Raw genomic sequence first — 277,859 nt, 5'->3', positions numbered from 1 at the left:
GAATTGAGGGGAATTGAAAGGGTCATGCTACAGTACCACTGAGAGAAGGCAATCTTTTATTGAGACGTGGAGCCTACTTCTCACTTTACAAATGATGGCCCCTAAGGACTTGAATGAGGAATTACTTTTTTAGCATGATGCTCTAACTGTCGTTTGTGACGATTTGGCCTTCATTTCCTAAGGTGTAAATTTGACATTTAATAATTTTATGGCTTGGCCATGATACATTGATGTATTAAGTATAGGTGATCCAATATTTATTCCTTGGATGTGGATTTCTCGCTTCCTTTTCCCCTTTCTTTATATGGATTGTTGATAATTATGTGTTGTACAAAGAGGAAGCATGATACACCAAAAATCTCCTATAACACATGAATTCAAAATGATCTCAATCACCTGATTCTTGTCTCTTTTGTAATCTTAAATGTGCCATTGATTGTAATGTTTAGTGGTATGGCAGGATAAATCATAAGCACCATTTTGGAGATTTTTCCTCTTTCTCTGTTATGCAACTAAATCTAACTTGTGTCTAAGCTTGCTAACGATAGACATGTCAGCAATGTCTAGCAGTTTATCAGTAGCTTAATGCTAACCTTTAGTTCTTGTAAAAAATACTGAGTAACTTTGATCCATTTGAGCAATGAACAGACACATAAAAAATGGTGCTTGAAAAAGTCATGATATTATTAGATAAAAAGACTAGCTCGGTCGTTTGTATTGGTGAGTACCGTTTAAGGGCCATGTTGACTTATCTTCTGAGATGGACTACTGGGTCAACTTCTGCCAAGCAACCTTCTACCAATCAGATGTGAGTAAATATTTAGAGTTGTCTGGATCTGTGTGTGTGCAGGGGGTGGGCTATTATTTTCACATTTGGCTGTATGAGAAAACCAATTTGAAAGCAGTTCGGAAATTTTCGTTCTTCGTTTGAAAAATCGGATATGATTACATTTCGCCATATATGAATAACGCATTTTGGGAAACGGTCGGAGACACCCTTGCGATCAGAGGTCCTACTTTCAGGAAAAACAGGCCCTGTGTACATTTTGAGGAGTGTGTGATTTGGCTAAGAAATGCTCAACAGTTACCCTATGTAAATCAGTTTGGGTGTGTGCTTTTCCCTGCTTACCACTGTCAGAGTTTTTGTCTGCTGTGATGTCTAATTGAAAGGGTATTAACGTAAGCAAATAGTGTCTGTGGGCGGACAGAGCACCTAAATAATGGTGCCTAATTGCAAAGGCAGATATTCAGACAAGGCGAGGCAGTGACTCTGGCTCCAGTTCCATATTGACTCCAGCACTCCTTCTACCCCACAGGTGAGGCTCTGTGCTGAACCAGCTCCAGGGTCCAGAGCCCCAACACTTTAACTAGTCTTAAATCAACTGATAGAGTGCATTTTATTCTTATTCTTTATGGACTAATATTGACATTGTTTTGTTGAATTTACACTGAATTTGTACTCTGTGTGGTCATAAACTGCATAGTAGTTTTTAGACTGCATAATATTGAAAGTTCCTTATATGTATTTTGTTACTTTGTTTTATGTTTATGTCAGACCAGGGTTAAATAATAATTTGAAATACGTATTGGATAATAATAATTGGACACCAAAGAAGCGATTGAACACACCTGACTAATCAGAAACACCTGTAACACCATTTGTCCCAAACATTATGAAGACCTGAAATTGGGGAACTCTTTTATAAAAAATGCAGTAATTTCTACTTGGTGAAACCAAAATGTATAATAATACCCTTAAATAAAAGCTGAGAATGTGCACTTACAAATCTAAAACTGTGGAGTGAGAAAAAATCACAACCAAAAAAAAATTCATTTCAAACATTATGGAACTGACTATATACACAGATAGCAAGATATAATGCACCAGCACACAATAACTAATAGCAGGAATTAATTAATGTGCAGCATGGCTAGGCTGCGTAACAGAGTGAAGATGTGTGAGTTAAGTTTAATTGTGCAAGGGTGCGTTTTAGAGAGAGCTGTTGCCACGGCATTATCTGTTCCTCACACTTATTCACTCACCATTTGCATGAGCTGCTGCAGCTGCTGACATCAGATCACCACTCCACCCACCCCCCCCCCCCACCCCAAAAAAAACAGGTGTAGAGCTGGCAACCACAGCTTAAAAAATGCCCCCAAACCATACCAACAACTGGGGGATGGCATATACTGGACCAAACACAGCACAGGTGCCTACAGTGTAATGACAGTGACAGAATTGAACATATTTAGCACTCCTGCATGTTTTTCTCAGAATTTTACACATGACCCCCCACCCCCAACCCAAAAGAGAAAAAGGAAGTGGCTGTCCGAAACAAGCTCAGAAGAGGAACCTTCTTTGCTTCCTCTAGGGTCTAAAGCTAGTCTTATGTCACGCAGTGTTTAAACTGTTTCTCCTTTGCTTAAAACGAATCCCCCCCCCCAAGAACATCAAAACATATTGATGAGAAAAGGCCATTTATTCTCTTTAGCCTAATCAGTTACCTACAGACTACAGAGTGTCACACTTAGACCTGAGTAGCCTGAGAATATCAGCCCCTACTGCAGGACCTGGAAAGCTGATCCATGCATTGATAGCCCTCCCTGTAAAAGACTCTATCTGACATTAGTGTGGAACATACCGTTAACTCATTTCCACCCTTGCTCTGCAGAAAGAACCAAACCTGACATTCTAGTATTTTCACTTTGTTGCTCTCAGACCTAAACCCACGATTTTGATATTATTTCACGAGAGCTGCATGTTTACTACATTAATTCAGGTCGAGCACCTTGCAGCAAAAGTTAAGTACAGCTCACACCCCAGGATTTGACCGCACAGCCGTCTGTTTTCATATCCGGTTCCCCAGGAAGTATGCTACACCACACCACCAATGCTACATCAGGGATCTCAAACTCCAGTCTTGGAGGGCTGCAGCATCTGTGAGTGTTTTGTGGCTTCTGTTCAATCAACAGTTTAGGTCTTGGAAACAAAAAATGTGGACTCTTTAGCCATTCAGTGCTGAGACAGACCAATACGGCAGCGTGCAACCCACCAGGATTTGAGTTTGAAATCCTTCATCTACAAGGATGGACAAAAATACATTTAAAATGTATTTTGCTATACAGAAAATACCTCACAGATGAATATATTAATAAACTATAATCAAAATAGTTGAGTCATAAGTTGCTTTTGGAGGTAGTATACACCTAACGAAAAAGAAGCAAGCGATTCGTAGCATAGTAAATGCATGCATTCAAACGCTTATTTAAAAGACGGTGTACTGTATGTATTTGAAACATCGCCCATCACTGCCCAACACAGTGCTTGGACTTGATACACAGTGGCCTGGTGTAAACAGAGCGTGCTCCATAGGCGCCATTCACCATGGATGACCCCCCCCCCTCCACCTTCTAGCCCCCCCCCCCCCCCGCTAGCTGAGCTAAAAGTGGTCCACGTGGCTTGACCTCCTGAGAATACTTTTTACCCCCCTTTTCCATGAAGTGAAACTAATCTTTGGCTCAGAATGCACAGAGCTGAAAAGGAAACCGATCCCCTTATTTGCTTAATTTACGAGTTGGACCTTTCGCTTTTCAGCCAAAGGGGCTCACAGTAAGTGCATTTTTCACAAATAGAAAACCACCGCCAGAGAAAAAGAAATCAGTAAGGCAAAAATCTAACTAGTACCATAGAAATGCACATCGCAATACCTGCAAAGCGAAGGGAAAGAAAGGGAAAACACATTTGAGTTGTTCCGCTTGGCTTGGGGTTGAATAGTGTAACACACTGTGAGTGACAGTAGTCACAAGACTTCATTGCAGACACACGTCTAATATTTTCTAGCTGAGAATTTTCTGGAAAGTTTTTTTTTTTTTGTAATACAGGAGTGTATCCCAACTCCTTTCCACATGATTCTTTTCAGACTAAACCAAAAAAATAAATAACGTGATGCATTATACTAGTCACTTTGTTTCCCAATTGTTTTTTGTTGTTGTTTCTTTTAACCATTCTAAACACATTCTAAACAAACAGTGTCCACTAGTTTGAATAACTTGAAATGGTAGCTGAGACCTCATCTGTGGTCTGACTGCTTTTAGTTGAAAGCAGGACAATAAGCACAGCTGTGTGAATGCTTATGGCTCTGGGGAGTAAACGGAGGGGGGTGGAGGGTGGGGGGTTGGAACAGCAGGCAGGAGGGCCTGCTGTCTTCACAAATGTTTGTCACAGCTAGCGAGGCTCTGGGGCAGAGTGTCTAGAGGGCAAGGAGAGGGATCATATTTCAGGAGACAAGGAAGCCGTCGCGTTTCACCTTAACCTAACCGCAGACTCACGCGGTCTCTCAGCAACCGTCTCCAGCTCCAAATTATCGCATTACCACGCAGTTAACACAGGCCAGGCGATAGCCTAATTCTCCTCAGATCAGCATGGGAAAATAATCTGAACGCGAAGAACGCCGACGAGCGGTATTCCCGCTGATGTAAAATCGCACGCCTATGAGTTTGTATCTTCTGTTGGTATAAAACCGTTACAAGTTCCCCGCCCTGGATTTCTCCATTTGATTTGTCGTTTACCTCCCAGAGCCCTTGAGAAAGCCCACTGCCCCCTGGTTTGTGAACACCGGGGCTGCATAGAGAGAGAGAACACTGGCTCCTTTGTCCGCGAGCCTGGTGATTGAAGCTCACATAATTGTCTTTTAAGCTTCCCCATCAGGGTCCAACGATATGTGAATTCAGAAAGAGCCTCCAACATATGTTTTCAAGAGGCTCAGTGGGATTTATTGCATTTATATGTTTCCTTATCTTTTTTCATATCCAAACTATCCAAATAGACTCTACACTATGCACCCACACAGTATTGGTTATATTGCAGTCAAGTTTTTACTGTTTTTTTCCCCCCATGTTAGTACCATTTGCATTTAAATGAGTCATAGGATTTTGTGTGAGAACTGTGGTGAAGTACAGCAGTGTGCCTGTGTGCTGCATATTTTTTTCTTTCTTCCTGCCGTATAGGAAGTATGCACCCGGTAACACCCCTAGATGCCACAGCCTTCAACTCCTCTTGTGAGTTGTAGGTTTCACCATAATTCTTCAAAGAGGGGAAACTGCTCACCAATTATATTTGCAATTATATTTTGAAAATATACTTTATTGAGTAGTCCTCTTTTCAACCTGTCATAAACAACAGATTCAAATAAAAAAAAGTACTTCACAAGATACAAAAGAACAATTGAGAGGAAAAACAATGAAAAAAAAAAAAACATTTCACCCAACTCTAATATTCTAGGTTAATTGCTTGCAGTCTTCACCAGCCCATTTGCAGTTCTCCCCCAGACAGTGAACACACAACTCCCCCAATACTACTCACACTTTCAGGTATTTCCAGCCGATGTGTAAGCCTGTAGTGCATGAATCCCGGTTTTATTCTGGCACACTTGTAACACCACAGCACTCTTTGCGACTCAACCCTTCAAAGTAGCCAGGTTAACCTGAAAAGGCTGGAAATTCACATGTACATGTTGTACCTTCTTGCCAGGGAGCACTGCTCACTAAAAATAAAAACGGGTTCAGAAAAAGACTGAGGACAAATCGTTAAATGTGTTCAGGAGAAAGGTGAAGAAAGGTTTCAACCTATGACAAAAAAAAATAGATCATTAAAAAGGCAGTTCATCCTCTAGATGAGAAAAAAGAATCTGTTGTGCCAGTCTGAACCCTCAAAATTGTTCACAAATTATATTTGGTTTTTACAGGAATATAGCAAGACTTTGAAACTAGAATATTACATATAAGGACCATAATAGTTTTCCTGTATGCAGTTCAAAAACAAAAATAGTTTTTTTTTTGTCTTTTCCTTTTTTTTAAACTTGCGTTAAAGGAGAGGTACTGCAAACAAGTTGGTAAAAAAAATAGTCACCAACAACAAGTCTCTTATATCACACGGGGTCATATTTGCATCATGCAAGTAGTAAGAGTAGAAGGTAGAAGAGGAAAACAGAGAGCATATGTTTGACCTCCATGATTGTTGACACCTTGGAGACTGTGTTGTGTTAATATAGTGGGTTCACTGTTCAGTGCACTGAGAGTCCCTGGTGAGTTGTATATTATTGCACAGCATGGTATTATCTCATATTTCTTCACAGAACCTAAGTGCTTTGACAGGTTAATGGATACCTATGAGTTTTTTTTTAGAGGGGTCAAGGGGGGTTATTTGGAACATTTCCTCAGACTGTAATTTTGTCATGTAAAATTGTCAGTTTTTTCTATTTTTTAGAAAATGTTTTGATTTTTATATCCTTTTTTATGCAATTATCCTACAGGTAGTGAATAAATATCTTAAAGATCGATGCAAAGTCACCTAGCGAGGTGTTTGGTCAAAACACGTGGACGGTATGGCCTGTCAACATTTGGAATTCTGCAGAAGGAATACCACACCCCTCTTCCACAGGAAGGTCAATCAACTGCTCAGAGCTGGTGAATGAGAAGAATACACATATGGACAACATCAGTATTTTTTGTTTGTTTGTTATTGCTAATGCCCAAGTGCATCTACTCGCCAGTCAGCTATTAAGATCTTACAAATCACAAATTTTCAAGTCCAAAAATGGTGTGGTTCAGAGTGAGCTACAACAAAGAACTGGCAGATATTGTCCCGAATGGTATGCAAACCACTGCAATCATTTGCATAAAAAGAAGAATGTATGTGCATGTGTGAGGTACAGAGGACTGAAGCTTCTTTTTCTTTTCAGACAAGTCTTCACATGTGATCTTGCTCCGGCTGGGTTTGCATATCTAAGTTGTTAACCGTGCTGTTAACCAATATACAAATTTCACTTAGTTTTTCTACAAAGACACATCTGCCTGAAGACACTCTGGGGAGTGGTGGTAGAACTAGTTTAGGAAACAACAATAGTTTCATAAAGAAAGCACTCCTGTTCAATGCTCTCAGGGAAACAATGTGTCACTGACATCGTTGGCCACAAGGAGTCGCACAGAGTCATCTCATAACGTTGCTTTGCATCACAAAGGAGCTCCTGCAACCTGAGGACATTGTGCTTTTGTGTGTCACAAAGTTCAGGTTCACCTGTTGAAAACATAATCATGAATCATCAGAACTGTGTGTATACTAACTGGAAATGGTGAAAGACACTTATTTCTCAATGGTATCACTCTCAGTTATATCTACAAAAAACAACAAATGTACAATACAGCACTGCTCAGATGAGGTACCGTCTTAAAATGAGAACCAGGAATTAAAATGGACACCTCCCTAAAACTCAGTACTTTGAAGAGTCATGAAGGAACAAAGAAAGATATGAAAATAGATAAAAGTTTTTTAAAAGCATGTTTAAGTTCATATTCATAAACATGTGAAAAAGTCCATTTCTTTTGTAAAAAGAAGTAGAAGAAGAAGAAGTATGGAAATTATGGTGAAGGGACATTTTCTAGTGAATGAAGATTATCAATGCAATTTAGTCTTCATCCAATCTTAGTCTTTCACTATATAGAATTTTGGGTTTATACTCTTAAACCTCATTCTTTCTCTAGAATTTATTTCATCATTATTTCAACACTTCATCCAAATAACAGCTTTCACTGATTGTTCTTCCTGGTTTCTTTTAGCAATAAGTATGACTCACTGCAGATCATTTTTAACTTGATTGCCCAGCTATTTCTCAACAAACATATGCTAATACATGCTCTAAATTCAATTTTGCTCACCTCTTTACCTTTCAAATCCTTTTAACAAACACTGATGTGCCAGTATAAACCTGGTAAAAAAGAATTAAAAAACATAGCTAATAAATATGTGGTTGCACAATAATGTTGAGTCAATTTATGCCCTGATACTGTTCTTGTTTGTTCAGTCAGGAGTTTTTCTAGTCAATGTGAGAGCAGCAAATTAGGGGTTGCTGCTCAAGGTGTGTGCTGAGTAACAGTGAAACAGAATGACATTCGAGACAGATGAACCAGTCCCTTGTCATGTCAGATTACATCCTGGATCACCGTTTCCATTTCAAAAGCTTGCAGATCTGGGCTTTAACAGGGAACTCAATGCTGGATTTGCAGGACAAAAGGCCAGTCCACCCCGAACCTAACGCAGATCCTATCGTTTTTGTGCTCCCTGCTTTTTTTCCCTTGATCATCAGCAAAATAAATGTCACTCATGACCATTCTGACTGGCGTCACGAGAAAAAAAAGAACACAATGTGGTGCTAGAATCTGCCGGATGTTTTAAGACTTTGTGAGGCCATCGAGGAAAAGACATTGACCATTTACAAGGCCTTCACCAGGCTATGAAGTCCAATGCTGTCCATATTTCCATATTGTCCATATTTTGCAGGTTGTATTAGTTCATAATATTCACAGTAACTGGTGTTATTTCAACAGAATCCATAGTAAATGCTTTGAAGCAAGAATGAATTCACTGTTATGAAATACTATAAACACACACACACACACACACATATATATATATATATATATATATATGTGTATAATATGTATGTATGTATATGAGTATCTGTCGGGGGGATAGATATTTGTATAGTTAAGTTTATTAAAGAAGTTTACTCTAGTGAATGAGGAACTCTGACATTTTTGTGTTTTTACAGCACAAGCTGTAATCGAACATTAATTGGCAAAACAGGATCTTGCATGTACAGCACAAGATTGGAGAAGCAAACAGAGAGCAGCCAGCTCGCTCAGTGACTTTCTGTCCCTGTCACATCATCTGGGCAGTGAGTCACATGCACCAGCGAGGACAGCTGGCCCTGCTGCCAAAACTGTGTGCTGAACAAAACTAGGAGTGGCTGACCGCTAAGAGGCATCTGGACTGCCTGATACAGCCAGGCCACGCCCCAAATCTGGAAAAGTAGCTTTTTCTTATTGAAAAAAACAGTACGTAGGAGCACGATATGTCTGAAAAATGTATCTTTCTGAATTTTTCAATGAATATCGTTGAATAAATATTTGACCATGGCATAGTCTCGATGCTCAAAAGAAAGTTCTAGCAAAGTTCAGGTTGCGGTGCGGAGCTTCCTGCGGCAGTAATGGAGGCCAAATGATTTAGTAACGGAGGCTTTCAAAGAAACAGAGCTCAAACCGTTGAAGGCCAGAGCTGGGCGTCTGGAGCAGAACAATGCAGTCAGCTGCTGCTGACACTTCAGGACAAAGGTGCAGCAACACGGCCTCCTCAGGCCACGCCCACGGTTCCCTCTGCTGCTCGTCAACGGCCTGTGGAACCACACTGTCACTCTCTCTGATCTCTGCAATCAACAAAGCTCTCCCTCGCCCGAGTTCTCTCCCCCAGCGGGCTGTTTTTCCCCCTCCCTCTCTCGCTCTTCTCCGACCTTCGGCCACTCCATTGACATTCCTCAGAATTTTGAGATTTCTTGAGGTTTTCTCTGCAAGCTGCCTGATTGACGGGTGGCCCAAATTCATTTTTGCTCTCTTCAAGCACTTTTGTAGCTTTTGTTTTTGTTCTATTTTATTTTTTGATCCCATGCTGATTGGCTCTGGGGACAAGCCTATTGTCTTTAATTTGGCTTTTCATTCCTCTCAGGAGTACTCCTGCTTCATGTCACATTTGTCACGCTGAACTAGGCAGTGTGATGGTGTTTATCACTATAAGTGATAAAAACACTTATAGTGTTGTATTACCTTCATCTTGTAGAATCAGCACAGAAAAATTCAAGACAAAAAAGTAACTGCTAATAACAGTACTAATACTACTTATTATTTCGTCTTGCATGTTTTTGTGAATAACAGTATACATACACCCACACATATACATACAACTGCCTCAGTGACTTGAGGAATATATTTCAAACACAAACTACTTTAGTGGACCAAGAATAAAATTCCACTTTTTACCTAAGGTATAAAGTAATCTGTATAAAGAACTGTAATTTGTAATCCCCAGTATGATTTGAGTGAGTGGGCTGCTATCTCCCCACGCCCCAAACAAGAAGGTTGTCCAATGGCTTTCCAAATCAAAGAACATTCCGGCCTCTATCCGTGTTATCAGCAGCGTGAAAGGCAAACGACATGAGACTCCACCATCTCATGCTGTTTATGATCGGCGACACATCTTGCATACCCCTGCCTATTGGCTGCTCTCCAGAGAGAAGCAATTCTCCCTTAAAGAGGAAAAGAAAAGTGCTGAGGAACAATAGTTCACATCACAAGGCGGCAGACCCTTCAGGTCCACGGAAAGGGGGGGGGGGGGGGGGGGGGGGGGGGGGGAACTGCTTTTAACAACAGCATAACAAAAGGAAGAACTGAGATATGCATTTTGTTTGAACGTTAAAAAATGTGTCTGTTGCGAAGCGGGGCGTTTTATTTCAGGGCATTTCATCATCCTCATCCTCCTATAATGCCATTCCAGATTAGTAGCTTTGCACAGACCCTTTGTGGTCTCAGAACAATGGGAAATGAGCAGGAGGCCGCAGCCTGCCACATGCGACCTGTGATTAACATTCTGGGCCAGTTTGTGTGACAAAAACCCTGCCTGGAGCAAGAATGCCGAACAGAGATGAATACGAGGTGCATTCGCCTAATATGCCTCATATCTTTCTATTAGACAGGTCACAGAGGGACAAAACAGGAGACTGCAGTTGTTTGTTTACATTTTAATTCGCTGGGGATTTGATTTCTGAATTTGAGAAACGTTATTTTTAAAAGAAAAGTTCCATAATGGCCCTTTGTGCATGTGTAGGATAGGTTGGTATGGCCTTTACTCTCCAACCTGCCATATGCATGTTCTTAGTTTTGTGGAAAAATGTTTCGCGAACATTTTGTGTAAAAACCTTTTTTTTTTTTTTTTAAATGGAATTGAGTTATAAATTATCCATTTAAAATTAAAGGTCCAGGAGACTGGGAACAAATTGTGGTCATATTCACCAGAAGTGACAATTGATTGTCTTCTTAATGTTTTTTTTTTTCCCCCAAGTTTTTAACCCAATTTAATTTTAATAAACAATATTAGATTATCATGACCTGTTCAGCAGATAAGCACATGGTCGTCATGTATCCTGTGCTTATTGACATTTATATCCGTAAGGCACGTCATATGTAGACCACTCTTTGATGTTAGGTTAGAGCAGGTTCTCCAGTACAGTAACATCAGACAACCAGACAAAACGAAATAAAGCAACAGTAGCTAGACTTTACCATTGTATAGTTAAACCTTCAGATGATTCAATGTGTACTAATGCAACACTGAGCTACGGTACATCAACATTAGACTTGACAGTAGTCTCAAACTCCGGATATTACACCCGATTAAAGAAAGGCTTTGATTCCACAAATCTAAGCTTGATAACTGTGTGATTATCACTAGCTAACAACAGGCCTACTCAACTAATCCATTCTTTTCTGCAACAACTGTGAGTATTGCTAGCAGCAACAGTTGGGAGAGAGGCGAAGAGAGGAAAGGCACTGTACCATGCACTAGCGCTAGCCTTTTCTGCCAGAGAAGGTGCGATGCTGAGCTATTTCCAATTTAGGTTGCCTGCACAAAAGTGGCATGACCATCATTTACATACTACAAGCAGAAAGGATTTCACTGGTCTTAGCATTTTTGTGACGTACATTGTACCCAGCTAACCCCGCCCACTGAAAACCTGGCATTTAGCCAAGTGAGAAAGTGAGCCAACCTTAGCACAGGTTTTTCTACACTTCTAGGCTTATTTTTATTTTCTATTTTCTTTTCTATTTTTCGCAAGAATCATTTAAAATATTTCTGGGCCATTTGTGAATGCAAATAGTATTAAAACAACACATCAGCAAAAAATTCACATATTTCAGTTTCCGATTGAAACTTAAATAATTCAGATTTCACTTAAAAAACAGTTTTTGTAAAAAAAATTAAAAAAAAACATGTAGCAACTATGGCTTATTTGTACATTCACTATTTGTGTTTGTATATTATTTGACCTGTTAAGATATCATCATATCATTTTAAACGAGTGCACGTTTTTAGGATCCATATAGTTTTACTGAAGGGATCACTTATGCTGCTTTTCTGTTTAGTATTATATTGCTGCAGACATATGGCTCACTAAATCCAACAGGCTTCAGTGTAATTGGTGTTCTGATGCAGCGCAAGACTGCGAACAGCCGCATTCTACCAAATTATCACCGCCTACCTCTATCGAGCGCTCCATGTTTTCTCAATAGGATTAAAAAAGATTAATGAATAATCTGTGTCTATTCCGAAAGCTCTTCTATATTCTCTGAGCTAGAGAGGGAAATAGTATTGATGAAGATACTCCTGAGGAAATGCACACACTATAAATAAATGATCTTTAAACTGTGTTAAGACGTAATGGAGAACTGAAACACTATCATTAACAAAAAGAACTTAACAAAGAAAAAAACAGGCGATTTGAACAAGTTGGGTTGGACTAGTTGTTGCCCCCTCATACGACTTTTAAAACATTCCGCCTCAATGGCGACTGCTTTATTTTGATACATTGCGGCCAATCAGCTGTTTCTTCACTGCTTTGGTATTACTGCAATTGGTTTGTTATATTCAAATCGTACGATGATGATCGTGTAACTGCTATTCCTGTTTACATTTTGTATACACTAAACAGTTCGATTTACTTTTTGCATTGTGTACTTTTATTCTCTCATGTCCTTTCCAGCACCCTGTTTGGTCTGTTACCCTATCCTGTTTCTTCTGCTTTGACCATTTCCTCCGCTTGAAGACTTCTGCTTTCTATCACTGTTTTTTGTCACTTTTATGTTGACGGTATCCTCCAGTCCTGTTTGATGCTGGGATTACATCAAGCAATTTAAGATCATTTAATTTTTAAAAATCACATCCTTTGGTTGTACTTTGCAAACTCTGTGGGATAAGCCCACTCCTGTTTATGAATCAAGGCCATTCATTATGCAGTAGCCTAGATTTTAATCGATTGATTGAATCTTACAAATTCGTGAATAATGAGACCGCTAATTAAACGCTTTTTTCCACACTGCCACACTGCCCTGCCTCTGTGGATCGTCAATGATCGTCTATCGATTGTGAACAAGTGGGGGGTTGGGTGACAGTTTTGGTGAGCTGCCTGTTTGCGTGGCACCGTTCCAGTCAGCTGTTGCCAACATTTCGCCCAGTAACTGCCGTTGCTGGTCCGCCCGCCCGCCGCTCACACAGCTGCCGGCCGAGACAGAGCATTCCCCCACCGCAACTCCGGCAGCATACACAGCTCGGAACGAAAACGCAGCCCCGATCGAGTCCTGGAACTACACCAGGCAACCACTTCGCACCAATGCTTCTGAAATCATATATCATGCCACGTCTGACCCGCAAAATATGAAATATCTACAAATATATACATCCTCCTTAGTATAAGAATAAACAAACAAGCCACATGCTAATGTAACATTTGTGCTCAGAAGACATTCTGGCCTCTATTATAGGCTACATATTACATTGTGGCCATTGCAAATGCATATTTTTCTTGCAGTTGGGGACTTTGTTGGCCTGTATAGGGTACAAGTGTGGGGTGGGGGTCAACCCAGTGATCTCTGGACCTGACAGTCATCAGTTCCAAGTCCAGCTATTGGAGTTGGACGCTTTATCTATTCTCCAGGAGTAGCCTAACTATTTGAGTAACATAATGTGTGCATGTATAAGAATACCAGGAGCATCTGTCTGCAAGTAAATAAACAACTGGTGTTTGGACTGGTTAATGTTTGTGTGACTGAGAGCTACATCTCATATCCTAGGTTGTCCATGGGGAGGAAGGCTTGTGACTCTCAGGTTACAGTTGCAACTTTAAAAAAAAGAAATATCAGAAATTCCAAATGGCAAGGGTGAGCCATTAGATCGGGAGAAAAAGGCCTCCAAGATTTTGATCCTGTTTTAAGATATGTTCATCTCTTTTCATATGATTTCATTTTTCAATTCATATTGAAAGAAGATGGTAGTTGCACACCAGACAAAAAATAGATCTAATTGTATAAAAAAAAGGTCTTCCAGATTTCTTGTATGAATTATCGGGTAATTTTTATTTTAGTAAAGAATGAACAGAACTTTCAGGAGTATAGACCTTTTTAGGCACTTCTGAACTCAAAAGAGGATTTGGGGAGCAGTTCATTCATTAGTGGTTTCATTTTTCTGACAAAATTGTTCCAGTCTAACACTACCTTCCTAGGAGGTGGGCGCTGAAGAGTGTCAGGTTTCACAAAGCTTCCATGTCACAAAATATCATCCGTTAAAGAACAAGCGTACAACCCCTGTTTATTTATCGTGATAGACATTTCTCTGATGCACCAAACTTGATTGTACAAGACAAGGGCTCTTAGCAGCATTTACTCAATTGTTTAACTTGAATCTCACTCTCACTTTCCCTCACCTACATCGAAACATCTTAAAAAGAATGGTCCTGTGTAAGAGGAAAACATCTTCAAACATCTTTTCAGCTGTACAGTTGTTAGGTAGCATTTGTGTGCACATCTAGAATACAGAAATTACAGCTGAAATGTCACACTTACATCAGATTCAGCATGTAAATGCACCTTATTTAACATCATTTGTAAAACTGTAAAAAAACAAAAAAAAAACAAAGGCTCTTCCTCTGTTTACCATTTATGCTACAGATGTGTCTGAGTTTCAACCTACTCTCATTCTGTAATAAATTAGGATGTTTCTGTTTTATTGTTAGAGTTCTAAGTATCTTAGTTTTGCGTATGACATTGTTCATGCCCCCTTTACCAACAAGAACGCTCTTGCACTCAGGATCATGTGTGTTTCAGCTTAAGCCTCCATGCCAGTCAGCAAAAACTGACAAATTTGTATTTAAATATCAACTTTTTTGGCACAACCATGTTGTTTATCTATGCTGAGAGACTCCAGATCCTAATTAAAGCATCCATTTTGGAGCCAGAATGTTTATTTATCAGATTGTGTCTATTTAACTGGAGCATTAAAAGGGGAATGAGGTAGCTATTGCTAATGCAATCTTCAGACAGACAATGTGAAGTCTTATGTGCTTATTTTCATGCGCAACAATGACTGAGAGGAGGCTGTCATTCTTTGGTTGTATACAATTATAACTTCCAATAGAAAATGGCCTATATGCTCATAGAAAACCACAGAATGGTGAGTCTGTGGGAATGCTATTGACATGAGCAGAGAAGAGAGCAGAGTACGCTGTGGGTTTTGGAGAAGGTAGTTCAGTGCTAGCAGGCAGCTTGGGCTGTGGTGGTAGGGGGATGGGCAACGTTAAGCTGATGAGAACGGTATCACATATGAATAGTCAGAAAGGTGATTAACTGTAAGAAAGACATTCACTATCTCTATTTCTTTTTGACTACATTAGGCCAGCACTATCACCACACAGCCTTTCAACTTACTGTGTCATACTGAAACTAATGTGCTATCTTTCCATGTTTTCCCATACACCACAGCCTAAATCTAATTTACAAAAAGCTATGGCTTAAAGGTGATCTATTATTTAAATTCAGTATCTTTGGAAAGTTTTGATGAATGTATCTAGATAAACATGTCTACCAAACTATTGTCTGCACATTCCTCTTTTGCGGTAGTAGAAAGTTGATGTTATTCAATATGATCTGAGGCAGCTAAAGGAAATATTAAACATTGTTTATTTGCAAAGGCAGGGTTGGTTTTAAGTAGTCACATTTAGAGAAATTTAGATGGCTCTCAAAGAGGAAATGCTTGTCTCTGTAGATACCCAGATATTTCCTGAAGCTGCAACTAACTGCACTGTGAAGAGTAGTCTCTTCCCTCTTCCCTCACTGAAAGAAAAGCTCTTTGAGGTGTATTTAAGCTCAAAAAGATGACAAACACATTTGGTCTTCCTGTATATATATATGTGTGTGTGTGTATACCATATGTATGTGTGTGCATGTGTGCTAAGTATATAATAATACTATACAAATGTTTTTGTGTACATTACATGTACATATACACTCTTTCACTTTGATTATTGGTGAATACCCTTCATTGTAGAAACAGATTCAACATCTTTCTACCAGCAACAGGACAGCTTTGTAATTTACTGTATACTTAAAGCAGCTGCTCAGACTGACTAGAGAGGACATTGTGCTGCCCCACATGTGGCTTAGACAACCAGAGTAGCAGTCAGCCATGCCGTTCCCCTCCCCCCTCCCTCCCCCACAGCGTGGTGTGGGAAGAGGAGCTGTGGACATGTAAAAGGCATCAGTTCAGTTGCCCTCTGTTCTCAAACAACACTCAGCTTCCTGCTGCTAGAAGAGCAGCAGCCAGGCTGTCATAGGAGGCAGGAGAGTGGGGCCTAGTGTCAGCTCACACTTTCAGTCACTTTGCTTCACTTTAACACTGTGCGTACTGTGCTTATGTCTAATTTAATATTCCTCCATCAAACACAGTGTGTACCTATGTATGTGTGTGTCTGAGTGTGTTTGTGCATTTACTAATTAATTTATTTGCATTTACTGATTTCTAAAGTTTCTAATTCATTTTCTACTCTGGAGAGAAAGAATAGAAAAAGAAAGGGAGAGATAAAAAGAAAGTTAACAGCATCTCAAGATGCTTCAAATCCAATACGTCCAACTGGTGCAAGTTGAACAATAATACACTGTTTATTCCCACAGATCCACACTCAAATAGTAATGAAGTAATGATGTCAAGCAGGACCAAAGAAACACACGTACAAACATACATACATACTCGCACGCACACACACACACACACACACACAAACACACACATCTCAATCCTAAGCATGAAAAGGTTGCACAATTTAAAACCACTAATGATCATATGGTGTTTTTTTCTTGGTAAGCTTTGAGTTCAAATGGGACTGTATTGATTTTACATGATGTCCTTAGGCAACCAATTATTGAGGCATTAAATTAAAACACTGCACAAATGTAGAAGTAGGTCTTGGAATTAAGGAGTCTGCTCAACCAAAGCCTCTGCAATTTTGTTTGTGGTCAATTTTATAAATTGTAATGGTGTAGAACCTTGTCAAAGCATTAGATCTTTTATCCAGAAATGTGATTAGCCTACCAAAGTAAAGCTGAGGTGCTGCTACATTCAGTTGATTTCATCATACAAGCATGCAGAAAGACATGTTACATAAGATAACAAATGAAGTTTTAGATCCACCTCAATTTATTATTTGGCATAAAGACTTCATTAAGTACCAGAAAAAGTTTACAAGTGTGTACAAGATTCAGCTAATTCAGGCCTAATACAATAACATGTAAATTTTACATTTGATTTTGTCCAACTGACACTAGTTTTATAAATTGTTTTCTGTTAGCGATTAAGTAGTTATACAATAAAATGTGAGTTCCTATTTATGCATATATATATACATATACAATCACTTTATATATCTAAGGGTGATTATTAAAGGTACTTTTAAATTGTTTGCCAAATAACCTCGCTGTTTTAAACGAGAATCACAACAGTGCCTAAGATATGCAGTGTGCAACGTATACAATTATACTTAACATTTTCATATCGAAAGCAGCTAATGAGCTCTATTCTAGCTTCCAACTATACCACTTCATACAGAAAGAAAAAAATCCGTGAATAGAAAATTGGGATCACGTGACCACCCCTGTTGCGCCGTATGTGCACGCGCTCTGACTCCCGAAGAACCGTTGTGGTACAGCGCGCGCCTCTAAGCGCAACAGCTGCATAGAGAGATTTACAAACACGAATGGACGCCAATGATAACATTAGCTAGGTGGCTGGCAGGCTACCTCCAACTCGACAAAAACTACGGGGGGAATGAGAAATACATACATTAAACTGTAGCAGATTAAAGAAACAAAATAACATATTATTGAAGACGGTTTTTGACGCGTATGAATAACCTGGTAGGTAATGGTGAGTTAACTTATCTGACCTCATTAACATAGAGTAATGTGCAGCTATAGCTTGAGTCAGCCATCGATATCGATAACATCGTTAGCTATCAAGCTAGTCCTAGCTAATTCTTTCATAGTGGATGCTACTGAGTTGCTGGACGAGCGGTCGAAGTAGCCAGAAGTTCAGTGTACATCAACGCTGTTATTTGAAGCATGCACTAAAATCAAAGCAGGAACCCGTTCTTCTGTACTTGGCTATCTTCCACTTGCCTTGAATCTTATCTCTTTATTTGAGACTAAATTATTGTTTGTGAAATTAGCTAGTACTGATGAGCACGAAAACTAATCTCGTTGACTGTATTAATGAGGTCAAGACTGCTGTGCTGACATTGACAAGTTTTTTTTTTTAGTGTGAATGAATGGAAACAACAGTCACTGGTCTACCTACGTGAAATAAATAATGACAACAAGCTATTATTGTCTAAGTTAGTTATCTGTGAACTTTACACAGTTACCGAGTCATACAGCTAGCATTGCCCAATTGTAATACTTATTCCTAAACCAATTGAAATCAGTCTGGCCAGATAAATTTCGTTACTTGCATGTTTATTTTTTTATTATACTGGCAGCCTTACCAAAGTTTGTTCACCTGAATAATTAAGATTTACATCAACATTAGATAAAATATTTACAGTTACTAATTTGATGTGTAACGTGAATTTAACTTTTTTTGTGAAATCTTCATTTGAGTTCATTTTATGGTTGACAAACGACCAACTCGCTATAGCTTGATTATCAAGTCGCCTGTAACGTGATGGCAAACAATAGAAATGTTGCCAATAAATTATTGAAATCCTGTGTAATTCAAACATTCATATTTGTTTAATCATTTTTGTCAGGCTCTAGTAAATACTGGGTGTTGCCTAATTGTGATGGGAGTTATCCATGTTAAAGTAGCTTATAGATTTGGCTTTCTAACGTGTACAGGTTAATGGCGACATTCTTGCTTTTATCGTTACATATTGGATTCGCTCCATTTGCCCCTGCATTTAACTCGGGGAGGGTGGGTTAGCAAGCTAGCTGGGTTAGCAAGCTATGTATTGTAAAGCCAGCAACAAGGGGGTGCTAGTTTGGGAGCTTCACATAGTCTAACTTTACACATTAAGAGCCCGATGTTCGTTACACACACACGTGTCAGGAAATGTGTCAACAGGTTCGTGCTCTGACTCTTGGCCAACTGTTATCTCCAGGATCCTCTTTCGAGGTAGAGAAAAGTTTTCTCTTAAGTTAGCCAGCTAATATAATGTTTACTATTCTGGTCTGTTACGGGACTTTTCCTCTCCATCGGTCAAGTACTTTTTTGCTACCAGTTAAACAGACTCTGCCAACAACATAGCTGATTTCAACGTTGTTCTTGTAACGTTAACGTAAGTTACGCCGACAGGTTGCTGGCTGGTTGTACCTAAATTGTGTTTTTGCCTATACGAGAATAAAACCCGATGGATATCAGTAAGCAGGCAGCAACTTGCTGTGTAATGAATCATTGGATGCTGGTGGTTGGTCGGTGTCTGATAGGTATTCAACGCGAATAACATGACAATGGTCTTCATTAACCCCCCACGCCGTCGACCACACGGTCCAGTACCGTAGCTGGCTAGCGAGCCACATAGCTACATCAAGAATAACAGGTTTGATTTTTATTTATGCCGTCATTATTTCGTTATGCATGGATCACGTCTGTAAATGATGGGTGCGGTTGTTTTTGTAGTCCAGTTTACAAAGTTGATAATGTTATCTAGCTAACGTTAGCTAGCCAACTTGTTGGTTGGCTAACTTTACTCATGTTTGCTAATATCATCAGTTGGAGAAACCTTTCAACAACCTGACGTTACAATAGTTATCGTTTTTGGGTGGGTGAATGGCTAGCACTATTTGCGATTGCATCATTGTGTAAGTTTATGAATGCATAAGTGCGTGTGCCGAACTTTATAAATTACTCTCTGGCATCCATTCATTCGCACCAATGTTAAGTTTTAAACGCGTTTTGTTTCTCGATATAATCTTAAATTAAGCAACACGTTATTATTTTAGTCAGAATTGGCTATTGATATGTGTAGTTTGCGAAGTCATTGGCTTGGCACATAGATTGGAAGGCAGAACGATTGTTTTTTATACGTTCTCACATTGTATGAAGTTTGAAAGCGATGGTGTTTCTAGAATGTAAAGTGCCGGGGCTTTTGTATGAGTCGCAAGTGATTCACGGGGGAGCCGTGCAACAAAAGAATTAAGCGAGGAGAGCAACAGCTGGCCTCTAGACCTGATTCGAGCGAGAACGGAAGGTTTGTGGTTTGGTGATTCCGAGCTTTTCGCCGAGCAGAGATGCGTGTATCCTCTTCTACTCACCAATGTGAGGGATTCCACAGGTGAATAAAGTACATACATTTAATTGTTGTGTATTTGGTAAGTATATGGGAGGGGAGGGGAGGGGAACGCATATCAGTATGAGCGACGCGTCTGGTTGGTCAGTTTCCAACGGGTCCATACAAACTCGCTTGCTAACGTTAGCGATACTGATGTTAATGGCTCGCCTACTCCCCTTATAAATTGTCCAAATGTTCAGTTTATGGCTGTTTATGATAACAAGGACCGGCAGAGCACTGATCAGGAAGTCATAGGTTTTTGCAGAAGATGGGATTGGTAATGAGTTTTGGGCCTGAAGGGTGTTGGCTAATTGCCATACTGTGAGCAGGATAGTTAATGTTAAGCTATGCAACTTGTTATACTTGATCACTGGGTAGACTGTTAAAAAGAATCGGTCAAGAATTAAACACGTTTCTCATTGTCTCAGTTGAGTCTAGGAAATTTGATCCTATTGTTTAATTATGAAGTTTGCTTATAACTCATTGATTAACGCAATACAATGAAATTGCGTATTTCCGTAACTGAATGGAGAGTTCTTTTGTTATGGTTAAGACTTAAGAAGAGTATTAGATACCTTTTAGATAATTAAGTTTTTCAGAATATTTTGTAATGATAAGGTTTATGAGCTACTCTTGTTAAATAATCTTTTGCTGCAAACTTTTTTTGAAAATGCGCAATTTTTTTATTATTGACTGACTAACTCATATTAGCCACAATTGCTCTGCTGATTTTCCTTGAATGCTTTGCAAATATGCCAAGGGAAGTGGTTGCAATTTTTTTCTTTCAAGAAAGCCATACCTAAGAAATGCGTGTTATTCTGTCAGTCAGGTCGAATGAGAGGAATCATGGCTTGGAGCAATTCTATAATTGCACTAATCCTTCAGAAAGGCAACCCCATTTACAGAACCCCTGCATTAGTGCATTTCCTCATTTAAAAGAATGGGCATCCCTTGGCAAAAAAAGAAAAGAAAAGAACCAACAACACAATTTTACTTCACTAATGATAATTCAACACCCTGAAGAACCCTCAATTTCACCCATTTAACTTCAGTTAGTGAGAAAGTACTTTGTTTCAGGTTTGGTGCCTTGTGCCTGCGAAGCTGCAGGGTTTCAGTCCCAGAATGAGATGGGACAGAAATGAGAGCTTATCCACGTGTTTAAAACTTATTCCATCTCTCTTTCACTTTCCTTTTTTTCTCTCTTTCCCTCGCTGTGTCTGCACACCTAGGTTGGCTCTTTGGCAGGAAGTGGAGGTGGGGGGGGGGGGGGGGGGGGGCGCTGCTAGAATGGGAGTTATCGCTTATCGCCTTATCACTGTGAAACTAGTTAATTCCAAGATGAGTAATCTTCAGACTTGAGAGCCCCCCCCCCCCCCCCCCCCCCCGATAGACCCAAAAGCGTTTAGATTGGTGTGGAGAAGTCTCCTTCCTGTGTTTGCGAGTTACTGATCTCACGGTGTAGCCTGTGTTCTTATTTAAAGTCGCTTCCTTTTCGGCGGTTGTACTGTTAGATATTGAAGTGCTCAGTTACGTACGTTTCATTTGTTTATTTTTTGTTGTTTTGTGTGGGGATTGTTGTCCTTTTTTACGTTAATTTAGTCCCTTTAGGATGGTGTTTTCCCTGGGTTAATTCCTGCCTTTCTTTTGAGTTTACAGGCTTTTTGGTACTTTCATGGTAGGTAGTGAAGTTGAGTGAACTTTAAAAACTATAATCTATGGAGGGACTGTCTTTGAATGTCTAGCTGCTTTTGCCTTGTAGGAAATGCTTGTTCAACCTTCTGCATGTAATTCAGTGTAAAAGCAGATGACTTTGCTATACTTGTTTTAAGTGATGTGAGGTCATGGATAGTGTGCTGTAGGTCCCTGGGTTAACTGTAATGTCAACCCACAAATGATGGGGTATGTAGTTTGGCAAACTAGGATGAGAGAGAGAGGGGGGCAGGGGAAGTTCTCTATGTCATTCTCAAGGGGAAGAACATTGGCCAGTGTTGGGCTTCTACACTGACATTATGCGAAACACATGTGGTGTCTGTGTCAGAGGTCGAATCAAATCAGTGTTTTATGGAATCTGAAAAACTAGGCCTTGGCATACCTTTCAGTTCTCTTGTGGACATAGGCGGCAGTGGGAAAACAAGCGTTGACATTTAATTCATTCACACACACACACACACACACACACACACCCACCCGCACAAATGTCTCCTGTCATCTAACTCTCATGCCGCTCATTTGTAAAAGGCCCAACTGGTGTAGATTTGGTCTGTATGAACGGTTTGGTTTTGAAACACTTTGTGATTTTTAGTGCGCTTTACTGATTTTCTGTTCCCGGTGATGAAGAGGTCTAGCGTCGTGAACAATGTGAACGCACCTATCGCACAGCGGAACTGGCAGTACGGGTCAAAGCAGGCGTTGATCTGGTCTACCGGACCCGTTTGGAGCGCACGCTTCACCGGTCGCGTTTTGCGTTAGCTCGGGCGTCTGGACTTGGCCTCGGTTTCCTTGTGACATCAGAGCGAGGATCATCCGCGTCGCGTGCGTAGAGGCGAGGAGCATCCCGTGCAGGGGCAGGCGTTGAGAATACGGAAGGGCGGTCTTCAGCCCTGTAGCCGGATGCATGGGGATTCATTTGGAACGCGAGGGGTTTGCAGTAATCAAACGCGGGGCCGCTCGTAATCGCGCAGTAATCGAAACCCGGGAAGTATCCTCCGCTGGCCATCCCTCCGTTGCACCGGCCGATGACTGCCTGAAAGAGCGGGCTAATATTTACTCCCAACTGAAATGCCTACTCTTCTGTCACAGTGGCACTTTAGCACCGGTGCTTTATTTACCGTTTATACCTAGCTCTACGCTTTCTGCTTGCTTTACAGTACAGAATCTCGGGTGGGGCGAGCAGAAGCATTGTTTTTAGGCATTCCTGTCTTTGCCTGCTTTCTTTGTTTCAAAGCGTTCCACCCTCTTGTGGTGCAGCGTGCACGTGTAGGCCGAGGGAGTTCCTCACCTTTGCGTAACGAAGCCTCTGCCTCTGCTGGGGGTGGGGCTGGGTGGGGGCTCCACCCGAAACTGTTTTTACTGCAAGAAGCACATGGGCCTCCTGGCAAACGAAGGGAAAGGCGTGCACAGTTACAACATTCTCGCCGGTACGGACAGGCCCTCGTACGCCGGAGACCAGTCTTCTGTTCGGCAGCCCTGCGTAATTTGAGGAAACAACTTGCGTAAAGAATTCTGGCAGAGGATACGTTTCCTGTCGCGCGTTGAGTAACGAGAGAGACTCTCGGGTGAAATTTCAACGGTCGGCGTATCGTGCGGGCCGCTGAACACGGAGGGGTTAAAAATCTGTTCCTCTACACGCGGGTGTGTACTGCACTGCCTTTGTGAAACAATAGCATCGGGTTTTGGTTCAATTAGAACGTGTCGCTTAATTTTTCTTTTTGTTTGTTTTTTTTTCTGTCCAGGTGCTACATGCCAGGACCTGATACTCCTGCTCGTGTGTTGATAGATCATCGGACTACTTAGGCTGGCACACCTAATCTTCAAGCCTGCTTTTCAGGAACGCACCATGGCTTATCGCAGAGCTGTGCACTCTGTCAGGGCTGATAAGTAAGTGCGCATCACTGGACGTGTTAACATGCCAAAGTGCTGCGAAGAGGTTGAAGGATTTCTCCGCATCATCTGTGAACACGCCCTGCCTCGCTTTCCCGGTTACGCTTCGCGCCCTGCCTCGCGGTCCAGTCGACCAGTCGATTAGCCGGTCGGGTTCTCTTGGATTAATTAAACTATCTTGCGGACGTTTGCAACATTGTTCGCACGCCACTCGGAAGACATGCCCACTCACAACATGATTTCGTACGTGGAGACGCCCGACGCGCTGGGCCAGGACATCCTGAACAACGGCAGCGCCAGCATGCCCGGCGCCGGCTCCAGCATGACGCCGCACGGCAGCGCCGGCGAGAAGCCGACGGTCCGCGCCCCCCCGGCCGTGGAGTGCATGTTCTGCGACAAGACCTTCCAGCGGCAGGAGGAGCTGAGCCCCCACGTGCTCACCCAGCACCCCACCACGCTGTTCGGGCCGGCCGTCCTGCGCGTGGAGGCCCAGTTCCTCAGCCCCGGGGAGAAGGCCCGCCCCCAGGCTCCGCCCCCGGCCCCGCCCTCACCTGGCGACGGCACGGCGGAGAGGGAGGAGGAGGAGGAGGAGGAGCAGCGGGCGAGCTGTGCGGTGTGCGGGCAGGCGGTGGGCGACGCCGGCGAGCTGGAGGCCCACATGAGGAAGCACAAGGACTCCTTCACCTACAGCTGCGGCCTGTGCGGCCGGCGCTTCAAGGAGCCCTGGTTCCTCAAGAACCACATGAGGACGCACGGGAAGGCCGGCGCCAAGAGCCGCGCCCAGCAGGACCCGGAGACGCCCGCCACCGTCAACGACGTGGTGGTGCGGGAGCCGGCGCCGGCGCCCACCGGCTCCCCCTACAGGATGTGCATGGTGTGCGGCTTCCTCTTCCCCAGCATGGAGGCGCTGGCCGAGCACAGCAAGGTGCACAGCCGCGAGCCGGACGCCGACGAGGACGGGGGCCCGGAGCCCGACCCGCGGCCGGCCCCCGAGGGCCCCGTCTCCCAGGAGGGCTTCCTGCGGCTCCTGGACCTGCGCCCGCGGGGGGCCCAGCCCGGCGCCCCCGAGAGGCCCGCCAAGTGGATCGCACAGCTGGACCCCTTCAACACCTACCAGGCCTGGCAGCTGGCCACCAGGGGCAAGATCGCCACGGGCCCCAGCCAGGCCAAGGAGCTGAGCCCGGACGCCGGCTCGGAGAACGACAACGACTCGGGCTCCGACAAGGAGGAGCTGGGCGAGATCTGGACCGGCGGCCGGGCGGGCAAGTCCCTGAGGGAGGGGCTCCGGAGCGAGCAGAAAGCGGGCCCCTCCCCCGAGCCCGACCCCAAGGCCCAGGCCAGCAAGGAGAAGCCCACCCACTGCAGGGACTGCGGGAAGACCTTCCGCACCTACCACCAGCTGGTGCTGCACTCCCGGGTCCACAAGAAGGACCGGGCCGGCACCGACAGCCCCACCGCCTCCGTCGAGGGCAAGCCGGGCGTGGACGGCGGGGCGCTGGACAGGGCGGAGGAGTGCTCCGAGGACAGCTCCGAGGAGGGCGGTCCTGCCGACCTCGGCCACTCAGGTAAAAAAAAAAACTAATTTTTGTCCGTCAAAATTCAAGTGAATTGGAACCTCGTGATCGGGATGCACATTATTCAGGACACACTCATTTCCAGACCCTGAAGTCTTCCTCAGTTTGTAGGCCCGTTTTAAGAGGGTGATGGAGGCGGTGTTTACAAACTGATGTGTTCAGGGAAACTGTATGATCAATCTGCATGCACTGCCTTATTTCCTGTCTGAGTAAAGGAGGTGTGACTGTTTTCCTGATAAACCACTCAAAGTGTAAGATCACAAATACGTGATTAGAATGTTCTTAACTGAACATTCTAATGCTGATGTAACAGTCACTTCTGGTAATTGAAAGCAATGGAGTTCTAGGAAGCTGACTTCGAATCTTAAATGAACATTCCAAAAAACCACTAACTGTCCCTGGGGCCTCTAGCATTTGGCTTTAGCGCTTTGGCTTTTAACATTCTGTCCTGTTATCAGCTGTCAGAGAGCGCTCGATGTGAATGTGCTTATGACTTACCCAAGTGCCCTGCCTCTGTTTGGGACTTTTAAAGTCAGCAATTCCCGATTAATCGCATCCTGAGAAATCCCATCCCTGCTGAAAAACGATCCCCCAGTAACAAACGCCTTCTTGAGCGTCGGCCTATCGCTTCTCCTCAATGGGCTCCTGAAACCGCCGTGCTTAGTTTGATAGCATGTCTTCTCCCCCCCCCAACCCCACTGTGACAAACAATCACAGCCAGTCATTCATCAGTGCAGATGCACAGCGTCACCTCTGAACGCTCTCCTGCCATCCTATGTAACCTCATGTTCTCCCAGCAGGCATGTGATCACACACAAACGTTTGGAGGCCCATATCCTGAGATGTGGGGAATTTTAAGAGAAACCCGTGCACGTCATTAGAGACGAGGCAGCAGTCTCACTGGGTGTTCCTCCCAACCCCACCCCGTCCCTTCAGGAAGCCTACTGTACAGGGCATTCCAGGCCTTTAAACAGACCTGTATTCAGCTGTCAGATCTGTATGATTGTATGACAACTTGAATTACAGGATAAATGCATTGCTAAAATTCCTTGGGCCTTGGTACCACTTTATCTGATTATTTTCAAACGGTTGCGGAGTCTTAGTTTCCTCCCCAAACAAACAAACCTGGTAGTTTTCCATTTGCTGACAACCACCTTACAGCACTTATTTTAAAGAAAGCATTTAACATTTACAAAGCTTGTGCGTGAGTTAGAGATCATTCGAGCCAGCCATAGTATGGGAGAAAGTCTCGTAGTTTTTTTGGCGTGGAAAATCTGATGGTGTACTTCTGTACATAAATCTACGCAAGTTATTATCTGGTAATTGTCTGTGTTTGTGATCAGGAAACAACTCCGCTCCCTAGCAGGACAGAACATGCTATGCTGTGTGACTGCTGGAGCCAAGTGCTTATACGTTCTGTTGAAAGAGGTTCCTGTGGTTGTGCCAGCTAAGCTATATCTACACAACCTCGCACTCATCCACAATGTTCTTCATCTGTCTTTCTTTGCACTCTTAGCAAACTAACTGACTGTTCCTCTTCTCAGATTTTTGGTGTGCAGGAGTTCTAATATGTAATTTATTGAAAAAGCAATTATCACAATTCAGCATCAACTGAATTAGTCTTTGGTGGGAGCGCCCCATGACACTGTTACTCAGCGAATGTGAAATTTGTTCCTCACCGTAATCTTTAACAGCCTGGGAGGCTGGTAATGAACAAATGGCACACTGACTTGGGAACACCTGTAAGCAGTTGTTTTCTCTGCTGCAATTGACACTGATATGGTGAATCTCAGAAGCTCGTCTGCATGCGTATTTATTCATTAGGGCATGTCAAGACACGTCCCAGCACAACGCGTAGAATTGAAGCTGCTAGCTCCTACATACTGACGCTGGCCCAGGAACGCTGGACACCATCACAGTATTCTTGAAGGAAATGCCGGTCTTTGCTTTCTCTCCTTTAAACATCCTCAGTATTATGCTTGACGTATATGATTGAGCTCTTGTACTTCTGGGTAAATGGCTAACAGATAGCAAATATTCATTTGAAGGCTGTTTCCTTTTGATATATATATATATATATTTTTTTTTTTTTAAATACCTCGCAATGCTACATCAGGCAATAGGGTATTTTCTGCTTCGTTACCATAGAGAGATTTGCTTTATTGCCACGAGCCCTTATTGTTCAGCTTCAGCTACCATAGATAGCAGGCTAACTGCATGACAGGTGGTATTGTCACGTCGTTGGTGACGTAATTTAATTATAGTATATTTTAAAGGCCGAAGGTCACTGCGCCTGCCTGTGCGGGATGAGCAGGCGGATAAATTAAAAGCCGCGTGATCGCTCGTCCGCGATGCTAACGTAAAGCCGCTCAGCTCCCTGTTTGTGAAGGCTGCTCATTGGCTCCCTAGCTAAAGCACGACAGAAATTTTACACTGGAAGTACTAACACAGTGGCACCTGAGATCAAATCTCCCTTCACAATACCTAGAATTCTGGACAATATTCAAAGAGCAAGCTTAGCGAGCGGAACTAGCTAAGATCTATATCTATCTGTCTATCTATCTATCTATCTATCTATCTATCTATCTGTCTATCTATCTATCTATCTATCTATTTTTTCTTATGACCAGCCCAAAATATGTACTATAAGTACTTGGAATATTGGTGAGTCAGAGTGAAAGTATTAAATAGTGCTGTTTATTTGTTAAAGGGTGTCTCTAATTCTGCGTAAGTGTCAAGGAATATTTCATTGGTAGCCTATATGAAATGAGAACTGGAGAGAAGGGTGTTTTTTAGGTTCTCAAGAGCTGAATGAATGTCTCTTTGTTTTAGAAGGTTGCTGCTTTTGAGCAACGAGAACGTGCCAAATGTTGGGAAACACAGAAGCGTTTCCTTAGAACTCGGCTCTGCCTGCGCGAGGATCGCGTGGCCGGGAGTCTCCCATCGGTCAGACGTTTTTTTGGCGGCCGATTCTGCGGGCTCAGCGGCCCTCCGGCACATTTTTGGAAGGAGCCTGCTTAGCAGCGCCGCTTCAGTCGCGCTCTTCTTCTTCACACGGGTATTGTGAAAGCATGTCACGTGATTAAACCACTACCTGTAGCGCTCACCACATTTGAAGTCGTGTCTTTTACATTTTTAGCCTTTGTACCACATTTAACCCTCTGATAGCACAGGCTATGATACACCGGAACAAATAAGCCAGATTGCTTTGTTCGTAGATATACACATACGGTCATTGTGCTATACATGTGCCTTCATGTTCTCAACATGTCACATAACTTGTATTTACATGTGGTGAAGTTTGCATTACCCCTTAGTCAGTATTGTGAATAGTGGGTTAGATAAAGAGACAGACTGGGATGTAGGGTTATAGAATAGGTTTAGATGAAATGCAGTATAGAACATGTCACAATACAATCAAAACAAAGTTTTATTGTATTAAAAGAATGCAAAACCAAACATGCTGTAGTGTAAAGGATGAAAAAAGTATTGCCGTTATTTCTTCTAAATTCAGGAAGCTGCTGTTCATTCCTCATCATGAGAATGTGTACAACAGTGAAACTTTCACTTTATAAACCACAGTCTATAAACGAGCCGTTTTTAAAGGTGTGACAGTTCTTCAGTTGTGCCTCGGTGGCGTGTTTGGTGGACAACATCCGAATCCTGGCATTCTTCAGCGTGGCTAAATATCTTAACTGCTTTATTTCACGGAAATGATGTTAGTGGAATTTTGTCAGAGCAGCTGAGAACAAGTAACTTCTCTTATCTGTACAGAGGCCCTGTTGTTGCATGCCCCGGAGCAGTTACTCAGTTGCGTAGGATTCAGCGCCCTCTGCTGATGGCGTTTGGACCTACCACTCAGAGAACTCCCAAAGTTTTGGCCTTCAAAGTGGATTTTTTTTCTCTGCTTTTTGCTTTCCATCTTATTTCTCTAAAAGCCACTGAATAATCTGAGTTATCGTTTCCAAGTGTCCAGCGTTCACTTCGGGAAAAACAATTATTTCCCACTGTAACATCTGAAATCTAATTTGTTGGCGATAAATAGCCTATGTCCTTTGGCAACGGATAAATTAATTCATGCATACTATTCACATACCCAAAATAATGGTAGCTGCCATGCTTATTTATGTTTGGAGTCATATTTGTTTAAGCAACTTTCATATACAAGCAAAACCTGCTTTCTCATCTTAAGTGGCCAAATTTGTCTGTAGGATAGCCTATGAGCTACAAACCACACAACATTTTGGCTAAATAGCTTGCACATTTGGGGAAATGCAAGTTCTTCGCCATCTCCACTTTAAAGTTTGGGTGGTGTCGGATTCTGAGAGACAGTCTTTCAACCTCTGGGCATGAGCATGATGTCACCCAGACATGTGAAAATACTTCTGCGCTAGCAGACATCGATGTATCCTTTGTGGCCGCTCCTGCGATATTGGGTCATTGGTCATTGGGGGGGGGTTTCCAGGTTACGGCGGAGCCAATGTGGTAGTGGAGGAAAGGAGAGTGAATTGTTTTTGAGTATTGGCATCCACCATCTTTATTTTGTAATGTGAGAGTTTTAGCCCACACTGTGGCGGAACGCAGTCCTCTGATTGGTGGATGCGGTGCTCGGACTTTGCATTGAACTTTGTGTTTTTGTTTCATTCTTGTTTTCCCCAACAGATAAAAGTGAAGATTACTTTGATAAATCCAAACTGAAAATTCTGGCTCCATCGAAGGAATGCAGCTACTGTGGAAAGTCTTTCCGTTCCAACTATTACCTCAACATTCATCTCAGGACACATACAGGTAAAATACTTGTTTTCGGGGAACTTGTTTGTGGTAGCCCTTCTACTTTGGATTTACGTTCCTACTTAATCAAAGGAAGCAAATCATTGCAATGTTGCATTTTAATTAATATAAATATTTAGGGACCACTTATTTTATCGATAATTATCAATAACGGCGTGAAATCGATTAGCAAGATAACATATTGTTTTTTTCATGCATAAATAAACGGTCTGCACGCCAATCACTTATCAAAACGCATTTTTTGGTAGAATGCGGTACTGTAACAATCAGCAAGGATGCATGGACAAGGCTATGGCAAGAATATCTAGTCCCTTCCGAAAGGGTGTCCAGTAGGGCGGGACAGAGTATAAACCAATTCAGGACCTACATTACATTACATTTATTTGGCAGATGCTTTTGTCCAAAGCGACGTACAAAAAGTGCATTTCATGGTCATAGACAACTACTAAACACAGGTTCAATAAGATACAATACTTATTTTGTACAGCTATTTCTAGCGAAGAACACAGTTTAGTTCACACAGTAAACACTATTCAGACCTAACCTCTGCAAAGCCAACTAGGCAGAAGAATAAGCTACAGTATTAGGAGAAATACAAATTACCAAAAAGTGCTGGGATGGGGCAACATGTAGCAAGTGTCATGAAAAAAGGGGGGGGGGGTGATTTAGAGTGAAATATACAGCGTGGTGGTAGTTAGTCCAGGTATAGTCTGAAGAGATGAGTCTTCAGGCCACGGCGGAAGATGGGTAGTGAGGGGGAGGGTCAAAGAGGAACGGGGAGTTTGTTCCACCGCTGGGGAGCTAGGGTGGAGAAGCTCTGTGATCCCTTTGGTCGGGTGGGAGGGGGTACAAGGCACCCTGCTGCTGCAAAGCGGAGTGGTTGAGCAGGCACATAGGATCGAATCATGTCCTGCCAATAGATGAGGGCTGTCCTGTTGGCTGCAGTGTAGGCAAGGGTCAGGGCTTTGAACCGGATCCTGTAAGCGACCGGTAGCCAGTGGAGTGATCGCAGCAGAGGAGTGACATGGGAGAATTTGGGAAGGTTGAAGATGAGTCGGGCAGCGGCATTCTGAATCATCTGTAGTGGCTGAATGGCACAAGCTGGCAGGCTTGCAAGGAGAGAGTTGCAGTATTCAAGGCGAGAGGTCACCGTAGCCTGGACGAGCAGCTGGGTGGAGTGCGTCGTCAGGTATGGTCGAATCCTTCTGATGTTGTACAGAAGGAATCTGCAGGACCATGATGTTGCCTTGATGTGCTTCTTGAGGTCCAGTTGGTCATCCAGGACCACCCCAAAGCTCTTGGCAGAGTGAGAGGCAGTCACTTGTGGTGCCATCAACCGTGATTGAGAGCTCACATAGTAAGGAAGTCTTGAAGGACCTGTCTGAAACCAAAGAATGTAGACACTAGTCTCTAAACAGTGACGACAATGTTTAGGTGTGGGTATGACATGACATTTTGTTTATTGGTTTATTGAAAAGTGACTAATGCTGTTATGTCTGCTGAGTAAGTTGTTTGCAAACGTACCAAGTAACGACAATGAAACTGCAGTTTCTCCTAGTGTCAGTAACAAGTTGTAACCGTTTGTCCAAATCACGCAGTTTTACACGGTAGTGGTTTTCAACAAATTTAATACATTCTGTGAGGCGAATTTTGAGTGATCATTGACTTATTTAAAATTGTATGGCTTAGCCTTGCACCACATGCAGCTCGAAACACTAATGAAACGTGGCTTAACTGAGTAATTCTGCTGTATGTGTTATTTTAAGGAGATTTATTATAGTTTCACATGTTTAGTAGTGAGTAATGCTTAGTCACTACTAAACACCTCCCTTAAATTACCCAGCACCTTCCCTAACATTTAGGGAGAAACACAGGAATAGGTACTTGATGCATTCTGTTATAAAAGATCAAAACAGGCTTTTGATTAAACTTGCGATGCAATAACGACCTGCCCATCAAAACACTTAATTTTGTTACCAATCGTAGTATTAGAAGGCAGTGTTTAATGTAGCAGTGCATGTGGTCCCTGTAGTGTAGTGTTACACGGCGCTTGAAGTGCCCTGAAATTTAGGCACTGGAATACCTAGAAAAACATAACCTTTTTTTCCTGAAGTACATGAAAAGGTCCTTAAAACTAACATCTAGTCTCTAGAATTGATGTTTTACAAAGAATGTTGTGTGTGACCATTTACAGGCGTTCCCCTTTTACCCCTACCCCCCCATCCTGGTCAGCAACTACCCTAAAACAATTTCTGGGGGAAACGCTGCACTTGAATTTCTATTATGTGGCTGTTATTGCGTCAAAAACATTACTGCACCAATTCAGTAAAGAACTACTGTAAAAAGTGTAGATTTCCTTGTGTGGTTTCCTGCCCTTTCAAATGAGGTATAATAGGTCATATTCAAGCGACTGGGAACTAAGCTTCATTCCTGTGTGAAGAGCGCTCAGATCGTGTCCACGAGCACTTTAAAGCAACATGTGCATTTTTACGGAGCTTGTATTGGAAGAGAGAGGCCGGATTGCTGTACAACTACGACTTTGGCCTGGCCAGATCGTGATTAGCCATGCACGGGGTATACTTTTTCTGCAAGTACGTCAATATCAGGCTACCTCCTCCTGCACGCATGTGAGGGGTATTTCTGTGTTGGAACGGCAGTAGTTGCATTTCTTTGCTGCAGCAGAATTCGTAGTTAGCGTTGGTGGACAGAAGAAAGCGCATTTCACAGTTGCTCAGGTCTCGCTCCGGAGTTGAGGAGTTCCACCGGAGTGATTCTGGTGAGGAAGGCGAGTCCTCCACGATGGTACATGGACGACCCGAGGGATACCCATCCCGGCTCCAGTGAAGGCGTAAGGCAGCTTCATCGGGGGAGTGGATCTGCCCGATGCCTTGCTGAAATTCTACACCATCGCCCAGAAGACCCAAGAGTGATACAAGAAGCTGTTTAACCACTTAGTACACATTGCTGTGTTGAACAACTTCCTCCTGCACAGAGATGGCCCTGGCAAAGGATGGGAAGCCTCTGACACAGAGACCATTCAGTAAGGAACTGTATGCTGCTAGCTAACCATGGGAGGGCAACTGTACCAGTTGCCATAACCTCAAGAGGGACTAAGGGATGGAGGAGGTGGAGTGTAATCCTATCACTACAGTGTTCTGTACCTCAGGCCACTGAAGCCAGGATGTGCTGTGTGCTTTACGCAAAGGGGGGGGAGGGGGGGGACAAGAACACCACATGGAAATGTGAGTCTCGTAATGTGCCACTCTCTTACAGCAGACAAACTGTTACCAAGCGTGGCACGAAAACGAAAGGACAAGAGGCACCATGAACAGTTTAGCATGTTTTTGTAAATAGTTCTGTGTGTTGTGTTTCCTTAAAAACCCCAATTGATGAGGATAGCCTGTGAATATCTTTACTAAATTTTACATTCAAGTGGACAACATGTTAATGCACTAGCATACAGAATTTTGGCTTGTTCAGTTACTTTGAGCTGAGATATTCAGTGTTATATAAACTATAAAAACTCAAATACTTTGTGTTTTGTATATAAACTGTATGTGACCATTATGTTTCAAATTTATGAATGGTGCTAGCCTCTTTAATTCAGATTCAGCCATGGATGTGCAGTCAATAGTTGACCATCTCTGTGTGGATTATCTTGCTTATTACAAGGCTAATTACATTACAAAAGTAGACGATCAATATTTTGACCCATAATATTGATTTTTTCTTTTTAAAGTGATTTTATTTGTTCAGATACATTTTAATTAATCTGAAACAAATTTTCCATTGTGTTCTCTGATAATATAGGCCTATAGAAGAAGAAATGGCAAGGAAGATACATTCAGTGATAATGTGGGCTACCCAGATGTTGTGTTCCTTATGAATCCGTAACTCCTGTGGAGCTACAGTGAATCCAAGCAGAGGATGTTCAGAAATACCTTGAAAGTAACAATGCGCACAAATTAGCTTTGGCAGTGTCCTAGTTGGACTGATTCAGATACCTTGGGGGAAGTAACATTGGGTTCCTGGGCTGGCTGTGTATGTTAGAATCTGAAATATTTAGAGCTGATTTTCAGCAATTTGTAGTAATTTTCCTCCTGAAATGTTTAACATGTTTTCTCTGTATATAACTAGGGGGTGCGGCCTGTCACAGACAGTGTATTGTTTGAAAGGTGATTGCCAGGCCCTACGGGGATATGCAAGGTTACACCTCAGAAGAACAGGATATTAAAGTGCAGAGTCATTCACTGTGTCAAAACTCAAGAGAGCTTAGTGATGATCCAGAGGCAGGCATGCAGATTTATCCCTGATCTGTTTCACCCAAAACATTCAGAAACTGGTATTAATGGTTAGCCTGTTGGTGTTCAGGGAGAAAAATGTTGTACACACGTTAAACTCCTATGTACTACGCACATTCACACACATGCACCGAGGTGAAATTAATAGATTCCTGTTGGTTGTCGGTTTGACATTGTTCAAAGTCCCATAGGCTATGAGATGGTAATGATAAAAATAAAAGCGACTTATTTTTATTTCATTATAACAAGGAACTTTTTATTTAAGAACAAGTTCTTGTGTTTTACGTTTTGCATTTTTCCTTCCAGGTGAAAAGCCGTATAAGTGTGAGTACTGCGACTACGCGGCAGCTCAGAAGACCTCGCTCCGGTACCACCTGGACCGACGTCACAAAGACAAGCCCGACGTCGACCTGTCCAAGCTTGTGCCGACGTCCCCCACTCCCAGCGAGGCCAAGGACAGAGGACCTCAAGACCCCGCCCCGAAACCGGCCCCCAGCATGCCTGTTAAAGCCGAGGCCTGGCCCGAGCAGGGCAAGCCGGGCACCCTCGCCCCTGGCGACCAGGAGCAACGGAAACACCTCCCACCCCTGGGCGTGAAGACCGAGGGGAGGGGAGCGGGGGAGGAGCCGTCGGAGGCGCCGCTGAACCTGTCCTTAAGGATGTCCCTGTCCGTCTCCGCTACCTCGGTGCCCAAGAGCGCGCTGGTGACCAACGCCTGCGCTTCTTGCGCCTACAAAACCTTCTACCCCGAGGTGCTGCTGATGCACGTCAGGCTGGCGCACAGGGACAAGCTGGAGCCCGCCAAGAAGAGCCACACCCGGAGCTCCATCGCCGCCCTCAAGAGGAAGCGGCACACGGGCTGCCCGCCCGCGCTGGAGGGCAAGGACGTCAGCCCCCTGCCCCACTTCTACAGGAAGCACCCGCGCCGGACCAAGTCCCCCGTCCATGGCCCGGAGACGGCCCCCGAGAAGGCCCCTCCCCCTCCTCCACAGCCCGCCCCGCCGGCCAGGCGCCCCGCCCCGCACGAGGCTCCGCCCGCCAGGGCCGCCTACGCCGACGCCCACTCGGGCAGGCCCCTGGCGGCGCCCCGGTTCACCGACCCCGAGAGGGACTGCTTCGTGGTGTCCGTCAAGCCGCCCATCCAGGACAAGGACCGGCCGGTGGTGAACGGGGCGGCGTGGCCCCCCGACGCGCGGCCTTACCTCCCCGGCCGTTTGGGGACCCCGCAGGTGGACTACGGCGAGCCCTCCGCTAAGAGGGTGAAGTACTCCGGCCCCCCCGCCCGAGAGCTGGACCCCCCCGAGGTCAACGAGCTGCGGGACGGCTACACCCGACTGAGGCCGGCGGCGAGGCCAACCAGGAGCTTTCCTCCAGGCAGCCCCTCCTCCAAAACACTCCACCCCATGGCCCCCGTCAAGCCCCCGGGGAAGGTTCCAGAAACGGACTGGAACGTGATCAACATCCTGCGGTCCTACAGCCCCAGCGACCTGGCCTCGCTCTACCACCCAACGGCGGGCTCCAGCCACTCAGCTTTTTCTGCACCTACTGCAGGTATGGGTGCTCTCTCTCTCTCTCTCTCTCTCTCTCTCTCTCTCTGTTATGAATACAGAGTCCACATATCGTAATATCTGTCCCCATGTGCTCTCTCAGTGCCCTAGAGTACTGTCCCTACAGCAGGATACACACACACTACCATAGAATGCTGCCTGTACAGCAGATACACAGTTTATCACTGTAGAATGGTTTTTAGGGGATGCTGTGATCCTACCAATCAAGCTAAAATAGGATATCAGGTATTGTTTCCATATCATGGTTGCTTTGCTTTGACTTAAGTCAGCTGCCTTCACCATGACCAGCACTCCCAGTGATGCTGGAGAGTCAGGGGACTATGGCCTGCCTGACTCATCAGAACCATCACACACACTATTAAACAGCGGATAGCAGGAGCCCATTCAGCAGTAACACTGAGCCGAATACCGAGACGTTTAGGGTCAAAAATCCGATTTATCAGGACCTCCAGAACTCCCAAACTCAGCCTGGAAACAGAGCAGAGTGTGCCGTCTGTTCACAAAGGGTTCTCTGAACACGGCGACTTCTGAGTCACGGCGGCAAGAACACCTCCAAGGTGTTTTGAATGGATATTTTCAGGCAGCTTAGTAAGCACGAGTCGCAGGAAGCAGGATTACTGGATAAGCCCCCGCCCCTCCCCCCCCCCTCCCCGCCCCCGGTCAAGATCAACGGGTGTCGCCTAAGGCCGTTAAAATCAGAGGCTCCACACCTTCGCTTAGCCGCTCACCTCTCCGCTCTGCTCCGGCAGAATGGGTTTAGTGATCTCCGCCCCCGGCGCACATTACTCTGCATCATAAAGCCATCATGTAGTACAAATCAGCGGCCCGGCTCGCGGGAGGCCCGGGGAACGTTCCGGCGCCTGCCAGCTGGCACCTCGCCCGCCGCTCGCCGCCGCCACCCCCTGGCCGAACGGGCGAACTGTGGCCGGGCACCAGCTCGCCGCGCCGCGCCGCGCTGCGCTTTGCAGTCGCGAGTTAGCCTTCGCTGCGGATGCGTCCGTGTCCCTGCCGATGACCTGCCGGAACTGAACTCGCTGAACTCTTTTGAATCGGACCCAGCAAAGTTCAGAGCTGTCAGAACACACGCAGACCATACGCACTGCTCAAGGTAATGCAACATGCACAACGTAGGTAGGCTGCATAGGATGCACTGTATGACCAAAGGTATCTGGAAACCCCTTGGTCTGGGGCTGTTTTTCATTGTCTGGCCTAGGCCCCTTAGTTCCACTGAAGGCAAATCTTAATGCAATGACGTTCTAGACTATTCCGTGCTTCCAACTTTGGGGAAGACCTTTTCTTGCTTCCGCATGACAGTGCCCCCGGGAACGCAGCGAGGTCTATGTAGAAATTGTTTTGTCGAGATCGGCGTGTAAGAAATTGACTGGTCTGCACAGAGCCCTGAGCTCAACCCCATCCAACACCTTTGGGATGAATTGAAAAGCCAATTGTGCACCAGGCCTAATCGCCCAATCAGTGCCCAACCTCAGTAATACTCTTCTGGCTGAATGGAAGAAAATCCCCGCAGCAATCCCTCCAACATCTAGTATAAAGCCTTCCCAGCAGAGTGGAGGTAGTTATAGCTGCAAAGGGTGGACCAACTCCATATTAATGCCCATAATTTTGGATGAGATGTCAGGTGTCTACATACTTTTGGCCATGTAGTCTATTTAACACTACATGGCCACCACTCACCTCTGCATTTTACCTGTCCTTTGAGAGTGCACTGCGGTGTTCTGGGGCCTGCTCTTGAATGAAAGCGCTAAGGCTAATGCTCCGGCTGACCCTTAAACCTTTGAAGAGCGGGTCTTTTTGGAGTATTTACTCAGAATTTGAAGTCAATGTTCTAGAACTCCATTGCTTTCAACTACCAGCAGTGATTGTTACATCAGCATTAGAATGTTTGAGTTAAGAACGTTCTAATCACACGTTTGTTGCGCCTTAAAGGCTTAATTAAGGGGTTTCCTCTCTCCCCAGGGAGCCGGCCCGTGCCCTATCAGCAGCACCCCAATAGCGCGCTACAAAGGAGGAGCGGCGGCGGCCCCGCGAGCGGCGCACGCTGCGGACCCGCCGATAAGAGCGCTTAAAAAGCCCCGTTTGACAGACCACGGTAAATTACTCCCTTTGACCTCTACAGCCTGTCGAAAATAGCTTCCTATTGGTTCATCCAGCATTTAAAAAAAAAAACTCTCTCTTTTCTTCCCCCCTCCTACCTCTGACCCCGAAGGTTTGAAGAACTGGGAAGGACCCTCGCAGCCCCCACCATCCAACGCTCTGACTCCGAAGACCTCGACCAATGAGGAAGGTTTACCCCATCCCATATAAGCTGTGACCCCTCCCCATACATCTGAAACAAACACTACTTCAATAGTGCTGGCGGCACCATTACAATGCGTTCATTTTTGTGTGTGTGCGCATATATAAATATACACACGCACACATCTCACACACGCACACACGCACGCACTCCTCTGTATATGCCAGTGTGGTGGACAAGTTGGATGTGTGCAGGATTTCTGTGCCTAGAGGAAAGCTGAAAAGCTGAACCAGGGGTTTGGTTGGTTGGGTATTTGTGGGTGGCTGTGGGGGTGGGGGGGGGGTTGGGGGGGGGGGCTGGGGTGGGGTTGCGATTTCGATTTCTGTTAAAACATTTGAAGACTGCTGCTCTGAAAAGCTCTACAGTTGGTCAAGCAATGGCCTTCGAGCCACCTGGGGATGGTTACGGAGGGTGCCACATCAGCGGGGGGATTTTTTGCCTATCAGGTGTTTCATGTGGTGCAAACGAACTGGAATACGAGCCGTGGGGATATGAACTGCTGAATGGCTCTGACCTCGGCCGCGTGGAGCTACGGTAGTTAGCGTGATTAGCGAGTACCGTAAAGGGAACGCTCAGACTGACGCTCAGCTCTGCCAGGCCTGCCGCCGCTGCCTCTGCCAACTCGGAAGACGGAGACTCTCTCTTACGGCTGCCCGAGGGCCGGAGGCGACGTGGCCTCGCGCAGCGGCACGTTCGCGGGCTCGCCCCAGTCCCCCACAGCGACGTCCTCCACGCGGAACGCCGAAGCCTCCGGTCCGGAAAGCTCCGCACCGAGCCGCCCAAGATTCACGCGGGAGGAGGCATCCGTGGACGGGTCGAATCGGAGCCCGTGTTTGGGGCTCACCCCGGGATCCCGTTCCCTCTGCGGCGCCTGGACATATTTCTGGATTTGCGTTTGCGACCTCTCTTCCGCTCTCTCTCTCTCTCTCCTTCAGGTGCGATTTGATTAACTTAACTGTCGGCGGCAGCAATAAGATCCCACTCCGGCTGAACGGCCGCGTAAAGGCTGTCGCTAATATTACGTGTCAGGGAAAGTGAAATTTCATCACTGCGTAAGCCCTCCGGAGCGGCCGTCCGTCCGTCTCCGAAGGGTGACTCAGGTGTGGATTCGACACCAGCTGCGCGAATGTCCGTGCTTTTAAGGAAATGCAAAATGTTCAACTCTTGAGGTTTTTTTTTTTTTTTTTTAATAATTTCATTTTTTTTATTTTTATGAATGTTTCCTTCTGATGTTCCAGAATGTTTTTGTTACGCATTTCCCCCCTCCCTTGTAATCACGACTACTTTGTACGACTGCATTTGTACGTGTATCAGTTTATTTATTTTCTGTTTTTGTTTTGTGCGTGTGCGTATTTATGTTAAAACAAACAAAAAAAAAAAAAGCGCTGGACATGTAGGTGGACATTTAAATGGATCAGCAAGGGAAATGAAGTGACATTCCTTGCAGTGAAACGCCATAGAGGCATTGCCTACAGGTTCGTGTGTCAAAATATTATTATTATTATTATTATTATTATTATTATTTTGTATGGTTCGAGTCGATGTAGGCTAGTCTTAATCCCTTCCCTGGCGTTTTTTGGAAATTAGCGTTCTTAGTGAAGTCGGTTGTTTTTCAGCTATTTTAGGGGTTGTTTTTTTTTTTTTTTTTTTACAAGCACCATTAGTCTATTTTCTTTCTTCCTGATGTAAACTTGAAGCCACCCATAGCCATTTCTCAGCAGGCAGTCTTATTTTGGAGTATTGATTTCTGCCAATCACTGTAATAGGAGAGGGAGTTGAAATGTGATTTTTTTCTTTGTTGTAATGATTTAGCTGGGATTAAGTTATTTTAAGCGATTGAACTAGGCAATGTACTCCACAGAAACACTTGTTCGCATCACACTTGATCCAAAAAAAAAAAGAAAAGAAATCACCACAGTGTTCTTCGTATGCTGCTCTACTTAGTCTTGTTTTAAAGGTGTAGAATTGAACCAAGCCACTGCGTTTTCTTAGGCAGTATTGACGCGTAAAAAAGGTCTTTTTTGAGGCATAAATCTCATTTGCTCGTTTTGCGATGAACTGCGTTTGTTCCTGAGCTGAGCCATATGTACATATCAGACATCGTGACGCGCTAGTTAATTTTCCTTTCAACTTTGCACTTTGAGGAAGCGCATTCGCTTGTTTGGCTGCGAGAGTCTTTCCCTGCGACTGCCGGGTGCCGTGAACCCGTCACTGCTGCTTGGGCTGCCCGGTCCGGCGGCCATTTTCCCACAGACCGGGCCATTTTCAGTGTCCGACTAACGCCCATCCTCTCCCCAGTACCAAGTTTTTTTTCCCCCTCTACCTTTAAGGCAAAAAAGTCAAATGAATACCTGAAGACGGAAATTTGTATTATTATTGGTTGTATTCCATTTTTGTTTTCAATCTCTCGGAATCCTTAATTGTATGCCATCATTTTCCTGTGATAATTTGAAATTTCCCAGTTGAACTTATCAGTGAACCTAGAATATTGTAGAATATGCCCTGTTGGATTTTGTTTTGTTTTTTTTATTTGTTTTTTTATTTGTTTTTGTTTTTTTTTTGCAGAATAAAGTAATTGAGTAAACTAGTAAATATCTTAGACCTCTTTTTGTTTTCAGCAATCTGATTTCTGCAGGCAGTTTGCCTGGAATGGTAAATCCACCATTATTATGGACTGGTAGATATAAATATATCTTACGCATCTTGAATACCTGGGTACACGAGTGATATTTTTTCTGTGTGGTTCTGTGCCTGGAATGCCATCGCTGCAAGCGGGGAAAAGTACGCTCTCGCATCACCTGTTCGCGCATTCACATGTGGGTTTATATTTGGCCAGTCTGGCTTGGTTTCTTCCAGCTGATGTTTCCGCTAGGTTCCTGTTGTTCTCAGTTCTTTTAAAATGCTCACAGCCGTCTCGCCCGAATGTCCCTCGCCTTTGAGAAAACGGTTCCTGGAAGGTGAGCCAGTGACCTTTGAACCCATGCGTATGCGTCACACTGCGTTGTGAGAGTGAGACGCGGGCCCGGCTGCCGGCAGCGTGCGTCCTGCTCGGGACGCGGTGAACCGAAACGGCGCAGAGCAACGCCGCCGTTGGGCCGACTGTGTTCGACAGAGGAGAGATTAGCGAGAGGAGAAAGAAGGCAGCAGGGTGGGCTGGAGAAGGTAAATGGTACATTTAAAAAAATTCTAATTATTTTATTTTATTTCTGTAGAGTTGCTTTGGTGTTTAAAATTCTTGTCTCCTTGAATGTCTTGCAAGTTAATATCTGGATTTCACATAGTCAGTGACCCAGGAAATGAACAGAAAAATCGTATTTCTGTGTTCACTTCTGTCTGCAGTAAAAGTGTGTGAATGTGCGCTCTGGAGTGAGTTGCTGTTGGTTCCTGTGGGTGTTGTGCGGTTGGCGGGAATCTTTCACTAGAGGGCAGTGCTAGCATCTTGCAAGCGTCGAGAGAAGCGATGCATATTTACTGCTGCGATTTTAACACTACGGTTCAACCGCTCTCGTGATGCCGGATGTTGTTCGCTTACGTTTAGCTTTAGAGATTTGTAACTGCTTTTCTTTTAAAAAGGCAAAAGAGTAGAAAAATGTATGGTAAGAGAAAATGCGAAAGCAGAAGGGACCCTCTCATTGTAGTGGCCGAGTGGTCTTTCTCCTTAGTAGGAGCCCAGGACCTCGTCAACACCGCGGCCTTCCTGAAATAAACCCCCTTTGCTCGGTATTTTCCGGAAACGCCCGTGTGGATTTACTGTACTCGCTACCCCCCGAAATTTTTTTTTGCTAAAATGCGTCCCGATGACCTACTCCACCAAAAGCAAATTACAAGGGGCGGTTTACGACAGGACTTTCAACTTTTCCCCTTTTTCCTTCTTTCTTTCTTTCTTTTTTGTTTTTAAAGTATACCACATCTGTTTTCTGCCTTTTCCCTAGGGCCAGCGCTGTTCAATCTATTGCATTAGCTCACATTAGTGCATATGGCCTGTGGGCCTGAGCAATCGCAAACGCAAAATGAGCATTCACTTAGCATCAGCCTCAGCTCCCCAGACTCCCTCAACTTGGTGCACACTGAACACACACGTCAAGCGAGGCAAACTTGGGCTTACGACACGCACGCACACACTCGCGCTCCCGAACACGCACGCACACCGTTACTTCCGGTCCCTGGCACGTTTTCTGCTTTTCTCATTCGCTCAGGGGTTTTAAGTCAAAGTTTGTCTAAAAGTCAAGATTCCCCCCTCCTGTGCCTGACGATTTATCTGCTTTCCCCTACTTGGATTCATTACTGTGGGTCAGCTGTTTGGTGAGTGCGTGTGTTTGAGGACAGGAGGCCCTTCATGCCTTGTGTCTCTGATAACATCAGAAGGCTTCAGTTGGCTAAAGGATAAGAAGTTTTTAAAAAATGACCCTGAGGAGGTTTGGCTTGCAACGCACATAAAACACAAAACTCCTGAGATATTTGTGAACCTAAAGAAGAGTTTCAGAGGAAATTAAACCACAAGCAATAACTGAAGAAATTGGCTGTTCACAATTAGTATGTATTGTCTGCACTCTTTTTCCCTAGAGTAACTCTCATCCCTATGACATTTAAAGATGTGAATGTATACATACACGCACCCCATCAAATAACGAAGCTTTTTAATGGCCTCATTTCTCTAAAATGCTTAATTTGCTTGAAAAGGAAAGTTCCACGCAAAGTTTTAACTGCTGTGAGGCATTTGTTCAATTGCTGTGCTGCCATCGTTCAATCTTCAAAATCTGTTTCAGTACAGAACAGTGAAACGGTGCGTCTCCATAGCTACCATGAGGGAGACCCTCAGCAAATGTGATCAAATCAAAGTTTACAGTAAAATATGAGGCTGGGACAGGCAGAGGTCAATATTACAGTCAATTACTTTGGCATTTCACCATAATTTTACATCGGGATCATTGCTGAAGATACCAGTGACATGGAATTACTGGTATTAAGTTCGGTCTAAATATTTGACTGACAATTGAGTTTAATTAAAATGTCGGAAGCTTTGAATTTATGGGCATACATTTTGAAAGGGATGTGGATTTGTGAGCCTAATCGCTATATAGGCTATTGTGAGAAGCAGGTTTGTATGGGTAATGTGTATAGAAGAGATGAAAAAGCTATTGACCAGACCTGACTAATCAGAAATGCCTGTGATGCCATTTGTCCCAAACATCATGATGCCCTGAAATGGGGGGACTGTTTACAAAAATAGTTTCTGTAATTTCTAAATGGTGAAACCAAAATGTTTAAAAATACACTTAAATAAAAGCTGTGTGCATTGGTGAATTGTTTGATTACAAATCTAAAATTGTGGAGTACAGACCCAAATCAAGAAAAAATGTCACATGCATTCAGTCATGTAAATTATTTCTGCCAGTGAGTGACAGGTCAGGGTGTTAAAAAAAAAAACAAACAAAAAAAAAAACATACTGCACGCCTCCTTTTCAGTTATTTGCACCAGAACTGGTGGATTAGGGCTCTTCAGGAGAGAAAAAGACATGAAAACACATCATCTGTCACTGGCGTATTACATGTGAAAAGTCACTGCAAGCTCTGTCTTTTTTTACCAAACACACTGTCTTCCCAATATCACGGTCATGATGGAACAACTGTACTGTTTTAGAATAGACCTGTTCATTTAATGTTCTTGCATGTCGTCACTCAATAGGCAAGCATGGAAGATGAATAATTAACTTCCTCAATGTCTCGATTCTTCCTGTTCCTTGTGCGCAATGGCAAGGCTCGTTTATAAATCTAGAATAAAATCTCATTTTAATCATTTATATGCATGTTGTGCAGGTTTCACTTTAGCTAATCATACATACTGTATGAACAAAACAAGAGAAATGCAGAGGTGTTGCCATCATGTCCTGACTGATATATGTATATGTATATATCTTATGACTTAGAGATATATGGACTTGGAAGTAGCAAAAATCAAAAATAAATGTGCAGTTTTACATTAGACAGTCATTTATGCTTTTAACCACTAGGGGTCCCAATTTCACATCATACAGCCAGTTTGTATTGTGCTACATGAAAGGAATACAAGTATATGGCTGCAGGATGTCCTTATCCATGGCAAATCACAACGCACAAACTCTTTACCCTGTCGCTGATTCACATAGCTGGATCCTGTGTCAACACATCTACAGGGCTTACCACAGTAACTAATGATCCACAGTGTAAGAAATGCCTGGTGTAATTCACATCTGATGTGTTCAAGATACTACTCTCCAAAAAGTAGTGGAGAATCCAGGTTGTTTATACCTCATAGTCAGACCTGATCAGTCCACTACACTGAACACTTTCCTTATGACTAAATATTGTTTAGGTATGTGCAGTCAATATGTAGAAAGACCGAGATAACTATCACATAAATTCATTATTCTCTCTGTTTTTTCAATGTCATGTCTTGCTATCCTAAGGAGGACTTATACTTTACAGAATAATAATGGTACTAAATATGAAGCGCTAATTTGCACTAGCCCACTGAGTTCCTAAATTAAGACTCAGTCACATTCCAAATTACTTTTATTAGGATCCCAAGATCTGATGTTGTTCTTGTGGTTGTGCTCAGAGTAGGAATGTGTATGTGATTGTTATTTATTCATTTATTATACACTCATTTTCCAGTCTAATTAAAAAAGCATGGTACCATGGCCCTGTGTGGAAGGATGCTTGGAAGTGTTTCAGTAATCCGATGAGAAGGAAAAACATTCTCAGACCTGGAACCGAGTATTTAGAAGTTTTTAGAAAACACAGTAATAATCTTACAAATAATCAGTGCCAGCATTCATTTGTTAGGGATTAACCTCACAAAAGTGGACTGCATTAAGTGTTACCAGATACACTTGGGGACTAATGCCTGAAATTGGTTCCATCATTTGTAGTTGTGACTTTGGCATCGAAACAAAAGAAGAGAAACTCAAGATTCTGGCTTCTTTGCTGAAATAGGGATCATCAAAATAAAACGTCCGTATTAAACCGTATTTCACCACTTAATGTCTCGTCTCAAACCATCAACGGTAATGCTAATGTGGCAGCGAGGCTAAGTGTTCTTGAGCAAGAGGACGTCTTTGCAGCAGGCTCCCGTTTAGTAGTAGCAAAACAGTGACTTACGACTATTTTGCATCTGTGTTAAACACACTTGTATTTCACTGTGAAAACTTGCTTTCCATCACCATGTGATGTGCATTTAATTATCAAACGTGTCCCGAACAGATGAAGATTGCAATGACAGAATATTGCCCAGTTGCTTGAACAGTTGGTGTGATTTTTTTATATTTTTTACCACATCTGCTGTGTAGCTGGAGGCCATTTTGGGCCAAGGTGAGATTCTCAAAGGATCAGAAGCAGGCTACCCCCAGGGAACAGACGTATTCACTGGAGTCAGTTCTTTATTTTGTCCCTCTACATGGGGTTCATGCCAAAGCATGCACTCTTGTCACTATGGAAATGTGAACTGTGTGGAAGAACATATCTGTATCACAGCATATAGCCTGTGGTTTGATGCAAGAGTGAGAATGTACACGTAAACCACGCGTTTCATATTTAAAATGCGCTGCAATGAATTTCAGACTCTACACATGCAAACGTATCACAGGGACATTTCACTGCATGTTTATTGCTAAAAAATGTGTCTTTGTGCTCTGAACAGTTTTAAAATGTCCATAGGTCCGGAGTGTCAAATCTTGGAGGACAGTTATGTCTGCTGGTTTTGGGTGAGTGTAATTTTCAGTCACTGATTGACTAAAGAGTCCACTGTCTTTTGCAATGCCTAGGCTGGCTCCTGGTTGAAAGGAAACCACAAAAGCCTGCAGACACTGCAACCCTGCATGGTGGTAGTTTGAGATCCCTGTTATATTATGACTGCATGTAGATCTATATATATAGGTCATGTTAAAATGTGCTTTGTCAGTGACCTCTGTTTTGACTGTTTCATGGTTGTGCTGAAGTGCTCTTCACAACTGACAGAAAGAGATCAGTGAACCAGATTTCAGAATTGAATTGTTTGAGATTTCCTTTCATATCATTTGCGTTATATTTATATGACACTTTTATCCAGATTGATTTATCATTAGCGCAAACGAGGAACAGGCCTATATTTGTAAATCCCCAACATCCCAAGTAGATTAATGCAATGGTCAAGCCATAACACCCCAATAATAGGTAATCCTTTGTCAGTAGAATTAACGTGGAAGGGAATGGACCAAAAGGTTTTACCCCCCCCCCCCACGTTTCGGTGCCTGGATTCGAGTTGTTTCTGCGAATTGCAGCGATGCATCGCTTCTCTTTTCTTTAGCTTTCGGCAGTCTGCAAAACGATAGCTCCGATTTCTTGTTGAATGTCCATGGACCACTGGTTCTTTGGTAAGTTGTAAGGATCACTGTCGAGTCCAACTGCCTTTAATTTAAGCAGATAATTGTTTGTTTTACTCCCGGTTTTGCAGTTTCCTATACTAAATGCAGCCATGTGGCAGCATGTTTTGCCACTCAGTCCCAACTGAGGGGGCGTATTCCGGTGGGAAAGTGACGTCAATGCATACCCTCTATTGGAGAATATAGCATGGATAGAGAGGGAAGAAGGGAATGGGAATCACGGTGGAAATGGGGGGACAGGTATTTCCTCTCAAGATGGGTAGTCAGGACACGCCGAAAGGTAGGTAGGGACTATCCTGGCTGCGATGGCTCCACCGTTGGGGAGGCGAGGGCAAGGCACCTGGTGGCGGGTGAGCGTAGAGCATGATTTGGGGTGTAGGGCTGGACCATGCTTTGAAGATATGGGGGTGCAACTCCATTAGCAGCCTTGTGCGCAAGTGCCAGAATTTTGAATGCGATGCAAGCAGGCACCGGGAGCCAGCGGGGGGAACGCAGGGGAGGAGGGTGTCATGGGAAAATTTGGGCGGGTGGAAAAGCAGGCGGAGCGCAGAATTCTTGAAGAGATGCAGGGGGCGCGGAGAGAGTACCGAGCGTTCCCAGCCAGGATGAATAAGAGACAAGCTTCGACGCAGACCTTGTATTTTAGGGCCTTTTCTACTGTGTAGAAAAGTCGAGCACAATGCGTTTGTCATATGCCTGCAGGGTGGGGCCATGAGATACTACTCCCCAGAGCCCATAAGCTGATGGAGGCGAGAGAAACAGAGGGGAGTGACTTTTGTGCCTGTTGGCTGCTGAGAGACCAGAGACATTGAGATGACCCAGAAGTCTTCCTGGAGGAAGTTGACTGAAGTAACCCTGCTGAAGCTCCGGTTTCAATGAAAGTTGATGAGAACTAGACCTTTGCCACCTGGTACATGGGCAAATGGAAATGTGAAGCTTCCACTCATTACAGTATGGTGAAGGCAGGAAATGACTTGTGGCTTAGTTGTATTTGAAACACACTTGGAAGATTCAGAGTGGCTTGGAAATAATGACATCACCCTTCAAACGAAAAACCATAGCTACATATAAAATCGTAATAGAAACAAATGTAGGTTTCATGTTTGGAAAAGTTTTAATGGATTTATATTTTCTCATATGCTGATACAGCCTTCTGAATGAACCACAACAGACAGCTATGGGCTTTATTTTTCTTTCTATTTTTTTTGGCAAATGTGAGTTATTACATTTAGAAATGTTGTTCTGTTTTCAAGGGTACTGTACAAATATGAAATATTTTTGCTATGTTATCAATAATAATAATAATGTATTTTATTATCTAAAGAGACTGGAAATGGTTAGTTACTGTGAGTATAAACCATTGTATGGTGCATGCCAAAATGGGGAGAGCATCCACCAAAAAAATTGTTTAAAATAGTAACCTGTAATCACATGATCGTATCACACCTCAGTGTCTGATGTGTTTAAAGATTTAATAGCAGAGATTGAAAAACAAAAAATCTTACAAAATTAGATGAAGTAAAAAACCGGCTTGTTCTCGCCGATAGGTCGCCAAAAGCTGTCGTTTTAAGACTTTGTATGATATCCGGTAGAGCCCTGGGGTCGCTGTAGCAGGATCCTAAACTGGCTGACGCAGTAAATGTGGCCTGGGTGACTGGGTGAAGTCCTGTTACATATTGTAAATCCAAAAGTCAACTGGTTTAATCCATGTGAGCGGCATGCCTCAATAAAAATTGTGCCACATAAATGGCTTACAGGGAGAGAGGCAGTGTGTTGTTGGGTTAAATGGCTTACAGGGAGAGAGGCAGTGTGTTGTTGGGTTAAATGGCTTACAGGGAGAGAGCTAATGTGTTGTTGGGTTAAATGGCTTTCAGTGAGAGTGAGTGTGTGTTGTTGGGGGAAATGGCGTACAGACAAAGAGGCAGTGTGTTGTAGGGTTAATTGGTTTACAAAGAGAGGCTATGTGTTGTTGGGTTAAATGGCTTACAGAGAAAGAGAGAGTGTGTTGTAGGGTGAAATGGCTTTCAGAGAGAGGGGCATTGTGTTGTTGGGTTAAATGGCTTACAGGGAGAGAGGCAGTGTGTTGTTGGGTTAAATGGCTCTCAGTGAGAGTGTGTTGTAGGGTGAAATGGCTTTCAGTGAGAGAGGCAGTGTGATGTTGGGTGAAATGGCTTTTAGTGAGAGAGGCAGTGTGATGTAGGGTTAAATAGCTTACAGAGCGAAAGATGGAGTCTGGAAGAGGAGTGTTTGCTAAGCAGGTAAATGTACAAATGATATAATCCTATAGTAAATTGAACCTGTCTTATGGGACCTTTTTTGCGTTTTCATAAAGGATTTAAAAATGCATGCAGGTGTTTTCCTAGCCACATTTGTGTGACGTGGTTCATTTATTCAGATGCAGGCGGGCTACTCGCTGCTCAGTGTCCAGGCCTACCAAACACAAGCGCAGTGCAGATTGTGCAAACAGTGCAGAAAATGTGCATTTCTCTATATTGCACTCGCGTGTCTACTGTGTTGTGTACTACCCGCAAGCAGGATGTCTTTTTTTTGTTTGTTTTGTGGTGATTCATTTTCACTGCGTAGTTTTAGTGCACAACTCGGTACCCAATGTTCTCTCACGCTTACCTTGGCATTCATTCATCTGTACCTAAAGGCTAGCTTTACATGGAGTTGTGTGCAGTTTTGCAAACACTCAACATGAATGAAAACCAGCTGGAAATCTCCAGGGATATCTGTTTAGATGGGAACCTCACTTTCTCCCTGTCTATCCCTCTCTGGAGTGTGTGTGTTTGTGTTTGTGTGTGTGCATGGCTATACCATGCTTGCTTCCAAAAAAGCATTTTTCCTTCCCTCTTAAATTTTATGTGCTGTTTTACCAAAGGTCCAGCTCTCGAAACAAAACAAACAGCCATGAGTGTGATTCTACAAAGCAGGCCAAGGAATTAACCTAAATTAAAAACTGTATTTCATTTCAGTCCGCCAGAGTGGAGATTTGAGAATGTTACAGCTGCTTTATAGCTGACAGTCATTTGAGTGTCTCTGAATGGTAGACCATCTCTGAAAGGTTGACTATACATGACTGGTAGGCTAGCTCTGAATTGTGGATAGGCCATCTTTTACAGTAATCAGTTCTACACTGAGATCATGCAGTATTCCAGAGTCGTAGACAATCCTTGAGTTGTAGCCCATCTTTGACCAACCTTCCCAGTGTGTATCATCATGCATTGGTACCATATAATATCACTGATTCATACAGTTTTAGTGTGGTAGACTATGAAGGGTGTAGACTATTAAGTAGTAGAATTTTCCTGAAAGAAACAAACCATGCCAAAATCGACATCAGGAAAGGGGTCGATTACACCTAAGTGGCATTATACCCCTGAGGTGGAGGCTATACCTAAGCGGTGGATCATTGCTGATAAGGAAGGCTTGGCCAGAGATAAACAGGAATTTTTCATTCTGCAAACATCATTTTAGATTCATTTTTTCTTCCCTTTTCCTTTTCCCTCCCAATCCTGAATGCATAATGGCTGCCCTAATTACCCCAGCCTTCTCTCTTCTTCAGCTCCGTATGCTTCCCTTTCACTTAATATAAATAAATAAAGTAAGAACAGCTCTGTGCAAACGCGCCAGCTTCGTATTTTCAGCTCCGTCGTCAGTCATAATTGCTGCCTCCAGATTGTCAACTTGCATGAATTAGCAATTGGGCCAGCGAAGCTCTGCACGGTCAGATTGTCCGATGTCTGTCGGATCGGGAGGCGGGGGCCCCGCCTCTCGCCGCGCCGGCTCGCGGCCGCCACTCTATCCCTCTGTGGGAGAGGAGTAATGTCACGCTTTCTCACAAAACAGCCCCTGGCTGCAGGAGAGGGATTTGGGTGTCTGGAGACAACAAGGGCCATATGGAGCCGGGCAGGGCGGCAGGACATACGTACAGAATAATGGATGACGTGTCATGTTTCATGTTGCTGGGGAGCCATCAAGAGACTCGGTTCAGGGAAATCAAAAGAAATACTTACAGCAAAAGCGACTGCGCGGCTTTTAATGATCTCTTTCTCTCTCTCTCTCTCTCTCTCTCTCACACACACACTCTCTCTCTCTCGCTCCTCTTTCCTCTCACTGAACTCACACAATAACGGTTCAGGAAACATTCTTTGTGATCGTAGCGTTGATGGCATCTGTTTGGTGGTGTAGATCCCCAGCAAACTGAGTGGACTACGGGGGGGGGGGGGGGGGGGGGGGGGGGGGGGGGGGGGTTTGGGGGTGGGGGGTATGTGACTGTCGCTTTTTCTATTTGGAGAGTTATGACTCATCGAGGCAATCCGGCGCTGACATGATACATGGTTGGGGCAAGGCCCGAATCTTCATAAATGCTGTGCATTTAAGCAACAGATGCCCAGGATAGCTCTCATATACTAATTGCTTGAAATATTAATAAGTGGGAAGGGTTTCTGAAAATGGGAACACCTGCTGCTCAGGCAAAGGCTGGGACATTGAGAGCCTGTGTCTCGTGAGGAAAAGGAATCCTTCCAGTGTAGTGTTCAAAAGACACTGACTGTTGGGCTTTTCAGTGGGAAAATAAAAACGGACAGCGATATGTTAGTTGTACCACACATTTATAAACCAACATTGCAAGGGTGATTACACAGTTAAAATTGAGTTAAATTACTCTCGTAGTGCGTGTGCATTTGAGCCCTCTTGTACTCATAAACTCTTAATAAATCTACACTGAAAGCCTATAATTGATTTTAAAGGTTTCACCCAGGTATACATATTAAAAAGTAACTACAAGGTTAGCAATTGTTACTTTTTTGTTACTGTGTAGAATGGGTGAAGGTGCTGTCTAACAGACACTTCAAGAAGAAACAGTGTTCAGTCATCATGCTTTTAAAGATGTCCTTTAGAAATGACTGTTCACAGCTGGATTAGGCATCGCTCGGCCACTGTGGTCTTAAGGTGCCCTCGATAACAAGTGCAGTGGCATAAATCAATATTAAACAGCGCAGCTGCAACCTGTACTGTCTGCCAACACAAAAACACCTTAAAAAAAATCTGACATCATTTATGCTAATGCACAATGATATTTAAGATGACTAATACTCCGAAGATAAGCCCCAGAACAAGCCCTGTCACTTAGCTATTATAATTCCTGCTTATTATTCAAAAGACAGTTATATCCAGGACCCGTGTCAGGAGAGGCGGTGCGGGTGTTGACGAGAGAGACCGCAGAAACGCGGCGCGGATTCAGTCTCGCGTCCGTCTTTCCGGAAACCCGCTCGGCGGCAGGGCCGGGGGCCGGGAGGGGCCAGTATTTTTTTTTCTTCGGAGAGGCACGTCGCGTTTCCCCTCTTTGTCCTTCCTGAGCTCTACCTGCACGAGAAATAGACTCTGTATTTTTTTTTGTGTTTTTTCCCCCCCCCCCCCCCACCTTCCCATGTCAGAACTACACTTAAGTGCTGGTTTCTGATGCCCATGAGTAAGCCCCATAAAAGCCGCCCCGTCGCCGCGGCGTTATTGTTTCTCGCGGATGATTGATTGATGGATGAGGGCTGACACTTCAATGAAGCTATTTCCACCGGCATCTCTATCCCATGATGTGCAGCGTATATTTTCCATCTACGCCTCATTGCTCGCCCGTGTCATTCCTGGAGGTTCATTTACACCATGTTCCCTGAAGGACCTTTTTTTCCACTCGTCTCCCTTTTTTTCCTCTTCTCTTTTCTCTCCCTGACTCCTTTTTATTCCCCCCCCCTGCCCCCCCCCCCCACCACCACCACCACCACCAGTGCCCCGAGATGAAGCTATTTCTCGGCGACTCTGTGGGTCCCTGGATTGATTTGCCCAAAAGGATAAAAAACACAAAGGTGTGTGGATCTTATTTACAGGATGTGTAAAGCAGACAGGCGCCATCATACCTATATTTCCTCCCCCCCCCCCCCCCCCCCCCCCCCCCCCCACCCCCCTCTGCTGTGATCTTCCGATGCCAGGCAGGGGTACCTGTAATTGAAAAACGCAATGGCCGGTGCAGAGACGTGCTCTTCTCGGGGAGAGAGCTGGAACGGGCCACCGCGCGGCGCTCAGGTCATTAGCCGCCGTTTAGCGATATTGGGGTTTTCGCCTCCCGGTCGGAAGATAACGGCGGGGAGCACCGCGCGGGGACGGGGCGTAGCGTGGTGCGCGCCGCGGCGCGTCGTTGGCGGCAGCTCAAATTAAGACCCTTTATTTTGAAGCGCCTCTCTTTGCTTTTTTTTTTTTTTGAGCTGGTATGCAGAGCAGATGGCGGGCTACCATCAGTGCGGTAGGCGTTCCGCGATGCTGACAGCCGTGAGATTCTCCCTCAGGTGCAATTGGAGGCTCCTTACGGCCGGAGAGTGATGTTCAGGACGCCTCTCCTCTCACAGAAAAAAAAACCGCTTCTCGCCGTCCGCCTGGCTCTCCTGCTTAATAAGAGCACTCTCACGCAGCTCCTGAGGTGTGCATCTAACTACGCAGGCGTACACCCTCTGCGCTTCATATTTATTTTCTTTGACAACTGCTGACTTTGGTTTCTGTCCATCCTTTCCAGGCATAGAGAGAATGGAGTCATATATTCATATTCCGTTTCATAGGCTAAATATGCCTGAAACGCTCTGCACAATGGTCGAAGGGGAAACAATGGCGACATATATCACTATTAGGGTAAACTATGTACACCCATTATTTTCGAAAACCATTGATTGTCTCCCTCGTTTCAATGAATCCAGCTCAGTCATGGAGGGCTCATGCATTTTTAAAATACGGTTTCACAGTGTATGAAAATAAATATGTAGTGTACATTCAAATAAACGTGTACGAGCTTAGGATTCTACCCTGGGTCCCAGCTTTTCCCCCTCCCATGGCCAATATAAAATGCATCATCCCCACCAGGGTGCGGCAACCTTCCACACCCATTTCAGACAAAGCTAAGAACCAGAAGGAAAAGCGTATGCACAACATAATGCATTTCAGCATTTAGACAGACCACCTTCTGTAACCATGGGAAGATCACAAAACTTGGCTTTAGTTGGAAGTAGTAACTAAAAGACTGACCAAGTCAATGCTTGTTTTCTGCTGCTTAGCAACCCACTGAGTTCCCTATAGAGCTAGCTTTGGTCCATGCGCATACTTTCTACCTTTGTTTGGGCTACAGTGTTACAGTGTTGTGTCTATTTTGAATCTCAATACAAACAAAACCGTTGGCAGATATAAATATTTTACTCATTACAGAACTGCCTTCATCACAATTTTGTGTGTAGGGGGGGGGGGGTGGAAGAATAGCCCTGACCTTTCATCATTCACCTCCACAACTACTGACCCCTCCCACCACCGTCTCGAGCCAATTGATGCCAATTCTTCCCCTGCCGCCAATCAGTAGTGTCCTGGCCCTCTTTCTCTGCCCCTTTTTACTTGACCATGCTACAACCTTACATATTGTGAGTACGCTCAACGTTTGGTCTGCTTATTAGAGGCTGCAAGGATGACACCTTATTGGCTGGCTCAATTCGGAGATGTCTTGTAACAATAGTCACACACCCCTGGGTGATTTACAGCTAATATACTGTACCTTGTTAATTGCATAAAAGAGAATTACACCTTTTGTCTCTTGAACATTTTGCAACATGCTTGGTTTCCCATGGCTGGCTGTGTAATTAAACTTTTCTGTCTCTTCTATGAACATTGGGACCACCTCACCATCAATGCAGATGGAGTTTCGCTCTCTTTAACTTATGCTGTAAAAGTTACAGTGTTACATCAAGTCTTTATAGGGTTTAAATCGGCAGGGACCCATTGGGCTCTTTTAGAGTTGAAAGTATTCTCTCAGAGTTTATTTAACACTGATTTCTAATTTCACCTGTTTCCTTTGGTTTGATCAACAGATTCATATCTAAAACAAATAGGTTTTACAGCAGTCGGGCTGTTGTGTGGTGTTCCCACCACTTAGTTAATCAGGTGTTCAGATGGGCACCTTGAAGGCCCTCTCAGTCACACCTTTTTAATAGAATAAGCAGAAGGAATGGTGGCTGAGGTTCTCCTTTGCCGTTAATAATGTGACTCTTCCACCCACCAGCTGCTCACCCATCAGTCACTGTCAGTTGTGCTGTTGCCTGTCTTTGTACAATATTCCACAATCACTTCAAGGCTGTAAGGTAAACTAATAAAACAAATCAAAACAAGGAACTCTATGTGGTGTAATTGGATCTAAACTAATGATTGCATGGCGGAGACGAGTCTCGCTGACTGGTTACCGAGGCTTCCCTGCTCAGTGTTCGCATGGCTCCCTGCATAGGAGAGGTCACATGACCGACCCTCTGGGCACCTTGGTGCAAAGCTGCGGAATCCGAACAGTCGGGCTGGTCCTGGAGAGAGACAGGGCCTGCTGGGGTCTCTAAGCCTGGAGAACTGTTGGGGTCCCTGGCCCTGGTCTTGGAGAGCCACTGGATTTTTGCTTTCACCTTAAAACAACCATTTCAGACTAAAGAAGCCAGATGAGGAGAGTTGTAGCTGTAGTGAAATGTCTTCTACCAGCTGAGCTTCAGACGTGCTGAGCCAGACTCCTGAGCAACAGACACAGCTAGTGCACTGAGACCGCAGGCACCTGAACCGCCAGAGGGGTCACCGTTGAGCAGTGAATATCCTGCCCACTGAAACTCTTGCTTTCCGGTCTCTGCTATTGGGCCTTCGGTCGCCAGGATTCTGTTTGATGTCTATTAGGTTAAGAGGCAAGAGTGACCAGGACTATGCCCAAGGTGAAACAGGCTGGTCTTAATTTTAATTCAGATACAATATGCTGCATATTCATATGTTTCTTTCACATTCAGATATTTTAAAGTTAGAAAAAAAAATTCATGTAGTTTTTTAACTGTATGAAAATTAATACCAAATATCTTTTTACAAATCTAGAAATGTAGATAATTAAAAAAAGATTATTTTTATCTTCCTAATTTACAATGGATTTAAACTTATATAAATATATTATATATTGAATATATTAAAAATCTAATCAAATGCTTTGGATAGATCAGATTTTTCTGTGGTGAATCTATTAGTAAAGCAGATATTATTTAATATCTTTGCATGTGTACTGTGCGTTTTCCTATTTTAAACTTCTCATGGGTTTTTGTTTCATGATCAGATTTTATGGTTTCCATGGACTGACTGACTGATTTGGCCTTGTTTACACTCGTTGCCAATACAGCTGGCCTATCCGATTCCTGTGCATCTATGTCATTGCCTGATTACACTTGATTTTTAAATATATCTTAAAGATGATATGTTCAGCATTACAAGCAACCTGAACTTCAACAGGGTGCCTAGTGACACCTGCACGCTTATTATGGAATGTTGAATTCAATCCTGATACCGGTGCAGTCTGACCCAGGCTACCAATATGATACGCCATTGATATTGGATTTGGACAAATCAGATAGACATTGTACAAAAAAAAAAAAACAAGTGCAAATGGGGACTTTCTGCCGTAGAAGGCTGAATGTTCCAGAATTCTGGGTTTGCAGAGGGGTGGGGCCATAATGGGATTGGCATGCACATTTTGCTTTATTGCTTCCACGGTTTGTTCATTGTGGTAAGAGCTTTCTGTGACCCTCCTGAACCTGACCTTCACCACAGAGCATTTCATTGTGGGGGGGAATCCAATAAAAATAGCTTTGCAGGAAGATGATTGTTTCTTCACAATGATATGATTAGTGAGGAATGGAGGACAGGCAAAAGGATTCTTTATAAATGACAGGTCCAGCCCACCCCCCCCCCTCCCCCTCCACCCCCCCTGCATTTCCTGATGGCCGAAGCCCTCTGCTTCCCTCCTTTCCCTCCCTTGAGATGAAATGGTTCATAAGGAAAAAGAGCGTATTTTCCCCTCTCTCTTTCCTCATTCCCGATATTTATACATCAGGCCCTGGCATCTCGGGGCAGGGAAAGGGGGGGTGGGGGGGTGTAGAAGCTATCGGGCTATTTCCCCCGCGCCTCCACGGCCGCGTCATTCTTTACCCATAATCACCTCGTTGGGACCTGCGGTCCCGCTTCGCGTGGGATTGACCCCTCGCGTGATGAAAGAACGGGGACACGGGGGCCATCCATAACCCCGGGGCCCGCCGAGGCGAGGTCCCCAGTAATGAGCTCCCGTGTCTGGGAGGGGGCCGCTCCTCGGCTGGGGCCGGGGCACGGGCGGAGGGTGGGGGGTCCTGTACCGGAATAAATGAATGTTTTTCGCCGGCGCTGGAGCGGCTCGGGGCGTATTCCCTCCCCCCACACAGCTGAATTGTGGGTGGGTGTCGCCATTGTTCCAGGGCCATGTCAAATCTGCAACTACGACTGCCCCCCAACCAAAGCGCTGTAATTCAGAGGCTGAGGTGGGATTGGACGAGGATGAAGTTTTGGTGCTTTTTGAAACTGTCCAACCTGGTTAAACTGTGCATCTGGGGCAGATGGGGCAGGCAGATTTCAGACCCCTGATTGGCCACTGAAGTCATTCTCGAGCAAGAAAAGCTGACCATTGAAACCCTCCCTCCCTCAGCAATGCTGTAGCTGACTGCATAGATCTGCAACTCCTGGCCACACTTGGCACTGCCCTGGAGAAGGTTCAACCTGTAGGGAGTCAATACTCTGTATTAACTGTAAATTCTCTGATGTAACACAAATATATTAACATATTTTAGAATATATCGTAATATACTGAATAATACGTTAGATTATATTGAGGAACTCTAAACATATTACCAATGTTGTCATTTTTTGCTTAGTGATACATTGTGACCAAATGATACTTAGTGACCAAAATGGCGCAAATGTTTATATGTTGCTATGTATTTCTTTGTTTTATTAAATACATTTCTAAGTGAAAATTATATTGTATATTATATTGAAAATATTGTATCTTTCAGTGCTTTTTTTACTTCACTAATAAGTCATATAATTATTTTCTTTATATTTTCCTGAAACAGCTGAGCTCCTTAGTTCCAGGCCATAACAGGGATCTGAAGCAGAAACGTTTTTGTTCGCAACCTCGGCCCCTTGTGAATTCAGCATTTAAATTCAAATGCGGACGCGGACACAAATGTGATCCCAGCGTTTATGTTAACATGCCGTTTGTCTGTACCGCGCGGCTCAACGTCAGCCTCCCCACTGCCGATCGTCTGCTTTTCGGGTTCTCCCCGGAACGAGATGCACGGGCGAGCGCGGGAGCGGGCCTAATGTCATAAAGGCAGAAACAGCGGCTCCTCTCCGATGAAGCAATCGCCTCCCTCTCCTTATGCGCTCTGACACCAAACACAGCGCACACACAACTTAATAATCTCAAAATCGGGTTACACGGCTGCACCTGCCAGTAATGCAGTTGAAAAGCACTATACATGCAGATCTGAGAGAGAGAGCCACAATCGGATTACTCTTAGCAGGGCCGGCGACGTCGGCCCCAAACGGCCGGCTTTCCCAGGGTCTGCATGCAGCTCTTTTGATCTCAGTCAGTCAAGTGATTTGACTTCGCATTCCAGTAACCTTAAATAACCTTAATGAAGCTGCTGCTACAGTACCTGAGGTGATATTTTGGGAGGAAAAAAAGGAGGAGGAGAAAATTGCTCAAGGGCTTTTACAGACCATCTAGAGCGCGGTTAGGGAGGGCCCCTCCCTTTGACAGTTGGGGGGGGAAAAGGCTCCTAAGTCAAAACGGCGATTTTTCTGGGAGGTCACGTGACGCGTGCGGGTTGAGGGAAGGTTGCCGGGGAGACGGAATGAGATGTCGTCCGTCTGATCTCACGGAGAGCCCCCGCGCTCCTCGGCCCTGCTCTCGTTTCCACAGAGGTGTTTTTTTACGAGAGGCGCGCGCTCGCCTGTGAAATCCTGCCGGTCTGGAATCAAACCGCGGCAGCTGCAAATAAAGAACAGAGGGGCGGGGTGCGATGTGAGGGGGGAGTGGCTCCGCTGTCAATCATCCGGGCTGTGTGTAACACGCTGACTGGGAGAGGGCTGGCATGAGGATCAGGCCCTGCTGAGATGTTTGTGTGCCTGTCAGTCCGCTGGAATAATAAAGGCCCTGGAGGGGCGCATTAAATACAGGATCCGCTCCTGTTATACCGAGAGACGGAGGAGGGTACACCCTCATGGGGAGGAGTCAGTACCGATGTACAGATTGGATAAGTTCAGGGGGCAGAGAAGCAGCGGTAAATGCGTTCTTATATTGGCCTACCTACAGATGGCAAATTTACAGATTGTAGTAATTCAGCGGTTGTTTGGGCACTGAAACAACACTAAATGTGCTCTTATGTATCTGCAGATGGCAAATTTACAGATTATATAAATTCAGTGACTGGGCACTGAAACAACAATAAATGTATTCTTAAGAGTGCGTAATTATGTAAAAAGCTTAGGAATACAGGTTTTGTATAGGAACGCCATTAAATATGTTCCCATGTGCAGGTTTTAGATATTCAGGGGTTGTTTTGGCTTTGGACACCAGTAAATGTTTTCCCTTTAGCTATTTTAAAAATTCAGGGGTTGGTTAGGTTTAGGTTATAGGCTCTACCGTAAATATGTTCACGTGCTGTGCAGTGAAGGTACACCTTTGTGTTGTTTTGTAAGACTAAAGGAATACCAGAGATGGAAAATTCTCAGTTTCAATTGTAGCTACTCAGGAAGAGATTTGTATTTAATCATTTTATCATCGGTTTATTTTATCATTTGTTTGATAATTAATTTGTCCTTTTAGTTTTTGCCTCGATAAAACACAGATAATCGTCAGAAAACTGATACAGTTTATGTAAAATCTTGATCAAATTAGACACTAGTGCATATCTGTGTGTTTTTGGTTTATGTTTTGTTTTTCTGCCTCGCTAATGCGTTATTGAACGGACAGCCGCCGCAATCGCACCTTCTCCAGTTAAACTCGGTATTGATATTTTGTAGGCAGCAAAGCAGGGAGCATGACTGCTAAAAGGCCCTCACAGTGTCCTTCCAAAGCTCCATTATGTTGTACGCAGGGAAACGTTCGCGTGCACGGCCTGGTTCACCAGCGAGACCGTCAGCGTTCCCGCCAAACTTCCCGCAAGACATTTATAATTTGTGTGCTTAGCTAGCTGTGCACGTTTGGAACATCTGGCCCGACTGCCGTTAAATCTTTCGGCCAAGCGCGACTGGCGAGCCAGCGTCTGCATTCACCGCGCTCCCACATGACCGTTCTGTGTTACACTGCGTTTTATTTTATGGCAGAGGGGTCACTTTTGACTAACTCGCCTTTGTTCACCGAAGTCTAACAGTGAGGGAACATATGCTATGAACGAATGTACTATTACAGTGAAGAACAACGGCAACACGAACGATGACAGTCATTCTTTTATTCGACAGACACCCTTATAAGTGACTTATGCGTGGCAGTTAGCAAACAAAACAGTAACCGCACTGTAATAAAACGTGGCGGTGATAATAATAACCAGCAACCGTGCTACAGAGGACTCGAAGCAAATACAGGGAATTTGAAATGATAATGTTTCATGTAGATTGTGAACCTTGTGTGATACGTGTCTCATTGCTCGTGTCTGTAAAATGAGCTCTGCGTCTCCTGGGTTACGGTATGGCGGGATGGCTGTCCTGGAAAAAACATAATTCTCCTTGAGTTAAAAAAAAAATAGGTTTGTGTGTGCAAGAGACTAATGTCATTTGGAATTTAAACCTTTTCAATTCAGCAATTTTTTAAAAGTCTATTTCATGTGTCCTAGAACACCAAAATGATGATATTGATTTGGTCAAATTTTAAAGAGCTTTCCTCCATTTTAGTTTAGAAAGATTGCCTTTATATGTGTATTCTGGTTGCTTAATATTTGTAGGCTAGCTTACATGTCCAAGTACTTCCTGCAGATCAGCAGGAGTTTACAAGTATCCCCAAAACCGCTACGGTCAGGGTACGGGCTGGCGGTGGATTCAGACGCGGGATGAAAGATCGGGGAACAGCGCTTGTTTAAGGAGCTGTGACTTCAAGTCCGCGTGATTTGTGGGGCACATTTGCGGCGGATTAACGCGCAGCGAAGCTCCTTCGCCACACTTTGGAAACGTTCAGAACATCCACCTTTCAGTTCTGCCTTCACGGCTCCGACATGACGCATCGATCCCCGGGCGCACTGCGAAATTGGGCGGCCCAGGTGTAACGCTGATATCTTTGCGGATCGCAAACATTTTCTTTGTAAGTAACCGCCACAGCGGGGCCGTATATTAGGGTCCGAACGCTGCACGAGATGTCCGTTTTCCAATAAGAGCGCACCCCCGCGCAATAAACTTTGACATTGCTGCGTGAAAAACGGCGACTCTTTTTCATTGTCAAGTGTTACAAATTGATGAAATGAGTTCATCGATGTTCCCCGGTCATTATCTCTCCAGCGGCACTTTGTTTCACAGACAGCCGGGAAAAGGGACAGTGGAGATTAGAGCGCTGGCACAGTTTATCAAACAAAATCTAATATCATCCATAAGAAGGAATCTGGAAATCAATACTTCATTACTAAATTGTTAGTGAGGATGAAGAGTAATCGTAGGAGTTCAGAGATGTGTCTCGTCGGCCGGGGCACAGGAAGTTCAATGTCACCCGGGAAGTGATGGGTGAGGCGGCTGATGAGAAGAAACGTCTCTGTAATGGTGTGGGCTGCGGACCGAGCGCCGTGCCAGACAATATGGCCGCCGGTCGGCACTGGCAATAAAGATGAAACCAGATAAAATCCTATTTTCCCCCTGTAATTTACAGGGCCCCCGTCACAGTGTAGAGATTGCAGGGGTGCATGCGTGTGTGTGTGTGTGTGTGTGTGTGTGTGGCTCTGTGTGTGTTTTGACAAACAGTGTTGACTGTGTTTGTGAAATACTCTCATTTAATTTTCAGCATTCCAGAGTATCATCATTTATTTAATATTTATTTAACACGTGAATGAGAAATGGGACGAAATATGATTTTCTGTTGGTGGAATTTGTCACGTATGGAGACCGGGGGGCTTTGTTTTCTTCGGCATGAACAGCTGAGGTTTTCTGCTGTCCCATAGACCCCCCCGGTCCTAGCGAGAGTGTACCGCCATAAGGCCCTGGTCTGCTGTCCCATAGACTCCCCCAGTCCCAGCGAGAGTGTACCGCCATAAGGCCCTGGTCTGCTGTCCCATAGACTCCCCCAGTCCTAGCGAGAGTGTACCGCCATAAGGCCCTGGTCTGCTGTCCCATAGACCCCCCCAGTCCTAGCGAGAGTGTGCCGCCATAAGGCCCTGGTCTGCTGTCCCATAGACCCCCCCGGTCCTAGCGAGAGTGTACCGCCATAAGGCCCTGGTCTGCTGTCCCATAGACTCCCCCAGTCCCAGCGAGAGTGTACCGCCATAAGGCCCTGGTCTGCTGTCCCATAGACTCCCCCAGTCCCAGCGAGAGTGTACCGCCATAAGGCCCTGGTCTGCTGTCCCATAGACTCCCCCAGTCCCAGCGAGAGTGTACCGCCATAAGGCCCTGGTCTGCTGTCCCATAGACTCCCCCAGTCCTAGCGAGAGTGTACCGCCATAAGGCCCTGGTCTGCTGTCCCATAGACTCCCCCAGTCCTAGCGAGAGTGTACCGCCATAAGGCCCTGGTCTGCTGTTCCATAGACTCCCCCAGTCCTAGCGAGAGTGTACCGCCATAAGGCCCTGGTCTGCTGTCCCATAGACTCCCCCAGTCCTAGTGAGAGCGTACCGCCATAAGGCCCGCGGCCCGATGCTGGGCCGCCGCCCTCACGCTCTGGCAAACCGGCTTCCCCAAACGCCTTCGACCGCGTTCAGCTCATGAGCTAATGACTGTTGATGGAGCTCTCTGTGAATACAGGTTCAGCGGGATTTGTGATTCTGTATCACGCGTTCAGCCCAGAGCGAGCTTAGCTCAGTCCTGAGAGCTGTTTCCATCGGATGAGTTTTATTATCCTTGGTGTGTTCGTTTTGTGTTCGTTTTTCAGCTACTCACATTTCAGCGTCTTTGGTTTTCACTTTCCCCGTGCTTTGTGACAAAGAGTGGAGACATGTTCAGATCTGTGGGCTGATGCGACTATTGCAATGAGATACATCGAAAGATGCTGATATACTCATTTGTTTTGAATCGATCAATTGTGATGGGTTTAATTTTGATACAGAATAAATAATTATGTAGACGTAACCGTTATATTTGTTATTACCATAAACGGCATACAACCACATTCAAAAACACGTTGAAGCGATTCTTGTTATGAACATATCTGTTGTACTTTCTCTGACACAAATGTTATTTGTGTGACAAACCCCTTGCTGTGACCTCTTTGCTGCATGCTGTGCGTCTCAGGAAAGCTCCGGAAGGGTCCAGGCTGCTTTCGGCAGTCAACATGGTTGAAATTGGGGGCTGCGGCTGTCTGTAGAAAGCCACCGGTAACTCCCGAGTCCCGGATTCTCCGGGTTCCACCCATGAAATCCAAAATTCGTAAGTCTCCAGCTCCCTCTCGCATGGGACAACTGGAGCTGAAGGACCAGATCCATCCTACGAGAACTTTGGTTGTTCCAAAAGAGGCTGGAATGTAGCATTTCCTGCCTGTTATGTGGTGTCTGTTACTTCCCCATGGGAGGCGGTGAGGTCGCCATGGAGGCGCGGGCAGGTGCGGGCGCGATGTGGTGCGATTGTGGCTAATCTTTGCCCAAACGGTCGCTCTTAACCCCTGACCCTCCGACAGCCCCGCTGCAAGCTGCCTGCTCTTCCCCACCCCTGGGGTAGGGGCCGCATTTTTGAGATTGGAAGCCTCCTCTCCCCTGCTCTCTCTCTCTTTTCTCGGTGACAAAGATAAACATTTTTCATGGCTGCCCCTTGATGTGCTCGGAGAGGAAGTGTGACAGCGGCGTTCCGTAGCCCCACCGCTAATGATTTTTGAGCAGCCCCCAACCGAGCCCTAAATGTCTGCAATATCTATAAACAACTCTATACTGTCCAATTAGGCAGACAGAGACGTAGAGCGCTGTCAGGCAGATTTGCATGGCTAAGCACCTGAGATCAGAGGGATGATGCGAGGGGGTGGGGTGGCGGCGGTGGCGGTGGTGGGTGGGGGGGGGGGGGGGGGGGGGGGGGGGGGGGTTCGGTGTCCGCAGGAAAGGCGGATTTGCAGAACGGATGGCTTTCATTACGGAATTACGGCTTCGCCCACACCTTCCCAATTACTGCCAGGATTAATTGATTATCTCGCCTTTCCCCCCCCTAATAAAAAGCGCGGCTCTCCTGGCGATCCCTCTCCCCCCCCCCGCTGCCCCCCTCGTCTTCTCCGCCCACCCCAAGCCCCTGCCCCTGCCCCCGCCCCCGCCCACACCACGCTCGCATCGTCGGCCATCCCCCTCCCCCCTCCCCCCTCCCCCCCGGGCGCATCCCTCACTTCCCGTGGGCCGTTTGGCGGGGCTGTGTCCCGCGGCTTTGTTTGCCTGTAAAAGAGCCTTTATTGACCGGCGGAGACCGGAGCGGCCATTTACGCAGCCCCGTACGCGGGGAATAATTAGGATTTATACCCTGGCAGGGCGCGTGTCCGGCAGGCCTCCTCCTCCTCCTCCTCCTCCTCGTCCTCCTCCTCCGGAGCCCTGTCAGCGGCGGGAGAGCTCAGCGGAGCGTGTCTCGTCTCTGAGTGCGTTTGATGTGAATGAATTATGCTTTTTCATTCATTATGGCGCTTTATTTCTGCTCACTAGCTCCCCCCTCCTCCGCCCTCCCCCCCCCAACCTTTGAGCTCATGGGGGGTTGGTGTGACCGTACATTAAAGTCCGGACAGAGTCCATATTTTATTGTACGCATGCTGTCACGTGCCTCATCTCTGATATGGTCGGGCTCAGATCTGGTGTGTGTGTGTATGTGTGTGTGTGTGCGCGCATATGCCCCTTGCATATATGTGAGCATGTGTATGGAGGTGTGCGTGTGTGTTTATGTGGGCATGTGTGCAGTCCTGCATGCACACACACACACACACACACATACAAATAAAAACACATGCTTGCGCATGTATGTATGCATGTACGCATTTGTGTGTACGTGTGAGCATATGCCTGCCCATGCACTGTGTGTGTGTGTGTGTGTGTGTGTGTGTTTGTGTGTTTGTGCACATGCACATAAGTACATGCACACTCATGTATGTGTGTGTAAGTGTGGGCAGAGCTTATCTCCCAAACAGCTGAGAATAGATAAATTGTCCACATTGTCCTGAAACATCATATACAGTAGCTGCAGGTCTCACATTTTATTATGTCCTCTATGGCACACATTGGCACAACATATGAATGTCATTTTTGCTTAATCCATTTTCTCTAAATGTATATGACATGTAATTGACAAGTCTGTACATAATGAGAAAGTCTAAACTTGGGTCAATGTCAAATTGGATTTGGAATTACATCATTTTATCGGAATAAAGTTGCTTAATTGGAGTAGGAGTTTAATTTGCTCTAAATTGTATAGAATTATTTATTGCTGCGGAATGTACAGTTGCTTGTGCGCCATCAGAAAGCACTTCCATTGATGCTGGATGAATACCCTCAGGAAGGGAGGGCCCTCTCAGACGTCAGTTCAATTTTGCAATGCGCAGCCTTAATTTCTTTCCCATGTGCAAATATATCATTCGGAATGCAGAAATTAGCATTAGCATTCTGAAGCGTTTGCAGACTTATGCAAGCATATCCACACACACACACACACACAAAACAAGCCGTGGCAATACGAGGTGGTTGATTCTCATGCTGTAGAATAGATTGGCAAACATTTAACCCCTTGAAGAGTAGGATTTTTGGAATGTTTTCCAAAATTATGAGTCAGTGTTCTAGAAAGCCATTTCTTTCAATTACCAGTAATGATTGTTGCATCATCATTAGAACGTTCAGATAAGAACATTCTAATCATGTATTTGTGATCTTACACTTTAAAGGGCAATTTCCTGTCACAGTAGGAGGAAGAGGAAGGGGAGGGAGGGGCTATTAATCTGCATTGAGGTATTTCACATCCTTCTGTCCTGTTCAGAAATCGTTTTCTCGATAAAGTACAGTAGCTATATCTGCCACGTGGAAGATCTGTTGAAATGCAGGCAGAGTCACAACAACGTTTGACCTGTGGCTGGCCAGAATCATGCTTCACAGCAGGGACACTCAAATTGGGCCCAGTAGTACTGCTGGTTTTGTTCCTCTGCTCTAATCAGGAGCTGATTCAAACCTGACGCGCCAGGTGAGTGTTATTTCTGGCCAATCAGTGACGTTATTGGACTTATTGGATTATCAGACAAAAGAGGAAACCAGCAGTGCTACTGACCTTGAGGGCCAGATTTGAGTATCCCTGTTTAGCACTCTCTGCTGTTTCTCTGAATGCTTTGTGCCATTTGTATTCACATACGTTTTCCTCCCCCGGTTTGGAATGCCCTTATAGTTGTTGCCAATTGCTGTGATACCCCCTGTTTAGCCCAGGCTAGCCTGAGCATCCTCCAAAATGTGCCGCGAGCCGCCAATTCACTCTATCCCGCCAAGCCGCCAGAGGTGGCGCTCTCATACAGTAATGGGGGCGAAACCGCGGCGAGCCGAACCCTCCCTTCCGAGCGTTCACGCTTGCCATTGGTGCAGCTCGGGTTAGATACCAGACAGTGGGGTTCATCTCAGACGTGCAGTTACACTGCGGCTCTCAGCGCTGAGAAGGGGTGCTCTTCCTTCCCAACTGTCGCACTGAATTTGCACCTCATGCCACTGCTCCCCCAGAATGTTGGAGCTTGGCATACAATGCACGTCCTAAATTCCGATTCTGCTGCAACATGCTTTTCTACATCCTTTTTATTTTATATTGTGAATGAGAGACTCAAAAATTGTATGTTGTTATAGTAATATTATTTAATGTGGTCAAATAACCGAACGCAGAAGACTGAAACTGGCTTGCTCTTGTTTATGTGTGGCTAGTAAACTTTGTGAATATCATCCGATAAGAAGCTTATTTTAATTTTCTTCTCAAATTATTCTCTATTTTTGTATGGTAGTATTTTTTCCTCTCTCATCATCATATTGTCTTTTCAACTGGAAAATGCTAAAATAATCTCTAAAAGAAAATCTCTATTTTAGTCAATTTTATATCATAAGTATTCATTTTATTTTAGGCAGTCATTAACATTAAAATAAATGTTTTTTTTCCCATAATATTATTATTATTATTATTATTATTATTATTATTATTATTCATAGTAGTAGCAGTAGTAGTGTAGGGAAACATTGTGTTGTTTTTAATGCATTTGTTTTGAGAGTGTATTATTTACAACCACAACACCAATAATAATAACAAGAGTAATAATAATATACTCTTGTATGGTGTTAGTGGTGGCTATATTCCATATATATGTTTTTGTGTTGTCATACTTTCAGTGGCTTATATACAGTGTATATATATATATATATATATATATATATAGCTTTGTGTGTTATAGACACCCAGGCGTTTACGAGACGTGACTTTGAGAAGCTTGTAGGAGGTTAGAGACTGCGTCAGCTTTAGAGCTGAGAGTCTGAGCCGCTGTCCAGCCATCACAGCTAATGTCCAGCCAACCGCGAGCCCCGTTTGTGAGCCGCGCGGCTCGTCCAGCGGCAGTAATGAAGTGACAGTCCACGGGGTGATTATTCGCCGGCGCGGCGCGATCCGGGACTTCCGCTGCGGAGGCCTGAACGCGAGCTCTCATTTCTTCCGTCCGCCTGCAATCGGCGAGAATTTGCTAAGCGAGCGCGGATGCAAATTTGCATCAAGGGGAGCGATGATTTTCGCCTTTGATGCATTTTAGGTGAGGTATTCTTTGGGGAGAAATGCTCCGTTTTCGAGGAAATAAAAGATTAGCCGAGCCATTTGAAAGCGAAAGGAGCCTTCTGTTGTTCTTGCCATAAACTAATTACAGTGCTCGCGAGGGGGCGAAGAGCAACACCTTTTTTCATTGTGCAAATCTTAAAGCAACAGTAATGCCCGGACGCCTGCATTACATTTTTTTTCATTTCAACGTCCAGCAGAAACTCTTTTTCAGATCAGCATAGACAGACTACATTTTTACATGCGATCCATCTACCGCTGGATGTTCTACTGAAACAGTTCCGGTTAAGTGCGGTCCTTGTGGGTACGATGACATTACCTCGGCTGGGATTCAAACCCACAACCCTTTTAGTTACAAGCCCTTCCCTAACCATTATTCCACACTATAGCTGTACTGTATGTAGCATTTTATTTTATTGTAATGTATCCCTCTAGGCCCACTTCTCTGTACGGAACAAAGTAATCACAATGTATTTTCTAATACAATGGTTTTAATAAAAATTTTAAATAGCATAATGCAAGAACATGATGCTTGTAATGACTCATTTTATTTTAAATGAATCAGGGGCCTGTGTCAATGTAGGAGCAGCACTGACATCATCATCCTCATCGTTATCATCATCATCATCATTATCATAATGTATGCTGTGGTTTAGAAAACAGCTTTATTTATGTATAATAGTAATGTGAATTAAGCTAATCAATTTATTTCAGAAGAAGTGCACACATTAAAGTGCTTATTCTGCATTTGAATATATATAGATTTTGCAGTTGCACATTCTCCGCAGATCAGCTGTGATGGAGGCAAGCATTTATCTAGGCCATTTATATAGGAGAATGGTTGGGTGACCAGATTCAGAATTGTGCCTGGACATTGGGAAATGCCATATACTTTCAGATTAGGGACAACCAGATTCGGGACTCATTCTGTCCACACGACAGCATGTCTTACTGCTTGGAGTCTTTCTAACCACTGGTGCAGATGGAAAACCGCCCCCTACTGGTCCACAACTACATTCTGGCTCCAACTGGTTTTCCTGAGTGGGTAGGAGAAGGATCCAATGGTGTTTTTTTTATGTTTAGTTCACCTTAAGGTCAAAAATAATTAAGCAGGCAGTCAATAAGTAATGTAGAAAACACAAATCAATATGTTAAATGGAATTCAAATATATATATCCCAGGAATGGTTGCCGAAATCTAGTTACTGTTGAAATTGTAGCCACTGTAAACAAGGGAGGTACTGAAGGCAATCTAGCAAAAGAGAAACATCAGGTAACATAAATAATTACTTTTGCAAAGGGGGGGGGGGGTGTCTCTAATTGAATTCACGCTGTTTTGTGTATAGAGGGTGACAAGAGCTAATGGGACAATTTAAAGTGCAAACGAGTCTTCACTTCCTGTTCATTAATTACAGCTAATTATATGATCACAATCCTCCTTGTTTGGGCTGTACTTATTAAACTATCTCTTGCATTTGAGTTACGAGTGTCAGGTCTAAATAGAGAGATGTGGAGTTTTGGCGGCAGGCTTGCTTGGGAACCTGTGGTGATGCATGTGGATTTGAATAAATGGCATTGATACATCACCCAGGTAGACAGGCATAGACTGGGAGTTGAGAGTTGAAGTGGGTATGTCGCTGGGCTATTGTAGCTAAATTTAGCAGTGGCATGTTCAACCCTTTGAAGTTTCAGTTTTTGTATTGTTTTTTTTTTCTACATCAGTATTCTAGAACTCCATTGTTTTTTATGTAGTGATTGTTACATCAGCATTAGAATGTTTTGTTAAGAACATTCTAATTACGTATTTGTGATAACAAAAGAAAACAGTTAGTTCTTGATAACAAACCCGGGCATGGTATAGCGAGTACATGGACTGCTGTGACCATTGTATATTATTTCAGTGTATGTTCTTGTTAGGGTTATCAATAAAGGTCAAAGAGAAGGTTTTAAATATACTCTCACAGATTAGACAGTTGCTCATGGTACTTTCCGGAAAGCTTGGACCCAGTTCCTCCTTCGGTCTTTCAATCTTAGTTGGCAGTATTTCCACAACCATGAGCATCTGGGTTTGTCTGATTTGTGGGGCTCTGTTTAAAAAAATAAAAATAAAAAAATAGATAAATAAAAAAGTCCTTGACGTTGAATGTCAGTATAATTGGTATTATGTGCTAGGATTTCCATGGGAAAAGCAGTTGGATACATAGTTTAGCAATGTTGACAGACCATCAGAGAATCTAGCGCTCAGCATACTTTATAATTAGAGCACCCATAAATATGCAGATAATATCCCAATTTCACACACCCTCACACAGCAGAATTATAACACTTCCCTACAGTACTTCCATTCATCTCGGATGAATATGTTACGCCGAATCATTTTTGCCAACCAATTAATTTTGTCCAAGATCAAATTTATGCCATAATGCTTATTACCCCAGCCCTGTGTCATTATTCCAGAAATGTTTATTGCTGTATTATATGGCTGCAATTGACAAAGGGGCGATAAAGTTGTCAAGTTTTCCTTTTTTATCCAAAAAGAGGCATTATACAATTTTTTAACAGTTCTTTGTTAAAATTTATGGGTGACATCCCGTATTGCATTTACAATTGACAGGGCTTCCATCCTATGGGTTTCAAATAAATGTTGCGTTTCATCTTAGTCAAAGGAGTCTTGTATGCAATTTTCCCGGTGCCACATAAATTACTTAGTTTGATTTTTACTTACCGGAACTTATTCATTACTCATGAACCACCCACGGTGCCATCTCAGAGTGACTTACAGGAAAAATTCAGCACATTTTAATCAATGCATGTATAATTACTTAGCCCTATAGTGGTAGCAGTCTAACCAACGCATAACTTGATTTTCCATTGTACGTTGTAACACATACTTTTTTTAAATTTTTGTTAATAAATATTCATTTCCCAGCATCCCCTACACATCATAAACAAACTCTTGGCAGTGGATTATGGGAGCTTGAGGCAAGGGAAGCATGGCAATGCTAGCACATGTTCTATCAAGAGAAATTTTTAGAGATGGGAGCATTGTATTGACACACACATTGATCTATTGACAAAGGACAAGTATGTGCACTAGTGTAGAGGATAGACTGATTTTTTTAAGATAATGGCACGTAGCTAGGAAAACTGATGCATAAATACTTTTTGTTTTAAATTGGGGGGCTCTGTCCACGTCATCAGGAGCAGGGAGCTTTCGTGTCGAGCAGGGTAGGGTCTACTGCCTGAATTGTTCTCTCGTTTTTCTTTCTGTTATCATCTGTAGAACACAATTGTATTTATTTAGTGGTGAATTTTCCCATAAAGCCCAATGATTTATTAGGAACACACAATGTCACAACGTGGCTACCGTAACTGTAGTATCACAGACGAACTACGGCTTGTAAAGCGCTTGTTAACTGGTAACCCAAAAACCACAAAGGAAAAGAATCAGTTTGGAAGCGGCTGAATAATTTTCTGTATGAGGACATTAATCGTTAAGACATTTTATCCTGCCTTTCACGAGTCTGTAAAGCTGCCCTCTTCTCTGATTTATTATGAAAATAACGTCATTTTCTCCAGCCCTTGCTGGCCGTGCGTTCGGCCGTGCGTGCGCGCACTGCAGTGATCTGCCTCGTGCCCTCATTCTCTCAGCTACATCGGGCCGCGCGGGGGAAGGCTCACAAACTCATTGGCAGCCATTCCTTTAAAGAAAACAAAACACCGTTCCTGTGGTTTGCCAGGCCGAGCGCACTCCCAACACCGTGAGCACACTCACACCGACATTGAAAAACTCTTTATGACTAAGCCATACAGTTACAGAGGTGTGTCACGCCTGTTTGTTTATTTCGAGATGAACTCTGTAGGTTTGTAAGTTTTGTGGCTGCAGTTTTTGCGCTTGATGCGCTTGGCAGGACGCGATGGATTTCCTGTGTGAAGTACAGTCCCGGCAGGGGATTTCTGAGATAGGACTCTCAATGAAAAAGGGGTTTTGCTTGAGGACAGTAATGTGTGTGTTCCCGATAACTTCAGTGTCTCAGTGTTGCCATTTCGGTTGGCATGTAGAATGGCTGTAGCTAATTTTGAGTGACTTCCCTAATAGAAACTACAATGCTGACACAACCAAAAGTTGACTTTGCCTTAGCTGAAGAAAAGCCAAAAGAACCAGAGTAAATGCTCATCGATTCAGGTGTATATAAATGCAGTACAAAACATTTTGGCTGAGAACACCACACACTATCACAGACTACCCACATGCACTATGCCAGACCCCCCGCCCCCACATACACACACAAATCTCTAGACACTCCCAAAACCCACAAATTCCAAACATACACTACCACAGTCTACCCGCAGAACGTTACCCCAGACTACCCCCACTTCCCCACACACTACCACAGTCAATATCCCGCAGTGCTACTTGTCTGCCTGTCCTAATGAAGTAATGGGGCCTTCTGTAGGACAGAGGAAGGGAGCATGCTTAGTGTGTGCTACTATACCCAGCAAAGCCTCAAAGGGGGGGCGGGGGGGATTGCGCTAACCAAATTGCATCACCACAACTTTGCATGTTTAATTTCCTGTATTTGAAGTCAGGCCCGCCCCCTGGGGGAGGGGAGAGCAGACTGGGGGGTAGGGGGTCGATGTGAAGGAAGGGTTAGTCCCTGACGCAACCGAGCTTGTGGATTACAGCTCATGTAATGTCTGTCTCTGTTAGCGTTTGCAACATGGATGAGAATTGTAGTCGCCCACCCCTGCCCAGTCACGCTCATCACACACTGAAATTAGGAGGGGGGGGGGGGAGGTGTGCGGTGTGACCTACCCTCCGAAAAAACAATTACTGCAGAGCAGTGCGGGTCTCATTTCAACGGTTGTTTTGCCGCTCTCTTCCGAGTCTTTTCAGCAATCAAGGGTTAATTTCACACCTCAGTGAATCGCCTGTTTTAATCTCTATTCGGAGTAATTAAATCTGTCTAATAAAGTGAGTGCTTTTGTCTTTGTTCTCGTTCCTACTCTTCCCTTTTTCATTGTCTTACACCCTTCACATTTCATCTTCTGAACTACACAGCATCCCACCCCGTTTGACAGCCAGAATCTATCCCTAAAATTAAAACATTCCTGACCCATCTGAGATGACAAGACGGTGAGAGAGAGAGGTAGAGCTAGAGAGAGAGAAAGAGGGGGAGAGAGAGAGAGAGGAAGAAAGACTAAAGGAGGAAGAGAGAGCAAAGGAGATGGAGTGAAAAAGAGAGAGAGAAAGAAAGGAGAGTAGGAGGTAGCGAACAGAGATAGCAAAACAGACAGCACAAGCGAGTTGGAGAGAGGGGAAGGAGAGAGCCAAAAGGCAGGAAGGAAGGGAGGGAGAGAGAGAGAGAGAAAGAAAGACAGAGCGGTTAGAGCAAAATAGAGAGAGAAGGAAAGAAAAAAAATGTGCTCCGAGCTCACTCTGCGTGCAAAAGGAAGCTTGCACATTCTTCTTTTTTTATTTCAGAAGAATAGAATGTGGAAGATTTTGACCCTGTCAATCAGACCCCGTGACAAGTTTAATCACGGCGCGCCCCCCGCAAAATCATGGCTAAATAGGAATGCAAATAATGGAGCACCAGGGCCTCTTATAAATGCTAATCAAGAGGACTAATCAACTGACAGGTCCACTGATCTCGCTCCTTCAAGGAGTCACTCAAACTTAGTTTCTCCCCCCCCCCCATCCACCCCCACCCTGCTCGCCTTTTATGACCGCAGAAAGAAAAAAAGAAAGGGGAGGGCAAGGAGAGGCTGGAAAATTTACACTCTCAGCCCCCCCCCCTCCCTCGCCCTTCCCCACCTTCTTCGCTGTAGTACATTTCATTGAAGTCTCTCTCCGAGTTTGATTTATTTACACGGATGCAACGTGTCAATTATGACGGCTTTGATGTTCAAGAGTATTTGCCTTTCTGCTCTTCCCTCTTGCGAGCTGGAGAAGAAAGGTTATTTGCGGCCCCCGGAAAGGGTATCTGATAGAGTTTCCTCTTCCCTTTCTCGAGATCCACCGAAGCTGCCGCCTGTTTCCAACCCATGTAAATGAAGGCTTGCCAATCTCCTGTTCTGTGATCCGGCACAAAAGCAGGAGGCTCTGTAAAGACTTTGAAATGTTGATTTAGCTGGAGGTTGGAGGAAGGGAAGTTCCCGGCACCTTTAAAAAATACAATTGATCTAAGTTTTATGTGCGCTTCAAAGTTGTGAAGGTTGCCTTCTTCTACCCAATTGTCTTAGATGTCATAGCTAAATGTGAAATTCCTTTCTGTCAAAAGCAAGGCGTGGCTGATTTTGAAAGTCCGCCACGTCGCACAGAAAGGAGACACAATCCAACTGTCCCTTCGGCCACCGGTTTGGGTTTTGGCTATTGGTATTGTTCAAACGAAGAACACATACATTTTCTTCTTATTTTTTCATTGTCTCTTAATGGGGAGGCAGGGCCCACTCACAGGAGCTATATATCAGGATTTGCATACCGGAATCTCCATTGCTGCTTAGGAACCGGACGGAATTCATTTTCTTTCCGGAATGTGCTATAGCTGTCCGGCAGCAATACCACTCTGTTGATTCATGAACGTGAACTATATCTCTTCTGTGTGATATTAATTGAGAAGTGAGGACTATTAATCCTGTGGGCCTGTGCAGGAGTCTGCCTGCCTGCTGTGTGTTTTTGGGAAGCTGCGACCGTGGCTCCCCTGCTTTAGGGTCCCATTTAAAGGACGGTTTCTTCCAAATCGAGTAATTTGATCTAAAAACAAAAATGGGTTTGTTGGGCTCGTAAGATCGGAGGCTTGAAACAACTAATGCATTTTTGGGCAATCCCCTCGTGTGCGGAATATTGCATTTGAATTAGGCTTCCAGTGTTTTAATATGACCGCCACTTCTAATATCATTTTTAAGCTTCAATCTGTTTGTGTCTAAATCTTGGTGTTTGGAACAATATTAAGAGCATCATTAGCTTGGCCCTTATGGCTTGTATAGCTGTCATAAATGAGGAGGATGTGTCACATCACACGTTCTGGCCCACTAAAGCTGTGTTTTTTTTCAGGAGGTACTGTGTGGGAGCTGTTGGTTCACATCACAGGAGCCCATTATTGGAAATAACTAAAAACTCTGACTCTTGTTCCTTAATAATATTCATAATAGCATCAGCCACAACAGAAGTTGAAGAGGAGTAGTACTAGTCGTCGTCGGCATAATAATAATAATAATAATAATAATAATAATAATAATAATAATAATAATAATATTTTGTAAACCCAAGGAGACTTAAGTCATCTGAAAAGAACAACATGATAAACAAGTATTTAAAACAGTAAAATGCTATCCAGAAATCAACAAGAAGAGCAGAGGGTAAATACAATATACTGTAGCGTTGCAGTATAATCCACATCCAACCCCTACTGTCATGATTCTCAAGATTCAAGAGTAAACATTTCAGATCTGATGTGATGTAAACACAGATTCATAATCTGATGTCCAATCTATGTATACCAGCTTGAATGTTCCTTGGAAGGAGCACTAGATAAAATTTGCATTCAAAATGCACATTTTACCTTTACCCGTACGTACCATCACCCTTTCCAGCTAACTGTGCTCAGCAGGATAAGGGATCTTGAGACTAGCCTGTAGCTGCTATAGCCCTGGTTCTTAACTTTAAACATAGCTTTGGTCAGTTTCAATGTCTGAAGTTGAGGTTAGACAGACAATACACCTGGGTCACTGTAATGGTGCAGGTGTTTACAGACCCCCCCCCCCCCCCCCCCCAAACCCCAATGTTTCCCTGCCTTCCTCCCAGTTAAATACCAAAGCAGGCTTGGACCTGAACTTCCAGGCCAAGACATCTGCATTAATCTCAAATTCAAATGTATGTTGGGCCTGGGGAGCGCAAATTCAAAGTCCTCCGCTCGTCTCACGCGGCCCAATCCTACCCCCACCCCCAAATCTCCTCTTACAGCTGCCTAAACAATCTCAGGCTATATCATTCAATTATCATGCTTAGGAGGCCTTCTTCAAAGGGGGTGCATCTCAGTGCTGTAATTAGTCATGATTTCATTTGATTCAGCTTGTCAGTCAGAATAAGGGAATTACTGCAGGTTAGACAGAATCCAGCATCCCGGGAACCATCAGTGGCAAAGCCCTTTTTTTCTGCATGCAAATTGTGGTTTGCAACCCAGTCCCCGGGGACCACGAGAATGCTCACCGGTTCCTCGATTTTCACAATCGATGCATATCACCGCCAACTCTGCCGGCTGAGGGAGTCGGTTTAAGTGAGGATTTGAGGTAGTTACACATGCGGTGGGATGTCTTTCCTGCTTAGGATGACCACGGACTATGTTGCTATGCAGCTAAATTCTACTGACCCTGTTTTCTTTTACCTGATTTATCCCGTCCCAGAGGGCATCCGCGCCTCCGGTAAACTCATTCTTGTGTCATATGTTGGGGGAGAAACAACATAAATTCATATACGTAATTATTTGTCCTTTCTGCCCCTTTACGGGATATTCAGGCTCTGTTCCTAATAGGATTATGCATAAAAGTGAGAACTTTGAATAATGCATGATGGTAATTCGCCCAATTAATATGTATTATTTTAAATTCAAATTAAATTAATAACATGCATCCCTTCTTATGCTGGTGTACTGTTTGTGTTGCGGCTGAAGTTCGAAGCAGACTACCACAGGTCAGGAAACCAACACACTGCAATCTGAAGTGTAAAGAGCAGTGTCCGAGTGAAATATTTCATTGGTGTTCTCACATTTTCATTGGTCCCCATTGTTATGTTTTATTGTCATTGAGGAGTAAGTAACCATTCTCTCAAAGGCGGAAGACTGTGGAAAGCCAACAATTGAACCTTTGACCCCTAAGTGGTGAACCAGCCAATACCTGTCTTATTAAAACTTGTGAATTGGTAAGGGAAATTAAAAATTGGGCTTTCAAAGTGAGCAAGGGTTCAATACACCCAGAGCAAGAGTATAACATGAAAAATATCTCCAGTTTTTTTATATATTTTTTTTATTTTCATGGTTTTGCAATACTGGCTGAATTTATTTTCTATTTGTCAAACAGGGAATTAGGAAGCGAGAAGCTTACTGTGCTTTTGTTTGTATTGTACAGTGTGGGCTGTTTATTCTAAAATCTCCCCAGATGTAGAACATTTGAACAAACTATTCCCCTAACATAAAGCTCATTAAAGCCTTCGCCCAAACGTCTTTTTGAAGTGTTTTTTTATACCCCATTTTCTCCATAATATAATCCACTAGGTTAATCATTACTTTGTCGCCAGGGAAACAGCACAAGCTGCTGTGTCAGAATGATATTAGAAGTGGAGAAATGCTGAACTAAGGAAAGGACACTTTTCCTTTCTGTGACAAAAGAAAACTCAGGGAAAGCTTGGTTGGCCTCACCAACTTTTGTTGTTTGTTTTTTTTTGCTAATCTGTTTATTTGGAGTGCCGTTGGCTGTGCTTTACCCGTTCCCTGGGGTCAATGTCCAAATTCTTTTTGGCCTTCTCAATGCAAATTAAATGGTATACTATGCAAATCAATGGTAAATTACTATTTTAAAACCGCTTTAAAAAGAACTAGCTCTTTGAATTTTTCCTTTCACTCGTGCATTAGAGACAGCCTATTTCAGGTTTACTGCGCAATGAAATGCAGTCGTTTCTGCTGTTCTCGGAGCAAGCGTTCAGTGTAGTCAGTGAATAGATTGATGTCCTCAGTAACTTTATGTGTAGTGCACAAATAACAGTTCAATTTTGGACTGCTATTATTACACATTATTTTAGTATGAACTTTCAGAGGTTTTCTGTTGAAAAAAATAAACATATCCAAAAAGGTTAAATCAATCTTCTGAGTGGGGAAAGAACAAAGACACACGTGAATATACCTGCAGAATTTGAATTGAAAAGGTCATGCATTTTCAGAGAAACACTTGTTTTTGGATTTGTAGTGTCTCTTACTTGCCGAAGTAAAAAAGGCTCTGAGCGTAGACTTCAAACTTCAGCCGAACACAAAATGAAATAAATAAACAGGATCCCCCATGGCCTGCAATCTCTGTTCGTTTCCAGAACGCCGCTGTAAGAATGTGGGCAGGCTGCGGGCGAGAGACCGCACTTAAACGCCTTCCCCGGCCCTCGCGTGGAGATTACATTTCACTGTAACTCCCATTTTAAAAAGTCTGTTTTAGTTGGGATTTTTAACACGCTCCCTAGAGTACAACTGTGCAGCAGGAATGGAGCAATTCCCAGTGTCACTACAGCATTGGCTGGAGCAGCAAGTCTAAGAGCCTCGCATTCCATCTCCGAGTGTACCATTTGGTTAAACTCTCCTTAATGTCTCTCCCTATCAATTTTATATGAAGTACCTGGTTATAGCCACTTGAGATTCATCAAATGCAATTTTTTCCTGTGCCATTTTTCTGTCTTTTCAGATCCAATTTTTGTACACAGGGGCTGTTGAAATGTATTTTGTTCCATAAAAATTCTGTTCCCTCAGCCAAATTGCAGCAGGAGTTTAAGGACGTGGCTGCTTGTTTGGTTTCCGCACCAGAACTCTGGGTATGAAACTTTGCGCATCGCAAAGTTCCTTTATTCATAGACGTTGGACCGGGTTGAAATATTGAGCTTTTACACTTTTTTTTTTTTTTTACACTCACAGCTTTTATCTACCAGGGTGCACTTTTCTTACAGATAACTCTTAATCACCGTTGTACAAGGCCAGTGATTAGGAAGAGAAAATTTTCCCAAATCGTTTAAACTCAATCTATAATTTTTCATATATTGACTTAGTTTCACAGTGTTGACTGAGAAAAAGAAAGGCACAATGTTGTGTTTTTTCTTGCTCAACGTTCAGGACAAAGCGTGTCAGCGTTTGTCTGAGCCTGGCCTCAGCGCGGTCAAACCTTCTGGCCCTCACGGCGCCGGACAGCACAGCCTGCTGGGATAGCGGACGGAGGCGTCGGAGGAGGGAAAGACTTTCCTGTCAGTGCGGAGGAGCGAGAGGAGTGGAGGCACCTGCCTGGGAGAGAAGGAGGGAGGGAGGGAGGGGGTTGAAGGGGGGGGGGGGGGGGGGAGTTAATGGGGGCGCTCCGGCCGTCACCCCCCGAGCGCGGGATCAACCGGAGGAGCCGAGCGACCGCGGAGCCGGCCGTCACCGGGGGCGTCAACACGGGCCGGCGGATTGACGGGCGGCCCGCTAATGATGCCCCGGCCTGGCAGCCGGCGGCCGCCGCTTGATCAGGAGCTCCAGGAGCACATCCCGCCGTCGGATCCCCTTACCCGGCCGTCAGAAGTCGCCTTCAAAAAAAAGAAAGAAAGGAAGGAAGGAGGGAAAGGCCCGGCCCCCGTGCGCCTGTCTGCGGCTTCCTCCGTCACCGCCTGACGGTCTGTCCGTCTGTCAGCGCGTCTGTGGCTCGGGTCTGAGAGCTCGCTCAGGAAGGACAGACGCGCTCCCCTCTGTCCGCGCTGACCCGAGCCGTCTCCAGCCTCCCGCTGCTTATTTTCTGGCCATTTTGACCACAGTTGTGTTGGGGTGTCACTTTCCCCGCAATTAGATGATGCATTTTCACTCAGTTCTTCAACGCTCTGGCTCAAGGCCTATGAGAGTCCATTTCCTTTCCACAACAGTCGCCTCGTCTGTCCATTGTAGTAGAATTCCAGCAGCAAGGCCAGTCGTTTTTTCTAATAGACCTCTGCGCTTGATTGGTGCAGACCCTCAGAACTCAACTGTTGGAGGACTGCTCTCCAGAAAGTCTCAAACTGGTTTGGACTTGTTGTATGAGATGCTGTATTACTTCAGCCCTTTGTCAAACCAAGATAGCCACTGTTAGCACGTGCCCAAAATTAACAGAAAAACGATTTCACAGCTGCGACAGCACATACAGGAATACACGTCATGGCGGACACATCTGCGACTGCATGTTCATGGAAGGCGAGTGTGTGCTCTCCTCCATCATAGATCCCCCCGATGTCACTGCAATACCCCAGGCAGGGACCTCTCCTCTCACCCGGCGCCCGTCCTGCACTCAGGACCGGGCGGGGTCCGAGGGATGCATTCCGCACTAAGAGGAGCAGGAGCCGGAGGTGGGGTGGGCGCGGGGGGCGAGACTGACACACGGTATTTATAGCACGCAGATAACATGGGCGAAGCTGACGGGCTATCTAATGATGTGTCTTAGAGTGGCACTGACGCGGGCACGGCAGACCTCTGTAAGCGGGGCCTGCCGTCCTCGGCTGACACCGGGATAATAGCTCGCCGCCCGGCCCATTGTCCGCTAACTCTACGCCGTGGCATTTGGAGCTCGCCAGCTCCTTACCTCCCCCCCCCCCCCCTTCTCCAACCACACCTGATGAATGACCTGCGCTCTGCTGAGCTGCCATTGTCTTCCGACCCGTACCGTACCGTACCCGCTAAGAACCGCAGGCGCCATCCCGCTCGGTTCATTGATGGTCTGCTTAACTGTGGGACGAAGGAGCTGCCATTTTCCTGCAGATGTGATCCAGAACAGCTCCCTGGAGGTGGGCTCAGGGATGGACAGCATCGTAGAATACGTGTTCGACATATGCTTTTGCATGCGTGTAATTCACATGTTCTCTTGCATTCTCAGTTACTCTGGATAAGAGTGTCTTCAAATGGAAAGTGACGTAATATGTGATATGGTCTGGTTACCCCTAACTTTTGGGTTTATACCATTGTGCCTTCTTCAAAAGACCTGCACCTGCAGCAAGCTCCATACTATTAGGGACAAAGACATTTTTTTCTTGATTTGGGTCTGTATTTTGGAATTATAGATTTATAATCAAGAAATTAACATGTGGTTATTGTGCAGATTCTCAGCTTATATGAAAAAGTATTTTGATTCATTTTGGTTTTACCATAGATATTACAGGACTTTTTATGCGTATACAAATGGCTTCTGATGAGTCAGGTGTGTTCAATTGCTTCATTAGTGCAGGTATAAGAGAGCTTTGTCTAATCTTGATTCTAAGTTTCTGATTGCCTCTAGTCTTTTATTGGTGTTTGTCAATATGCTGTGCCAATAAAAGTCAATGAAGCTATTCTGAGGCTCAGACGTAAGAAAAAAAACAGTTAGTCAGAGACGTAAGCCGAACCTTAGGCTAACCAAAATCAACTGTTTGAAACATTATTAAGAAGAAAGAGAGCACTGGTGAGCTCAGTAATAACAAAGGGCCTGGTAGGCCAAGGAAGCCCTCTACAGTTGGTGGCTAAAGAATTTTCGCCATAATGAAGAAAAACCCTGGAACAGCTGTCTGAGATCAGAAACAGATCATGTATGGCTGGACGGCACTCCCACATACAGCAAGACAATCCCAAACGTACTGCTAAAGCAACAAAGGCGTTTTTGAAATTCTTTACTGACCAAGTTGTTCACCCAATCTGAATCCAAATGAACATGCACTTCATATGCTGAAGAGAAAACTTGGCAACTAGCCCCTGAACCAATCAGGGGCTGAAGATGGCTGCAGTACAGTCCTGGCAGAGCACCACCATATAACATAGTCAGCACGTGGTAATGTCTATGGGTCACAGACTTCAACGGATATGTGACAAAGTACTAAAAATGACTCATTTCATTTGCATAAAATTATGTCTCAAATATTATAGTGCCCTAAAATGGGGGGGGGGGGGGGGCTGTGTATAAAAAGTGCTCTAATTTCTACATGGTCAAACCACAGAGTATAGAAATACCCTTAAATAAAAGCTGAGATTTTGCGCTTTAACCATATGTGAATTGTTTGATTACTAATCTAAAATTGTGGATTACAGAGCCAAATCAAGAAAAAATACATCTTTGTCTCAAACATTATGGAGCTCGCTGTATAATGTTGGATTGTAGTTTATAGATGCATTTATTTTGTTAGTTAGTTTGTATTTTAGCTTAGAAAGTTGTTTCCAGTAGCAAATCAGGGCAGATATGCCATGCATATTTGAAGATCCACCACACATGTATTAACGTGAACATATTATATGCCATACTTTTAGAAGGTTATTTTAAAGGTTTACTGTAAATTGATCCCTGGCTTTTGGGAAGTTGCCTGCATTTCCGCTGTTGGCTGTGAATTAGTCATTAAACCCTGGCGCTGGAGAAGCGGGGCGAGGCCGTCCTTTGTGTGCAGATAGCGGCCAGCACCGGGGATACCGGCGACAACATGGCCGTCCCTCCTCAGGAGAGGAAGATGAAAATATGTTGGGGCTCCCCCCCCTCGCATCAAAACAAGTAACGGCCCGGCCGCTGTGACCGGGTCACGTTGTGTTCGTGAGCCTCGGCCCGGTTTTTCACTCGAAGCCACTCCCCCCGTCCGGCTGCGGCGGGGACGCTGTGACCCGCCGTCAGTAACCGCCGTTATCTTGCAGCTTCAGCTCGTTGGCGTTTTTTTCCCATGCACACTGTAGGATATACCGTAGAATGTTTTGTTTGCAGAAAACCTGCACGGGAATCATAATCCTCTGTGAACATTATCTCATTTTTTATTCCTTTTTCTTTATCTGGGAAATGGGATTCCATTCCCAGTTCTCCAAAAAAGGGAAAAAAAGAGAAAAAGACTGAGAACAATTTTCTTAAACCCCAATCCACAACCCCCCCCCCCACACCCCTCCCGGCTTCCCCCCCTCCCACCCCATCCCATTCCCCAAATCCTGCAGGCAACAGGACGTTCTTGTACATTAAATAAGAACTGTCACCCTAGGCAACCTGCAGCAATGAAGCATTTATTCTGCCTCACATTTCCTGGCACTTAGAATTATTCCTTTCATGCCTGATAACCAAATTACAATATGGCAGGTCTCCCCGGAGCCACGGGATTGTTAGTGCCAGCTCACAACATACTTTCAACTGATGTGGCATTTCATGTACAGCTGCCAATCAACCAGCGGATGGTGGGGCGGCAGGGGTGGGGGGACCGGCGGAGGGTTTTGGGGGTGGGGGGGGTGGGGAGGGGGGAATGCAAATGAGGGTGGGCCCGACGGTGTTCAATTACCGCACAGCGCTCTGCATAATCCCCCTTCCCTCCCGGTGACAGACAGCTGCGGCTTTCATACGCTTCCCTCCTTTTTTATCACCTTCATTTTGACTAAGAGCAGGATTGGGGGGAAAAGGATGAACAGAAAAAGAAAGAAAAGGCGAGGAACTTAATGGTAAAAAAAAAAAAAAAAAATTACGTTAAATAATTTGGCCTTCCCTTTCTTTTGACCGGCAAAGACGTCTCCCCCCCTTGTGCAATGTCATCTCGTTATTTTTTTTGCTGGGGGGTGGGGGGAGGGGGGGTTGGGCGAGAGGCATGGGTCGGCAGTGTAGGTCGGCATGGATACAATGGTTCACTCCATAATATGACCCCCCCCCCCCCCCCCTCCTTTCAAAATTCTCTGGGTGGTTGCCTTGGTGAACTTGACACCTTCTGTATGTCATTTAGCTGTCATTCCCGGCTGCTCTCCAGTTATTGTATTTTTCTGTGTATTTAAGTACTATCAGAGTGATTACATTTCACTTCTATTTCCTTTTAAGAATCTCTATGGAAATAAGAGGATTGATTCGCTGATTGATTCTGCGCTACATTAATAACATGTAGTTTTGGATTGCTAATTACAGGGCCTTCGGTACAATAGGGTGGTGCTCTTTCACTCACCCTGAATGGTACCACAGTGTCATGCTCTGTATCTGCTAGGAGTCTCTAAGCGATGCTGGTCAACTAACTGTCCCTCCCCCTGAGAACCTCACAGCCATGTGCATCTCCCTCCACTGGCTTCCTATATCAGCTCACATCAAATTCCAAACCTTGGTGCTAGCCTATCGGGCAGCTAAAGCTCCAGTAAAGCTTCAATGGCTCATCACGCACCATCACAGACACAGCTAGGTTAACATTAAACTTCTTGGTAATAAATGGGCCTGTATATATCCAATATATGCCAGTATATTGTAGTTTTAACTTAATCACACATTCTGTTGGTTTTTTTCAATTTTATCCCACTGTTTGTGACCAAAGTGGCAATGCTTAGTACACTTTGCAATATGTTTCTATATATTATTTGATATATTTCTCGATATAAATGACAATCTATTGCAGATTTCAAGTCTTATGTTTTGACCATTCTCATATCCTTTTCCAAATGTTCTCCGAATGTTCTAACAATATGTTCACAACTGAGAAGAGATTCTGATTGGTCAGGTGGATGATCCGGGGTTTCCAGCCAAGCGGGGCAGAGTTTAACTCATAGCCAGCTGTTATGAGTGTCTGGGGCTACAGTAAATTCACAGATTGCAAGTGGTGAATGATTAAATCATTCAATCATCATAAGAATGGCTATTCGCTACCATCATTAAAAAAAAACGAAAAATCTTTGTGGTGTGCTCTGTGACCGCCATTTTGGAGGCGAGCCAGCCAAGAGGTTGAATGTGGTGAGAAAAAGGAGACTGTAGCTTTGAGGAAGCCTGTCAGAAGAGCTCAGAGTGCATTGAGGGTGGGAGGGGTGGGACAGAGTGTGAGTAAAGACTGAGTAAATGCGTAGTATATGACAGAGTAACAGACAGACGCTCCTGACCCCCTTTACGAAGAGCCGCTGTCCTCAGGTCGCTGCTTCCACTTCCCTCTCCAGCCGTTATTTTCACTTCATTTTCCCTGGCTCTCTATTTTATTCTTTCCATTTTTCCCCCTCTCTTCTACTGCCCCCCCCCCCCCTCCCTCCTCCCTTGTCTGAAACTGGAGCTTTTGTTGCATTCCAAGAGGTTGATAAATCAATCCATCAAAAAATTCTTCGCGGTGAAACTCAATCAAGAAAGGTCATGTCGACGGGAAAAAGAACAGATTAAATTAGCATTGAATTAGACATGGAAAGTGAGCTCTGTCAAAACCATCACTGTGCTCAGCACAATTAGAATATGTTAATTATGCATTTCATTAAGGGCTCAGTGCTCTTTGAATGTGAGATGAAATGTCACTGGTGTAGGCAGCCGAAAAATGGAAGATTGCCAGGCACAACTTTCTTTGTACGATGTGTGACACCTTCATTAACATCAGCGATTGCTGGTCTGATTAGACTTTTTGTATTAGTTTAAGCCTTTAGGCTTTTAAATGCTCTGTGTGTATATATATATATATATATATATATGGCAGTTAAAGACTTGGACCTGCTGTTTCCTTTCAGTGGCCATTGCCTTGTAAAGGTAAATTTTCAGAACTGCATCCTATCATATTATAATATCATATGTATCATCTCACATATCACACCTAAAACAGTTCTGTGGTCTTGCGTGAAACATTCGGGATGCACCTCTGCATCTCTTCACATGTTGCTAATGGAGGGATCAGCCATGTTAACACCAGGCTTTCAAATCCAGGATTTGCATCCCACTTGTCTGAAGGTAATAGAGGATTTATTTTATGCAAAGTGAGCGCATTTAAGTGCTCGCCGAGAGAAAATAAAAATGCACGCCGCGAACATTGTTTGCGCGGCCTGGTCTGTTGGTTTATGTTGAGCTTCGTATTCCTGTTGGCTTTAGTTGGTGAAGGGAGCCAAAATGTCCTCCCGTGCCTTCTGTGGCCCGTCTTAAGGGAGAGTTTACTCCTGTATAATGGCTTCCCATCAGGTGGTCGTCTGATCTGGCAGCCTGGTCTCAAGCCCTCGGTATCACTGTAGTCAGAAGGCAGCTTATCAGCGGAAAGGGCACGAGGGCAGATTGTTCCTTCAGTTTCAGAGCTTTTCTAACTGGATGATATTCACATACCAACCCCCCCCCCCCCCCTTCCACACGCACACACACACATACACACACCTCTCAAGAATATATCTAACTCCACTTTGAGGAAAATTGGACTGTAAAGGTCGACCGTGACACAAAACCGTCACTTCTGAAGTTTAATGGTCAGCCGTATTATCAGCCTGGTCCTGTGAACTTTGGGTTGATTTCTCCACATTGACCATAGTGACACAAAGGGCTGAGGCGAGGCTGGAGCCAATGATGTGACACGGTGTCTGGAAGCAGAAAGGAAATTATGGGATCCATCTGTCAGGAGTCTACAATGTACACGACTGCTCTGGAATCTTTAAGCCAATCAGAGCTCTGGGAACTATGTGTGAGCACCAATGATATGCATTCTAGGGTTGGGGTGCTCAACTTCTGCGCTAGGAAGTACATTTAGAAGCAGAACACACAGCATTGTTGTTAGTATTCACCTCATAAAGACAGCAGTTTGGAAAGGCAAACAGTTTGGTGGACGATAAGGACATGAAGATGGGAGAGAGGCCCAACTGACAAAAGCCCTGTCTCATACAACATGATACAAAATAAAAGTCAATAAAACACAATCACAAAGTCCAATAGTATAGAGAGATAATTAAGGGTAATTACATCTGTCTTTGTCAACTATTTAAAAATGAAAGGCCAATCTGGAGTTAAATTTTTAAAAAATCAATCCATTCCATTCCTGAGTGGTAAATTTGTTCTTCTGAAACAGAGCCAGTAAGACAACCTGTTGAGATGTACTTTCCTGAAAGATACAAAAATGCTTATTTTTAAGAAGGCCTTCAGTCCATACAACTGCAATGCGTGTTGACCAATCCTTTAAATTGAAATTGAAGTTGATTTCAAAAAGCATTGCTTTTCTACATTTGACTGTTGTGAAAGTTGTTCATAAATAAATAATAGTTTAAATGACATTCAGGTGATGCAATGCGTGCAAGAACTCAAAAGGATGAGAAACAGGACACCTGAACTGTCTGACGTCGCGCCAAGCAAAATCTCAGAAGAATGTGTCCTAAATCTCCACATTCTAAAATGATTCAAATCTGTGATTGACTGGGGTTCAGCAGTTCCCCACCCAATGACCTGAAAGCCTTCACCAAGGGTATTCACATCTCGCTGGTGAGCAAAGCAAGGTAGTCCACTAATCCTGCGTCCGTGAAATAGTCTGTGTGATGTAACCCTGGGAAAAGGGAACAGTCTCAACACAGTGAATATAAACTTCTGCAGTTTGAGCATAGAACTGGAGTGGCTTCTCACTCAAGATGACTTACACAGGAGATGTGTCAAAGTTAAAAACTTCATTAAAACAAAATGAAAGTGCTCCTCCACACACTTAGACTTAATAGGGACGCCTGGGAGAGGAATGATGAAAGTTTGGAGTGGGAGTTGACTGACAATTACATGTTTTAGATCTTTTCAGCGAGTTTGGTTCATTCCCTGGGTTTAAGAGAAATCACGACTGTGATTGTCCTCTTTGGGGGGTGGCTGTCCTGCCCGTTTAATGTGCGAGTCAAAAAAACCGGATGACTGCCCCTTTCCAGTGCAGTTGGAATTTTAGAGTAGAAGGGGTGTGAGGGGGGTTGGGGACTTCGATGCAGAAAAGGACTGAACAGTCTCCCCAGATTTATCTGGTCTCCACATTCACGATAACTCGCTATGCAGCGATATGTATAAATGCATTAGCTCCAGTATTGCCAAACGTAGAGACATTCAGTGTTCCCAAGAGACATTCATATGTGTAAATGGTTACAGTACATATTCATTTTTCTTCAAAGAGAAATTTGAAAGTGTATCCAAGCTAAACTAAATAAGAGCACCACGCATGAAATGCGCAAAGCATGTTACCTACAGGAAAGTCTTGCTGCAGCCGTTGGTCAGCCTCATGTTCTCACACTCAACCAATCACGTGCGCACATTGTCTACCCGTTGCTTGGCTCTGCTTCTAGGTACTGGCCATTTATTTATTAATAAATGCAGATTAATAAATAGCGGATACATTCAGCGCCAAACCAAAATAATTGCATTGCATATTTATTAATATATTTAAATGTGTGTGTTGTCCCAACTGAAATGTGTTTCAGTTTCAAGTAGAATGTCAGGACATACTGTACAAAGTAGGTTCATTGTTCACAAAGAAATATCTTTTCCCCCGCTCCAATTCATATTGTAACAATTAAATCAACACAATTCCTGCAGCTACCGGCTGGCTTGCAATGAAGACAAAATGCCATTTACAACTAAGCCATGGCTCCTGAGTGGCGATATGCAATTTAACCTCATATTCACTGTTTTATTTCAAATCCAATGTGCTGGAGAGCCAAAGGAACAAAAATTGTACCACGGTCCCGATACATTTGCATTTAACTGTTTATATTTTTGAAAAATTTGATTTCACAGCATTGAATTTAAAAGAAAATGTACATATTGAAATACGTATCTGGAAGAGCAATAATTTGTTTGTTCTACAGATTTTGTGGATGGAATTAAGCTGGTATGTTATTCTGGGGAATGTACCGCTCTGTTCAATCCAGCGTTAACACCTAAAATCTCACACCCGCCAACTTAGTACATTCCTGGCAATCCTTGTGTGATCATTTCAAATAAGGACCACTTGGTGTGACCAGTTCATTTGGGTCTCAACGCCTCAACCCATGGGCCAATCGGCACCAAACTACAACCCGTGTGACATGCCGCAAGGAGGACAGATAGCTTCCTGACACAATGGAGCTTAACAGAACAGGAGAGAATAACCGTTTGAAAAAAGCCTCTCCAGAAACATTGACAGCGATCTGTGTGTCTGTGTGTAGGACTTTACAAGAAGCAACGGGTTCTTACAGATGGGTGATAAGAGGCGTGGTGAAGCCACATGACAACGCTTCAGGCTGCCGGTGATAAACGGATTGAAATCCGCGGCTGTAACACAACCTACTGGGCTATATTCAGCTATAACCGTAAATCACGCGCACAGCCATCTTTGAGGGGCTTGCTCAGTGTGTCCCGTGTGCGTTTTATACATGTGGTCACAAATGCCACACATGAGCTATGTTAGTTTCACTTGCGCATTGCAGTAGATGGTAAAGGGGCAATAACTTGGTAAAAATGTGGTAACGTTGAAATGTCTCGTCAAAACTACTTTGACTTCCACCAGAGTTTGCGGATCAGTAAACAAATAAGAAGAACCACTGTTACACTCAAATAAAATGGTTTTTAAGGCAGGGCTTCTCAACTATCGGCAATGCCGTACAAACATGCAGGTGCCTTTTGCTTTGCGTGTACCAGGCTGCAGCTGGCTAATACAGTGGCAGGGGTGAGAGTGGTAACAGAATGTTGTTTCAGAAAGAATGGTTTTTGGTTTGGTCTTCTACTGAGGTTGAATTGCGTTCATCAACGTATCAATTGCATCTGAAACATTTGATCGGACTGGAGTTATGGAAAACCTTGCTGGTTCCGTTGTGTCAGCGGGACAAGCATCACCGCTGGAAATTAGCTAAAGGTAAATTCCACACCGATGTCAGGCAGTATTATTCTTAAAACAGAGTCAATGAATGAAATAGCTTGATATGTGGTTGAGGCAAAGACCCTTGAGGTTTTCAAGCCCTGTCTTGATGCAGTGCTGGGTACTCTGGTCTATAGATACCTGAATGGGCTAAATGGCTTGTTCCTGTCATTACGGGTTCTCATTATCTCCAGCACCGTGGTCCCCACAAATGATAACGCTCAAGGAACGGGGCACAGAGCAGATAGGTTTGTGACCAATGTTTCCTCGTGGTATGTGCGCTTTGGGTTTTTTACATGTGTGTATTTTGGGGATTTGATTTCGGGTAGAAAGGTGCGGAGTAACATGGTGTGTGCCCTTGGCAAGAGAGGGAGGCTTCGGGGCTGCTGTCTGAAATCCAGCTGTGAAGAGCACCACAGATTGACAGTGTATTTGGATATTTGGCCTCACGTGTAGGCCAGCATGAGTGATTTCGCTCAGCAGGTAATGCCGTTTTTCCGTAATTGTAGGCATTAGCTACTTTTCGGATCGAAAAAAAACAAAAATCCCCTGTCTGATGTGCGTGTCTCATATCTCTCCTCCCGTCCCCAAATAGGAACTTTAGCTCTCATGCCAGAAATCCCTTACTCTTCTCAGATATGAATACCAATCCAAGGTTAAAACAAAAATAATAAAAAAAGCAGTAATATTACAAAACTATTTTGCCATGGAAACAGTGTATTACAAGTGAACTGCAGTGAGCGAGTGAAAAGGTGCTTTTTACACAATAATGTACTCGCTGTGCAGTCTCTCTCTCTCTGCAGGAAGCACTCAATCGAAGGAGAGATATAGAAATCTACGTCCAAGTCCTGAACGTATTCTGTGGCCCCCGAATGAACTTCCCGGCCATGTGATCCGTGATTTACAAGAGAAAGGCCACTGCCTCTCTACAATGATAGATCTCCACTACAGTCTGCCCTAGGTCATTCTATGACATATAATCTTTCTTTTTTACGCAATAAGATAGAGATAGATAATAAAATACTGCATTGATTCCCCAGTCTGCACTTTTTTTCCAGCTGAACACTGCTGGCTTTTATTGTGTGGGTGAGAGTTTGTGTGTGTGTGTGTGTCTGTGCATGTTTGTGTGTGGTCTTGTGCATGTGTGTGTGTGATTGAGTATATGTGTGGCAATGCGGGTATGGCCAAATGTGTGCGTGTATGCTTGTGATCTTACGTGTGTATGTGTGCATGCATTTGGATATGTGGTCGTGCTGCACATGTGTGTGCATGTGTATTTGTGCATGTACATGTTTGTGTGTGTGTGTGTGTGTGTACACGGGTGTGCATGCATGTGTGTGTTTGCACATTTGTGCATGTGTTTGTGTGTATAATCATGTGAATGTGTGAGCATGCATGCATGTACATGCGTATCTTCTGTAGGGTGGAAGGTGACGTGTGTGTGTGTGTGTGTGTGTGTGTATTTCTGTATTTCTGTATGTATATGTTGGGGCTTTCTGAAGACTGCTATTCTGAAGACCCCTAAGAACTGCAGGTTGCTATTATTAGGATTTTTAGATATCTCCCCCCCTGCCTCTTTCTCTTTCAAATTTGTTATTTTACAAATAATCATAATTTTGCAAGAACATAAAAATAGAACTTAATTCCACACAATGGCTTCAATCAACATTTGTGATGAACGACTAACATTTCTGAACAAGAATTATTTCTATTTTTGCAAACAGATCATTTTTGGATAGTGTGCTCAGCAAACTGAGTTAGTGAAGAAAAAGTCTAAAGTTTGCGTTTAGCTGTAAGTCAGTTTAAGGAAGAAGGTGGATTGAATTTGAGCCAATATCATGGTTAGCTTCTTCACTGTTCATTGCTCATCTTCAGACCTCAGTACAGTTGTGGTTTGAACACAAAAGCGATAGTCTACCAGGATGAGTTGTCCAAAAAAATCCATCCTTAAATGCACTTAAAGCTCTTAACAGACAACAAGGGCCATCTTACTTGTGCCATCTGGGCCAGATATGCGAAATGAGGAGCCATCCAATGACTGTGTCTTTAGTTCTTTACCGTTATTAGCGCGACGCAGGCCATTGGCCTGTCCGCTTCTCGCTGTGACACATTCGGCGAGGATATGATTCAGCTCGGAGGAAATGGCAGCAGAGGTGCATTCGTGTGTGCACCTATCAGTTCTGGCTCCATTACCATCAGATGCATTCTTATCTTGTGAACTTTTTGGTTTTCCCTCTTTCTGTAGCGGCGGGGTGTGAAGTCCGTGACTCATTTGGCTGCTTTCATTCTGCCTCTACAGCGGGACCAGAAACGCTATGCATGGGGTATACTTTCACACCTCCAAACAACAACTGAAATCGCAGATGAGAGCGATGCCATGGACACAACAGAAGCATTTTTTTTCCCTTTGAAATTTGCCATTGTTGTGCCGGTCTTGTCTTCGTGTGTGTCTGTGGTTTTCAAGCGCTCTTTGCTGGCTGTGAGCTTCGTGTCTCAGTTACTCTGTGTTCTGTGATTCGGTGCTAATTGCTTGGTGTTCCAAGTCTAATAATATTGACCCGTGTAAACTAGCTTATTTGCTAAATAGTGACAATCTGCATGCTTTTGCACAGAAGGTAAAAGCTGTTGGAGTTCAAATGGAAAGAAAATGAGTATACTCTGAATTGTAGATGAGTCAGATTGTGTTTGATAAGAACAATAGTTATCATGTTGATCTCTGTCTTTGCCATCTTAATGATCAACTTTATCTATGGCAACTTAAAGCATATACGTAAAGCAATGTATAGTATATAGTAATATATAAGCATATATAGTAGAACCATGGAGTCAGGTCAACTGAACAAGGTATGAACCCAAAATAAGCATAAGCAATTTATGCCTTTTTCAATTTCCTTATTATATTATCCCCAATCCTCATTGGGTTCGTATCTCTGAGGTTCGGCTGTATATTCCGTATTTTGGCCATGCTAAACACACAACATGCAGGAGCTTCTAGAAGGGGTCCCTTTAACAATTCTACAGTGTGCTCAATTGAGCACTTTACCACATTTTCATTATGATGTATATAAATATTTTTAAAACCCATTTAACCAACGACTCAACTTCAGTTTTTGCGTGGCAAGGCAAAAAAAAAACAAAACATAACTTCCTGTTTTTCTTGACTCACATTAAAAAGGGAGATTTTCTTGATGTGTCAGATAAAGGGTTAAACAAATTCCAAACAAACAAGTCCACGTGCCTGGGTTTGACTCTACCTCTGGTGGCATTGAGCTCCTTCCCACAAGCACCTCTGTGGCTGAGTTCTTATCACAGATGCCACGCTCTCACCCGTGACCCGTCAAACTGCGGGCATCTTGCATATGGAAACTGCGTGGAGGTTGGGTGTTATCGGTCCGATCGGGGGGTGGGGGGGGGGGGGGTGGTTGATGACTGGCAGGAGAAGCATTCCGTGGGAAAGCAGTGGGCTGGAAAGCCAGCCGCCCTCGACTAACGGTTCTGTTTTCACTCCGGGCTGGCAGCAGATGCGCCCGACGAGGCGGGTTTCTGAAATCGAAAGGCGGCGAACGCGAAGGCGGCCCGCTCCGCTGGAACCTTCCGCGGTTTGCCGCCCGGCGCCCGCCCTCCAGGTTCGAGGGTTGCAGCAGTTTTCGACAGAATGAGAGTGATTAGCTGCGCAAACAGACATTGCTCACACTTACAGTGCGTGCGCGCCGAGGCAACTTTTTCCCTCTTTGTGAAAAAAAACAAAAAACAAACTGAAAAGTTACTGTGCGGCAGCCTGCATCACAGCAGTACGCCGCCTCATACTGGGCACTGAAGCCCTGACCGGAGGAGTGCCAGCTTGAATCCTGGGCGTGGCATTGCGAGAGACGGCGTGAGAGATGCAAAACTGCGAGCGGTTTCATGCTCTCTTGGCTGAGGGCATCTGCCAAGTAAATAAATAATGTAATGTACCGTTGCCAGTCAAACTGTCTCGGATACGGATGAAGTTGATGGGTTCAAGAACAGCCAAAAGGCGCTTTAAAAATGCAGCGCGTAACCTTGTTATTTATTTAAGACTTTCCATGTCTAGATCTTGTTCCTCATTTAGGTGAGCCCACAAAGAAAATTGAAACAGCTTACACAAAGACTTTTGAACATGTCTGTCACACTGCCAACACAGTGTGGAGGGGTGTCACTGAACAAAGCAGGTCAATACCAGCCAGTGGTAAAAAGCCCAGCATGGGTTTTTACTTCACTTAGGAAGTGAATAAATCACCGCCCTCTCCATTTATGATGTCATCAAATGGAAGGGATCTCTATGCTTTACATTCAGCTCCAGTCAATGGCATGTATAGGGACAGGTAGACGGGCATCGCGCTCCTTTCCCCGATGCTCGCTCACGTGAACCGGCTGATTCAGGGATGGGCACGAGGCAGAGAGGAGTGAGCATGTTTGGTGCAGTAAAAAAAAATTCACTTAACTTCAGTTTTCTTTTGGCTAGAATGCCCAAAATGCTAGAAAGGTTAGAACTCTCTTAGCATTAGTCTCACAAGTCTGGATATTTGCACAAACTCACAATTATTTCAGAGTTTTATCTATGGACAGACACATACTAACATATAATATAATGATAACATAGTTGCGTGCACTCAACAAATGCATCATTGTACATATTTGGATATGCAATATCCCTTTGTCTCCATGTACTGTAATGTAAGAAATGAAATTGCACATTCTACATGTATCAGCCACTTCCTCATGCCTGGATCCAGTCCAAATTTTACCTTAAATGTGACTTGCATGTAAATGCAAGTGTTAAGATTTTTTTTCACGAAAAAAAGTTAATCCTGGTAATTTCTGAAATTGCCAGACCGTGTCTATGTTGAAAAAATGTAGCACTATATTTTAAAAAAAATCCAGGCTGTAGTATTTTAATGTAATGTGAGAGGACTACAGTAGCAGTGTCCTAGACTAAACAGATATTTTCCTTTCTGGAAGACTACACACTCCGGGCCCTATTTCGGTGCGAACAACCGCGGTGCGAACGCGCTTGGATGCTACTGGAATTGCTAATTTCGTCCTGCGTAAATTGAATTTTTTTTTTCCCCCCTCCGCCTGGTTTGGTAGTTTCATGGTCTGCAATAAGCACTTCTGCATCAGCATGGGTTGGGCGGCGCGGTAGGGGGTGCGTCAATAAAAACATTTGCCGCTGTTCACGTTTGCTGTAGAATAATCTGTTTTCATGCTAACCCTCCCCGACCACCTTTTATCTCTAATGCTGGGGATGTTGTGCTATTTTGGTCCTCTCACCAGTGCGCGTAATATGAACACTGACGCAGCTCGTGTGTTGCATTTGTGAACACACACGTTTTTTCCGTGTGCTGTTGTGTATTTTATGTGTAACTGTGTAGGGGCCGCTTATAAGCTCTTGTTTATTGGCCATAATGAAACCGAACCCCCGCCACGCCCACAGGTGCATTTATTACTCCCAAACCAGCCTCTTTTCAAACTGTGCTACAGGTGCACAACAGTTTATCATCACAAAATTGTCCAAACTCAAGTTGGACATCTGTCAATTTGCCAGTGCTCTCAGTTAATGTTAGAATGGAGCAGTTGCGCCGTTACCATATAAATAGGACCGCCTGTGTGCATTCCTAGGTCTGGTTCAGGGACAGTTAGGAAGAGGACAGTCATGGCATCATTTTAGGGGTAGAAAAGAGAGAGTTGCACCAATCATGGAGTACATTAGTAACAATGAATAGAACAATGCTGATAGGTGGATGCTTTTATGATGGATGCTGCACTGCATGGCCTCCATGTAGGTATTATTAGGCAGTATCCACCAATCGCTGTCGTTGTTTTATTGGCTATTCCCAACTGTACTCTCCCTGCAGATACGCTGCCAACCTGCTCCGCAGTTGGTGGTGCTGCATGTAAATGCAAATGTCATCCAGTGAGGTGATGTCACAAGTGTCTCTCCCCTGTTTTATTATCCCTCGTCTAGTCCACGGGCTCCAGGCGCCATCTCGGTAACGGAGCCCGTGGAGCTCCCGCATTAGAGCCTTGGATCCTGCTGCACAGGGCCCGGGCTCCGGCGGCGCGGAGCGCGGCGCCACCAGCGCTACCTCTGACGGAACCTTGTGGGAGCGCGAGCTCAACCGGCCGGTAATGAGACAGCCTGGGAAGGCCCTGGGGGATCGGAGGAACAGAATCGCACCGCCGCAGTCACACCATTTATCCCCTCAACTTTATTGGCTGGGGCTAAGGAGACAAGGAAGTTCTCCTTTCAGAGAGAGAGAGAGAGAGAGAGGCGGTCCAGGTGTGCCTTCTCGGTGCGGTCGGGCGCGTTTGGGGGGCCCACCGGTTACCTACGAGGTGAGCGGCGGTTGCCGGGCCAGCGGCATTAGGGGATGGCGCTGGCGCATCAGGCCCATCTTTCACGCCAAGCGGAGCAGGGATAGGTTGTATCTAATCGACAGCAGGAGCGCAGACCCTTTTCTCATTCTGTTTGACACATGTCGGGGAGACCATTGATAAGGAAACGCTAGCGCAGGGTTGATGGTGGGGTGGGGGGAGGGTGGGGGGGGCAGGGGGAGAGATAGGGAGCAAGCATCAATTTCACACTCTTCAGGGAGGAAAGCATCGTTCTCACAGAATGGGAACAAGGGCGACCAGCCGAGGACACGGCAAATGGAGGACTGGGCCAAGCTTTCTGGAACCACTGCCATTTACTTAATTATTTATTTTTAATCTATTCGACTATTTTGATTTTGTGCTTCTCCCCCTTTTCTCCCTTTTTGTAATGGCGAATCGTGTCCAGCAGCTACAAAGACAAGCACGTGCTCGCTTCTGAAACACAATGTCAAGGCCCTGCTCCTTTTCACACCGCAGTGCACAAGCTGAGCGTGTACAGCTAGGGGGCAGGGGAAGATGCATCATTTGCAGACTGAACAAAGAGACTGTGGGCTCCCTCCTGGCCAGCAGGGGCTGCTGGTAAGTAACGAGACACGGCCAAACCAGCAGACTGAAACCCATCCTCTCTAAGCAGGGCCGCTGGCCGTTGTTGGCGGTGTTACAGTCAGGATTTGATACCAAACCCTAGGGCTCATCCACACCCTGGAACTTTGCTTTAAAAAAAATGAGTCACTCAGCAGTCCATGTTAAGGTCGGTTGTACCAGATCTAGGTATTGAACTAATTAACTGCCACAGTAGTAGGTCAGGCAGAAGAACATCAAAAAGAAAGCAAAAATGATACTTTATCACATTGCTGTAGGCACAGTTCTACACAGGAAAGCAGGACCAGGGGAATTTGGTGACCTCACTGATCCTAGGTCAGCCTCATGCAACCCTTTCCAGCAGACATAGGTAGACATGGACACTCTTAAAACTTCAGATCTCAGGCAGGAAGACAGGGAGTGGCCAGTTAATGAACTGACTGATCCTAGGTCAGCCACAAGCAGCCCCAACCATGACTTTGTGACAGGGTGTCCATTCAAATCTCCATATCTGAGACAGCTGACTGGGACAGACAAAAACAGGAACTAATGAGCCAAAGGAGACAACCCCAGACAGGAGAACTCACCTCTGAGTCTATTCCACCAATCAGAAATAGTGTGGGACACAGGATTGAACTGTATTATTCAAACTCTTATAACAGTAACAGAACGAGTGTCCAATTCAAGAGACATTTTGATTTATTTCCAGCCTTTTTTGAGAATTGGAACATTTTTCATTTTGAAATTGATCCACCTTGAGTTTAGAATGCATATTCTGTCTCCTCACTGCCCTCCCTATCTGTGTCATCAGGCCTCTGCAGTTTATCCAGATTGCTGCTGCTTACCTGAAGCTAAAAGCCAGTGAGTAAAAGCCCAAATCTTGATGTCTAGAGGGGTGCTGAGACTTGTGATATAAACTGTCTCTCTTGGGGGTTATACCTACAGAGAATAACAACAGTTGGATCCCTGATCTTTGCACTGAATGCTGAATGCCAGTAGAGTAAAAGTAAAGCCTACAGAATGTGCATTGCAACACTATACTGTATTTATATATACTGTTTTATAATCTGAAAAGTTACACTGTTGATAGATAAGGAGGCTCTGATAACTAAATTTAAATGGAATTACAGGTATAGATAATGAAAGTAGAGGTTAGTAGAAAGGCTAAAATTAAAATATGAGCGAGAAAGTGCAAATGCAACAAAGGTACAAAATAATTAGAAAATAATGAAAAAAAGAAGAGAACATGGATTCAAACACATTTAGCCAGTTTAAGGGCACGTGCAATTGAATTGAACGATACTTAAGTTGATTTGTATTCAATTACAAAGCCTTACTGCTCTTTAACCCTTTGAAGAGTAGGTTTTTTGTAATGTATTCTTTTATTAATTTTAAGTCAGTGTTCTTGAACTCCTTTGCTTTCCATTACCAGTAGTGATTCTGTTTCACCAGCATTGGAATGTTCTGTTAAGTTTTGTTCTATTCAAATACAGAAGTTTAAAAGTAATTAGTGAATTGAGGAATATCATGATACTCAATTCATCAAACATTTTTGGAATAAACCTACTAAATAATGTAGTTCATCCCCAGCACTACCTGAAATATTTTGGGCATATGGCATGCGTTAAACTTATTTATAAAATAATGAAGAGGACAGAGAACCACTACAGCATTGGCATGTCCTATACAGAGCCCTCTGGAATTTTTTGCACTTTGGTAAAGGAAAGCTAGGCTGTGAGGATGTCATTGTTCTTTATCAGCTTGATCTTGCACTCCCAATCTCACCTTGTAAAAAATTGTCCAAAGAAATAGAACTTCATAAAAAAAAGTATTTATTTCAAAAATGCAGTTATTTTTTGTCAGTTATTAGCACCCCTACAAATAATTTTGAAAAAAAAAATCAATATCCAGATATTTTACATTTCTATTTCTATTTTATTTTGTAAGTTCATCTGTCTGTAGAAGTGGTCATCCATATCTTTCTGCTTCACTGTGGTATAAATATGAGGTGACACACATGCCAAACTCCCTTATCCATCAACACGGGGAAGGTCAGAGAACACACAAATGAACTGAGACAAAAGGTTGTTGACCTTCATAAATCAGGCAATGGCGATAAAAATAGATAAACGCTTGAAAATAGACAAGAAGTTTAAAACGACTGGAGCTGTGATGTCCCTGGTTGTTGTATCTCAATAAAATGAGCAAAGTAGATTTTTGAGTTAGAGTGCAAATTAATCCAGTGGGTTTGAATGAATTGTATATACCCTTAAAAAGGTGGGCCAGATTCAATCAAACACACTTAGTCTGTTTAAGGGCATGCTTGACTCGGTCTAATCCCAGAGTGATGGAATGGTAGAGAAGAAAACTAAGGGTAACAAATTGTAAAATAGCTAGAATTAGTAATGAATTTATGATGAGTACTCAACCCCCATCCTGGTGTTCCAGAGAAGTTTGTGTGCTCAGAAGAAGGTTTTTCCCCCAATCCTAGATACATAAATGGATTACTTATTAGGTTTAATGAACGCAGGTGAGCATGTGTTGGACCATTTAACCAGTCAGACCCAGACTGTTAATAATGAATCGAACTGTGCTCAAAAAATCAAGCCCGGACAAAAACCAGGATAATCTCCAGATCATTTCCAGGTCCATGCTCACCCATCCTTGTGTAAAAGCATAGAAACAGTGATGTCTGTGATTTGTCATTATTTGTTTTAAGTGGTTTCTGTTCTTTTTCAAGTACATTAAAGCATTCAGAAGACCAATCAAACTGTGTAAGCCTAAACTTGTTCTAATAACTTTGCATTAGTGTGAATTAGCATACATTAGGTTCAGTCATAATTTTGATATGGCAAGGGGGAAGAATGAACTGTAAGAGAACTCAAAAATCCAATAACACTTTGCAAAAATGTAATTCTGCAGAGAGTGACTGCAAGGGGGATTGATAAGTAATGTCATGGATCACTTTTTTCTTAATAGCACCATCATTTTAAACAAGGAACTGTTTTGATAAATAGCTGGTATTAATGGGTGCGCATGCGGTATGGAACGAATACCCTTGCTTAGCTGTGTGACGCACAGTGGCGGTGCCATGGGAGGCTAGCAGGGGCTGTAGCCCCTTTGCTAATCTGTAGCTCCGGCACAGCCCCCCTGCAAGCATTTTCTTAAAATATGACCGTTTTAATAAAAATATGTATGATCAGCGCTTCCATCTATTGAACTAGCGTCCCGTTAGCACCTCTCACGCCGCTGCTGGTAAAACATGCTACAGAAATATTTTAGCACGCCTCGCCGCAGGTTGAGACAATCTAGGGTCTCATTTATAAGAATGTTATTGGATTTAAACTTAAACGTGATCTTAGTATCATTTCCAATGTTGTGCTTACGCTTGTTTATAAAAAAAATAGCTGAAACCGAGAATAAAAAGTTGCTTACATTGATTTAAAGTGATGAATCTGTCTTGCGTGCCAATGATTTGTACATCTCACATGATTTAGACCTCACATGCATGTGTTGTACTATTACCCCTTCTTGTGAAAGTGGCCAATAATAGGCATTTTCCTGTAAATAAGGTTGCATTTTAACATTTCTCGCAGTCTTAATGCGTAAAATTTATTATCAATTAAATGTTATTTTTAAACGTGAACATAGTCCACTTCGGGGATATGCAAACAGCCCTCAAGTGTGCAGAACCTCAATATAACCAGCAGGTAATTAACGCACATCTAGTATAAACTTCGCATAGAGATACCTTAATAATCACCACAAAGTAGGATTTTCCAAAAATCAACATACAACTTTTTTTGTAAAACCATTTTATAAATGAGGCCCATGGTTTTCAGTTGACTGAAGTGGTAAGATCCAAGGAAGAATTTTCAAGCAAATGTTAAAGGTTGCGAAAAATCCTTAATGATACATCTGAAACCTTTGATGAATTTTACCTTGGGCTTGAGGATAAGGTTCTTTATCCCCATGGACCCTCCGCCATTTGAACATAGTGTAAACAACAAGGGGGAAAGAGAGGAATAATGGAAAATAAAACGTACACAGATAGAGAAACAGAGGGATGGCAGAAACAGCTAGCACGAGAGACCAGAGGTCACACTGATGTTTGTACCCACAGAAGAAACAGGTTTAGCAGGTAGGTAGAACAGCTCAAGGTGGTACTGTATCTGAAAATCTCTCCCTGGAATCTTCAGCTAAAGCTCCAGGTATAATCGATACAGTGTCTTTGTGACGGTGGGGGCTGTCATTCATGCGCCGTGAGAAGCAGTAGAGTAGAGTATCGCGCACTGAAGTTCTGCCGAGCTCTCGCGCACACAGAGGAACGTACACACACTTTACACACAAACGCACTTTCACTGGAGGGCATGTATTTTTATCAGCCGCCCTCTCAGCAGGAAAGTCTCACATTTATGTGAACAGTGCTTTTTTTTTCTTTCTTTCTTTTTTGTTTGGGTACCTGGCCCAGAGGAGAGAGGTCTTTGCGGAGGAGGTCAGTTGTTTGTTTCTTTAGGTCGGTGACCCCTGCCTCTGTTTGCAGAGGGAGGGAAATGGCTGAAATGTGCCGGGGTCTCTGCTGGTTTGTGTTACCGTGACTTATGTGCGACCGGGAGGGCGGGAGGCGGGGGGAGACGGATTAAAAAATGAGTGAAGCGGTGACCTCCTCCTGCCTGCTGTGGGGTGTCTGTTGACAGGGGGCACGGGGTTCTGTGCAGTATCGATCCTGACCTCACCACCCTAAACTCCCAAAAAAAAAAACCCCCACCCTCTGGACAGGCAGGCAGATACTGCAGAAAGACAGGCCAGTGCTACAGAACACATATACAGCCTGACAGCCGTGCCCTCATTTAAAGATGCTCTAAGTTACCCTGGAAATTCTTTCCAGCTAATAATCAAACATTATTTTTCAAAATGAAAGGGTTTCCATCTGTGTGCATATATTGCAGGGGATGATCTGTTGTGTCAAATACCAAGTGCATCGCTTAAATGTTACAATATTTCAGACAAGCAAAGATCTTGCTCCAAAATTCACACGCGGCAAGAATACGGCATATTCAGCTTTATCATAACATAAAAATGAATGAAGCCAATTTTATATTATAAAATATAATAAAACTATATTTAGCACAATATTCTGCACATTAAGGACAGACGGTAATGGTTTGGATCGGAGTGTATTTCAGTTTTCTAAACACATTATATTATTGCTAGCTAAATGAATCATCTGTCAAATCATTTTCTCTCTCTTTTTCTTTCTCCCTATCTCACTCTTTCTCTCTCTCTCTCTCTCAGGTTTGAGACAGTTACAGCTGAAATAAATGGTTGTGACCGGACGTAACAAGGCTGCAGCATTTAAGTTCCACTGCACACCTTTATGACCTCCGTAGAGCACTTGAGCTCCTTTATCTGTGTTTTTTTCATTTACAGTGTATCCTAACCATCCTCACCGGGCGAAATGTCAGTGACAGCACATTTTAACAGCACAAATCTGCTGATCCTCGTACAGCTTGTCGCTCTTCCAGAGAGATAGTTGCTGGCACAGGAGCATGGTGTTCCTCTACTGGCTTTTTCTACAGCTGTTGCTGAAAGATCCCTGAGTCAGTTCTGCTCTTTCCAATTCGTACCATTCACATCATATTATTTAGCATTCAAAGAGGAAACCACCAGGGTTTCTGAACGATGATCAGTAGATGATATGGTGTAAAAAAGAATACCCCCCCACCCCGGGTCGCAATTAGGAATGGCCAGTTGTATTCACCAGCCAAGTGCATTGCTGCAACCTCCACTAGAGGGCGCAGACGGGCACCTGCTCTCAGCAAGTCACATGATATCAAGCTGCTTCTTTTTTCACGCCTCAACAGACATGAGGCAGAGGAAGATACTTCACGCGCAGCTCGAGCAAGCAGGACGTGGGCATCTGACTGACCAGTGGTTAGTAAATGAGAAATAGTCATCCTGGCCGACTGAACCCCTCGCCCCGTTCCCAGGGCGACGCTCCCGCCAAATATGCACCTTTCTGTCAGACTGATGACCGCAGTCTTGATTCATTACCGGACCATGGGGCCCAGACACCCAGAAACAATTCCTTAACAGGATGGAGGCAACCATCTACCAATAATAAATAAACAAACAAAAAAAATTAACAGTTTGCAATTCTGATTCATACAATTGTTTCCTTCTGGTTGATTGCACATGACATTTCCACCACTGTGAGCAAATCACATCTGGAAGTCATAATTATTGGAATTAGAAAATGAGTTAAATCAGCATACCTTTCAGAGAGACAAAATCACACCCGTAAGACACCGTTACCTGATGACTAAGAAGCTCACACCCAACACAGCAAAATCTTCAGTGTAAAATCAACTCTGTTGGAGTACTTTTAACTTTAACAGAGTATGTATTGTCTATATCGAAATCATACGGACTCTCTTGAGTTAACACTTAGGATTTTGTACCACTGTCTGTGGGTGTCTCAACTTGAAAATGACACCAGTGCATCTGCCATCTGTTGCCTGTACATTGCTCTCATTGTTTTAAGAAATTCACTTATAAAATAAGGTTTCTGATCCTTTCAAACCTTAAATTCTAGTGCTAATGTTTCGAGTCAGTTTGCCCCCACACTGAGGTAAAATCGAATGGCTGGTATCGGGCATTCAGTACAACAACAGTGTCTTTCTCTATTTTTGGAAGGACACCCGCGTCCGATGCCAGAACTGAGCAGATAGTGCCAAGGCTGGCCCTATGGTGCAGTAGTGTCCTACATCTCACGCTGACAGGCTCTCAATCTGGTGTTCTTCTTCACTAGATCCCCTACATACACAAACAGAAAAGCTTCCCTCCCGTAATGACAATAAAACCAATGAATCTTTTTTGGATGTTACTGCATGTTAGGCTATATGATGATACGCATATGCACTGAGGTCCCAAGGTTTTTGGGTGTGTTCCTCAGTACATGCAGATATAGCAGAGTTTGAACCAGCAGGTCAGGCTTCTGTGAGTGTGTCTCACCCGCACCGGCTCACTGCCTCCCTGTCAGCTGGCATAGCTACTACAGCCTTCCAGCATGCGGCATTATGCCAGAGCTTACAGTCATTTCTGAGTAAAATGTAACATGTACAAGAGTCCGCAAGTGTGTCCATTTCACAAGGAATCACACTACGAAACCGAGACACTATCCGGTTTGTTTTCTGTCTGTCTCGCCAGCTTCACGCCACATTGCAGAACGAGCGTTGTAGCCACGCCTACGTACATACCCTTCACACGTAATCTGATTCGAATGAGAGCATGCGTACTGATGAAGACGAATCCGTGTCTGCGGCACGTTCGCTTATTAACACGATGCGCTCCCGATCGCCTGCAACACAATCGCCCCCCCCCCCCCCCCCCCCCCCCCCCGCACACACACCCCTCCCCCTGGTGCGACGGTGCCGTTAAAACCACCCAATAATGGCGGGTGTCACCCCGTCTTTGGCGTGCGGCCAGCGCGTTTTCTCCGCGCCTCTGCGCAGACGCGAGGGCCCAGTCGGGAGGAATTAGAGGCCGGTCCCCTGATTGTGCTGATGTCTGCAGAGCGCCGGGCCCGGAGATGAAGGCCCAATAAAAACGTGTGATTTGTTGCCTTCATATTTAGGAAGTGTCAGCCCCGATTTGAGCCGGCGCGTCGCCCCGGGCGGCCAGTGTGACACGCTTGAAGGATGCACTGATGCACTGCCCCAATCAAACGCGCGTTCGCTAATCACATCATCCAGCGCAAACGCCGCATCAAAACGTCTACGCATACCCTTGAAATGTAAAGAAGAGAAAAAAGAAGACATCTTTGCTATTTCTAGGTGTCAAATAAGTCTGGTAGAATTAAGTCCTGATGTTTTGTGACAAAGTTTCTGACGCTTATGGATCATACAAAATTTTGAAAGATAGAAGGTTTAGTTTGGGACATTCCAACACTCTTCTTTGCAGAGAGTTTATGAGGAAATGGCTGTGGTCCTTCCTGCACCCCCAACCCTTAAGTAGAGCTATTTAAAAGCCTTGCAGCAGGTGCCTGCAACACACACTGGCTTTGGTCTCAAGGTCAAATATTCAACTGATGTCTTCTTTAATTGTCGGCAATTTAGAAAGAGCTACAGCTGGTGTTGTAGTAATACCTCCAAAAACAAGCGTGCATGTGGTGTCATAAATCCCCTAAATAAATTTTCTGATGAATAGAATGCCAGAATTTGTGGATGTACATGATGACTTTCTTATACCTACATCCATTCTGTTCAAACTGCAGGCGCGTGCGTGACCACACCCTTAGATGATTGACAGTGTGATCTTAACCACCACGCTTAAGACAACATACCTCCTGCCTCACAATGGTGAAGAGCCTGGGGATTGAGTAGCATTTTAAAGACACAATTACAAGTGACAGAAAAGTTGACATGTACAAATAACAAATTTTGAGAGCTTAGAATGACCGGATTCTATCTCAAGTATTTGTCAAATATGTTGTTTACATTTTTAATGCTATTTCTGCATACTGCATGTTAAGAATCTGAAATTACCAATTGAATAATGTTTTTTTAAACTTAAATACAGTCAAGAGCATTTTATGATAAGAAACTTAAAACTTGATATCACAAAACTACATTGTCTATATCTATCTGCAGACGGAATCTTATGATTCCGTCCTCTTGATTTGCAACAATGGCAACTTTATCATGCTGGGCTCGATGTAGAAAATTAGGCAGATGAGGCGTTCAGTTCCAAAGAAAGACCAAAGAAAATGTGAACATTCCACTGCTGTCTTCCCATAGTGGCGCACTCTGTTCAGCTTGGCATTCAATGCTGACTGTGCAACGCACTGCGAGAAGCCAACTCTTGAAAGGTGACTTAAGATGACAGACAGATCGCTAAAGCCTTTCAAATTCTTCTTTCCTTGGTAAAAAAAGAAGTGCGGAGAGGCAGTTCAATCATGTGTCTTTTTTCGGTCCAACCTCGCAAGAAGCACAAAAATGAAAGAAATGAATATTTAAAGACAACCATTACACGTTGAGCTTTCCATGAGAGAAATGTGGAAGGGAGAAAGAGAGAGAGAGCTTTGGCAACATACAGCAAGACTCTTCTTGTCATACCAATAAAGCCATTTCAACCATTTGAGAGAGAAAGACAAGGAAAGAAAGATAAAAATGAAAGACATATAGAGATGGAGAAAGAGAGAGAGACTACACTTAAACCATATTGCTCAGTTCAGAATTGGCCCCAATCCCCTGTGCATTTAAAAAGCCAATTTGTGCCTGGTTTGCACTACTCTTAAATAAAGCCTTTGTGGCAACACACAGCAGAGATGAAGTTGATGACACGTGTACCATGAACACCGCAGTATCTAAACCTATGAAATATGTGAGAAAGTATTCATGGTACTCCGTGGCAGTTGGTGAGCTGAAAATGAATGGGGCAGAAAACCTCTGTCCTCTTAAACTGATTATTGGTCTGACTGTTTTCTGTCATTTTCCTTGATTATCAATACAGTGATTAATTCACAAAATACTCAATACCATCAGATATTATGAGGTGCTTTATGTTCCCTCCTCAATTAGGCCATTTAGCAAGTAATAAACTTATTTTTTATTTTCATTGAAAAATTCTGCACATTTTATCAACATTATTTGTGGATACATGTAGATGTCTTCCTTCTCCACACTCAGGGAATGTGCATGGTAAAGATCTGCAATGCACAGAATTTAAACAATCCTGAAGCACAGTTTGGTTATTGCTGGTAAGGCTGAAAGCTAGTTAATAGAGTAAAAGAGTTGTACATCTTTTTTGTTAAGTGTACTTAGTGATTAAAACAGATTTTTCTCAGTTGAATTTATCGTTTAATCTCCCTAACACGATGTGAAGAAGCTGTATGTTACTTGCCAGTTGATTAGTCAAATCTTTTGTACGCTTGTTAATCAAGGGAAATGAATGGAAACAGGTTAAGACCAATGATCAGTTTAAAGGAACATTTTCTTCCCCACCAGTTTTCATCACACCAGCCACTACTGATGGTACTCACATAATGCACATAAAATGTGAAAAAACATAAAGCACCTCATAATCTACTTGTGCTACTGTATATTTCACGAAATTTGCATCAGCTAGTGGCAACGTTATGGGACACTTTTCCTCTCAAACGTGTTTGCCACCGCTGCAAGAAATAGTGCATATACTGTATCTCAAAGCCATCCAGTTCAACAATGGTTTCTAGGCAAAGTTCTTCCATAACTTAAACCTTTTTCTTTTAGTAGCCACCATAATCAGTTTAGAATCAGTTTACAAGACAATACTAAGTTGCTTTAAAAATGACTGCATTTAAATATTTTTTAATGTATAACATGAAGCACTAAACATATAAACACCAATGAGGGCTTTTTTTTTTTTTTTGAATGCTTAGGGACATTCAACCGATCTAACATTCTCAGATTGGCCTCGTTCTAAGTGAGGACATCAGATTGACTTGAATACCAAAAGAGCCATTTTGCAATAACATTTATACAGACAACAGCATCATCAGAATACAGTGAATGCAATGTAAGTACATTACATATGGACATTTAAAACTTTTTCTGAATGTTTTACTGGAGATCTGGAGCACTGACCTGAAAGATAAAAAGGGTGTGCAGAAATTATTTTTTAAAGTTTATGATGTGGTTTACGGTGTAATGAGGGGTCGGGCTGGGGAAGCTTCTTTTATTTTTATGGCCCTGAGCTTAAGGAAGACCTTATAAGGGTAAATGCGCTGTTGCTAGCTGCGGACGAGTCTCCTGAAGGCTCTCAGTGTCAATGTGTGGCTATGTTTTAATAAGCTGGATGAGGCCAAATTCTGTGGGTGGTAGGTACTGCCCATACCACCAGGGGGCAGTGGATAAAGCGTAAGTACTTGAAAGAAAAGTAGCCTAGACTAGCCACCAAGTATTTCACTGACTTGAGTTATTATACGAAAAATAAACACTACTTTAGCAGAAATATCAGAAATATACAACTGATTTTCTCTACCTCAGACTGAAGATACCAATGGAGCCTCTGTACAACATCACAGTTAAAATTACCACCCAACCTTATCCTCCTACTCTCTGTCAACCTTGGAATTGACTATTTAAAATTATGATTAAGATTAATTAAGATTTTCACACTGCTATACTGTAACACATGAGTAACATTTCATCTGCCCCTTTCCCATTTGATGAAATATCATAAAAAACAATGTTTATAAGGTTGAGAACACCATGCTACTTCCAGAACAAAAACATACATTTAAAAGTTGAATGTTTAGATTACAGTATCACAATTCAGAGTGATTGAACTTAGCATTTCCCCTTAGAGCAGAGATTTCAGTCCCAGGCAAGCACGGATGAGAGGGCCAGCTCAGAGATACAGTTTCAGTCTTTCAGACGACACAACAGATTGACTGACCCCAGACGCTAACAGCAGACAGAGAGCCTTCAGAAGTCAATGGAAGGTTCTAGATTACTTTCGCCACTGAGTGGCAGCGGGCAGCAGTGAGGATGCTCCCGGTCCAGCCATCGGCCACTGGAAGGAGGTAAGGGCAGAGCCGACACTGAAGCAGTTTCTGAAAGGAACATTCTACTCCTGGATGATCTGAAGTGGTGTTTCATTTTGATGCCTTTGATAGGGAAGCCTATGATTAGGGATATGCAGTTTGAGCATGAATGAACCAGTGAGACTTTGTGTTAGTTGTGCAGTGTGGTGTACTGGGTAAAACTTTTGATGCACAGTCTATAGTGTCAAAAAAAAAAAAAAAAAAACTTCACACACTACTGATGTTTTGATAAATTATTTTGAGTTTTTAGTTTATTTTTTGTTGCAAAGTCTGTTCTTTTAAAAATAATTGAAAGTTTTCTCTCAGGTAAAGCGGGACAGTTGATTTGGGAAGGTGGGACATTCATTTTCAGTACACCTGTGCATTAAATCGTATATCTGTGTGTGTTTCAAACAATACAGATTGGAATATTGGAATAATATTTGTTTACATCTTTTATCTGTTATTTCAACTGTTTTGCCAGTTAATTCATAGAATTTATTATCACAACATAAAACCAAAAAAAAAAAAAAAAACTAACATCATGAATACATTACAGTTTATATAAACAGACATTTAACTGCAGATGCAGTCATATAACATTCAACCTGTATGTGTGCGTGTATATGCGTATGTGTGCCTGCATGGGTATGTGTTTCAAATGATAAAAATATACTGGAATAATTTACAATTAAATAATGTTAATAATAACTGACAATGTTTCATTTCAGCTAATTAGGCAGTTAATTTATTTTGGTTTAGACTAGTCAACTTGGTAGCAGGAGATAGTAAGGCCATCATCAACAGTTCAACAACCTAATAAAATTGTGCATGTCTGTGTGTGTGCCATGTGTGCAAGCTTCCTCTACACACAGTCTTCATATATGATGCCTTCATCTTCAAATATCCCATCTTGTATATTGTACTAATTATATAAAATATTGCAACAATATTGAATAAACACCTTTTGACAGTCTATACTGCATTTTCTTTTAGTGTAATAGGACATTGAGTATGCCTGTTTTGGTGTGGGTGCAAGCATGGATGAAACTTTTTTTTGAAAACCCAAAACCAAGATCAAAATGCTTGTGATACCATCATAACTGTAATATGCCTATAGCAGCTGATAAACTTAAGGTTCAAAGGTGATTTAAACTTAAATGGGTGTCCCAATTTACCTGAATACAAATGTTACACTTTAGCTAACACATTCTTATTTGTGACAGATGATTTGTCAATGGGCTTACCATGTAATTCTTTAGACCAGACCACAGTGGACCAGACCATGCATTGGGTTTCACCCCATCCATGATTGTGACCTCAGACTCAAAAGTACTATTACTGATAAAGGACCCCTATCAACAGTTCAAGACCAAATTAATTTAATGGTTGTTTATATTTAAAGATCAACATACCCAGAATCGTATTTGCCCAAATTTAACTAATGTCTCACTTATGCCGAAACTACTCAAGTTAACATGTCACTGTTGCTGCTTTACTATGAACTAGTGTTGTTTTAATTGCAAAATGCTAGGCTTGAAAACCCACTGGGTTGAAAGACCGTGGTGCCTCTAGTCGGTACTGTCATGCCAATGGTAATGTGTCTGATGACGCAACTTGTTTCTCAAAATGAATGAGGAAGGAAGTAAAGCACAAATCTTTGATATCAAAACCATGGACGTATATGTCTATGATCAAAACGGTTTCGTTCAACTAGCAAATTAAATGCTTGACATTTTGGATGCTACAATAGGCAGCTTCATGTCACACTATGTTCAGTGTTGCCAACACTGCGCGCAAACTCAAAGGCTGTGAGAACTTTGCAACCGCTCGCGGGGAAGGAGTTTCCATCGAAAGCTACTAGCGAGGTTGTGTGATGTTTTGGGTTTGGAAATTTACCAACATAAATTTTAGCTACGACAGCAAATGAGGTTAGTTTGTAAACTACCAGTCATCCACCATGTCAAAGTCATGGTCTTGCTACTAGCTAGCTAGGTAGTTCACCTAATTGCTTTTTGTTGAATGCCCACAGTTCGCTATTATGTTTTCAAGTGAAATCGGTTTAGCGAAAAGTTAAGCAGTGTTGTGAGCCAGCTAATTGATAGCTATAAAGTTAATCTTGTTAGTTTAAGGAAATTAGGAAAATGCATAATTAATATAAAAACCAAAGAAACCCTTTGTTGAAGGTTTCCCTGTTTAATAGCTTTCACTGTGTTTTAATTTGACGTTATTAGTATGAAGCCACGACCCACGACTAAAGAGCAAGTGGACATTATTTTCAAGGGCAGAAAATGATTCCCCTGTATGAATTCCCTTTTTTATGACACTCAGCTTGAAACCTGAACTTGAAATACTGTAGCTGTAGTCCTAAATTAAGTTGCTGGGTGCGGATGAACATTGCTGGGGAACACAGGCCTATAAGCTTACTTGCTAGCAAAACGGTTGGATGGCACCAAGCCCAGGGTAGCGTGTAGACAACTCGGAGGCTCGCTATTACGGACTCACTAACGAACACCAAACTATTTGTAGTTATGACTTGTACGTAGCTAAAGTTGGATGTGTTACATTCAATTGCTAGTATGAATTAATGACTCATGTCTTACTCTACGAGCACATGAGTGAGTTTACTGGTATGTTTTTTTTTAATGTATCAGTAAATATACTTTAGCTAAGAAATGAATAATACTTGGAATTGTCTTGGGTTTTACATGGTATATTACATTTTTTATATGATTCATTTTCTCTTGCAGTTGGTCAACACCTAGTCATTGCATACAATTGCAGTGCCTTCAAATGAGAGGAGGAAGAAACAAATAAGGCGAGTGAAGGAGGCAGCTAGAGGCAGCGGTCGCCAAGACAGCAGGTACGTTTTCCGCCAGTCTTTTGTATTTCCTGCATTAACCAATCGGCTTTTAATAAGTCCTATTATTTACTACAAAAAAGGAGCTTGCTTTCAGTCACCATACTACATTTTAAAATCAAAAGTTATATGTCAGCATAGTATGTCAGTATGAGATTAAACTTGTGAAAACTAGTATTTTTCCAACAAAGGACTTTATAATAGCACCAAGGCAGAAAATGAAACTCAAGCAAGGTAGGAACCACATGAAGTTCCTTTTGGTGTCAGCGGTTGTGTTGTGTAAGTGTTGATGTACTGTACTGTACACTACAGCTTTTGTAAAACAAATACATATGATGAAAGTATTTAATACGAATGCTTTTCTAAAGTGTATACAAACTGTATGTAGCAACTATAGGAAATGTATGTTTGATCAGCTGTAAATGAAACGGGGCAATGGCTTTTTTAGCGCTCTTTCAGCTCCTGGCCAACAAGTAGTCGGTGTACTGCCCAGTTATTTGTTAAATTGGGAACCTATTCTGAAGTCAGGAAAATTTGTGTTGATGGAAAGAGCTACTTTTGAGTTCGTAATAAAGTTCACATCTACTCTGACCGAAGGGATCTGTTGTTTAAGGAGACCAGTAACTGGCCAGTGACTCTCAAAGGGGCCAAGTCTACACAGGATATCAAGAGCAGTCTGCCTGGTAGGTGGGGAGTAAGGTCAGTGTTTCCTGAGACCCACAAGGTTAGCAGTGGTAGGATCGTATGGATCACACTGTCCGTGCTGTGAAAGACCATTAAACAGGATGCTGAGGAGGAGGAGAGAGAGGCTGCTTGTGCCCAGTGAGAGACCAAGTCTTCCCAAAGCTGGGTTTCTCCATTCTGTGGAGAAAGAAGGTTCAGGAAAGAGAACATATAGGGGAGATTTTAAGGGGTTGTGGCTTGGGGTAGGTTAGACAGGATACTGTTTGGGCGTGGAATGTTTGCGTGGTGGGTGGGTGGAGGGTTCAGAAGACACTGAGTTGCGTGGGAGATTAAAATGGGGAATGAAAATTGAGAGATGTTTTTGAGGCAAGCATTGAAGTCTCCTAGGAAGACTCCCAGTGTTTCATAGCCATGGCCTGTTTAAGTGAAGAGGGGACATCATATAGGATACAGTGGTGTCTTACCACATCTGAAGCAACTAATGTAATATATTAAGTAGGCTAATACGCATATGATTTTACCGGATGTGCTGCAAGACCTTTGATTTATGCATTTTGTTTATTAATATTTCAGGTGTTTTACATGAATGTAGCTAATATACAGTATAACGCGTCAGTCTTAACACTGTAACCTTAAAATATTTTTTATGACGTGTGTCATAAGCTGTGAGTCCAAAGCAAGCCTTTGTTCAGCTAATCTTAGGACTTGGGTGTCTCTGAGAAACTGCTGGTGCTGATTCCACATATCAAGCCATTTTTCATCCCATATGAAGTCTTATTTATTTTTTCTTCAAAGCTTTTTTCTTGTAGGAGCATAAACCAAAACGTTATGGCAAAACCATGTTTAGAAGAGAATATGTGTCATATGTGTGGACAGTGTTCCCTTTTGTGTGTTCACAGCCAGGACGCGGAGTGATTTTCCTCATGAATATTAAAAGGTCATCCATATTTGTGCTGGATATTTGTGTTTCTGCGCTTTAGAACCTAATGTGCATATTTGAGGCCCGAATAAGTGCTCCTCTCAAAGATTAGGCTCTCATTGGCACGTTTGATTTGTACACACCCTTACGCTGTTTCAGGGTAAAAATAACAATTTGGAGGTATTTTTGTGTGATTGTGTATGTGTGAATGCGCATGGGTGTGTGTGTGTGTATATCTATATGCACACGCACACACACACCTCCAAATTCTTGTGTTATTTGGAGTAATATGATTTAAATTCTTGATGACTTTTAGTAAAATTAATGTGACAGGAGATAATTATTTCTTCCTGCTTCTGCTGCTGATGGTTTAGTCAGGATTATACGCTGTTCAGTACAGCAGACGGCTTGATGCTCCTCAGATTTTTGTTTCTCTGTTGCGACGATCCTTGTTTGTACTTTGCCCACTCGTAGAACAAAAGACATTAAAATGAAAAACAAAGCAAAAAAAAAGCCAGCTAGATCACGCGAGGCGATTGGCCCTTTCAGGAATGCGGTTTTGAGGTGGAGAGGGACTGCGTTCCAGTTCCTTGACTTTCACAGGTAATTAGTCCGGGGTAATTCCGGAAACAAATGAGATGTGTTTATTACATGCGATGAGCATCTTCCCCCCCTTCCCCCCCTTCTTCATCTTCTCTCTCGTTTCTTTCCAATTCTCGGATGCAGTGGAGAACACTTTTGTGTTGGGCCACGGGGGGAAACAAAGTAAGCGGATAGAGACTGTTTTGTGTGTACTCAAGCAGGCAAATTTCAGTGCGCATTTGCCCCATTATGGCACATCAGCATCAGGAAGAAGCACGCCAGTGCAGGCAAGAAAGCATACACTTATCATTATTTGATAACATGTTTAATGACAGATTGACAGAGGATTTGCAAATGCGAGCTGGCGTCGATGTTGCTAAGTTCGGTTTTTAGTGCCGCCTCTGCTATGCAAGCATACTTATGTGCATAATTTGATTTCCCTACTAAGCTATTAGTACGTTTTAAAAAAGAAACTCCGAGCTAGGCCTGTGTGCAGAACGTAAGCCGTTCTGATGTTTTGAATCCATCAGACTATAAATAATGGGAATTATGACATTTATGGAGCCTAAAATGGTTTAAATGTTTCAAAACAATTTTACAGACAGACATAATATATATAACGGTATAGACAGGCTGCTACTGCTGATCGGCTGCACGGGGAGGCAGAAATAATTTCTTAAACAAATACGGGACGACTTTGGACAGGAGCGGATTTCTGTCTTGACGTTAGCGAGGTTTTTATTTATTTATTTTTCCCTTCATCTTTTTTTAGGGCCCGGGAAAAATGCTGATGATGAAAACTAATGAAACGTTGCCCCCTTTTTCAGAATTCAACTAGTGTTTGTGTCTCGTGCAGCCTGCATGCGTGCGTGCGTGTGTGTGTCTGTGTGTGTGTGTGTGTGTGCGTGTGTGTCTGTCTGTATGTCTGTGTATGTGTGTGAGTGTGTCTGTCTGTGAGTGTGTGTGTGTGTGTGTGTCTGTGTGTGTGTGTCTGTCTGTGTATGTGTGTGTGTGTGTGTGTGTGTGTGTGTGTGTCTGTCTGTCTGTGTATGTGTGTGTGTGTGTGTGTGTGTGTGTGTGTGCGAGAGAGAGCGAGCGCTTGTGCGTCTGCACCCGTGTCTATCTGGCATTTATCTTCCTGTCTGTCTTCCGGAAGACGGAGTAATAATGCTACCTTGAGCGACGTGGATGAACTGCGGAATTATTGGGCGAGCGGCGACCAGGCACGTTTTAATCATGCCCAGTGCACAGAGTGCGTCAGATCGGGCTGCGCAGGAAGAAAGGCTGTAATTAAGGCGGACGTGTAATATATTAGATTAACTGTATTAATATGGAAACACCTGAAATGAATAAACATGAAGCATAAAATAAATGGTCTGTCAACTACCCCCGCTTATCTGACAGTTCATCAGATAATAATCGCATTATTATTATTCTTATTATTATTAATAATAACAATAATAATAATAATAATAATAATAATAATATTATTATTATTATTATTATTATTATTATTATTATTGTTGTTATTATATGCCCAATGTTCATATTTCTTCATTACTCATGTCCATTAGTACACATTAAAAAAAGAAATTACATTGAAATGATATTTATATAATGATGATGGTTACTGCGGAAAGATAAAACTAAGCTGTTGTTTTTTTTTCTGTGACAGAACAATGGCAGATAAAGCCATAGGGGGGGAAAAAAGGACAAAGCGTGAATGTGGAATTATTCTTCAGCTTTTTCTGGTTTGGAGCACAATCTGCTATGCAAATCCCTTTCTTTATTGACCTGGGTATAATTGATATCTGGCACAGAAGGTCAGTCTAGCTAAATGCCCTTCATTTGAACAATTAACCTTGCGGATATGAGGCTGTGCGGTAGGGGAACAGGTGTGGCATTTCGCCCTTATTGTTAGCCGCGGCGTTCCGGCATGCTGTTCATTCTGAGAGCGCTGGAGCAGACACAACAATCGAGCAAAGAGCGGGAACGCTTGGCTCCAAATTCACCGTATTAATCTTCCCTTTAGCGCCTCGAAACCCGTTCCAAAGACCGCGAAAAGCCGCTGGTTTCCGCGTGAAGCTTGACGCAATGCAGATACGGATTTGTTTTGCGCGCTGCAAAAATATGCGCGTGTAACTCGCATTACATTATTAATTTCCTCAACAGATAGGCTTTTTCCGGGGTCAATTAATAACCTTATTTTTGCGTTGTGAATTATTCACAGCCGAGGCAAACCTCGAGCAGTTTAGGTCCTGCATCATCCCAGCGAGCGCAAAATGTTCTCTCAATGTTACAGAAATGTTCTATCAGTGTTATAAGATGGCCACCTTTTCTGTCAGCTGGGATGGCACACTGCCAGACATTGTTCATTTTGACAAAAAGTCAAGAATAATAACAGTTTATAAAAAATAAAAAATTCTATTTAAACCGAACAATTATTAACAATGGTTTTATTGTTCTTCTGGCTTGATCTCTTCAAAGTTTATGAACCTTGAAAAATATGGGTTGGTCAAAACAGAATGTCTTAAGAGTACATTTTTTTTCCATTAGTGGGGTTTCTGTTGCGTTGAAAGGCCATAAGTGGAGTTTTTGTCGGAAGCTTCTGGCTCAATCCGGATTTTTCTGAATGGCTGAATCTTTAGTTGCATATGTCACGTTGAAATCGTGATCTTTCCATAAGAGAGTCTAAATGATCTGCCGGGGAGCCAGAAACATGTGTTTGTTTTATGTTTAATTGTTTGTTCTTTTTTTGTCTGTAAAGATGGTACTTTGAAAGCAAATTACTTTCATTTTGTATTCATAGTCTTTCAGCAGATGTTACATTATTGTCCCCGTGTCCCTGCAATTTGAGTTGCCCTGTACAAGTACTACATTCATAATAAACAAATATGCCAGTTAGCAGCAGTGTAAATTTGCTTCTTATATTTTAGGTTTTGTTTTATATTGTATGACTCGTAGCCTCCTGGCTTCCGAATTTTCATTCTTTGTGATTCCAAGTCAGTCCGGTTTCTTTGCCTTATTTAACGTTTTGGTTTCCTTCTGGCTGGAAATCTGCCGTTGTCTAGATACTCGCAACCATTTTGCAGGACTGGTGCTTAATTAGGCAGAGAAATGACAGTTTTCAAGCGCAGTTTTGACAATCTGATGCACAAAGTTTGAAGGAATAGACAGATTGCATTTGTCAGATTAGAGATTTTTGAAGTATTCAGTATGTGTCATGCATTTCTGTTCACACAACTTTTAAAGTGATTTCTGTGTTTGCATGAAAGTCATGCAGGTACATGTTAGAAAGACAAGCTGTCAGTTTCAATGATGGTTCGGCTCCCGAGAGGTCATTATATTTAGTGCTTAAAGAAAAGTTTGAGCAAATTCCATTTTTGTTCAAAATAGAGGTGTGATCTCAGACTTATTATATTTTTTGGCTTTGCATAACATACTGACCTATTAAGAATTTTTGGGTGTTTTTTGTCTGGCAAAATTAGACACCTGAAAAGGTTATTTTAAATTAAGAAAAAGAAAACGAATCTAACTTTGACACTATGTTCCCAGTGTAATTGGGGAGGGGGTGGGGGCAATACAAGCACACATGAATTTCAGCTTCTTAAATTGTAGGCTAACTGTAGCATTAATTGCAGCTGCCATTTGTTTCATGATGCTCATTGTTTATAGTGTCTTAAAAACTCATTTCATTAGACTAAATGTATGGGGAAATAATGTATTGGTTTTTGGGGAAAACAGTATTAGCATCAGGAAAGCCTTCATCGAACGCCCTTACTTGATGTCTTGCATTATTCACGTTTTGAAACCTAATTTGAAACATTTGTTTCAACAATTATTTCCAGCATTGATATAATGTAAATGTGAATTGCTGAAAAGTAAGAACATTTTGTCTCTTCTAAAAATATTTTATATAAAATAATATTTTATTCCAGTATCATGGAAAAACAGCAGCTGCATTGAAATGAGGGGCATTATGATGACTAGTTTGCAATAAGCTAATGTGGAAGGGAATGACTACCAGTTGAGCGTTCCAGCGATGTGTTAGGGTTAGTTTGAAATAAGCGAACTTCCAGACAGCTTGATGTGTTTAAGGTTTTTATATTAATATTTGATTTGAAGACTTAATGTAATCTAGAACATTAATATTTGATTTGAAGATCGAAGGCGGCCGAATGATATTTGACTGAAATTACAGGGGTCAGACGTCTTTGGCTAAGAGGCTACGCTAGGCCGCTTACAGTTCTGTCTGAAGGGGAGTGGTGGGGGGGGTCAGTTCCCACAGGAAGGCAGAGGTAGCACGGCCAATAACACAAGGTTAAAAATGCGGTGCAGCGGGCACTTCCTGGCAGAGAGAGGGATCAACAACAAAAACCCATCTCCACAAATCTTCACTCAAAAGCATTTGAAGTAAACGTGGTGCGATATCTTCCTCGCTGCACTTTTTTCCTTTTCATCCTTTTTTCTTCTTTTTTTTTTTTTTTGATGCGCCAATTCAGAGCCCGGAATTCCGTTTTAATTAAAAAACACAAATGAGGGGAACGCGGCGTCCCTTTTGTCACCGCGCCTCGTCCCTTTCCTAAATCATCCGCTGGCCTCCATTTAAAATAGTTGATACTCTAAAACATAATGGCTCGCCAGATAAATCAAGGTTCCATCACTAAAGCGAAGGCCTAAATAATTTACGGCTTTAATCTGTTCACTGAGGTGTGTGGTCTATGACAGTAATTATAAATGCAAGGAGAAATTATAGCTGAATACGTTAACTGCATTAGGAGTCATCTGATGAGCAACCGTGATTGCCTGCTCATTTCCAACAATAGAGGGCAAGTCGGTGTCAGAATATTCAAATCACGACGGAGCTGTGTGCTTTTTCCCATTTACCATCAAATGTCAGTTGCCCGTTATAAAACAGAGATATGATGGGTGGTGGTAATTGAGGACTTGATTGCTTAAAAAAAGATGAAATGGCATTAAATGTTTATGAATTTAGAAGGCAATTATTTTTTTAATAGCTTTGAAATCAGGGAGAAGAAAAAAGAAATATGTTTAATCATTATGATTCTGCAATGGCGCAACATATCAAGTAAAGCCAATTTAATCACACAAAAAACCTAATTGGGGGTTGCGTGATTAATATTGGATATCGAGGAAGGAATTGTATGGGTGGGGGGAGAAGATCTTTTGAAAAACAAGGAGCCAGGCACAAAATTCTGTTAAGGTTTCGCACAACCCGAGGAGCAAGGATAAAACGATGTCTTCCAGAATATTCAGTGCAGTGTGTGTGATTTAAAAACATCTTAAATAGCACTTTCTTTTCTGCTAAGGTGCTTTTCAGCCATAATGGCTATAATGTCTCCTCAGTATTACTGCCTTATTTTTGTTTTCCCTGCTGAAAGCGGTGGTTATAAAAACTATGCCGAATCCACTTTGGGGATTTGTAAGAGAGTCTTTCCTGTTTGTACTGTACGGCGTCTCACTAGAAGCCCATGCGACATCGGCATCCACATTAAATATTTTAGCATCCGCTCTCATCCCCCGTTTTATTTGGGAGCGCAGCGTCCTCGGGTATTTTGGAAAGAGGCCCCGGTGATGAATGAAGAGGCTCATTCGCGGGGACTGGTCTGCAGAGGAGCCGTTCGGGCGCTCGCTACTTTGCCGCACGGGGAAAATGAGAAGGACCCGACTAGCCCATCGATCAAGCGGGCACGCGCGGCTCGGAGATATGCGTCATGTGACTCAATTTGCAGATGTGATGGGGGATAATCACCGTATTGTCTTATACCGTCACACCAACACTTTTTTTGGAGATTTTATTTATTATTTTTTTATTTTTTTCTCTTCTGGTAAAATAAAATAATTGTTCTGTTGAGGAAACGGGGGCACATATTTACATTTTTATTTCACCAGCAGTATATTTATTTCTGAAAAGTACCCTTTTCCCTACCATTCTACAAGCTTCAGTTTATAATGATGTGAAGACTGCAGCTCCTACCTGAATAAAAGGCTTGTTTGTGACACTGTGCACATTTTGTCAGTTGCTTAAATTTGGGGATAGCTTGGAATAGAGTGATACTGCATTATGGGAGAAAAATGCCTGAAGTGCGTTTACTTTTCTCAGGCAGCGAGTCCTTCTTTCCAGTTTTGACGTTTTTGACATTTTATTAAATCCTTTGCTTAAAGCTTGAAATTCTACATTTTTCCTAGATGATTGACAGCGCACTGCATGCCATGAAATGTTTTTAAAATATACGGTGTGCAAGTTAATCATTTTTGTGCAGCACTGGGGTAACATAAACACATCAACACTAGAACAACAGTAAGTACACCGTTAAGATTCCTAAACTGGTCTGTGAGTGGCAATATGTATCTAGGATTTACAGTGCCTCCTGTCAGGCATGATTGCTCGACTAACTCTGTTCCTGCATCTCGAGTTGGAAAGAAACAGCATAACCGTGTGCGAAATTCCCTTTTTAAACTACTTTGTTGGCATTCGAAGGCAGGGGTGGTGGTGGAAGTGGTTTGGGAGCCAGACTTGCAACCAGTAAGTGGTGAGTTTGAATTGTAGTTGTGATGCTGCCGTCGCTCCCTTGAATGAGGTACTCAATTCTGATTTGTGCAATCAATATTATATAACTAAATAAACTGATAACAAGCTGAATATACACATTGCATACCATAACCTACCCTGGATAAAGCTGTCTGTTGGCAATAGTTGGCAGTACCGTAATGAATTGAATGAATAATATAATGAGCCATTCATTGTAGTTGTGCTTATGTTAACAATATTATGATGTATTATGTGTGGTTTTTGCAGTGCATAAGGAAATTTTGGAAGAAAAATGAAAACGCCCATCAGTTTGGATGTGGTGTTTTCATTTTTGTCACCTGAGCAGAACTTCAAGGCCTCCCTTTGTTCTGAATGCATGCGCCATGGCATACTTATAGTTACAATTCAGAATTAGAAACGTACAATGAATGATGTCCAAAACTCCATCATCAATCAAAAAGTAAAAGAAAAGCTCTCCATATAGTAAGGATTATGGCCTTTTCTGTTTATCCAAATGCCTTCGTTGTACTGGGTGGGTGGCGTCCTCTCAAATAGACACCAAAGAGCAGGATGTCCCCACATTTTTCCCACAGTTAAAAGAAATGTGTTTTGGAGGAAGATATGAGTCAGGATGACAAAAAAGAAAAAGAAAAGGTGTTTGGGTGTGGCTATGAGTAACTCCCCATTTCATAAAATGGCAGCACTGTTGGCCCGCAAGTGAAAGGTCTGGTGGAAGTCTGTCTCATCTGCCTTTCATTTGTACATTTTATGACCACTGAAAGTTTTGTCCTCTTTTACATTTCGCGTCACGTCTTTAGGTCTTTTGACGAGGTCATTTTTTTGAAAGGAGAAGGGATTCTCGATGAAAATGGCTCATTAAATAAAGGGTAAAAGAACAACAAGTTTGGGTCAAATTTGAACTAGCAGTAGCATTCAAATCCACTCAAATTTGAACATGCAGTAGCACTGAATTACAACTGACTGTTGATTCATGAACCACTTTGAATAAATGTTGTTAAATCAAGTGTATGGGGAAAAAATGCTGGTTCAGCAATGAAAAGAGTTCTTTGCATGCCTCCCACAGTCACATCTGAATAGTTTAAAATAGCCAATCTTGAAACATCAAAAGTTGCAGAGCTTAATTTAAGAAATTGTTAAAATAAAGTTGCTGTGGGGAGATATTACATATTGTTTGTCTGAAATGTGAAAAAAGCTTAAGCATCAAGCATAGTGAGTGTACTTTGTTTACTAATGAGGAGTTACCGGATATCATCAAAAACATGTCAAAAACCTGATCATTTTATTTGCTGTACTTATGTTCTGTCCAACTGGAAATGGGTAATCTGCAACAAATAATTATTTTCCTTGCTTGTCAGTTGACTGCAGAAAAAGCTGGTGTTGTAAAAATATTAACGTATGCTTTATGTGCAATGACTATGAATTTGACTACCTTATTAAAGAAGACACAAAAGGCAATCAAGCTGTGCTGGCAGTGTACTGTAATGCTTAGGGGAATGGACAGACTTGCCACTCTGAGGTTGTAGGTTCGATTTCAAGGTGGGGCACTGCCTTTATACCCTTGAGCAGGTACTTAATCCAAATGGCTTCAGGAAACATTCAGCCGAATAAAATTCATTGCATGTGAAGAATCTTAAGTTGTGCTCTTATCCAGTGCAACTTGCACATCTGCTAAATGGCTACAGTGTAAATGGAAATCCCAAGGTGGAAAATGTCAAGGTGGCAAGCTTTAGAGTTGAAGTGAAGAGGCCATTTTGAAAATGTTAACACTTTATTTTGCATTGGTACAAAAGGTGCGGGTCTCGGTTGTTTTACCTTATTTTTGCAACATGAAACACTATTTTTGTTCTGCGATATTTACATTTATGAGAGACGCCCTCGTTTCCAGCCTGTCTAAAGTTGGTAGGTCATGTACAGAATCTGAGTCTAAACTGGTGATTAAACATTTATTAAAGTGCTTTTTTCTGTTCTATCATTGCAACACAAACATTTTACAGAGCAATATACTATACATCTCAATAAATGTGTTCACAGGTGTCTCGACTACCTGTTGTAAACATCTGCATACTTATGCAGGTGTCTCATTGAAATTGTAAATTACAATTAACGCATTAATCAATTTGCCATAAAAGTAATACAATTAAAACCTGGCATATCATACAAATAAATAGTAGTCATAGCCAATGCTATTGCATGCAAACATCAGCAATTATGTTTCAAGCAGTAATACAATTCATTACTGGTGATGCATTTGAACTGGGTGCAAAAACAATCAGCTGATGAGTCATTTACCATGTGTGTTTTTTCCCCCCTTCAGTAACAGTTTATTTCAAGTCCAGGCAGTAAGGTCCATATTGGCCTAAATCAAAGTATTTACTGTTCAGTAATGCTACTTGAAACATGGCAAATAAACATGAACTGTGTTGGGGATGAAAAAGGCAAAGCAATTACAGTAACAAAAATAACAAAAAAATGGTAAACAGGTAGTAAAATGTGGATTTTTTCATCATGCTGGCCAGTGCTAATCTTTGTCCATTTCTACATACTGTGAATGATTCTCTGGCGATTTGCTGTGAGTTTTGCTCAAATGAAGCTTGACAGCATGGTTGCTAGCGAATGTCCGGCTGCAAAGCTTACATTTGAACTTAGAGTCAATGTCTTCTTCTGCGGACAGCGTCTCTGTCGCCCTGACACCCAGAACCTTGGACAGCTCTGGCTCTACTTTCGTCTGATGCTCTACGGGTATTTTGCTCATGTCTTTTATCTGAAATCCCAGGTGGGACTCCAGGTGGCAAATAAAAGCGGCCGGTGTCCTGAACTGAGACGCGCAGTCATTGCAGTAGAAAATCGGGCTGCCGGTGTCCATGTTCTTCAAGAACTTGGTCCCTCCCGTTTTCCTCAGCTGGTATTTAACGTTGGCCAGCCAGTGGCTGATGGTGGTCATGGACAGGCCGGTGAACTTGGAGATGTGCATGCGTTCCTGAGGCCCGAGGTCGGACAGCAGGTACTTGCCCTCGGAGGTCTGGAATAGGCTGGAAGCAAACTGGGCCTGCAGGATGAGAAGGTGCTGTGGGTTCCAGTTGGATTGCCTGCCCTTCCGCTTGTGCACAGAGTACACGTCTGCGGACACATCCTCAAAACGCCGCACGTCTGTCTCCAGCTTCAAAGCGGGCATCCTGGAGGACACAGAAGGCTTGGGCGTGGTGGCTTTCGGCAGGACCTTGACCATGTCGGCGATGTCAGACAGGGCATGCTTCTGTGGCACGGGTGTGGAGGACCTCAGGTGCGAGGAACTCGTCTTGTGGTTCTTATATTTTGTTAGGTCAATGGGCTGGTCGTTGCTCTGGAATAGAAACGAGTTGCTGATCCGGCTAGCTCTGGGGGGTACAAGGGCCAGAGCTGGCTTCTCCTGGCTTCTGCTTGGTTTGGAGAACAAGGCCTGGGAGCAGGTGGTCAGTGTGGCCTCAGGCTTGGGATTGGAGGGTTTGTTGGCTTTCCCCAGGTGATTGTTCAGTACGGACTGCAGTGCACTTAGTGGATTTATGCTCAGGATCTCGGGGGAGTCATTGGAGACTAGTGTGGAGGCATGGCTCACTCCATTGCCCATGGGAGGGGGGCTTGGGGACGCCTTGTCCCGGTCTGAGAAATTGGGGCTCAGCTTCCCTCTGATGCCATCGTTCCTTTCCTTCTCGGGTTCACTATCTATCTTTGAGGAAGAGGAATCCTCCTGGCTATCGCTCTCCTCGTTTTCAGCCCGCTCTGACTTGCTGTTCTGGCCATCCTTCGTGTCACCCACAGGGCCTCTGTCCTTTTTGACGTCTCTGCTGTGGTGCTGGACCGGAAAGCTTTCTGTACCAATGCTACCTTGGTAAAACTTCCCTTTCGGTGCAATTGCCCTCAGCTTGTTGTTGAAGGCCTGCTTGAGCTGTATGGACGGTGATGCAGAGAGAGGGGCGGACTTGATCACACCCGAGAGCTGGTAGGCAGCGTGAATGCTGGGATAGGCACTCCAGCTGGGGGTCCCCGTTTGGGCTTTGTTGATGGCAGAGGCCACCGTGTTGGCTAAAGACTTGAGTATATCCCCTCCTCCACCAGCGACCTGTTCAAGGTCTTCCTCGCGTAGGTACGGGTACTTGAAAGCACCCTCCTCTGCCTTCTGTTCCTCGCCACCATCCTGCTTGTCATAATTGACTTCCTCTGCCTCTTCTTTGCTGCCGTCGGTTGGTTTGTCGCCAGCCCCTTCCTTCTGAGTTTCCTTCTCGGCTTCTCCAGAAGCCACGCTCTTTGGGGAGCCCTTTCCACTGTCTGCATCGCAGTGGGTTTCTCCCGCTGGGGGCTCTGCCAGCGCCTGCATCTTCTCCACGGCCAGGGGGTCCAAAGCCAGCTGCTTCCCCTTTTTTGAAGCAGAGCTGGTGACTTTGATGAAATGTCCCGTGACCATCATGTGAGATGTGAGCTGCTGGAGGGTGTCGTGCGAGCTCCCACACTCCATGCATTTGAGAATCTGAGACTTGCACGTCTCAAACTGCCACGTGTAGCTAGCGCCGTTCTGATAGCCATAGCGATTGCTGTGCGAACTGTGAAGGCCTGAAGCCCTCTGCGCATCCGTGTAGTGGGACACCCCTGTGGTGGAGTCAGGGGAACAAGGCCTGGTGATTTCAAATGCCCGCTTCTTCGCCGGCGGGACCAACTTGGGGGCGATTACGGGGATGGGTTCTTTCAAAGGCACTTTTTGGTAATGCTTCGTCTTTATCATGTGGACGCTCAGATCTTGGAGGGAGTCAAAGGAGTGGCCACAAAACATGCACTTGAGGACCTTCTGGGCGTCCTCCTTCCCCTCCATGTCCTGCAGGTTCCGCTTGCGCATTTTGGAGGAGGAGCCGGAAGTGCCGCCTGGCCTGCTGTGGTTGTCGTCCTGGTAGTGGCCGCTCTTGTTCATGTGCACGGTGAGCTCCACCAGGGTGTCGTAGGCCGCGCTGCAGTCCTTGCAGCGAAAGCGGCTGGCCCCGGTGAAGACCGCCCCGCACGCCTTACTGCTGGTCTGCCGGTACAGGTGCACGGAGCTGAAGAGGTTGGGCTTGGAGATGGGTTTGGGGGACAGGGTCTGCTGGAGCGTCTTGGACAGGGCGTCCTGGTGCCAGTCGAACTCGCCCTTGGCGCTCCCGTTGGTGCTGTCGCAGCTGCCCTTGCTGGCGTTGGCGTTCGCCTTCGGGTCCAGCCCGATGCCCGTCCAGTAGGAGTCGGAGAGGAAGTTGGCGTAGGCGGCGCGCATCTTCTCCAGGCTGCTGTGCATCTCGTCCTTCAGCTTGGCGCTCCTGCTCTCCTCGTCCGCCTGGCTCCCGGGCGGCGAGGCGCTCTTGAAGTCGGAGAGGCGGTCGCTGGCGTCGCTGAGGCGGGACTCCAGCTCCGCCTCCTGGTTGGAGAGGACGCTGACGGGCGAGTTCTGGTAGCTGTAGCTGCTCTTGTTATCGGTCTCCTTGTCCTCCGGGGCCTTGGGGCTGGTCTTTTCGGAGCACTCCTCCTCAGTGAGGGTGTCGTTGTCTGCGTCGTCATCTTCGATGGACTCTCTGAGGCTGCCATCGTCATCGGGCATGTAAACTAAAAGAGAGAGAAGGAGATTTATTAATAATAGTAATAATAATAATAATAATAAATATTAAATACATAAATATAGGGTTTCTTAAACAGGCATTCAAAATGTTAAAGTAAAATAAAGAGAAATTAAAAACATGTTAGTATTATGAGTACGAGACAGTAAAAAAAAGTCATACGACAAAAATATCAGGACCAAAAATAATTGCAATAAAAATAACAGGGATTAAAAAGTATAGACTGTCTGATTGCAGGCTATATGCCCTCTGGTTGGTCATTTCAAAATTTTAAGGCCTGTACAGAAAAAAACAGAGAAGGAAGTGAAAAGCCAGATGTTGCTATTGTATAAGGAAAAGGTTTGTGTTACTACTGTATATGGAAAGGGTTTGTGTGTTGCTACTGTATAAGGACAAGGTTTGGGTGTAGCTATTGTATAAGAGAAAAGTTTGTGTGTTGCTACTGTATAAGGAACAGGTTTGGGTGTAGCTATTGTATAAGGGAAAGGTTTGTGTGCTGCTGTTGTATAAGGAAAAGATTTGTGTGTTGCTGCTTCCGTGTCAAACACATGGGTTTCCAAAATAGAAATCACTGCGGAGAGTTGAACTGAACCATCATTCATGTAGCTTTGATGGATTGTTTGGGTATAAAAAATTACCGCAATTATACGGGCAAAGAAATAGCGCGATGAACTCTAATTAAACCTGATGCAGGCGTGTGATAAATGCATTTAGCTGAAAATGGCTTCCGACATGGAACCACGACAGCAGTCCCAGTGCCGGACTCCCTTTTTTCTCATTGTAATTAAAAAAAATTTTTTTTTTACATTTTTTATGAGTGATCTCCTTCGTATCCAAAATATTTATTAGGCCCCATGTTTTCCATCCTGTTCTAGGATGTGGGACGTGTAAGGCTGTGTGAGCATCCCCCTCCTAAACCCCCCCATTAGCCACTGCTGCGTAGCTCCTCTCTGCGAACAGCAGGCCGTCCTGCCGGGCCCTGTGATTCACGACAGGCCATTGACTGAATGCCGTGTCAAAGGTCCCCCCTCCCCCCCGTGTGGAGATGTTTACAACAATCGTGCGCTGCTGAGTGACAAAGGGAATTGATTTCTCTCAGGGTTTTCTAAGTGTTATTGCAAATGACCTATTCCAAAGTGATTATGAGTGTCTGCGTTGGCGCCGAACAGCCGAGGACGCCTTCCTCTCAGATAGCGTCCCGCCACGCCGCCGTTCCGATACATTAGACGGGCCGGGCCGCGTTCAGAAGCTCCGCCGGCTGGCCAGGGGCTGGAGGGAACGGGCCGTCTCTCACCAATCGCCGACACGCACGGGGTACGCACGTCTCTATCGCCTACCGGCCCGCGCAGGTAAACCGCTGTCGTTCGGCGAGGACTCGAGTGGACAGGGCCGAGAAGCGGACGCAGGTTGACCTCTGCACGAGAGCACTTCGATCGAGAAGGGACCGTCTTATTCAGAGGGTGACACACTGTCCGTTGTCTACATTTAATCTGTGAAGTGTGCAAACAGCAGCACTGGGGATAGCCGCCTGAGTGAAAGGCCTTATTGCATATCGATAAAACCACAGCATTACTGGGTTTGTCCATTTACTGTACATCATATCATGGTAAATCTGAAGATCTAGAAAGCCACGGAGAGAATCAATATTTTTACACCATGCTGAGAGCAGCGTGCGGGCTCTCAGCATGGTGTAAAAAAAAAAAAAAAAAAAAAAGGAGTTCTCCATTCAAAACGGACTTCTGCATCTATGGTATTTCTGAGATAATCATCTAGGTGTTCTTAAATACAGTTCAATTGACTTCACACCTTCAAATCTTTAAAGGAAGACACAGCTGCTTGTTGTCGTGACAATGCTGGCAAGTGCTGGAATATTCATTTCAATGCTCGTAGAGAAACGAGCTCATTACCTGCAATTTCAAAAGATTACACAACTAATCCCTCATATGGCTATACTATTCTTGACAACTCATAAACAGTAATTATCTTTTTCATTATTCACCTGTTCACTCTGGCAATGCACAGGACACAAATGTTATTGCATCAATTAGCTGGTAATTAAAAAACAGTATTTCTAATTGGCACCCTCGCCGGCGTCTTCCAGTTTTTGTTGCCTCACTTTTGAGATGATGCATTACGCGCTCGCGTTTTGTGAATGCCTGCGGCAGTGTTAATCATAATATCAATACCCTTCCCGAAGACGAGGGTGCCTCGCGCCTTTTCAGTTTTGTAATCTTTCTCAGCACTTCCAGGGAACTGACTGGGGCGATTAGAGCCACTAATGTTGCCACCGTGTCACACTTCTTATCTTCGGAGGGAATCGGCGCACGAGAGTTCCTCGAGACCCTCGCTCGCGGTATTACTCCAGGTCAGGATTTTACCTTGATGCTTCCCTACTTCAGCAAAGGAATTTTTTTTTTACACCCCTTCAACCGGCTGAAAATGGCCACGGAATAACTTTGCACCAGGGTTTCTCTGAGATCTTTTCAGAAGCGGTAACGGGCAGAGAGAGGCTTTTATGTAAAAAGACATCGGGCATAAGAGCACTTTCGCATTTCGTGCGCTTAATATTTCTGGTGGAGATGCAGGCACTTTGCAAAGAGGAATACTGAACGTGCGTGCCTGAGAGTGGCAGCCATATGCAGCCGCCGAGCGTCTCCAACCTTCGGGCTCTGAGAACGAGGCCTTTTTTTTAATCAATATTTCACAAGCGCTCGAGGAGAAGCCCTGGTGAGGTGATCTGCAGTCAGCTAATGGAGGGAGATGGAGATCGAGATGGAGATGGGATTTGCCCCTTTCAAAACAAACATGTGTGCACCACTGTGCCCGCGGAAGAGATTCAGAGCACGCTGTGACCCCGCTCCGACACGACGGGGGTTTTCACGCCGGCCTGTCGGAACGGGCGACGGGTGTCCCGAACGCGACATCCGGAGGTTATGGGGAACCCGAGCTCGCTGAAGAGGACGGACTTCCGGATTGGGAATCCGTGGAGGACCACAGAATGAACAGGCAGAGCTTTACAGGAGGTGGTGGTTCATCTGGGCGTGCTTTTTTACTTTCTTCCCTGGGCACTTCAGATTTGCACTATGGTAAAATTGAATAGGAGTGCAAAAATTCCATCTTTCCCCAAAGTCTCATGGCATTTCCCTAATGTGACACGCAAAGGAGGATGAAACAAATTATCGAGACCAGTTTTCAAAGGTTTTCAGCGAACGTGAAATCTCATGGACAAACAAATAATGATTTCCTGAAGAGGAGTTTCAGGACAGAAGTGCTTATGCACGTCCATTCATGCAACATGTCACATTTCCATTTTTACGGTAATTGCTGACTTCAGCCTTTATGGTAACAAGCCGTTATATTGGATCTTATTCATGTAACTTTGCCTCATCAAAATCCGCAGCAGCACAGGCCCCCTTGTTTAATTAATTAAGAACTGGTGTTCATAAATATTTTACAGACTGCCTCCAACAATACTACACAAAGACATGCATACACTTTCTATTTCAACTCAGCTATAACAATTTGTATGACAATGTACACAACACTTCTGTCCTTGACAGCACGTAGGGTTGTTATTCAGTATTGAACTCCAGTAAATTATACCGGTACTGCATAGGAGGGTTATATTGATCTTTTTGCCTGTTAAAAACAAGCACTTTGTATGTTAGGGAGGTGTTATGGTATGTGGAGTGACACTTATATGCAAGTAAATCTTTATAATCTTGTGCAATATTGTTCACGTCTCACCAACTGCCAATCTTGTGTTTTTTGCCACTACAAAAATGTGTAAAACTCGCTTCAGTTTTTTACCTCATTCAATGTAATATGGGTGATACTGAAGCTTCACATAGATTGACAAACCTTCAAAAGTAGCAAAGCTTGAGGCAGCCATTGCTGATTCTAACTATAGCCTGAATTCAGAAACCATTTGTCCTTAATATTGTATTCAATGGAAGTTCTTTGTTTTTTAATAATCTTGGGGATGTTTTGGTGATCGTTACATCTCGGGGACCCATGACCTCTCATAATCTAGCTGGTAATTTGTACAGATGTCGACTGGTTGCAAACCTAAGAGTTGCAATTACTTAAGAACTAAGGTGTAACCTACAGGACATCTAGATCCAGGAAGAAGTGGTTTATCATTACAAAGACACACAAGTAGTTCTTCTGAGCTTTCATAGAACCCACAGTTTTATCACAGTTCCGTCAAGATAAATTTGAGCTTGGACCTTAGACAATCATTTTATTTGCTGTGCAAGTGCCTTTAGGCATTCCAAATCGAGACTATTTAAGTGTATTTTTAAACGTCGCTAAATAAAGAATGCTTTCCCCTCCCCTCCTGCATCATTGCTTTGCCCTCTGAGGCCTGGTGCCCTGAATTAATCCAATCAAAGGCTCCAATTAACCTCTGGGCAAAGATCATGCCAATGCCCGCATGACTTTCTAGACCCCTCCAAATCTTTTGTAATAGAGAGCCTGTGTTTGCCAGCTTTTGATGTGTGCCAAGCACCATGAATTTCCAGAACAAGGCCCGATGCAGGACCGGCGCTGGCCAAGCGTTGCCGGGAGACAAAGCCACAGTCACGCCTTGGAGCCGGGCTGCTCGCTTGTCAATTAAATGACTGTACAATGTGTGACAAACAGGGACATGATGTTTGTGCCTGGCTACAGCTGCGTTTGTGATCTCATTAGGAGTCGACACGCTAGCAGGAACGCAAAATATAAGCAGTATATGACCCTGTTTATATATGAAGTAAAGATGGGGGCAAAACCCATAAGAACAGCAATGTCACAAATAGCTGAGGTAACTGGAACAGCCTGAGCCTGTTCTATCATTTGACATGAATAATGACATTGTGGTGCGCTTTTCTGATACACATCAAGCCAACGATATAAAAAAGAAGCTGGCTTACTGCAAGTTTTTTCAGTCAAATATCTAATGAAGCAAGGCTACAGTGTATTTGAGCCTGTCTTTCCCCATCAAAGGATAGCTGCTAAGGCTACTGCGCAAATATTGTTACATTTGCTATTTTGGGCCCCCGTAAATACAGCTTTCAGTCTAACTAGGCTTACAAAATAAGAAGCTGGCACGCCAGTGGCTGAGATGTAACATGTCATAAACCCCTGTAAAGCCTCCAATCTGTGTCACTACAAATTTATATCTTCAGACAGGGATATGCAAAGGTCAGGAAACCTAGGGTGTCCATCATAAATCAACAACACCGAGTGTTTATAACGTTAATCCGTTAGAACAGACTCCTGGCATAACAGAGGGCCGGAATCCTCTGAGCAGCAGCCCCCTGCCCGAGCCAAGGAACCGCAGCCAATCGAGAGGGTTCAGCATTAATGTATCGTTACCCCTCGCATCTTAACCTGCTCCTGGTCTCCCTTTCATTCTTTTCATGCACGTGACATTTTTTTTCTGCCTTGTCAAAATCACAGAATGCATGTTAAGTGTAGCCTCGCACACACAAATGGGGTGTGGGGGGGGGGATTGGCTCCTGCTTCTTTTTCAGGAAGCGACACGACGATCGCTTTTAATTTCTTCCCCGACTCGAGTGTTTGTTAACCGGTCCCATCGGACGAGCGAAAGTGAAAAGGCGGGCGCGCCGCGCCTTTAATAAAGGCTACGACCTCTGACCCCCTGCCTCTCTCTCTCCTGTGGAAAGCTTATCTGAGTGCGGGTCGCCCGGCGATGAAGCGACTGCGGAAGTCACTCTGGTCTCGCCGGCTCGCCTGGCCCTTATGAAACGGGAATCGGCAGTTTCTGTACATCACAAAGCCAATCGCGCAGCGCCCCGCTCGCCCGCCACTTCGTTTGGCACGCCTGTGACCCGCGGAGGAGAGGAGGGAGACGTGTGGGGCATAGCGAGAGCCCGCCCTGCCACCTTTTTAGCAGGTGCGGCGGCGGTGTCTGCGGGAACGGAACAGAGTTCCGGGGACGCGTTCAGACGACTGCGTCCCACCAGGATCCATTTTCACAAGGGCTGTCACGCGTCGCACCAGCCTGAACCGCTGAATATGAACAATGCAGTTAATGTCTCCATGTCACCGGTAATGTGTGTGACAAGGCAGATGGATTTTGAGGTCCCCCCCCCCCCCCCCCCCCAAGACAAAGTATGTACGCATCAGCGTTTTGTTGGAACGATATAAAACGACAGTCCGCTTTCAGGAGGGAAGAATTCATTAGCGGATTCTTCATGTTTGACAGCAAACGTAGAGGGTGTCCCTTTAAGGCGCTCCGCTCTTAATAATGCTAATCCTAAAATAATCCCAATAATCCTGTCAGCGTTATTGCTGGTGCACATTTAATTGTTGATACTGTACATACAATAAACCATCCTGACAACTGACAAAGTGAGCGCACAGCATGGTCCCCAGACCTCCGTGCATTAGGATTCTGTTAATGAATGCCTCAGCATTTTAAAAAGACTCCAGCTATAGAATTTTCAGGTAATTAAAGTCTTATTGCCACTGGGTGCAAATCATCTTCCAGGAAGACAGTTCTCAGATTGAGTTTCTCCGGGGTGTAAAAGTGTCAATTGACAGCTACCCTTGGGGCTGTTAAGATCACGTTTTAAAATAAGGATTGCGACTGAGGTAATATATGACAGCAGGCGATATTAAAAACATACTGAATATGGATAGTTTGTTTCCTCTTTTATGCCCAGAGCTTATGGTGCCTACTGCGTAAATCTGAATATCTGACCGACTTTAAGTGCAAGACAAAAAAAATAAAATCTCAAATAACCGGATCAAACCCTGACTGTTTTTACAGCCTGGACAATTTCTCTCTCCTTTATCGTCAGCCTCTTTTGATTGATCCAGGCGTAGCAGAACCGAGTAGCCTGGGGTTTGGCTCACGAACAGCTGCAATTTCTCGCGCGTCCGCGTATATCCGAGAGGTAACACTATCTTTTGCGTGGAGCGGGTAATTCATAGGTGCCGCTGACAGGTCCAGAGGCCTGTGCCACTCTCCCATCCCTCTCCCCCCCCCTCGTCTGGAGCTACAGTTTTGCGCCGCGCGGAATCGATAGCTTCTTTTTCTCCCCATCGATCGGCTAGCAGTGGGACCGGCGTAAGCAGGTCTGTTATGACATTTCTAGATTTCCTCCTGTCCTTGGAACAATCAATTACGCGCACGTGGCAATCAAAACCTCTTTGCAAAATGAACCTGCGCCGTGACATTTTCATCTCCCGGATTTATGCCGCGCTCGCGGGAGGCCGGCCGCGGCCCGCGTGAGAGAGCGCCGCGCGCGGGCGCACGCTGACAGGACGCGCCGCGATCCGGCGGAAACCCCCCGCCTCCGTTTCTGACACGCTAAAGCCTCCCCCTCGAAGAGCGTCGCCCCCCCCTCGCGCGCTTCCCGCCTCGGCTAATGCTCGCGGACGATATTGGTTTTCGCCAGACGGGTTTCCTGAGGTGTCAGTGCCGCAGGGCTAAATTGTTAAAGGTGCAGGAGCGTCTCTGGGAAACGGGATAGCAGCAGTGTCAGCGGCCCTGTGCCCTGTCATCGCCGCGGCCCGCCGCTCCGGAACATTCATTCTCCCCCCCGTTTACTCCGGACGATAGAGGTATTAACACGCTCACGCCGCTCTTTATGGGTCACCATTTACCTTTATTGTCATACGCTGCCGACGGCACGCTCCATATGAAATGTTTCCATCGTGACCACGCCCCCCCCGCACGCCGTGCTTTGATTAGAGGAGAAACGGGGGTTCAGGCGAGAGGACGCCGCGTGACTGCATATGTCCGGCCATGACAGCGCATCTCAAAACAGAACAAAGTGCCTTTCTCCGAACAATTTATGCCCAACATTACTGACGGAATTCTCTAGAGCCGGGCGTCCATAATCTTCCTCCTGCCATTGTGAAAACCCTCCCAGCTGATGCCGTTAGGCGGAGAGAATTCTTTTAGTCATAATAAAGATATTCTCAACCCTTCAATAGTGTAGATCAGAGGCTGGACTCCCCTGGTCATTCACTTATTTTTTAGAGGTACGGTACATGCAGGTTTCTGGTGATTTGATTGAATAAAGTGGTAATCCCGACAGTGCACATCAGAACAACGGCGTGTACTCAGGGTTTTCATGCAATTAACACCCCCCCCCCCCCCACCCTTCATATCCCTGACTTTCTAAGCCCCAGCTGATGCACCACTACAGACTGCCTGTCATTATAAAGGGCCACATTTTCAAATATTCACATGATATTATTTCTATCATTTCTTATTAATGCACAGATCCCACACAGGAAGGATACTGAACAAGCGCGGAGACCTGGTTATGATATGACACCTACGGTATGTACTGTTTGTTGTTGAGGTGGGTCATGTGACGTAGCTGCTGCACGAGTGGCTGAACAGCAAACCTCATCACAAAGAAACCGCCGCAGAATATACCTCCTGCCCCAGAACATAAACTCCCGTTTTACCGGAAATGGGTTTGGGGGGTTACGTTGCACACAGCTCTCCTCCTTCTCCGGGAAGCTCGTTTCCAGTCCGAAGCGTTTTTGGGAGTCCCGCGCCGTCACGTGGGCCGTGCCACAGCGCCGGAAATGGGGAGAGGCGTGCATGCGCCCGCCCCCCCCCCGACGGAGACGTCGAGCGCACATCGGAGCCATTAAGGGGATCAATCGGAGGCCGTGTCGTAGAGGCCCGGGGACGGGGGCTGATATCGCCGCATTAAGCGCTTAATTAGCTCGCTTTAAATACCGTTTGCCAATACAGCGCCCGAGGCAGCGCCGGGCTTTCTGTAAACACGCGCCGTCGTAGTTCCCCGTCAAGATAAGGAGGAAATACTCCTGAAGTCTGCCGGGGCTGTCGGGAGGCTAAAAATAAAGCCGTAATCGTCCAATTAACGCCCAGATTGTCACAGACTAACCCTTGCTCTGCGTTCAGAGGCAATATTGGATTTTTTGCTCTCCACCATTTCGTTTCAAGTCCTTAATTGGCTTATTGTACTTCAGAGGAGACGTTATGCGCAGTTCCAGCGGTTCAGCTGCGCCACTTCTCATCGCCTTTGTGTTCCGGCCTCTCTTTTTTTGGGCGGCGCCGCCTTTGAGCAGCGCGCGAAACGCCCTCCCGCCGAGCTTCCCCTCGCTCGCGCGGCGTGCGGACGGACGACGAGCGCAAGGGTGCAGGGCGCCCGAAAATAAATCCGCTTTCTGTCGAGAGTGCTGGCGGTCACGGTGAGGTTGGCCTGATGATTCAGAGTACGAAGTCGTGCCACTAAGAGAGATTGCTATCCATTTTTGTATGCATGAAGGGGACGTTACTTAATGCACATTACTTACTTCACTAACCAGGAGCAATTCATGCAGATAAATGCCTTCCTTTCGAACGCCCACACGTTAAAAAATTTAATAGTTCAATACAATCAAACAGACCAGCTAAACTCAGGAGGTGAAAGGCGCAGGAAAGAATAGATTTTTCGTAGTCCCTCTACCTACAAAATAATAGGTCTTATGTACATTTCAGTTATTCTCATCTTAAAACGTATTCATGTGTATTTGTTTAATAATTATTAATCAAAAACTGCATTGACAATAAGGATAGCACACTGCATATAAATATATAACAGGGTTGTAATTCAGTAATTTATGCACATTTTAATTTATGCATCCTTTGTGTAACCCGGCTGGTCGACTGAGAGCGCGGTTCTCCTGGAGTGATGACGCGGGGAATGGAAGTGGGTCGGAATGCAAGGGATTGTGCAGCCAGTCCGATACGGGGGTGGGTCAGATTTAGCTAGTTTTATGGGGATTTGGCCTGGACAATGTGGGTAGCACCCATACTCACCCATTGGATATTTCAAAAAATTCAACTTTTATAATTGAAACATTTAAGCTGAAAATAAAGGTCATTTGACAGAAGCAGTGCATTCTGTTACAGTGAGTCATGAGAATACTGTACGTACCTGTGGACTGTTGTTCTTTGTATTAAAACCACCACTAACACGCACTCACCTACTAAAGGCTTTTCGTGAAAACTGAGTGATTAAAAAAGCACCCATGTACATATATAAATATATAATTAATTAATATATTAAAACTAATTTTAAAACGTTGAAACGCAGAAATAATATTACCGAACAGAATTATCATATTTTTATGAGACGAGACTTTTGCATTCCTTAGAATAAGCAAAGTGTATAAATTCTCACAATGTATTGATTTGCAACTGCATCTTCAACTACCTGAAAACCCTCTACACACAAACACACACACATACACACGCACAGACACACACACACACACAAACGCACAGACACACACACATGCACACAAACGCACAGAGACACACACACATACACACAAACGCACAGACACACACACATGCACACAAACGCACAGACACACACACACGCACACAAACGCACAGACACACACACACACACACACATGCACACAAACGCACACACACACACACACATGCACACAAATGCACAGACACACACACACACATGCACACAAATGCACACACACGCACACACACATGCACACAAACACACACACACACACACACGTGGTGTTTTCTCAAGGGGGCGCTACGCAGACAGTCGCTGGGCCGATGCAGATTGTCTCTCTCGTCCCCGCGCGCCGGCGGTCCCCGCTGTGATGTCACGGAGCCCCGCTGCTCCTTTGACGGGCGCTGGAAGCTTCCGCTCCGAGACGCATCACTCAGCTCCGCGCCTAATAGGAAGTGAGCGGCCGGCGAGGCCGGCAGTCTGTACCGCGGCGCCCGAGCCATCGCTGAACACGCCGCCATCGCCGCCGCCGCCGCCGCCCCGGCTTCACACGCGTCCGCTAGCGCGAGCCTCACGCTCAGCGGGAGGGGATTTCCCTCAGGGGGACCACCCCCTCCCCCTCCCCCTCCCCCCCGACCAGAACACTTTAAGGATATTCTATTACCGCCGGTGCGAGAGCAAGCCACGCCGATGGGGGGAAGGAAAGAAAACCATGTATAGAATTACCTGCACCTCCGAGCCTCCGTCTCCCTCAGGTTTGTCACACGTCCGTTCCAGTGCGAGCCCTGACGTGTGATGCGATCCCGCGGCTGGAGATGCGCCCCCCCCCCCCCCCCCCCCACCCCGGCCAGGAAAACCCAGAAAATCTAACGGCCTCTCTCACACCAGGCGATCGGAAGCCGCAGCGGAAATCATTAAATGATTATTTTTTTTAAAGTTTTATACTGTTCGTCCAATTAATTTATTTTAGCCGGGAGAACGGAGGAGAATCAAAGCCGTTCTTATTGCCTCTGGTGCCGCCGGGGGGGAAAATGCTGAGTCAGAAGAGTTTGACGATTAGATCTTTCCATTTCGCCGTGATGAGGACGAACTGGGAGAAGTAATCTGCAAATTATACGAGACGACTCCAATTTCTGCTGCCGTGCTCCGCGTCTGGAAACCGTTCTTTTTACAATCCGCGCTGTAATATTAAACAAATAACCTATCAGAGTCGCTCTAAATAGATTCATATGCCTGCGTCTTCCGCAACCCCTTCCCCCCTAGGTACCTTTCCTCCTCGTTGCTTTACAGAAGAACAGCTTGCTTGCTCGGCTTTTCAAATCGTGTTCCTTTCGTACAGTTTACAAAAAATGCTTCGCATGCTTTAGCGAGAACGTAGGCTACTCTGAAACCTTTTGTTTTAGGCCTTGCTGAGTTTGATGAAAAGAGCGATTCCTTTTCCTCAAAGAAAATGTGGAAGCAAAACGAAAGCGTTTTATAAAACGGTCGATCATTCTTTTTTCAAAATATTCCCTTTGGGCACCTATGCTGTACAGTCTCCTTTGTGTTTCTGATGCCTTTGTTTTTTGAAAGAGTAATAATAATAATAATACATTTATCTGGTTATGTTTTAAATACTCAAGATCACCTTCCATGATATTAAACATGGTTTCAAATAACAGATGGACATAACATGGTAAGTTACAGATAACACAGTACAAACTACATGCAGTCAGACAAGATTTAATTATACAGGAAAGAATTAGGCTAATAGCATCGTAGTATGTTGGGGGGGGGGGGGGGGGGGTTACCTGAAGAAATGACCTGTTGCCTAAATTCTCATGTCGGGCAACTGATTGATGACAGATAGAGGAGGAAGTGGCGGGGAGGGTTTGGAACTGATGCATGATAAACAAAAGGAGTGGAACTAGAGAAGCTGCAAGATGGGCGACACCAAGGCTAGCCGTGCGCTCAGTCACAATTTTGTGACGCTGCATCAAATGCTGCACTCAAATCGAGTCCCACTAAGAAGCTTGAGGCCACTGTTTCTGAGTGGAGAGAATTAGCAGCAATCAGAACCGTCAACATGGTTTTAAAGGAACTAGGGATGCGTTGATGGGCGTGTTTGATTGTTCAGAAGAAATCTATTGTCCACATTGTGCTCTGCTCCCGCCCTTCTCATCAGAGTGCCACGAGCTGGCCTTAAAGCTGTACTGCCCCCCTCCCATTCCCGCCCTCTACCACTTCCTATCTATTATTAATTCAGCTTTTTATGCCACGGGATGCTTCCCTGTATGTATTTACGACCTGTAGCCGGGTTCTGGGTCGGCACAGTTAATTTAGATTTAGTGCCGCGGCGATGGCGCACTTAAACTCGCGGGCCCGGGGAGCGGCGGGCGGGTGCAGCGCCGTCGCTCATAAAGCTCAGGTGGATGCACTTAGGCTGGCCGGCGCGGCGGGTCTCTCCCCGGCTGAGAGCGGCGCTCCCGGTGAGCACGGCCTGCGGCACGCGTGGCTCCTCCGCTGCGGCGGCGGCGCTCGGGTACGCCTCGCCCACCACGCACCCCCTCCCTCCGCCGCGTTCCGAGCACGGCGTGAAATTTGGCCCCGGACTAATCTTCGGCTGTCGGCTCAAGTGGCCCCGCCCGTACAATTCCGCCCCCGAAAAGCCGAATGAAGAGGCTTTTTGTTGGGCCTCAGCTGCGGACAATCGGACAGTGTCGGGATTGTTCTGCAGGTCGGGGGGGGGGGGGGGATGCGGGGAAAAGTCAAGCCAGCGCCGCTCTTTTTGTCTCCCCCAGCCTGTACGGCTTGCACTGAATATCCAGCCCTGACAGCTACGCAGCTCTTCCGCCGACATGATTAAAAAGAGGGGGGAAAAGACGTCTTCCTGGGTGGCCCTGCCCGCCGCCTCGTGCGCCATTTCCTCGCCGTCTTTTGTCCGCGCCCCATTCTGCCGCCATACCCCCACTGCCCCCCCCCCCCCCTTTTTTTTTTGTGCCGAGCTGGTGACACGGCTCTCCGGAGCGACATGATGAGGTCTGATCGCCGCGTTCTGCAGAATGGCAGTTTAGCCCTCATTCGCCCTTATCAGAGGAGAGCCCATCATCGTCTTACTGTACGCCACTCATGCCGCGTTACATACTGGAGCTGACCAGCCAGGCAAGCCAGGCATGCTAATAAAAGAGCAACCCGCCTCAGTTCAAATTCCCCTGATTGAATGTCAGTCAGGAGTATTAGCATGGCGGGGGCGGGGGGGAAACGGGGCCATCTTTAAAAAGGACCACTGTGTGTAAAGATTAGGGCTTTGTTCATACTTCTACAAGGCAGTGCCACAGGGAGGGGGAGTGGGTTGCAGTTAGCCTACAGTGAGCTTACAGTGCTTTTCAAGGTACAATGTTGCTATATAACTTTAATAACTAACTGCTATACTGCTGTACTGTCTAACTGCTGTAGCCCTGTATTTTTAGCTTAAGAAATTCAATTAAGAAACTGCTCCATCACCTTAACCCCCAAAGTCTTGCACATAGAAAATACAGGTTTTTACAGAAAATAAAAGTCAGAAAGTAAAACTCCTACCCAGTATATTGTTCCAATCACCTGGATTTGCTAATTAGCACAATTCTTCAGAAATACACAGCAGAAATTTCTGACCCCCTGGACTTTCTACCTCTGATAATCACACAGTAACCGTTCCTTGAAAATGTCTGATAACAAAAACCAATTCTTGAGAGTGACTACCTAGTTTAAAAAGCTGTGTCTGGATTTTTCAATCCAGATTGCATAGAGGGAGCTTGAGGTCAGCGTCTTTATTTATAAGAAATATGTGCACTGTGGGACCACCTGACGATAAGGTAGCCAGCTGCTAGCTGAAGCTTCTCCTACCCAGCGTGATCTGCAATGCTTAGGTTGGCCCCAGCCTAGCTAAAATTCCAGAGTTCCACATTAGCTCTGGTTGTTTCAATTTTGCAAAGAATCAAATATGGTAATTATTGTTACACTAAATCACAGTTTTTGTAATAGTAATGAGAAGTAAACCCTAGATTTTTCAGTATTTGGTACTAATTACTACGTTAGTTATTATTGTTATTTATAACTCAACACTCCAGAACATAATGCAGAATTGTGATGTTATTAATAAGCAGTGCGTCTGAGGTTTTGGAATGCAGTAGCTATGTGTAGCGAGCAGGAGCAATATGTCATCTGATGTCATCACAGGCCTGTTGCTGCAGCACTGGTTAAACTCTGCAAGTCCTACTGTAGGCCTTGTCAATCCATACTATAAGTGTTTACATCTTGCTACAGAAAGATTTATTTGTTATGCATTTAAGGACTTCGATTTGATTTGCACTTTTTCCGTTGCGTCAGTGTAGAAAATTCCGCCGTTGGAAGTGAAGCCTGTCACCCACCAGGAGTTTACCTCAGGATAAATCCCTGAATATTTGGCAAGGTTTTATAAACTAATGGACTCTTACGAATCGCCTTTACTCATTTAATCAGCCATTAACCTGACGGTAAACATGTAGTAAAAAGTAACATTTGCTGAGACGTGTCACTCTCAGGAGAAAGTGCGCTGCATTTTGACAGAGGCGGCCTCGGACCCATTCCAGTGAAATCTTCACCCACCGCCCCACGACTCATTTCTTCTCCATCAGTAGTTTCTGTGTAGTTTACTGTGGCTGGCACTGCGCCATCTCTAGGGCCAGACCTGAGAGAGGTGTTGGTGAATACTGACCTGAAATGAGCTGATAAGCAGATCTCTCTGGAATGGGACTGTAGCTATATGGAATTTCCTATACCACGGTGGCAGTGAGAGATTTCATTATGGTTAGTGGCGATATCATTGGGGGGGTACACTTTAAAATGTTGCTATTATTATTATTATTATTATTATTATTATTATTATTATTATTATTAGGTGTGTGCCTTTTAAATGTGTAACCGCTAAATGTTGATAAACATTTGCTAAACCCAGAGGAAAATCTTGATGATTTAGGGCTGTAATTGATTTTGGCTGTTCAATACGATGATTCGAATATTCATTTTTTTTCATAGACTTTCTGGAAATCAGAAATGAGTATTTCTAAACGAATCTAAACAAACGTGTAAATGAACAAATGAACAAATTACGCAAGTTAAGATTTTTTTTTCTTTTAGATGAAAATAAATGCAAATGTTTGTAAACAGTTTAAATGAATTCAGCTTTGAAATAATAACTGACATCAGGTCTATAAAAAGGATAGTGCCCTAATTCTGTATTTCTCTTTGAACATAAAAAATAATAAATAAATCTAAACAATAAACAAATGAAACACAATTTAAGATTTAGATTATTTAAGATGAAAGTGCAAACGTTTGTCTTCAGTCTTTTCCTGCGCAACAATAAATAATAGGTCTATAAAATGAATGCTTACCCTGTATTGACCACTGGGTAGAGGAGTGGTGTTACTACTTTCCCATGTTATGCAGTGTGGGAGAGGAACACAAGTTTATCCACATTACTTGGGAGAAATGAACCTCTATCACGTTTTGCTACTCTAGCCAGTTTACCACACCAGCTCAGCTAGTCACGTGGAATTTCTTAGATTTCTCACTGGAGGCAAGCCAGCCAGCATCCTGATCTTTATCTGCTTAAATAAAACATTCTGACTCAGTATTTTGCATGGCTTTATTTTATTTTAAAATAGACCCATTCTTCTTAAATATGCAGCAAAGCCAGCATCTCATAAGACATTAGCTTACTCTGTTCTTATTCTCCCAATTTAAGCGCTAGCGTGCCACGTGGTGCTTTTGCCCCGTGCCTTCTTATCGATGCTGTTGAAATAGTCGACTCTGTTATTGTTCTTACAATGTATTGAAAAGCTGTGTTCCTTTAGCCTGAGTGCAAGTTGATGGGGCAGCGGCATTTTAAATAAGAACTGAAGTGCGCATCCTTAATTGACTTAGCACATCTCTAACTATTATAATTAATATTATTGTTTGTAAAACTATCTTGAAAGCATTAATTAAATTCAATTAGTCTAAGATGGACTGTCCTGAGGGCTATTTAAAAAATAAATTGTGGTGGTGATGGTAACGTGCCAAAACCCATGGTAACCCTCCTATCACCGCGGTGTGGCCATATGGAGATTATTGTTGCAGCCCTGTTCTGTTAAAAGAGGTGGAGAAACACACTCTGCCTCTACTGGTAATTTCCACTATAGCTGTGACAAGAGCAGATAGCAATTAAGGCTGGATTATTGATGTGTGTGCGTGTGTGTGTGTGTGTGTGTGTGTGTGTGTGTGTGTGTGTGTGTGTGTGTGTGTGTGTGTGTGTGTGTGTGTATGTGCAGTGATTGAAGCTTCTCTCATTTTGCAGATCTGCTGATCAGGTTAATGTGGTAACTTGGCAAGCCATTTTTTGTCAAGCCGTGCTTAAAATCCACAGCGTTGGGATAATCACAGCATATCAGCTATAAATGAGTCAGGTTCACTGCTGGACATAAAGTGTACCTTTTTCGCCTGAGGTATTTCTCTGAAACATGATCTTTATTTCTAATATAATCTTATTTGCATAATTGTCAGTGCGTAAAAGCAATACGGAACAAGTGAAACTGAAAAACTGAAACCAAAGGAACATGCTTTTGTTGGATGTACCACGGTAATACCAAGAACACATCCTCTACAACGGACCCGATTTCAGAAACGTCTCAGCATGCAACCTCACCGTACTGGTGGAATCTGTATTTGAACAAAATCTTTTCTAGTCAATGACAGAAGTTATTTTAAGGAAATACAAAAAAACCGTTCACCTGACTGTCATCCGCAGTCCGTGGCAGCATCAATTTCATCTGACTACAGATACAGTATGCACTGAAGGAAGCTGAGAAAATGAATCAGTTGTGAAAACCTGGACTGTTGTTTTTTCAAGAACTCAGTTTTGACTGGCAATGATTTCAGAAGGAAATGACTTGATGAATTATAAATGAGTCCCCTTTCATAAGAACATGTAGAAATGCTGAACTTATTTACAGTTGACTGCTTGTGACAATATCTATTTTACCAATCGCATGGAAAATTATAATGAATGGCTTTACTATAAATGTGTATTGTGAAACCCATGACTTTTTACTTTATGGGCAGTAGTTTGCAGTGTTTTTACAGCGATTAGAAAGAAAACGTGTCCTACAAACCTGCTTCATAATGCCATAATGAGCCAACCAAAGGAGAGCGTACATTCTGCTTGAAAAGAAAAAAAGCACATTTACACAAATGATAGCTCCACTACAAATTATCGCGCTTTCTGATTTCAAGATGCATATCACAGGTTTAGTTATGCTGATATTATGGTATTATATCATGGCATCAGAAGATGGTTCATGTTTACATTTAAGCCGTGAACTACAGACTGCCAGAGGATCCATTACACTGCTGTATGTACTAGAATGGGAGGACGTTAGTAAGTGTGTTGGAACAGTGTCCTTTATTGACCCGGCACAAGCTGGATTTACATTTATACCGTTTCTCCGGAAATTCGAGCTCGACAGAACCCTTAATTGCGATTCAGGGCCTGAAGGAGGCAGGGAACAGGCCCAGACTGCTAGCTGCAGTTAGCCAGACTGCTAGCCCTACACTGTGTGATCTCCACGAGCGTTCCCTGTGCCTCGAGCTTCACCCCATTCCGACAATAAACTTTCATCAAGGTCAAGCCCTGCTGAAACCAGCACTGTGACTGGCTGGATGCACGTTCCTATTAAAACAATCTGCATCTTATTCACTCTCCCTCCCTCCCTCCCTCCATCCATTCTCTATAGATCTTTCATTATATTCTGGATGAGCTCCAGTCAGTGCTTTCCCCATACAAGCAGTTTTGTGCAGTTTTCAGCAAAGAAGGCATTTTTTTATATTCCAAGTTCATTAATAGTAGATTGCCACTTTTTCCCTTCATTAAATACAATGAGGCTCCGCGGTGAATTTGCCGCAGAAGCGCGACACTGTCAGTTTCCATGGAACCACAGGGCCGCTCGGCGGCGAGCACAAAGGGGAGAAGCGGCCCCGCCGAGCGGCCGCGCCGGGGAAGAGAGGCGCGCGGCGGAGGGAGAGGGGGAAACGTCTCGGAAAAAGAAACCGCGAGGCTTCCTCCCGCTCCGCTTCATTTTAATGGCAAATTTGTCGGGCGCTGTTGTCAAACGTCCTCGGCGAAGTGATTAGAACCTGCTGTTTCCGAAAAGGCAGAGCTCCTCCGTTCGCCTGGTGCGCATTGTCACTTTGACAGCCCGCTCCTGGAACAATTGCTGCCCAAAATTTGTGAGATGCGTTGGCACCGAAATCCCCCCGAAAAAGTTCCCCCTTCAGTGCAAGCTTTCTGCCGGGCGCGGATACTTAGTTTCCACGCGGCGCTGATATTTAGATGTTCATTAAAACGAAACAAAACGAGAGAAGCTCAGTCAACTGACATGACAAACATCTCTCAGAGGAAGCACATCCACTATTGTACAAGATTGACAGGCCTCCATTGACTCCATATTTTGGCTCATTGTGGGTAAGCAGGCCATTGTAATGTAAGCCAGCTAATGGCTGAATCACAGATCAGATCTGTGCTTTATCTGTGGAAACTTTCAGTTTTCTGAGAAAACCGACTGCACACTCGTGCACAAGTGTTAAGATACTGCAACAGTTTTGTATTAGATTATACTGGAACTCTTGACAGTCTATGGAAACAAAAACTTGGTAGGCTGCATATCATTTTGATTTACATATGAATATATAGCAGTAGGGAAGATGAACCCTGGTAGGTTCACGTCTGGTAGGCTTTGTCATTATTGGATTGTGTGTGTGTGTGCACATTTATACGTACGTATACATGTACACACAGCACAGCTGCGCAACAGCCATGCGCATGTTACATTTTATTGGAGAAAGTCCAGATTTTTTTCATTTCTGTTAAGAATTGAGCTGGTCCACCTGTATAAACACTCCCCCCCCCCCCCCCCCCAATCTGAATCGTACGCTGAGATGATGTAAGCGGCGATGTAGGAGGAGCAGGAGCCGCCCACCAGAGGAGCAGCAGCGGGGAGCGGTTCATTTATCGTAAAGGAGGTGGGCGGACGAGGCGGCGGATTGGAACTGATACCCGCGCGGCTGCAGGTTGCGCGCGGGGTGGGGGTGGGGGGAGGGGGGAGGGGAGGAGGGGAGAGGGGAGGCGGGGAGGCGGGGACAAGAGCGACAGAGGACCGGTTAATGGAAGTGAGTGACAGGCTTTCAGAATGATTTACAACGCGCGGCTCCGCCGCCACGCCGACCCTTGATGGATGATCCCGAAAGACGGAGACAAACCATAAATCATGTCTTTGAATCATTGACAAAGATAAAGGAGGGCGAGGAAAAGCAACGGCATTGACATTCATTCTTCCAATAATGTACATTGACGAGTTACACTACGGAGCCTTAATTAAAAAGCGAGCGTGGCCTTCCTCTCCTTGGCTCCGCTCCCCCTCGCCACGGAGATATCAATGGCAATTAACCGTGCGGCGTCCGCGGCCGGCGCCCGCCGCTTCCTCTCCCGCGCCTCGCGGCAGCCAGATTAGATAGGGGGCCGCTGGAGATAGTGTCAGATCCCCACCGTATCGAGCCAAAAGTTGTTCAGTTCCTCCCCGTCTGGCATCCTTTTATTCAAATCGCGGTCCTTGGGTTGTATGGTCGTCTTTTAAAAAAAAAAAAAAACTCCTTTTAACAACAAAAAAGTGATTAATCACCGACTGGAAAGCTATATCCGCGCACATTTTCCTGTGTAACTTTCAGCAGCCGTTCTCGAACGGTGAACTTAACGCGGCACGCACCCGCCTACAACAGAATCACGGGGAATCCATTTTGTTCTTCGGCGGTGTACAGTCGGTGGCTGGAAAAGAAGGCAACCTCTGTCGCAGGGGACCTGAATAATCAGACATTTCACATCGGTGGCTAAAAAGCAGAGGGTCTTTAAGGACTTACACGCCCTGTACCGCACCACCGTTTGTTCCTGTTCCAGGAAAGGCATTGGCTGGGGAAGAGCGGAGTGTATCCTGTTCACGCAGTCGCTTTCCGAGGGGAACAGGCTGACAGCACACATTAGTGCCATTGCATCTGCTGTAATAACAGCGCTAATACATTATATTACGCTCTTCAGACGGAGAAAAACAAGGATTAACACAGGATCGCAATGTAACTGCAGCGCACTCTTGGTTATTAAGCATCAGTTATTTGGTGTGCTTGTCAATTATATTTTGTTCAGGCCTCTAAGCAGTCAGACATTTAGATTTTAGATGTAGTTTGATTGCACCTTTGTAAACGGTTTCGTCACTGTGAAACGGGAGGCTGAAGGTTTCTGATGGTGAAATACCAAGGTTGAGTTTCTGGTGATGAAATGGTGAGATGAAGCTTTAGTTGGAAATGAATGGATGGGAGAAGCTCTAGATGGTGGAGCGGTCTGGTTAAGCTGCGAATGGTGAAATAATCCTGTACAATTTCAGATGATGAAACAACGGCGAACGAAGCGTTTCAGATGATGAAACCGGTGAGGTTTTTAGTTGTGGCGAATTGGTCAGGTAAATCCGCCTGGCTATCATACGATGAACGATAAAACGATGAACATTTAATGTGTGCCCACTGACTGTGTCAAACCGGCTTAACATATGATGAAACTAGGATGTAATTCCTGACTGCTTATCAAATAATGATCAGTCTCCATCATGGTACATACTGTACGGGCTTGTGTGTTATTTTTTATTTTATTTATACTGAACTATTTTCACTGTGTCATCCTAAATAGCATTGTAGCTGAATACAGGGTATACACTTTAGATTTTTACTCATTTCAAAAACACTAAATTAATTAGTGTTAACATGCTCTTCAGCAAAGAAAATATTCTCACTGCGAGAGCATCCTAGAACATAAGCAGGAAAATACAAGATCAAAAATGTCACAAGGACAAACATCCAACTGCGTGGAGGTTACTTTCATATGATGCCAAGAATTCCAGATTAGGAATTCAGCTTTTTTCCCCCATTCTTGAACTATGCGTGGTAATGCCACAACCAAACACTGAAACGGGTTTTTTTCAACTTCCATTTCCGAAACTTCCCAGCTCTCCTGGCCTGCCTCCGTTGTCAGGCCGCCAAATGGAGTAGCACAAAGTGGCACAGACTGGCAGTAATCTGGGCACGGGCTACCTGAGGTGGGCTCCTGTAAGAATTCCGAAGATTGATGGAGTTGAAAGGGACAATGGCAGTCTCGCTCCAGCTGGGAATGGGAATTTTGGCAGGACGGAATGGAGCTGAGGGAACAATGAACCCCCGGCGGGCTGACGTCGCCGCCGGCCATCGCGGTGGGGCATGCGCTGCCGTACTGTGTGCGAACGCTCCCACAGCAGTGGCTTATGGGTAATACCAACAGCACCAGCTCTCCCCAGAGCACAGTGTTAAACACCCAGCACCATTTCAAATGGAAGCAGAGCTGCAAATCAATTTGTTCTGAAATGCCAACATTTCTCAAACATGGTTTGACGGACACCTAGTGTAATAACTTGTTTCTCAGTCGTTCCTTTCGTCTTTCATGATTCTTTGTTGGTATGTAGTTGGGATTATTTTGGATGTAAAATTGGGAGACGGTATGCTCAGAAAACATTAAAACATTTTTAGTAGGATGTATTTTTAAGCCAGAAATGAGCGCATCTGTGGTTATGCCACACAGATAAATAAGATATAAAATCAGCAGTAACGCTCACCCAACGCTGCACGTCACCTATTAGGGCCTCAGAACTGCTCTTCCGTGGGCTACAGCAGAACGTTCGATAAACTCCTTTGAGTCTCTTTGTCTTCGAGCAGTCAGTACTTACTTGCCTCTGGGCCTTGTGATGTTAAATGGTCTTAAAAGATGATCCATACAGTAATGAACAGGTCCTCTTGGCACGGGGCCCGAAGCAGGGACATAATTAAGGCAGGGCTGCGAGGGGGCGGACCTTCGGGTCTGACCACGCCTTTCAGCCTCCGCCCACCGACCCCGCCCCTCGCCCTCCCTCTCACAGCATCCGAAAAAAATAACCACTCACTCGTTTCTTTTTCCTTTTCAAAGTATCCGTCTTTTTGGAAAGGTTTAGGTCCAAGAGGAGGCCGAGAGGGTTGGGTGTTTTTGCGCCCGTGCCAGGAAAGCAGGCCCCCCCCTCCCCGGCCGCCCCGCCCCGCCCCGGCTCGCTCAGGACCACCCTGCTAGCCGGCGCGGCGCGGCGTGCGGTGACAGGGTGACGCGGCTCAGTCCTGGGACCCATCGCGCTGTTGTTCTTGGACCGTGGTGAAAGCAAATAGCAGCTAAAGGGCCCGCCGCTCGCAGCGAAACCAAACCCCGTGCAGCCATTCATCAGCAGCACAGACAGCCCCCGCGCCCCCCCTCCCGGGCACGGCCATCTCCCCGACTCTGGCTTTTAACTAGGACTCCAAATAATTCCAGAAATGACAAATGATACTTATATCTCTGGCCTGCGCAGAATCAATAAGCATGCTGGAGTACTATCCATCTTGAGGAGTATCGACATGGAGGCTCGCCATTGGTGGAGGAGAGCCTGCCGGCCTGTTCAGGACAATCTGGCTGTTAAATTAATAAACAGCGTGGCAAAATACTGTAAATTGTGCTTAAACATATAGAGTGTGCGCATATGCACACGCACACAAACACCCACATCCACCCACACACGTATGTGCAGATATGAATGTGAACATTAACAAAACAATTTGCAAATACATATATTATTTTGTATGTGTATATATATAAATATATACACGTATGCATGTATTTGTGTATACATATACATAATGTGCATGTATTATATATGTGCATCTGTATATATTATAATATACACATTAATCGTATAGACAATATATATTATAAATACATATAAGCTCATATACATTCAATTCTTTCATGTAATAGATGGATAAACATCAGACATATGCATGCCTTGTGAACTAGAAACATTTTCTAGTAAATCTGCAAGTAGAAATGATATAACACATGCCCAATCTGAAGTTACTTCAGCTGGCTGCTTCCTGTCCAGCATGCAGGTGTATCAGGGCTGTAAGTGGGTTAGCTCCAAACACACCCATCACTCACAGCGTTCCACTGTAGCTGCTTTTCACCAGGTGTTCGGGACTGCATCAGTATAAGCCGGCGAAACACCTGCTCAGCAAACAGGCAGGGATTAGGCCTCTCTCAACGGTTTTAACAAAACACAGCGACCGCGCAGACGGAACAGAACTCATTGTATTGCATGGAGTCCTGTTTATTCAGCATCAGCAATAATACCTGATGTCTTTTTCAATGATGCGCTCATTCAGAGCTGCCATGTTCTCATCCAGGGAAACATTCAGTTGTACCTTCCTGGTGCTTTTTTCCCTGCCCTTTATGTGATGTTCTTTTTTTTTTTTTTAATTTAACGATAATTCTGTTTGTTTCATCACGTAGCTTAAATGAACAAAGCTGGCGTACTTTGAATCTTAAAGCCGTGTCTGAACATTAAAGACAGAGTGCCAAAGGACTGACTTGCCCACTCGCTCTGGAATTGGTGACGGTTGGCAGTCGTCTCTGCCATCTGTGACTGTTCCTAGCAGTCTCAAACCACAGTATTGACCAACTGCCACGCACCTTTTCACGTTTTAAGGGCCTGATATACAAAGACCGTTAGCACGTGCTAAACGCAAAACTAACAACACAACCAATGATTGGTGAAAAACAAAAAACATTGCTAACAAATCATATTGGTAGTAACCAATCGTTAGGGGTCCAAGCAGCGAAGCTGGTGGAACCCTATTGTATCTGTTAGGATAATTATTATTATTATTGGTTGTGTTATTACTTTTGCGCATGCTCTAAGGTTTTCACGTGCTAGCGGTCTTAGTAAATCGGGCCTGTAGCGTCTTCCCGTAACTTTGACTAGCAGAAGTTTTGACTGTTTCTCTGTAGCCGCTTTGTCTTTATTTGTGTAACTTTGGGGGACGGCTTGCCCCACATTCTGCGGTTCTGAGAGAGCGGGCGGGCGGGCGGACGAGCCTCCGAGCGCGATACATCAATGCCAAAACCGCCGTCTCCGCCGCAGCCCGGCCCGTCCGCCCCCCGGTCTCCCCCCGGCCGCGGCGGGAAGAGCGAGGCATCGGCCCGGCGGCGTAGGGGTCGGCGAACCCCGGCCGGGGTCGCGGGTTCGTTTGGGCGCTAACACCTGCACGTTGTTTCGACGGGGGGGGTGGGGGGGGGCGGGGCGGTCCGGCCGGGCGCGTGGAGCGGTCCCCATCGACGCGCCGCGCTGCGCCTCCTTCCTGCGCCGCATCAGAAGCGGCTGACAGATAGCCCTTCAGTCCGCGCTTCCCCCGGAGGACACGTGATTGATGACTCCCGCCGCCACCTATATCCATTCTCTCCGCCAGCCGGCTGCCTTTCAGGCCCCGGATTCCCCAGAACTGGGGAACGTGCTTTTTCCCCTCCTTTTTTTCCTCTTCTTTTCTGGAGATACGGTCACAAAGGGAGCCGCGTGTCAGACGGGTATTTATTGCCATAGTGACTTCAGCTGGAAAACATCCCGCCTGAACAAATGTAGATTCTCAAGTCCGTCAACAGCGGCTTTTGATGTCGATCCTGCGCTCTCTCTCCCTCTCTCCCTCTCTCCCCTTCCAAAAGCACTTGAGGGAACGGGCTAATGTATCGCCAACATCGCTAAACGCAGAGAGAGGCCAGCACCTGTTTATTACGACTCAAGCAAAAATGCAGCGCCTCCTCGGTTGCAAATTGAAGCCCTTAACGTAAAGTTTTTTATGTTAATGTGACATGGGCAATGCCATCAAAACATCTCCCTGTGCACCATTACCGTAGCGCTGTGATTACAAAATTATTGCCAACTATGTCAGCAGTTTTTGGTAACCACTCAAATATTTTAATTTGAGAAACTCAAGATGAATCATTCTCTCTTCACGGACTAATTAAACCGTGGCAAAAATGCATTCACACACAAACAGATCTGCACGCACGCACGCACGCACACACACACACACACACACACGCACAAAACAGCGATATAAGACATATGCAGGATTTTTACAAAGTGAGACTTGACTTCTGACTGTTAGAAACACAAAAGCGGAGACAAAAACGACAATGGGGAGACAGGTCAAAAGAAGCCATGCTGTAGCCCCTTCTTAGGCCTATTTGCATTTCACGTTTGATCTATTTCGACAGGTCTATAGCCTCACCCTTTATGTCCGAGGTTTCCTCTGAAAAGGGGCCTAAATCCATCAATTTTAACTATGCCACAACAGTAAATGCATTTAAGAACACTGAGCTTTGCCATATGGTGGAAGATTACACTGGAACAAAGACTCTGCCTCAGCAAATAAGGGCAGGGTCATCAATCACGGGGAATGAGCAGAATTTAGGCTGTTGTTTCTTATGAAGCTCTGTCTAATAAACCGGTGAACCGCGGCGACCGAGCCGGTTGCCACGGGGGCACCGCGCTCAAGTACGGAACACGGCGAGGAAACAACTAAACGCACCGAGCGTTCCTTTCCCACAGTCACACGCGGGAGCGCGGTAAAAGGCTCTCGCCAAAACGAGCACTCGCTACATCTGAAGAGCGCTTCTGAAGTGCATTTCATCTGCAAACGCCCGCCTCGACACTGTCAAGCCTGTTATTTCTGCAGTTTGTCAATTAAAAATGAAACGCATCAATTAAAAAGATAATTGGTTCACCCTGAAAAGACAAAGAAAAATATAAACATTTTCTTTCAGGGAAGTTTGAGTAGATGAATTTACAAAAATAGATTTGATTGCGAAATAAGTTTATGACTCTGGTATAAACGGGTTTTTAAATGCTGGTAAATGAAAGCAAATAAAGCTTGTGTGGGTGTGTGTGTGTGAGCGCGTGCGTGTAGGTGGCAGGTGGTATTAAAAATTTGGAGATAAAAATCTGTTCGTTCAATTACTTTAATGACATTGAAATGGGTAATAAAAAACAAACAAAAAAAAATTATAACATGCATACCACAAAACACCCCAATATCAACCCATGCAGGACAAACCTAAATACTGAGTAGCCTGAGGATGATGGAGTCTCAGAACCTGAGATGGCACTTGATGAAAGCACACATCTAAATTAAAGCAATCTCCAAACACTGCACAGTGAGCAGTCGATAAGCACAATGCATTCGATATCCCCCCGTTTAGAGAAAAGAGCGCTAATTAATTAGCATTTGCATCGTGTTTTTAATTGCAATCACACTTCGCTCTGGGGACTCATAAGGGACCATAATTGCAATTAAAACAAGGATCGGATGGTACAACAATGTCAGACAAACTGCTAATTTTGAGGGAAGGCAAGAAAAATCGTAGGGGGGTGCAGCTGGGTTTGTCACGTGACCTCTGTGTTTCCTCTGAAGCTGCACAGTCCCTGAATTAGCCCGTGTTTCCCGCCAAAAAGTATAGCCGAAGCATAGCGCTGGCACAAACGGGCCCCTCCCACCAGTAAAAGGACAAAGCGTCACTGATTCCTATCTGGAACGGCGTCTTTATTTTCGCTCGCGTTAGCCAGCGAAGGTCCTGCCGGGCTTTTACTCGTGCTGTGTGTTGTGTCTGTGGAAGCAGACAGGAGGAAACTGTACAGCCCAAAACAGCCAGAAGGTTTGTGGCCACTCTATAGGGGTGGTCAACAACATCCAACAGTAAACATGGCACACCACTGAAGATGCCTGGGAAACCGGGCACACTATCCACAGGCCTTCAATGCTTCCCACTTTTCAGCTGCCCATATACAGGCCTGCGTACAACTGCTCAGTTTTAGCATTAGCCGCACAGTTACGGTACAGCATGTTCTTACGGTTGCAGTCATATTTGACCTGTGGCTGAATGGGCATTTGGGTAAGTGTGTGTTTTTGGACCACTGCACGTGTTCCGATTGGCTGTCTGCTTCCATGACTAAGTTGTTGATTGACTGTGCTTTCCTCTTGACAACTAGCACCTAGAAAGCTCTGTGGCTAGAAAATGGGCAGTTTCAAAGAAAGCAAAAGAAAAACAGGTTGCACGTATTTCTGTGCTTTTTTGTTCCTGTGGTGGACAGAAATCTGTTAGAATTACATGTAAATTATATGCAAGGGAAGTAGACTCAGTTGATAATCATTAATTTAACTTTCATTTCACATTTGTCCTGTGAGATGCAAATAGATGCATTACGTACTTTGCCACAACACGGTTTGATGAGTTAATTTTGGTACCTGCTGACATCTGCTGATGATGTCTGTTGTCTGATGTCTGTTGATGAAAAAAACTTCATAATTTAATTATAAATTAAAGTTAAAGACAAATGTTGAATGAAACCAGACCCATATCTTGCAGCTATTCAACTTGACTCATTTGCTTGTCTGTACTGGATGCAGCCATTCTGAGAGGTGGAAATTCACATTATGGAAACCTTACAAAAACACACACACACACATACATGCATGATTAAGTTATATTTCTTCTGGAAATTTGGGGACATTTAACAAAGCCTAGAATGAAGAAACTAAGATCCATATCCCAGGAGTTAATAACCTACAAATATGATTAATACTTTTCTATTTTATATTACTTTCATATTTTGAATTACTAGCATACTGCATTGCTGAGAATCATTTACATACAATATAACTGTAAATGATTGAATTACATTGAGGCTAACCTCCTGACATTTATGTCTTTGCTTACACGTTGTTTTCCTTCTTTTCAGTCATCGCTAAATTCATTGTGTTGCTACAAATCCAATGAAAAAGTAAAAAATGAAACAAAGTGACAAAATGGAAGTTTCACTCTTAACGTTATACTTTCTTGCCCTTAACATAACAGTGTTAAGTAGAAAAGTGCATTATGGGTAGATTTTAATTGGGTCAAACAGTTAGAGAAATGAAGTGAAGAAGTGAAAGGAATGGAAAGAATTTGTTTCATTGAGTATAAAATATGCCGAAGGCAAAAGCAACTGCTTCAGCATTTCAGCTTCATATATTTTACATTTGAGATAAATTCAGAATCGTCTGCAGTTGGCTTGGGGTTACAGATATCGACTATATGCCTGACAACGCTTTGTCTCAGTTACATTTCCTTGATTGTATAAAATATCAACCAGATAAATAGAAACCAACAAGACCTTGATCAAGTGCTATAGATCTGCACATAAACTGGTGTCACATTTATTTTTCTGTAACTGGGTTCACTTTGATGATATCTTTAAGACACCGAAACATTTCTGTGCAAGTGCTTTCATCACGCTAATAAGCATAATGATAGATTATCTCAACCACATCGGCTTGGGATGTAATATCAGATTGAGGAAACACATGCATCACCCATCTTTCAGCCTAACTTACTATCCTCCTGATCTTCGATACGATATGCTTGATAACAGTGTATCATTCCTCAAATTTATACAAGTCATAACGATCACCATTTATTAGCAATTCAGTTTACGAGAGGCCATCATGTGAGCATATGAACCTGTGTACATAAAATGAAAAAACAAACGCTTTAAAACCTACTCTGGAGAAAATTATAGAAGGGAAATATTGAAACAGATCGTTGTTTATGTCAAGTTCAATATTAAATTAAACAACAAACAAAGGAGGAGTGGTTCTATTTTATTATCGTTCTAATTTAGGATTTCCCTCCCGTTAATTTGTATTTCTTCCCATGGGTTTGCAAGTAAAATGGATGCCACAGCCAAAAATAATTTTTTGATATTACGGTCCTCATCTTAAATGTAAGCAGCAGCCATACCGCCCTGTTTCCTGCTCCTGCCCGATTGGCTGAAGCTAAGTAAGTGTGGGCTTGGTTGGTACTTGGGTGGGAGACCTCCTGGGAAAACCGTAAGATGCTGCCTGCAGTGGTGTTGGTGGGCCAGTAGGGGGCGATCCTCCTTCTGTTAAAATGAAACCCCGATGCCCCAGTGCAGTGTTGGGGACGCTATGCAGTAGGAGACGCTGTCTTTCGGATGAGACGTTAAACCGAGGTCCTGACTCACTGTGGCCATGAAAGATCCCATTATCACAAAGAGTCCCGGCCAAAATCCCACCCGGGCTTACACAACCTGCCACCTAATCATCCCCCAGTTTAGTTGGAAAAAATAAAAATAAATCACTCTCTCCCTCTCCACCTCAGCTGATGTGTGGTGAGCATTCTGGCTACCATGGGTGCTACACATGGGTATTGGCTGAGGTGCGTTTCCCCACTCACCATAAAAAAAAGTGAGTTTCAAGAAAAATGCTATATAAATGTAAGTAGTTATTTATTATTATTATTATTATTATTATTATTATTATTATTAATAATTCCTTCATGTCATTTCAAAAGTGCCACATATAATATTATCAAAAAAAGAAAATGTAGCAAGCCCTGCCCCAAACAGTGATGTCACCTGGGTATAAAGCCTCCACTTTCTGCAATTGTAGAGAATACCTTCAAAAGATTTAGACAGCTGCAGTTCAGATTCAACTAAAATAAGTTGGCAAACCTTCAATGAAAGCTTATCAATTAAAGCTAATATCGGGACTGTAGAGCGATACAGAAATGTAGTGAAAGCTGTGTATTAGTCTCCATTGCACACCAGTCTCCATTTTAAAACACGTCCATTTGTTTAATGATAAGAGGAGCTCTGTCCCAATGACATCAGTGTCTTTTTGCAGGCGCAGACAAAAGACATGGTTTTGACACAGGAAGTACAGGTCACACCAATTGTTCTGAGACGGGTGATACCAGAGGATGTTTTTTTGGGTGGTGTTCCCCAAAGCAGAGGTCTGTTTGGTGGGCGGAGCTTAGGTACACGCATCATCTGTGACCACAGCGGGCGACCGTGTAGCGATCCGGTGACGCCGGAGTCTTTACGTTTCCTCGTTACGGGGAGGGGGTCTGTTCCCCTCTTTAGCCGAGCCGAAGCTCCTCTTCCGTGACAGGACCAGGACCCGGAACGCACGGCAGTACAGCCGGGGTCGCCGCTTTGGAGCTCCGCCTCATTCGTTTAGGCTTAGGGAGGCTGTCTGAGCGCGGACCATTCTGATTGGACGATAAGGAATTTGTTTTTTTCCGGGACGGCCGGGCCCCAGCAGCCTTATTTTGTCAACGTTGCTCAGCCGTTTTATTTCTGACATTAAGGGTTACTAATGACTCACTGCCCAAAAGCAGATACCGACGCACCGCCATACTGCTCCGTCTGGGAAAATGCTACGTGTAATAACTACCGCTGTGAACTCCAGAAAAAATAAATAAAAGGATTTAAGAGCAAAAACAAGGAATATTTCCTGTACAGTGCAGCTTTAGTTGCACTTTATTTCAAATTAAAAGTCCCTAATTTTTAACATCATAATGTGAACAGGTTATGATATAAAAGGCTCCCCTTTCTTTACAAAATGTAGGCCTACATCACTGCCAAAAAAACGAACGCACGTTATTATCCCTCTGCCCTTAAAACGGAGTGTTATTTCATCCCATTACCTGATATTATTCAGCTCTGTATTTTTTTTGTTGTTGTCATTGTTCTTTGTCAGTTGGGGTCCTAAAGTGAACCAAGCGAAAGGACACAAAGTAACACAAAGTAGTTCAGTTGCTCACATACTCCCTCGGAAAAAGTCCCCTCGTTTAAAGATCAGCCACTCAGGAGAATCCACACACACCTCCGAAAGAATCTAAATCCCTTTTCCCACAACCTCTTTCAGCCCGGATGATAAATGACACCCGTCATTCTGTCGTTGCCAAGCAGCACAGAGGGGAATTCTACTGATATATGATTCACAAGAACAGGATATAAACTCCCACCCCACTCCCCACTCCGCCCCCCCCACACCCCCACCACCCCTTCTTTCTTGCCAAATCTGGCTGACCAACACACCATCAGGGCCGGGTCGTAGCAGGAAGGGGTGGCACAGACTCCATCACCAAGAAAGAAAAAAAGAGAAACAGTTCACTGAAATCCAATTTAAATAGACATGTAAGTAAAAATTGGCAGAGATGTACAGAAAAAATACAGTTGGCTGGCTTGAGTAACTTGGAAGTAATTACCAGAAAAAACATTACTGAATGAACAACCCTCCCCTGCCCCCAATTATAATAACTTAAGTGAGGCTAATTACTGCAAGTTGATTATCTCTAAATTCTTTGTGTGTGTGTGTGTGTCTGTGCGCGTGTATGTGTGCGCAAGAGACAAAGTGTGTGTATGTCCGTATGAGGGAAATGGTGTGTTTGTATGTGTGTCTGTGAGAGTGTGTGTGTGTGCGCACGCGCATGTGTTTTTGTGTGTGTGTGTGTATGTGTGTGTGTGCGCGCTTGTGTGTATGTACGTGCACTTGAATGCATGCTTGCATGTTGGCGTACTCTGCAACAGCAATGCCAATTTCAAACTTGATGAAAGGACGTGACACAGTGATGTATGAGGAAGCTCTATTGTGAAACATTTATCTTTCAAATTCGCTAGGGGCTGTTTCACCCGTACACTATTACAGGCATGTTTCAATCAGTCTGCACACCTTAATCTAGCACCGTGCTAAATATAGCACTACATACAGTAAGGTAAAAGTCCCTTTTTAATTTTAGCCCCTTTAAAATGTACTCAATAATTCTTTTTCGGGATACACATTTAGCCTAGCGAGTCTCAGTAGATCCCAGGCTCAGCTGTGTCCTGTCCTGCCTTTGTATGGGTCACCTGTCCCTACCAGTGTCAATAAGGCCACATGAAGAAAACGATAACAGCGCAATAATCCTTTTTCCATGTAAACTAAATCATAGTATTCACAATAATGATGTATTGCATGACTCTGAATGTTTATCACAGACATAGACACACGTGTGTGTGTGTGTGTGTGTGTGAGACTTGGACAGCAGCACTCTCTGGATTGAGAAATAGGGTGAGCAATAGGGTAATGTAATATAAGGGGTCACTTTGGCTCGTAAGCACTGAAGCTTGTGTCACAGTGAGCTTTCCGTCTTCGGCCTACGCGGCTACGTTCCGCACACCATTCAGGCCCGGGTGGGCGTTTCCGAAGCGGGGGCACGCCCTCCTCGGCCACCCCGCCTTCGGCCGATCCCCCTAAGGCCACGCCCCCCCCCCCCCCCCCCATCCCCACCCCCACCCCCACCCCAAATAAGAGGGGTGTGAGTAGTGGGCTCCAGCGAGCCTGTGTCTGGGAGCACTCAATCACGCAGACAGCGACATCCATTCTCCATCACTATCGGAGGGGCCTCCGTGGGGGGGGGGGGATATTTACGAGCGGTGTGTCCTTACGCGGGCCTCCGCGGCTGCCATCCCTGTGATATACCGCCCGGCTGGCAGCGGGACAGGACCGCCGTAGTTCATCTCCCCCTCGTTTTTAACCGGGGGAGCGCGGGCCCGGGGCCAGGGTCCCGCGGGCTTCCCGCCGCTCGCCTGTCTCTCCCCTCCCGCCGCCGCTCCCCGCCACGCCACGCACACCGGCGCGTCGCCATCGTTTGTTTTACGTCTCGTTAAAAATAAATAGATACTTTTTTTCGTTTATTCATCTGAAAAAACAATAAATTTTTCGAGTATTTCAGGAGGCGCTGTGTTTCTGCAGCTGGGAACCGAACGATATGGACCCAAAAGCGGCAATCGCACTGCTCACATTTGCGGCCTGTTGTTTCGGTGTCAAAAAAGTTTTTTGTTATATGAGCTCACTCTAAAAAAAAAAAAAAAACTATCAAAATGTTAAAAATTGAACTGCCATTATCAATAACATAAGGGCTTTTTTGGGAAGGGTTTATTAATGAGTAAGTTGTGTTAAACATCTGTGTGGTATAGATGTAGGCCTAAGTACACGTTTTGTGCCCAGAACGATGTGGACTATCTGATATTATAGCACGCATTTCCTCAACTGGGAACAGAGACAAATACCATCTGAGTCATCCATCACATTTTATACAGACTTCATAATTGGCTCGTATTGTCGTTCAAGTTTTAATCACACAAAAATGAGTCAGAATGCCTTCAGGGGCCAAATACTTCCCAAAATATTCTGTAAATAAATCTTTTTTTTTCTTCTCCTAAGACTCAAAGCTGGCCCCGTCCAGTGCTTTCATTCTGCGCTAATTACCATGCTATGCACTCTGTGAAATTGTTTGCTTACCTTCGACTTGTTTTTTAAGAAGGCAAGACGTAGTTACGCAATGGAAACCAAGCTGGAACTTAAAACAGTATTGTGTAAAATAAATTAGCCTAACAGTCACAACAAGGCATCTCTGTATAATAAAGGAATGGCCTGATTTAAAAATGAAAAATGAAAAAATTCAGATCTCCCCTGCCGTTATTTAGATATCGCGGTGCAGAGAAGGATCGTTCTTTGGCGAAGCTTTTCTTTGTGACTAATTTATTATCGCGCTATGCGAACTCTTCTCTTCTACGTTTGAAAGGGCGCACTCGTTTTTAAACGACAAACCCTCTGCGATCGCGTCGGAGCTCTCTTCCCCCGGATTAGGAAATCGCAGTTCTACTCCACAGCAGATATTGTACTTAGAGAAATAACAAGAGTGTGTCTCTTACACAGAAGCCTTCCTACATATACGGCTCTGCTCCTCTTTCTCTAAGTGGCCTTTCCATCAGGACAGAAGGATGTTGCTAATGTGCTTCGTCGACCAACTTAACGTGATTATTCCACAGAGTATTTTAAGTGGCCTAAGCCATTTATTCTGACTGAAGGCAAACAGACAGCTTTCTATGCGCAATCACAAACACACAATCTTTTTTAACTTTTTTTTTAGTTTTTGTATTTTATGCCAAGTGTGTGTAACAGGAGGTGGTGTGTGGTCATCACAAAGCTCCATAAACAACGACAAACTTTTAGAATTGTGAGATGCACACGGTTTTGCCCAGGTACCATTAAACAGTTATTTGTGTGTTTAGCTATTAATTGAATAGATCATAAACGCACTAATTTTGTTGCCAACACAGAAAGAAAGTTTTGTGTACACAGCAGTGTGTGATATTAGCTTAAGAATCTCAAATGTCATTAGAAGTCTTGCCATTAGAATCACATACACTATGCAAAAGATATTTGATGGTTGGCTATGAAAAATTTCCCAGCATTTGCTCACATAAAATATGAACAGTAACGGTAGGTAGGCTAAATCTTGTTCATTTGCTTTTTCACAGAAAACAATTTCTGTGAAAACTAGGATTAGTCCCTAGATTTTCAAAACATTTGCTCAAGGCAGTGGTTACCCAGCTATCTGCTATCACACGCATAGAAAACACCAGGAGTATTTGTTTGTCTTTCTTTTTTCATTAAAAAAAAAACTAGGACAGAGAGTCTGCCCTATTTATGTACTTTTTCCACTTTATCCATGGAGCGTTACAGATGGGATTACAGTACAGAAAGGACATGAGGAAGCCTGACCACACAGGGGGATTTATGTATGGGTTGAGAGTTTGCTGCCCTATGCATTGCCACACAGAGAATCTTTAAGACTAAGGAATCACCAGTCGAACTGCACTCAGACTCTTTGGATTTCTGAATTGCCGTCAATAAACCTCTTGCTTCCTATATGATATGATTTAGCAAAAAAGGGATCGATGCTCTTTGGATTTTAAAACCAAAAATCTATTCTCGAGTGGCTGGCATGGTTTTAGGCTTAATATTTCCTCAAACCTGAGCACACATGACCTTCCCACAGTCCAAAATCTATTCATGGAAACTGGGGGGACATATTTAACATTATATAGTCCTACTCCAACTCGTACTGTTGCTACTACTGCTGCTAATACTACTACTATGCACTACTACTATTATTGCTGCTGCTGCTACTGCTACGACTACTGCTACTACAGCTACTAATAATAATAATAACAACTATTATTATTATTATTATTATTAATAATAATAATAATAATAATAATAATAATAATAATAATAATAATAATAATAATAATAATGAATGACATGAGCATCACACTGCTCAGCTTCATCACAGGCCTTATCAGATTGACATGCTCTGAGGTCTGGAATTGTAGTTTGTTGGGAGACATAAGAGTTCATTTTTTAGGATAGGTTTCACGGTAAATCAGGTGTTGGGTGGTGTCGGGGAGGGTGGGGCGGCTCATGCGCTTATCGTTTCACAGTGTGATTGTGTGAGACTAGACCCGTGAGAGCGGAGTGAAGGCACCCGGGAGCAGCGCGACTTCGGGGCTTCTGCCGCAAGGAAGTAATTGGCGAGCGGCCTGTGCAGCCTGCCGGCGGATTAGGGAAGGAATTGGAAATGGCTTAAAATTGTCGCTCTCAAGCGGAGAGGGTTGCAGCCACCGGGGGTTCATTTCCTCCGACGGGTCGAGGGATTAAAAGGAACTATAAAAGGTATCCGTAATGGCGCCAGTAATGTTTCATTGCCATTAAAAAACGGCAGGAAAAACATCCACTTTGCGTTTTTTTTCTTCTTCTTCTTTCCCTCGGTCCCTCGTTACTCAGTTTTATTCCAACTTTGTTCTTTGCGGCCGACTCATTTAAATGCTCTCTCCCGCTCGCCTATCCTGACAAACAGTTCTCCGTTAAACTTTAACATTATCCCCGCTCGCTCTTCTGCATTATGGATTTGTTTCGTCTGTGTCAGTTGGGGAATTTTTCTTTTTTTTTTTTTGTTTTACCGAATAAGCTTCTGCCTTTGAAAGCCTGCATTATTACGTGCGGAGGAATGATCTCTCAACAAGCCCGTGTCTGTGTGCTGCAAACCAGATTACAGAGACGCATCGCGTCATCTGCGTCTCCCTCACCCCGGACCTATTTTATCTCGAAAATAGCTCATAATGAAGTTTGATTTGCTTTTGAAGTCACTCCAACTCCTGCCGAACATGCCTTTATTGCATAAGCCTGTACTTCTCCACCGATTCAAATTTCTGTATGCAAAACGGACGTTAGTCAGTCGAAGGACACAATAGACCTTTGAGGGCCAAACTCTCTCTATCTCTCCGTTTCTCCATCTCTCTCTATCTCTCGTTCTGGCTCTCACTGTCTCTCTTGAACTGTTTGCACCTCTGCGTCAGCAACCTCCTGTGAGTTCAGCCTCATAACATGCAGATATATGTGACATTTCTGTCTTATTTGACAGCTGAGTTATAACTTTAACTTGGTAATTTAAGTTGATCTGTCAAAAACCCCAAAAAGCTTTACTTTTCATTTTTCTTACTGTTCATTAACTGTGGTTTTGTATTTTCAAGGAAGGAAAAAAGTGCAGCTTCATATCAAAATAACCAAGCTTTATGAGAAGATATAGCAGCCTCACTGATGACTTGCTAAATTATCGCTACACTTTAATGGTATAGCCTAAATCCAAAGAAGCAGTTAAAAAATCTATGTGTGTGTTCAATAGTGACTACAAGTTTGAGGACACTACAAAGTCCTCGTTGTTTCCATTATTTGTCAAGGAATGATGTAAGAGTACATGATTGAGAAAATGGAATTCCCACCACAGTCCCTGACCTGAACCCATTCGAACATCTGCCAAACATCAAGTAACATCAACAGATCATTTATGGGAAGTGTTGAGAAAGTGCTGGGATGCAGTGGAAGTTGGGCTGTTGCACAAGCTGGTGGAAACAGTGGCAAGCACAGTGTAGTTTGTAATCAAGGCAAAAGGCAGACACACCAAGTAAACATTTCTTGACCTTCAGAAGATACCTAAACACTTTCTTTGGTATATCCCTGAGTAATTAATTAAATCGTATTCACACACGTTATAAACCTGGCAAAGAATTCATTGACGGTCATCTGGAATGTAACCAACATTTTCTAATCAATTACACCAGCTCAGTGAAGGTGGGTCTGAGGTGATGGTAGCTATTCAAAACCGCCGATTCAAACACAAACTATGAGACTGCAGTGGATTAGCAAGGGGAGGTGTGTATGGAACACACACACTTACGCAACCTCAGTTAACCTACACAACACAAACAAAACACAAAGGTATTGGGTCAGTGACACTTTTTCGTTTTGTTTTGGCTTTGTACTCCAGCACATTGGTTTTGAAATAAATAAATGAATATGAGGTTAAAGTGCGGACTACCAGCTTTAATTTAAATTTTTTATACAGTCCTCCCATTTTAGGGCAGCAAAAGGAATTGGACAATTGGCTGCTCAGCTGTTTCTTGGCCAGCTGGCTGTCCTTGCATCATTATTTAATTCATAAGAAAGCTTAAAAAATAAAATAAAAAACAGTCTAGAGTTGACTTTAGGTGTGGAATTTTCATTTGTAGTCTGTTGCTGTTGTGTCTCTACGCGAGGACCAAATAAATGTCAATACCAGTAAAGCAGGCCATCGAGAGGCTGAAAAATCAGAATGAAACAGAGACATAGCCAAAACATTGGGTGTGTCAAAATCAACTGTATGCTATATTGTTAGGAAGCTCAAATGCACTGGTGAGCTCAGCAATAGCAAACCACCTGGTAGAGCACGGAATACCACTGTACTGAATGACAGAAGAATACTTTCAGTTGTGAAAGAAAAACCCCCTTTCAGCTGTTGAACGGATCAAGAAAACTCACTAGGATGTAGGCATAGATGTGTCAAAGACTACCAAAAAGAGAAGGCTATACCCATATAACCTCAGAGAGGTCACTGCAAGATTCAAACCACTTTGCTGAAACGTACATTTGAAAAAACTGCAGAGTTCTGGAACAAAGTCTTTTGGACAGATGGGATGACGAGTGCTAACCTGTACCTAAGTGATGGAAAGAGGAAGCGTGGAGAAAGAAAGGAACTGCTCAAGATCCAAAGCACCCCGCACACACACACACACACTTCTGTGAAGCATGGTGGAGGTAACGTTATGGCTTGGGCATGCACAGTATGTGCCATGAGTTACATGGTGATGTAACAGCTGACTGCAGCAGGATGAATTCTGATGTGTACAGAAACATCTTATCTGCTCAGATCCAACCACATACTGTACCTAAAATCTTATTGGACGGAACTTCATCTTGCCTGTGGGCCACAGACTTCAGGCAGTCATCAAATACAAAGGATATGTAACCAAGTACCAAGTATGATGGCTTTATTTCAGATTATGTTAATTTTTCTAATTACTTTTGCTCCCATAATTGGTGGGGGGGGGACTACATATAAAAAGGGTCGCGATTCCTACACGGATCACCCGATATGGACGTGAATGCCCTCAAATTAAAAGTCGGCAGGCTGCACTTTAACCTCACATTCGCTGCTTTATTTCAAATCCAGTGTGCTGGATACAGAGCCGAAGGAACGAAGGTTGTGTCACTGTTCCGGCGCTTGCATTTAACTGCATGTCCGAGCCGCTGTGTCTCTGGTGGGGCGTATCGCTACTGCTCTCAGGCTCTGACCATCTGGCCTCTGAGACTGGTGTCCTTACACACAGTGACCACCGATTCCAGGCCTCTGGGGACAGGAGCGACACACAGGCACCGCCCTCCACTTTGACTGACACAAGATTATTTCTAATGTCGTTTGTATTTTTTCAATAGATTAGCTGCAACTACTTCAGTTACGACGCAGTTCCAGATGAACAGCGTTATTGTTTACAGTCCAAGAGCGCACGTCATTTGCTAAAAATACGGCATGCTGATGGTGTCTAAAAAAACCCCCAGTAGACTACCAGCGTAAAGTAGTCCCAACCTCTTCCTCTAAATTGCGGCGAGAAAACACATTAACAATATTTCATTTATTTCTATCTGCGACTGCAGGGCGGGACCATTAATACCAAATATAGCTGTGGGGAGTGTGTTCCTGATCATGGCCGACTGTAACTAGGCTTTGGGGCGCAGTGTGAATAAACACGCGCGCTGGTTTCAGGTACAGCCTCGCCGAGCGAGCCCGTTAGCAGGATTTACGACCTTGCGCGCCGTCTCTCCTCTTCCTCTGACGCCGCGCCGAGGAGCAGCTCGTTAACAAAAGGAAACGCTGGCGCCCCGCCCCGCCCCGCCCCGCCCCGGCCCGCGGCCGCACAATGGGACGCAGTGTCCGGTGAACACCCGCGCCGCCCCCTTTTCGCGGCCGGGCTCCAAACCCGGGGCCCCCGCATCCGTTGGGCCGTGCCGTGCCGCTCTTGGAACCCCGGCCCCCGCGGTAATCCCCCCCCCTTCCGGCCCCCTCCCGCCGCTCCGGCTGCCCGTGGACCGCAGACTGCTTCATTAGCCTGCCTCCGGGAGTGACTGATTGCTGCCAGTCACGTAAAGCCATTCCCCCCCTCCCTCCGCTCTTAGCCTCCCGAAATAAGCAGGTTTTTCAGCCTGACACGCCGTTAAAGGAGGCCGTTCAGCTGGAGCTCGGGAAGGGGCGGCGGCCAGCGGGCCCCGCGACGCCGGGCAGAGGGCCCCTTTTGTTCCAACCCGCGCCGAAATCGTTTTTCGGGGGGGGGGGGGGGCGTTACACCCAACCTGGGAACATTAGACCCCGAAGCGGCGCGCATGTGGTTTCTGAGAGACGGTGGAAATGGAGGGGAAAATGAAAAGGGTTTCGTTTCGGGGAGGGTGGCGATGCCAAGCCCCGCCTCAGCAGTGGGAAGAGAAACGGAGAGTGGGGCCTGATGGAGCCGGGCAGGTTTCAGCACAGAAAACCCTCCTCCATTACGGAGGATTTCTCCTTCCGCGGTCCCTTTTCATCGAGGCGACCCTGTCAGAAATCAGAGGGGGAACACGGCGGGTGGCCAGACAATGAAACGTCTCCGCTTTAATTCCACGTAATTAACGCCCTTTGCGCGAATCCAATTTCACATCTCGCCACGTAGAGCTGATCAAATCCGCAAAGATGCGGCGGGGTTTAGTTCAAGAAATGGAGAAAACGGGACTCCCAAGAACGTTTGCCAAACGCGTCTCGAATGCGAGAGAGAAAGCCTCGCGAAACGCGCTACAGTAGGGTTTCAGTTCGGTCTCAAATGAGGTATCAAAGCTGGGACGAGCGCGCAGGCCCGAGTAAAACAGGAGCTTCAGTCAGACCCAGCGGCGTGTTCCGCCGGGCCGACTGTTTGACTGGACAGGACGTCCCGTACGCCGAGCCGTAAATGAATCTTCTGGGCAAACGAAGGCTTCCCCGTAATTAGCGGCTAAAGGAGCGGCGTTTCGCGGGGGTGTGCCGCTGGAGCGCTCTCGGCGCGCTGTAAACGCGCGGCGGTTTGATCGCAGGATACCGAGGCGCGGCGGCGGTGCGAGGTGGATGGCGGCGGGCCGCAGTAATAAAGTCGGTAATATCGCTATCTCACCCCTCCTCTCTCAAGGGCTGCTATAAACCTATTTCGAAAATTGCGCCCATATATTTGCGGGAGACAGTTAGCTCATCCTCATGACAGTGCAAACTTTTAGGGTGAATTATGCCGGTGTCATTCAGAAGCGTTTATCAAAAACGGGTCAATTACTCACAGGCCGAAATTTCACACATCAAACAGCCTGTCGCCCAGCGAGCTGCCACTGCAGGGAGAACCGGGCTGGAGCGCGCACACCTGCATGCACACACACACACGCACGCACGCACGCACGCACGCACGCACGCACGCACGCACGCACGCACACACACACACAGCTGCCCATACACACACACACACCTGCCCATACACACACACACATCTGCACATACACACACACACACACGCACACCTGCACACACACACACACGCACGCACGCACGCACGCACGCACACACACACACACACAGCTGCACATACACACAGCTGCACACACACACACACCTGCACACTCACACACACACACACACACGCACACATGCACACCTGCATACACACACACATGCACACCTGCACACACATGCTCACTCGTGCACACCTGCATGCACACACACACACTTGCATGCGCATGCATGCACACACACACGCACACTTGCGCATACCGTGCATGCACACACATGCACACATGCATACGCACAAATGTACACACACACACACAAATGTATATGCACACACACACACGCATGTGTCATTTAATTAACAAAGACAGACACATGCACGCACGCAAACATGCGCACACAGACGCAGGACAGACAACCCAAAACAACCCCAGACATTCAAGGACAACACCGGGAGAAAAGTGGGACGAGTCGATTGTGCCCAAACTATGATTAGAAATAAGATCTTGATGCGACATTAGGATTCATTTCCTGGACCGACTTTCAGATTGGGCTTAGTCAGGAAATAGCCCGGAACATTACGGGGGCACTTCACTAAAAGCACAAAGGAGCTTGCCTTCGACATTCCAACAACAAATTTGAGACTGAGCTACTTTTTCTGCTTAAAAAGTTCCCTGAGTGCTTCTAATGTGCGCCCCCCCCCCCCCCCCCCCCCACACACAATAATAATAAATAGAAAAAGAAAAAAAAAACAGGGACCTTGATGGTATCTTCAAAGCATGTCAATAATTACAGAGTAAAAAGAGACAGTGCCCAATTATTTTTATAACCATCCATTTCCTTAGCTTGAAGTAAGAGCTAACATCCGCACCCACCTATTTAATCACAGGTTATGCTTATTCAACTGCTGTTCATTCTGTAGCATTATCCAGTGCTAATAGCACCTGAATAGACTGACACTTTATTTCAAATCAAAAATACTGGCCGTAGCAATGCTAGCAATAGAGAAAAGAGAATATATTCAAAATGTGTTAGTAGATTGCATACGTAAAATGATATTGTAATACAACGGGCCCTGCTCTGTTAAAAAGGTCTGTGTGTTTTATATGGGAAACAGACCAAGGTAAGAACCAAAAGGCTAGCCATGAGATGGAAAATACCGCCAACAAATGTATTCCTACATACAGTGTACTCATGCATGCACACACATAGAAAAGCAGTCATTTTGCTAAAGAATAATTATTTGGTTGCCATATTGCTGTATAAGTTCTCAAATAAATGGCAGAAATAATTTAACCTTCTTCACAGCCAAAATGTATATTATTCAAATATGGTTAAACAAAAATGAGTAGCTTGTGCATTCATTACACACATCATATGCATACCGAAATGATCAGCAGACCGCGCGTGATCTGTGCGCGTGCACGCGTTGCATTTGCAACAGCTGCGTCCGCGCGGCATCGTCCAATCAGACCCGCGATCTGCCGAATGCCATTCTGCGCCGTCGGGGCCGCCTCGAAAACCTGCGAGGGGAAACGCGGGCAGACCCCCGCTTTTACCGTTTACCGGTCGGCCGACGGACGGAGTTCCGATGAAAAGCGCGAACGGGCGATCGATCGGCAGCAGGTCAGGCCTTTGGATAAACGCGGCTCTCCTCCCGCTGCCCCTCCCCTTTAACGTTTTAACGGCTGCCATCGCGAGCCCTTCCGTAGCCCCGCTAGGAAATGGGTTATTAACGAGCGCAGAAACGGCACGAAGCTTTGGCTTAAATTCCTTCCTTTATGAACACGTCATGTTTTGACAAGTTCAATTATATATTTTCTGTCTTATTAAAATTCAATCACTGTCAGCAAACGTAGCTGTGAATAACTTGCTGCTGAACAGATGTAAACCTTGACTCACTGAGTACAGTATAGGAAACTGCTTTAGTAACAACTCAGCTGTGTCTCAAACGCTGGCCACAGTACAACAGAAAACACTTTTTCCTCCATCTGGCCACCGCTGATTTACAATGCATTTTTATTATTGTAAATTTACTATTACAAGCTCATTGCTTGGATTTTTTGCTTAGCAGACAGCCTTTCCTTGTGTAAATTTCAGTTCAGTGCCTATTTCAGTGCACTTATTTTTTATATTTTTTTAAATCACACGCTTATGTTTACAGAAGGTTGGCAAGGTTAGGTACCATGCTCAAGGGTACACTAGCAGTGTCCCACTGGAATTTGAACCCGCAGCCCCTTTGATACAAAGCGGGATCTCTAACGTCGGTGACCACGGCTGAGACGAAGGCCAAAAGGAGGCCAGGGGAGGGGCGAGAGTGTCGCCGAGGCAACGCTGACAACAGCGCACGGTTTGGCGGCCTGCTTTTCGCATTTCTCCCAATCAGCTGAGGAAATGAGCGTGGATGCCTCAGAGCGAGAGAGAGAGAGAGAGAGGAAGGAAACCAGGGGCTGATGAGGTCCCCAAAGGAGGTGTCTGGGCAGGGCCTGAACATTTCACCTGGGCCCCTGCCAAGAGGCCAGCACGAGCGTCGAGCACAAAGAGAACCTCCCCGTGTAAAAAAAACAAAAACAACACAACAAAACAAAACCGGACCACTAAGCGAGACTCCACCAGGACCATCTCAGAACTCAGAAGCTCAGGTCTCCAGAGAACTAGAGGCTCTCACAGCCTGGGAAAAGCGCTGACTGCAGCAGCGGTAAGCACGGCAGAGACACGGCGGCTAGAGCGGCCGTCGCATTCTCAGGGCGGTTCGTAGCGTCAGCGCGGCGAATTCAACGGCTTCCCCGCGTCTCACGGTTCGCCCCAGTGGCCGGTTTGAATTGCCGCCTTCCCCTAGTCGGCGCGGCTGGTCAGAAAGCGCGCGCTAGGTCGTGAGGAGCGGGCGGGGTCCAGGGCCCCGGGCTGCGCGGCCGGTGCCAGGCTCTCAGCGGAGGGGCTGACCTGGCGCGCGGGGCTAGGAGCAGGGCCTCCGCCGGGTGCCCTCTCTGCACAGCGCACATGCTCCGGGGATGTCATGAATCTTAATGACTGAAAACGGGGGGGTTGGCGAAGAAGCCCTGACAAGAAGAAGGACGATTCATGAGCACGGCTACCGCACCCCCCTCCCCCCGGTACCCAAATGTGTCACAATACAGTTGGGCCCTCTGAGTACTGACGCCATTTGGAATGGGCCTCGTTTTGAAGAGACCGGTAAAATCTACATGCACCGTAAGCTCAGTGCACACATTCAGGTCAAGCTAACAATTAGTAACGCGCACAATCAAAACCCGCTGTTCAACCGGCAAGGAAAACTATAATTAAGAGCAACTTCGCTTTTTTTTTTACTTTTCTTAAAAAGGCTCTCACACCTTCATTTGATAAAATGTGAATTTTTTGTACTGGGTAACTGGTTACACAGTGTGGTCAGAGACTGTCGTGTTAAATGAGGGTGACAGTACTGGTTTGAGGGAAATAAAACATTCAAGACTGCAGTGATCTACTCCGTTTGCACTCACCGTTGCAGTTTGTTTACTTAAATGTGCGCCGGTTGCTACTTGATTGTAATGAGAAACAAACACAGGAAATGGCACAGTTTTAAAACAACCGCTGTCAGCGCTCCCCCTGTAATTACATGTAAATGCGCTAACCGTAGATACAGGATTTCCAACTACCATATTTTAAAAACGGACACCTTCGCTCCGGCGATTTTGCAAACAGAGTCTAACGTCCCTCTATGTGAGGGCGTGTCCTGCGATTCTCTGGGACACCAAATCACCGAAGGTTTTCACCCCCTCTATTGTCAAGCTCACAACATCGAAATATATGATTCTGATGAGCGTTCAGGACGGCCTGGCAGAAGGTTCCACATTAGCGTCAGGAGCGTGCCTTCCGGCAAGTAGGAAATGAAGGAGCCCCCCCCCCTCGATGCACGGCCCATTTGGGAACGGCCACGGGAGGGGCAGGCGCCTTTGTCCCCGGGCCCTCGGATGACCGCGTCCCGCCGAGGCCGGGAGAGAGAGGGGAGACTGGACGTGGGCGAGCGATATGCGATATCAATTTCACAAAGACTAACCACAGGCAGAGTTTACAGGCTGACTGTGGGGCGCCTTACAGTACGTACACATGTACACATTTAAGTACACAGCGAGGTAAAATAAAAAACAAAACACAAAGGCTTTTTTTTCCACTGTCAAGGACTCCAAAAAACATCACCATGTTTGGTGTACAGTGTTCAAATTGAGAAGCTAGCGTGTACATTTTTATTATTATTGTTATTATTATTATTATTATTATTATTAATAATAATAATAATAATAACAATAATAATAATAATAATAATAATAATATAACTGCCATTTATGTACTATGTGTTTACCAAATCAACAGTTAGACAGAACAAATGTGAAACAAATGCATCTCATTGAGAGGCAAATGCAAAAGGGCGATTTGCGGTTGAATGCCACTGGGTCGTCTTCTCTCTGCACCGCAAATCTCCTGGAGCCAAATTAGGAAGAGAATTGATTTGACTGTACCTCAGTAACAGAATCCCCTCCTCTCGCTCCTAATTACTCTCCCTGGCAGTGTAATGTCAGGTATTACAGTGCTCATCCCGCAAAGGCCCCGAGCTTAAACTGCACCCGGGGCCACCAGAGATGCTCGGAGCGCTCGCTAAAAGCCGAGCGAGGTCGTCCCGGCCCGGGGTCGGCGGTGGTCATCCGATCCCCCGCCGAGGTGGCTCGCTCTCGCTGCCCGGAGGCAGAGTGCGGACAGAAGCCCGCCGGGGGCAGAGAATCCTGCGCCGGTTTTCTGCGAGCGGCTGAAGGTCACGTGAGCGCGTGCTGGCCTAGACGGGGCGCGGGGAGCAGATGTACGAGGCGCAAAATGTACGAGGCGTAGGGAAGATGGGAGAGGCCAACCGCATCCAGGAAAAACCGTGAATGTGGGGAGTAATAGGAGGCAGAGTCCCTCAAGGACCAGTGTTGGGACCTCGTCTTTTTCTTCAAAAAAAAAAACAGACTCGTAGGAAGATGTCTGAGAATAGCCTCTACTTGTCATGATTATTATTTTTTTTTTTACATACAATGTTCTTTTGATTGATTTGCATCGGCACATTTGAACATGCGATTAATTTCAAATAAGCTAGTTCTTCAAAACAGTTCCCTTCACAGTCAATATTTATGATTTGTAGAATTATGCATTGAAATTAATTCTAAACCCTTGAATACTGTGCAGAAGCATGCTGTGTAATTTTAGTTTTTCAGAGGCATCTATAAGTGCTTTCACACACACACACACACGCATACACTACTACACACTAGCAAGATACAGTAACAAATAAAAATGCATGGTGCTTCCCATTTCTAATTTGAATTATTTTAATCCTGATTTAGCTTTACGATTTGTGAAAAATGCAATGTGTATTAATGCAAAGGCTGATATTTGTAAATACTAATACTAGGCAATTAATTAAAACAGTTACTAGAATCATGTGAAGCACAGCTTTTTTTTGGTAGGCTTTGGGCCCAGAAAGGAAGGTGATGTACTTTGGCTTGCAAACTACTAAATCTCAGCTTGGGCTCTTACACAACTCCTGTAATAATTCACATTTGTGCAACAACAGCAGGGTAATCTCTTGGCAAAAAGAAGCAGAGGAATTAAGCTGTGGTCATTGATTGAGGCATTAGGAAGTGTGCACCTCTATCAAATGGAAAAATCTTCATTCAGCAGTTGAAATAAAGCGAAAATCCCCCACCTACTCAAGTACAGCCTCTTTAAGGGTCTACAAACAATGGGCTGTCTAATTCTTTCTATATGTGTCAGACTGCCAGAAATGTATCTTAGCCTGTCAGTCATAAAACATTTACACTCATATCCAGCCAGTGACATAATTCTAGACCCACATGTAAATTACAGGAATCTCTCATAAGTCGAGTCTTACAGGAAGCCCGTGGCATTGTGTTATGGTTTAGTCAGATACAGTTGGGCCACAATTAAGCATAAGTCTTCCTGCTCAAAGCCCCTGTCTGCGCGTCATAAATCACACGCAGCCGGAATCAGGAGCCCTAAATCCAGCCTTTCGGGAAATCCTCCTTTTCTGTTTATTTTTTTTAAATGGCGAAGGGGCTCCCGTTTGTTTCAGGGAAAATTTCAAATTAAAGGAAATCTGCCTGATGGGAAATAATAAACAAGTTTTTCCCCTCTTGTTTTTTCGCATTTTGAAATCTTTAATAACAAACATTCCATCAATTTGAATCTTTCCTTTAAAACATGCGGTATATAATTTAGTAGTTGTGTTAATTCAAGTTGGTTCCAACTGGCCAATTGAAATCTTAGGAGGGAGGATTTAATATAAGTTTAATATCATTACTATGCAGTGCGTTTACAATCTGCCCAGTCATTTCGAATGTGGAACAGAACATAAAAAAAGTGAATCCATTATTGTTGAGGTCCGTCATAGATTAATACAACAAACCTGCATACACTATATATGGATCAGTATTGCTTAGTGCTATTGATGTTCTACTCGGTTGTGTAGATTCCCATTAGTTCAGATTGCCATACCGAGCATGGGCTACCCATTCAAAATGTCCACCAATGTTTTTGGAAGCTGTTAACATGAGATGTATAGTGCATACACTCCATGTATGCACCTTTGTAAGTAGCTCAGGATCAGAGCATCTACTAATATCCAACTGGAAATTCAGAATGAGAAAAGTTAGCTGCTCTAACCCAAATCTTTTGTGCTCTGGTTGTTTGATTTGTCAGGAAAATAACCTTGAAAAATCTTACACTGCTGTTCATTCAAAACCTCCTGAGAAATATAACCGATTAGCCTACCTGCTGTACTGTTCTAAAAATACTCCATAAATGAATACATTATTAACTGAACTGTTAATAATAAATAATTCCATACACTTCATCATAACAATGCTTAAATATTAAACTATGTTTATGGTTGCATTTTGTTATCGAAGCAGAAAATAATTAAACAGCCTGTAAAGCACAGACTATTGGTAATTGGTTCAGGTGTTCACAGCACTTAATTGGCAGAATCTCTACATAATTATAGCAATTTTTTCTTTTTCCAGAGGAGCCATAAAATATTATAATGATCAGCTAACCTAAAAAACTTTCTTAAATGAAATCACTCAGGCACACTTTTTTTTTACAGCTTCCAAGTGCTGACATCACTAGTTTTGAAAGCTGGGGATGTGCAACTAGACATTTAATCATCAACGCGTCTTCAACTGATTTTTTTTTTTTTTTTCTTCTGACTGAGCAGCACCCCTGCTACAACAGAAAAAGGGAGCAGAGAGCCAGTCTCACTAAAATGAGCAGGGAGATATTTTCGTACGGGCCCAGTCAGATTTTGTCATATTGAGGACTGGCGTGATGTAGACACCGTTAATACATCAGCTAAGCAGCAGCCTTCCTTTAGAGGAAAAAAAAAACTATCAAATGAGCGTTTTACATTTCATCATCCTTCTGTCTCACTTCGCACGCCGCAGACTAAAAAGCACGAGCTTCAGTTTTGTAAACTACTTTTTACAGCTCAAAAAATTTGCTGTTTTCTCCCCCCCCCCCCCCGCCAGGAATAGGAGAGAAAAAGGAGCGATAACCGAAAGGAAAACATTGTCAAGATGACAAAATCTAAAAGATCAGGACGCATCCGTTCTCTTACACCCAGACGACAGGATAACGGCGTTGGGCGTGTTAGGAGGAGGGAGAAAGGTGGCAGAGTTCACCTTCCTGCATTAGCAGGATTACTGCGGCTCCGTCTCCACGCGTGACTCCGGTACAGGGTGGACGGAGCGCCAGCACAATTTGGAACGGCTGAACGACAGATTTCACTCCGCAGAAAAGAAATCCCAGCAGCTCATGCAAGTGAACAAGCAACAGGACCGCTACAGTTTTCAGTCGCCGCCCATGGCAATACCTCATATTCAGTGTGAGCACTTTTTAAAATTTATTTTTATCTAAAAGTGATCCAGAAATAACCGTATCAATATGCCGATCAGACGCGATCGTTAAGCAACTGAGCAACTGAATGACTGACTCCCACTTGTTCCCAGGCTTCTATAATCCATCGCTAAATATTTGCCTTGAATGTTCATCCATAAAACAATCAATCCGAGGGGGGAGGGGGTAAAAATCATTAACAGACGCTGATGCGGAGTAATTACACAGCACCTTCGCTTGGAAAAACAGGCAGTTCGGCCCACGGCCTCCATCTGCGCGACAGGCAGATCTTTACGCGCGGCAGAGAGGAGCGCAGAGAGAGCGGGGAGATCGGAGGGCCGTGCCGTCCCAGTTCCGCAGTCCTGTTTTGACTTCGTTTTATCGACGCGGAGCACGTCGGGCGCCTTGCTTGCGTTACGCCTCAGATGCCGTGGAGCAGCGGGCCTGCTACTCCGCGGTGCAAGCCCAGACAGTCTTTCAGCCCGTTTTGAAAACGTCTGTGTTTGGACTCGCTGCACGTGATAGCAGCCCTCACACTCGGCGACAGCGAAGCGGGCCTCAGACAAAGCGGCCTTTATTGCGGCTCGACCTTCACGAACAGAAATGCTCTTTCTCGGCCTGACGCTTGCCATGGAAGTGGTGGAAATGGTGTCACCTGCAGTGTATTGTAATGATAAGTGTGTAATGATAAATATATTACGCAGCGGTATATTTCTCTTCGCATCTGTTGCAATATCTGAAACTAGCAATAATAATAATATGTATGTCTCTATGTATTGTCAAGCATTGCAGTACCGATATATAGGCTATTTTATTTCAATATATTTTCAATATGCTTAATTTCTTTGAAGGTTGGCTTTACAGTTTGTTTATGGTCGTGTGCAGTATTAATCCTTGCAAGAGCCAATTGACTGGTAGTATGGTCAGAAGGAGATATTTTTCAGAGCAGCCTGCACAGATACCCAGATAAACAACCGCTCGCATGAATACCTTCTCGTGCACACAAACCGGCGGCACCCCACCCTGTACGGGGTCCTGAAAATGTGCACGCGTAGCGACTTACTGGTTTAAAATGTCTGATCTTAGTAATCATTGCATATTCATAATATCATTTCAAATGAATCAGCTGCACAGCTCCCCTTAAACAAGGATTTATTACACAGGTCAGTTTGAAGCAGGAGACATAGCCAGCAGTGTCACTTTAAGCATTGCAGTCATTGTTACTTTATTTTTTTGGTCCCTGGTGCCTTTAATCAGGACGTCAGCGTTTCTTCCTGAAGGACTAGTCTGCGTTCTCTGTTCATGGAGGACAACCTGAGTTGTCACAACTGCTATGGGTCTCAGTCTTGCTACTATTATGGCCAAATAAATGCTGTCGTACACTACGGAGACGGGGTAAAAACTATGACAGACGGGGGAACTGGCGTATTTGAACAGTGCCCTGCACCGTCCTCTCATGGTTTGGCTTGCAGAGTTTCTGAAAGTACAGCAGGAGACACTGTGCGGGCCTAGCTGCAGTGGTTCATTGAAGAGGAGCTATTAAGTGCACCCTCGGTAAAGAGGGCCTTTGTGTGCAGAAGAGCCTGCAGTGGCACAGAATTCTGGGAAACGGTACTAACCGGCAGGGCGGTACAGTGGCTGCATGGGACTTCCAGGTCAGTAACATGCAGTTCAGTTCAACCTTTCAGTATTATGAACACTGTTCCAGTTCGTCCTTGAGATCAGCTGACTGACTTTTTCTGCTGTTAGGGAGCTTTAAAAGCATCACTGCACCAACATGGAACGATGACTCAAAACTATTTTATTTATTTATTTTTTTTATAGACACACATTAATTGTATCGCCCTGTGAATCTGGGCAGTCAATGTCCCGTTTCACTGGACAGTCAAACCGTATTTGGAGAACAACTCCTTGTTTTGGAGGGGAGTGAACAGTAACCAGGAATGCTCTGGAAAATCACAGGCTTTAGTTAAAGGGCTATTTAGTCATTGATTGAGAGAGCTTGTCAGAGACCTTGCAGTACCCCCCCTCCCTCCCTCGGTTCTATTTTGGGACTTAGTCGAGTGTGCATGTCCAAACATTATTACGGGAGACACCTTCCTCGTATGTGATGGGATTAGCGAAATTTCAAAGCTTATTTTTGACCTCCAGTCGAAAATTGAGAGCATACGCTGGCGAAGGCCAACTGGGAGCCGCAGAACATCAAGTTGATTCATCAAATTAGCTCACACGTAATTGCGCCGCATGACTGGTCCTGGAGCTCGTCAGCTATAAAGCTGTCAGAAAGCCATCAGCCTCAATGTTAAATGAAGACAAAACCATGAGGTTCAGAACGCAATGCTCTTTGGACATTAGCCCTGTGAGATGGCTTGGATTATCCCCCGCCACCCCCACCCCCACCCCTATCCCTGCCGGCCATCTCCTTGTTTACATACGGCGTAACTCCATTACACCCAGTAGCTATGAGCTATTTTTTTTCCTCAATTCAGTGCGATTTTTACCGACGGCCTAATTCGTTTTTTTTTTCCGTTGACAAGCCTCTCAGTTCAGGTTAATTGCAAACGAGCAGCACAGACTGAATAACGCAGCGCACATCGAGGCAAATGCGGCACTGTACAGGAAATCGCATTTTTTAACTTAAGCCCCGCCCTGCGTTCAGTCTGCTGCACGCGACCGTGGCGGGAGTGACATCACTGCTCCGCGCGCGGAGAAATAAGCCTCAACCCCGCGTGACAAACGGCGGGCTGAAATATCTTAATTTCACACTTGGCATTACATCTCCCTCACAGGGAACAATGAGATTGAACGGCGCCTCAAACCACTCTTTCATAAGCCCTTTTATTCTGGCGCAACATTAAAATAATTAACGCTCGGGAAGCGGTTTCGGCTTCAGCGGCAAAAACCAATCACAATTAAAAAGAGAGGGAATGGAAGGACTGCTGATTCTCGCTACCTTTCTTGTTAAAAAAAAAAAAAAGAAATGAAAGGAAGAAATGTCTGAGCAGAGGGAGATGAATCCCGGTGCAGGTCCTTTCAGAACAGTGAAATGGTTTATCAGGCGTTACGGCGGGGTTTAAAAATTTCTGAGAAGGATGTGATTGGTTGAAATTTTGTCACGGTTAACTGGGACGTCTGGATGGGGAGGCAACGGGCCTTGCCGGGCCTCTCCCGGACGAACAGGAATTTGTCCTGGACCCATGACACCTGCAGCTTTGAGGAAGCTGTTATGCAAAATGCTAATGATCAGCACAGCAGGTGAGAATCTGCATAATCACAAGAGCATCAACTGTGTGCACACACACACACACACACGCGGGTGTACACACACACACACACACACACACGCACATGCACACACAGACACATGCGCACACACACCGCAGACCACTCCTGGCTAACCTAATCCACAAGGCCTTTCACTGTCTGTCACTTATGCAGTCCAACAGCCATCCACAAAAAGTCATGCACGGTCACTTTTGAAAAACAATCGTTACGTTGAAGGAAATTGCATGTTTTTTCTCATTTTTTTCATTTGTGAAATATGGCAGCATTTAGAACGACAACGTTGTATGGAAAATGTTACAGGAAACAGTACACCAGCATAAAAAAATTCAGCAGACTGCAGCAAAGATTAAACAGACGAAGCTAGCTAATGCTAAGGGTGGCTAACCCTACAGGAGGTAGAACATAACTGTCCCCATCCTCTCTGCTATTACTGTCGAAGGACAACAATGAATGTTTAATCAATTAGCCTAATTCAGATAACGGAGATTAAGACAAATAACAACTGCAGTTAAGAAGTACTATAATCAATAAAAATGATACTACACTCAATAAAAAATCTGTTTTTACACAGTTATATGAATGTGGACTCCATCCCAGGTGGCTGTATAATGATTCAACCTGGTGTTTGATGGCATGCATGTGCAAATGGCTTTTTGTCAGATTTTTTTTGCCCCTACTTAATTCTCTCTGGCAATATTTCTCTCTGATTTATGTCATTCAGAAATGAGACTGACAGATTCCCCGTTACAACACATGTGTACAGTGTAAAGAAAAGTTTACTTTAGTAATTGTTACAAATCACACTATTAGCCAAATATCATGTCTCTTGCTCCAACTGGCAATAATTGCGAGAGGTTAATTTATATAATAAATCTTAATTGGGTCCAATTAAAGACTCGATTGGAGACACGTCAGGTACGGTGCAGAGGACTTGAGCTCGTGCAAACAATTTTTATTTTTGGAAAATTCCTGCTTGGAAGAATTAACAGGGAACAATAAATAGTCGACAGCTAACACAAACACTAGCAGGTTTTGTTTTTAAACTGAAATGTTGTAGACAAAACAAGCATGTAACGCACTCCATGCAGATCGCGTTGTGTTTTGGCTGAGAGACGGTTGCTGAGCGGATCAGACGGCAGGATTATAGGAGGTCAAGGCTGCTTCTGAACAGAGAAGAGCCGATACGATCGCACAGCGATGTCTGTGCCGTCCGCAGACTGCCAGACTGCTAAAAACACGCAAGGTTAAAGGGTGACGAGGTCTGACAAGAAGGACGCGTATCCGCAGCTATAACGGGTCATAGATCACAAAATGGAGATCTGTGACAGTATTGACCAGCATTAAATCCTGCACTAGCAGGAGCGAAAATGCTTTCTACTTTAAAATGAAGGGGCGCTACGAAATGTGATTTCCTCATCAGTGGGCCACAAATTCAGAAATTTCACTGTTTGTGAGCACCTCTAGACACCCAAGCTATCAACATCCGTTTGTTAAAAGCGAGCAGGAAAAGGACCCTCACCGAGACAGAACAGCGTGAGATTTCAGCTCCTCCCAACTCAGTAAGCCTCCACCGGCCCTTTCAATTTCCTCCTCATCAGATTTGTGTCCATCTGCAGGAACAACCGCAGTAATTATAACGATCGTTATTTTGCTTCTGTTATTGTGCGCCGTACACGTTAACATAGGGGACGGGCTACTTTGGACCCACCTGCATTTTGCTTTAGTTATGAATTTAAGAAACCACAGCATGTTCTTATGCCATTAATGATTAACAGAATTTAATATTCATATTTCAATTTGCCTGTTTAGTACTTAAATCGTGAGTGTTAAGCTAGAGCACTGCTGACATCTTAAATGGATTGGTTTCAAGGTATGCTTGAGCCACACACATTACCAGACGCGTTTGCTAGCGTGTGTTAATTAAGTCCGTATGATAACTAAATGCAGCGCGCAGTACTCAGTCACAATAGAGCACTACAATGTTGTGGACTGGGTTAATTATATTCCTTCTGACATGAAAGTACCGTACCGAAGGTGCGCGCGTTGTCTTAATTTGGGAGGGAAACACAGCGCGCGCATTTGAAAACAGTCAGACAGAGATTAGGAGCAGGATAGCGTAATTGCAGCCGTTTCCTCCGCGAACGTTCACATCCATCCCGCCGTCGGCGCCGCTGAGATTCTGCTGAAAAGCCGGCTCTTTTCCGGGAGACGTCCTCTTCCTAAAGGATTACCATCAAAAGGCAGCGTACCCGACGCTCAGCCGGTCGACCCGGAGCACCTGTAAAACCCAAAATCACTCCTGCGTTCGGAGTGAGCCGGGGTCAGCGCGAGCGTGTGATCTGCAACCCGATGCGCCCTCGCTTTCTCTTTTTTCTGACGCTTTTCTTTAAAGTCAAAAGGCTAACAGCCCCTTTCCTGATCCGCTGAGTACCTTCAGAAATGCATCTGGGATCTGGCGGTAACTCGATCGGACGCCGATTGTTCCACGCAACTTTCGGAGCCATATGGCTGACAGAGATAGCCCCAGCCTCGCAAAAACAATCTACGGACCAATCGGATCAAAGCCATTCGTTTCACTTATTGTGACTGACTGTAGGCCTCGCGTTTGAGCACTTTCACGCCGGCGAAGGCAGACGCACACCCTTTTGCTATATGCTCGAGTTTATCTCACTCGCCTGATGTGGGAATACAGATAGGCTATATTTTTTAAATTCCCTCTTACTGCCGCAACACATTCCTTCACGTAATCAAACACCGCAGAAACTGAAAGGTGTTTTTTCGCGACTTTAAATTAGGCTTGCTCCACCTGGCTGATTTTTCACACACCAAAAAGCTGCATGGTACCAATTGTCCTTTTGTCCACTTTCAAACACTGAATCACGAGCTCTGCAGGGACCAAGGAGGGGGAAAAAAAGCACTATTGTAATTTATTTTTATACTTTCATGTCTGGGTGGAATAATGGGTTTTCATTCAGCCTGAAATAAACTCTTGGTAACCTGCCCAATGTCACCATGTTAGTGAGGTAAGACAGACAAATATGCAAAGATAATAACAGCAATATTAACAATAAGAAGGAGAAATGGCTTCTCCACACTGATAATTGCACAGAATCATTATCCACTTTGAAAAGAGCGACCAGCGAATCAAATTGTGCCATTTGCCTGGAAAGTGGCGGCGTGTCTCCGAGGAGACGGCACAGGTGAGGTGGGGGAAGTTGGGGGTTCCAGGTGCTGCGCAATGGCGTCTGGAGACCAACGGGTGGGAGGGGGGGAGGGGGGTGGCGGGTACAAGAGAGAGAGCCAGGAAGAGCCCATTGCATTGCTCGAGGGCAACCTACAGTAAAGCCTGCATTTCCCACCCCATACCCAGCCCCCCCCCACCCCCCCCACCCCACAACAAAAGAGAGTGCGCCAAACCGTCTGCTTTTCAGACAAACAAAGGCTCACAAACCATTATCTACACCTGTCACCTCTATGGTATGCTGGTTCAGATGGGGTGAGATTAAAGCAAAAAAAAAGAAAAAAAAACTCAACCATTTTGTTTATGTTGTTATGAGGGTGTGATTTTAGGTCTTGTGAGGAATGCGGTGGACAATCGATATATTTATTGGTGGGGGAAAAAATTCACTGGATAGCTTGCCGATGGCCAGCCGGCTCCTCGTGTTTCTCTGGCGGTGACCTAAAAGCGGGCGGTGATCTCCGAGTCGCCCCGGTTTCACCCTGGCTCTTATCGGTGACCTCCGTTTCCGTGATTCAGCTTGTCGGTGGAGCGTGACCTTCGACGGGCCTCCGCTGATAAGCCAAAGTCCTCGCAGGACGTCACTGGCCGAAACGTGGCCTTCGGGCCTCTCTCAGATTAACCGACCTCGCCCCATCCCGGCACTCGAGACTCGAACCTTCGTAATATAGGCATGCAAACAGCCGTCAGGTGTGTGCATGTGAGGAAACGATCAGTGCAAAAAAGAAATGAAATAAAAAATCACGGGACATCTCTTCAGTTGCTTTGCGCATTTTTTTGTCGCTCGTTTGCTCTTTTGAAATGGACGCCGGCGCCCATTTTTTCCTGCGCGGGCGTCTTCGCCATTTCAAACGAAACGCCCTCCCTCACGGCCCTGGCCCACAACCCGCTGCTCTGAGGCGGGGAGAAGAGGCTATGAACCTAACATGGCCGAGCGGAGACGCAGTCAGGCCCACCCGCGTCACACGCAGTCACGAGAGAAACGACAGAAGGCGAGCCCGGGAAGGTCCGTAACAAAAGGAGGCGAGCGCTGACGGAAGGACGGGTAGCAGAGTTCAGCCGCATCTCTTCTCTCGGGTTTACGTCTCGGAGTTGTTTGCGATACCTCATCAGGCCACTTCTTTCTTTTTTTGTTTATCCTGAGGTGGATAAACAACATCTGCCTTGATCCGAGCGGGTTCCCAGCACAAACCACTTAGGAGGACTTCCAGCCTGCCAATTCCCAGAAGCTGCTGTCAGTCACTTACTGGCACGGCAACACTTAATGCTTTTGTCTGTTCCTCAATTTATCTTGTTAACAGCAAATTGGGCTAACGGTTCGAAGCTCAGAATTATTGTAAAACCAATAGCGGAAACACTTCCTCCTGACACGAAACGGCGTAGGGGTGGGCCCCCGATTAAAAAAAATAAAAAAAACAATAAAAAAAGCAAGATGGCCCTTTTTCAGAGCAACAACAAAAACGAGTCTCTCCATCGTAAATCACGGAAAATTCTATTGTTACAAAGACCGGCTGTGGCAGAAATGAATAAAACTTGAGCTGAACTCAGGCTTTTGTATGGAAAGCCCTCTCGTACTCTCTGTAAACTTTAAAAAGGGACGTTTGGGAGCCAGCCCAGAGTAAGCAGCGATGCCTAAACAATATGTCACTGGACAGTGTCATTTTATGCCCGTGCGTCTTGATTTTTTATTATTATAAACCCGTAATTTAAAATGTAAAATATAAAATAAATGTTATATCTGACCTTCGTTTTTATGCCGGTTGTCTCAAATTCATAAAGATTAATTGCTGCCCGATTGCATAATTACTCGGGGTGAAACGGCGTGCCTCGACGTTGGCCGCTCATAACAGCAAACCACAGCGATATTGTCTTTGCGGCAGAAAGAAAAATAAAATGGGTTTTTTTGCCGACAGGGGATACTGCGGCTTTAAGATCGCTGACTCTCAGAAACTTATTATTTCCTTTCCTTTTTTTTTTGCATCTTCTATGGTCTCATTTTAATACCTTTTCTTTCCTTGTTCCCCCTCCACACATCATTAAACATATTATTATAACATGACTGTCAGCCTGCGTCTTTTTGCCCTGTTCTTGCTCAGCCAGGTAATCAATTTGTCGTCACTCTCAGCAGCCCCAGTAAACTCATCAAGCGAAATGAGTTACAGCTGCAGAGAGCCTTCAAGAATATAAAAAGAGAGAGAGCGGGAGAGACGGAGAGAGAGGGAGAAAGAGAAATGACAACGCAGCCAGGAATATTCCGCCACTGATAGCACATCCCAGGTCTCGAAGATGAAATATTAATGCACAATTTGTTTATCTGCAGGCTCACATCTTTCTAGCACCGAGCTGTTAATTTTCTATCGGCGCAGACAACGGATCAGTCAGTCATGAACTCCTCACGGCCATTACCCGGAGACATTTTGATTAAGTATTCCTAATGTAGTGGATAGGAAAGAATGAAAACACTCTGCCTGCCAACTTTTGATTGACCATTAAGCTTCTGATGAATGTGCCTGTCAGAGAGGAGACAATTACCTCAACAATGAAGAAACTCTTGTGGAAGCCTTATTTCTCTATAGGCCTGACACATTTACCAGATTACAGGCGAGGCGGCTGGAAGCGTGTAAACGGATCGCTAAGGAATCTTCTCAAAAGTTCTCAAAATAATCATGTGTGTATTGTCTGGGAGGAGAAAAGGAGCTTTTTTTTTTTTTGCTGAGTGAAGTGTGAAAGAAATGGGTGGAAGGGCTGTGTGTGTGTGTGTGTGTGTGTGTGTGTGGGGAAGGGGGAGTAATTGAGGGGTGGGGGGGGGGGGGTGAAAGCAGGGACTGTTAGATAAAGGTCTCCGATTCTTGAGAGGTTAAAAGGATCTGCCACTATTGGCACACAAAGCTCACCATCTGGAAAGTAGATTTTTAAACCATAATAAAGACCGATAATTTCTTCACTGTTTTCATTAACGAAACCAGTGTAACAACACCCATAAGCTAAAACAATGTCCTCAGTAGTGTATTTATTCCGATTTTTATCTACATTTTTATCATTTGTAACAGTGAATTAGCAGTGTGCTTACGCAAAATGTGGAATTGCCATATGTTGGCAAAATATCATCTATGAACATGCAATTCATTTCTGTTAAATTAAGATTCTAGCCAGGTAAAACATGCAATTTTATATAGTTACTGAAAAAGTGACAGGTGCTACAAGGGGCTTTTAAATCCCAATAGCTGAAAATCTGCATTGGGATTTCTAGGTAATCGCAGGATTTTAGAACTAAATCATATTACAAGTCATTCTGTCAGAATCTAAGGCCCATGTCAATTGTTATTGCTTGTTTTCTTCAGATTTTAGGATATTCAATTATTTTACAATAATTATGTTCATTCTGTGTAGCAGCTGATGAAGGCAGCTGAAGAAAAGAATAAGAAGAAAAGAATAAAAAGAATACTAATAACAACAATATTAGTAATTCGTCCTTACTGTCTGTCTGTTTGAACATCGTGGACTTCATTCATTCCTGGCAAGCAGGACTTCTAATTCCACGTGCCACTTTAACAACGCTATAGCAGCGATATGTTGTTTATGGTGTTGTTTTCGTCATTTAACACACATTAAAGGGAGCGATAGTCAACACATAATAAATTAAAAATAGTGAATAGCTTTTGAATTATTATAATAATAATAATAATAATAATTATTATTATTATTATATGTTTCCGCTTCCAAAGGTCGTTTGTTTTGAAGACATATATGAAAAAGTACAATTAATTATTTGATGACGATCCCTTACTCTAAGGCTCGATCTTCCCCCTTAACATTAGACATTACTCCTGTTTTTCCCTTTTCATTTTATACCGATGTATTTAAAAACGGGCCACATTACACACTAATACAAGACCATTACTGAATATTTCTGAGCTGAGGGGAAACCGGAGAGTGCAATGCGTCACCGGTACACATGGGTTACGCTAGTGAGTGATTTATTCATATCCATCAGGAATAAATATATCAATGACTGCCACGTGACAGGTAATCCATCAACTGTCAAATCAAAAGCAAGCAATAAAATGGAAAAACAGTGTTTTGTCAGTGGTACCGTCGGGATTTAAAAAAAATCAACTTTATTGTACGAACCCCCAAGCCTGAAATGGTCGACTGTAAACAAAACCCAAAAAAGCAAAATATTTCCGTTCGGAATATGTAATATTTGATCACTGACGTTCACAGTCTTCCATAAAATTAATTAATCCTACCACATCGCGTACTTAACAGTACATAAAGGACTTTCACACAACCAAAAAGTTCCCCCATTGTTGCATATAACTGGGTACTTTCCCGTTATGTATGGCCAATGTATGTCCCTAAATGTCACTAATAAAATTACCCCAATCTCGTCTTTCTGAAAGTTCACATAATGCTATTTGTGTGTGTGTGTGTGTGTGTGTGTGTGTAGCCTATGTGTGTGTGAGAGAGAGAGAGAGAAAGGGGGGGAGAGAGAGAGCGAGAGAGAGATCTCATTTATCATATATTCCGGTTTTGGAGTTCATTGTGAGTTCAACAATGAAATCTGACTTGAGTGTAAAATGTTTCCCCCCCCCCTCCCACATCAGTCCGTTACAGCTGGCGTCTTTAAAATCGAGGGACATCTTCAAGTTTAAAAGTTTAAACAACGTATTTTCAGACAAGATACAGAAAGCCCGAAATCGGCTAACCAAACATGGGATGCAACATTTACGCTTAGGACAACAAGAGAAACTAGCGCGTACGAATCAACGATTCGTTTACTATACATTTTTAGGGGGAAACTGTCACGTATGACTACTTTCTATCAGGAAAAAATTAGGTTTGAGGACGAATTGATGTTTTAAGGGCTACGGACTACACCTTGTTCGGTTACAGTGCAGTGGAGTTGTCTCTATTTAACTGTTTTGTCCGGTTTGTTCCTTAAGTGCGAGGAATTGCGCTTTCCTTAGAAAAAGACGGAGGTACCAATTGCACACATTCAGTCAGAGTCGAAGTAGTCAAATGTCAGTAGTCTATCCGAAATTCAGCGCATGCATGTTACACTCGTTTCGCTATAACTGACAGATTGTTATGATAGGCAAGTCAATTTGTCCCCTTACCCGCAGCCCGTTTCGGTGCTTGCTGTTTTCTTCTTGGCATCTTTGAACTCGTGGTTCACGTTGACTCTGCCCAGGTAAAATTCGTATGCGGTCTGAGATAGTCCATACAGAAAGAGCGAGTCTTTCTTTTGATCTCAGTACTTCTGATCTCTTGTTTAAAATCCAGTATCAGAAACGTTTCTTGAAAAAGAAGATTTCGGAGCGGGTATTCACTTATGTCCCCAGATCTATGGCGGATTGTTTTCTTTTCTTTCCGTTTTTTTCTTCTCTCGAAACCAGAGAGCAATTGCTGTCAGATGCCAGTCTCCCTCCCTCTCCTCTCTCCCTCTCTCTATAAGTAAAGGACAGAGAGGAGCTCTTGAATGTAATACTATATCAGACACCGCACAGGCAGGGCGAGGCGATGCCAGCGAACATCGATCCACAGAACAAACTGAACATTAAAAACTCCTCCCTCCTCGCCTGGACTTGATGATGGCAGCGAGACATTTGTTACACTAGATAACCACGAGTTTATTAAAGAGACAGGCCGGAGCGAACATGCGAAATGTGAGAGCAAACGGCGTGGAAGGGAAAAGGGAAGCGATCCTTCGTCAGTTCGTTTTATTTACTTATTTATTTATTTATTTAATCCAACTATGGGCAATATTTTACGACTGAAGTGGGCTAACGTCACATGGTTATAGCAGTGTCATTCTGGTAAAAATTGAAATAGTTGTTTTTAGAATATACAGTACGTTTGCAGATGACAGATCACATGTGCTACTGTAAACTAGGTTTGTTTATTTATTTATTTATTTATTTTCCTGAATAATCTTTGTATTCGCGCTGAACCGTCAGATTTGCTTTTCATTTTGTGAAATTGATTGATTTGATCCCTGTGGTCTTATTCAATAGCTTTGAAATGAAACTGATGGAAAGATGTAATGCGATCACATAAATGTTTAGATAGGTGCGTAATTCTTAGTTTATTTCCCGTATTTATTTCAGAAATGTGTTCAAGCTACTGCATTCACCGCTGTCCATGTATACCGTGAACAAATCAAAATGTACTGAGGAATAAAACTTCTCTGAATATTCATCATTACTTTTTCTGTACAGGGAAAAGTCACGATAATGTGTGTCATGGCCATGGCCTCAGCTTTTGTTATCGTTTTCATATGTTAGGCATGGTCCAATTCCGTTACCACAATAAAACTTAAAGATGTAGTCTACTTCACAGACCAATGGAAATTGCATGTCTGAAAACAGACAGAACTGCCACTTCAAAGCACACAATAGTCCTTTGACCTGAGACTTTCTGAGAAGGCAGAGTCTGTTATGGTCACTGACGTCACCACCCTCGAGTCTGTGATGAAAGTCCCGTCGTTTTCCGTCGTCCCTTCGGTACGGCGGCTCACCCTGCCGTTGGCCGCCGTGAAGCCCGCCGCCGTGTGTGACAAACGGCTTTATAGTGCATCTAAACCGCCAGGCAGAAGAAGGTGGGCGGATCATAAAAAGGAACTCAGAACGGCTCTTTTTTCTTGAAGCCCGCACAGGTTTATGTGCCCCAAACCGCCTTCCAGACCATCAAGGTCAGAAATAAGTATACACTTCCACACAAGCTACATTTTCATTTAGCCACATGAAAAAGCTCTTATTTAGGGTGATTTATGGAAGTGAATGTATGAAGGTTTTAAGCAAAGGCCAGAGAAGATACCAGATTGTCAATGCCACAGTGACAGTAGCTGCCAGTAGGTAAACAACAACATAACATAGTACATGCAGGACGGGATTGAGAGGCTATAATGTTAGCTGGAGCATAGGCAGGGCTAGTTAACCGAGTTCAGCATTAGTTGAGTCAAGATTCGGTGTAAACAGGTGTGCTTAGATAGATACTTGGCTGTTGCGATCGCGGTGGGGGAAAGTTCTGGAGCGTTCCAGGATCCGCCGGTCTGCCTAGAAAGATCTTTAAGGACACGACAGGCCACACAGCGAGCTTTCATCCTCCCTGAAACTCCGCGCTCCGCGTTTCAGAATGCCGTCTGATGCGGCCTGCTCTCACGCCCCTCGTCTGTTTCCCCGTCTCGCAACGTACACATGTCAATCTCCCGCCACGCCAGAACCTCTCCTGAACTCCCGCTGAACCCGCGTGATCAATCACCGCCGCGAACCCACCCCGGTCTTACCTGTCTGGCAGCTTTTAGCGCCCTGCGTACGGAGCGCGCTCCCGCTGACAGCCCCACACACACACACACACACACACACACACACCGGCTCCCCTCCCTTATCTGCGCCTGCATGACCCGCTTACCCGCTATCGACAGCTGGTCTGTCTCCATCCCCGTCTCCCAGGAACCTGTGTGGGTGGGCGTGGCCTCGAGGGAGGGCATGCACACGCGTGCCTATAACGCACGCACACTGCAGAATGTCGAGTGTTAATTCAACTCTGACAGAGTGCATGTGAGTGCAATAGGGACCACATGTTTTAGCGCTGAACATTTTACTGTGCACCTGTGTGCGTATGCACTGTGGATTTGCGTGTGGCTTCGTTATGCGTGTGTTTGTGCTTGTGCATGTGTGTGTGTGTTTTGTGTGTGTGTTTGTGTGCCTGTGTGTGGGCATGTATACATATTTGTGTGTATGCATGTACTGTATGTATGTGAGTGTTTTTGTATATGTTTGTTCATTCTTGTGTGTTTCTTTTATGTGCTAGTGAATATGTTTTGTGTGTGTGTGTGTGTTTGCTCTGTGTGTTTGTTTCTGTTTGTGCACATTTCTGTGTGTGTTCATGCAAGTGTGTTAATTTGCCTTTGTGTATATATTCATTTTTTGTGTATGTGTGTGCATTTTAATGTGTGTATATGTGTGTGTATATTTGTTTGTCTTTATGTGTACATTTGTGTGTGGTCATGTGATTATATGTGTCAATTCGTCTGTGTGTATGTATTCATGTTTTTTGTGTATATGTGTGCATGTGTGTGTTTACATTTATGTATGTTCGTCTGAGCGTGTGTGTAAGTGTGCACATGTTGTGTATGCGTGCACACGTGTGCATGCAAGTGGGCGAAATGTTGGAACGGGAGAGAGAGTCTTTCCACCTGATTATTTCACCCACAGACAGCCACGTGTTTACATGGCCGTACAGAGAGACTGAGAATCGTATGCATGTCCTGAGGCCCTCGTTTGTTGACACTGCTGTTTATAACGTGCATACATTACCCAGGAGGTCTGAAATAGCAGAGCGGCGCGGCGGCAGGCAGCAAAACACAAAACAAGGGCTCGCCACCTCACCTTCAGATGCCTGCGCCGGCAGTCAGCCGGCGGACGCAGGCTGCGGCCTCGTGTGTGCGAGACCCGGTGCCGCATGCTTAGCGAGTCACTCTTAAATTTATTCCGTCTCCCAGCGTCCCTTCCCGGCGCTGAAAAGCAAGGCGCACATCTCTCGGAATTCTGAAGGTCGACGGGCGAACTCGAAATGAATGAATCATTGCATTTATTTAGCGCTTTTCCGAACGCTCAAAGTGCTTCACAGTGGTGAATGGGACCTGACCCGTAGCACCCACCACCAATGTGTAGCGCCCACCTGGGTGATGCACGGCAGCCATTTTGCGCCAGAACTCTCACCATACATTAGCCATGGTGGAGAGGGAACTCGGTTTGGTTCGGGCCAGGCTGGTCTTTCTGTTGTCCTTACACGGGCGCCCCGTCTTCTGTGCCCCCTTTAGCAAAAGCGTTAGCGTGACTGCTTTGCACAACCATGTTAAATGCCGAGTACAGCACTCCCATCCCGCCCCGCGCCCCGGGCCTTTGGAGCACGGTGAGGTGCCGCAGTCCAACAATACTAAACTTACTCCGTTTCAATGTCCAAAGTTTGGATGATTTTTATTTGTGTGTGCAGAGAGCTTGGTGGCCCTTGTGAGATTTCCGGAGATTTCCCGAGCCCCTCAGCATGTCACACGTTCGTTATGTGTGCCGTATGCAGTGCCGTACAGATCTGAGTTATTTCCAGCAGTGGGGGAGAGCTGTAAAGGAAACAATAAATCAATCACTCACGTTGTGCGTGTGATATTTAAAATGCAATCAGAGTGGGCTATTAATGCAGCCTCGGATTTGATCTCATTTATCTGTACGGCTGTTCTTCTGTATCATTGTGCTGTACAGTACATGTTTGAAGAAAAGGGCTTCCAAAGGCTTCCATATTTAATTCATATTATCCTTTTACATACCACTTCTCAGTTGAAGGTGAGTGTGTTTGGGTGATTGTGTGTATGTTTATGTGTTATGGAGAGGTAATAAATTGATCAGTTATGGTCGAATCATCAAAAATACGGTGTTAAACTGCTTTCAGGTAAAAATTGCGCAGTGGCAGTTAACTGACATTGCATTGCTGCAGTAACACTGATTTTAAAACAATTTTGTTTTGGGGTGGGGAGCAAAACCTTTTTATTGGTCTTAAACTAGTTAGTGATTGAGAGCTTATCATTGATTCGCCAAATTTGTGATGTTCATGAAACCACTTTCCCAAATCACAGCATGCATGCTGTGGATCCCAAACTACTGCTGGCCCCCTGTGTGTACTGGTTCTCGTTTTTTAAACGTGTCTGAAGTTCCGCCACAATTTGGTGCTTAACGTTCACATTTTAATGCTTAAAATCTTATTTTAACACAAAGCCAGTTTAGCGCAGTTGCCTTGACTTGGAGCTTCTCCACAAATGGCTTAGTTTCAGTGACCGGGTGCCCATGATTTTTGCATTTAGTACTTTGTGATTTCAGTTGTACAGTAGGTCCATCAATCAATCAAGGTATGAAGCATTACAGAAAAAAGTTGTCTTTAAATGAATATGGAATATCGCATGAATATCTTTAGCTGAAATAATGTAGCATCAGTGCATAGTAAGAGGGTAAATAATCCTCATTCTTAATTGGGTATTAAATGCATGTGATAAAATAAAAAAACATAACTGCTCATGCTTGGAATTTGGGTTAGAATTGGGGTTGAAATTAAATCCAGCATGCATGAGGAGGCTTAGGCCCAAGTTTGGGGAACCGTTTCTGCAAATGATCATGATACAACAGTATGAAACATTTTGTCACAGTTTTACCGTTTGTAGCTTCATGGATCAGGTGTGTGGTTTTAGCCTAGCTCGAGCCCCCCCTCTCTTGCTGTCCTAATTAAAATGCACTACCTCTAGTGAACACCAAAAGGCTCGGGGAAGTTGGGGAGCGCAAACCTGCTTCTGATTCCAAGCTGAAAGTGCACGTGAAACGGACAGCTGGTGATTGAAGGAAATTTAGGGATTTAGCTTAATTATGCTCAAAGTGCAACAACGTACATGTACCGTTTGCAGCAGATGCTTACCTGGTAATCAAGCCCATGTTTCAGAGAGATGAGGAAGACCACCGACTTTACCAATGGTAGAACGTTAAGAGTGAGTTGCTTTCTTCTCTTCAAAAACATAAATGGTGTATTGTGACATTCTGTCGTGGATGTACGGTTAAATGCAATGCAAATTCTAGAATCAACGCCTAGAATCAACTCCAGACCTTTTTTTTTTTTTTAGCTTTGAGCATGAACTACTGATGCAAAGACACACAGCTTGCCAAGATGCAGACAATTGTCCAGTTACTTTTACTCACCTATAAAGGGGGGACTGTGTATAAAAAAGGGCTGTAATTCTTAACCAGATCCCCTAAAATAGATGTAAATACTCTCAAAACAAAGCTGACAGTCTGCCCTTTATCCTCATAGTCATTGTTTTATTTCACATCCAATGTGCTGGAAGGCAAAACCAAAAACAACAAAAACAATTGTCACTGTCCCAATACTTTTGCATTTACCTGCATATGTCTTCTGTAAAAATGTTCAGCATTCATTTATGCATCTCTTTCGATTGTCGGTAAAACAGTATTGCTTGCTTGCAAGATTTACTGGATATCATAGCTTTATTATATACATGGTATGATATGGTAGCTCTAAATTGTGTGGTAGCAATACCCACAATATTGCCATCAACTGTAGAATTTGTATATTCACTCGCGGTAGAAATAATAGCAGCATGCATGGTAGTACTAGTACTGGTAGCTGTAACTGTAGCATCAATAGTATTATCAGCAAGAGCGGTTGTACTACTACTAGTAATATTAAATTTATTGTAGTAGTACTACAAGTGGCTGTGTTGGGAGTATTGGTGTGTGCTGCAGTGTTGCTTAGCAGTACACACATTTCTAAAGGTACGACTGATATCCCCAGCTCCAGGTGATGAACTGATTACACTGATGAATGTGTTGCTCGCATTCCTTGCATTCTCTGTGCCAGCCAATCAGCTCCCTCCCTTTTCTCCAGATTCCTCACTGAACAATAGGAGGTTAATTATTTCCAAGGGCAAACGATGAAGCCATTCCAATTTCGCCTAAGCGTCCAATTAAACAGTATCCCTGGTATCGTTCCTGCAATAAAAATAATCATAATAATTTGAAAGGAGCACCAAAGGGCCCCGCTTATAGACAGTGTTGAGACACAGCTAGGAGTCCAGACGTGATGAAATCAGGGGTGGAAGGAGGGAGGGGCACGTTTTCTTTTTTTTTGTTTGTTTTTTATTTTTTTATTTATTTTTTTGTAAGACCTGGGATTTTTTTAGCCCCGTAATATCCGAGCAAGCGGCATTCTCGACGTCAAGCGCTTGACCTATTTGTTTTTTCTCTCCCCACGTGTAACATATCGTCAAAGCAGCCTCGTGAAATGACTTAATTATACATGCTTGATTTCAGAATGAATCGCTTGAAGACCGTGACTCCACTGGAGGATTGACACACGCGAGCGTGCTCTACAAGCACACACACTGAGACGCGCGCCGGTCCGCGCCGCGCACAAAACCCCCCCCCCAACCCCCCTCCGCTGCGTTAATTCAGCGTGTTGGGCACAAGCGCGGCAGTGAAGATAAATGCCCTGTCATTTTTAATGATTTTTTTTTCTCTCCGAACCTCCGCTTGATTGTATAGGGTTTTGTCAGCTAATTGCTTAAAAAAGAGGCGGATGGAGATGGTTTGCTTGTTGTTTTATGTAGTAGTATGCACACAATATTCAGCACCAGGGGGGCGGAAGTCTTCCTATGAGGGGCTTTACATTAATCCACATGTATACACATTCTCTGGAGAGCAATATTTCTGTGCACACACACACATATGCACGCATACACACGCACAAGCACACACATGTAAATTAGGTAATAGATACATTTTGCTTTTGTCTCACTGCAATTGTTATACTGTTTTTTTATTGCTTGCCGTTGTAGTTTGACAGTTGAATTCTACAACTTATAGCTGAGAGAGACTTTCATACAAATGTTTTTTTTTTCCAGTCGGTATTGTAATATTTTGACAGAAATTTGCCGAAACGTATTTTGACGTGAGAGCCGAACAGTTGAGACTGTTCCTCACTATTCAGTGTCAGTCTTATGATTTGATTGTACAGCTGTGTTGCCCCAGTATTCACCTCTGAAAGCAGTGGATGTGATGAACATCTAGTATCCCAGAGTTTTGTTTTTACTAAAGTGGGTTTTTTTTTTCAGGTACCTTTGTAGTTTGATGCTGTACTTATTCCTTGTGTCATGAAAATTTGTGTGTGTGTATGTGTATGTCTGTGTGTGCACATGTTGTGTGTGCACATGTTGTGTGTGCCTGTCTATATGTCTAAGTAAGTGTGTGTGTGTGTGTGTGTATGCATGTTTGTGTTTGTGCGTCTGTATGTCAAAGTGTGTGTGTGTGTGCGCGTTTGTGTGTGTGTCTGTGTGTGTGTGTGCGTGTGTGTGTGTGTGTGCGCGTGTTTGTGTGTGCATGTGTGTGTGTGTGTGTGTGCGTGTGTGTGTGTGCGTGCGTGCGTGTGTGTGTGTGTGTGTGTGTGTGTGTGTGTGTGTGTGTGCGTGTGTGTGTGTGTGTGTGTGCATGCGTGTGTGTGTGTGTGTGTGTGTGTGTGTGTGCATGGTGACACACTGCGGTGCAGTAATATCTGGGCCTGGATTGTCACTTGTCCTATGGCGCTGTGTTTGCTTTAGCTTTGTCGACAGCGTGTCCACCCTGGGTTTGTCAGTGTCACTTCAAACCTGACCCATCTTGTTCAGTTCAAGGCTGGGGATACTGACGGACACTTCTGGACCTGCACCCTGGTATCCGTCGCCGGGCGCGCGTTCTGTCCGTGGCACTTCTGAGGCTGACGACTCGAAATTTGTTGACAAACGCAGGGCGGGCGGGATCTAGAGCGGTGCCAACTTTCATAACCGTAACTCCGCCTGACGGGTTTCTGAACTGCAACTTTTGGTCGGCAGCCGAGCGGAAACGCTGGTGACAGTCACGCTCGATCGATATCTCACAGATCGATCACAGTTTGAACATTCTGCTCCTTTCATGTTTCGGGTTCCTTAAATGCACTGTAACATGCAGTTATACGATTTGCTTTTTTTTTTCCCACCGTGTGACCAGTTTATTCCTGTTGTTTTGTTTTGGGATCTATTCCTTTAATCAACCTCTGACTCTCAGCCCATATACAAATCCCCCCGTTCTGCTGAGGGTCTGACGCGTCCCGTACTGTGGTCCTGTCACTAGCTGTACCCCTCTGCTTTCCCCCTGTCTGATTATAGCGGGGGGGGGGGGGGGATAACTGTGGACTGTCTGCTCTTGTTTTTAAAATCAAACACAAAAAAAGGTGTATTTGAAAGAAATTATCCTTGCCATGTACACAACAACTCTCCTCAGTTGAAGATTATTCATTTCAGGGAGAGAAGCAGCAAAGATTTCTCTCAGATTTTCACAGGGTACTTTTTTCCCTAGATGGAAAATGTGTGAATAACATTCTGCAAATAAGCCTCCTCTATATGGCTTTTTAAAAAACATTATGCCAAAAGCCCTCTAAGCCTAGTAAAATAGAAAACTCTTTAAGGCTGCTACCCTCATTGCTCTTTTAAAATAGTTAATTTGCTTTTACAGAGTTGTAAATAAATTGAAACCCGTCCCTTTTTAATTGAGATTGAGGCAATCAGATTACAAAGAGTGCCACCCATATTCTTGTTTTTTGAAGAGGAGAACAGCTCCAGCTTTTAATAAGCATGTAATAAGAAGGGAAACAGCTGGTGGCTGTGTCACAGATGGTGCCGTTCTTGGCATCTCCACGGAGGGGACCACACATACAGATGGCTCATTATTCCAGCATTTGGTTATGCATATTGCACAAAATTTTCTTCCAGTGCTTAACAACCAGGATAAGCAATACAGGTGTTACTATCTTTTACACTTCCCGCGTCACGTTCGCGTTCGCGGTACTGCTGCTGCGGTCGTGTCGCGGACGCTAGACGCGCGTCTGTCGGTCCCCGCCCCTGTCTGGCCAGGCGTTCGTCGCCGTGCATATGTCCTGTCTGCGCTTTACGGCAAATGCCAAATCTGGGGGAAAAAAAATCTGTCTCCCCGTTCGCGGATCTATATGTGAGGGTGACCTCTCGGGTGGTATATCGAGGGCGTCGTTTCTTTTGGCAGGCGGAATTTCCGATAGAGGCCCTGAAAAAATAATACTTAAATTAAAAGCGAGCCGAGCCTCTTCCATCAGCTCCAGAAGACAGCGCCCTCCCGATCCCAGTCAATTCTGAGGTCAAGGGGCGCTATTTATTTGCTCCAATTACAGGTAAGTACAGACGCCATAAACCCCTAAGCCCATTGCTAGCAGCCATTACAACACGAGGCTTCTGGGAAATTCTCTGTAGTCTGGCTGCATTATGGGCTGCTTCTGCTCGCGTGTGCCACAAGGTGCAAGGCGGTAGTAATTGAAATGGAAGTAAGTCGCAAATAAAGCCTTACGGGGGTGAAAAAAATCTGTTTTCTGTTAGTTTCCTTCGCTTACGCTGTTTTTGACTGAGCGTTTTAAATCGTGGATGCTTTCTAATTGGCTGCGGTCAAATAGAATCCGGCTAATGAGGCTTCCATTCATTTGCTGGTCTCCTTTCAAGTCCTTCCTCTTTGTAAATGAGACCACAGGTTAGTCAGCTGCAGTATGGAAGACGTTTGGCCTCAGACTAAACCAGGCTATTCTGCATGTGCTGAATGTGTGTGTGAGGATATATAGTTAAACAAGAAGGACAGACCAGCATAAAATTAATATATACTGACTGTATGGTGGGAACAGGTCAGATGTGATTCTTTTTTACTTTGCACTCTCGTCATTCTATGATGTTCAAGGTCAAACCCTTGATTTTCTTTGAATTTTTATATCTAATTGCATACACAAAACTGTAGATTTCATACTGTGTAATAAAAGATGAAATAGATAGTAAATAGATAACTGAATTATATTTGACTATATATTTTATAGTGTTTAACATCATGCTTTTGAAGATATCCACACCATACCCACAGCAGACTATAATAATAATAATAATAATAATAGTAGTAATAATAATAACAATGAATTACAGTGCAAGTCAGACTTTGTACAGAATGGGGCTTTTCGTTGGATTTTAGATATGATTGTGCTACTAAATAGAATCATGTTGAATAATTAACAGATGCCCCCTGTAGAGATGAACTACCCCCTCCCCCCTTTATTTGTGAAGGAAAACACTGCCAAGACCCCATTAACAGGTGTTTAGCTTCACAACAGACAGACTGATAAAGCCAAGGTCTTGTGACACATCTCTCATCAATATCTCCCCCCACTCCCCCCCTCCCCCCGGCTCCTCCTCTCTCCCGAGCGCGCTGGTGGGCCTGACCTCGCCGTGTCGCTGTAATTGCCGCGGTCTCTGCATCCATCCCGGATGGCTCGTACGGCACGGGCCGCGCGGCTGCTCCTCGGCGACACCCCCCACCCCCCATAACGGATCTGCGGAGCCCTAATGGAAAACAGCTGGTTTTTCGCCCGGGCAACAGCGGGAAGTCACGTGACTGCGCGGCCCGCGTTGCTGCGGCAACCGCGCCGATGATGTTGACGACGACGACGCCGACGATGGTGATAATGATGCCGATGATCATCATCATTACCATTACCATCATCGTAAATCAAAACACGGGCTGTTTTTATCATTATAAAGGTATTCGGGACACCCACTGTATCATGTTTGCCGGTGTGTGTGAATAATTAGAGTGCGTGTGATATGTACTTTGTATTAATAAATACAAAAGAATTGATTGCAGTTATTTAGAGGCAAAGTTAAAGTACACCCAGTACAAAATGGACCAAAAAGATTGGACTGTCTGGCGAGATCGGTAATAATTTTCATAAAAGCACATTTTCTAGAACGTCATTGTCGTGTTTACCTTTACTGATGTCTTCCGGCCACCAATGCAAAGGATTTTTTCCCATTCACAATTTCTCATTTCTAGAGTGACACGCGCACACAGCATCCCTGACACATCCAGTGCGTTCGCGCTGGTTGTAGTCCGTCCTGTGGGTGTCTTTATAAAAACGTATTTGAGACCCATGGGCGGTGGAGGTATCCAAGCTATGTTTTCTCCTGAACACATTTGAACAAGTTTTTGTTTGCTTGTTTGTTACTCCCGCAACATGTTTGCTCATACTCTTGTTTGTCAGGAGAACAGCAGGGCGTTCTGGGAAAATCTCTTCACCTGCATTGACTGTGCCTGTGCTCTTCAGTAGAACACACTAGAGCTTGTGCAGCCAACCCTGTCCCTGGAGGGCCTTAGGCCTGCTGGATCGTGCTGTTAATGAATCAGTTATTGGTGTAGCGGTAACTCACCGCACTATGGGCCTTATTTACTGAGACCTTTAGCATGTTCAAAACCTTTTAGTGCACCAGAAACTAATAATACAACCAGTGATTGGTGCAAAGCAAATACCGTGACCAATCATTGGTCATGTTATTGGTTTTGCTTGTGCTAAAAGGTTTCGCGCGTGCGAAAGGCCTTAGTAAATCAGGCCCTGTGTTTCCTGTGTATAAACCGGTTGCATATTTTACGGCGAAAGCGAAAGCCTGCCGTTCTCCTGGGTACGAGGCCGGCTAAGTCTGTCCCAGATGAACTGAGCCGCATGCGAAGACATTCGCCCGTGTGTCATCAGATGATGTCAGCGAAAAAATAAAACAGGCCGGCACGCCCTCCCCGCATTGTCTCCGCATTATATGATGAACTCCGCTGACGGTGATGTTCCTTTAAGCCGATGATTAAGTGGCTGTTAATCAGGGAGAGGGACGTCCACGCTTCCCGGCAGACTGACAGCGTTTTCATTGCTACCTCTTCACACTCGGCGTACACAGGAGCTGTCCGCTCTAATTTATAACGCGCCGCAGCGTGACCTTTAATGCGGGAAGTGACTGTAATGCACTGTAGCACGCGTCACTCTCGGGTCAGAACCGTCCCTCGTGTCATATGTTATGTCTTCAGAGTGGTTTAATCAAGGGGAGGGACGAGGGGATTTGGGGCGTGCTTACGCTGCGTGGGGTCTTAACGGTATGTTAGCTCTAGCACGTTTAGCGGTCGTACGATCTTATCGCCATGGCGTTGTCCTGCATGCAGTGTGTAATAATGACCAAAGATAACAATAACTGTTTCAATACCATTGTGTATATGCGCTATATGTGTTTTTTAACTTGCACAATAACTAATGATTTTAATATTTTCTTAAATTGGCAAGTTTGTGTTAAGGACATAGTTCCATAGCGAATAAAAGTTATGCGTTTAAAAAAAAAAAAATTTTATACTATGCATCACACATTCATAAAAATTAATTTTCACAGCCCTATGTACTGAAATACTGATTGGTGGCTGGTGTTGGAATCCATAACATGTGACTCATTCCTTGTTAGGCATCATTAATCAAACACAGATCAGCTTTTGAGTCACTGCTTAAATTACAGTTGAAACAGGCCTTCTTCAAAGAGGAAGTGGGTGGTTCCTGGTAGTTATAATACAGCTTGATATTGCATTGTCCATAATTTGTTAGTGTGTGATCCTTGTTATTTTTTGTTTTACATGAATTTAGCATGGACTCATACACTTAAATTGTTTGTTGTACGACAGGTAGGAGACAATATCAGTTACCAAATTTCTACCTCACTTGCAATTTACTATAAAGTCAGGGTTAGCATTGGGTTTTGGTTCAGTTGAGGTAAGGAGTCCCCAGGTTGTTGTTTGGATTAGGAATAAGATTGGTAATAGTCAGTAATATTGGGGTCAGGGTTCATTAGAAAATGTATTATTACATACACCAGAAATGTTTTCTACATCAATGTCTTTGCGCTCACTTGCATAGTAAGTGCGTACTGCATGCATTACATATGTAAATACAATGTTATTACAAGGGCACGGGATTACCAGGGTAAATGGATTTTTACATTCCGTTCCACATATTTCTGTGGAACTGAAGCGGAGAAAAAGCACATTGTTTCGTATTCAGAGTCAGATCGGTTTCATAAGGCAGGTCAGGTTTATTTTTGTCTCTGATTCTCTCTCTGATCTTTTTTTTTTTTTTTTGCCTTCACGCTCATTTCATCGCTCATCAGCTCCGTTGTCATGTCCGCTCTATCCTTCTGATGGCAAAACTGACAATTAGCGAGATGATTCTGCACAAAACCATCTGGACGGACACATTTCCCTTTGCTGAAGGAGGCAGTTTTTTTTTTTTTTCTCCCCGGCGTGTCGAGGTACCGCTCAAGGTCACCGCTTTTGGCTGCGAAAAGCGTCGGGTTCTCCCGCTCGGGCCAAAAACACGCCGCCATCGCCGGCGCCGGCGCTCAGACGGTAATGATCCCGAGTCACAGCTCATTTGCCGACACCGCGATGGCGAACGGTAATCCACATCAGGGCAAAAATATGAAGGATGCATTATGACCATCGACGTGTCCCTCCGCAGATTAATTTTATGCTCCGCGCATTTACCTTTTCTCGCAATTCATCACCATCTACGCGAGCGCGCGCGCTCCGTCCTTAAGCATGATCGATGCTGTTGTTTTAAGGAGAATTCATACCCGGACGGAAGGGGCTGGGGAGAAAAACATGGCCGCAGCGAAATCGTTGTGAGAGCCGGCCCTGGTTTGGGTCCGCCCTCGTGGCTCGCGCCCGCTGAGGAGAGGGATCACTGCGCCGAGGAGGGAGGAGACCGGGGGCCTGAAAGAGGCCGAGGGTTTGGGCGGACCGAGTCGGCGTCAGTCTAACTCGATGCATCCAAGCTGTCGCCCTCCGATCGTTCTGAACGCATGAGGAATGGCAGCAGTTATTGGGCGGTGGGTGGTTCGCCAATGGCCAAAGGGCCACCCCCCCAAGGTTCGCAAAAGCCCAAAGGTTTGACAAAGCCCAAAGCTTGAAGACCTCATGAATGCTGCCAATAAATATGCCCCCATATCACATATTTCTGCTTTTATTAACCTTTCTCTTTCCGCGGAGGTAGTAGTGGGTTGTGGGATTCGTAGTGTACACTTTGCTCCTGTGTGTCTGTCCGTGGATCACAAGGAGAGGGGACCCTGGGTGGTCAATACACATAGTGTTAGTCTATGGCATGCGTTTATTTGAATGCCATTTCCATCTGTTGATATTTTATTTAACAGCAAAATGTGTGGCGCAAAGTCAGCTTCGATAGAGTGCTTTTCGATAGGGTGCTAGTTGAGTACATATCGCCCCAGCTGGACTCTTTAAACACTGCTAGCATTGAAATAACACTGTTACAGTTCATTTAGCACTGGGACATTTGTTGTGTTGTTGGCATGAATGCAAGACGACTGTGTCAAAATTCGTAAAATATATGAATTTCATTATATGCGGTTAAACAAAAAGTATAAACAAATTAAAAGATCCAGTGCACAGGTGACATCAAGTACAATTATTCTTGTTCAAAGCTGGCTCTTTTTTTCGAGTGGGAGCACATAACCAGAGACCTCTTGTTTAAGCTGATATAATTGTCCAATCCAAATAATTTATTTGGTTATCATTCAGTTGTGAGATAGAAGCCTCTTTTCTTGTTGGCTCTGGAGGAAAAGAAATTCTTGCTGAGAGGCTGGCTGGAATTCAGCAGAGGACCAGAAGTTTGAAGCTAGCCAGGTTTGACAGTATTTCTGTGGGGGGGAGTTGGCTCTCACTTAATCACCAGTTTGGTAAACGATGGCCAAAGAGGGGACTCAGTTATTTACCATCCGCTGGATCCACAAGAGCAATAGTTTTGTGGAGCAGAACTTAACCCGGGCCAGATTACAAACTCTCCCCCTCTCTCGTCATCATCTGTCAACGCTGCCCGCTTTTTTTCCCTTTCTTTTTTCTCTTTTTCTTCCTTCTGCTGCACACAGCCCGCATCACATGCCATTAAGCCCCCCCCCCCCTCCCCCCCCATGTCACTGGAAGGTGGGGAGGGGCTGTGTGTTACAGAGTGGACATCTCATAAAATGTACCCCCCCGGCATCTGGCAGTAATCCCTGGGAAGGTTCAGAGCCAAATGATGAGACATTAAACCGAGGTCCCGGCTAACTGTCGTCCTTAAAGATCCCAGGGCAGGAGTCTGGGAGCTGAGCCTGGTGTCCTGGTCAGATCCCCCCTCCGAAAAACATCTGAGCGCCTAATCATCTAGCCCGCATCTTGTGGGACACACAATCCACTGAATTCCCTACCCACATGGATTCCTGAGGTCCATCACAGCAAAAGTGACTGCAGGTGCAGTTTAAAGGAGATAAGGGCAGCAGTTCCATAAAATATTTTTATATGTCTTTTATTTGCACAAAAGTTTACAAATGTAATGAATGTATGCTTTTGGGGAATAAGGAGGGCACTGAGGGTTCAGGGAAGGGTGTGTGTGTGTGTGTGTGTGTGCATGTGTGTGTGTGTGTGTGTGTGCGTGTGTGCGTGAAATAGCTGGAGTTGCTGTAGAGCAGACAGATCAACGTGTTCATTATTAAGCTGAAGAGTAGGTGCAGCACTATTTGCGGGCAGGCTGACTAAATGTAACTTTGGTCTGAACCACTGGGGCGAGGAAGGCAATGTACGTTTTTAATGTAACTTGGCAAAATGCTTTTTGGCTGTAAATGAAGACGGCATGTAGTCCACGTTTTTGTTTGTGTGTTGTGATGCAGAAAGTACCTGTGTAAAGCCAGTCATGGTTTGGTACCACCGCACTTAAATAAATTCACTTGCAGCTCCAATAAACCCCACCGCCCCAACGTCATTCTGTGAGTACATGTCCAAGACTCAACTTAGCAGCTGTTCTGGACCAAAATTACAAGGCCTTGTATGATTCAAGAAGATATTAAAATGTTGTGCAATGTCAAGAGACACTACATCGCTACAAGATTAAATGTTTTTGCTAAATAATCAAAACTAGAGTATGTATGTATTTTTGTATTTATGTATGTATGTATGTACGTACATACGTGTGTGTGTGCGTGTGTTTAAGTAATGTTAAGGCTGTACCAATTAATATATTAATCAGTAACTCATGCTTTAAACATCACCAAATTTTAAGTCAGATAGATTTGTCTTTTTGATATGAAACATAATGCAGAATACAAAAAGACACCCCTACTCTCTGCCCCGTATCTCGGGGGTTAGATTGTGTGCAGCCACCCTGACTCCTTACCTGTATATGGTCATACGTGTGGCTGGCGAACAGGCCATCCCAGTTACCTAGGGGATTGTTTGTCGCTAGCAGACGCCGCCGCTCAACCACATTCACAGAGGAGATTTCATTTGTGGTTTATGTGGTTTGTGTGTGTGTGTGTGGGGGGGGGGGCGGGGGGGGCGGGGGAGCAGTAGCAGCTGGCCTACATCTTTAAACACTTCCTCTGATCCATAAAGGGTACAAAATGATTTCATTGGAAATGTGATAAAACAGTTTGAAAAACACACAATACTCTGGTGCTCAGCAATGTCACCGGCTCTTGCGCGCCAGACGCAGGCTACGGCCAGATGCCGGCGAGATCCGCCAATAATTGAGGAGCGCAGTAAGTTTTCTCGTCTGAGAAAACAAACGCCCTGGCAGGGAGCGCCGGCTTCCGGCTCCTCCTGCCCGTGCCGTACTGGCGAAGCATGAAGCAGAGCGTCTTTAAAGGGGAACTACGGGGAGCGCTTCATCCAAAGCGGTTTTAATGTTTTTAATGATACCTCAGGAGCGTCCCCCCGATGCAGAGCTGTAAAGCTACGTTTACAGCGCTTACGCACAGCAGCTCACTAGGCCTCGAGGAAGCAAGAGGAGAGGATTTAAGCATGGCGGCCTGAATATCTGAAATCCTTTCCAGTACAGTCCTTTCTAGAACCTTTTTGGAAAAGTTCATTTGAAAAAACTTCATTGATGGAATGAATACAAGGTTTAAAAAAAAGAATCAAACAAAACTTGGTTTCACCATAACATACTTACTGTAGTACTCATTCTGTGGCTGACCTGTATAGTCCCAAATCTATCCCCTTGAACTTGCAATTGTGTGCATTGCACGGTTCCACATTTCCTGAGTGCAAAGCACTAACTGGAGTATGTGGAAAGGAGGGTGATGGCTTTGGCCAGGGATATCTGCACATTTAATAAACTACATTGGAATAATGCAGATGCACACACACACACAGACAAGCAACGCAGACCTGCCACCGAGCATTGTCATCGCCAAGTCCCTGGTCTTAGACCAGTCGACAGCACGTTTTCATTGTTGTTGTTTGGAGAAGAGGCTACCGTCAGTTGCAGTCCAGCTGAGGCAGCATCCCCATCTCTGAGCTAGCATATTCAAGCTCCTCCCCGGTGGCTGGTCGCCCCGGCGATGGGAGACCAGGCCCACCTGTTTCTCATCCCTGGCTTAGCGCCACTGGTGTGCACCTGTCGGCGTACGAAAAGAAAAAAAAAGTTCCTTGCAATTTATCAGTTGCTTTCAATATGATTTCTGCTCATTTTTGCTAGATGTAACAATAGCCCCAGTCTCATCCAATCGCAGTGCACCTCACCTTATAGCCCCAGTCCCATCCAATCACAGTGCCCCTCACCTTACCTTATAGCTCCAGTCCCATCCAATCACAGTGCACCTCACCTTATAGCCCCAGGAGGGACCGTGCCGCCCCTTGTCTTCTCAGTCATCCTGGGCCCTGCTTTCCGTTGGGTTGTTTTTCTCGGCCAGGTACTCCCGGGTGTGCCAGGCTGCCAGGCGGAAAGCGGGGGCAGGAGAAGGAGAAAACGAGGGCTAAAATGGGCGCTCCCGGAAGACGCTGCCTTTTGCAGTGGATGCGCCGCAGCCTCTCCCCTCGGATCCCGGCAGGGGGCCCAAAGCACCGGGGACGCTCCCGTTTGAAGAACATCTGCCACGCTGACAAACAATAAGCATGACAGACCCCAGGGGAAGCCAGCTGTGAGCTCCGCGCTTTATTTTCCCCCGCCAAGGCCAGAGGCTCCAACGCGCGCTAACGCTAACACAACGTCCTTTCCGACACGCTCTGCTTTTCAAAATGACACTCTGTGTACGCGGGTAAAAGCTAAGATATGTTCACCTCTCTGCAGGTCAGTGGGGTGGATTTCTCAGGATTTTTATGTTCTCTCGAACTGCCTAAAATGTTATTCTAGAAGATTGTTTGTCTGTCTTTACAGTAATGAACACATCTAAACAATCCACGACCGCTATTACGCATCTGAACACAGGGAAATCTCCCTATAAAACCCTAGGGTGATAGGGTTTATATAGGGAGGGCTAGGTTTCCTCCCTTTGTTGATAAGTTTCTTCCCTTCCATTTCCTACGCAGTGAGGTATACATCACATACTGTAGGCACAAGTGAATTGTCGAGCTGCATAGTTCTGCGTCAGGCTTGTCCCTGGTGACCTCCGGGCGCTGCGGAGCCCCTGTGGAACAGCACAGGCACCGAGCTGTTCCTTTTACGGACGGCCGTGCGTCAAAGCGAGCACAGACGCAAACGCAATCGCCTGCAACGCGCGCCGCCGGCGGCACGGATATGATTCAGAGTCAGGAACGCCATATTGATTCCTTTCAGGTCTTTGTCGCGAAATGTCCTTCATTAATCTTATTTTCTGTCCCGGGTGACTCTCACGCCCGGGCACCGGGGTGGTCTTTGGCGCGGGCTGACCTGGACTCTCCGGATCCGTCTCTCCGGGCTCTGGCGTGGGCGGGGCGGGGCTACATCGCCTCCTTTTTCTAATGCTCTTGCAGTTTCTCTTGGCTTAATTGAGAATTTGAACAAACAAATTAATCATCGCAGCCCATAAAAATGACAGGATTCATGCAGTAGCATTCTTCATTCTCTCTAATTTGTTGTTACCCCCTTCTCCCTCTACCTCCCCCCACCCCTTTCTTAAATCCCCATAGTGTTTTTTTTTTGTGCTGAATCCACGAGTTTACCCCCCTTATGAAAATTACAAATAGTTGTCAAGGTTAACGAGTTAATATTCTCATTCAATATTTATTTTATGGGGGGGGGGGGGGGGGGGCATCTCCGTTCGGCGCGTCCTCTCCCAGCCCCGCCGATGGGTTTGTTAATCAAAATGACAAGGACAGTGTCCTTTTGATAATCCCCTGAATCATCCGGAATAAAAAATGGACTTTATTAATCAGGCGCCGCTGATTCATTGTTATGGAGTGTTGCTCGCAAACATCCCGGCGTTCCCTTAATTTCTGCGGAGGCTTAACGATCTCCCCGATGGTTTGGAGCCTTTTGGGCCCCCTCCGCCTCGGAGCAGCCGCGCAATAAATAGCCGGGTAGGCTGCTCCTCTCCTCTGCCGGGATCATGCTCGGCTGACAGTTACAAAATACAATTATTGCCCGCTTCTGCTTATAAATTCATAATTTGCATAAGAAGGAAGGTGGAGCTGGAATTTATTTCAGTCTGCAGAACGCGAAGGGGGATGGTGGACGGAGCGTTTTTTATTTTAGAGTGTTATAAAGTCGTGACGGTCGAGGCGGTTTAAGTTTCCAGTTGCACTGTATTGTATGCTACAGCTTGGGGGGGGGGGGGGGGTAATACCACGGTAAAAATCTAGTAACATTGCGGCTGTTAAGTTGCAATTATCGGATCTTCCCCCAGAGTGGCTGGAAACAGAAACAAAGAGCCAAGTCACAATTATGCAGATTTTAAGTGGTATCAGATCTGTGAAGTGCTAATACCAAGTTTCCCATTGTTTGGAAACTAAGCAGAATTGTGGGTAACTCGTGTACAGAAACAAAGTAAAACAGTGCTCTGTGAAACTGTTGTAATACTATAATACTAAGCGTCCAATGCAGAGTTGTTTCTGGTGACCATTAATGTGCTTTACTAGGGGAGCTTCTTTACTGAAGCCGTTTTGTAAAAACATCTTCTTGGTCTTTTTTTGTGCTTATTATAGTATTTCCAGGGCTTGCTGTCTTTATATGTATTCAGTACTTATATAGCTTTTAATTACATACAGCCTATAGCATGATTACATGGGTTAAAAGGCAATTAGGGTTTTCCTTCATATCTGATCCTGTACAGCAGATGTAGAACTGCTCCCTAAGATTAAAGTAGATTAAATGTATATAATCCTAAATATGTGGAAAGTGTGCTTATGTGGCAACGATTGAATCACATCAAATCAAATTTATTTGTGTAGTGCATTTTACAATATGCTTTACAATGGACCCTGGCCTAATCCCCCCCCCCTCAAAAAAAGCAAGGCTAGTGCAACAGTAGCAAGGAAAAAACTCCCTAGGTGGGACAGATAGGAAGAAATGCTGGAAGGAGCCAGACTCATTGGGGAGCCCATTTTCCTCTGACCGACTCAGGGGGAAGTGCAATAGATCACAGCAAGGACACCATTTGAGGATTACACGAGTGAGTCCAGCAGGAAATGAGATTGGCTATATGGCCACATTAGTGCATGAATGCTGATGACTTTTTTGAAAACTTCCCAGAGAAAGGTAAACCGTTAACATCTCAAATTAAGCACTAATTATTTAAATATTACTACATATATGCAGTACTTTTTGAATACGTTTTGAAAAAAATGTGGAATAAGAATGTAAGAAGAACTATTCCTTCAGTGTTATTCATTTTTGACACAAGGCATTTTCAGAAATATTCATAATCATGCCCTGACTGTACGACAATAGATTCACGACACACACAGAACATGGGTTTCAATAATAAATGAAAGATAAGTGAATAGCAATCTGTGACTTTCCACTTGAAGAAATATTTGTTCCTCCTTCCTCCTTATTTAGGTTAGCAGCTGAGAGATATTGTAGAACAGAATAGTATTTGAGGAAAACGGATTGAAAGTTTATGCACAGTAAACATTGTGAATAATGGAAAGCATTGGCAGTCGCGCAGCCAAATTAAGATGTACAGGAATGGGCACATTTGACAGTTCAGTACTCTCACTGGTCCAAAGATGGTTGGAGCTCGGGAAAGAAAAGAGAGGAACTCCCGTTGGCTGCACACTGAAGAGTGTGCTCACATGTGAAGTGTGATCCCAAAACAATCTCGCGCAGACTGGCTTAATTTAGAGTATCTCAAAAAGTGGGGCAATTAATACTGCATACATTGAATGGTTATAATTAATATATAAAATGAAATCCATTTTGCATTGAAAATGGAGCAAGGTTGGACTCTAATCTAATTTACATGAACGTGTCAGGCAGGCAGCGCTGGGCGCCTCTGAAGTGCTGTCCATGAAACGGAATAGGGAAGACGGCTCCCAAAGTTTCACATCTTGAGGGGATTTCCTGCTGATCAATTCTTAGCATTACTGGTAGTGGACGTAAAAAGTAAAAAAATAAATAAATAAATAAAGCTTCTGCTTCTCATGATCCCTTGATCAAATTTAAATTAGGCCCATCGTTACTGTATCACCTAATATGCTCTCCTGCCTGGACCAGCAACTGAACGGCTGTCCTTAATCTGGAAGAGTGGGCTAGAAACCTTTACTTATGGCCAGTTGGTTGCAGGTTTGAATCCTGAGCAGGCAATTTTTTTATAGAATGTAGAGAAGAAAAAGGGCGTACCTGGGAAGACTTGTGCATAGAGGTACCCCACCATAAACAGACAGGCAGTTACCTCTTACCCTTACAGTAGCCCCCATGTTGTAGAACAATACATGCATGATATCAAAAGATGGAACTAGTGCATGTAGGGTACCCTGGGTAATGACAGGGAATAGGCAAAAAAAAAGATGTTGCACGATGAGCCTGAGATGGACTGAATGGCTTGTTCTTGTCACGCATGCTTAGTTTCTTATGTAAATTATGTATTATGTAAACAAACTGTATCTGTCCAACCAAACTGGCCACTTGATTGAGTGAATGTGCCAGAAGTAGCAGTCTCCCTGTAAAACGCATGCTGCGCACATTTTTGGAAACGAGGGTGAATCTAGCAAATGTTTTTAATAGGTTGGCCGTCCTCGGTACCCCTCCAACTGACGGTGGATTTCTCAGCAGGCCGGCCGCTCCGGCTAATTGTGGCGGCGTGTTATCCATCAAAATGAATTATTTAACCGTATTGTTAATAGCTATCCCGGACCGGGGAGGTTTGGAAAGAGAGACAAAAGCACTCTCTGTGAATCGCCCCGCCCCCCGATTCCTGTGCTTGTGGAAGGGAAGCTTCCACGCTCCCTCTCGGGCCTGCTGCTCGGCTGCTGAGAGCCACAGATAAACTCGCAGAAAACCCAGGAAGTCGTAAATTGCGAAGATGTTAAAATAACCGGGCAGAGAAGAATGTTACATGCAGTGTAACGGGGTCAAATTAAATTCCAGCGCTGATTTGCTGTCTCTTACCCCAGCCAGTGAACGCAGTCAGTTTTGTACAACGGAAAAAACCGCTTGGCAAAACCGAATCCATTTACCCAACCTTATGGTCGGCGTCAGTTTCCTTTTGAGTAATCTGTTAACAAGTCAAAATAAATTATGTTTTGACTGCGCCTAACTGAACATTCATTATGTTATTTGTAAATTACAGTGGAAATGTAACCATGACTACATGCACCATTGAAGACAAGGTCAAGAAGTCATCAAGACTTTTGTATACAACATACAGACAGCCCTTCCTTGTAGTCAGCCTCAACCACAAGATCACAGACAGTGTCTCTGTTCAGAAACCAATTTTATATATATATATATATATATAAGAAAAAGGCCCATTCCACTTGTTTATGATACAAATCAAATTCACTCTTTCAAGTTATCATGTTAAAGCAAGACCGTTTGATATAAACCTGCTTTTAAAAAACAGACTAGAAATCTAATCTGATGTGAAATAAATAAAAGTGTCTCCATGCCAGAGGTTATTTATTCTTCATATTTAAATACATGTTTTAACAGTATCTACCAATGATGTGACTAATACATTGTATAGAGGCTGTATGAAACCAAGCCTTTAATTTATAAACCGATACTTTATGAATAGGTTTTGTAATGTCATTTTAATGTTATCTAGAATTTGAATGCATCTGAAACACATGTTAATGTGTTTTAACATAAGGGAAAATCACCAATCATAAGAAATGAATAGTTCAAAGATCAGGAGTACACTGAGTGATCTGATCGGTATGGTTTAAAAAAAATAGCATGCGAGCGGCAATCCCATTCAAATGTGTCATCAGGATCTATATACACTGTTCGCCAAACACAAATTCAAGCAGGCCCAAAGCACGACATAAATCTTCTCCCCAGGGGAATACTTCCCCTTGATAACTTTTTACCCCTTTACAGGCTTAATTTAAGGCTTGAGCTTCTGAAGGAAATGATTTTATGATTCTACAAGCTCTCGGGTCCACTTTCATTAGAAGGTCAAACCGGAATATATTCAGTGCCCCTCATCAAAGCCGAAGCGGGGCGTTTTTTTAGACGCAGTCCATCTTCCGGTGTGCGTTCTGCGTTTGACCTCAAAATCTACATCTCATGTTTCTCCTGAGGCATTATCAATTTTGAGTTGCACATCCTTCAGATAATCTTGTACGAAATTTGCACTAGCTGTCAGACAACATAATTGTCTGATGTGTAAGTCCTTTTAAAGGAAAGAGTGGTCCTGTGAAACCAAACAGACAAGGAGTGTCGTGCCTTTCATATTGGGAAGGGATAAGTGTTACCCTGAACCAGTTATTATGTATATCCATGAGTGAGTGTGAGCATACATCATACATTTTAATTGTAGTTAATTACACAATAATTAACTAACTGTACCGGAAGGGAAAGTCATCCCCCTGGCAGGTCTCACACTGCCCTAGCATGCATGAGGTGGTTGAGGCGCTGGCCCAACCCACTGTGTTCAGTAACGAGCGTTCGCCTCTCTCTTTTTTTAAGAGGTTATAACCTCGGGTGGAACTTTCAACTCAACAGGAAGTTCACTTCTCCTCCGTGGCACCTGCATTGTAATGTTTTCCAGCAGTTGCATGTTGGTTCAGGTTCCTGTTCTCCTTTTGTTGTGTATGTTGAGTTTCCTTTTCGACATACACAACAAATACAAATCCCGCAGCCTGTGCATTTCATACAGACACTGGAAATGACGACCGCATTATAGGATTAAAAATAAAGCAGGTTTTCAGAGAAATTTATTTTCAGTGGTTGTGTTGTGTGTGAGGGGAAACTAGTCTCCCGCAACTGTTTTTCCAAACCATATACATTTTGCAAGCCTTGACATTTTCCCCCTACTTTTTTCACCTGGAACTGGAAATTAATTAATTTGGATTTGGATTTGGATTTGGGTTTGGGGGTTTTCACAACAAAGAGTGTTGGGAGGTGAGAATTACTTTTCACCCCACATTCCACCAGCAGAGGTGTGCCAGCTGCTGCTACTGCGCAGTCAGGCTGCACAATATCTTTGGTAGATGCCCAGTTTTGAACCGGAATGTCTGGTTTTCTCATTATTTGTATCAATGCAGTTTGTGGTCTCGACTGGACAATATAAATGTCGGGTCTGAATAATTGATTGAAATTTGACCTGTAGTTTATAATGAAATCTATCTTTTCTTTCCTCCTTCTCCCAGTCTGTGATCAGTTCTGACAGCCCCCTCCTCCCGCTTCACAATGAAGCTATGTTGCCTATGTGTTCATGTGCATGCATGTCCGGTTTCCACAAATTCTAAATCCGGCAGCCCTACTGCAGGAACCCAAATGACCAGAGGTGTCACTGCTGAGCAATGAGACAGGGATAACCTTAATGACAAGGGCCCTCCCTCCCTGAATTCCAACATGGCCACCGCGTACTGCCTTGCTGGTCTCCGTGTCACAGTCAGCTCCAGTGACGGTTTGAATAATGTGTGGGCACTGCTGCTCTTACAAAAAAAATAATGTGAAAATTGCCTTTCACATGTAAAAAGCACAGTTTCACATGTTAATTTACCTTTCCACATTAAAATTAAATGTGAATTAAAATATTTACATGTAAAAAGGAATGCTGCATGTAAACTGGAAATTTTCACTCCTGATTGGCTTTTTAAAAATGTACAAATCCGAAAACAAAACGTGACAGAAAATCATGTGAAATTCCACATTCCACAAAACATATGTCTTGAACTAGCATCAAATCCCTTATCCCGGCCTCATCTTATAAGTGGGATTCTTTTTATTCATACAGTATGTGTACTCTTTTTGGACATGTAATTTTTTTGTAAGCGTGCACATGCTCCTCAAATAGGTGTTTTCTCTTGGAAGTCCCTTGATTTTTTTTTAACAAATCGGACTTCCCCTGAAATTTCCCATGAGGGAGAAAACACAAGACCACCGAGAAGACTATATAGCAGCAATACCTCTGCTAATGTTGACCCAATCAGATTGGTTCAATTTTATTTTTGTCATTTACCCCTGTATTCAAACAGCATTGTGCTTTTGGTTGCCTTGCTGCCTTAATCTTCGTAATATAAAATATCCAGTTGCAACATTTTTCAATTTCAAATTTCATTTTTTCCCTATTCCATTTTATCCTCAAACTCCTCCATCACCCCCCCCCCCCCCATATAGTTACACCAAATCAAGATTAAATGATTTATTGTCATACTATTTAAGCATGATTATAAGTTCTAAGCATAATATTCTCTTTCATTAAACATACAGAATAAATCCTTAGGTTCTATTTATTAAAATATTTGCAAAGGACTGAATGTCTTTTTTCAAGAAAGTATTTGTCTGGTGTGGTCTGTTTTGCATTATGTGCATCTAACATCACAGTTTCACCAATTGGCTAAAATAATTACAGGCCCAAATTAATTCTCTGATATAATTGCAACCATGTTGCCCCAAAACATGTTTGCTTCTTTGTTATCCATTTCGACCAATGTCCAATTTATTTAATGGGGTAAGGAGTCTGACCCTCTTAAGGACGCTGTCTTGCTCCTTTGCATTTCTTGTTGCATTCAGTTTGACTTTCACATAATTATTTTCCTGATATTTTACTTACATGGCACTTATGCAGAAAACAGTTTGGGCATCCACAGATTTGATGTAATATAATGGATTGCTGGAGAGATCAGTGGACACAAACAAACCGATCTAATAGCTTAACCTGGTACTCTACAGGTAGCTTTTAGTAGATCGCCAGAGAGGCTGAACAAATGAACAATATCTCTATCCAAAGGGCACATATCGTTTAATGCTGTGCTGCACAGGACAATTTTAATCAAGTCACTAGCATCTGAAAAGAGACAATCTGTGAGCGAGTGCAGGCTTCATGTCCGAGAAATAAAACCTTTCAGCTGAGTAATTGGCATCCTGCAATCTTTACACAACCGAGTAAACCGTGGCCAGGCCTTCGAGGGTACACGGCGCAAGAGAGGAAAAGAGGGAAGAAAGGAATAGAACAGAAGATGAACAGGAAGCACAACAAGGGGATTCTCCAGCAGCAAAGTTGGTTCTGAAGAAGCTCTTTGTCTTAAAAAGCATTTTAGATTTGCAGCCCGTTGTTTCCGCTACCCATATTGCGGAAGTTTTACGTTCCACCGAGGAAATCCACTGAAATTACACTAAAAAATAACAGCTACAAAAACTACTCTACTTGTTATCTTGTTACTCTACTACTCTACCTGTATTTGAACTATATACTGGGATGTTTTTAATGTTAATATTTTTACAAATTTTCAGAGGTTGGTATAATAGTTGGTTAGTACGAAAAAAGTAACACTGTAGAAATTGTACCTGCCCAGGTGAGGACGGAGAAATACAGTGTCTTGGTTTGATATGGGAAAACTACTTGCTTTGCTCGCTGGCATACCGTGTCCTGCAGCACTGCTTCTAGAACAGGTGTGTTAGACTCACGTCCTTTGATGGCTGCAGGTCTACAGGTGATTTTCTAACCACAAAAACCTGTTACTTTAGGCCTTAAAAACTAAGTGTGAGGGTTCTTTAGCCACTCAGTGATTTAAATGAATCACTGGTACTGATACACACCGAAACCCAGCAGACTCTGGCTCCCCAGGGCTGGGTTCAGACGCCCGAGGTCCAGGCATAGCATCCCATCCCAGCAGGTTAACACAGAGAGATCCAGGGAATGACCCTTTATGTTCCTACGAAGCACTTTATAGATCATACCTTACATTATATTTACCATTGCAGTACATTTGGAGATGCAGAGGTAATGCAATCCCAGTGCCAGCAGCTCAATGCTGACGCTCCTCACGGCAACACTCAACAAAATCTAATCGCAAAAGCCACACAGTGTCCTCTCGGCGTCTTTACATCTCATCACAAAAGCCCCACCCCGCCAAACAGAAACCACGGCCTACTTCACCAAACCTCTTACTGTTGATCTATGGGCTGCGGGAACATAAGACACTCGGGTGACAGGTCTGGCGAGCGCCAGCCAGTTCCCTTTCTTCCCGAGTAATTCCAGCGCCTGGCTATTCAGGGTTTGCCCTGTGGCGAGAGCGAGCGCTCCGTGCTCCAGAAATAGCAGTGGCTCATCTTTCACAAGGACTCAGGTCTTCTAATAGGAGGGGTGGAATTCATCTGAATCCCGGTCTCTTAAATAAAGGTGACAGTTATGATGTGTGGTTAATATTGAAGTATTGGGAATGCTTAGCCCCCCCACCCCCACCCCCCGAAGGCCTGTGGCATGCATGCATACACATCATTTGTCCTCCAACATTTCATCAAATGCCTTTTACCCATCAGCAAAATAAAAAATGCAAACATTAGCACTCTAGCCTTTGAGCACCGTACACAGAGACGATAGTTATCTTCATTCATCGTGCATGTAAATGTTTAGCATTTTTGGTTTTGTTTTCCTGTTGGGCTTTTTTAAAAATACACCACTGAATCAGTAACTATTCAGTAGCTAAAAGTACAAAAATGCACCTTATGCTTTCATGCAGAAGAAGCTATGCATATTATGACATACATTCTAGGGTCATTTTTGAGGCTGTAGTTGTAGGGTGTTTCGCTGCTGTCCTGTTAAGTTTCAAGTGACTGGTTGCTAAATCCTGCCGATTTTTGGTAGCAATCAAAGATTCTTAGGACTATCTGTGTAACTAAGCTGTCCAACTAAGCAGTGTAACTAAGCTGCAGTCTTTCTCTCACCTTGGGTTTGTGTGTGTGTGCGTCTGTAGGTGTGTGTCCACAGCAGGCCTGCTCCTTATCGCCCTACTACAGTGGAGCCTTGGAGATAGAAACCCGTCGGGAATGGGGGTTGTTCAGAATTCTGAAATGTTCATAACTTTGAAAGTGAAGTCAAACAACTCAATTTCTAAATTGAATCATTAATTTATTTGATTTTTATATGTCATTTCTTTTAAACAAGCTCTCATTTTTAGCTATTATTTATAATTTAATAACTAATAATCAAACAAGCTGTAAGCATTATCATAAGAATGTTTTTATACCTTCACTTTTTGAAAAATGCTGCATAATTAGATGCAGCATAATAATAATAACCTGTCTATAGTTTACAACAACTAGCAAAACAATGTTACCCATCTCAGGAAAAAGAAAACATTACTGTGTATGCTTAGTTCATGTCATAAATACTGCAACTTATGTGTGTCAAAAATATTGTTACAAAATAATATTTTGGCGACTTGCCCAATGAAAGAATGTTTTTTAAATAGCAACTCTATTAAAACTCCAGTCCTGGAGTGTTTTGCAGTGTCTGCAGGTTTAACTCCAGTCCTGGAGTTTTGCAGTGTCTGCTGGTTTAACTCCAGTTTTAGAGTGTTGCAGTGTCTGCGGGTTTAACTCCAGTCCAGGAGGGCCAAGTGCCTGCAGGTTTAACTCCAGTCCTGGAGGGCCGCAGTGTCTGCAGGTTTAACTCCAGTCCTGGAGGGCTGCAGTGTCTGCAGGTTTAACTCCAGTCCTGGAGGGCTGCATGGTCTGCAGGTTTAACTCCAGTCCTGGAGGGCCGCAGTGTCTGCAGGTTTGAACTCCAGTCCAGGAGAGCCACAGTGTCTGCAGGTTTGATCTCCAATTCTGGTGAGAGTGCATTCCCTCGTTCTCAGAAATGCATCACTGAACAGTGGCATCTGCTCTCTTACGTTTTAGCCATACAGTACGATCAGTACGATACACTTCAGTGTACGTGCCCGGACACACCTTGCATTGCCATCTCCACCAAAGTGACAGCGTGCTTTTGTGTGGCATGCGGAGAATCCGGAGCCACTAAGAATGTATCAGTGCAATCTGTTGTTTTCATTTTTTTCCACAATCTGCCCACTTGCCCACTCACAGAAATCTCATGCCAGAAACAAACACACAGCACAGCAACCGATTTGATTCACTCAGCATCAAGCCTTAAGTGTTATTTGCGCAAATGCGTATGAATAAGTATTGGTGAATTTTTTTATTTAGGTAATCCCTGAATTTGCTATACTGTTCTAATGGATTGGAAAAGTAGTATAATGCATTTGATTGTGAAATAAATTTAAGAACAAATGTTAGGCTAAACATAGTTTAGTCATTTTTCTTTTTTTTAATCTTTCCATTCCAATGAAACTTCCTTGGGGGGTTTGGATAATTTTTATTTACTGATTCATTAATAAGTTCAGTAATAAGCCCATTCATTCCAAAATGCACAAAACAAGCTATTTTGACGACAGAATTCCATTTTGATAGAACTACCATATGATGTACAGTTTTACTAAAACTATGTAACATAAGAAGATAAGTTACTGGTATCTGTAGCATTCTTCCATTTACCAAAACGATATTTTGCCATCTGCAAATCTGTGTGATGTCAGTTTGTACACTGTGTTCATTATGTCTTTAAAGAAAAGCTACAGGAAAAAAAAAACCCCAGAAACATAAATTGAAGATGAGCAAGTAACAGAAGGCACTGGTTAACTTCAGCCGGAACATCCACCCAGACAAAGCTTCGTTTGAAGAGGAGATTAGCTGCGTTTAGCGAGATAGCTTACAGATGGGTTTACAGGATGTTTGTGATCCTTATGCATTCCCTGGAATGTGTCCACGGTTCTTCACGTTGTGCAGCGCTATGCTAAACAACCCCTTTCACAAAGGTGGCTATTCATTTGGTAGTGTGTGTGCTGGATTTCAATAGGAAAAGGACTGTATGCCGCAGCTATGCACAATGTAGGCCTTTCGTGTTTTATGTTACTGTATGCTAACTGGAACTTGTGCAAATCTGCAGTATGCACTGGTCCTAAGCAGTTTAAACTAATGTTTAACATTTTGGTTTTTGATTAAAACAATAAATTCAAGTGTCAAAAGTATTTCTGGTAGGATTTAATTACACATACCTTCCTCTTTTATAAATACTTTATAGCTGTGGGTCAGATAAGGTGACATGATTTGTTGATGCTATTTGTTGGTATATCTCTTGGTTATTCAAGCCCTTTTGGAGAAGAGAAGAGAGAGGGAGAGATCCCTCAAATGGTTCAATTTTGAAGTTGGAGGCTGATATTAGCCGGTGTCATTTTGATGTTCAATTTCGGCATTTTTCCCCCCTCAGTTTCGAAGTACTCCTGGGCGACGGTTTGATTGCTTGCTGTGTAATGAGCGCATGCCCACATTTAATCTGTCATAGGCTGAATCGTCAGCGATAGCATTATTTGTTGCGCTTTGATCATCATCATTATTTTCCCAATAAGGAACTCTCTGCTGCATTGTCAATGAGGCCGCGCTACGAAGCAGCCCACGGACCCCTGTAAAAAGATGTCATTTGTGCAGATAGTTCCCCGCAGCCTGACCCCCCCCCCCCAACTCCCCCCCGTATTCGTTCTTCAATATGCATGGCGAAATCACAATCAAATTCTCTGTCTTCAATTGCCGCTTCGAAATGAATAGGAGGAGCAGAGACACAAAATAATGCCCGCAGCCTTTTGCTGTCACCCACTTACGTTTTTGCATCGCATTTAAAAATAAAACGCGCATATAAAACTGAGAATTTGTATCAAAAGAGAAAGGCGTTTTGATAAATTGCTGATAAAAAAAATAGGGAGGAAAAAAAAAATGCAGGACAGTCAGTCTCCTCTGACATATTTGTTCTTTAACAACAAATCAATGGAGCCGGGAACTGGCACCTGAATGCAGAACAATGGCTAGATGAAGCAAAGATTGTCTTCATTAAGCGCATTAATATTCATAGAAAGTAGAAAATCTGACACCGGAGAGGACTTGCTAACCTTTTCTCATATTAGATTTTTACTTCTTAACACAATTACAGTCCGGCAATGACTTAATTAATGCCGCTTTCTGTCAGGCTGCTTTAAAGAACTGTCAATTTGGCCCCCGCTCCGCCTGTCAGCCGGGAAGAAAGACAGTCATCGCGCTCCGGCGGGAGACAGCCGGAATCGCTGTGCCGGATAGAGTCACATTCCCAGACACCTTGCCAAATTGATTCTTTTTAAGGGCTTTCTTGCGGATTATCATTTCACCCCCCCCAACCCCCCCATCCCCCCTCCCACAACGTGCGCATTAAATCTAAAGTAAATCTATGTCTAGTTTTTTGCTATTGCTCAGCATCATTTCTACTTGTACCGCTGTATGTTTTTCTTGTGCTGATCTCAGTTGTATTTTGAATACGTTCTCGTTTCCGTGGAGCCAGATGTGTCTTCTCATTTTGATAAATCAGTTGGATGTATAATATGGACGTAAACATCGCGGGGATAAAAAATGGGCCCTTCAATTATCCTGTGCTGGAATTCTGATGTCTGATAACAACAACAAGATGTTGATATTGTATGAATTAATCTCCCGCATTTTTTTCCCCTTTAGTTAATTAAACTCCATACCCCTGTGTATTACAGCTATTGTTTCAGCTAAGCTCTAAAAAGGAATGATTTAATGCGTACCGGGATTTATCCAGCGCGCTTAAATATCCACAAATAAAGCAGGATACTCTGTTTCGGTCCGTACCCTTGCTGGAATAAATTCCTGCACTCGCAAGGGTATTGCTGTCCAAGATTGGGAAATGTTGGAAACAAAATGTATGTCATTGACATCAGGGACAACTGAGTGATGCATGCAGAATCTTTGTTTGGAGCAGTTATTTTCTCAATTAAATGGCTTTCTGTGACGGAATTTGTAGAACACCCCAGAGGTTCTCCATCACTCTTCCTCATCTGGTATCATGAATACATTGTGTCAGTGGTCTAGCATGTACATTATTTACTGTGGTGCAATATCTAATGTTGTATATTGATCCAATGCACATACTCAACAGAACAGAATTTTTTTATATTTCTATAAGACCGAGACATCTGAAATAAAAATCCTGATTGCAGTAGTACTCATAGCAGTAGCTTATCATATAGGTGCATATATGTGACACATTGGACCTCTATCCTCATTACTTTATCCTTCTGTTTAGGAATTTTAGGAATGTTCTGACTTTACAAGATCAATTAGGGCCCAAACAGAACAAACGGTGGCAGTGACAAACTGTTTTCATTGCTGTGTAGCGTAGCATAGCATATTTAATAGCCCTTTTGGAATCTTCAAGGTATTCAAGGTAAACAAACAAAAAGAAAATAAGTCTAGAAAAGAAAGGGAGAAACAGTGCAGAAGTGGTCTCTTTATCACTTAGTGCCTCTTGCTGTTGTGCGGAGCGGGCCGCTGGCTGTCCGAGCATCGTGACGGGGGGAATAGCTCCTGCTAATGACTGACTCCGCTCCGCCGGCTGTTTTGATCAAAAATACTTTCCCACCGGCTCGTCAAGCGGCGCTGGCCGAAATTGCGGTAATAGCCGCGCCGTCGAGAAGAAGCGAGTCTTTATCAACTATTCATGGATCTAATAACCCCACCAGTAACGCTCGTATTCTCAGAGAAAGCTCTGGGAAGGCGGCGGAGGGAGGGATAATTCTGCTCTGACAGCGGAGTTGTTCCCATTGTTTAGTAATTATAGAGGAACAGGATTCGCAAAAAGAGTGGTGAAATACCGAACGCATAAAAGGACCCGGGGATGTTTTAAGCAGAGTAACCGACCGGTTTGTGACAAATTGCAATGATCAGTAATATCACTGTAATTGTGATGACATTCGCTGATGTGCCATGTATCTAAAGCACTGCCCTCCTTTGCGATACACAAAATATACGCCCATAACTATGTTATAATATTTCATCTTCTCAAACTACGGCTGTTTCACCTATTATATTTCTAAATGTTCAAATCGTTAACCATTCAGAGTATGAAAGATTCACTCCAAAATATTAGGAAATCAAAAAAGTCCATTGCTTTTTGCACAATTTAAGCTATATTGTTTAGGTATATAGTGTGTGTGTGTGTGTGTGTGTGTGTGTGTGTGTGTGCGTGCGTGCAACCCGTCCATCCTAGACAGAATATGAGTTCAAGTGTTTAAATTCCAGGTAATATTAATTTATTTTTAGGTACAACCTGGTACATCTCCTTTATTCTTGATTTTCCTTTTGTAGATTTTCTTACACAGAAATTCTGACGAAAATGTTAGAGGCCAAATAAGTAGTAATAGCAATGATGGCATGTCCTCAAAGTCATAGTTAATAGTTCATGACAAATACCATAAAGAAGATGCCCAACGTGCTTCAAGCCAGCAAAATAAAAGAGGACTGGATAGGTGCTCAACAGCCAGGATGGTCAAACTACTTAATGACAAATGTTTGGCGATGGATAATATTTGAGTTGGATTGAGGTGAGGTGCTAAAAGTGGTGTACCATAATTCAATGCAGCGGTGCATATTAGGAACTAACATCTCGGTAAGCCCTTTTTGTCTGTATCTCTGGTGAATCAATAATAACCCAAAAACAAATATGACAGCTTTTATTGGTCAGCTCTAGTCTCACTGTCTGCCTGTAGCATCGCGGTGGTGCACAAAGCATCAAGGCACAGTTATTTAGGAATTGGACTTGCTGGTTGAAATCCGAGGTTAGACGCTTAAAAACACAACACCTCATGCGAGGAGTGGCAGCGCACTTGTACTCACAAGACGGGTGCTTACCATGAACTGCTTCAGTCAGCATCCCGCTGTAGAAATGTTTGCGCTCAGTTAATTGCTTTGGCTGAGAGCTTTTGCTAAACAAGTAAATTATGTCATAATATTATGTTCACTAGCCATAGATCCCGCTGTTGAAACATTTAATGTACATGCCGGGTCCTCCTTTTGGACGCGCCTTTGGCTAGCCTAGGGAGATGAGCAGGATAAATATTCACACCGGATAAACAGTCCAATCCAAGAACAGTGTCACTCACAAAGGCCTCTATGTGCCCTTTTCAGGCCATATTTAGAGTATTGTGTTTGGCCCAGGTTACCGTACGACGAAAAGATGTAGAAATCTTGAAAAGTGCAAAGATGGGCAACTAAACTGTTTCCTGGAATTAAATGCTTAGCAAAAAAGCAATATGGCTGAGATTTTTACATTGCTAAAAGGGATTAACTATGGGGAAATACAAAATATGTTTCACGTCGAGTTTTGTCAGCAGAATAAGTGAGCTTTGGCAGAAATTAATCAAAGGTGCATTCCACACTATTATGTTGAAGTATTTATTTTTATTAATTAATTGTTTTTTACAGAAGGAGTGTGGAACAGTTTGCCAGGTCATTGAGCAGTGGCAGTGACCCTCAGTATTTTCAAGTCTAGGCTTTGTGCAGTGTTGGATACCCTCAGGTTGTCTTTATGTTGTCTTTATCTAGATGGGCTGAATGGCCACCTCTTATCATTATTTATCATCATGTTTATAGTATTTGCTTTTAACTGACTCACAATTAAGTGCAAGTGTTGTTTATTATTTTCTTCTCAAGCACTTTAGGCCTAAGTTAAGGACAGATTTAAGGACAAATGTTGATTGAATCCAGGCCTAAGGCTAGCAACTCTACAGTATCCAACAGCCTATTTTTTTTTTTTTTTTGCCAACAGCTCTGTGGTGAGCCATTTTCCAGTTCATTGTTGTGTGTACAGTATTGAACTCATTTTCCAGCATAATGTAACTGAAGCCGTTGGTATAAAGCATTGCTTTCATCAGCAAACACAGGCAATGTGGGTCGCAACTATTGCCGCCTAGAATATCACGATCAAAGGAATGGAAATACAAAAAAAAAAATCATTCAGATCACATCCTGTTGTCTGGAGCAAGGCCGGACCGCCTCGGTGTACTGTTTCTGCATTCACTGATAACAGCACAGCACAGCCTCTTCTGGGTGAATTTGGGTTATCGCAGACCATTGACGTGATGCTCGGAAAACAAAACAAAAAATAATAATTCAGACCATCTGTGAATTAAAAACCATTGAATGCCACCGACTTCACTCTTGATTGTACAGTGCAGTGTTGATTTCAGAACTAAATGCTTGCACAATTTTTTGTTTTGTTTTATTTTTTAAGTTTATAATGAAAAAAAAACGTGCCTGTCCCACATAAATAATAATGACTGCTAATCAGAATATTACTAACTAAAAATCCAGTATAGTTCATATCATAGTATCACATAAAATCTTGATTAAAATGTTGTGGCATTTTAAATAATTATATGTGATACTATGATATGAACTATACTGTATGTTTTTTCTGTAGTTCCTATGAAAATTCTGTGGTTCCTATATTTATGTATGAAATTAGATTATGATACTTACAATAAACAAAAATGAATGTCTTCATATGAAACAAATGTAACTTTTGTTACTGAATCACTTAAGATATTTTCATGCAGAGCACTATGCTTCTGTGATTTCCAAAAAGCAGATAGTTGTAGCCTGGCTATTCTTGAGGAAGTAATGCGTAGCTTTTGATGTGTGCTCAAGGTTTGGCGGCAGGTTGCTCAAATCATTAAAATTCACCTTGCATTTTTGGCCAATCCACATTCCCAAATGACTGACCCAGTCTGATTCGCAGCTATCCAGCGCAGGCATTAAAAAACAAGGAAGCAAATAGCGGCCTCACAGCGCGTCCATCCAAAATAGCAGCTTCCGAGCTAATCACCTGCATTTCCACTTCTCCTCCTTCGGGGGAAGCAGGTTTGTGTACAACATGTAGCTGGCATTGCATGCATAAACCTGGCAAAGAACAGGTCGCCTGGGCAGAGCCTGGTTCGGAGGGAGGGATGTCCACTGAACAGGAGGACCACCAAAGCAACTCTGCTCCAAAACAAGTGATGTATTTTTACCCGTGCCCTAATTGCCTGATAGAGATTTAGTGATCACCGGAATGAAGACAAAATGAGTTTGCATTGAAAAAAGTACCTTTTACATTCATCTGCACTTCTAACGATAAGGACCACTGTCGATGGAATCCAGGCCTAGGAACAATGTAATTGATTTTACCAATTTGCAAAAAATGAATTTTAGCAGAGCCGATGCTATTTTAAGAAACCAACAGAATCCTGGTCCACAAAATTTAATAAAACTCTACATTAAAGGTGTCACAGAGAAACCTGTGGTTATAATGATCCAGATGTACCCTTTAGGCACATCCTCCCACACCCACCGCCCACCCCGACCCCCACCCCCACCCCCCCCCCCCCCTTTTTTTTTCCTTACCCGCCTGATTTTGGAAAAGATGCACCGCACGGGTGTTGACACACTGGGCACAGCGCTTTGAGGCGATACCCGCAATTATTCCCAACAAGGTGTAATTCGCTCGTCACGCTCCGGCTTCGGGTGGCAGATTAACACCGCCAGGGTTCGCTTTCAACACCAAATCGAAAACAATGGAGGCTTCACAAAGCAATCATGTCGCGGTGGAGAGAGAGAGAGAGAGAGAGAGAGCGAGAGAGAGACAGAGGGAGAGGGGGAAAGAGAGAGAGAAGAGAGAGAAAGTGAGGGACTAATTGGAATTGTACACGAGCAGCAGCGAGCTCATTAAAACCTTGAGCACTACCTCATGATAAACCGCCACTTTAAGGGGTGGCATTAATGTGATGAGGCAAAGGCTTTATTTCACACTTTCCAATGAACACATCTCCCGGTTAAGCTCTTTAAATTCACTCAGCGGTACGTTTGGGAATGCTCGGCTCCTAATTGCTACTGGAAATCAGGGAGACACTAACAAAACTCTCACAATCAAGCAGGACTAAAATATTCATTAACTAATTGTCATTCACATCGGTGGGCTTTCATTGGCCGGGCATCGAGAAAGCGGCGTAATCTCACTGTGCAGAGAGGTGAAAAAAGGAATGCACTGCATCCCTCTCAAAATGGACATTTAAGCTACCCTGCTCGGTTTTCGTAAAAATAAAAAAAAAACCTTAATATTATGCTGAGGATGGGAGCGAAAGAAAATTAGACTTCCGTAATGTGCTGAACATGTTGACAGACTGAAGAGTTCTTCATTAGCTCGCCGAGAAGGACACCTCCCCCACCCCCCACCCCCCACCCCCGCCCTCTTACGGCCAGGCTTAAAGCATCACGGTGGCACTCTGAAGTGCACATTTTGTTTGCCTGTTTCTTTCCTTTCGCTCACAACAAAAAAAGTAGCGATGATGCAGTCCGGTCGGGCTGGGCTAAATTAGCATGGGAGACGGGGCCCTCGGGTGGACCGCTTTGTTAGCCGCTTTTGTTGCCATAGTCGGCTACTCTTCAAATAGCTTTTTAACTCACTGTGAAACTTGCGCATCTTTGATTTAGAGCAATTATGCTATCCCTTGAAAATGAGTGAGGATAGCTTGAATGAGTGGCAATTGCAAATGAGAGTAATTGCCTACCTTTGTGGTTGACGCATTAATACTGCGGAAATGCGAAGAGGACATGGAAGAGAAATTAAAAGCCTTTGTCACTGGAAGGTTTGTGAGACATCCCCCACTGATCCCCAGCTGAAAAACATAAATTATTATGTACCTGTCTTTGCTAAGAAACTGTTTTTTTTTTCCTTTTGCCCCACAATAGTTGTCAACACCCATTTTATGTTTGAAATGTGAAATGTTCTGCTTTTCTTATTATGCTATTGTCTTGAGAATGGCACACAGGATGTAATACTGGAGATGGACAGCAATTTTCTAATGAGGCATTTCCTCTGAAATCTCTGAGAAAACTGATGCTATGCTATGGACATGAGTCAGCAAAGTACCTGGTGGAAGAGGAGGAAGAGGCCTGCTTGGCAAGTCACGATCCCTTTCAAAGAAAATTGGTCAGTGGCCCTCAAGATGTGTGTTTTATCAAAATGAGCATGAGCTGGGCAGAAGGCTCGATGTAATGGGTGACTGTGTAGCAGTTGTAATCCACCGGATAGTGTCACAGTTGTTAACAAACTAGACTAGTTTCCGGGAGGCTGCTAGTTCCAAAGTTGGGTGCTGGCCGTTTCCAGCATTTCTAAACCTGCGCTTCTCTGATGGTTTTTCAAAAACATCACTGTATTGAACACTTAAAAATGTGAGCTGTTTATAGAAGCCTTTCTGGACGAGGGGGTCTTCTACGATAATAAACATGTACTTCCTTATCGTCCTTTCAGAGCTCCTGACATGCTGAGCCCAAGTTTCAGAACCACATTACTTAGACTACTACAAATCAAAGTGTCTAAGGCTTTCCAAGTTGTGTATAAAATGTTAATGAGGGAAGACATCTAAGGGCATGGACATGTCCTGAAAGTCACCTTTGAAAATATGCACTGTGAAACCTAATATTAATCATTGACTTTGCTTATAACTTGCCCAGACAGAGCTGTATTGTTTTGTGCCATGATATAGTATATTGATATATAACACCACTGTCATATTTTTTCTATTTTAAATAATCCATCCTAATATTATCATATACTGTATACCTATCCGTACAGTGTGAATGTAACATGACGCTGTGGTAATTTTTCTTTATTTGGCTCTGTACTCCACAATTTTTGATTTGTAATCAAAAAGAGCAAATTCCTAACTTTTATTAAAGAGTATTTTTATACGTTTCGGTTTCACCATGTAGAAATGACAGCGCTTCTTATACATATCCCCCCATTTCAGGGACCCATCATTTTTGACATATCAATGCTATGTACATGAAAGTAGTCATGTTTAGTGACTGTATAAAAATGTTTAGATGTTTTAATGTTTAGAACTATGCATAAAAAGTGCTGTCATTTCTGCACTGAACCGGGTTTACTGTATACCTGTATCTGCATCACTATACTGCATACTGTACCTGCATATGCGTATGCATAGAGTATAACCGATGCATGCGGAGTAGAGTAAAGCTATGATGTCAACAAATGCGCGCGAATCGGAATCAGTAATCGCTGGTGAGCCTGGAACGGATGCGTGCGCGGAGGGTTGGTTCACGCTGGGCGGCGGAAGCTGGATTGCGTGACCCGGGGGCTGGTTTATTGGCCGGGATCCGCCTCTGAATCACGTCGTCGGAGGGTTTGTTGTTGTCACTGTCAGGAAGAGCGGATGGACGGGATCCAGAGCAGCGTGACGCCAGCGGGATTGCGCCATAGCAGCATATGCTATTACAGATGTCCTGTTAGAGCGCAAATTGGAGCGTGCGTCGGCATTGGTGGGTCCGTGGGCTTCATCGGAACCGCACTGACTGCCTGCTCGTTACATTTAAACCTTTTTACACAGGGGATTTTGCACTGTTATTTAACCATTTAAATGCTTACTTTGTTATTTAACTAGTACCAGGTTGACCGAAAAATAAATAAATCTTTGAACCCCTGCAGGGGAATTAGAAATAGATTTGTGCGATTTAATGAAAACAATAAATATTGCGCATAGCATGATGTATACAAGATACAGAAATTCACATAAATCACCGTAATCGCCGTGAAGGAATTATGTAGAGAAAAATGAAACATTATTTACCGCGTTCAAATGTTAAATCGCGTCTGGAATGACGTTTGATTTTACAAACACAACACAAAAGCATTATTCTGTTCGAGGAGAGTGCAGTTGAGCCGGCTGCCCCCGTTGCTTCCGCCATGAGACTGATCTTGTCGAGGATAAGTCCCTCCCTGCTCCTCCAGCGCGCCCCGCTCAGATATAAGATTCCTGCACTTATTTTGTGTTCCTTCATATCTCTGTAACGCCATCTCTTATGTTTAAAGGCTGCCTATAAATCTGGCATCGGGCCTTAATGACCGTGGCAGGCCTGCCTGTGATATGTCACTGTTCGGATAGCACCCAGTAGGGAATATACCATGCCAGTCTTCGTAATTGCAGGCACGGAAAGATTTATACCGCCATTATACGCGCTATTATATATAGAAAGGACTGGAACACAAAATTACAATAAAAAAAACCCGCTCACTTTTTAATGCTGTTTAGTTCAGGCTCATTATATTTTAGCAAATAGTAAAGGGGAGAAAATGCATGTACAGTGTGTGTTTGATTATAAGAAGGTCTCGTGATGGGGAATGCAGTATTGCTCTTAGTATTTGGGACTGAGAAATGAAACGGTGTTGTTTTCCTTCAGCGGGTGTTGCTGATCGAGGACATGCATTGAAACAGTGGGGGTGCGTTTTATGTTCAGGAAGACACGGGATTGGGGTTTGAAAGTAGAGGGGCACGGCTGGGCTGGGAAGGCACAGAAAGGGGTGTGGGGGAGGGGGGGGGGGGGGTCTCTTCACAAAGCGTGAAGCAAAATGACTGAGAAAACATTCATCTCAATTAGGGTGGGGGGCGGGGGGGGGGGATATGTATTACACTGTGAGACAAAGGGCCTGGGAACAGGGCGTGGCCGTGCAGGGTTTCCGCGGCCGTGTCCCCGAGCGCGGCGGCTGTGAGGCTGGAGGAGACGTTAATTGAACTCCCGGGGTGTTCCGCGCGGTACGGCTGTGTCGCCTGACCCTCCCCCCCCCCCCCCCCCCCCCCGGGCTCTCGGGAGAGGGGGGGACAGGTGCGCGCTGACGTCGATCGGGGGGCCTCGGCGAGCTGGGGGGGTAGGGGGGTGTTCACCCCGCTACGGAGGATTAGCGCCTGCGATTGTTACACTTAGGCATTTTGCAGACACGCTTATCCAGCTTATCCGACATTTCTTAACGCACAATCTGTTTATACAGCTGGATGTTTCCTGAGGCAGTAAAGCTTAAGTACCTTCGCTCAGGGGTACAACGACAGAGCCCCACCTAGGATTCGAACTTGCAACCTCTTCAAGCCGACTTCCCTAACCATAATAGTACATTCCCTCCATAATACTACACAACCACCCCCTATTGCACCATACTGCTGCCCCGTACTACACTCCACCATCATTCACTCCACCTTTGTCACTATACTACACCACCACCATTGCACTACACTTCTGCCATTTTTCTATACCATTTTCCATACCATTATACTACACCACCACCCCCTTATACCTCACGCCTGCTATTTTACTACACTGCCAACTCCTTATATATCTCCCACCATTATGCTATACTTACATCGTTATATTACAAACCACCACCGCTGCACCTCACTCATGTTGTTATACTACATTCCCGCTCTTGTACAACAGCCCCAATTAGTATTACACACCACCACCGCAAGCAAGTTTTTTTGTTCTGTGAGGGGTGGCCGACACTGGGCAGAGGCAGGGGTCCGCGGCCCCCGGGACCGGACAGCAGCACGGCGCTTCGGCCCGGTGACGGATATCCGCTCAGGAACATGCGCTGCGAGTCGCGGAGTGGACGGGGAGAGCGATGACGATGCAGTTCTCCCGCGCCACCTCACCTCGGGGCGGCCGCTTCACCCACTGACCTTTTGACACGGCTCCCTTGTGCCCTGAGGTCGTCTCCTGTTGTTTTTGCTGTTGTTTGCTTAGTTTTTTTTTTTTGTCTGTTTGTTTTCTTAATACCTTTGAATGAACCATAACAGAAGTGGTTAGCCTCCCCTCGACTCCAAACAGTGGCGGGCATAAACACACAGAAATGAAAGCGGTCGGTTACACAGAGGAAAGCAAGCTTCATATTTCATATTTCAAATTACACGTGTGTGTGAGATACTGGCTAGCCCCAGTGACCGTCCCGGTGCCGGGGAAAATTTGTGGCCCGGTTACCCCCCCCCCCCCCCCCCCCCCCCCCCCCCCCCGCCCCGCCCCCCGCGTGCATCCGGGAGACGAGCATCCGGGAGACAGGCGCTAGGAAACGGTGCGGGCTGTGGGTCCTCCTCCCGGTCCCGTTTGCGCCCCGCGGGTAGCGGAAGCTCCCCGGAACACCTCGTCCTTCCTGGGCCCGTCCGCCCCGCGCCTCTCCGCTCGGGAGCCTCGCTCAGCGCTGACAGGCCCGGCCGCGTCGTACCTGCGCGATCAAATGCACTCTTATTGGATCTGTCTCGCGGCGCGGCGCTCCGCGGCGAAAACATGTTTTGTTCTCTTTAACCTATTCCGCTGGGGGAAGCAAACCAACAGTGACACTGTCATTTGTGAGCAGTGCAGTAAGACTCCCCCGTGGAACAAATGTCAGATTACAGTGCGCGGGACTAGTTATCCCCTCTAAATATAGCTCCTCCGGTATCACGGCCTGTCGTAGGGATTCACGGTTTCACACGCATGCCCTTTACTGGGACCGCAGACGCTGTCACAAACCTTAAGAAGCGCTTGAATGAGATTAATTGTAAATTCATAACTGTCTCCCGACTGTCTTTGTGACTCTGTGAAGGAGAGGGACTCGCGTGTGATCCCGACTGCCACACGGCACGTACCTTCCGGACGGCGTAGGCGTGGGTCTGTCCGCACCGCTCCGGCTCCCGCCCTGGTGAAGGCTGCACTTCCTCCCAGTGAAAGTATGCAGATTGCGGCTAAAACGGGGGAAAAGATCCTCACCTGCCGCAAAACCAGCCGGAGAAACGAGCGAGGTTGTTCCCGACAAAAAGCCATTTAGCGATATTAAATCCTTGATTCTGAGCACCCCTGAAACTCGAGCACTCCGGCAGGTCACAGACGCAGCTATTAGACGCTGTTTAGCATATTCATGGGCAGCGTTTAGAGCAGCATTTTCCTTTCCGTGACTCTTGCATCTGAAATGGATACGTAATGCTAATAACCCAGCTGAGAGCGAATTGGTTTTCACATATGTAAATATTTTTAGTTGCAGTGTGATACCGTGTTGTGAAAACACTGCACCTAACATCTCGGTGAAAGCGGTGTTTCAAAACACATTATTGCACCGAAGCCGAAATTTACCGTTTCTTTTTAATTTATTATTTTTTAAATTGCACACAAAACAAATAAAACTGAACGTAGCTAAACAGTGCTGGGCTGGACTGATATGAATATTAACGAGATGTGCTCGTTCTGCTGTTAATGGAAGCCACATAAGAACTATTTTATGGCTCATAAGACATGAATGCAATCAACACATTTTCAGCTGTGGCAAAGGGTTCCTTCTAGTCTGCTAACTAGTCAACAAATTACTGTGAGTCATTTAATTTTTTTTTTTTTTTTTTGAAAAAGCATTCGTGTTCAGTTCAAGGAAGCGTTTTCCTTTTTGCTTGGACGCTGGTCAGGCGAAATTGATTGTTGGCTGTGCTACTGGATAGCGCCTTCAGTCTTAATATGCACGCCTCTCTTCTGAGGGCGCTAGCTCTCCTGTAGTGCTGCATGTCTGTCAGTGGAGCAGAAGGTGAGCACGTTGGAGGAGTGTGTGAGCTATAGCTGCCTTAGAGGCACAATTAGCCATCCAAAAAATGGGAGGGAAAAACAGAAAACATTTGGGACAAGCTGATAAACTCGATAATTTGTGTCTTTCCTTTCATAACTCTGTACTGTTTCTGTCTCGCTGTTGGTTTTATTCAAAGGTGAATTGCAAACACTATTATGTAAAGATAATTCTTTTTCTTATTTTATAAATTTTATTAAATTATTTTTATACAGTCACATTATACAGTGCAGTTGGTGGTGCAGTATATTGGTTAAGGAACTGGTTTTGGAACACAGAAGTTGGGTCACTGCTGTTGTACCCTTGGGACAGGTACAGGTACTTAACTGGAACTGCTTCAGCAACTGTATTAATGGACAGTATGTAAAAAATGTAAGTGCAAGGTACTCTGGGTAAGAGCATCTCCTAAATGCATAAATACGGTACAAAATTGCTTTATTCATCCCTCCAGGTGCATAAAATTCATTGTAAGTCATATTACAATTTGACTAATGAAATATAACATACTGTAAATATGAAATGTTGCTTCTCTTTCGTTTTTATATGTGTCATTTGTTTGGCTGTTTATATAATATTTCTCTAATAGTGGTTTATTTCTACGCCGTTGTTCAAATATAAATTCAGTACAATACCAGAGCCAGAGCGAGATTCAGTGTTCAGCAGCCTTTACCTTGAAAACAAAATTCAAGCATATAAACATTTTCATATTATGCATTTATGTATATACAACAGGCACTAAAATTGAATGGAATTGTTTGACTAAAAATTATTACATCTGTTGCTCAATATTAGGGACTTTGTATGCTTATTAGACTGAAATCTAAATGTATAATTTTCAGATCGGAAGTGAATGCATAAGGCCATATCTAAGGTTTGTCTCCATTCACAACAATATTCTGATACCTATATGGCCTATACAGGTTTTTTTTTTTTTTGTAACAGTGAAACCAGAGGGGAAAAAATATTATTTTTTATGTAATTCTTCCTTAAAACGATATAAACTATGCAAAAAAACTGCTCAACCACTTTTTTTTACAATTTAATAGAGAACTGGATAGAAGGGGAGCCGCACTGCGCTGTTGAATAAGAAGAGAAATGTGTTGTGCTCCTCCCCTTTCAGACTTGACGGTGTCCCCTTGCTTCTCCTGACAATCCCCCATGCATCTGCGACACACTCCAGGAACTTTGCCGACCGCCGCTGCTTTTTAATGATCAATTAATCCCAAACCGCGTCCTCACGCTCACAATTAACGTCACGCAAACAGCCAAATCTCCCCTGACTTTCATCTATTTGTCTCATGTAATCACCCAGATTATCTGGCATAAATGACATATACTTTCATGTTCCCTGCACACAAATAAATAAATAAATAAATAAAAAGTGTCTTGCAACATGGCTGACACGCAGAGATTAACGTCGTAGCCTGAAATGAATACACTGATGCAATATATCGGCATGGTCCGTAAAGATCTACAGGGGGCCTTTGGGTCTTATGGTCGTCTCTGTCCTGCCTGATAAATACTCTCCAGTGCTCTTCTCCTGGCTTTGTCTAAAACAAGGCCATGGAGAGTTGCAGAATGCATATGGAGATGGATGACCCTCCACAGCTGTGGTTACTTGGAGGGAGGCCTGTTTTGCAGGATGGAACTGCATTGAAGGCTCTGCATTGGAAGCCATTGACTCACGGCCACTGCGCTGCCTCCCAACACGTCATTCTGGATCCCACCTGCGCCATTTCATCCATTTCAGCTCAAATCTGTTAAACATAATCTCTGATGTCTGTCTTGACGTCTTTCAATGATGCCTCTAGTGCAAATGTGTTATAATGCACTGGACACGTTATAATGCATTATGCACTGTATATGAAAATGTTCCCTTTTTTACCTTCATTTTGGCTCTTTGGGGTGTGGATTAGTATGCATATAGAAATCTTACAGTTAAGTACCAAAGCTACTTAACTAAAACAAGCATGTATGAATCACGGTCGATGAAACTGCTTTGTTTCTGCTCTTTTTCTCTTTAAATCTGAATTTGGAAACGACTTAGTAATGCTGGTGATCCGATGAGAAAAACAGCTTTAAAAAATCCTTCATGATCTCTCAGCTTTTATTGGCCTCAGGCTACCTTCTTGGCCTTCGACTTGGACGTAACTGTGACTGACGGCTGCAGAGATGAGCCCAATGGCAGGCAGTACAAGGCTACGGTTCTGGCACCTGGGAACAGGCTCACGACAGTCACCAGTCGATCCATTTGATTCGGATGAGGCCAGCCATGTCGTCCAAATACTGGACGGAATGCTGGAGATTCAGCCCGACAGTGAGGACAGAACACGTTGTGCTGTTCATTCCAGAACCTGCTGGTTATTCCAGGAATTGCAATGTTGATGAGACCAATGGGAGCACAAGGTTTCATGATAGGCGGAGCTAAAATGAGCCGTCATTCATAGCCTTTCAACAAATGAAAATATTTTTATTTCCACAGCAAAAAAAAAGTCTGTTTAGATCCGTTCGCTCCACCCATTTGTGTTTTGTGATTTGGAAGAAATCAGTTTCAATGAGACTGGTGAGGTGTTTTATAACAGAGATGGATTGCACTCTGATTTCAGCAGTTATGGTGAAAAAAAACAATGGTGTTTTGATCAAAGAAGTTTAGCATCTGCACTGTTGAAAGGGGATCTTTTATAAATCAAGGGCTTTATAACATTTTTTATTTATTAAGATGGCATCATGAACGTACCACACTGTAATGTCTGATACCACCTTAAATTTGAAGTAGTGCCTCAATTGTTCCCCTCTGCGCAGAAATAGCAGTGTCTGTTGACACCCTTCTCACAGGGTGCTTGACCCTCTCTTCCCAAACACAGAAGTTAACAGCAAGGGTGACTAGTGGTTTGCACGGAGCGCTAGGCAAGTGACCCTAATTGCACACAAACAAGTCATGTGATCCTAGTCATTTGACTCTGTTTTCACATTTTACCCCAGCACAAAGGATGCCATCCCCAAAAATAATGGTTACTGCTGGAAGTACACTTTACTTAACGAGGAATAAGGATATTGTTTTAACATCATATCATATTCCTCTGGTACGGCAGTATCCATGTTGCTCAAGTTTTTTTCAAACAATCCTTGCTTCGCCTTTATTTGAATGCAAGATGGATGGCCCCTGCCATAGCCAGCCACTTTATAAAATGTGATTATTATGGTTTTGATTATTTCTTTTTTTTTTTTTTACCTCTTTTTCTAGTGTTATTACAAATGCAAAATAAATCAAAAGCTATCAGGCCATAGGTTTCACCGGCATCCGTTCCCATGAATAATCAAGCTGTGCTCTGAGCCCTCAGAGTAATTATCTGTGTTGGGTGACAGCCGAAGGCGCTGTGGAACTGACAGTGGGAGATGTAGTGTAAATTTTATGAGTGACAAAGAAGATTAGAAGAGCCATTTTTTTTACACACAACTCTGACCCCTGCGAGGCTGTGCCTGCAAAGAACACGATTCGGCTAGCCCGGTGCTAGGAGAGTTTGCGCGCGTTTGCGTTTCAATAAGGAGGCGCTTTGGAGCACGTCATGAGCAGGCCGTTTTCTGTGTGTGTGTGTGTGTGTGTGTGTGTGTGTGTTTATACATATGTGCATCTGTATGTGTGTTTGCCTGTGTACTGGCATACGTTTTTTGTGAGTTGTAACAGTACTTTGCACTGGGTTAATGTGATTATCCTATTCAAATTATATGATCCATGAGTTTTTGGACTTGATTTCCTGCATCTCGGCAACCGATCTAAAAGATTTCAGAAATTGTTCACTCTCACTGAAGAGTTTAAGGGCACCTTCAATGCTCACCAGAGCCACGTCTGAGTTGATTTGTACCTTCATAAGTTCCGTTCTTGACCCTTTTGGATGTAAGATACCGAATATGTGATTAGAATGTTCTTAACTGAATATCTGAGATCTAGAACACTGGCTTAGGATTTTGAAAACACATTCCAAAAGACGTACTCTTCAGAAGTTGGCTTCTGAAGTGGACTGTGTTCAGTGTACATTAAAATGGGTTTCTTTGTGTGTTTGGTCCTGCTTTAATCGTCATGGCTTCGGCTCCATGGTGACCAGCCATAGTGCGTGAAGCATAAGAGACGAGAGACAGCCTTGTAACCCGTTCCAGGAGGATGCTGTGCTGAGCAGCGTATTAGAGGAGTTTAAGAAAAAATAAATAAATCACTGAACCGGATTTTTTTTCCCTCTTAAAAAATCCCATAGATCACCTGGTTGGGCCAGGCAGTTCTGTGCACTGTCTTTAAAAGCCTGATGTCACTGTGTGCTGAGAGGGCTGAGACAGTATCACGCATGCAGGTGGGGTGGGGGGGGTGAGGGAGGGTTAATAGAGGGAAGGAAGCGGCGCGCATTCCTCTGTGACGTGTTCCAGAGAGCGGCGACGATGGCGGCACTGCGCCGTGTTCCGGAGAGCAGCCTGCACATCTCCCCCGGCCACCAACCCAACCCCCCCTCCACCGCACCCCCCCACCCCCCCCACCCCGCCCCCCTTCTCCCTCGTGGTGCCGGGACACGTCTCCCGTCTGCTTTTGTCTCGTCTTGTCAAGTGGCTGACATTCTGATTTAATCAACATTCAAGCTCTGCCAGATGAATTAGATCGCTATCAAAAATGTGCGAGGGACACCACGTCCCTCACTTGTCAGAGCCAGATTTGTCTGCTCCTTTTATTTATTTATTGTATTTGGCCGGAGAGATTTCTTTTAAGCCTGCGAGGGGAAGTAAAGCTTGTTGTGTAATAAAAGCCTTGATGAGTCGGTGTAGCAAGGCTGGATCCGTTTTAGGACTTTAAAGCGTTTTTTTTTTTTCGCTTGCGAGCAACGTCGCCCTGTTCTTGTCTTTTCTGCTCGCTCAGGAGCAGGAAGAAAACAAAACAAAACAAAAACATTCTTTCAATCTAAACAACCCCTGGATTGAGCAATAGCAATTCAGTTTGACGTGACAGGTCGAAACTGGTTTTAGACTCAATTCAAAAGAGCGGATTCGAGCAGCCTCTCAAAAATCCATCAAAGCGCTCCTGGGGGGGGGCGGGGGGGTGAACTTTCCTGATTACTCAGTTGTCAGCGTGAAAACGATCAAGATGCTCCTTTGATGTCACAAGCCGCATAAAAAGCAGGTAACGTTCCATACGAGGGCGGGTGTACAAAGCGCTAATTGAGACGTTGTGGGGGTTATTTTATGTGCAGAAAAAGTCACTTAAGGTACTTTATACAAGTCATGAGACACATTACCAAGCCCTGTGTTCTCATGGCAGCAGTGAATGGCAGACTATGAAGATAGTCTTTCATCAGTCAGAAACATGATAATCAATCAGGCAGCTCATCCAACAGAGGAGCTCTTATGTGGTGCATCATAAGAAACATTAATGCCACCACAAGTGGTAAAGTAAGCTACTCATACGCATAATCTTTAAGAAAGCAACATTTTCTTAAAGAATAAAGTACAGTTAAGAATGAAGTACAATTTAAAGAATTTAAAGAATTAAGTACAATTAAGAGGTAAGATTTAACCAGGGCTGTAGTCTGACAGTACTTAGAATCACATGCAGTGAATCCCTGCTCAAAGATAGGAAAGCATTCTTCAGTTATTTAATGTTTTTGAAACATTACGTTTTTGATTTATGAAAAAAAAGACAGTCAGTTGTGAAAGGATGGTGAAGTATTGGCGCAGACGTAAGGTTAAGAAAAGCTACGGTAAAATATTAAAGAGTAAATTCAGACACATTTACTTTATCACTGCTGTGGCCCTTGAAGTCCGCCATGAATTTTACATTGCTTTCCATTTCCCATCAGCCCAGAGTTCGGCTGGAAGCACGACGGCTTTGTTCAAGGCAGACGGCGGCACCAAGCAGCGCCTTTGTTTTCATTACCGCTGGATGCGTTTCTTTCTGTCCAAAAAACTCAGAAATCTCACTCACTTTTTGTTTTTTTTGGAGAAGGATTCCAGCCATCCCTTGCTTTTGAAATTTGATAATGGTTTCTATCTTGCCTGACATGTCATTTTCAGAAGGACTATGACACGCCATCGCGAGATTGACCGCGATCCGACGTGCCGTCTGCCTCCTTCCTGTTCCCCGAGAACGGATTTAACTGTTTCCGAGTGGAGCGTTTCCCATTGGAGCTGAAGCTAACTCCTGGCACGCCACGGCTGAGGCGGCGTTGTTCGCGGCCGCGATGCGTCAGGTGCGGAATTAATTCAGAATGACCTTTGATTTGATTTCGCATCCTGTGAGCTCACAGCAGCAGTTCATTTTCCACTTCAGAGTGATGGGGGAGATATGTTCTCAGATGCATGGGGAGTTGTTCTGTACAAAAGTGCCATGTATAATGACATTGATTGTCTTGTGAGACTTGACCAGTTGGGGAAAATCATATATTTCATCTCATTTCATTTGGGTTCTTTTTTCTCTGAGAAATAAAGACCATGTAATTTGACAGTCTAGCATCTCGGTAAATGGCCATAAGACGATGTCTAATAATATATTATGTACCGGTATTCATTTAAGCTCATAGTATGTATGTTCAAACCTGGCAAAAATTAAGTAATAAACCAAAAAGTAACACTCTCACAAATATGAAAAGCACTGAAATATGATGCAAATATTTGATTTTTGGATTAGTATTACATTGTATGATATTAAAACAGACACATCCAACAGAAGTCATTAGGAAGAACACATCTACAATAAAATAACATTATGCCCCTTATCTTCTGCACCTAACATCCTGCTGTACAATATTTGAACAGTTTCCAAAGGCCCACTCAAAACTTTTCAGATCATGTAAAAATCGAATGTGATGAGATGCCTATACTGCACAAGCAAACATCTGTCTTGCTCGTGGTGCTCAGTAGAGTGGCGTACCTGCCATTGCTTTTGTATTTTATCTGAAAGCAATTTGCCATCAGTAAAGCCAGTGCATGAGAGTTGGCCATCACGTGCACGCACACGGGAATGTGCACTATAGAGTCCACTCATTATGTCTTTTGACTACTCTTTCATTTATTTCTGATTTTCGTGAAGGCAGGTGTGCCTTCTTTAGTGTATGTGTGTGTGTGTGTGTGTGTGTGCATCTGTATGTTTGTGTGTGTGCATGTGTGTGTGTATGCATGTGTGTGCATGTGTGTGTGTATGCATGTGTGTGCGTGTGTGCATGCACGGGTGCATCTGTGCGTGTGCATGTGTGTGTATGCAAGTGTGTGCATGCGTGCGTGCTTATATCTGTATGCGTGTGCAGTGTATGTGTGTGTGTGTCTGTTTGAGAACAGAAACCACCAGCTGAAACATTCATGTAAACGGCTAAAAACACAGAAGAGGGATTAGCGGGAATCTACCGTGCTTTGACAGGCAAAGTCCTGGCATGGACTGAAAAGACGGGACTCATCTGATACGTTGAACACGGGGCCTACAGCAAATCTACTAAGCGGCTGTCACCATCTCTGATGCAGTGCACTGGAGGGGGGGGGGGGTCTTTGCCTGATGCAGCATAATGTCTGTTCCATTAAATATATTTGTAATTCACACAGTTGTAAAACATAGGCTATTACTTATCATACCTGAGCGTAAAATGCGCATTGTGTATGTGGGCCGTCATACGGATGGCTCAGTTTCAACCGTCGATTCCCCTGGTGCCACTGCGCGTTGAAAAATATAATACCGTAAAATGCGCTCGGAATCCTTCAACAGCGAACGCACACAAAGCGGGCGCAGTTGCAGCTGCTTGTTTAGCATGAGAATGATGCGCGGGAGCGGCCTGGCGTCCTGGATGAAGAGGGCGCGCGGCGCACAGGCGCATGCAGATTGAGATGTCACCGTCCACTTCCAGTTCACTGGGCTGACGTTTCAATCACTGACAGCGGAGGAGATCCTGACGGCGGGGATGTTCAGAGCCAGCTGTTTTCATGGTCCGGAGCCTCACAAATGTGCAGCGGAGTTGAAGGGTAGTTTGGAGAATATTAAACAAGCGGAGAGAGGCTGCGCTCGCAGTTGGAGAATCACGTGCTGTTGTTTTTTTTTGTTTTTTTTTTTGTTTTTTTTTGGAAGTCGTCCGTCTGAAAAGACTTCTCCTGAGCCTGGTTCGCAGCTGTGAGCCACCGAGCGAGCGCACGAGGGTGTGTAGCATTTTAATAATGCAGCAGGATCTGAATGTGTGTTTGAGTCAGACCTGGAGCTCTGATGTATTGAGTTCTGATTAATGCTGTGTTTGTCCATTGTACCTGGGACATTGGTCTTTCTCCCAGCAAGCTAATTCTGCAAACCGCAATAAAAAGTCAGTGTTAGTCAACCTGTCAGGTTTCGCAATCACCCAAAAATGTGTTTGGACTGCAAAAAAGTAATACTTCTGCTTATTTTTAAGTTAGGAAAGAAATTTGTCTCGAGTCCTGAGCTACTGTGGAAAAGATTTGCAGGAAAAGCACGCGAGAATGGCTTTATATCCTGACTTAGGAGGGGAAAAAGTGGTAACACCTGTCAGTGGTGCTTCATAAGTGCTAATAACTAATCTAATAACCAAACTAAGTGCTAATAACTCCATTATAAGCAATGCATAGCACCTTCACAAACACTAGATAGAAACTGATAAGTGTTCATGTCAGCAACTGTAATAGGTTTAAGCATATGGTTTGTGTCATGTAGTATGTCATGGTATTGCCGCTTGAAATATCAATGCTGATGTAACACATCACACACACACACACACACATATATATATATATATATATATATATATATATATTTGGTGCCATTGACATACACATTTGTGTTTATTTGGGGCTTATGGAAGTGCTATGGAGTACTTATAAAGGGGTTATGTATCTCTTATGGAAGACTATTCATTAAGCCAGTGGTCCGTCCACAAATGCACAAGTGTACCAGTGTTTGCAGCTTTTGATAGCAGCCTGTGCTGAATTGTAAAATGAATGGAAAGTCCAGTCAAAGCAAGTCATATGAAACAGGTTAAATATGTCATGATTATTTAAGCAATTAGACATTTTAATGTGGTTGCAATGCTTAATATACCCTTTGAATGAAATTAAATGAATGAAATGAAACATTACGTCTGTATAGCACTTTTCCAGATGCTCAAATTGCTTTGCACTAATCAGGGAAAACTCACCTCAGCCACCACCAATGTGTAGCACCCACCTGGGTAATGCACGGCAGCCATTTTGCACCAGAACGCTCATTACACGTCAGCTGAAGTGGACAGGGAGAGAGCAAAAATGTGTGATTACATTTGCTCCAAATAAGGATTGTTTCGCCTTTTGCAACACATGCACCTCATATTTTGTGGAGTTTTGATGGTCACGTCGATACAAGGTCCAACACGATGTGACACACAAGGAAATGAACAAGGTTAAAGGATAGCCACTAGAACAGTGCTGGTCTCCTACAGTATGTACCCACCATTGGATCTTGAATGTCAAGAGAGACTTCTGAATAAACTCAATTTGAAAAGGTTGACCTCATGAGAGATTTAAGAAGGAAAGAGCCATATCTCTCTTGCCTTATATATAATGACTAAAATAAACCCAAAATGTAATCTGAATCTACTTTTTAAAGCTGTGAGAATACATCACTTCGTGGTGTGTGCCACATGAATCATTAAAATATATCATAGTTTCATTTGTTATTGTTGCTTATTGGAGCTCATCTAAAATGTAATGTGTTAATGTTTTCCATTGTTCTTTTGCAAAAGATTACTGCGAAAGCATTTTTCGCACCTTTAAAGCTATATATAAATACTGGGCAGAGAAATATAGCACTTCAACAGTAAATGCCCTACTACCATTGTGTCTACTATGTACTTTTTCCTTTAACTCCATGTTAGAGGTTAAATTAATATTATGGTAATGAATATTTTGGCAAGACGACAAAAAGTTACAAGTTAATTTGCAGATATTGACTGCATGACTGATCTATTGCGTGGACCCGGCAGCTCAGAAGCAGCTGTCTGATCGGGCATTTGGGTGACTTGTCTTGCTTAAGCAGTGACTCTCATTGTAGCATGGTGCGGTATACAATAGTGTAGTATGTACAGGGGGTAATATAGTGTGGTACTGGGTAGTGTAGTTTGTACAGGGTAGTATAGTGTAGGGTGGTGTAATGCAGTGTAGTATAGTGTAGCATAGTATAGAGTAGCGTAAAATAGGGCAAGTGTAGCATAGTGTAGTGTGGTATAATGTGGAGTAATATAGTGTAGTGTAGCATACAGTATGGTAGTGTATGTAGTGTAGTGTATATAGTGTAGAATAGGGCAGTGTAGCATATTGTAGTGTAATGTAGGGTAGTGTAGCATAGTGTAGTGTATATAGTAGAGAATATGGCAGTGTAGCATCGTGTAGTGTGGTATATTGTGGTGTAATATAGTGTAGTGTAGTATGATAGTGTAATGTAATGTAGTATATGGTAGTGTAGCATAGTGTAGTGTACTGTAGTGTAATGTAGTGTAGCGTATTATAGTTTTGGGTTGTGTAGCTTCGAGTAGTGTAGTGTAATGTAGTGTATTGTAATATAGGCTAGTGTAGTACAGTGTGCTGTTCACCTGGGTGTTTTTACAGCGCTGGCGCGGTGTGCCATTTATAGTCACTCCATGTCCTCTGCTCTCCGCTTGTGTCTTCTCAGTCAGGAGAGACCGTGTTAAATGCCCGTGTCCGTTTCTCTCTCTCATCTCTCTCCCGTCTCCCGTGTGCTGCCCTTTCAGACGTCAGTGCCATTGTGCGCGGGCCCTGTGGGGGGGGGGGGGGGGGGGGGGGGGGGAAGCTGCGCGCGGACGGTCTGCAGGAAGTCAGAGAAACAAGGTGAGGACGACACGCGGCGCAGAACGAAACCCCGCGTAATTACCTGAGCGGCAACTCCCGCCTGCGCCGACGCTCGACCGCCGTCGCCCGAGGCGGATTCCCAGAAAATTCTTTTAATGAACTCGCGGGTTTTGTTTCTGTTTCGCATCCTTGTCTTTCCCTTCCGTTTTTTTTTCTTTCTCCTGCCCTCGGGTTCATTCCCCCTGGTGAATGGGAAAAGTTCCTCTGCTCCGACCCAAATGTTCTCACAATGTTAGTGGGATGTTTTTTTTCAGTGTTACAACATTGCCAATATGGGGCAGCAACAGTGTGCGGACATTTTGTGTGCTTACACATCTAACAGCACTATAATTGCTGGTAATGAAGGTATGCGCAATTGGGAGGTGTTCGATTTTCCCCTTACACGTCCCCATATAAAATACCTCAAAGCGGCGCAGCTTTTTATACTTTCTTAATCACAAATAATTGTGAAGCCACGGCATCTGTCCATGCGATAGCGAGCGTCTTCAGAAGTCCGTGCTCAGTGCAAAGATTAAAGATGGGTCTTTTCTGCATGAGTAATTACATGTACGCAGGCAGCAAACAAGCCACGTTTTCGAGAAACAAGGGCAGTTTTCCCAAGTGGGCATCCACACAACATCCCCTCCCTCCACTGGCCTGATTTTCATAGTCTAAATGCGGGGAGAGCCTGCAATTTTTTCCATTATGTATGCAAGGGATAACCCGGAGTAGGCTGGAATTAAGGAGAAACCCAGGGAAGTGCGGCTGAGGAATCACTACGGACCGACCAATCGGCTTGTGCAAAAACATTGTCTTTAAGAGCCAAAGTGACTGACAAGCACACACTGTAAGTTTTCAGCGTGTGATCTGCTCCATTGCTCCACACACTCTCCCTCCCAAGCTGGTCCTGAGGTCCCATTTGAGGAGAAAAACGAGAAAAACAGTCACCCCGTATTTATCAAAACCTTTCGTGGTTTTATCACTTTAAACAACCCCTGGCACTCGACGTTTGGCCACAAAAAAATAAAAAATCCTGGCAGCCGACACCCGTGTGTTCCCTCAGGGACAACACTTAACTACTTCCACTGTCAAGAAAGGTGAGCGTCCAAAGCTAGCACGCTGTGCAAACCCAGGGTCATGTATCGATTGCTTCAAGCTGAATCTCTTACAGCAACACCTCAACACACTAAACACAATTTCAACTGATACAGAACAGGTCACTGCACTCTTAAGCTACCTGACCGTGCTCACAAGGTGGGCCACAGTCATCTGTATTAATGCACGTCACTCAGCTCCGCTCACAGGTAAATCGAGCTGTATGGAATTATGCTAAGCCGTTATTATTTATTCATGAACTTTTATTTAACCAGGAATACCTGTGGAAACCTAATATAAAACACAATGTTACCTGACAAGACTGCTGACAGTCAAGTTACAACATATTATTTTGGGAATGAGACAGTATAACAGAAATTAAAGAGCAGAGAAGAATAGAGGTTAAAAGCAGGAGCATACTTTAGGCACTGAGTCATGAATTGCATGTTTAAAATCAGCGGTTGAAATCAGTTTGTCTCGTTTATGGTTTTTTACAGATTGTTCCAAGTATAAGGTACAGAATGACTGAAATCTACCTTTCAGAGTTCAGTAGAAAGACAAGGAACTTTACAAAAAGAAGGGGATAACTGTTAATTCCTATTTATTAGACAGCTGAGGTAGGAAGAAAGTAATTGTTATTTTGTAGATGAATACAGTGGATCGATCTGCACAGGTGTAAAGAAGTCATCCCAGACCATTCATATAAGAGACAGTGATGGGCTAGTGACTTAAATTCTGTAATGAAGGTCAAAGCACTATGGCAAACTGTATCCAACGGATGTAAAGTAGTCGAGGAAGCGTACATATTTAGTGTGTTTCCATAGTCTAATAGAGGTAAAAGTAGACACTGTAAGAGTTTCTTGTGGTGACACTGCAGATCTTAAAACTAAGACCAAAAAATAGATGCCTAACTTTATTCTTAGTTACTTATCAATAAGCCAGATTCCAAGGTATTTATTGGATACTCTAAGATACTCTATGCATGCATTTGTCTTCAAAAGTGGTGATTTTCAATTCATGAGACCTTGAAAACATAAGACATTTAGTTTTGCCCGTATTGAGGACCAGGTGCTGATCCCAAAGTGCAGACTGCATATACTTAAAAGCATTTGAAGAGCTTGGACAAGGGTGGGAGCACAGCAAAAAAAAAAAAAAAAAAAAGTTGTGTTAGAGGGATTGTAGCCTTTTAACCAGGGAAGCACATTGGCTGCCTTCCAATCACTGGGAAGGGTGTTGGTTAAAAGAGACAGATTAACAATGTGAGTGAGGGATTCGGCAGTGCAGCAAGTGGTGCAGCAAGCTTCAGAAGTCTCAGGATTAACAGAGCAGGACCTGCTGATTTTCTGGGGTCTATATTCCTTAATGCTTCAATAACACAAGCAGAGGAAATAGGGCTAAAAGCAGAAGGCTCAGTTCTTACAGAAGACAGTGGGACTTGAAATTCCTGATGACCCTTCATTTTGATGGTTAAAAATATAATCAGTGCATATAAAAGGATTCTTAAAATGATTGACGATATTGCCGTTACTAGTTACTGGCTGAGTGTCCAACATGGTTTTCTTAGGGAGGGCGGCAAGAGACACAATTGTTGCTGCTAATAATGTGATGGTCTTCTAGAACTGGGCTGGATTTTTTAGGTTATTTGTAAGAGAAGTTATATAAAATTCTTTACATTTCCTAACCAGAAAACTGCATTTGTTCTTTAGGAAACAAAAATTTGACCAATCCATTTCAGAGCCTTTGAAACAGCCATAGGTTAAGGTTAACCAGCATGAAATGGGTGTAGGATTTCATTAAAGCCCATTGCTATGACATCCGATTCAATGACTCAACTAATCATGATTTTATCAAGCCCTTGATTTGTTGAATCTGTTTTTTTTTCGTGCTCGGTTAGAACCAAATCCTACACCCACACCGGCCCTTTTCAGGTAAATTGCGGAGACTCCTGCGATTAGCCTGTATCTGTGGGGCATAAATCAGGTGCCTGTGTTGACTGCTTTTGCTTAAATATGGAAGAGACCTGCCACCTCTGTGTGTCCCAGACCTGCTGGCAGTCCTCGCACCAGTGTTAGCGTAGCGCGTCTAGTTTCTCCAGGGACACTCCTCCGCCCCACTGTTCAGTTTCACGGTCGCACCCAGGCCTCGTTTACACTCTTATCAGTTGACAAATCTGATTTCGGTATGTCCAATATGTGCGGTCGTCTGCGAGCGCATGATTTACAACGTGCCGCATATCCGATTTTGTGCGTTCGGGCTGAGATGGAATTTCTCCCCGGTCGCGTGCTCAGCGTTCCATTCGACCTGAGGACCAGCTCGGCAACAGGGTGTCTGGCGACTCCCGCGCGCTTATAATGGGATGCTATTTGTCAGCAGAATGCTGGCAACCGGAGAAGACACTTACTGGAACATTTACCTTCAAATCTAATACTGACAAAATGTGACTCGGACTACCTCCAGATGTGATTCAGATTGGATTAGGACAAATCCTATTCATATCCAGTTTCTTGCATTGAGACCATGATCATCAGATGTGACATACATTGGGTTTGTTAAGAAGCTGGATAGGTCTTGTTGTAAAAGACAGAAAGAGGGCCAATGTGGTCCAATACTAGCGGCTCTGAATTTGCAAGTAGAACAGTTCTTTCAGTTTGTCAGTAAGTACTATTTAATCCTTCCAGTACAGCAGTAAATTCTGTTTAATCCCTCCAGTTTGGCAGTAAGTTCTATTTAGTCCATCCAGTTGAGCTATAAATTCTGTTTAGTCCCTCCAGTTCAGCACTAAGTTCTATTTAGTCCATCCAGTTGAGCTATATGTTCTATTTAGTCCATCCAGTTGAGCTATATGTTCTATTTAGTCCAACCATTTTAGCATTAAGTTCTATTTAGTCCATCCAGTTGAGCTGTAAATGATTACTTAATATGTAGGTCCTTAGTAATAATTTACTTTACTTGTTTCTTATGTCACATACTGTATAATACTTCAGCCCAGCAATGAAGATGTGCAGAAGCCCATCTAAACAATTATGGAATACATTTGGAATCCATGTCCAGTCACTGCCTGACACCATGATCTTGATCTTGATCAGGATTTTCAGCTATTTTAATTTAGATCATTATTATTGCATGAATTCAGTCTAGGCTACAATGAAAAACAGGTTGTGAAATTAGGCTATAATTGATCAGTGTGACTACAGAAAACAAAAACTATAGAAAACGAGATAAATGTTGAAAACTGGAAATCTGTAGCAGTCAGATAGACCCGTTACAGTATTAAGATTTACTGCCAGAATACATTTTTTGTAAATTTCACCTGCCATCAAATTTTACCAGAAAATTTTACAGTGTAAATGTTGAACTGTATTATTTTATTTTAAGCAACTTTGGTGGTTTGTTTACTGTCTGTAGTTTAATATTTATTACTGGAATCCAAGAAGACCTTGTTATCCTTCTGTCATGCTTGTTTCATATTAAAAAAATAGTAGTACTGGGCATGTGCATCTTTTAACCTGGAACATATGTATTTATAGAGTTTGCATCTTATATGGGCATATTAGGAATCTTAGCAAGACAGCATTGAACACTGAAAGATAAAATACGGAGTATAAAAGATTTTTCTACACAAAGAATTAACCTGAATTTGACATCAGAGCAGCCTATTATTTTTTAAAAAATTCACACTTCTTGGTTAAGTCCAAAAGCAGTAAATGAAGAACAAAATGTCCACATTAGGTGTGCATTCAATGTGAGCACATACATGTATGACAGCACCTAAAAGTGATTCTTCCCTCATAACAATGAGCGTGCAAAAACACACACAGCTTACATTTCTCGTGGGTCATTGACATCCTGGGTTAAAAGGTACGAATGTCCACCCAGAACTTATAAGGTAAACAAGTAGAGAGAAAAAAAAGGATTGAGATAATTAGCTGCCGCCTACTTATCGTTTATAAAGCGCTTGAGACAGTTTGTGGTGCTTCTCTGTTTGATGCACTGCAGGCTTAGGGAAATTTTCTTGTTGATGTCTTACAGCTCTCAGAGGAGCAAAGACATTGAGTGAAATGGAACCAGCATAATTCCTCCCCCTCATAAAACAAACAAATGTAAAGCTCGTGTTCTAGCTTGATTTATTATGAAAACGCCGACCCACAATCCCTCCCCCCTCCCCACCCCACCTTTTACTGTGCAGACGGTAAGGGGCGGCGGGGGGGGGGGGGGGGGGGCGGCGGGGGGGGGGGGGGGGGGTTAGTGTGCTTGTGATTGAATAGTAAACCACCTTTTGCATAAAAGAAGATTGCCCTGCTTCCTTTTCAAAGCGACCAGTCATTCTCTGTCATATATCTTCAGCAGTTCAAGAAGCAAATGTGATACGTGAAGAGGATTTCATGCCTTGCAAGAATCGGTTGTGAACAATTAGCAATGTATTATTGTGCGCAGCTTCATAGAAGGAATATAACTCCTTTTACCATTTGACAGCACAGCTTCAGGACCTGTGGATGGTTGGTGGGCGTGGACACATGTAGGCTGTCACTAAAAGACAGCCCAATAAGGTCACATTAGTGGGGCTTGGTATTTAAACAGTTTTTTCCTGTCTAAACATATTGCAGTCATTTCTAAAGGTATCTTAGTAGCTTGCCAAGTTTCATATTTCAATTCTTTTGTGATTAGGCCAAAGTATCTTGATGTTACATCCACAGAACTGTCATTTTCTCATGTGGGGTCACTGGGGTACCCCACCCCACCCTCAATGTTCTTTATCCCTTTTAACTTCTTGATTTTCCCTACCTTCATGGGTGCTGCAGTCTTTAAAGAGAAAAGTCTTGTAGTCTAGAGCCTTTGTGCCCAAAATGAGGGCATTATGATCATTGTATATTTCCGAAACCTTGACATGGAGCTGGCCTCATAGCAGACGTATTGCCTTTTTCAGGTCCCGTGAAAAATATTAATATTTGACATCTGGGGGTAACGTCATGTGGTTATATTAGATGCTCTCCCTTCCTATAGAAGGGGTCTGAATACAAATCTTCCGAACTCAAAAATTATATCCACAGTCACATAACATGGTAATATTTTTATTTTTAATTACAAAACTCTCGTTAAATTGAAAAAGATTGGTTATTATGCTCTACAAAACAGCTGTGTGAGTCAGAACAAGAACAAGAATCTGCGGTATTCATAATTTTAGTCCAATTCCCATTTAATATTGACGTCAGACAGTGCTACTGCCCATTGTCCATTTGATATGATACAGCCGATAGCCTGGCACATCTCCACAAGTATCCACAAGACAAAGAAAAGTCTGTGGAATAATAACCAATATCAGAACAGTAATCTAAAATAATGTCATTCACATGTAATTCCAATCTCAAAAGCAATTAGTAACACACATACGATGTGTATAACCTATTTTACCAATTGACTTTAATGGCATGGCTGTATTAAAAAGTGATATTCCATTATAGAATATATGTTCCATTTTCCTTTATGATAGAAAAGGGTGAAAATATGCAATATCTTCCAATATGACCCAAATGACAGAACACCTTAAATCACTGCAAATTCAAGAGGTTGTTGACCCAATTAACATTCGCACCCCCTCTTCAGAACTGGAAAAACAATCTCCTTCCCGGACACGCCCGCAATCGTTTATGATTGAGGCTCTGAACTGAACTCGACAAGAGGGGCATTGTCGCTCAGCAAAAACCTTTAGGTTTTACAAGAAATGTAACCTCCGGTGCTGCTCAGTCATCTAAGAAACATTAACTCTACGGTTTGTTTACCCGCGTGTGCAGTTATGAATCCCAAGGGTGCCGCAACCTGTGCATAACTCACCCTCAGGGCCCCGGTATAATTTTCACTATGAAATTAAATTTTATGGCATGCAAGATTAGCCGACACTAATGCAAGGTCAAAAGTAATAGAATCAATAGGCAGGCTCGGTGACGTTAACATTTAGAGAAAATTACAGGCAGAAAATGCTGTCGAAAACAGAATGAAACGAGTCTCGGCAGAATTCGTATTGATGTCTTTTCATTATTTCTAATAATTTGAGTTTCTGTGCGCGGCGCCGCGCGGCGCTAGCCCCTGCCGTGGTTTATCACCATCTCCGCGTGCAGCGGGGGACATTCCGCCGCTGTCAGCTCCCAATGACCTTCCTCAGCCAATCACAGCCGCTCCCCTTAATTGATTAATGGCGTTTTAACGGGGATGGATTAAAGGGCCTGGCTAACCTTGTTACGCAAACCTTGGTGATGTGTTCCGTTGCTATGATTCCTTACCCTGTGAATTGGTAAAGCAAAACAAAGGGGGGGAAGCCTTTGTTGTATTGCGGCTCTCAGAAAGCCGCGGTATGGCTTTGTTCCGCTCAGACGTAGCGTTTTGCATTCTATTACATCATCGCGGTCGTAACCACGGCGCTCAGTGTAATTTAACCACCTGACGCGACGCGTTTAATCGCCCCGCGAGTACGGCGCCGCGGCGACGACAAATTGCCGTTCAGCGGAGTCATGTGAGCGCGGGTCAGAACCGCGTGGAACATTTCCGCAGGAAGGCGCCGAGCGAAGCGAGCGGAGCGTCACCCTCGGGCGGTGAAATAATGGCGGCGGCGGCGGCGGCGGTGTTTCTGGCAGCTGAACCCCGGAGCGGCGGAGGAGAGCGCGGCGGTCGCGTTTCAGCCGCGGCGCTGGTGCCGGGGAGTGACGGGGACTCGGGTAGACCAGTGTAAACAAGCCGACCCCTGTTTTACCGCTCTCCATCGCAGTGTCAATAACCAGCGCTCACGAGCGCGAGAGAGAGAGAGAGGGAGGGAGAGAGCGGGACAAACAGCTCCCCCCCCACCCCCCCACACACGCTACCCCCACGTTGTTTTATCGTCTCTGCTCCAAATAATGAAAATAACAGTTATGCACGCCCCCCCCCCCCCCCTCTTTTTTTCCAGGGCTGCGATTGTCACATCAACTTCTCATCTCCTGTTTTTATTGCTGTCATTATAGTTAAACATCGCACTGTTAATTCTGTTAATTAAAAAGCTGATTGCTTTTGCCAGTCTGCACTCTCCATTTGGTTAGTCCATATGGCAGCAGATTACTTGTTGTAAATTTCAATGAAGTCTTATCAGTGTACAGCTACATATAATCAAGCAGTACAAGTACTTAAATTAAGTCTATAAACCCTAATTATCTCCCTTTGCACTCTGTACACTACTTTTCCTCGTACTTAAAGAATTATATCTGCTCATCCAATGCAGCGGTGTAGGGCGTGCTTGCATGCATGTTGTGCACATATGAGTAATGGCTCATTGTTTAGTATCTGCCTGAGACCAGACCGAGCCGGCCCCTTATCTACGCTCGGAAGAAGACATGAATCTGGACGGCCCCCCTTTGACAGCCCTTGTCATTTGCGAGGAGTGGGTTTTTATAGAGACCCCGCAGCGGGGGGAGATTGAATCGATAAATGAAACATCGGAGCATTTGTCCAGGCCGGGTCAGCCGTCCTCCCGGACAAGCGGGGATGATCCCGGCCGGCCATCCGCGACACGGAAACGGGCCGGGGGAGGGGGCGCGGAGCGGGCCGGGGGATTAGGCACACGGGGTGCGGGGGTGGGGTGCGGTAGGAGGGGGGGCGTGGACACAGAGCAGATCATGCTTGGTCTTATTTTGTGCGGGGGTGGGGTGCAGTAGGAGGGGGGGCGTGGACACAGAGCAGATCATGCTTGGTCTTATTTGGTGGGGGGGGGGGGGGGAACGGGTTGGAGGTCAGTGTTAGTAAATTCACTGTCTGTGAGCTTTAATTTTTGTGTGAAACATGCATGAAATATAATGTGGGATAAAAACATACAATCCATAATTAAAATTGTATGTGCAATATATTTTTTTCACAGATACAAAAATATAATATCAATTTTTTTATCTGTTAATGTATTATGGATGTTTTTATGAATAATAAAAGTATTATGATGGAATACATTGAATATTGACACATTTAAAAATATATTCTACAACATATGTTCTAAACATGCGAGCTTGTGTACATAAAACCGCATGCATTGCAGTGGCAGCACTTTATTTTTATTTTGTCATATATTTCATGTGTTTTGACGTGTGAAAATACGAACGCCTTGCATTTCAGATGGCCCAATTTACCCTATAAATACACCGCATATTTCATTTTTCATCAGGGCATTGAGTCTGTCAAAAACTTGCATATCAAAATTACAGTTTGTTCTAAAAAGAGTTTTTTTAACCTGTTTTTTGGGCCGCTTCTGCCGTCTGATGTGAGCTACAGTACTGTCACTAAGATTACGACTGCTGTATATCAAGAGTAAGAAACTGCTCGGCAGCCTTAATGGTTTTTTCGAGGAATTTGAATGAAGGCTATGTGTGGCTGATGTCTCAAAGGAAAGTATAGTTTTGGCCCTTTATTTTGTCGAAGGGGGGGGGGAAATAAAATAAAACATTTCCACTTTGGAAGCAGCGAGCTGTGATGGAGGGCTTCTTATTTAAAACATGTGTTGCTCTTATGCAAAATTTATTGTCTCTCCCCTCCCGCGAGGGCATCTGTATTTTAACTTTACATTCTTGCGTGAAGGGAGGGCTCTTACAACAGGAACAGTATCTATCACCAAAACGGCTGTCTATTTTTATTTTAACATATCAGCATAAATTGTGCTGAAGCCTCTGTTGATGTCGCTAATGTAATCTGACCTGTGTTTGTTAGCATTGTCGCATTTGTGTTTAGCTTTGTTTTTTTACCAGTCGTCTAGAAAATTTGAACTTGGAGATCATTTCATGGTTAGCTCGGTAGAGGGGTCTGCTGTATTAAAAGCTCTTTGCTTTGGAGTCCCAGCTCAATCTAGGAAAGGTGAGCTTATATTTTTTGGTTTGGTTCATTGTCATTTAGAACTGAACCCCAAATATGACCCTGATGTCAGCTGACAGGGCAATAATTGTGATCTTCTTCTATTGGTTGTTAGCTTTCAGCCGTAACGCTTTCTTATCGAAAGCAAAAGCCACACCACAGTCACCTGTGCCTGTGTAAAAAATAGCGAGTCGGACGGAGAAGTGCAGAATGCGCCAGTGGGAGCGTTGGAATGAGTAGCCAGATCACAGCCGCCGCCCCGGGGGACCTGGCGGAGCAGCGGCGGGGAGACCCCCGGTCTCGCGCAGCGGCGTTATTGTCACAGCCGACATTATCAAGTCTGCGGAACGTTCCGGAAAAAAAAAGGTACGCGTCTTGACCCAGGAGAGAGCGCTGACCTACTTTGGCGATTCCTTTTCTATTCCGCTATCCTCCAGCTCGCCCCTGCGTCTCTGCGGCGAGGGCCAGGAAATGGAGCTCCTCTGAAGGACGGACGACCAGCCCTCAACCCCCCGTCCCCCGTCCCCTCCTCCGCGTTTCGCTTCCCTCCTTTTCCCCTTCGCCCGCCTCCGTTTTCCTCCCGGCGCTAATCGTGAGCTCTCTCCATCTTCTTTCTCCCACCGGCGAGCCCACGACAGTCTCTCCCCCTACTCATTGAGTGATAACTTGCTGCCTGAAGGGCTCCTCCACTGGAACGTGTACCAGGCCCAGTCAGGCCAGCCAGGCCTGGCTCCAGCATGGCTTGGCTCAGCACTGTTTCGTCAGTGTAAAATGGGGTAGCTCCATCTCGACCTGAGCAATGAATGAAGACCTGTTCTTTTCCTTTGGTATGATTCAACAAGTCTCTATTGTTCAGTGTTCATCTCAGCGCAAAAACACCTCGTTGTGGAGAAGCCATCCCAGCCAAAAAAGACAGGGACCTAACTGAGCAAGTTTCACAGAAGAAGGGTAACCGTTCGTTTGTGTTTTGTGAGAACATGGAACGATACCAGTTCAGCTATGCTTGGTTTCTTTCCATCATTGCAAGAAGTAAAATACCCAGAAATTCCATTTCCGCAGATAGTGCCTGATTTTAGGCTGTCAGACAACTTGGCCTGAATTCAGTCAACACTTCCTGATTAAAATAATTGCAAGTGTTGTTTTTTCTTCACAAACACATTTTGGTGAGTTAATTTTAGGTGATCACTAAACTCACTGAAATTGGGGCAGGCATTCAGTAAAAGATAGGTGGACACTCATTGCAGTGATAAGACTTTCCCCTCTAGCTCTTTCAAAGATAGTCTCTTACCACTCATTTGCAATGTTAAACCACAACATAATCGTACATGTATCACACATACATAATTAGGTGTGAGCTACCTTGCGTGGCTGTTACTGCTAGCTGTGGGCTGCTCATTAGTCATGGGAATGTGAGGTATCATTGCTCCATAATGGGTGGAGTCATGGCGCAGTACAAATCATTGGCTCTTCTGAACCAGTCAAATACCTTTTGCGCTCTACAGAAAATGTATATGATTGGTTCAAAACAGTTCAAATCATTGTTTCAAATCTTGCTCTGCTCTCCCATAAATACGTTATCACATCTTTATGCAGGAGTTGAGTGTGTTGAGCTGATAGAGAACAGGCTCAAAAACTTTATTGAGTCCAGGCTTCATTATCAGCATGCAGAGCTATAATAATAATAATAATAATAATAATAATAATTATAAGAGCTTTACAGTGATGAGGAGGAAACTTGCCTCAACCACCACCAATGTATAGCACTGACCTAAGCAATGCACGGCAGCCATTTTGCACCCGAACGATCACCACACTTCAGCTGAGGAGGACAGGGAGAGTATATCACACTGTACTGCTCAGCACTTACAGGAAGCAGGACGGCGGAAGAGCCCGGCGCATCATTAGCGCTGTGGATCACTTAGGCCCGGCGCGGAGCGGGGAACCGTGGGGCCGTAAACAGCAGCGGCGCTGCTCGTTTCGCTTCCATTTGCTTACACACTCGTTCACTTAGGCAGCGCCCTTATCTGGAGCGACTCAGAGATTAGTGCGTATAATGAGGCCAGATAAACCGAAGCACAGACACAGAAATCACCAGTAACGCAATCAGATCAAAGTGTCATGTGAAACGACAGGACTTATACAGTGCCGTGAAAAAGTGTGTGCCCCTTTCCTGATTTCCTCTTTTATTGCATGCGTGTCACACTGAATGATCTTTAGACAAAATGCAGTATTAGACAAAGAGAACCTTGGTAAATGCAGAGCACATTTTTAAAGATTATTATTTAATTTATTTAATTAAAAAGGTTATCTATGTCCTGTGTGAAAAAGTAACTGCCTCCTTAAATGTAACTTGCACCACCTTCAGCAGCAATAACTGCAACCAAATGCTTCCTATAATTTGATCTTTCACATCACCTTGGAGGAATTTTGCACAACTGCTTTAATTGAGACAAAAATTGATTTTGAATTGGTTCTCGAGCATACATTTCTTGTTTCAGGTCTTGCCTCTCCTCCAGAACAAATGTAGCATTCTGTGAGGACTGCACATCCCTCCCATAGACTAAGCCCTGTCGAGACTGCTCATTGGATCCAACCCCACCTGTCTCATCGTCCCCATAGAGCCAGTAAGACTGGGAACCCCCAGGGGGACTAGCAGCAGTCAGGGGTGGACACCACAAGGGCCGGCAAAGCACTTGCGACAACAACCTCCCCCAGCTTTAGACTTGCCAGAGCCCCACAAATCTTCAAAATTTGAGCCCCTTCTAGAAGCAACCTTCAGAGAATAATGTAAAGAACATACTTGATGGTATAGAAACTGTTTTTCTGTAATTTCCATTTTTACAGAGTTATAGCTGTGCAACTCATATTTACATTTCATATTGGCATAAGCCAATATGGTGGATGCCAAATTACCATTAAAGAATGCAAAACTGGGCTAGCTTACATTGTTATGTGTAGCACGGTGACCTAATAGCAGTACAGTAGATTCTTGCAGACAATACACCTCTTAACCATAACTAATGCCTTTAGTAATGCTATTTACTGTATTACTCCTGTGTATGGTATTGTACTTAATTATTATAGTAATATATTATCCTAAATGCTCTTTAATGTATACTATACCTAATACTTACCTTATTAATATAAATATGTAAATATGTTTCCTAGCAATATGGAGTAATAGTACTAAGTGTGGCACATAGAGATATTGTCCCTGGTTTCTTTCTACATCCCCTTCTAGAACTACACACACCCCACACATCAGCATTAATAAGCCACACCAACAAGTCTAGAAGATGAAACTGTATGTGCCGTTGTACTGTATTGTGTTGTGTTGTCTTAAAAGAACATAAACGGGATCCCCTGACTCCGTGTCTGGCCCCGACATCCCATAGTGACGATGACGTTCCTGAATCAGTAAACCCCACACCAGTAAACCCCAGACCCTTGCACTGCAATAGGAATGGAAATGGTTTAGAATTTTTGGTTTTGCACAGTTTTGTTGAGTTTTGCATTTCCATTTCTGAACTTGAGAAAATTTTAGCTTTGGGGAAGGAGAGAGAGAGATGAGCAGGAGAGAGAGAGATAGAGAGAGTGACTGTGTGTGTGTGTGTACTGCTTCAGCTAATCAAGCATTACAGCTGAAAGGTAACACACATGCACAAAAAAGAAAGATAAGCTTGCCATTCTTAGACTGAGCTGGGGCTCTAAATCAAAGAAATTGTAGCCAACAGGCACTCAGCTAACGATGATATGATTTCCAGAAGTTGCGCTCAGTTTCCATGTTGTGTCAGGAGGGGTGGGGGGGGGGGGGAGTTGTCCCTTTACTCGTGGTTTCTTCCTTCCTTGTGCCCCCGGCACTCACCTTTGAATAGCCATTGAAAGGCTGGGATGTGGAGGAAGCCGGAACCTGTCTGGGCTGGGGCTGTTCTCACACTCATGGAATGCAGCTGTTTACAGAGGGAGAGAGAGACGCTCTCTGACGTGTCTCCTATTAGCCTGCAGAGGCCCTCACATCCACCGGTTCAAAAGTGCACCACGCGCATCTTTAGCCCCTCCCTCCGCCCCGTCAGCCAATCGCCACGGGGATTTTGTGGTGGAGCCTACACCGAGTGGTATCTGTGTATACGGTGGAGCTAAATATTTACGTGAATCTGACAAAGCCATGCTTAATGTTTCTCTTTGTCTGTTCTGATCTAGTTCACCGGTCCCAAGTCTTCAGACCCAGGTTGAACGTGCCAGGAGAGGTTTGTACGTGTCGTGTTCCTTCTGATGACATCATTATCTGCTGCAAATCTATTTTCGGTGAGTTGGCTCATCTGCTTCAGAATGGTGGACAGTAGGTCTATGTGTGAAACTTCACAGGCACTGCGGCTTGTAACAATGGTCTAAAAATGTGCAATTCTGGTCAGGTGTTATACATCCACCGCTTTTGGAAGCTGAATGTCTCAAATCAGATATTTTGGCCAACCCTTGAACCTGAGGTTTGGACCATCTCCAGAAGCTACAGCTCAAGCCAAATTAAAAGATTATTACCGCTATCTGTAAATCAAGCGTCACGGTCAGTTTTTCGCCCGACAATAGATGCATTATTATAAAGTACGTGCCATTATACACAAGCGCACGGCTTGCAACTTAGCTCAATCAATTCCTGCATTCCGGCAATTTGCAATGAAACCATTTATAATTTCGGAATTTACGGCCGCGGAATCGGATATCGCTCCGATAACAAACTAAAACCGATCAGAAATAAATAAGGCCCGCGGCGTCCTGACAGGCCTTCATTTATTCATCGTAAATATTGGGATGGCGGGTTTGCTGTTTTACGGTGAATGGGAGGAGGGGGCAGGGCGGGTAATTTCTCTAACGGAGCACGCTGCGCTCTTAATTTGTGGAGGTTGCCAGTCCCCGCTCCTCTCGGAAGGCCGTCGTTCATCATGCGGGCGACTGTTATTTTTAATGAGCCCGTTATCATTCATTTTAGGGCATCCCACCTTTCCTTGACACAGATAGTATTTCTTTTTTATATAGGACACAGGATTTATGCATCCTTTCTCCTCAACTTCTCTTCTTTCTCCCCGGGCTGTCTCGCTGTCAGGCCATCTCTTCCCGCTGACAGTTTTTCGGGGATTCGGAACGAGAGCGCGGCCCGCCGCCTCGCGCGCCCAGAGGCCGGCTGGGGCGGGGGGCGAGGGGGGGGGGGGGGGTCCGGAGCCGGAGCGAATTTACAGTCCGGAACACCCCGCCGTCTGCTTTCATCCCGGGCCGAGGCTCGCGGTCCAGAACAGGGACGCACGGCACCAGTCCTGGAGGGCCGACGCGTGTACCTGTATTCAGCTGTACTCCTCAACGCTAGTCCACTCCTACAGCGGACTGGAGTAAAACATTTTCACCAAAGACACGTTGTTACAGCCCGTAGCTGTAGGCTCATGGCTTTATCCAAAATGTCAGGTCAAATACACGATTGTGTCAATGACGTAAATAAGAGAAGAAGCCCGTGTGAAATGCTGAGATGGACTGGCCCGTGGTCCGGAGAGTTCCGCCCGGCATCGGCCCTTCGCATTTAACTCAGGCCTGGACTCAGAGTCCAGAACCTCGCAGCCTCTGTCCGGGACTAGCATTGGAACCAATCAGAAAGCTCAAACCCCTGTGAATTTGATTGGATGTTTTCTCCTGCACCCCAACACAGGCAGTGGGGAATGGGGAGTAAGGGGTGAGGGAGAATGGGGTTGGGGGGGTCGGCAGAAGTTGCATCAGTTAATATCCCGCTTTATAAATGGGTCATACGCAGAAGGTAATCTATGCAAGTCGCTCCAGATAAGGGCATCTGCTAAGGAAATCAATAATGTAATAATGTCATGTGGATACATATTGTGCTGAGCTGAGCCCTTCTCTGGGGCCGCGGAGTCCTCTCTGCATGAGCGCGGCGCCTCAGTCTCTCCGCTCCCTTTCAGTGTCGATTACCGTCAGGGTAATTCTCCTAATTCCGGAGACCGCGAGCGTTCGTTAAATTCAGCCAGTTGCGTTCCCTCGCGCGCGCTAGCGGACGCCGCGCGCCGTCGACGCTTCGCCGATGCGGACGCAGTCGGAATATCTGTTTGCTTTGTTCATATGTTCTGACAAATCCGCGTGAGCGTGAGCGATGACAGCGCGTGTCACTTTAGCTTATTTGTCCGCATCGTACATTATTGTCATTGGACATGCAAATGGCAATCTGGAACTAAACACTAAATCAGCAGATAAAAATGCTATGTACATGCATAATAAACTATGCGCTGTGTACGAAATTAGAACATTCTTTCTGTCTGTTAGGAAATCAACGGTTAACCAGTTTCAGCCGATGTAAGCAATGCACAAGATTATTTTAAAATTGTGATTATAATTATATATGGGTGATATAATTATAATTGCATAATGAATTATATATATATTAATGAATTGCATTTTAAAATATAAATTGGTGCATATACTGTTGTACCAGCCCTGGAATATTTCATGTGGTTTTTTATTTGTTGTTTTTTTTTGTTCTAGAGTTATAGAGTAAAGTTGTGTTTGCTCATATGAAAATTTTAAAATGTTTAAGGGAACCAGCTACTTTCCATTAAGTTATTTGCTTGGAATGCTTTAATGGTAAATGTGTACATTTTTCTGCTCTTTCCATTCTGCAAATTTATGACACTGACAATTTCTCGAGAATCCGTGTCGAAAAAGATTTCTCTAAAATATAAATTCCGGGAAATTCATGACAAGTGCTAATCCGTACCAGAGTTGAAATGAAAACAAAATGCCTATTAAGGGGGGGGGGGGGGGGGGGCAAGGGGAATTTGTTAGTTTCCTTAACTTTCTGTAATGTGCTCTGCAGCTGTGTGTGACATGAGATTTTCCTGTTCACTTCTTGGCAATCCCTCCACTTTTTCCCCTTACCAGTGACTCTTTAGCTGGAATATTCAGCCAACGTGATAATCTTGCTAATCTTAAACAATATATGACCGTTGGTAGATCAACAAAAGCTTATAGAGAGGTATTTTATTTCAGTAGTACACTGTATAAACAAAGAGCACCTTGTACCTTCAAAAAAATTAATTTACTCTATTTTAGTCCTTCATTAAACAGCATATAAATGAACACGTGCAGGAGAGTTTTAGTAGTTTCCTTCTGAGGTAACCTTTAAGGCCTAGTTTTAATCACACTTACACTTTAACATGCAATTAAATGTAAGTGTTTAAACACAGTTCGGTGAGATCAGTGACGATCTAACGCAATTAAAATGTTACACGTTTGCACCGAAAATGAAATATTTGCATGCATGCATTTCTTTATAAGTCAAAGTTAAGGACGGATGTCAAATGAGCCCACGATTTTTGACTATGATGGCAAAACGGGACATGTACAAAAGGGTTAACCACTCTACAGGCAGCACTGCTTACAAGGATTACATAGAAAAACATGTGCTATTGATTTGTGGGTTTTTTTTAAATGTCACACTTTCCTCAGGAAATGAGCCTTTTCCCCTTGTGTTCAGCATTCAGCCTTGTGTCCCGTTCTCCATGGTGACCGGCATGCTTTCTGGTGCAGCGTCACACGGGCCTGGCGTCCTCGCGGCCACTCGAACCCGCCGCACGACACCGGGCGCGGGACCCGCAAGCGGCGTAAGCGCGGGAGGAACTCTGCGGAGAACGTGCGCTCAGCTTGATTCCGTCTTTCGCCATTACTTCCTGTCGCAGATCCAGCGTGCGGTGTGTGTGTGTGTGATGTGGGTGCATGGCTTAGACCAGGACTGAGCTGCCGTTAGCCGTGAGGCTAAGAGGAAGGGGAAACCTGCACCACACAGTGTGGGGGGCGAGGGGGTGGGGGGAGGGGGATGGAGGGGTGGTTGAGAGAAAGAGAGAGAAAGAGAAAGACTGTATTGTACCTCTATTGTATGGTGTGTTTGTAAATTTTAAATTTATCTGTGCTTTGCCAATATATGATATTTGAGAGATAGAGTGCCAGTGAGAGATGGGATTTGTTTTCACTTAACTACATGTAAACCGAAATGTTGTATATTATATATAATGGTGTTTTTGCCAGCCTTTCCTGATTTAACTTTAATGACCACTAATAAAATTAAATAATATAGGATCAAAAAGTGGAATTAGGACATGTTGGCAAAAACAGCATTATATAAAATTTCCTACTATTTCAAAATTAAAATAGGGGAAAACAGCCACACTCACAGCCATTATAACTAAATCGTATTTAATTGGCCACTGCTTTGTCTGCTTCTTCAAAGTCAACATGGCTGTCTCTGTTTATACATGTCACCATGGTTACTAAGGTACTAAACCTGCAGTGCAAACTAGGAACCTAAATGAAAATAGGTTTATAACAGGAAGTTCAGGAAGTGAGACAGACTGGACTCGCTGCTGGTGTACATTGCTTTTCACTACACTTCAAACTGTTTAGCTGTCCAGTTTCATTTTTTTATGTTAAGTGATAAAATAAAATGACTGAACTAAACAAAAAAAAAGTTTATTTTATGAAGGAATAACAAATGCATGTAAGACTAGCTGCCAGCACTGGAGTCTCCTTGGTTACAGTCTCTGTACTTCCTGCTTTAGTGAGTTATTGTCTCAGGCATTCAGAAAACATATAGTATCAGTTATTCATCTCATCGTTCTGTCATTGGTGCCACTCAGAGTTCTGACTTGGTGGTTTATGATAAATATTCATAAATGGGGTGTGGTGTAAGACAGGGTATACATATGTAACAAAGTATCAGACATCCCAGAATATAACTGTCATCAATACAGCAGCTGAATATTTGTTCAGAATGTTAAATATCTTTGCTGCTACTCATAGTTGTAGTACTTCCTGGTTAAAAGAGCAAAGATCATTTTGGCTCTCAGATTCACTTCCTGTTGTCCTAGCAGGTATGTGTTGAGGCTGGCCATGTATTGTTAGTAACCATGTCATGTTGTTAATGGAGTAGAAAATGAATTTTTTTTTTTTTTAAACAGCATTGTAAAGTTATGCGTTTAAAGTCAATAATTTAACTGACGTAACACAATTGAGGGATTCAGAATTTGTTAAGAGGATTTTCTGTCGTGATCAGTAGATCTGCATACAGTAAAAGGAACCCAGGCTGCGGAGTGGTTTTAACTGCACTTATGCATGAACCGGTAACTGCTCCTTTGAAACAGATCCATCAAAGTTAAATTTTGGGGAATGCATTTGTTGTGCTGCTTAAATACGACGAAAATAAAAACGCGTTGTCCTTTATCTACAATAGAGAACGTTACCACTCGAAATCAGACTCAGCACATAACACTTCCTGCATCTACCTGGTGTAACATCACAGAAATGTAGAATTCTTTCATTTTCCAAGGTAGTCTCTTTTCAAGGGGAAGGGTAAAAATTATCTGCATTTGAAGATTTCATAGGACTGTCACAATATCCCTGTCATTTTCTCTCTTTCGTGTTGCTATTTATGTGGTGTGTTTAACAGAAGATGACGGACTCTGGAGACTCAAAGTGGGCTAGAGCCTGCGTTGGAATAGGCCATGACATATGGAAGCCATTGTGGCTTCATAAAGTATCTTCAGCCTATGCAGCATTTCCTCATCGGCATGGTTGCTTAGCAAGATTGGAAACACAGAAACACAAGGGTGACTACTGCTGAAAGAGTCGACTTGCTAACCCGCCCGCTACGCTACCTGTCAGCTAGAATTTGAGCAGAAGGCTGCAACAAATGAAACAAAAGATAAATATTTGGCCCCCACTGTTTTGTGTCAGTATTGCACGTGTACAAGCCGTCATTCTCACTTGAAGCTAAAAAGTTATTTTCATTCTGAAACTTTCCGATGGACATCGTAGGAAATATTTTACTAAACGTATTTTGTTTTTACAGTCTAATTGTAACAATTTGTAAGCGAGAATCTCAAGATAAACAAATATCTGTGGATTTAAAGCATGTCCTCACCCCCTCCCCTTGCCACCACCACCTAAATACTTCTGAGGTGTAGCGTGGGAACATTCTGGTGTTTTGTGCATGAAATGAAAGTGTCATTGTGGCCATCTGGACACTCACAATGATGCATACTTGCAGATTTGTGTAGATTCAAAGTTTCTGGCAGTGTTTAAGGTGCGTGTCCAACTCATCCTCCTACCTGCCACGATTCACACCGTGCCCACGAACGCCCACTGCTGCTGTTGCTGACTAAATAAATCCCTGTTGGAGATCTTTAATTGCATGGCACTTGGTCAAAAAAGTATCATTTTGAAGTACATGTGTTGTTTTTATATCCACAGAGGTTGGCAGAACAAGGCTCTGAGTGATATGCACACAGCTAATTATAAGGCTGACTTAAGTGCCAGTTGAGAAGTTCATGCGTGCTGTTTGTCAATACACGTTACAGTTTTGTGCAAAATTGTTGAAGGGTCAAATCAGATTTTTAAATTTTTTTATTGATTTAAATGTACTATTATTATTTACTCTTTTATGAGGTTGGATGATGTGAGTGTATGTGTGTCTTGTGTAGTTTCAAAAAAAAAGAAAGAAGAGAATAAAATTGACATCCTCAAGCCGGTTGATTATTTAAACTGTGAACCCACGTCACGCTGAACGTCTGTGTTTTTGGTCAGACGGTCTTTGCAGAAAGCCTGGCCCAGCGATCAACGAGGGGAGAAAAAATAAAAGCAACAGCCTCCTTTCAGCAGACAGGAAAACTGCCCTTCGCTGAAAGTTATTGCCTGGCAGCGCGGGCAATGCATCACCAATCCTGTAAGGACAGCGCTAAGATGCTGAATCCGAGTACAAATGTATCATAGTTGCGCAGTGAGCATTTTGTTACAAATAATGTTGTCATCAATTTTCATCTTTTGTTTAAACATATTAGTCTTTTGGACAAGATAGGTCATATTTCAGCAGCTTGATAAATTCTCCCTTCTCCCCTTTTCACAGAATGTGCACTTAATTAATTACACAACCTTTAATTGGACAGATTATTCCTAATGGTTATACGGTGCTAAATGTACAAACTCTAAGGGGGCTCAGCAGTAATTATTTTAATGCCACTTTCTCAGCAAGTTGTAATCAGTATATTTCAAATAATTAGTCAGTTGTACAGAGTGCAATGCAGATTCTCTAAAATAGACAAATTACATGTATATTCATGAAAAGGACAAAGTTTTTTTTTTTTTTTGAAGAGGAATCTTCCATTTCTAACTTAATACCTCAGGTGCTTCTCGTTGCTGGAGAGGGTGGGGGAGTGACCCTTTTATTTGCCGAAATTGAAGGTCTCGTGCGCCTGCTTAATTGGCTTTGTACTGTTTAACGATGTACGCGATGGATTCGGCTGCGGGTTGACTTAACTACAGACAAACGTGGCGAATTTGGGAAAGCCGTCGCACTCAAAAGCGTTTGCTTAATTAAAACGTTATCCGAAAGATCTGGGAAGATCGGAGAGGCTCTGGAAACACTCCTACGCAAACCGCTCCTCAACTCCCACCGGTAAATAGCAGCGGAAGAAAACCTAAGACCGAATAGCTTACCTGTGTAAACAAATGTCGCGGTGCGATACCACAAAATGTCCCCAGACGTCAGCGAAGGGAACAGACACGATGTTTACCGCGAGGCTTTATATCGTAGAGATTGTATGTGTGTTATTGAACATTGGCCGCAACATCGAAACATCTGCGAAAACGTGTTGCAGTTAGCGTTTTTTTTTTTAATTCGGCAGCCCCTCGCCCCAAACAGAAAGATTGCGTTTTTTGGACGTGTTCTGGAACACTCGTCACACTCCAGCGCCGGGCCAGACGCAGGTCCTGATGTCGTTTCCCGTGATTTAACGTCTCTGCCAATAGCCTCGCGCGGAAAATTAAAACAGAACAGCATTAAGGGGCGGACACTAATCACAGATTAGACCAATTTGAGAACGCATTTCCCGAGCAAATGATGCGATTCTTCCAAAGCAGCTCATTGATTCCCTAATGCCAATAACGCGCGGAGCAACAATAGATAACCGCTTCCTTCCTAACGGCCGGCGCCCGCCTCGCGCCACGTCCCCCTCTTCTCTTTTCCTTTTCCTTTTTTTGTTTGTTGTCGTCGTCGTAAGCGTCGAGCCGCGGCGCTCGCGGATAAGAAGCTCGCGCGCGTGCGCGCGGTGGAGGCGCCGCTTCCCGCGTCCCCGGGAAGGAGGAGGAGGAGGAGGAGGAGGAGGAGGAGGGGGGGGGGGGACGAAGGCAGAATGATTACATCATTAAGCCCTGGCGGTGGGGCTTTGTGATGAGAGGGAGAGGTGGTCTAATGGTGGGGGACGGGGGGCCGGCGCGGAGAGAGCCCTGCCGCCGGATTACCGCCGCGGCGGCGTGTCAGCTCCCGCTCATTAGCGTGAATGATAACGCCATCTATCAGCGACCTAATTGGCAACGAGGGCTTCAAAGGCCGACGGTAGGTATTTCGACTACCGCCGGCATCTATCAAAGTTTTTCCGGCGAGCGCGGAGTAGTCGCTCCCGTCGGCCCCCTTGTCTTTCTGTACTGCGGGTGGGAGCGGCGGGCGGACGGTTTTTATTCCTCGCCAGACCCCAACACCACCACCGCCACCCCCCCCCTTTACCGCAATCTACATTCCTTTCCTCACATTAGCGCTAGCCACGCTAACCGCGCGAAACTCGGAGGACGGCCGTCTTTTCGCCGCGCGTTCGAGTTCTCCCCGGCTCCACAGCCAGCCCGCGCCGGCGGGTTGCACCAGGGGCGTTCGCTTTCATTTTCCCCAACCCCCCCTAACTCCCCCCTACCCTCCCTCCCTCCCTCCCTCCCTCCCTCCCTCGCCCTCCTCCTCCTCTCGTCCTTCCCGTTTTATTGCTTTGTACAGCAAAGCACCATTACTGATCCTTTCCAAAGCACAAACTAAAAATCTATCCCGTTGTCATTTGCCACGCCGTGCCATCTATCATCGGGGTGCTTGGCAGCGTCTCCCTTCCAGAGAGGAGGTGCTGGAACAGGAGGTAGAGTCAAGGACTTTCACGCGCAACAAAAAACTTGTCACCATTATTTATGGCTCTTGCTGGGACACATAATAGGACACATCAAAGTGCTGTTTTTTTGTGATGAGCGCCCTCACATCGGCGGCTCCCTTGTCGAAGTGGGTCACAGGCATCTCTTTGCCTTACACATACAATTTCCCAGACAATGGCGAGCACTTGGGAAGTGACAGTGACAAATACTGGAGGCCCCCATGGATAGCTGGGCAGGCTGTTACATGAGCGATTGCGCCAATAATCACGCAGCGCGGTCACGTGGGCCGGCCCGGGGAGGGGGGCGGGGGGGGGCGGGGGAGAGGGGCCGGCGGGGGCGGCCGGGGGGGTGGGAGGGGAGAGAGGGATAGAGGAAAGGGAAGAGAGAGAGAGAGAGAGAGGGAATGCGGAGAGACTGAGAGAGACAAAAGAGAGAGAGAAAAAATGGAGAAACAGAGAGGGAGAACTGAGAGAGAGAGAGAAAAGGCTTGAAGAGAGTGCGAGAGAAAGAATGGATAGTGTGTGAGAGACTAGGGTGAAAGAGAGAGAGAGAGAGGACAGAGGGAGAGAAAGATAGAACAGAGAGAAAACAAAGAGGTTGAGAGAGAGAGAACAGAGAGAGAGAATTGGGAGAAAAGCAGAGAGAGAAAAGCAGGGAGAGAAAAGCAGAGAGAGAAGCAGGGAGAGAAAAGCAGAGAGAGAAAAGCAGAGAGAGAAAAGCAGAGAGAGAAAAGCAGGGAGAGAAAAGCAGGGAGAGAGAACAGAGAGAGAAGAGCAGGGAGAGAGAACAGAGAGAGAAGAGCAGAGAGAGAAAAGCAGAGAGAGAAAAGCAGAGAGAAAAGCAGGGAGAGAAGAGCAGAGAGAGAAAAGCAGGGAGAGAGAACAGAGAGAGAAGAGCAGAGAGAGAACAGAGAGAAAAGCAGAGAGAGAAGAACAGAGAGAAAAGCAGAGAGAGACGAGCAGAGAGAGAAGAGCGGCGGAGCCGGGGCGGCCTCATGGAGAGCGGCTAACGGGGGCCCGGGCGGATCATTTTTTATTCCCTTATCATCCATCTGGGCTCTCCCCTCAGACGAGGCAGCGCTAAATGACTGTCACTTTGGACGGTGCTGTGATACGTTCTGCGGCGCAGCGGTAATTGGGAAGAGGTCACCGGCGCCGGCTCCCCGCTCGCAGCCTTCCTTAAACCGGGCCGCCCGGGGAATTGGGCCGAGCCTCCCCGTTAAATTACTTCTCCGGGGCCCCGGCCCTTCACCCCGGAGCGCCGCCGCTTGGCCCCCCCGTCGCCGGGGAGGAGAGGGGCCCCCGGGGGCCCGCCCCTACGACTCCCGCCGCGCCGGCCGCAGCCCAGCCCCGCCGTCAGGGCAGCGGTTAGCGGGAGCGGTTAGCGGGAGCCGGAGCATTTAAGGCCGCCCGGTGGCTGTGAAGCGGGTCTTTGGTAGCGCTCGACCGAAAGGCTGCTTCCATTTTTCCGAGTAAGGACGAGAGTCCAAATGAAAGAAAGGAAAGAAAGAAAATGGACGCAAAAAATGGCTAGTGACTGCGCTGGAAGTTTTGTCGAAGGCAACCGTAATTTGGAGCGTTAACCCTTATTTGCCGGGAGGCCGCAACGCTCCCATTGCAGCAGGCGCAGCCAGAAAAACCCGTCCACCTCAAAAAAGCTGTTAAAAGCAGTCATTTTCAGGGCCGTCTGGGTAGTGTATAAGCACTTGCCTACCACCGCAGAGACCCGGGTTCAATCCCCAGCAGCGGTACTTCCGGCTTGGTCAGACGTTCCTATGAACACAAGTGTTCATGGGTGGGAAGCCGGTGAGGGTACGAGTCCTGATCGCTGCATTAGCGACTCCTACTGGTTGGTCGGGGTGCTTGTCGAGCGGGGAGGGGGGGAGATAGCGTGAACCTCCGTGTGCGTTACGCTCTCCCAGTGAAACTCCTCGCTGTCAGGTGAAAAGAAGCGGCTGGGGACTCCACATGTATCGGGGGAGGCATGTGGTAGTCTACACCCTCACCAGACCGACGGAGGACAGCGCATTGACCAGGACTGTGATACACACGGGGAATTGGTATAACGACTAAACTGGGGAGAAAAAAATGGGAGAAAAATGGCAAAAAAAAAAAAAACGTGCACGCGCGGAGAAGCGGTGAGCACAAACGAGGCAAATGAGCGACAAACTCAAAGCGACTGGCGAAGCAGATGTAAATTACAAACACAAAGGGGGAAAAAAGCTGTGTTTCCAGAACAATTACAGCAATGGAACCAACAGAGATGCAGCGACTATATGAAAAATATATATGTTTATCATATCACTTGGCTGTACATTTCTGTTGTTGTCCCTTACCAGATGAAGGATTTGCCGCGCTAGTCCTAATCAGCTTCACTCTGCAAACATACATACGAAGCGTATCAAAGAGTTAACGTATGAAAGAGCCATGAAATCTCAGCTCCATAAACAACGGCAAGATCCTCATTCAGCTCGCAACTTAAAGAATGGCACACTGACCCAATACTTCACAGAGTCTGGAAAGTGGCGACTGCTGGGCTCTCTGTTAGATATGAAATAATGAGAAATTGCTCGGTGCAGAGTGACAGAAGAAAAACACAAACCAATTCGTCTCCAAAAAACGTTGCGCGACGTCTAAATAAAAGTGTCACACTTTGACTCGCCATCATGCAAATTAATGGCGTTTCTGGCGGTAAAATAGACATTATGTGAAATGAAATCATCTCAAAAGAAATGAAAAGGCTCTGATCAGGTGTTGGTTTTTCCCTCCTTCTCTCCCAACTGCCCCCCCCCCCCACCCCCCCATCCCCCCCCCCCTTCCTCTTTTGAGTACATTCACATCTAGACTACCTCTTCAATTACAGAGTGTGTCAACAGGCAGCTATCTCCAATGAGGGCCGGCGAAGTAAGACGCTGGTTTTCTCGCTGCGACAAACGGAAGTAGGAGTCAGTCAGGTGACGCGTTTTAATTTGTTTGCAGAAATGACGGCGAAAGATAATAGAAGTCTCAGCGTTTCTTGATGTTTCCCTCATAGTTGCAAAATATGGTTACTCTGCCCACCGAGTCTTCCCAAACGCATTCCCACACACTACGTACTTATTACTGGAAAGCGCACGGCACGCTCTATGGTAATTGTGGCCCTCTTGAATGAGTATCATCCTTCGTTATGGAAATTTTTTTTTTTTTTTTTTTTTAACTTCTTCCCCTAATAAGCATTTGTGGCAGACTGACTGCCTGCCAAGTACCCCGAGTCAGAGCTGGGCATACCTCTGTCTCTGAAGAGTTAGACCTTCTGTTTCCCAAAATTAAGAAATAATAATGAAACGCCAGTCTGTTTCCAGCTCCGTGTGCAAGGGGGGCACCCAGAGTCCACCTGTTTCTTCAAGCACGGTCTTAATTGAAAGACATCCAAGGTACTGTAGCTCTGTGAGAAAAGCAAGCCCAGGCAAGCGGCTTAATCAGGCCGATGACCAGGGGCAAGCCCGGGACCAACTTTCCCCACCATTCATTTAAAAAACTAGACTGTTTCTTCTCAAAGAAATTATATATGTGGAGGTAGTGAACATCCCATAATGGTCGGTGGGTTCCAATCTGGTGGAGACACTTGTGTTCTGGTTTCTTGTTCACATATTTTTTTTGTTCGCATCGCATATAGCAACTGACACAAATTCTAGATTTCCATGGGAATCTTCCTGCATTTGTAAATGCTCTATATATTACTGTGAGAGATTTTAGCACATATTTTCCACAGAACAGACGTAGGCTCACTTTCAGCTGGAACACAAGGGGTCATTGGGTGAAGCAGTCATGATCGGTCTCGCTCATGAAGCACACACAAGTTTGTGAAACACCACATTCTGAGAAAAAAGTATGAAAAAGGGCCTATAAAGGTACAAATGCTTGTCACTGGGGTAGAACCCTATACGTGCATAAAATTGTACCCCTAGCCAGCAATATGTTATTCATTTGTACCTGTTCTGCCTGCAAAAGGTATTTATTAACACCCACATAGAACATTATTGTACTTTCAGGGTACATTTGGCAAATCTGTTTGCTAAAGCACTGACACTTTCCTCCACTGTACCTTTATTTCTGAAAGTCCAGCCAGTTATAGCAGGTACATTGGAGAGGATATGTTGTGATCATAGACGCACATATTCTGCCCCGACAGCGAGTGAGGTAGAACTAAGGGGAAGGGGGGGGGGGGGGGTGTTGAGTTGGGGGGGTTGACTCGCCATCCAGCCTGTAACTTCCCTTCACCTGGTTTTGACTTTTCCCATAATTTCATTGAGCTTAACTCACCGATTTCAGCAGGTATCAGCAGACTGATTGAAATTGGCCTCCAATCATCAGTTCATTCTTGCCCAGGGACACCACAAAGCAGCCAATCAAATCACTGCGGCGCAATCAAACACTAGATAAGTGGCGAGGTGGTGTTCCAACTGTTAAATCTATGCCTACTACAATTAACTCGTATTTACATAACAAACAAGAATATACAAAATACATTTCTCACACCTGCAGGCTGCTCTTCATGCACTTTATTCTTTGCTTCCAGTTCAAGTTCATCCAACACCTATGCTACACTTTTTTTGTTATCCTTACAAAATAATAATAGAAATTTTCACACTTTTTCAAAGTGCTTTACAAATTGAGGTGAGCATGGTCACACAGAATAGAGTTTCTAATCAAACTTTCAGTACAAACTGAATTGATGCCAGTACCTCACACTGAAGGAGCCAGCAGCACCCCCTGCTGGCCAACGCTATTGCACTCTCATCCTATTTTACTCGCTCTTCTTACTTTTACCTCAGTATTAATAAATATAAGTGTATTGTTAGAGGTTTTCAACACAGCCTTTTTCCATTCGGATGAGAATTTGAACGTGAGAAGTCTTCTGATGGCTAAAGACTACTCGGCGCTTTGCATCATGGGACATTGTGTTTTTTCGCCCTGCTCGGGGTCAAAGCGAGGCTCGGCCTCCTGCTCATTCTCAGCTCACGCCTCTGTCCCCTGACAGAGCAGAACGCACACGCCAGTTACCTTATTCAGCCCGGGCCTCTTTGGCGCACCTCAGTAAAGAGTCTTCAGATGCGTGCCGCGTGTCAGAGGAAACGAGCGAATGTCATAACAGAGGCGCCGAGCGCCAGACGCGCTTCCCCGCGCCAGCCCCGCCGTCACTGTCCGGCCCTCCGCGCTCGGACGCCGCCCATCACCGCAGCTGCTGTCAAAACAAATGGTGCTGCGCTCCCATTGGCTGCCCGTGATCAAAGTTAGGTAGCTGCAGGGTAGGTTGGTGGGGTCGACGCGCCTCCTGGGCTAGTCGGATAGTCGTTGCAGGCAGTACGCTCTACGCGAGGCATTATGACGGACAAGCTGCCACTTAGCAGCTGTAGCTAGGAAACTAGAGACAGGCCTGGGTTCCATCAACATTTGTCCTTAACTTTCACTGGCAATTAGCATTGGCAGTGCCAGTTTCATTTTGTAGACAGTTGGGCGAGTGTCATAGCTGCACGTTTGACAAGTTCATGTCAGTGATTTCTGAAATCATCAAACTGCAATTATGAAGAAAAAAACATCTGAATTTAACTTCAGTGTTAAGAATTAACTCAATTTAATGAGCCCAAGAAAGAAAATCAAGGTTGTAGTTTTGAGCTTTGGGTGGAGTTAGGCCAATATGTGAGATATTTAACCTGAAAAACTCAAATACATAAACGGACAGTTTTTAAAATGTTACAGCCACCCTGGAGCAGAGCAATTAAAGATTTCAATTTAATAAACGTAATTTAATGCACTCAATCTATCAAATATTATTACAACAGTCTATTAAATATTATGACCTAAGTTGTTTATTTTATAATCCTGGGAAGCTTATGTTTTTCTTGTGTCTGTTTTTTTTTAAATTCTGCATTGTTAATGCTCTTTCTGAAAAGTCCACGCTTTAGAAAATGGAGGCTGTAAAATGAAAGCTTAGCATCATTACTGCCGTAGCCCAGTGGAAGCGCTTCTGTTTGACCTCTCCTTTTGATTCTAATTATGCGGCTGGTCTGTGCCAGAGAGGCTGTGCGGCTGGCCCCCGTGGCCCCATGATCTGATAGCGGCTCCGCGACCGGCCCAGGGGGTCAGTGTGTCAGTCTGAGCGCGGGCGCTAGGCGACCACGGGGCCTGGCGACCCGCCCTGGGAGCTCGCGCGGGACGCGAGCCTCGCTCCGGCTCAAGGTCAGAGCCCCCGGGGCGGACGTCCCCTCCTGGCGCGGGGCCCGCGCGGCGGTCTGAGCCCAGCCCTGTCCTTAATCTCCCCCCCGCAGAATGAGAGGGAGAGAGAGAGAGAGAGGGGGGAGACAGACAGAGAGACAGAGTAAGTGCATATGTGTGTCTGTGTATTTGTGAATGTATGTACGTGCGTGTGTGTGTGAGTGTGTTTATGTGCATGTGTGTGTGTGTCTGTTTATATGAGCACATGTGTGAATGCATATACACGTGTGTATTTGTGTCTGTGTATGAGTGCATATGTGACTGTGTGTATGTGCATGTTTGAGTGTATGTATGTTTGTCTCTGTGTGTGTGTGTGTGCATACAAAGGCCTTTGCTGAATGTCTCTGTGTTCCTCCTCTGTCTCCTGTCTCTCATTTCCCAGAATTACATTTTTCACCGGCACATTCCTGTCCAGGCCACGGGGCCCTCAAGGAGTTAACCATAGTCAAATGCAGTGATTTACAGATCTGCTCAAAAGGATGACACATGCAGTCTCCCTACAACCCAGCGTTCTGCCTAATGAGGCCCAACAGACATCAGCTGTTAGGACTAGCAGCACGCTAACAGACGTCGGTAATGATACTCCACGTCTGCGCGCTCATCTGCAGTTTAATCAAAAAGTGGCAAAAAACTTTCGGGTATCCATTTGATTGTCAAGCCTGACAACGGGATAACCGCTACCTGCCGCTGCGGAATGATAATGAGGTTTTGTTTGGCTGCGGTATCGCTGCTCTTTTGCAGCTGTTTGGGAACGGGCTGCGCGACTCAACGCCAGACAGAAAGAGCACCTGAGCGAGAACCTGGGCTAGCGTCGCTCACGGAACCCTGCTCCCCGAGGGATTACTCACCTTAGTGGGCCCCAGACTTCCCTCTTCTCAGAAATCAGGGTGCCTAATATGGGGGTTCCTGTCTCCTTATAAGGTCGCCTGGTCTCCTTATAAAATCACCCTGGTTTCCTTATTAGGTCGTCCTGTGTCCTTATAAGGCTACCCCGGTTTCTGTGAAAACCAGAGATTTGGTTATAGTTGTGCTTTTTTCCCCACTCAGACACCGAATCAAAACACCCAAGGCCTTCATTTTACATGAGCTCTTAAGTGACTAATGTTCTCAAATAGGCCAATTTAGCTGGCTTTTTCTCCCCCACAGGAACTGATGACTATTACCGGCAGACATAAAAAATGGTTTATGGAGCTCCTGGAGATCAAAGGACAGCAACTCGTACTCACGACTTGGACACATTATGCATTTCTGCTGTAAGGAGGTCACAGCACCTTTCCTACTTAATGACATATCAATATTTCCCGGCAGCACGGTAACAGGAATTAGAAGTTGCGCATGTTTTTTTTTGTGTTTAGGTTATATGGTGTGCACTGAGTCACGCAGTGGTTGTTATAGCAGAATCACTCATGTATTTTGTGGAAAGTTCCCAAAGTAGTAGTTGCTGTTTGTTACAGTGCATGCTGGGGAATATTATAAGAAACAGAAGCAAAGAGAGGAGAGCATGTGTGTTCCTTGATGTAACAGTTGTTGTATGACATTAGCTACAGCAGCCGGTCTTGTATGTTCATTTGAGCGCTAAGCGCTAAAGCATTCAATCTAAATTGAATGGCACCAAGCTGAGTTCTGTGATAAAATGTGAAACGTGTTGGTAAATGGAAAATAGTCATTCCAGAGGTTTCCTTGCACATGAGGAGGTTGAATATATTCCCACCATCGTTCAACGAAACTTTTTGCTGTATCCGTAACTTTGACTTACGAAAACCGTTGCATTTTTGAATACAGTTCTCTATACTTTTACTTTTACGACTACCTCGCCCGTAATGTTGTCTAAACGAGTCAAGCACACAGGGCTCCTAGCGGCAGCTCTTGCTTCGTTTCGCTTGGATGGCACATCTGTGACAGAAACGTATGGGCGGGTCGGGCTGAGCGCGTCCTCGGCAGCGCGGGGCTCGACGCAGGCCGAGAGCGATGTGTCTGCGCGCGCGCCACCTGCTTCCAGCCACGCGGGCTGCGGGTAATTAGAAAGCCATAATCGCCAGGCTGGGAAAGCGGCTCGCGTGGGGAGATGATGGAGTGCGGCGTTTTCGAGCGTCGCAGCCCGAGGAACGCCGCGCGGAGGCGGGAGGCGCGGGCGACGCGGGCGACGCTGAGGAGCGTTCTCGCCCGCCAGCGTCCGGGATGTTTCGCCGTCTTCCGTAGCCGGGATCAGCTGCTGGGGTAACGGCACGTCTGAAGTGGCTCAGAGGATCAGTTCAGGGGGTGAGTGCTATCTATGCACAGCCGTGTCGTTCTTTGAGCAGATATTCAAAGGAAACGGACTAGGATCCTCATATTGAGAAACATCAATGTCAGCCTGGGACTTGTGCACTTCGTATAACTTCCTCTTTTCCTCGCTCCCTCTTTCACATCTCTCACTTTTTCACCCCGCTCACTCTGTTCCTCTCGCCGCACTTGATGCAGAGAGCTTGCGGCTCCATGCTTCGGTCTGATTGGCTGTGTTCAGGAAACCAGGAAGCGGCGCGTAAGGTCGTGTCCAGTACTTTCCCAACATAACGTTAAGCTTACTCTGTGCAGTTACTGCCGAGCCTGTGATGGGCTCTGAGTTGGGCTTTGACATCACGGTCACATGGCTCCGGTGGCGCGGTCAGGGTAACCAGGGCGGCGTCGTGTCGGGGTTTAGACCGTCAGTAACCACAAAGACAGACTGGGCGGTACCGAGCGTCTGTAGTCTCATCTGGGCGGATTGGGGGGGGGCAGGGGGAGGGGGTTTGTTTGAGGGGGCGGAGGAAAGGCTGACCGGCAAATGATTAGCAGGTCTGGGTGCCTTGCAGGCCTCAGACACAAAGACTGAGACTGCGGGGCCCATAAAAACAGGGGCGTGTCCATGGGCACGATCGCAGGATGATTAACGGTCTCATTCCCAGATAAATTAATCAAGCGGTCCGCTTCGCAGAAGAGAGGAAAAAGGAAAAGGAGGAGAGGAGGAACAGCAGGGCCAAGCGTTGCTGAGTGAGGCCAGCTGGTCTGCACTCAGCGCTGGAGTTTGGAGGTTGCACATTTCAGATGCTGCTAGTGATGCGGGCCTAAAGCGCAAGTACGGCCTACTGCAGTCTAACCATCATTTAACCAGTCCCTCAGTACTCAGTGCTTCCAGCAAGTCTAACCATCAGTACACAGGGCTTTTAACCAGTCCCTCAGTACTCAGTGCTTCCAGCAAGTCTAACCATCAGTACACAGGGCTTTTAACCAGTCCCTCAGTACTCAGTGCTTCCAGCAAGTCTAACCATCAGTACACAGGGCTTTTAACCAGTCCCTCAGTACTCAGTGCTTCCAGCAAGTCTAACCATCAGTACACAGGGCTTTTAACCAGTCCCTCAGTACTCAGTGCTTCCAGCAAGTCTAACCATCAGTACACAGGGCTTTTAACCAGTCTGTCAGTACTCAGTACTTTCAGCAAGTCTAACCATCAGTACACAGGGCTTTTAACCAGTCTGTCAGTACTCAGTACTTTCAGCAAGTCTAGCCATCAGTACACAGGGCTTTTAACCAGTCTGTCAGTACTCAGTACTTTCAGCAAGTCTAACCATCAGTACACAGGGCTTTTAACCAGTCTGTCAGTACTCAGTACTTTCAGCAAGTCTAACCATCAGTACACAGGGCTTTTAGCAAGTCTGTCAGTACTCAGTACTTTCAGCAAGTCTAACCGTCAGTACACAGGGCTTTTAACCAGTCTGTCAGTACTCAGTACTTTCAGCAAGTCTAACCGTCAGTACACAGGGCTTTTAACCAGTCTGTCAGTACTCAGTACTTTCAGCAAGTCTAACCGTCAGTACACAGGGCTTTTAACCAGTCTGTCAGTACTCAGTACTTTCAGCAAGTCTAACCATCAGTACACAGGGCTTTTAACCAGTCTGTCAGTACTCAGTACTTTCAGCAAGTCTAACCGTCAGTACACAGGGCTTTTAACCAGTCTGTCAGTACTCAGTACTTTCAGCAAGTCTAACCATCAGTACACAGGGCTTTTAACCAGTCCCTCAGTACTCAGTACTTTTAGCAAGTCTAACCATCAGTACACAGGGCTTTTAACCAGTCCCTCAGTACTCAGTACTTTCAGCAAGTCTAACCATCAGTACACAGGGCTTTTAACCAGTCTGTCAGTACTCAGTACTTTTAGCAAGTCTAACCATCAGTACACAGGGCTTTTAACCAGTCTGTCAGTACTCAGTACTTTCAGCAAGTCTAACCATCAGTACACAGGGCTTTTAACCAGTCTGTCAGTACTCAGTACTTTTAGCAAGTCTAACCATCAGTACACAGGGCTTTTAACCAGTCCCTCAGTACTCAGTACTTTTAGCAAGTCTAACCATCAGTACACAGGGCTTTTAACCAGTCTGTCAGTACTCAGTACTTTTAGCAAGTCTAACCATCAGTACACAGGGCTTTTAACCAGTCTGTCAGTACTTTTAGCAAGTCTAACCGTCAGTACACAGGGCTTTTAACCAGTCCCTCAGTACTCAGTACTTTTAGCAAGTCTAACCGTCAGTACACAGGGCTTTTAACCAGTCCCTCAGTACTCAGTACTTTCAGCAAGTCTAACCATCAGTACACAGGGCTTTTAACCAGTCTGTCAGTACTCAGTACTTTCAGCAAGTCTAACCATCAGTACACAGGGCTTTTAACCAGTCTGTCAGTACTCAGTACTTTTAGCAAGTCTAACCATCAGTACACAGGGCTTTTAACCAGTCCCTCAGTACTCAGTACTTTTAGCAAGTCTAACCATCAGTACACAGGGCTTTTAACCAGTCTGTCAGTACTCAGTACTTTCAGCAAGTCTAACCATCAGTACACAGGGCTTTTAACCAGTCTGTCAGTACTCAGTACTTTTAGCAAGTCTAACCATCAGTACACAGGGCTTTTAACCAGTCTGTCAGTACTTTTAGCAAGTCTAACCGTCAGTACACAGGGCTTTTAACCAGTCCCTCAGTACTCAGTACTTTCAGCAAGTCTAACCATCAGTACACAGGGCTTTTAACCAGTCCCTCAGTACTCAGTACTTTCAGCAAGTCTAACCATCAGTACACAGGGCTTTTAACCAGTCTGTCAGTACTCAGTACTTTCAGCAAGTCTAACCATCAGTACACAGGGCTTTTAACCAGTCTCAGTACTTTTAGCAAGTCTAACCATCAGTACACAGGGCTTTTAACCAGTCTCAGTACTTTTAGCAAGTCTAACCGTCAGTCTAATTGTTAAGAGAGACTGATTTTTGACCAGGCTAACCATCGGTACAGTACGTTTTTAACTCATCTAATTTTAATGGTCTTAACCAGAGTCTATCCAGCACAGGATGTTAAACCAACAGAGATATTATATTGTCTGTATTTGATAGAACAAAGATCATGCACTGCCATTTGCTTTGTTTTACACGTTACATAAATCTCAAAGCTTCTGAGATCACACGTCAGGACTATTCCCTCTCAGTACACAGAAAATGAACGTATTGCAAATCTATGTCTACCTAAACAAACACTTCAGTGATGGTCTGGCTACTCGCTTCAACAATTTATTTCCACTGCTTCTGCGTCTCCTTCTTCAACACTGATTTCTCTATTCGGCAACAATTTGCAAACATTTTATTTTTCATTTAAAATGTTTTTGATGTTTTTTACACCTGAGAATATTCTGGTCAAAGTCTGTTTGGAAGACTGTCTGGGTTTCCCACCTACTCAGCCTTCTGGAACAGATGTTACTCGTTCCGTCTGAAGCCCGCTGCACCCGAACCAGGAAGTAACAGCATCCGACGGGCGCGGGGGCGAGAAGAGATCTTGCGGGAAGCGGCGCGGAGACGAAGGGCCGTGCGGGGGCGGAGTCACTGGATTTACGGCGGCCTTCTGGGCCCTGTCGCGGGGTGTTCACGTTAGGGAGGCGGAGGGGCCTGGGACAACCGCTTCTGTCCTCCCTCTCTCCTCACACTGAGAGAGCACGCTGCTCAACCACTACACCAGCCCCAGAGAGAGAGAGAGATGGAATAAGAGAGTGATGGAGAGAGATACAGAGAGAGAGAGAGAGTGAGAGAGACGGAGAGAGAGAGATGGAATAAGAGAGTGATGGAGAGAGATGCAGAGAGAGGGAGACAGTGAGAGAGATGGTGAGAGAGACGGAGAGAGAGATAGAATAAGAGAGTGACGGAGAGAGTGAGAGAGAGTGAGTGACCGAGAGAGTGAGATGGAATAAAACAGTGACGGGGAGAGTGAAAGAGAGAGACACTAAGAGAGAAAGAGACAGAGACGGTGAGAGAGAGAGTGAGAGAGAGACGGAGAGAGGGAGAGAGACAGTAGGAGAGAGAGAGAGAGAGTGCGCAGATCCTCTATAAGTCACATCGTATGTGAGGGGAGTGTGTTAAATAGGACTTGGACACTGCAGCATGATCATTTTCTATCACAGCAGCCTATAAGAGGCTGACAGGACCTGTGCTGAGTCTGCAGTCTGTTACAAAATGGCAGCCCTGCCCTTTTATCTCCCTACATGTTTCACGGCAATTGGACAATCAGCCACTGCAGTGAAAATCCATAGTATCGATTGGCCTGTATCTTCTCTATAATTCTCCGGCAGGAAATCCCTGATGACAAATTATATCTGCACCACTTTTTGATTGGTGCCGTGATGTAAGCGATCTCCAAGGGCAGACCGCGTGGGGAGTCGGTGAATGGGGGGGCTAGTGGGGGGGGGGGCTTTGTTAACTGAGACCTCCTGAAATCTCTCCTCGTACCCACCTGCCCGGAGATAACCCGAGGAAGCGCGGACACGCCCGTTTTTCGATGGCCCGCCACACCTGCGCGCGTGCGCGTCCCAGCAGACGGGCGCACTGTCAGCACCCCTCTCGCCCCCCCCGTTTAGTTTATATCTGCGTCCTCCCAGGGGGGACGCCCTCAGGCTCGGTGAAGGTGACCATCCTCTTCCTCCGACAGGACAGAAACAATAAAAAAGGACAGACGATGAAAGTTGCATGAAACATGATGAATTTTGTATAGTGTATTCTTTTAACCCTTGTTAGTCTTGACCTCAGTGTAAATTTGTCCCTGAATATCATTACCTTTTATAATGTGCGTGTACCTCAGCTGGTTGGCTCCTGTGGTATTATGCCTTAGTATACGCTGCCACAGTGTCAGGTTTCCATTTGCTATCGCTGTAAACAGCCATTTGTCAGTGCAGAGGCAGACGAGCGCACAGCGGTGTGTCACTCCGTTGGTCGATATTTTCCACACACATTTTCTTGAACGTGTTCCATCAAGAAATGTTTTATCTTCTCTCGTCCCGAGGAAGTAAAATAGGGAAAACAGGAGTTTCTCAGTGCAGACTGGCTTGCTGGTTGGTCTCAGGACCCAAGGACTTTGTGAGGTTTCTGCGAGACGTCGCTGCGCGCCCAGCCCAACCCCCTGCAGTGCAGCTCGTCTCCAGCAGCCTTTTAATGCCACGGTGCTTAGCCCGGCGTCAGACATTAGCGCAGAAGTGGCCCGGCTCGCGTGTCATAAATAAACTCAAGGCTATGCAGAGGAGGACCGAGGAAGCCTTTTTCTTTGAGAGGGAAGGATAAAGCTTTGTGTGATCCGGAGCCTGTCAGAGAGGGGGGAGGGAGGGGGCAGGCACATTTTCAGGCGCATGTTTCCCCAGCAGAGATGTGGAGAGATGTGGAGAGATGTGGGGGGGTGGGGGGGTGGGGTAAGGGGGGGGATGTTGGTCGAGGCCCGTCAGGGACGGGTAATCTCCCTCCCCGCAGCACAATGCGGGAGATTACATGGAGAGGGTGTCAGTCTGCGTCGGCTCCGCCAGACGCCCCGGCTCTGCGCCCCCCACCCACTCGCGGGCCGCTCATTCATGATTTCACACGGGGTGGGGGGGGGCTCGCACGCGACCGTATGGAGCAGCCGCTTCACGGGCGTATCCATGCTCTCCCACGCGCGCGCGCGCAACATGTGTGTGTGTGTGTGTGTGTGTGTGTGTGTGTGTGTGTGTGTGTGTGTGTGTGGGTCTGTGTGTATGTTTGTGTGTGTGTGTATATGTGTATCTGTATGCATCTGAGTGTGTGTGTGTGTGTGTGTGCGTGCGTGCGTATGCACCTGAGTGTGTGTGTGTGTGCATCTGTATGCACCTGAGTGTGTGTGTATGTGTGTGAGTTTGTGTGTGTGTGCACGAGTGTGTGTGTGTGTGAGTGTGTGTGCATGAGTGTGTGTGTGTGTGAGTGAGAGCCTTTCTGTCACACCTGCAGCCACGCAGGACACACTGTACTCACAGGAGGCCTTAACCTCAGCCCCATGGACTGCAGTCACACCCTACAGGCATGTCAGTCTCCCCTATCATCCTTCCATCCAGAGTGGGTGGATGTGTACACCCACTTCCACTCTATCTCTCCATTCTTTTATTCTTCAATCTTTTCTTTTCCAAAATATGTATTTCTGGGCCATAATAATCATAATGTTAAACGATACACTTCATATTTAAAAATATTTCTGTGGGAAATTTTTAGTTTTTGAAAAAGGTTACTGTAAATAGTTTGTTGTACTGATGAGCAGGGCACAAGCAACCAAATTTATGTTTAAATATAAAACCATAAGATTAGCTGTAGGCACAAAAAACAGTGAGCTTGCATCGCTTAAGCTTGTTATGTGCGAGCTAGCTGGGTATGCAATAAACATCTTATGAAAAAAGTATGCAAAATTTATGATTTGTCCAGGTTATCGAACCGTTATTTTACGCGTCGACAGCAAGACGGAACTTCAAATACGAAATTGCTGTGAATTATCAAATGGCAGCATCTGGAAAGCATATGATGTAAGAATCTCGACAGTGTAAATCTCTGGACAGGGTACACCACCGCTTGCAGGAAGTTGTCGTAGTAAAACGGGGTTGTATTTTAACGCTGTCATTGGCGGAGGTCACTCTGCTCTTGAGTGTGTGAGGAGAAAACCGA

At 44.4% G+C, this 277,859-nt stretch overlaps 2 protein-coding genes and 2 long non-coding RNA genes across 12 annotated transcripts; 2 read left to right on the top strand and 2 right to left on the bottom strand.

Moving 5' to 3' along the window:
• The first annotated feature begins 17,654 nt into the window (after positions 1–17,654).
• znf217 (zinc finger protein 217) lies at positions 17,655–38,658 on the top strand. Of its 8 annotated transcripts, none has more exons than XM_035380597.1 (6): positions 17,655–17,841; positions 23,705–25,417; positions 30,089–30,214; positions 34,825–36,069; positions 38,061–38,193; positions 38,311–38,658. In XM_035380597.1, the coding sequence occupies exons 2-5, from the start codon at positions 24,073–24,075 to the stop codon at positions 38,168–38,170; spliced, it is 2,826 nt and encodes a 941-aa protein (XP_035236488.1). In that variant the 5' UTR covers positions 17,655–17,841; positions 23,705–24,072; the 3' UTR covers positions 38,171–38,193; positions 38,311–38,658. The 8 variants fall into 8 exon arrangements, with proteins under 8 accessions (XP_035236488.1, XP_035236492.1, XP_035236496.1 ...); XM_035380601.1 differs by having other exon boundaries at positions 17,655–17,851; XM_035380605.1 differs by lacking the exon at positions 17,655–17,841 and adding an exon at positions 18,991–19,045.
• Positions 38,659–109,121: 70,463 nt separating this feature from the next.
• Positions 109,122–257,427, top strand: LOC118208056. 2 transcript variants are annotated; one of them, XR_004761499.1, is made up of 4 exons: positions 109,122–109,350; positions 110,170–110,282; positions 253,842–253,946; positions 257,164–257,427. It is a non-coding gene; the product is annotated as an uncharacterized LOC118208056 (long non-coding RNA). The 2 variants fall into 2 exon arrangements; XR_004761500.1 differs by lacking the exons at positions 253,842–253,946; positions 257,164–257,427 and adding an exon at positions 252,140–252,255.
• On the bottom strand, positions 120,788–185,638 carry LOC118208055 (teashirt homolog 2). The gene is made up of 2 exons (XM_035382322.1): positions 185,062–185,638; positions 120,788–124,633 (listed from the first exon to the last, which is right to left on the bottom strand). The coding sequence occupies exons 1-2, from the start codon at positions 185,099–185,101 to the stop codon at positions 121,557–121,559; spliced, it is 3,117 nt and encodes a 1,038-aa protein (XP_035238213.1). The 5' UTR covers positions 185,102–185,638; the 3' UTR covers positions 120,788–121,556.
• On the bottom strand, positions 202,312–222,028 carry LOC118208057. Its single transcript, XR_004761501.1, has 3 exons — positions 221,834–222,028; positions 203,022–203,128; positions 202,312–202,813 (listed from the first exon to the last, which is right to left on the bottom strand). It is a non-coding gene; the product is annotated as an uncharacterized LOC118208057 (long non-coding RNA).
• Positions 257,428–277,859: the final 20,432 nt, after the last annotated feature.

Source organism: Anguilla anguilla, chromosome 11, assembly GCF_013347855.1.
Source record: "Anguilla anguilla isolate fAngAng1 chromosome 11, fAngAng1.pri, whole genome shotgun sequence".
Classification (NCBI taxonomy): Eukaryota; Metazoa; Chordata; class Actinopteri; order Anguilliformes; family Anguillidae; genus Anguilla; species Anguilla anguilla.
Note: the sequence above shows the minus strand (reverse complement) of the source record. Positions and strands in the feature narration are given on the sequence as shown.

Excerpts from the sequence above, each read along its gene's own strand:
- znf217 (XM_035380597.1), top strand. The coding sequence starts at position 24,073 with ATGCCCACTCACAACATGATTTCGTACGTGGAGACGCCCGACGCGCTG. Across the intron at positions 25,418-30,088 it reads TGCCGACCTCGGCCACTCAG|ATAAAAGTGAAGATTACTTT; the intron begins GTAAAAAAAAAA and ends TTTCCCCAACAG. Across the intron at positions 36,070-38,060 it reads TTTTTCTGCACCTACTGCAG|GGAGCCGGCCCGTGCCCTAT; the intron begins GTATGGGTGCTC and ends CTCTCTCCCCAG.
- LOC118208055 (XM_035382322.1), bottom strand. The coding sequence starts at position 185,101 with ATGCCAAGAAGAAAACAGCAAGCACCGAAACGGGCTGCGG. Across the intron at positions 124,634-185,061 it reads AGCACCGAAACGGGCTGCGG|TTTACATGCCCGATGACGAT; the intron begins GTAAGGGGACAA and ends TCTCTCTTTTAG.